The sequence below is a fragment of the Athene noctua genome, chromosome 5, assembly GCF_965140245.1.
Source record: "Athene noctua chromosome 5, bAthNoc1.hap1.1, whole genome shotgun sequence".
Lineage (NCBI taxonomy): Eukaryota > Metazoa > Chordata > Aves > Strigiformes > Strigidae > Athene > Athene noctua.
The window spans coordinates 60,909,675-61,198,032 of record NC_134041.1 but is presented as its reverse complement, the minus strand read 5'-3'; the positions used below and the strand labels follow the sequence as shown (position 1 = coordinate 61,198,032).

Below are 288,358 nucleotides of genomic sequence, written 5' to 3'. Positions count from 1 at the left end.
GGAAAAAAATTATTTCCTGATGGGTTTGAGCCGGCAGAGGAGAGGGCTGAACACCACAGGCAGAGGCAAGAGAAGGGCAGGCAAGGCAGGAGAGGAAGCGGAACAAGACCCCTCTTTTGGTACTGGTGAACCACTCCACTGCCCATAAAACAGGAACCTTACATAAATAAATGAATGCTGGTCTGAATTATGACACCCATCACTGCCACTACTGGTGGCCTTGTTGACATGGGATTTAAAGTTTAGCACAATCACAGGCTCTGGGCAGTTGACAGCCACACTGTGCTGCCTAAATTTGTAACAGCAAGTTCTGAGGTCCTCAGTAGTTATCTCAGAGGACTTCAGCAAGAGGCACAGAAGACAGGTTCCTGAAGCCTCTCTATATACGTGACAAAGCTGTACAGTGTTGGGAGAAGGAAAAGCTGAGCCTCTTGTCCCGGCAGTGCAAGGACAAGGCATTGTTAGTCAAGACAGCTGAGAAACCTGCTAACAGAATTTTAATTACATTGTTCAGACTACAAACAGGTTTCAGAGAAGAAGCCACCACTGCTCCACTTACAGACCTGATGATATTTTAAAATGCAACACTTACAGACCTGATGATATATTTTCAGCTTGATGAAGGCTGAATTTCCTGCTTATCTTACTTTGAATAAAAACGAGGTCGATATTACCATATATTACACAAATACCAATTCTGCTGATTCTGCAGAGAGAACAGGCAAACCAAAATCCCACCTTCTGAAACACAAAGCAAGCAGGGTGACTCTTTTCTTAAAGAAAGCTCATAGTTTGAAAATGCTTTAACATGCCACTGAAGGACAAAAATACTGTGCAACTCAGTTTTAAAGCTGTACGTATGTAAATCTATACACTTAATACAACTGCAGTATTAAATTGGAAAGCAAAGATCACAGCAGTGTAACTTCTGAAATGGCCTGGCTTGTTAGCTAACTGGCCACTTTGGTTTTGTCTCTCCCACTTTGATCACTTCAGTTCCTGACTCATGGTACAGACGACAAGAGACTTGCCTGTATCCTCCGCTTGTGGGGGAATTGGTATAAATGCTAAAACAATCCTCCCCTGCTGCAGGACCTGTAGAGCTTAGAGGCAGAAGCCATTTACATGCATTTATTTCCACAGAATCATTCCAGAATGAAAGCAGGCGATGCTAGAAAAACCCTACATATTTATGCTGCCATGACTGTGCACTTTTGCATTTTAATACTCGGGAAGTATTGGGAAAATGTAATCCTGTGGCAAGTTTGGCTTTCTGAAGGATAAACTACCCGTGTGACATTCAGGTCATAAATGCTGCAAAGACCAATGCAAACACCCCCCAGCAACACTGAGTTACCTCGGGTCCATGTGCGGCCGGCGCTTGGGCTGCTGCAGCTGCCGTTGTCTGTCCACATTGTTTATCTGTCTGAGAAGCCTCCGTCGGTCCCCTTGGAGGGGACTCGGGGCCGGCATAGGCCCCCCTCAGAGGTGGCTGCGCCTGCACCGTGGTAGGCACAGCTTCTGTCTTGTATCGCTGCACACCAGGCTGCGGAGCAGAAAAGCACGGGTGCTGCTGTCTGCCGTCGATGCCCTCGTGGATGACGGGAATAGGGATATAGCCAGCCCGGAGCTTGGGGTATCCCATGTTTCCTTCTCTTGCTGGTGGCTGCTTGGGGCTGTCACGAGATGGACCATTTGCTGACGACTGGCCTTCCTAGAAATTAAAAACATCACATAGCACTTGCTGGTTGCTCAGCTCAATGCACCTGGTGAGAAAAAGCTGCCCCAAAGGACTGGCCTAAAAGCAGTATCAGCTGCGTATGAGAAGTTCAGACCCTCTTGGGTCCATGCAGGGCAGCTAACAGCAGGTGCTAACTAACACTCCAGATCTGCAGGCAAAAGAGGAGAGTAAACTAAACAAATCTGCTTATGTACGAGTCTTTCACCCTCACTTCTCACAAATACCAACTTAGCCTTTAGAATTCCTGCCTGCCTAATTACAACACGGTTTCTTACACATATTACTTGCATTTAGCCACCAGCCCACCCCCTTCAGACAGAGCTCCTCCAGACAAGTGCCTGTGGGACCAGAGACATTTCCTCAGCACCTCGCAGAACCCACCTGGTGCTACAGATGAGACCTGACAAGAAACTTTCAAGGGATGTTTGCTGGTGATGTTCTTCCCACTGGCTATCTAAAGAGCTGTAATACTGCATACTGAAGGATATATTCCCTTTCGACTACAGGAGGATCCAATTCAGTAAATATTGAAAGGAGAGGGGATAGTGTAATGAAGAGGAAAACACTGAAAAGCAAGATAAAATAAATCCCTGTGTTGTCTGAGTACGCTCACTGGACAATGTCAAAGCCCTGGCAAGGGTGGAAGTGGTTTGCACTAAGAGCCCTCACAAGTCCTCTAGTAAGTTCTTCCTGCATCGGTCATTCTATTTTGAGGCCCTGGGAGGGCCAAGTTCCAGATGTATCTCTAAGTCAGATCATGTAACAAGCACCTCTGTCATTCAGAGGGTAATGTCATTATTCAGTAAGAGGAGAATTTAATAAGGGGACATATGGTGCAAGTGTTAGAAACCCTATTTTTAAAGAGGTGTATAAGCTGCAAAAATATTTCACATCGCTTCTGTACAAACCAAAAACTAATATACCAATTCATTAACTATTTTATCTACCAGATTTTGAGTGTTTTTCCTACATGACAGTATCCCCTTAAAAAGGAATTTCTGAGAATTCCTGTAAGCAATGAAACTGCAGAGAATAAAGGCTATTTATGTAAGCTAATAAAATAAAGATAGCAAGTACTAAAAGGAACAAGCTCAAAGTCAGAGCCCTGATGTTGCATTTCCTTTTACTCCTTAAAAAAAAAAATCCTCCACAAACAAAGGAAAAATTCTGAAAGAGGCATAGAGAAGAGCCAGGTCTAGAAAGTTTGCAGAGGAGTAATTTAAAGTTGGCTTTTCCAGTTGCAGAACAAGGATGATCTCATGCCAAGGTCTGCACCAGGATCCACTGCCGACAGATGAGTCATTTTAAATTAACCCTACCAGGAAACCACATTCCTTGGCTGAACACAGGCTGTCTAGGGGCTTCAGGACCCGGAGCACCAACAAGCATTTGCCAGTTCACCTCCTCCCAGCATAACCCCGACTCCGCAGCGCTCCCGGCAGCCATCTCTCCTGGGATCTGGAGGGACGCACAGTTACGCCAGCAAACTGCATTTGCCGGAAAATAAATTTGAGGTGCGCTCAGCTAGCAACAATGCGAGGCCGCCTCAGAGCCAAATGTCTGCCGGGCGAGCGGAGCCGAGCAGGGAGGGAAACTGATGATTCGACAGTCGGAAGAAGCACCTTGCTGCTCCACGCTGACTCGATGCCTTCGGCGCCCCGCGCACACCAGCTGCTCGGCACAGTCTCCCTGATGGAGGGCGCAGGCTGCGGGTGTAACCCGAGAGGTCACAGCCAGCCACCCCACCTACAGGCACGGCTCCCACGGCTATAAAAAGGAGATTCACTCACTTCCAGCCTTGTCAGACTCCCCACGGGAAGGGTCGGTGCTGGGAAGTGTTTAGGAGCTGGGTGGGCCAGTAGCACCTGCAGATGCCCTGACATGAGAAGGCTCTCGGCCACAGGCGCTCTGCTCCACAGGGGTGTACAACACATCTGCCCTACAGGAGTAGCATTTTAGGGGTCTGCAATGTTTTGAACTGCTCCGTCTGGTATAAGACTTTTCATCTTCTGGAGCAATCCACAGTAATAAAACATTGCCAAGGCTTCAACACGGACACTGTCCCACGCCCCCCACCCTCCATGAACACCCTTCCTAGGAGTCTGACCATGGGCTTCCCCTCCCTCCTCTTCTTTATTTTCAGGCCCTTGAGGCTGCCCTTGTTTTGAACCGGTTTAGCAATCTGAGAAATCTGCCTCTGCAACTTAAGCCCTGGTAAGAAATACAAAAGAAGCAGCCCAAAACCAAAGAAAAATCAGGTTGGACTGCTTTTTCAAACAATTCAGTTTGTATCTGAAGTGAAACTTCTGGCAAGTTTAATACTTGCACTGGCCCCTCTGTAAGAACTACAGCATAAACTTAGGCTCTGATAGTCATTTATTCTTGCAGCTTCAGACAACCTGTGCTGCTCCTGTGGAAAGTCAGTATTTTGAGTTGGTCCTCTGTGCCAGGCTTTTTTCCCCCCTGTAGTTGAGTGTGCTAACTACAGAGGAATCTGTGTGTGTGTGTGTGTGTCTGTCTGTCTCTTAACAGTACAGTCATATTGGAGCAGTCCTCAGTAAAGGAACAAATGCCGTGTCCTTTTTTTTCCAAAATTTCCACCATCAGTAGCTCTGAGGTAGAGAGATCAGATTTAGGAAAGGTGCTCTCATCACAACTGCTCTTCCTGATCCACAGCATTCTCTTCAACACTTGATTAATATTTAACTCTATAAACAATAACTTACATTAACCAGTTTGTATCACCACATCCTCAATGTTCCCTCTTCTTTCCTGTTCCCTTTCTTCCCACCCTTTCACATGTCCATGAACATGCACAATCCGTGTTCTTTGAAACACCCTGCACTGAGGAACAACACCACAGCACCATGACTGAAGAATAAAGAGGCCTTGGGTTCAAGCAGATGGCTGCGAGTGGTTTGGGTTCATTTTTAGTGAGAATCCAGCACAACAGCGAGTGCACATGGATCCCATTGTCAGGCTTTTGGCCAGAGTAGTTCTGTTTTGTGCAAGGGACCCTGTTCCCAGCCTGGACAAGCAGGTTCTGGAAGACTTCAGGAGAAGCTCAGGTGTGCCTGGGGACACCGAGGCAAGGGGGGAGGAACAGAATCAAGCTCTGAAAAACTTTCATCATAACACTACAGAGAAGAGATTTGTGGATTTGCTCCGAATGCTTTAATTCCTGTTTCACAGGACAGCCAGCCAGGAGACCAAAACCATTTTTTGTTTCTATTTGCCTACTATCAAAATACAGTTCTTGCTCATTATATTAACAAACATGTTACCTGAAAAAGCCCAGAGCTCACATTTAACACAAATCTGCACAAAGAGTTATGACCAATAAATGAGTAACAAGCCTTAGTCACATCATCCTTCCCAGTTTAAATATAAAACAGGAACCCAACTCAGATTTCTGCATTAAAGAAACTGAAGAAAATTTTTCATGCCCTCACCCAAGGAAACCAGAAGTTCTCTGACAATAAAATTGAAAGTAATTATAAGCAACATAATATTGAGGTATTTTCCCATAAGCAGGAGGGCTGACAATCAGCACTGCAGGCATGCTGGCTGTGCACACCCTTATTTTACATTTAAGAGACAGAATCCCCAAAAAGGAGGGAGCACAAAAATACGAGAGACTCCCTTGAGCAGCTCAGAAATGTTGACAACAATCCCGGACTACACTTCAGGTAGCCTGAAACATGACCAGAAACTCAGAGCCATTCCACCATTTCAGGAGGTGCCGAGTGAGTGTAAAGGAGTCATCACCGCCAGTCAAACGAGAGAAAAAAGCATCGCTGTTCTGGACAAGCCACGAGTGGGACAGCCGAGCCGTGCTGGGAGATCTGCTCAGGAGGAATGACAGCGCTCCCACCTCTCCAGACGAGGACATGCGTTTCTGTTGTGAGGCCATCACCATGATAAATAAAGGTGCAGCCAGCACAAGTTGTGCAACTGGAAAAAACACTTCATACCCCCACATCCTACTCTTGGCTTCCCATGGGAAGGGCACCGTCAGGAGTGACGCTCAAATCCTCAAACTTGCTCGGATTTTAAGTGAACTCTGACAGTGTGTGCCACTGGAATGAATAAAAAACAACATCAAGAGAAAAACACAACCTTGCAACAAAACTCCTGGTACCGCTGTACTATCTGTCCGGAGCGGATAATGGCGTAACTCCTCACATGCCCCCGTGACTGCTCAAGTGTTATTCCAGACGGAAACACAGCAAATTCAGTCACTGCTGATGCTAGCAAATTGCCACTGGAGTCATCCAGATGGCTGTCCCAATAGAATTAAATTTGTCAAAATATTCTGTACGCACACTAAATCACTTGAATAGTTGTCTCAAACTTGGAATCTCCCTTTTGAAACTGCTTGCACAATACTTCTTTCATTCCTCTTACAGAAAAAGTTAAAAAGCAAGTTTTGCTGCCATTGCACTCTTGCATTTTTCTTGACCTGTACTGATATTATTTGTAGTCCAGTCAATTCAATTCTCTAAAGCATGTATGTATTATACATACGTGTAGCACCTGTACAGCTCTTGCAGAGCAGCAGTACAAATATTTAAATTGTACTTGTTTTGTAAATATTATCTAGGAAAGGACCGCAAAGTTTACAAACATTACCAAGAGATGAAATATCTCTTTCTGTATGTAGAGAGAAGGTCTACTGACCTCAGTATTGTTCCAAACTTTTAAGCTGCTGCTGTAAAGAGTATCATGCAAATAAACATATTCTGGTTGCTCAAATGACTGAGAAAATGCCAATATCTGACCAGAGAGCACACTTCCCCGGATTTTAAGCCCAGATCCTATATATTTAGGAAGAACAGACTAGTACAATTCTGTTCTTTCACAACAGACTACAACACTATAACGGACTGAAATACAACTAAATTTTCTTTGCACATATACTCAAATCTATTTTTTAATCAGAATTCATTGCCATGAATAACCAAAAAAGGCAGTAGTACCCAACATTCACATCTAAGAATGATGTGCCAGGTCTATTTATTAAAAAAACCAAACAAACAACATTTTCTGTCATGGAAGGCAAAACTTTAACCATTAGAACTGGATTCTGTATCCACTTGTATTTTACTTTTGGCCAGACCATTTTTTTCCCCTCCTTCTCTGTTGCACTAACTGAATAAATCAAAACGACTACACTAACTTTGCTACCAATAGAAATCAGCATATCCAGGTATTTTTATAAAGTTTCTCAACAGTGCTTTGTGTTTAAGCATATTAATAGTACAACATTAGCATACAGTACGTTTCGTTGATACTTCCCAGAGAACTATACAAACGGGGAGAGTGATTTGCTCTCAGCACTGACCCCAAACTTCCTACTGCCATGCTTCAGCCACTGAAGATTTTAACATTCTCTTTTACTCACAATTTGTGCTTAAATATATACACTGAGCACATCGGCATTTGAGCAAGATATCATTAGCTAATGACTGAGGGAAACCATGAATAAGCTTAGTCGCATGAGCTGTCTCAGAACTTCGTGTCAGTCACATCATGTAACCCATTTATACGCCAAGCTGCTTTTGATGTTTTACTTGTTGAGTGCCGAGTTTCATTTCCTAACCTATACATGTGTAGGCAAATAAGCCTTTTGTTCTTTCTTGTAATTATCGTGTTGTATTATACAAGTATTACATTAACATATGCTCTAACTGATGGAGCGCAATGATGTCACTGGAAATAAACAAACACTATTAAAAATTGAAGGAGAAATCCAATCCTAAACTTTCCAGAACAGAGAGCCTTACTGGAGCAAACATGCTGGCTATCTTGAGGACCAACCTTGTTTCAGGAACTAAAACCTTTCTTATCACTAAAATGCTTCTTTCTTAAGCTAAAATGCCTTGGCACAGACATGACAACACTTGCCCTTTATGCCCACGCGTGGAAGTTGGCCCACGCACAGAGAGCATCCGATGGGCCAAACCGAACATGTTCAGAGAAAGAAGCAACGACTGCTATGAAGAGCAGAGCGCCCTTCAGAGGGAGCTGCTATCACCACCCATCCTGGCAGCTTTAATGGACGGGGTTACAGAAAAGCCTTTAAAGCACTTACAGAAATATCCTTGTCAAGGGTGATGGGAATGACACACTTCACTGAGTTACTGCTGTTCGCTGCCTGCTCACCTAAGAGCAGGTGGTCAACCTGTTGCTCTCCTGCTATTACCCATGAGACAGAAATTTGGAACACTGAAGAAAGTACAAGCCTCAGGAATTAGCAAAACAATGCCCCATAAAAAGGAGAGTAAGTTGAAACAGTTGAAGTCAGCTGTGAATTTCACAGGTTATAGTCAGGGTTTACATTTTCATCTAAATTTCATTTTGCACACAGCAGTTTTCTGACTTCACTTCCTTAAACAGCAATTTTTCCAACACTATAAAAACACTTGCTACACTGCACTGAATTTATCAATTCTAAGGCTTTTCCAGCCGTAAAAACATACTTTTGTGCTACCTGATCTACTGAGTGATGTTAGACAAGTGACTTCACCACGTCTCATTTTCCTGTCCGTAAAACCAAAAAGGAAAAATAAAAATAATCAAACCAAGAGCTTCTGCAACGTATTTGAAAATACATTTTTCGTTTGTAAGTAATGTAATTTGCATGAACAAACCATGTCTTCCATTTTCCATTTAACTCTCCATGAAGAGAAGGCATAGCTGCCATAGGAGGTGGAGACAGAGCTCACCTAGAGAGTGACACTGTCTATATACCCCAAAGTGTATTGGATTGGTACCTGCCTTATCACAGTTCAAGTGGGAACAGTTCTATTTTTGCCATGTGGTTATGGAAAACTCCTGTCTGTGTATATAAGCGTTAAAAATATGATTCCAGGTAAGAAGGCTGCCACCCAGCACATGTATTCTTCCTTTCTCCTTTAGATCTGAAGAGGTACGCTGTGTCGGGAGTGACACAGAACCTAGCAAGGCCTTCCTTGCTTTTCCTCTTGCACGACTGCCCAGACACTGACATGTGATTTCTTCATGTTCTTATTTCTGATTTGATCCACCCCTTGTTTAGATTAATTGGTAGCTCCATAAATTAACTCCCTGCTTACCATGTTCTATCAAGGGGGACTCTAAATAACTACACAAAGCTGCTTCAGGGAATCTGGACAAAGCCTGTCCACAACCCTCCAAAAATCCCCTACTGGTAATAATTTTACCACTCCTACATATTATGCCTTTTAAATACAGTACCTTTTTAATCCAGTAACGAATTTATTAACCTGACTGTGACAGAATGCACATGCGCATAAGTAATGTACAAAACACTGCAGGTAAAAGAAACGTAAATTGTTACCTAGTCTTACATTCCCTTCCACTGATGTGAACCACTGCAAAAGACACGGAGAGGCTGTATTGAACTTTCGATGCAATTTCTAATTTGGTCTACCAAGAATTTTTCAGTCAACTTGGACGCAAGAAGTCAGTGCTCAAAAATAATTCACTGCTAAAGAGATGGGAATCGAGTGACTTAAGAATTATTTGGGGAAGCAGAGAGAAAAGAGATGCAACAGTCACGAAGGGTGAGGTTGGAAATTTAGGTGTAGTTAGTTGTTCCCCAAATACTGACAACACCATCAGTAAGAGGGTAAGATAGCCATCTTCTCCCCTTGTTTAGGCCTGTGCAGTCATTGTTGCAACCAATAAATATATCACATCACTTAGGACTGCTCCCAGACTTTGTGGCTGGCTGGTACAGCTTTTATCTCAAACCCAAGGCATTAGTGAGCTATCGATCACTGTGATATTAGTTCAGTGAAGCTCAGCACAGTCAGTTCCTTTGGTCTATTTTTAGTTGCAGTATTTCCCATTGGGTTTACTGCATGTGGAAGGAAGGGGCATCAATAAATACTTTACAAGCCTTATTTCTGTTTTCTTCTTTAAACGCTATCTATTTTTATCAACACTCTGGGAAATACCATTTAACATTCATTATAAGACAATCTCACAGAAAGTATGCTGAGCTGTGATGGCATAAGTTAACACAGAAAATACCAACAATAGATAAGCATAGGAAATCAATAATTCTACCACAGAAAAGATAGGAAGAAGAGTGACATTGCTAGTAAACACTTTTAGTAAAAGTATGCATATACGTGCTTCACTATATTGACTGTACCTTATTCTTTGAATGTTTTACTATTAACAAATTAAGACACTTGGAAGAAAATCATTAGTCTACCAAGAGGTTTTGTTAATAAATGTTTTTTCAGTCATTTGCAAACTCAGGGCTTATTTCTGACTGGAGTATGGTAAGAAATTTTCTGTTCCTTCTCAGGAAGGTCTTCCTAGTCCAGCCTTACGCTGCAATGATTTCATGTAAGTACCAGAGCTAAACACACAGAGGAAGGACACCCACCCATCATGTGGGTAAAAAAAAGGCCAGACTGAATGAGAAAATAACAGAGCCATCTGAACTGATGAACGCATCTAAAATACATAGTTCAGTGCAAAAATCAAGGTCTGGTTCTGCTGATTTCAAATGGCTCTGTCGGTTAAAATTTTAGAAGAGCCGTTTCTTTTTTTGCCTGATTATATATCTGGTACAGTCTAGTGCAGTCAGCACAGTTACACTGATGTCAGGCCTAGAGTAAGTGAGAAGACCAAGATCAACCACCTGAGAAAAACGGGACTTCACTGTTAATAATGTCTCAGCTATATTACTTAGCTAGAAAAGCTCAGTTCACTTTACACCTGTGCTCCATTCATCGTCCACTTACGTTGTAATACCTCATTTCATTGCCTAGGTCTCTTCAGAAAGGGAACAAGTACTCAGAGAATATTGATAGATATAGTTTAAGGGTTATTTAAAGACCACCATAAAAGTGATTTAAAAAATGCTCGTTTCACTGGCTGATCTCAGGGAAAGCAAGGCAGCGATAAAGTCAGTCGAAGTTTGATCTCTGTATAACCATCCTTGAAAAGGCGCATGCAGCCTGACACACGCAGTCAGCTTTTGCACTTTTGGATCGCTTCCAAAACCCCCAAATTCTCATTTGAGCTAGACGGAGAATGAGGGAAATCAGAAAGCTGTTTGTATCTAGTCACTCTTTCTGCCTACATCTGATTTCATCCTTCCTACCTGTCTAGGTTAAAAAAAAAAAAAAAAAAGTCTAATGCCTTCAAAAATCACTGTCCTATTTGAAATTCAGTATCAGTGGGTAATCTGTCTTCTTTGGCACTGTCTAGCTAAGAAAATATTATTTAGGAAGAGACATAATTTCCTTGGGCCTGATTCTGAGATTCTTTTGCTAAATAATAGCCATCCTTGTGAAACACACTGGTACATAACAAACAAACAATTTCAGAAGCTGTCCATTAATTCCAGCAGATATTCTTAACTCAGGCTCTGGCAAATGGCTGTAGGAGATCAGTTACACGCAACTTCGTCACCATGAACAGGAAAATTTTTCTTTGAACAACATTAAGGCAGGAACTCCCCAAAATCAACAATTTTCCCTATTCACCTCTGGAAGCATTTTTCTCTCTCCCAGCGGACAATGCCAAAGCATACACACATCCCTGCTTATAGTGAGCAGTAACAGATTTTTCTCTTTGGAAAAATGTATCCCACGAGAGCTGTTCAAAAGCAGGTGCAACTTTTTCTATCTGTAATAACCTTTGCAAGCTGGCAGAGGAGGAGGCGCTTTTCATTACCACAGACTGCGCATCAGATTGGGGTGAAAATTTGTTTTGTTTCAGGCACCCACTCAAGCAAAGGACTGATCCATCAGAGTACTTCTGCCTCCCTTTTCGCACAATTATCAAAAGCAGCTTAAATGTGACTTTTCCGTTGAATGGGTTTCAAGTGGTATTTCCGTAACAAAAGCCTCTGAGTAAACAGCACACTTTTCTTCTCAAGTATGTTTTACGGTTATAAAAAACATGCTACTTATTATTTTTATTGCCGTAACAGTCAGTGTTAGCAGGTGCCTCATTACAGCAGGAAGATGGTGCCTCCAAAAAGGAGTTAAAGCACTTTTTCCTATGCCAGCCTCAATAGTCGTATTAGCAAATTACGTTTTTCTAAAACGTCTTTGTATTATTACTAGAATGACGTCGTTTTATAGACCAAATTAACTAGCCCCTACAAAGCTGGAAAGGGGTTCATTTGTGATATAAAAGTACATCCTCTCCCTTTCTTTCCACCACCAGTCTGCTCTCCCAGCGAGCTTTCAGTCACGGTCTGCGCTCACACACGGCGCAACTACTATTTTAAGAAACTTTAAGTTCTCAAGATAATACCACCGAGCGCGCTGATCCTCCTGTTTTACGCACAGGAGGAAAAGCTGCAACAGGTACGCTGCGGCCACAGCCGAGGGCAGCGGCTGCCTGCCGGCCGCTCGGCAGCCGGCTCCAGGCACCCGGGGGGGCCGCTCCGAGCGAACCCCGCTCCCCCCACCCCCGGGGCAGGGCCGGCGCTGACCCCCCCAGCAACCGCCGACTCCCCGGGCCCGGCCCCTCCCCGGCGGCTGCCGGTGCCGGGCTCCCGGCCAGCCGCCCCCGGGGACGTGGCGGAGCCCCCTCCCGCCGCCAGGCGATGCCGCTCGCAGAGAAGCGCCCGAAAACCCCGGGGGGAAGTTTCCCAACCAGGCAACTTCGGCTCAAGTTTCCAGCACTTTCTGCCTCCAGCCGTTGCAAAGCGAAAATGCCATCGCGTGTCAAAGGGCTTGTGTTCCCCAAATCCCCGAGAATTAGACCCGAAAGGGCCATTCCGGAGGGCCCCGATAAAACCACAACCGCTCTCCCCTCCGCGCCTCTCCTTCCATGGACATATTTGGACTAAGACACGGCTTTTCTCTGAGCATGCTTGAGAGCAAAACCAGCTACTGAGACAGTTTGTGACCAAAAAAAAAAAAAAAAAAATTAAAAAAGGAAAACAAAACTTGATAAATCCGGGATGGGTTTTTTTTTGTTTGGTTGGTTTGTTTTTTGTTTTTTAACGGCATTCATTGTTTGTGCTGCTCGGAGCTGAAAAATAAATCAAGGTTGGCGTCTCCCCTGGCAGGCCGGGGGGACTTAACCCAACTTTAAATAAACATTACAGGGCCGCGGTATCAAATGATTTAATGCACAAAAAAGGGACTGCAGTGCGTCAGAGACAAAAGCCAGCTCCTGCCCTCACCGCATTGCCATGCGAAGCTGCGGGGAGCTCCCGACCCCCCCTCCGCGGGCCGCCCCCCGTCCCGGCGCCACACGGCCACGGGGGATGTTCGGGGGGGGGGGGGGAGCGTTGCCGCCGCCGTACCTGCGCCGCCGCCCGCAGGCGCGGGTCGTTCCAGGTAGTGGTGCGGCTGTTGTGATCCACGAAGAAGGGCCAGCCCGTCTGCGGGTCGATCTTGATCTCCCAGCCGGGGGGCAGCGGCTCGGCGGGACCCTCCATCTGCGGCGGGGGAGGCGCGGGGGAGTGCGCGGCGGCGGCGGCGGCGCTCATGGCGGGGCCGTGCCGGGTGCCCAGTGCCGGGCGGGGGCGCCGGACCGGCGGCTTTATCCGCCGCGGGGCTGGGGAGGGGAGCGGGGGGAGGAGGAGACGCGGGGCTGGAAGTGTCTGGAAGCGGCGGAGGAGGGACAAGGCACGGGGGGAGGGACGGACGGACGGACGCGGAGGAGCTGGCCGGCTGGAAACTTCTGGGTGTCTCCAGCACGGCCCGGCTGGCCCGCGGGGGACCGGGCGCGCCGTGGGTCGGCTCGGAGCGGCCCCGGAGCCGCCGCCCGGCCCCAGCCCCGCGGGCCGCCCCCCCGGGCAGCGCTGGGCGCGGGCGGACACAAGTCAGCGGCCGGGCCGGAGTGCTGCGCTGCCGGGCCGGTGTCTGCTCCTGCCCCGTTGCACCGCCTGTGCCGCGGGCAGGCGCCTGCCCAGACCGTCTGGGGGAACCCACAGCCCCCCACGGCCAGCGCCTGCCCCGGCACGGTCGCCCCGTGACAACCTCCCTCTGCCCCGAGCGGCGAGCAAAGCCTGGAGCGCCTCCCAAAGCTCTTTGCCCCGTCGATACCCGAAAAGCCGGTCGAGGAATAATTCTCTAAGACGGTTCCTCACTTCACCGGGACTGATAATTCGTGGTTATAATGGACAAATAACAAAAATAATGTTTCTTCACAAATAAGGCTGTGGGCAGGCGTTGTTCTTCGGGTTCAACTGGTTTGAACTTTCTCAGCTCTGTGTGTCAGCCCTCGGTTTCACTTAGAAATACACCTGAAGGCAAATAATGTGTCTGGGAGCTTCAACATCTCTTTCTTCACGGGTGCTGTATCAGTGTGTCATGTACTCAGCGCGTTTGAGGTAACTGTACTTCACAATTACACCGCTTGTAGTCATCTGACAGTCACACGAACAGCCACAGATGCCTGCTGAGGGTTACTCTAAGAGTGAATGCACAGCCCTCAAATTTAGACTTACCTGCTGCAAAACTATTTGCTTCAAGGATCTCAGGGTATGCATTCCTCGGAGACAGATCCTCGTTAACTGAAGTATCTCTTCAGAAAAACCTGCCTGTTCACCCTCCTGGGGACAGTGAGGATCTCCCTCTTCTCAGGGCAGGATCAGAGATCTCTCGATACTGCTTGGCACTGATAGTCATTCATCTTTTGACAGAGTGGGTTTTGTTTATCACGCTGACAAACCCAATAACTGCTTGACCTTGCCCCTTCATTCCTGCAGCTCTTCCACCCTGCATATCCCTCACCTCCAGAATCACACTGTGGTCCGTCACAGACCCGGTTTTCTGGCCTTGTTGTGATGTGCCTTTGACTCATAAGTACTGTAAATGGATTGATTTTTTTTTTTCCCAGAGCATTTACTTTTGGATCTCAGTGTTACCATCACCATTCCTGACTTGCCTGTTTCCTACAGCAACAAGTCACATACCTTGTGCATCTCCGAGTCAGTCGTGGCCACTGGTGCCTATCCCTGGCCGTATCTCCCACCTCTGCTACCCCTCATGCTCTCTCGGTGATAGAACACCTCTGCTCAGCCCCACTAATGTCAGCAGTTGCCTCAAAAGATGTAACATCAGAGGTTTATTCTGCTTCCAATCTGTAGAGATCTGCAGAGGAATTTCACTCTCTTGTAACAGAAAGGCATGCTTAGACCATATGTTCTTTGTAGCATATGCCAGAGTCTTTGCCAGATCAACAAAAGCAGCTGATTCAGACACAGGGGACACAGATGTTAAAAGGTCTTGCAGGAAAATTACTCATGTAAGTTGAGGAAATGATACAGATGGGGTTTGTAGAGTGTAAACAGAGACATGAAGAATGGGGTTTCTTTGTTTCGTTGCAGCTGACAGCTAATCGTATGCTGAGCAGAGGTAATGAGTAAGGTCAGCAAGTAGGTGAAAAAATAAAAGGAAAATTCAAAGGGGTGTCTAACAGGCTTAAGTTAGATTTTTTTTTATTTTTTTTTTTTTGCAAGGGCACGCCCTGCTAAGAAACGGAACGGATTATATATCACAGAAATTAGCATGGGCTAGTGGTTCAGGATTCACTTGAGCTGCTGCAGGAAAGAAACCCATGGGTGGACAAGCATCCAGCTGGAGAGAGAGCAGTCTGGGCTGAGAAGGAAAAGCATTTTAGTGATTGAATTTAGTTGGCTAGACCTCGTGCTTTTATTGTTAATTAAATTGTCTTGACAGGTAGGTTTTAGCCTGGTTTCTTGTGAAGGTGAAAGGACTCCCAGCTAGCAGGTTATATGGGACAGCAGTACAGGGATTTGGCTTTTGTCCTCTTGTACTGTGCTGTCGCTGGGCCATAACTGTAACCCTGAGGCAACATGGTTTCTAGTTTATATTGTCATTAGCCGTATTTCAGATCAGAATGATTTATGGAAATGTTCATGTGAGGAGTACTGCCAAGCAAAAATCTTGGGTTTGGGAAAACTGGTTATTAAGATAAGTAAGTTTCTGTAGTGTCTGGCTAATATCAGATGAGATTCCAGGCTGAAGGTCTATACATTCTATTTCAAAAGGGAAAACAATCAAGAAACATTTACTACTTTTTGTCATCTGCGTAGAGGAACAAACACAGCACTCCTGACTTCTCCAGGTGCCTATCTGTGCAGTGCTTTGCACACCCAGGAGTACGGGTCTCACCATTTGCTCCAGGGTGTTCCAATACAACTAGAAACTGTGTAATTAATTGTGGTTACTCAGAGTTAGTAAACTCTACAGGGTCTTAACGTGTTTCTTTGTCGTGAAAATGGGCTGATTCTAGACAAACCATCTAGACAATTATTAGCCTTGAATGGACAGCCCAGGACCCCAAAGCAAAGCAAAGCCAAGTCATTCCTTCCTCAAGCCATCAACTGCATCATTTCTCAATTTTGGCCTTAGAACTGCAGAGAGAATTGGCCTCAGCTTCCGAGTCATACGATGGCCTGTGGTTACTGGAGTCTGTAGGTACGGCTGCTTTCCAGAAACCTCAGGACAGTGTATTAGCTAGAGAGAGTACGGACCACCCTGGGGAGTCACTGCATGCTGCCACATCTCCCTTGGTGTCTGGATCAGTAAATGTCTGCAGAGGTGATCTGCTTCCTCTGCGGTTCACACGAGGTCTCTGGTTTCAGATCTGTCCGAGGTGGTCGGGAGTGTTTGTGTTGACTGTCCTGCTGCAGGGAGCTCCCTCCTAGATGTACTCCAGCTCTAGCTCAGGTTGTAAGAAGTAGCACTGTGTAATATAATAGTTATTTGTTGTATAAACAAGTAAATATCTCTGGTGTGTCAGGAAACAACATGTCTCGTGGTAAGCTCTGAATTGGCTTTCGACCTCCTGAGTACTCGTGGCAATTTAGCAGATCACCTGAACAGAAAAGGCACTGTTAATCAGGACTGTGAGTTAAAATGTTTGTTCTGGATCAGGAATTGTAGAAAGCTGTTATTGATGAAGTGGGTAAGTGATGCCTGTGGCACGTATCTAGTGCTGTGTTTCTAAGCAGGCGTCAGTCCAAGTTCTCTGCTGGATGCATTTAAGATTGAGTCATACGAAAGGTCTGTTAATAAATGCAGCAAGCACACGGAGTTTCTCAAACTTCAAATTCAAGAGACATGATGAATTTGACCAACGTGATTTCCATCGCCTGATGTGTCATCCACATCCAGAGTATCGATACTGAATAGCCCAGAACTTCACTGGTTGCATTTTGAATATCCTGTTCCAGGCGTACAAACCATTTCAGCTAAAAGCAAAAGGTCTCAACTACGGGTTCTCTACGAACTATAACCAGAGAAGTGGCGATGTTTGGCTTCACAGTTTGTTCAGAATTGTGGACGTGTTTGTATCAACAGTACAAAAAAAAGAACCACTGATACAGCTGGGCCCCGTATTTCAGAAAATTAAAGATGCAACGTGATTGGTAGTCTTGTACAAATCTGCCACTTATGCCACAGACGACTTTTGACTTGATTTTCGATGTTTGTTTGGTACATACTTTAGTGTAACTGCTGATGAAGTGGACAGCCTTCCACAAATGGTCTGATCTCCCACTGGGGGCTGTTCTGGTGCAGACATTGTGTGGTTCATGTAGCTTGATCATGTCGTCTGCTTATTGGAGTTACGGTAATAATATGCAAATTATTTGATAGATAAATATAGTTCCTAATAACGTTAATAAAAATGCAAATCATTCATAAGAAGATAGAATGCTATGTGAACTGTCTAAATGGAGACAAGCTTTTAAATCCTATCTGTTGCAATTAGAGACAACCCCATCCGACTTTTTTAATTGGTGCGGAGGTCAAGCCATTAGTACTTCCAGGCCTCCACCTAGTGGATAAACTGCTCTTCTGTACTCAAGGCTGCAAGGACCCAAATGTGCTTTGGGACATCTGGGTTACTTTTTCAAGGTTTACTAGTAAATCTCAGTCCAAAAAGGAACCCTTTTCCAGAGCTGAGTGTGCCCAATAGCAGGCACAGTACAGAGGCTGGGAAGAACAACTGAAAGGGGAACTTGAAATCCCTCTTTCATGAGTAAATTGATCCTTTTATGAGCAGTAGCAGAAAATGGCACATGTGGGGGCAGATTTCTCCAGTTTCTGTGGGTTCTGCAACTGATTTAATGGTATTGGTGCTCTGTCCCTAATCATGCCTTCAAAATATTTTTATTCCTTTGAATTGAAGAAGCAGATGCACAGCTGATAGCATCTCTGTCTCTCTCCCTGGCACACTAGAGTCTCAAAGGAGGCAGCAGACTGAGAGGGAAAGAGTAACAAATGCACGTCCTTTAGTCTCCGCTCCTTCTGGCTCTGCTTCTTGGAGCAGTGTCTGCCTGGGAATTCGGCGTTGGAAGTGCTAGCATTTCCTAGCTGTACAAAGAGCTCTTTGGGTTCATTCCAAGAATGCAACCCCTCCACTTTTAGGAGTGTAGTTGGCTGCTCAAGGCTGTCTCACTGATAAGAGCAGTCGAGAAGAGCTGGAAGAAGCATTAGTACCTCCCTCCCTTTCTCTTGGGAGCTGCTTCCAGCAGAGCTCTCGCTCCAGGCCCCCACCAAAGCTACACCATGGCTGCACTGCCGTTATTGCTATTTACCTACGGAGGAAATCTATCATTAGGGGGTTTGACAGCGGTTTCGACAGGGTGGGCAGATGTGGAGTGGGAAGTTTCTGGAGAGTGTTACCCGTTGCATCGGCTATCTGATCACTGTAGACATTTACACATCTACTCAGTGCTGCAAACAAGTGAGCAAGTCCTGAGTGGCACAGAATGGGCACATTATTTTAAGGGAGAGCATTACCTTGTCTGTGCTGAGCTTTGAACTAGCCAAAAAGTCAGGACAAATCTTCACTTGCACAATAATCTTCAGAAGATGAAATTACATACAAAACCCTGATTACAGGTATACTCACGAAAAAGGGAGTTTTGCCATGGTGAATTTTAATACAGTCTTTGGCAGTAAGGGATTCCAAGCAGAATATCTTAGTCTGCGTACTGAAAAAAGCAAAACAATTTTCAGAGGAGGCATTTATAAAACTCTCCTGATCAGAGGAGTGAATCCTACTCATTATAATAATTTTCCTCTAATTCCCTTGCTAATGGAGTTGGGTAAACATCCCATCTCTAGCAGTGGCTCCGACGTATGGTCACATGTGGATTTGGATAGGATGGCTCAGGGATTGCTGCTTATACCCACCAGCTCTGTCTCCTGCAGCATCCTACCCCCGCAACAGGGGCAGACTGAAACAGCTCTACTACACTGCAGTCGGCAACCTGCAGATTAATCTGAACTGTCACTAATTTCCTTCTTAAATTAGAACAGAGGACTGTAATCTGTAGCTCTTGATCACATATTATCTTCTTCTGCCATCCCTGCAGGTCTGTAATGCCTGATAGGGCAGAGAGGTAGGAAACCTAGGGTTCTGCTTCTGCTCAGCTGCCTGAACTGCATCTCCAGAGTTTCAGAGGAAGACTGAAACCCGGATAATGCATAAAACCTGTAGTTCATTGCAGCAGTAGGGGAATACTTTCCAAACTTAACCAATTTTCTGAAACAGAAGATTAGATGATGATTATCTTGGTTTGCAGAACTGCTGTTACAATAAATGGTGATAACAATCTTTTTCCCCCTTAAATTCTGGTCTGTGGTAGCTAAAAAGATTGTTTCCAATCTTTAGCTCATTTTAAACCAGAACAAGGCTGTTTTCCTTTTCCAGTGTTTATATTTCTAAATAGTCCAGGGCACTGGAAAACTAGAGTTTTGTTTCTGAGTGCATATTGCAAATTTTCTCATCTCTGTGTTCTCATATTTTATTTTATTTTATTTTTGGCTGAACATCATCTATTCTGTATTCTTCTTTGGTTTAAATATCACCTCTATTAAAAAAAATTACAGACGGTGCAAAACACAAAACCAGTGGATCTGATTTCCAGAGGGTTATGCTGGCATGGAAAGATCCTTGCTAAGCTTTAGGACAGCATAGCCCTCCTTTTGTTCCCTGGGGCTGGGAATGTGGCCTGGCACTTAGCTGGAGTAGATCACTTCCAGCCTTCAGCAAACCCTGAGTTGCCAAAATAGTCTGTCTTGGCAAGGTGAGTGAGACAGGGAACAAGTCTGCTGCCCTGGTCTCTCCTTCCATCCCACAAAACCTTTTGAGATTTCTTAATTGTTGGTGATCTTCATTGAGAAGGAAATCTTGACTGTTTTTGTCTTCGTGTATAAAAATTAGAATATCATACCAGAATAATCCCACACTTGGGGCAGTCACTGAATTGTGGTTCAGGTCTCTTGGCTCTTACCCAAATCAGAGAGTTTAACCTTTATTTCTTACAGCCCAGTTGAGCTCTATACCACAAGATCATTGCATGTGCTTTTTCTTGTCTTTTTTCTTGTCTGAAAATTTTACTATCAAAGCTCATAGTCCTGAGAAAATTTTGGTTTCAAGGAGTCAGCAGGTTCTGATGAGAAAATTGGGGTATTTTTAAAATTCCTTGGACCCTTTTGAATACATTCTTTTTCTTTTTTAGCCTTGTCCCAACAAAAAGGTGTTTATGCAATCCTGATGCCTGTCTGTCAGTCACTCCTTTGAATCCATGGCCCCTTTCACATAAATTTGTGCAGGAAGAATGTTTCAAAAGCAATTGCATCCTAATACACTCCATGGAAATCAACAGCTGGGCAGAGGAGAGAAACCCATACGATCATCTCTTGCAAAGGAAAGATGAGTAGAAGCCCGCTGGTCAACAGCTGGTCGCTGGCTAATCAGCACAGCCATAGCCCCACCATGCGATACGGTGTTTTTTGCTCAGTGGAGATGTTAAGAGCTTGGGAGAAGCAGAGAGACTAGAAATGACCAAATAATCCTTCTTATGATAAATTCAAGTACAGCCATATTTTCAGTGTTAATGGTGCTGGTGAAGGTTATCTCCTGTAAGAAGGTGAGTGTGCTCCATGTGTATGTTTGATGAGTTTCTCTTCAAGACATCAAAAGATGGAAATATATGCAAAAAGCTAGCTCCTTATCTGTGTTAGCTGAAGTCCATCCTGAACTAGGTACAAATTTTTGCTTTGAAAATTATGTATTAAGCCTTTACCCTCCACTGCTTTAATCAGCTGGAGCAGAACCAAGCTCTGAGACTGGAGTTCTATGTGTTTCACCATGCTTTTTAGCTCCACATCTTCACTGGGAGCAATGCCAAGTCTGAACATCCAGGGGGAACTTGCAGGCAAGGGAACTGAGCACAGAAAGTTTGCAGTAATATCAAGCAGGCAGCAAGTGTCAGTAAAATAAGTTATAAAAGAAAATCAGTTTGAAAGATAGACTCTTGCATGACAGCCCTTGTACTGAATAAGCACGCAGCGTGAGATACTGTAATCTAGCAGTGTCTAGACAAATATGTCTTATGTATCTTTCTTCTCTAACATAAATGCAGCTAGAAGATCTTCCCAAAGAAAATACATTAAGAGAATATCAGGTTGCAGTTTACACACTCACTAGTCGAAGAATATCCAGGTGAATTTTGCACAGAATCCCTATCCTGTTTTTAGAATACACAGGTTGTCTGTGCACATGGTTTCTCTCCTTGCCTGTTCTAGGATCTAAAGTCTTAGAAACAAAATCTTTGTAAGAATTTCTGATGCAAGATTGTGCATTCATAGCACAGTGTATTCATGTGACAGGAAATTATGTTTTAACTGCACGATCAGTGAGCCTGTAAAGAAGATAGAGGAACCTAGTATAGTATTCTTGTTCATAATCATTAATAATAATTAAACAAAAATGTTGAGTGACTATGAAATACATATAATGGACAAATACTTTTTAAAAAAATTAAGTCTTACGTCAGTAGTTTGGAATAATACCTTTTGGTTCTGAACAGGCAAATAAATAAAGGCACATCTTACACAGTTTTTTACATCATGGTTTTGGTACAATAACTCTTGAACTGCAAGAATCAAAGCTTGGGGTAATTGTGATAAGCAGTTTTAAGAAAATCCAGGTGGTGGGAAATTTTCAACAGATTGAAGTTACAGTAACTATGTGTTTTATAGTTTGGTTTGGAAAAATAATATAACAGTTGTCGGTACATCTGGCGAGAATTTAAAACTTAAGTCCTGTAACTTCATGTTCAGTGAAGTCCTGACTGAAAAAGACTATCAGAATCAGCTCCTCTGGTTAAGATTACCAGAGCTGCAGATGAACAAAAGGGACACTGGGACCTGGTCCATCTTCCATTCACTGCTCATTGAGCAGATGTCTTCTGTTAAGATGTCCAAGGAATCATATTCTCTCAGATTATTTTTGCTCAGTTTAACGACAGAAATGAAGACACTGCGAACACCCTAGCGTTTGAAATCAGCTCCGGTTAAGACACATACGGTCTTCAAAGGGTTTTTTTGTTAGCTTCAGAAAAGCAAAACTGCATCAGTCCATTTGTGTATTTAGCTCACTGATTTTGTCAGATCACATTTTGCTCCTGTTAGTCCTGTGGGATCACATCCAATGTTTTTTCAGAGTTTAGACCATGAACAAATAGGAACAGTGTGACATAACAGCAGGTTTTATTTTATTTTAGGATACATGTGTGTTTTCTTGTTGCAAACTAAGAGTTGACAAATAGATGACAAATTCTGGATGGCATTTGAAGTAAACTTTAATTAAGCTGGCAGTGTCTTTATGTTTATTTTTGGTGGAATGACCTTTCAATGTGTAAAGGCCCTAGATGCTTCCTGATTAAGTTATACTTCCACGTGACAAACACTTTCAGCTCAGAGGAGTTATGTGGGAACAATTGATGAAGGTATCTTCTGCTTTCTCACAACCTCCTGCTCAAAATGTAAAATAAATGGGGGGCACATGTTTACCCGAAATGTAAAGCTGAAATGTAATTTTCTTAGTTTCCGTTCCTAGTGCTGTCTGTCATTACAACCAGATGGTTTAGAAAAGTTGATGGTGTTGATGAGCTACGTGAAAACACAGAACTGACTCTTCTGGTTTTGACCCATAGGTAAGGTTTCTTCCTCTTAGGAAAAGGTAATGGATGCTAAAAGAACTTTTCATTGCAGCTAAAATAAAAGAGCATTTCAGTTCAGCAAACCGAGCCTTCTTTGTGTGTTCTCATTTTAAAAATTTTGAATAATTTGACTACTTCTTTTTCATTTACTTACACATTACTGTTCATTAGTTTACATTGCTCAGCTTCCACCTTGACCTAGCTCTGAGCTCCTACCTGTCTGCTATGAGGAAAGAGGCTTGGGTATGTCTGTATGTGTGTGCTTAGCAGTTGCAAAATTCAAATAGCTCAGACTATTAGCTCTGTCTCCTTGTAAACGTCAACCTTTCACCTAAGTCAGATAAAACATAAACACATTTTATAGATGAAGCGTTAGATTTCTGGCAGTGAAATAATTTTTTTTTAAAAAAAAACAACCAACAAGCGAAAAACCAAGGTCAGAAGTGAAAAGCATGTTCTCAGGACATGATTTAAGTTCAGGTTCCTTTCCTGGTTGTACTCGGTAATTCCATGCTAAATCCCAGTTAGCTCACAGGGATCTGACCGGTGTGACCAAGGACTAGGTAACAGTCCTGAGGAGACCTCCAAAGTTTGCCCCAGGTGTTTCTATTACACATCTGAGAGCTTCCATATCTGAAGAGTTATTTTAAGTTTCACTGTATCTGCTGTTCTTTGGAAGGATAATTTGTAAGGAAGGATTTGTAAGGATAAAGGATAAAATTTGTAAGGATAAAAGGAAGACAAATTAATTAGATTTAAATGAAGCTGGATATCAAGACTAACCCTCTTGCTGTTGAAGTGAGGATGACGGAGAGCAAGAAAAGATTGTACTTAAGTCTTGTTTCCTCCCCCCTGCTTCTCAGCAGGGCTCTGACCTGGCTGTCCTGCATCTTACAGCATCACTGCTGCTCTGCCTTGTGCTAGATGAGCCTCGAAGATGCTCTCATGAACTGAACTCACAGCAGTGTGCTGTGCACCAAATTTCTGCCCCCCTGCTCTGTCCCTTCCTTCTCGCTTCTGGGAAAGCAGCGGTGCCAGAGACTGCGCTGGCTTCTGCCTCCCAGGGTGTCCCTATTCGTAATTCCACATTGCCCTCCTAGGGCAGCTTGTGCTACCTTCCAGGTGGGCCTCCAGTGGTCTAAGGTAATGATTAGGAACTCAAACCTTTGTTGTCTTTCGATTTCCTCTATAAATCTGTAAAATGCAGGTTCTGTAGAATTTTTTAAAAAAAATAGCGTTTTGATTTTAAGAGCTGAGGTGAAGACAAGCTAGCAAACCATCTCTGCAAAATTTCACTGCCACAGTACAGCTTCCAGACTTGCCATATGTAATTAAGAATAAAGTATGCAAGCTAACAAGTTCTAGTAGATAAGCTGCTCCGACAAAGAGATAAATCAAGAGGCTAGTCCAAAACAATTCCTTTGCTGGAGTCTATAATTAGCGAAAACTGTTTGCAGGGAATGTTGTTGTACCATCTGCTGCCCACTGGAGTAAGTAGAGTGGTGCTGGAAAACAGAGATAACTGGGTGACCAGAGATTATAAATGTCTTAATTTCTCATTTAACTCCTTTATCATTTGATAACATCTTCATTTCATTCCTAATGCTTCCTGCCTTCTTTGTCAGTCGTCGGTGTGTTGAAACAGAGTGCTGCTGACTTGGAGCATCCAAGAGAATTCATTTGCCAGCAGTTTCAGATGAGAATTGCTGTATCTTACTTGAAAATACCAGTGGTTTGTCAGGAGAAGGGACACATTACATTTTTCTATAGACTTAAGTTTCTGGTTTCCATTTATAACACAAATTTAATGAAATACAAATTTGCTTAAGGTTCTTGTTATTAAGGAATGCATCATAAAAGAAGCAGTAAAGCAGTACTTCAGAGAGGCAAAACACCACATAAATGTTAAGTGTTAGCTCTTGTTAAATGGTACATGTAGCTGTTTGAAAAAGTCTTTTGCACCATCAAGAAGTGTCCGCAAGCCTCTCTGTATCAGTAGAGAAAACCGACCCAGCAGAGCTGAAAAGCTGATCCTTTCACCATAGCACAAGGTCAACTGTCTTGATTGTGTTTGTCCGAAAATCAGATCTGCTTATTTTGACTTTATTCTCAGGTAATAAAGCAGCTATGAGGTATTATTTAGCTCACATTACACTCTGTCCAATTGGACTGTCAAAACTTCTCACTTAGGCAAAAATAATCATTTAACTCTGACAGGTGGGATCTAGCACCTGTGGTCAATACTCTGACACTGATTTTTAAGTAGAACAGTATGTTTCACTCAGTGGGGGCTTCTGGTTATAAACAACTAATAAATTTATTTGCAATCTTTTGGACAAGTAGGATGTTGATTAGAAAGAAACATTTTAAAATCAGTCAGTCTGAACAGTTTTTACACAAGGGTCTTCAAGGAATGGGCTGAAGTTTCTCATCTGCTAATACTCAAATAAATTCTGGAATAGTAGGGAAATTCTGGAGAATAGATTTAACACAAATATTATGTCAAAATGAAAGAAAGGAAAGAAGGAAAGAAGGAAGGAAAGAAGGAAAGAAGGAAAGAAAGAAGGAAGGAAAGAAAGAAAGAAAGAAGGAAAGAAGGAAAGAAGGAAGGAAGGAAAGGAAGGAAGGAAGAAAGAAAGAAAGAAAGAAAGAAAGAAAGAAAGAAAGAAAGAAAGAAAGAAAGAAAGAAAGAAAGAAAGAAAGAAAGATTCATGTATATTCATGATTCAGCTCTAAATAAATTAACAAAAAGGCCACTTAGGATTCAATGCCAAAAAAGTGGTTGTATGGAACATAAGCCTGGTCAACAGTCCTTATGGCATTTTTAAAGGAGATTACTGCTTTAGTTGATAAAAGTATAGAATCATGGAATTGTTTAAGATCAAGTCCAGCCTTTAACCTAGCACTGCCAAGGCCACCACTAAACCATGTCCCTAAGTGCCACTTCTACACATCTGTTAAATACCTCCAGGGATGGGGACTCCACCATTTCCCTGGGCAGCCTCTTCCAATGATTGACAACTCTTTCAATGAAGAAATCTTTCCTAATACTCCATCTAAACCTCCCCTGACACAACTTGAGGCCATTTCCTCCTGTCTTATTGCTTGTTACTTGGGAGAAGAGACCGACACCCACCTCTCCACAACCTCCTTCTGGGTAGTTGTAGAGAACAATAAGGTCTCCCCTGAGTCTCCTTTTCTCCAGGCTAAACCCCCCCAGTTCCCTCAGCCTCTCCTCATACGACTTGTGCTCCAGACCCTGCACCAGCTCCGTTGTCCTTCTCTGGACACGCTCCAGCACCTCAATGTCTTTCTTGCAGTGAGGGGCCCAAAACTGAACCCAGTGTTCAAGATGTGGCCTCACCAGTGCTGAGTACAGGGGGAAATCACTGCCCTAGTCCTGCTGGCCACGCTATTGCTGACACACGCCAGGATGCCATTGGCCTTCTTGGCCACCTGGGCACACTGCTGGCTCATGCTCAGCTGCTGTCAACCAACACCGCCAGGTCCTTTTCCATCTGGCAGCTTTCCAGCCACTCCTCCCCAAGCCTGCATGGGGTTGTTGTGCCCCAAGTGCAGGACCCAGCACTCAGCCTTGTTGAACCTCATACAATTGGCTTCGGCCCATCAATCCAGCCTGTCCAGACCCCTCTGTAGAGCCTTCCTCACCCTCCAGCAGATCAACACTCCTGCCAAACTTGGGGTCGTCTACAAACTTACTAGCACTCGATCCCCTTGTCCAGATCACTGATAAAGATGTTAAACAGAACTGGCCCAAATACTGAGCCCTGGGGAACACCACTTGTGACAAGCAACCAACTGGATTTCACTCCATTCACCACAACTCTTTGGGCTTGGCCATGCAGCCAGTTTTTCACTCAGCGAAGAGTAGGCCTGTCCAAGCCACGAGCAGCCAATTTATCCAGGCAAACGCTGTGGGAAATGGTGTAAAAGGCTTTACTAAAGTTCACGTAAACAACATCCACAGCCCTTCCCTCATTCACTAAGCGGGTCACCTTGTCACAGAAGGAGATCAGGTTAGTCAGGCAGGACCTGCCTTTCATAAACCCATGTTGACTGGGCCTGATCACTTAGTTGTCCTGTAGTTGCTGCTTGATGGCACTCAAGATGATCTGCTCCATAAGCTTCCCTGGCACCGAGGTCAGGCTGACAGGCCTGTAGTTCCCCAGATCCTCCTTCCGACCCTTCCTGTAGACGGGCATCACATTGGTTAACCTCCAGCCAACTGGGACCTCCCTGGTTGGCCAGGATTGCCGATAGATGATTGGAAGTGGCTTGGTGAGCCCCTCCACCAGCTCCCTCAGTACCCTTGGGTGGATCCCGTCCAGCTCATGGACTCGTGTGTGTCTAAGTGGTGTAGCAGGTCACTAACCATTTCCCCTTGGGTTATGGGGGCTTCATTCTGCTCCCTATCGCTGTCTTCCAGCTCAGGGGGCTGGGTACCCCGAGAACAACTGGTCTTACTGTTAAAGGCTGAGGCAAAGAAGGCATTAAGTACCTCAGTCTTTTCCTCACCCTTTGTCACTATGTTTCCCCCAGCAGCAATTAAAGGACGGAGATTTTCCTTAACCCTCCTTTTCTTGCTACTGTATTTATAGAAACATTTTTTATTGTCTTTTACAGCAATAGCCATATTAAGTTCTAGCTGGATTTTGGCCCTTCTAATTTTCTCCCTGCATAACCTCACAACATCCTTGTAGTCCTCCTGAGTTGCCTACCCTTTTTCCAAAGTCCATAAACTCTCCTTTTTACCCTAAGTTCCAGCCAAAGCTCTCTGGTCAGCCAGGCTGGTCTTATTCCTTGCTGGCTCGTCTTCTGGCACATGGGGTTGGCCTGCTCTTGTGCCTTTAATATTTCCTTCATGAAGAATGCCCAGCCTTCCTGGACTCCTTTCCCCTTCAGGACTGCTTCCCAAAGGACTCTGTCAACCAGGCCCCTAAACAGGCCAAAGTCTGCCCTCAGAAGTCCAAGGTGGAAGTTCTGCTGACCCCGCTCCTTACTTCTCCGAGAATCAAAACCTCTCGTTTCATGGTGACTATGCCCAAGACAGCCTCCAACCATCCCATCACCCATAAGCCCTTCTCTGTTCACAAACAACAGATCCAGCAGGTCACCTTCCCTAGTTGGCTCCCCCACCAACTGTGTCAGGAGGGTCTCTTCCACGCACTCCAAGAACCTCCTGGACTGTTTCCTCTCTGCTGTACGGTATTTCCAGCCGACATCTGGTAAGTCCCCCCAAGAACAAGCGCTAGCAATTGTAAGACTTCTCCCAGCTGCTTAGGATTCAGTGCCTAAAAAGTGGTTGTATGGAACGTAAACCTAGTCAATAGTCCTTAGAGCATTTTTTAGGAGGCTGCTGCTTTGGTTGATAAAAATATCGACATAAAATGGGCCATTGGACTTAATGAATTATTGTCTTTCCATAACACTAAATGGCATTCTGTTTAGCAAAGAAATGCATCAAGGTACGTATGAAACAGATTAAGACATGCTAATTAACAAGTCTCTGAAATGTACTTGTTAATGGGAAAACATAATGGCAAAGCAGTGTTTCCAGAGAAGTTCTCCTGGGATCAGTGCTACCCAACACTCTGAGTACTGCAGATCTGTCAGTCTTTAAAGCTAGTAGAAAAACTTAGCCTTCAGTACATACTTTGAGAAGATTTCTAAGTCAGCGTATAATTGCTTTATAAAGTGCTTCACTCCTCTGATGTTGATGTAACTAAATGTACACCCACTTTTTGTCTGCAAGTTGCAGGGACTTTACCTATCTCTGAAACCAAAATGAAACTTAGGTGCTGTTTAAACTCATGTCAAGAAGACAATTTTTGTGTCAACTGATGTTTCATTTTCTAGTAAATTGTTTCCTTGACCTTGTTCTCAGCTTTGTGGAAGGTTTTCTGTAACACTCTGGGCTGGTGTAAGGAACTGATCCTGCGTTCCTACCAAAGGTCTCTTTGGTTTCATGGATGAAAAAGCATGCTGTGGTTTAAAAAAACACATTCTTGTGCTTGAGAAAGCATTTTTTGTAGTTATTCATTTTGGAGTCACTTGGCACAAATTACCTCCGTTATCAGCTCTTTGTAACGTTCCTACACTCTCAAATGACTAACAAAATAAAATAGAAGCACCAGTGCTGTAAGTTTTGATTCATACAATCTGTGAAGCTTGAACTCAGGAAATAATTTTTCCTGCATTTAAAAAACATATTTTTTCATTCCTGCATAAAACAACCAGGGTCTTGGCAGTTATGACAGTGATGCACATTATTGATGCTAGACAGTCATGGGCACCATAATGCCATTCTGTCTCGCAGCACCTCATCTGTCATCCTGCATCATCTCTTGTAGCTATAAACACTGGAAACTATCATAACACTCAGAGAATGCCTGTGATTTACTGCCTATAGGCCAAATAACCAAACATGTGAAATAAATAATTTCACTTGCTGATCTGGAGAGAGATATATATTTAAAAAGCATATATATCCAGACATATCTTCTGGCATGACCTTTCGCACTTGCTGCTTTTTAAAAAAGTTTCCCAGACAATGGTGGGCAAAAAAAACCCAGAGAAAAACAAGGTTTAAAGGGCATCAACTGATGACAGTCTGTGGGAAACTTTATATTAAAGTTTTAGTGCAACATTTTTTAAGGGATGAGAGGAATAACATTTAGTGCTGTTTTGACTGGGTTTGGGATATAGCTGGTCATTTTGTGTATGGCAGAATGTTTGAAATATTATGGTATCACAATCTTTACAAAACTACATGTCTCTCATGATTGTTTTACATTGCTCCTGTAAATCAAGTATCTCTTCTCAGAGTAGTACATGGAATTAAGTTATTTGTATAGATGTGTATCATTCACTTTTTTAGCCCACAGACTTTACCAGGAGGCATTGCTTATCTGCATATACTGTGCCAAGAGTTCAGTCTGCCCGCTGTGGATCACACAGATCCAGTAGGGAATTTTATGGGACCTACAGAGCAGTGCAAACTCCTGCTGTGCTGCTGGTTAATTTGCAGCTCCCCGTGCAGGGGCTCCTGCAAGCCACACAGATGGTTTGCATCAGGAGTCAGTTTTGTCCGTGCTATAGAAATATGTGTTTTATATTAGGTCTCAGACTCGGGCATACACAGGGCACTATGCAGGCCACTTCAAAGTGATATGCAGCTGGTGTTTGCCCCCATCACCATTACACACCACCTCTCTCCCTGTTGTTTGTGCCTCCTTCTACTGCCGTTGCCAGTGGCAGTATCTGACAAAAAAGTGTTTGATCCCTGCTGGATATGCAGATTCTTTATATGCAGATCTTCGGCTATTCAAAACCCATGGTTAGAGTATTCCAGTAATTCCTTATGTATTCAACCTTCTGTGTTTTTAATACATTTTAAAAACTTATTTAAACCACCTATATCCGCATCTGCGAGCTAGAATAGCTTCTTCCAGAAATATATGCTTGGCAACAGTTTTGCGTGTTTAAGTTAAAGATAGGCAAACATTACTGTGTGAGCAGCAGGCATGAAAATATCTAGTTTGATAAGTATATAGGAGTTTTCTCCACGATGTTACAATTTTGGAAGGGGGAAGAGTATTTAAGAGTACTTGAATATTCAATACGTATACAAACTGAATTTCTTCCAGAGTAAGAGTACTGTGATTATTCTGCAGTAACTGCGCGTGAGGATACTCATACTCTGCCTATGCAGAGCTATTCTGATCCATTTCCTCACTCACAACTCCTAACTTAACTTCTCACTAGCTAAAGAAAAGTTGCATAAAAATTCTTCTAATAAACCTTTTTTTGTAGTAATGATGTTAGCAACGATTTTTATGTTTGATGTAAAAAGGAGAGTGCTTCCAGGAGGAGTTTCCACAAACCACTGCTCGATGCCTCTGCTGAAATTGCTGATGAAGGATGATAACGCACAAGGCTCCTTCCTTCGAATTTACTCTGAGATATCGTCGCTGCTCTCTTGTCACTTGTCCTGAGTCCAGCTGCTGGCCCCTAGTTCTGCTCTGTGATGCCGTCTCTGCTCGGGGTTCTAAGTGCTAATTAATGGCGCTTTCTTCTGCGCCTGTGATAGAGCTTGGTGCCACGGTCCCAAACAGCACACCGAGACCGTGCCCTTCCTCTAACACTCCTCGTTATGGGGTACACGGAGGTTCATGGGGTACAGGGCTCCTTCCCCATCATCCCCGCTCTTGGTGAGCCCCTCAGGCATTACACATCTCATAATCGTTAACCGACACGGCACTTCTGCGCTGAGCTGCTGAAGACAGCCGGGCTGTGTTACCGGTAGCCTGTGTGCCTAAAATCACACCGTCTGCTGGTGAACGCGACATGCAGTGACGCGTTCGAGCACAGACCAGGCTCCCCGCAGGCACGCACACGGCAATACAACAAGTATCTCCCGGCTGAGCCCCTGAGGGGTGTCAGCTCGCTGTATTCGCCCTTTCCGCATACCCACCGCCACGCTTCAGCGCGGCCTCCGGCGGGCGCTCCCGCATCGCAGGGAACCCCCGGGGGCCCGGGCCGCAGGACGGGGCTTTCCCCAGCTGCTCCCGAGGGCCGCCGGGCCCCGCGACCGGCCCCGGGCCCGGCCCCACTCGGCCTCCGCCCGGCCCCAGGCCCGGTGCCGCTCGGCTCCGGCGCTGGCGGGAGGCGGCGGCGCGGAGAAGCGAATCTTCCCGGGCTGCCGGCGGCCAATCCGCGGCCGCCCGGGCCCGGCCCCCGCGGTGGGGAGGGCCGCGGGCCGCCGCGCCGCCCGGCCGCCGCCGCCGAGCACGCCGGGAGCGGTAGTTTCCTGCCCGCGGGCCCGCGGCGCGGTGCGCGGCCGTGAGGACTACAGCGCCCAGGAGGCCGGCGGGCCCCGCTCGCCGCCCCGCCGCGCTCAGCCCCTCAGCGCCTACGATCCCCAGCGCGCTCCGCGGCGCGGCGGCGGGGACCGGGAAGGAGAATCCGGTCCGAGAGGGAGCGGGCCGGCGGGGCGCGGCTGCGCAGAGCGCGGCTTCCTGAGTGTCTGGTGGCGGCGGCCATTTTGTGGTGCTTCTTCCCTCTCCTGTTCGGGCTGCGGTGTCGGGACCTGGCGAGGGGGCGAGACGGAGCGGGGGGAGCCGGGGCCCTCACCCTCACCTTCCCTTCGCCTCCCTGCGCGGCGGAGCTCCCCTCCGGCGCTGCCCCCGGGCGCGGCTGAGAGCGGCGCTCGCCCACCATTATGGAAGACGACGGGCAGCCCAGGACCCTGTGAGTGGGGAGGGGACCGCGGGGGAGCCGCGGGGCTGGGGGGGGGGGGGTGTGCTCCGGGCGTGGGGAGTGAGCCCCGGCGGGCCCGGGGCGGAGAGGGGCGGAGAGGGCCGGGCCGGCGGCGGGGCGAGGCGGGGAGGGGGATGCGCTCCCGGAGGCGTGCGTGGCCGGGCCGCGGTGGGGGCGGGGAGGCGCGGGCCGGGCGGGTGCGTGGAGGAGCGGGGGGGCAGCGGGGCCGGGGCGGCGGGCGCGGGGGTCCCGGGGGAGCGGGGAAGAGGCGGCGGGCGGGAGCGGAGCGGAGGGTGCGTGAAGAGACAGAGTGTGAGGGAGGGACGGGGGAGCGGGGTCCGGAGCTGGCCGCGGGGAGGGCGGAGGAGACCGGGCGGCGCGGGAGAGCGCAGCTGCCAGCGGCGGGGACTGGGAGGGCGCAGGCTTGGCGTGGCACCGATTCGGGGCGAAAACGGCGGAAACGGGGGCTGCGCCGTGGTGGCGAGGGGCCTCGGGGTGTAACTCGGTCCATGCCCAGTGCCTCGGGTGAGGCGGGGGGGGCGGCCCCGCTTGCCCGGCCTGCGGGCACAAGCCTCTCCCGGGGCCGGGTCGCCCGGCCCGAGGGTCTCTCAAAGCGGGGCCGGCGTTAGGGAAGTTCTTTGTGTTCTCCCTGCGGTGGGTGGGATGGGGATCGCCGCAGAGCGAGATTCTCTGGGGCGGGCAGATAGGAAAAATTGTTTTTCCCTCCAGTTAATGTTACAACGTGGCTCAAGAGCAGTCTCTTGGGCCCTGGAAAAAGGAATAACTGTGTCGGCCGTGTCTCTCTAGGCAGTGTTTAATTAGTTGGTGGCTGTCATCTGTTTTCTGTTTAAAAATATAAATTTGAGAGGTTTTTTTGGTTGCTGTTGAGTTCTTTTCAACTCTGCAGGTATGGTTTTGATGGGTTTTCTTTGTCCTGTTGACTTGGGGGGAGAGGGGGGCTGCCAGTATGTATGGTCAGGCACTTAAAAGCACATAATTCTGTTGTTGATTATTATAACTAGTTCGTAGGTTTTCAACTTCCAGTTGCCAAAAGATGTTATGTGCGGTATGAACAGTTCAGTGTTCGGGCTGTCCACATAAGAAAGGCAGTCCCAGCAGTGCAGCGTTCAGGCTGCCCATAGGAGAAACACAGCTCAAGACAGGGCGAATGAAATCTTTGTCTATTTAGTTTTTGGGACAGCAGCCTTCAGAAAGGCTTTCCAAGATAATTTGGACTGAAGGCCACTTTAAAGAAACTACTGAAAAAGTAAAACATCCCTGAATTTTGTTTCCACTACCAAAATGATGACTTGGCATTTAGGGCTTTTCAAGGCAATTTGTGTTTTTTCTCCTTGCTATGTTGCAAAAGTTCTTTTAACTTGTTCATGGTGTAGTATAAGTACTTACTCAGTCCTTGCTCCCTAAGATGCATAGTTTAAATAAGCATATCTTAAATGCTTTTTGTGTTGACTCCCCAAGTGGTTTGAGTTTACTTGGCCCTGATAGTGGATGTAATTTTCAGAGTGTTGCTTTAGAATGAGAGGAGGGAAAAGGGCAGAGTTACACAGCATTTTACTAGGTTTTATTTTCAAGGTTCTTCTCTCCTTGGGTCTTTTTTTAAAATAAGTGCTATGTCTAGACTAAGTTTTAAAGTGTTCTTTTGTATCTAGACTAAGTTTAAAAATGTTCTTTTATTGCTTAACAAGTTTTGGTGCTACAGTGGGAGTGGGATCTTCTTACTAACGCATCCATTGATGACCTGCCTTAGCCCATAATCACTGACAAGGAAGAAATTACATTTGTACTAAGATGTCTGACATAGCATCTCTACAGCTGCTCAAGATGTTTTATTGCACACATGTGACTCTGTTTAATTTGTCAAACTAATAAACAGCATATACATTAATTTCCTGGTAGTTCTGTAGTGACCACAGTCACGTAGGGTTACTTTCCTGTAATTATTTGAGGGCTTTTCTCATAGAACACAAAAATTTTGCTGTAGCATTTCTTACACCTCCTTCTTGTCCCCACTTTTATTTGAAGTGTCTTTAAATTTAGAATTGCAAGTTGTGTTTTAAAGATTATTATCCTGGGTAATATTTTTCATGTTTAGCAGTTATGATCTCTCATATAAATAAAACTCACTGGCCCCCAAGAACAACTAATACTACTGTAAGTTGAACTCCTTGTTTCTGTTTGTTTTTAGCAGGGGCAAGTAAGTGAAGAACAAATTGTTTCTGTAGCTATTTGACCACCTGCCTAAGCACTTGGTTGATAGTTTAAGTGATACCTTATGAATGTATTTCATTTATTCCTTCAGGAAAATAAACCCAACCTGTAGGTTAGGAAGGTGTTTACTTTTTTACACTTGTAAGCAATTTTTGTAATTACAAAAAGAAAAACACACTTAACCACTGTTCACCTAACATTTATGTCCATCTTAAATATCTGAGAAATAATAATTGTTTCCATTTGCAGTACTTACAGGGCTGTTATGTTGTTTTCAATCACGATAGGTCAGTCATGAACCTCTGAGAATTCAAAATATTTTCTGAGGCTTAATATAGAAAATAGACACCATTTGGATTTTTATTTCTCACATTTCATAACTAGTAGGCTGTTATAGAAATGTGAAGAATAACATTCAGTGTTTTCTGCCAAAAAGTTTTTCTTATTGCTCTAAACTATTTGAAGATAGCTTGAGAAAGAGAGGCCTTTTTGCAGGATTTGTCACACCCCTCAATTCAAATGTGATACAGAAAATGCACAATGTGTAATTTTTTAGCCGGTCCTAAAATGAGCTCTGTGCTTCTGTTTGGTGTTTTGTTGTTGTTTTTTTTTTAATAGAACAGTTGGAAAGCTCTGTTTTCCGAGTACTGTCAGATCTCCTTCCATCACAAGCTGTATTAAAGTCCTGTTTCTACTTTAAAGTGGAAACTAAACTATCAGAAATCTAATGTCTTGCTAATAGTCTCCGATGTGGCTGATAACTAGAAGTGCCAAATTTATATGTTCTTATTGATAGTTTTAGAAGAAACTTCATGAACAGTCACTGAATACCTACAAGTTGTTATATCATTAGCTTTACTCTCTTATATTCTTAGTGTCATGGAATTTGGGAAGAGTGCGTGGGTAAGACTTCAGCTGTGAACTGGAATTCGCTTCTCCTATACTTCCTTTCAGTTCTCTTATAGAGAATATTGTCTGCTAGTGGAGTCTACAGAGTGGATTTTTCTTGGTATCATTTTATTTCCAGTAGCTCACTAGCGCTAAGGCAGAGATGCTACTAGAATTTCTATAGGCTTTTTACCACATCAGGTACCTTACTGCTTATCATACTTTCTTCATTCAAATATGAAATCTGCCACTTCTTGCATGTTGTCTGTGTGAGTGTGAAAACATATTTCCTATCTTTACTACAAACAGTACATAGGGGAGTTGTGTGGACCTAAAAGTAGTGGCTGTAAATGTTCCTTTCTTCCCTGTCTAGTATACAATAAAAAGCTGTTTACCTTCACAAAGAAGATTTTTCTGTTCAAACCAAAGAGTTTAATTCTAAAACTCATTACTTGCCGATATGTGCTGCTTTTATTCTTTAGATAATTCTACAAGATCTCTGAATTTCAAATGCAGTTTGTTATTTTTTGTGTTGTCAGAAGCATTCAAAAGTGTAATATATTGCAATCTATATCAGGATATATATATATATATATATATATGGTTTGGGGTTTCTTTTTTGTATGTGCTTATTAATTGGTATTTAAGTGCTTCAAACTTGCAGAAGGGAACAAACACTATTTCCTGTATGCAAAAAGCCACAACTTTTGCTGCCCTGTCACATTAACCAAGACAACAGCCTATAAAAGTATAGTAAGTGCTTCTTCTCTGTTGGGTTTTATAATTTTTAAAAAGTTTGAATAATATATCCTTTAGAATGTAACAAAAAGATTGAAATACCATGCAATAGCATGCTAAAAGCCACATGTTTTCTTGAGGTGTGTTTCTACTTATTTTGGTTTCATAAAGTAGAATAGAAAATACTATGTTATGTATATCATGTATATCATGTATAAATTGAGCTAGAAAGGGGAAAACTGGGTGCACCAATAGGCTGGCCATGTGTGGCAGGTGATTAGTGTCAGCTGAGGAAAGTTTTTCCAGAAGGTAAGGTTTCTGTTCCTAATGTGTTGAATATATTTCTTAGTTATATAGTATTCAAATGCTGTGCACTGCAGATGTTTCCTTGTATGTTTTTTTTTTGAAGTCATCTTTAACTGTACTGAAGGAGGTAATGTAACTGCAACCTACTTCAAGACATGAAAGTAACCATCAAGTCATATTTTTTAGTGTATTGTTTCAGACTTGTAGAGGTTTGTATTCCCGTATTTTCCATGCAGTTCAAGAGATTTGGTTCTCCCTGGATGTCCTTGTTACATGACCCTTTTATTGTGAAGTATTCTCAGTGTGCATATTACTCAAGTTTCAGAGTGTTAGCAACTTGTGAAAGGTATTAATGCCTTCTGACTATGGTAATATTAAACATCAAGGCAGTATTTATCATATACGTTTAAAGAATTAATGGACCAGTAGGAGTTTATACCCTATTTGAATCTAGCAATCAGGTGGTCCAGAATTACACTGCTGATTTTTATGAAGAGGCAACCTGTTTCGTACTAAAGTTTATAATGCAACATTCTCACTCACAACTATCTTGATGAAGACATAGTGGTATAGGAAAATCACCTAGTATCTTCTAGCACTTAGTGTAATTTATCTTACCTTAATTGGAATAGATTTCTAAGGAATGACTTTTCCTGGCTTTTTTTTTTTTTTTTTTTGTCAGACTAAGAGGAATTCTTCATATTGCTTTTCAGAGTTCTTGCATTTCCGAAATGCATATTAGGCAGAAGAGGTTGAGATTCTGTTTTTCTATAGTGTTAATTTACTCCTTACTGTATCTGATTTTGCAGTAGAAATAATGGAAATAGGACTTCAGTGTATTTTAATTTTCATGTCAGTGTTACCAGACAGGTGCTTATATCAGTATGCTGTTAAGGCGTGGTGTTAACTAAAACTGTTCTACAACATACAAAGGAAACAAGTACTAGTAAGAAGTTCACAGTGGTACTGACAGTTTATGTAGAAATTCCTACTTGTAATTATATTTTCCATTGAATTTTAGTAGTGTCTGCAAAGGTTAGTATTTCCATTTAAAACTATTAGTGATTTGCAGTTTAATCTTGGTGAATGATTAACAAAAATTCAGTTAAGGTTTCAGAAAGAAGATATGGATAAATGTTTAACTGCTAAGTTTTCAGAACAGAGAATTGAAAAGTCAATGAGATGGGCCATTTGTCCTGTAACAGGTCTTAAAGAATTCTACAGTTTTTAACTTACTTACTGTGTCCATTTTAATTTTGTTGAAGCTAAATGCAAGTCCGGTTGTCAAGCACAGAAATTACTTTTCAAAAATTTTAAAGGGGTGTTCGTTAAGCAAAAGAAATGTGCACTTAAATTCCTGTACTCAAAAGAATTTGGCCTATGCATAGACTAAGAAATGCCACTTCACATTTATATTCACTGTAGTTTATTAACAGCTCAGACTGACTTTATGTTTAGTTAGTATTGTGACGTTCTCTAATAGATCAGAGTAAAATGAATAAAATGTATATTGTTTCAGCAGCTGAATCACAAATTCTGCTCGTTATTGGTTGCATTTGAATACTTTGTCCTGACAGGCTTACATGTAAAGATAATGAGTGTCCCTGTGCTGATGACTTTTGAGTTCTGTTGCTGTGACAAGCCTTTTTCCTAACTGATCACTTTGTTTACAATTTGATTACAAATACGTCACTTTTTTTTTTTTAAGAATTCAATTTTGCATTCATTACTTTCTCAGCCATCTCTGTGACCTGGTTTTACTTTTTGCAAGTGTAAAGTGTAGCAGAGTATCTAGAAGTAGTTCTACAACTCTGCTATTGGATTTCTGGCTATCTGGGTAAATCTAGGACTCTTACCTAAACTTGATGGGGATTTCAAAACTTGTAATTATTTCTAAGGTTTTCTAAATTAAAAAATCAGGAAGTATGGGTGATATTAAAATAATACTGCCAGAATTTTGGGGAGCTTTAGAGAGGTGGTAGCTGTTGATATAGATGCTGTGCAGAGCATTCCGATGGCATAATGCTGCATAAATTGCCTTGCCTATTGGTGAGTGGGCTGGTTTTCCAAATGTTCAGGAAAACAGAAAAATTGAGTTGGTCGCTTGCAAGGCAGCACAGTTTATGTCTGATAGCTACTACTGAACTAAGAGGAGTTCAATGTGGGTTGTACCCAAATTCAGAAGTAGTCTTAATTAGATGCTCAGTGGGAAGTAAAACTTAAAACATCTTTGCCCAGTTGGTTGCTTGTTCTACCCAATCTTCTCAAGTAATGTTCTTCCTGCTTTTGACAGTTAGCTCTCTGCCAAAGAAATGATTGGCACTAGATATCAGTGACCAGTATTATGTATGAATCAAGCTTCATGTTCTCAGTTGTGTGGCCAACTTTATAATTTAGAAGCTACATGAATGCTGCATTAAAACAATACCATGAAATTTCTAAACATTGTCTTTAAGATACCTGGGATATTTAAAGGGAGATTTTTCATAGTCATTTAAGATTTTAAATTACATTTGAAAAGATGAAAATTTCTGGTTTAAAATGTTGGGTTTTTTGTTTCCTTGTGTAGCTATGTAGGAAACCTCTCCAGAGATGTGACTGAAGTTCTTATACTTCAGTTATTCAGCCAGATTGGACCATGCAAAAGCTGTAAAATGATAACAGAGGTAAGGCCTTCCACATTCAGGGGGGTAGCAAATATAAAGTAACTTAGGATAAAGCTGTGCGAAATAGATGGAGTTGGGGGCTTCTTTTGACATTACTGGTGGTGGGTTTTTTAGGTTGATTATGTCTGGCTTTGGGGATAACCTTTTGCAGAAGAGACCTGTTGTTGTGTACAGTCCTGTACTTTTGCCTGTAACCCTGCCGTACCTTTTACCAGCTGATGGCGACATTCCACTTTCATATAAAAGATTGTTATCCCCTCTTTTCAGAACATTGTTCTGATGATCAGAAACCTTATTGTTTCAAGTGTTATTCATGGCTATTTTATACATTTTTCACTTTATTTGAACGTGAGCCTCAGTAATTCTTTTCCCTCTCGAATAAATGCTTCTTCACTACGGATGAAAAGTAAAAAATCCTTCAAAATAAATTTTGCTCTTCCTGAGCCTCTTCTGTGCCAGTGCAAGTTGCACCAGTCTGTTCTTAAATTAATTTTTTCTTGAAACAAGTGACACAATTATCATAGTATTCCAGATAAGGTCTTTTGTACAAAGTATTGGTAAGTATTAATACTTTCTTCTCTGTTGTAAATATTTAAACAGTGATACATTTAGGGTCGGTAGCTGTTTCTGTCATGTCATTGATGCATCCTAGGCGACTTTCACTGTCTAGTATTGTTCCTTCCTTCTGCATTTATAACCTAAGCTTTGAGCAGTCAGGGACTAATCAGAACCTTTGCTAGGTTTAATCTTGGGTTCTTCAACTGTGGTTTTCTATGTGCTCTTCCTACTTCTTACTACTCCTTGTGCTTCATACTAATTTGTCATTACAGATTTCCTGAGTAGAGTTGTGTTATTTTTTTGTCAAGATTGTTACTGAAAGTATTAAAAGGCAAGTCTTGCAACCAGACTTCTACTAGTAACTCCTCTGTGGTATTCTTTTCCTTTCAATGTGACTCACTGCTTTTTTGTTTTTCAGCTGCTTATTATCCACCTGATGCTTGTTTAATCTCTTCTCATCTTTGTCTTAACTAATAATTTCCCATTTGGCACTTTATTAAATCTTTTTAGTGAAGATAAGAGCTCTGCCACATTTTCTGTAAGTCTATTGAAGAAAGATAACTAAACAGAAGGATAACAGAGCACAGTTATTAGTTTTTCTCTGAAGAAACAGCTTTGATTGTCATATGCCCTTCAGAAATAAGGTACTGGCTGCTCCAGTCTTCAGCTGATCGAGAGGTGTTAGCATCAGTTTGATTTCTTGAGAACCAGATGAGAAATTCCAACGCTCATTTTACCTTGATTTAGACTTTCTGGTTTTAAGATCTTACATAAGCATAGAAATAACAAGTGAGACATCTTTATGAAATAAGTAGATAAACAAAAAGCTACTTGCAGCTATATTCAGTCGTATGGAGGTGAATGCACTGGGCTGACCTCGGCACCTGTCACCAAGCAGTCAGCAAGTGCAGGTTGGATTCTAGGCCAGAGCTGGCCTGCAGCTACAGCACTTTTAACCGTCAGAGTACCTGTCCATGCTGTCCATCCTTCTCATCAGGGTGTTCTAAATTTTTCAGATGCACTGAGTTACATTTAAGTGGTTATTACCGCCATTGGTGAAGCTTATACCTGAATGATCTAAAAACTTTTGTGATTTTCTTTTTTAATTTTCCCCCTCTTTAGCCGGGTGTATCAATTGTTTGCTTGCTCTCTCATTTATAGAATGTGACATGAACATGCCAAGTGTTTAGAGGTTTCAAATGTTTATTTAGGGGGTATATGATAGTGAGGGGTGGTATGACTAGCTTTTACAGATACTTTGAACACTTAAATATCTGGGCATCTGCAAAAGAGGCTCTTATCATGCTCAGACAAGTTCTTACTGTTAAGACCTCCCCACGATCTAAAAGTAAAATTTTATTTCAGTTGAAGCATAAACTGCATTAAATCTGCCCAAAATCCCATTTATATAGGTCTCCCAAATCTTGTTTTCATTGCAGCAGGAAAGTAGTATGGGATGAGGGGTGAATTAAGGCTTGCTCTCCTGGGACATCTGGGGTGAATGTGCTTTTAAAGGACTGCATGGCTGTTGTGACTTAAAATCTGGGGGGGTTTTATGATCTCAGGTATATTTTCTCTCGGCTGTTCATTTTGCATTAGTTAGAGACACCTAGTACTGACAGTGTTTAGAGGGATGACTTCAGACTACTTGAATGTTTTGGTATATAAAGGCCTTGTGATCAGTTCAGCTGTTAGATCTTAATAGCTTCCCTTGTTCAGGTGTAGACAGGACTATGTTTGAAGATGTACCATCCAGTTTTACAGGGCAGAATTAGAATTTCTTTGTCCATATAAACATGTGTGAAATTTGAGAAGCTAAACCGTAAAACTGGTAAAGGCCTGCCTGACACTTGAGGAGTTTGATACGCAAGAACACTGATGCCAAAACAGTTTCTTTATGTGCTAGACCCTTCCCTGTCCATGTGAGAAATTATTTGTTTAGTTCAGTATTAGTGTTTATCATCTTTTGGTCCACGTACCTGCAGAGTTGTTGATGTAGATATTTTGGTGTAAGACTCCAGTTTTTGTACTCATTGCATCTTTTAGGCAGATTAAATCCAATGTTTAAAGTTAGCATTCTAATCATCATTTCCACTTGATCAACTTTTCTGAAGACTTATACATTCTTTGCACTTAATACTCTGGTACGTTTAATACTTGAGTGAGCTTTGTTTGTCAGTATTTTTAAAGGTGATTCGATAGGCCATCCTACAAAAACAGTTTATACCCAAGATGTAACAGAGTAACAATGAATTGGTGAATATCTTTTCCCTCAGTGAAACTGTTTTGAGTTGTTTTAAAGGAATATTTCCCAGTTGCTTGCTGGGTAAAAAATTTTTCTCTTGAGACACAAAATATGCAACTTCTAGGTTGCTATCTGCTAATGACTTTCAGGCAAGTAAAAGGAAACACTTCTTAAGTAGGAGTAGAGAGAAAATTGAAGAAAATGTATCTGGGGAACAAACCTTTCAAGCTTTGCATACATATATGAGGCAGAAGACCATTTTTGTTCTTCTCTCCATTCTTCCCCCTTTTTCCTCCCTTCCATCCAGTCTGCGGATCACTTGTCTGGTAGTTGAGTTATTTTTAGTTCAGTAAACAAAGTACTGAGCCATCGCACAAATTAAACTACACATCAGAAATTGCTAGACCTTTAATAAAAAGTCCATCTTAATAATTCTTGCATTTAAGTGTAATGTCAAAGGCTATTTCATAAATCTAATGCAAATCATTCTTAAAGTTTCTAGCTATAAGTAATATATTTTCCTGGATTTTCTTCTCAGCAACCCGATAGCAGAAGGGTCAACTCTTCTGTTGGATTTTCTGTTTTGCAGCATACAAGCAATGACCCTTATTGCTTTGTGGAATTTTATGAACACAGAGATGCAGCTGCTGCATTAGCTGCTATGAATGGGAGAAAAATTTTGGGAAAGGTAAGTTGCTTACATTGTAATTTTAGATTTACGGAATATAGTTTTGTGTAAAAAATATTAATGAAACTGTGGGGCATTAATTTTGTTGTAGATGTTTACCAAGCTTAAATATTGTTAGAATAATATTTTTTAAATATTGTTTTTAAAAAAAATCTTGTTTATGAAACACTGTTTGTGATGTTCTAATTATGACAATGTTTTATATCAAATGATGACTTGTAAACATTGACAGTTGTAACCCGTCCTTGAATGAACTTATGAAGTGTAAGAATGTTGTGAATTTATACTAAATCTTATACTTATTTTCAGGAGGTCAAAGTAAACTGGGCAACAACACCAAGTAGCCAGAAAAAAGATACATCCAGTAAGTAAAGTAATGCCACAGTATCACTTCTACACAAATACTTCACAACGTGGTAATAATTTGTCATAAATGCATTTAAACATAACTTTTCTCCTTCCCATCTTGTGTTTAATAGAATTTTGCAAACTAATTCTTCTGTTTCTGCTTTACAACTGGGGAAACTGGAGTGGACAGATAAAATTGCTGCTGCTCATCAAACGGAATCCTGGGCGTTCCTGGTTCCCAGTGCTGTGTGCAGAGCATCACTTTCTCAGGAGTTGAAATTTTAGATAGCAGTTAAATATTTGATTAGTAAATTATTTATTTTCAGATCACTTCCATGTGTTCGTTGGGGATTTAAGTCCAGAAATAACAACAGAAGACATCAAGTCAGCATTTGCTCCTTTTGGTAAAATATCGTAAGTATCATAATAAATATTTCCAATATCAGTTAGAAAATATGACAGTGAAAATTTGTTTGAGTTGAAATGTTGTTTCTTTTTATAATATGTTTCTGATGTTAATTTCCTCATGTTGGGTGGGCAGTAAAGGGGGGTTATTGTTTCATCTCCGTATCTATCATGATTGTAAATACAGTAATGTAATTGTGCTCTGGTTTTGCTGAAAGCAATGTGCTTTTAACCTAATTTATATGCTAATGTCCTTCAACTTTTTATTAAAATTTAATTACTGTTCCTAAGTGTGACTTTTTGTTGTTCAGAATGTGTACAGAGTAGTGACTTGACAACTGGTATATGTTGCATCGTCAGTGTATTTTGTATGCGAAATTCATACTGCGTTTCATAGGCAGTATAGGAAACGGGGCAATTAGAATATAATTTTATGAAGCAGCTAGTTGAATAACTTGCAAACGTTTTGAAAGAAGCTAATACTTATGAGAATGAAATTACTTTTGTGGATGATAACAGGGGATGAATTAAGATAATATTTAAATGAAAGAATGGTGGATTTACAATATGTGCACATTTCTGCCAGTTAAGAGAATGTTTCTTTAAACTTCTCATAGATAATTCAGGTGATACTAAATCACCTGGTGTTTTAATTTAACCTATTTAATGTCACAAGAATCCTAGAGTGCTAAAGTATGTATGTCCTTAAGAGTACTGCTACAAAAAAAGTCTGTTAATCTTTATCAGTTTAACTTTATAAAAATCTTTCAAAGTTGCACATGAACGTTTTTGTACTACTTTACAGGAATATATTTCTAAGAACAAAATTCTTATTTTTCTCTTGTTCTGTACACATATTTTTAAATGAATCATAAATCTTATTTCTTACCTCTGCTATTTTGTTTACTTTGCTTTTTGTCTCTTAATGTGGTAAGTAGTACTGTTTTAAAAATCAATTTAAAGAGAATAATTCAGGTTTCTGTTTCTCAATCTATATTTATACCTGAGACCTGCAGTTTTTCTAAAGTCCAAGTCACAATTAAAAGTAATAGCATTCTGGTTATTTTGCAGAATTGCTCATAAGAATGGACAGGATCTTGAAGGCTAACTGCAAGGAACTGTGCACACTGGAACTCAGTTGTAGATTTTTTCTCATTTCTATTTATTCTTATTATACATTATTTATATATACATATTTTAGTATTTACATTTTAACATTCTATATTCAGTGCAGTTCTATATTTCCAATCATTTTAACTTACTCACTAAAATTTCTGTGTAAATTTGTTGTTTTCGTACTGGTGTGCTTAGCATTGTTGTTAGTTTTATTCTCCTTTCTTAAATTTCTGAAAATGTCAATTTTTCAAAATTTACAGCTACCCAAACTCCAAAATGATGGTAGAGAATTGACCAAGAAAAATAAAGAAATCTGTTAACAGGCCATGTATGCCTTTTAATTCCTATTTTTTCCTCTTTTTCGATTTTTTAATATTTCATATATTTTGTATCACTAGGCAGAAGACATTTAACTATTTAGAAAATGCATGGTAAATTAGATAGAATTGTTACAGTAATTTATAGAACAGTAAACCTTAGAGGACCCTAGCCAATAGAATATTAGAAAAGGAAACTTTGTTTCTCTTTATACTTCAAATTTGAACCTTCTAGTTTTAGCCAGTATAGGTTATGTGGATAGGTTGCATGTTTATTACATGTTATTTTTTTTGTCCTACTGCTTTTTTCTAACAGGTAAAGAAGCAATAGGGAGAGTTCAGGAATGACTGTAGTTTTAGGGCTAACTGAATTTATAAGAAAAAATTATGCTCACAATACAGTGTGTGTGGTTCCTTTTAGTTTTTATTTTGCAGGTTGTTAATATTACCCTCATATAGCTGTGCTTCTTTTCACAGGGATGCACGGGTAGTTAAAGATATGGCAACTGGAAAGTCAAAAGGCTATGGTTTTGTATCTTTTTATAACAAGCTGGTGAGTAATCACAATGTAGATTTAAAATAATTGCCTGTTTTCCACTTCAAGTTTTGCCTCTGATACACAGTGAATATATAAATAGACTTTCTCAAGGGAAATAAATTTGCACGTACGGGACAAATTTACTTTAGTCAAAAACTTTGGTTATTTGTGGTTAAGGATTGAAACGATTCAGGTGATAGCAGTGCTGTGAGAACATTTGGAAAAAAGATTCGAGAGCATTGTGAAAGAAGATTCCTGAAACATGGAAAGCTTGTTTGGGTGTGTTAGGGGAGTTCAGCTTAGTCTGGGAAACCATCCCCTGCAGCAGAGCAACGTCCTGGAGCCCTCGGCCCTGAGGAGCACAGGGCCATGCTACACACCAGGGTCTGGGCTCTGCCAGGTTTTGGTTCATGCCAGAGCTCAGTCTTTGCCTGGACGCAGCCAGGTGTGCCGTACGCTGAAGTAGAGCTGCATTTATTGCTTGAGCTCTCCATCTCGGTAAAGCTCTTGGCTGGTCCTTCACTTGAGTTGTTGGAACGTTTTGAAATCTAAGGTGGTTCTTTGTATTGAGTAATTAATTTGCAGCGAAGAGTTGATTCTGTATGTCTAAAGTGTTTTGCATATTGTTAATCTGACAATTGTTCTTGGTTTTGTGTTGGATGGTGTTACATAATGGATAATGTGTGTATGCTTAGGAAAATGGAGAATGTATGTATGCTTAGGAAGACACTTCTGACAAGTGACTAGCATCCCTTTCTGATACAGATATTAAAGGTGTTATTTGTAGGATTTAATCAGTATAGTACTGATAAAAATAGTGCTGTGCCCTACCATTTACAGCAATATAATTGACTCAACAAATAGTTCTTGTATTTTTGAAGTTAAATGTTCAACAGCATAAGAAACTTGTGAAAATTGTTGGGGAAATTGAGCTGTGTGTATTTAGAGGTACGTTTAGGATAGCATAGGGAAACTTGTAAACAGCTTTCCTTAAAATATTTTGCATAAGAAAAACACAGTTGAGGATTTTGGGCATGTAAGCCTATTTAAGTCCTACATGTCGACTCTTTATCTATCTTCTGTAACAGTTATCTGGAGCTGACTCTTAATCAGAAGTAGTTGGTATTTTTTTTTCTTCAGATTTGCAAATGCCATAAGACACTACAATTGAATGCCTTGATTTAGTATATTTCTCTGCTTCATTTATTTTGTGCTGCAGCTGAAATAGGCAAGAGGAATAGATGTCTTATTTCCTTGTACCCCTCTTCCCTTATCATATGGTTACGTTTGGTTTCTGTGACCACAGGGATATGTTGTAACAGTCTTACAGAATGCGAGTTACTGGATTCTTTGAAGACTGAGCCATAAAACCATCCATTTAAAAAGCTGTGTTCATTCTTCAAAATGAATGCATGAATTTTAAATGTAATACTAAAAATTACCTCTAATATTTTCTCTCCTAATTGCTGTTCTTTCAACCAACGGCTGCACCTATAGGGTTATGGCATGACCATCCTGAGCTGGTAGTTATTAGGCCTGCTTTTCAGAATTTATTGTCATCCTGCTAGATTTGGGGAAGTGGAATATGCTCCCAGACTTAAGGTATTCCAGCCTGAGGTCTTAATGTACACCACATTTAGGAGAAAATTAAACTTCTACGTTGAACTGGAACAGTTATGGCATGGACTCTATTCCATTTTTGTCACAGCCATGATCCTCAAGACTGGCAGCAAGATTGATTAGAGCTAGTTTCCTTTCCAAGTCAGTTTGTAACATTGTTTGGGAACACGGGTGCTTGAATAAGCTTTTTTTTTATTGTCTGGTGGTTTGTTTTTGTCTCTTCGTTTTTGTTTTTTGGTTTCTTTTTACTTAATGGTCATCTCAGAATTTCTTTTTTGTATTTATGTGTTGTCTTCAAAATGAGCACTCTGTGTAATTAAAACTTAGGAGGATAGAGGTGGTGAGTGATTTGAGTTTGAGTTGAGTCTGTTATAGCTGGAAGCTTTCAGTGTGAGGCAGGTCACTGGTAACCACTCACCTTTGACTTGTCTCTGTGTTCTCTTTGTCCCTTGTGCTTGGTGTTTTCTGTCTTTGTGCCCTTGGAAAAGCATTTCAGACATACATACTATTTCCTCTGCCTCTCATCTTTCAAAGCAATTGGGGAAAAAATTCCTTCTCGCAATTGTTAGTGGATTTACCCCTTGTTACTACAAGTTTCTGCTTATAATGTGAACTTAAAGATTGTCTTCTAATCTGTGCTCAAGATAAGCCACGTGGGCCATGGACTCTTGTCTGTGTTCATACAAGGACTTTAATATTTAGAGAACTTATAAAACAGTCTATTCTCAGACATATATTGCATGCCTCCAGAGGGCGGAAGGGCAGAAGGGAGGATGGGGTGGGGGCGGGTTCAAGTAATAAATAAAAGGAAATTTATACGCTCAGTCTATTTGTGTATCAGCATTACAGGTTCTTAGTACCTACTATTCAGCCTTCTCAGAACTTAGGATTTTTCTACCTAAACTTGGCCTGTTACGTCGAGTGCCTATTAAGATTCTGAAAAAACACATCCAGATCTTATTATGCAATAACACGTACTGTGTGGTATAAGCATTACCTGAGTTACAGCTGAGAAATTCTTCAGAGAGGGATATGATTAAAAAGCCTTTCCTGACTTGTCATCTGTTACTGTTAGATATACTTCTGTATTGTATTTTTAATGCAGTCAGTTGGCAAAATAATTTTATTTTTTAATATATATAATTAAAATTATAGTTGTTTTGTTTCAATAATTGCTTCTGGCATCTGTATGACCTTTATACTTTTTTTGGGCAGCCTTCAAATATTCTAATACAGATGCTTGTTGTGTGAAGGTGTGTATGTGTGATTGTAGCTGGCATCTAATCTGTGTATAGGAAATAGGGATGGGAGGAAGGTTTTACTAAATCACTCTGTAACCGATTGGCTTCAGGGTACTTCATTTTTGGCTGCTTGCTGTGGTTGTTCTGAATTTTGTATACTTCTTAATACTGTTAATTGGTTTTGTCAACAGAATTAACTGACAACCAAGTCTTTCATAGAAGGAGACTTGTACAAACTTCTTGTTTGGATATGTTATAATCTTTATTTCCATCTCTTTAGGATGCAGAAAATGCTATTGTACACATGGGAGGCCAGTGGTTGGGAGGCCGTCAGATCAGAACTAACTGGGCAACACGGAAACCACCAGCCCCCAAAAGTACACAAGAAAGTAAGACACATAATGCTATGTTGTGTTTGCTCTCTTGCACATCACTGTTCAATGGAGAGATAAAACAATTTTGCCAAAATCATGTCACTTAATTACATACCTAGCTTGACTTCCAGATCTTAAATAATAGATTTAGGGGTTTTTTGTATGTTATTTCAGTGTAGTGGTGGCATTACTGGTCTAACATAAAATGTGTTTGTTTAATATAGAATTCATACTTTGTACAAGGTAAGTATCTGGGACTCTGTGGTTACAGTTAGCCTACTGCTTAAAAACAGCCTTTTCTCTTTATAGATAATACAAAACAATTGAGATTCGAAGATGTAGTAAATCAATCAAGTCCAAAAAATTGTACTGTGTATTGTGGAGGAATTGCCTCTGGTCTAACAGGTATGATTTGTTTTATTGCTTTTTTTTATTATGTAAGCTTTTTGGACACCAAAATGGTAACTAATTCAAAAACATTGTATGTTGTAGATCAACTTATGAGACAGACTTTTTCACCATTTGGACAGATTATGGAAATAAGGGTGTTTCCAGAAAAAGGTTACTCATTTGTCAGGTATGAATAGAGAAAAAATAAAATCTGTTTTTTTTGTTAATGTGGTAATGTTTCATCTTTCTGTAATTTCACTTGTTTGAACTTCTGCTGATACATTAAAAGCTGTTGCCGTATGTTCATAGAAAGATTTGGAACTTTTAAAAGTGGCCACCAATCTTTTTACCTGAGAAGATGAATATCTGTGAAAGCAGATCTTTTTCTCTGGATTTCCTGTATGTATGGAGTCACTGTTTTTTAACAATCAGGTGAAAGTGCTATAAAGCATAACATTAGTTTGTTTTTACATTCTTTAGATTTTCAACCCATGAAAGTGCAGCACATGCTATTGTTTCAGTTAATGGAACCACAATTGAAGGACATGTTGTTAAATGTTATTGGGGTAAAGAATCCCCTGATATGACAAAAAACTTCCAACAGGTAACTGTGCTTTAACCTTTTTTTCATTGTATTGCCAAAGCAATTGTGTATATACCTGTAATGCCTTCCCAGTTATAATAGCTAAATTTTGTGGTACAGTTCTTACAAAATTCCATCTTCTGTCTCAGTTATGTTCCAGTTGTTCCTCAAATTGGGCTAGTGATTTTGATGGAATATCTGTTACTGTCTTCTGGATATGATTCGAGATAGGGAGAAACTGAGGTAATTCTCATTCTTGCTAGTTCACTAACTGCAGACTTAGGTGACTATCCAACCAAATATTCTTTGATATTTCAAACGCACACAAGTATGTTTTTCAGTACAAGGCTCTAATTAAGTCACAGTGATGTTGTATTTTTCTGATCTCGTTATTGCTCGTTTTAGCCCTGTGATCAATATAGCTAAAAAATTTTGCCTTCAGCAGCACAGAAGGAACATAATCCATCTCTAGAACCTGAAGTACTGTGAATTATTCTCTCCTTAGGTGGATTACAGTCAGTGGGGGCAATGGAGTCAAGTATATGGAAATCCACAACAGTATGGGCAATATATGGCTAATGGGTGGCAAGTACCATCATATGGAATGTATGGCCAAGCATGGAATCAACAGGGTTTTGGAGTAGAGTGAGTAACTGTATTTAATTTTTTAGAATTTTCCAAGAATGTTGCATATCTGAGTTTCAGGCTCATTTGGTTCGAGGATTGCACAAGGTTTCACACCTTAAGTGGACTCCTTGAAGGTTATGTTTAATGAGTACCCTGGACCAAAAAATAGGCCGGGTCACTCTGACTTGCACTCGATTGCACATTTTATGTGTGTGGGTGTTTTGAGACTCAAGGCACAAAGACTTCTTCTGTGTTCGAGTTTTTGATGGTGGTCTGTCTGATATCTAAAAATTTTCTGATTTCTGACTTGAGGGGATGACTACTGGAGGGTCTGAGCCAGGTAGCCCAGGTATTTGTCAGAAGGGCTCATAACCCTGGAGAGGAAAAACTACATACTGACATTTTAACTGGTGCAGTTTCAGAATCTGGGTGGGCTCCTGATCTCTTGAAGACTGAAATCTTCACAACTTTTTGTTTTAACATACTTTTAAAATAACTTCTTTGTTTACATACTTCTTCATTATCTTTTGCCAATTAAACATATTAAGCCCTGATAAACCTATCACTGGTAGCCATGCCAATTAGGCATTGGGAATTGTTTGCGTTTCTGCATCGCTGATGTTGACTTAGAGCCACCTGCGCACATACATGCCTTTGGAGGCGGTTGTCCTATGCAACCAGTACCCAAGGTTTGTGGGGCTTTTTTCTTTTTCTTCTTAAAAAGCTTATGATATTTTCAAGAATCACGTGTTGTATCGTTTAACCTGAAATACTCGTTAAAGAGAGGAAGGAACGGGTATGAACAGTAGTATAGAAAGCATGTTTTTATGATGTTCTTTTAGTCTGTTGTCTTGTAAATAACTTGACTAGCTTGCATGAATTTTTTTTTTCTTTTTTTCCCTTTTTTTTTTAACCATTCTGTTTCTTTTTAAGCCAATCTCCATCTGCTGCCTGGATGGGTGGATTTGGTGCTCAACCTGCCCAGGGACAAGGTGCTCCTGTAATACCTAACCAAGCTGGATATGGTATGGCAAGCTACCAAACACAGTGAGCTGGGACTCTGTTTAAAAGTGTGTATTTCATGATAGGCTGCAGTTTCCAGTGACATTCTGAAGACTGGAATGTAGACAATGAAAAAAGAAAATATTTATTTTAAAAATGGAAATGTTTGGAACCTTTAGCACAGCTTTGCTTTGGTGAAGGACACAAATGTCTTCTAGTTCTGCCTTTTTAAGTTTTTGTTCATGATGGATATGAACATGTTTTTCTTTGTGTACAAAAATTAAAAATAAAGTCAATAAAGACAATTCTGACTACAAATTTTGATATAGTAGGAGAAATGGCTAATGAATTTGATCTTTAGCTTACCATTCCATTTTTTGTTCTGTCTTCAGTGTTTTATATCACTGTGCTTTTTAAGAGAAATGACGTTGAAAAACAGCAAGTTGCTCTAGTTGAACACACATCCTGAAATAAACTGTGGACCAATCATTACAACCTGCTAGACAGTATTGATTTTTCAAGAAATGGGCGTAGCTCAGAAAGTATATGTAGGCCTTGGAATAATTTTTTAAAAAAATATTTAATTTTTCTACACGCTTAAAGAAAACAGTCTGATACAAGGAATAGTTCAGTCTAAAATGAAAAACAGTACTGTCTGAGTAATTTCACATAACTTTTACTGTCCACATTCAGGCACACATTAAACTTCTCAGAGCTGGTTTGCTTATTAAGACTGTAGTAATTTGCATTTAATTTTGAGAAGTAAAAACGTTTTTGCAAGTATGTTGTTTGTATTCAAATCAGACAGTCATACTTGTGCTTTTACATAAAGTTTGAAGGCTACACATTGTAAATATTTCATAATTACAGTGTTTCAAAAGCATGCTCGAACATAGAAGTAGCAATGTAATTATTCAAAGTAATACTTAATATACTCTACTGCTTTAAATGCAGTAGATTGACAAGAATGTGCAAGACTGACATTTCCAAAGTTGGCTATTATGTAAAGTTACATAAAGAACTATAACAAAGAGCCTTAATTTTAATTTCATAAATCTTTAATGCATCACCTTTTGGTCATTAGAAATACGATTTTTTTGCTTTACATTATTTGGTATGTAAATACCTTGGTTAACAACCTTGTAAACCTATTTCAAGGTTATTATAAGTTGTATAGTATCTTGAGTGTTTTGAAAAATCTTGATGTTTTTTAAGTCTAGAAATATTTTGCCCAAGAATTTTTTAACAAGATTGTTAAAAACATCTTATTTTAGAGAATATTCAATGTGCCATTTGGTAAATGGAGATGCAGTTGAAACAGTACACTGAGTTGTGACTTATTTTTAATTAAAATTTTTGTCTTTATGGGTGGTTTGCATGTGATGAACCTGTACAGAGGCTGGGTTGTTTGTGTACTGAGTGTGTAAATGGATAAATCATGAAGATGTTTAAATGGTATACTTGGGTTATTTCTGAATTATTTTATGGATACATTGATATAAACTGCCTCAATAAATTTGAAGTTGAAAATGAATGTAAGTTAGATATAAGTACCGTGTCTTACCTGTGACAGCTAGGGGGTGCAGATGTTTCAGCTGTATACTGAAATACACTGAGACAGGCACAATTTAAAAAAAAAAAAAAAGTAGGATTTGCAGTGATAGTTCAGTGAAGCAAACTTGCATTTTTAAAGAAACGGAATGTTTGATTTTAGAGATGATAGTTCTAAAGGAGTGTCTGAGAAGCTGCATATTTTCTTTTCTGTTTCTTACCATGCAGGTGTTGCAAGTTAGAATAGATTTTGAAATGGAAACTTGCAGTTTTGTTAAACCCAGCCAGGCTGTGCAAATAACTACACTTAATGCTGTAGCAAATCACATGAGGTTTTTTTCCTCCTCTTTCTACTTGACATGCTAAATAGTACCTTGACTTTTAGATCAGGTTGAAAGTGAAATATACTGGCAGAGCAATTTAGTCAGTTGGCTCAACTGTACCCAGAGATACTCGTAACTCTGGGCACCTAATGCATGCAATAACGACTGAAGTTAGCGTGGAACCATAAGTGCTTGTGATGACAGAATTGGCCCTTTATCTCCGTTTCTCCTTTATGGTGTATGTAGTGTTTTTCCACTCAAGTTAGGAATCTTGTCTACAGGGCTTTTGGTTTTTTTCTATAAATTTTGTATATATGTGTATATCTACGCGAGGATCGGCCTATACATTGTAGTTTGGAAAAAAGTTAAGTCTGCATTTTTGTCACACCCGGTTTAAAGAAAAACCCAAACCAACAAAGGGTACATATACAAACTGTAAGTTACTTTAAGATTTCTTAGACTTCACTTGAGATCTGGGGTTTCTACATAATTCTAGTGTTTGACTATGACTTTGTTCTGGGTGCATGCTGGTATGTAAGCAGTATGTTCTTTAGGCGCTACTGAAGATTTAGATGATGCAACTACATTGCCACATAAATGCCTGTATAAGTGGGTGTGAGATGAAGGCAGTGATCGTTCAGATCTCAATGTGTAGATCACCTTAAATCTTATTATTTAACATGCCTGCTGTAGAGCTGGGCCATACATGACTTGTATTTCAGGACAAAAGATAGGGTATAATTTCTCATTTAAGTCTTTTGTCATTGATTTTTATACAGCTTTTCTTTAATGGTGATATTGCTTCGCAGACTGCTCAAGGTATGGGAGTCTCCAGTGTCCTTTAATGTTTCTGTAGGACTGCGAGGAAGAGTTATAATTTGGACTGCTTTCTACGCAGTAGCGTTCATAAATGCATCACTGACAATTTTTTGGCACCAAAGAGCCTCTTGCACCATACTGCTTTTATGAGTGACTGTTACACTGTTGTAATTTCTATAACTACAGAAATCAACCACTACCCAAACCCCTTACCACTAGGATTTGGGTTTCAAAAAGTATTGATTTATCATGGCTTAAGTTGATGCGTGCAACCTGAAGCAAGGTTGTAATCTGCATTTGCAGAAAATGTTCAATAAAAGTGAAACGTGATAAAGGGCTTATCCTGTATTGTCATCTGTCAAAACGTTGTCCCTCTTTGCTGTAAAACTGACAACAGGCATAGAAGGCTGAACTTGTAAACTATGCACTTGCAATTGTGTAAAAGATGTTTTATTTAAAATTTTTCATACAAAACCATTTTGTATTTTGCAGAGATACAGTAGTAAGGCTGTAAATCTAAGGTTACATGTAGCTTTTCATCAGTCCCGCCTCCTTGTGTATATTTGTTAACAGTTTTCAGACATATTCTTCCTGCAGAACCTTCTTCCTTACTAAGATAACGTCATAAGACAGCTATTCACTGTAGTAAAACAATTTTCTTCACTCACTGAAAAAGTCTCACAGTGAATAAGGTTTGGTTTTGCAGTAAATTAGTGATTTGTTTTTCTTGTGTTTGTACACAAGGAAGCAGACTTAAACTGTATGGACATGATTAGTGTCTGATACTTCTTAATTATCTGTTTTTGAACAAGGGCACGAGTCTTTGTTTTCATCACGTGGAACTGTTTCCTGGTCAGCAATAAAAGATTTTGTTGCACTGTTCTTTACATTCCAAGATACAGGCAATCTTTTATTCAGTATACTTCCAAAAAATGAATGGGGTTTGTAGCAAACTGCCTTGTTCCAGCTTGAATCTTCATATGTAGATACAGTTTGGGATCTGGATGGCTGCTGTCGTAGCAAAAGGAGGTGGTTGTTTCGAAGCTGAGAATTTTATTTGTTCTGATTCTATATGATACCTGTTCAACGTTGATAGATTTAAGGGTTTCACTGTGTAATAATGTTTTGGTTTATAAAAAGGCAACTGCGAGGCAATAGCTGCTGGGAAAGTCTTTGTTATGTTTTATTTCAGCCAACTTCTGTGAATCCAGTTAATTGTTTGGGGGGGGGGGAATTGTGTTTTTCGGTGTCACATGGTTAAAATCCCCCCCTCACCACCACCTTTACCATCTCTTCAAAGAAAATGCTGAAATGTTTACTGAATGTTTTACTTTAAAAGATACAGGACTTCGCTGATGAGTGCACTGATTCTGTCATCTTTTGGGGGATGTATGCTGATCTGGATGTGAATGACATGCTCTGCTCGCTGACATTTAAAGGGTAATGACTCAAAGTTAATTTGACATCAGTAATGATTATTTGAATACAAGTTACTGCTGTTTAAATATACAGCCATTCATGCTTTGATTAAAGCTGATCTAAATCTTCTTGGTTATTAAAGTATTCCTGATTGGCTGTGGGAAGAAACATTGCTTTAGTTAGTATTCAAGCTGTCAGTAAGACATCAGAGTTGCATAGACAGTATTTTTTTTTGTTCAGAAGAAAAACGCTTAATGAAGTTGTGTCAGGGAATTTGGTGTCAGCTGACTTTTCTTTAGCGACGGGTTGATAGCATTTGAATATTTCCCTTTGAAAACAAGGGATCAGTCACTATTCTTCGCAAGAACCCAAGTTCTCGCTGATCCTGGATACTCGGCAGCTGTTCTTGCCAGTCGCTTGCAGGGAAGGGAGGAGGAGGAAAGGAAAAAATGATGAGAATAGGTGGTATGCGTGCCAGACTAGTGTGCGTGATGCAGCAGCATCAGTGCCAAGTCATATTGTCAAACACATTTGAAATCCTGACAGGCCTACACAGATACCGCAGCAGTATCCAAAGGATTGTGACCATTCAGACACAAACTTGCTTTATCTCCTTGCTTAAAATAATGTTGCTTTAAAATTACAAAACCAGAAAACACATAAGCTTTGGCCATTTTCTTTTTGGTTCCTGAGAAAATAGATGCATGCTAAACAGCCAAGCTAGAATACTGAAGTTGAATAAATAAAGGAGCAAATTGCGTTAAGTGTCTGAATTTGCTTAATTTAGACCTTTTATCTTGGCGTTCTATTGTTTGCTTTTATTGATCCTTTAGTTTGTATAGTTGAAGTAGTTTGGGATGTGCACAGCTGCTTGTTGAATGTCTTCTTTTTCTTTAAATGTATAATTTCTGAAGCAGGGGTGGGTAGGAACTGAATAAGAATCACAAGTCTACCATGTGAAATACTGAATAATGCTTACATTTCCTAGATGGAAAATGACTTAGTCAGGAGCCAACTCTGTAGAAGTCTAAATATCACAGGCCGTGATGAAAAGCTGCTGTCCTCCATTTGAGTAGCTAGTTCTTTGACCCTCAATAAATGGAGAAGTATTACTGGGGTGCTGTTCCATGAGAAGTGCTCATTGTGGAGATCTTTTTCATTCCACAAATAATTTGTTTCCTTTAATGTTGGGTTATCAAGCATGATGCAAAAGACCAGTTGATACAATTTATTGCTTAGTTCCAATCTTCCAGCTCAGGTACTGACTGTGGGGAAAATAACCCTCTTAGTTATTCAAAAGGACTGTTTAATTTTGCAATATACCTTTGTAAAACTGTTTCTACATGAGTTTTACATGGACCTGAAAGCACAAGGAGGCTACGTGAATACGCCTTTGACCATAAAGATGGAATCCACCTCTTGGAGCTGCCGTTACGTGCCACACACAGCTGCTGTTCCGGATCACTGTTGTACAGCCAGATGCTGGAAACGTTTATGCCTTGCTGCTTGCTGTTTTTTAAGTGCAAAGCTTGTGTTCTGTAGAGAATAAGTCTGTCCTGTATGTTTGAAATGTTCAGAAAAGGCTGAGGTCCAACATTGCTTTCTGAATGCTTGCTATCTTAGTATGAATCGGGGCTTCTTGCACTTAGGTATATGCTGTGGTTTTGTATGAGAACTTTCTGTTGTATTTGTGACTAGTTATCTAAAAACATGCCTAATTTCAGACCGTTAAGAAAAATGAACTGTGAATGTTTCTAGCATACTATTCCTAGATGAATCTTGCCTCCTATTTGGATTTATGTACTTCATGGAATAAAGACAGGAAAGTCCATGAAATATTTCTTAAATCACCTTGAAGGGTCATTTTCAGAAGTAAAGTGAAATTACTATAAACTTGGAGTATGCATATAATAAGACCTTATTCTAGAAGTGTAACAGTTGTTCCTATCTGTTGCTGATATATTTTAGTCAGTACCTAAGGTCAGAGGACCACTACAGATTTCTGAATATATGTTGCATTTTGAAGATTTAAGGCCAGTATACAAGGTGATGCTGTGTTCACTTTGACGTCTGAGAGCATTCCTTCCAGCATCTTTTTGCTTTATGGCCTTTTAAGAAACCCATCCTCCAAGATGTATACATGGAAGTTTGGCAAGTTATGCAATATTGTGCTTTTAAATACATTTTACAGGGTCACAGCATCTAGCAACAAGTGACTGACAAGCTGCATAGGTTAGAATACTGACGTTTCATTGAAATGCTTCTACAGCAAAATCTTACTGGAAGGTATTTCCAGAGTCTTTTTTGTCTGTCTGACTCCTAAATAAAAGAAGGGCAAGATGCAATCTTAGAAGTATCCAAGTATGTCTAGATCTTAGTTTACTAAGGTTGTAGAAACGGGCATTCCTTTGTAACTATTCTCATTGTAGAAAATACACATGGATAATTAAATTGTGGGTTGTGATTCAGTTATTGCTAAGGCTATGTATCTCACTTTTTGTACCCTGTTTTGCTGTGTTTCTCACTTTAATTATGTATGTTTCTAGCCAACAGCATTATACTTGCTTTTCAAGGAGCCAATCTGTTGCATTTGCGTCTGGTTTTTAGCAGAAACACGCACTGACCTCAGGTATCATTTTTAATGTTCCCCTGTATTGCAAAAATCTTTGATTTCTGTACTCTGTGTATGTTTTAATATTTATAGATGGATGTTGAAAGCATGTTAAGTACTTTTAAAAAAATCTTCAGGTTCATGCCAGACTGGACATAATTCAAAAAACTGAGATTTCTTTGCTGCACACACCCCTATCAGTCCTAACTCATATAATCCAGAGGGGCTTAGAATGCTTTTGAGGTTTTGATGATGATTTCTTAATTCATTTCTAGTTGAATATATGAATATTGTTTTACATAGTGAAGTTTTCTACTGCTGTAAAATTGGTTATTGAAAACCATATTTCCTCATCTGAAGTTTAAATTCATGGTGCTATTTTATTTTATGAAAGCTGCTTTTAAATCCTGCAGGTACCCTGGAGGGTAAAAAAATAACATTTGTCTTTTCTTTTTCAATTTAAAGGCAGTATAAAAGGAAAATAAAATTTCTTCACCTTTATTCTGTATAGAAGAAAGTTGAAAAAACTCAGAAGTAAAGTTAGTTTAGCAGCTAGTGAGGTTTTTTTCAAACTTAAATATGCATTTAATACTAAGTTAGTGAAACATTTTTACTTCTTCACTGTCAGATGCGAAGAACAACATAAACCTTTTTTTTAAAAAAAAAATCACCCCCTTAAATTGCAAGCTTTGAAGCACTTGGTCTTTTTCTCAGTGCAATTTATGAAGCAGTCTAGTTATAACTAATACAGAGTAAGAGCACTACAGGAATTATTTGGCCTGTAATTCACTTTCTGCATGTTTAAATTTCACTGTTAGAGTTTTTCAGTCTGTATTTTGGCATGCATAAAAGCTGCTGGAGTTGGAGGTATTGAGGAATGTTCCACAAGATTAGGGATAAAAGTTGACCTTGTGAGCCTCTTTACACTAGAAAGTATTACAAAGGAGTGAGTCAGAGCTTTCTCTGAGTTCAAAGTGAGGGGTGCTGGACAAATTCCCCTGATTTATTTAGGCACGCCTGAAACAGAGTACTGTTTTTTACCAGAATTCTCTTCAAAGCTGTTTTGTGCTGTGTACCATACAGGAAGGATATGTTTGTATTTTCTCTGTGTGTATCTTATTAAAAGATTAAAATCACGTTTTATTATCTGCTCTTTTACTTTGGTATTTACGAATCTTCAGGTAGTAAATGCATTTAGCTAAGACTTTTGCAAAACTTGATTTCGAACTAAAAATGTCTTTCTGGCTTACTGTTAATTAATGTAACTGAAAAGTGACTCTTGGCTTTGAACTGAAACAAAACAACATCTTAAAAACATCAAATCATGTTGCTGTGTCCAGAAGGAGTAGGCTTAACCACATTCTAGTGTATTCTAGCAGTGAGCCTGTCGTGGATTTCTTTGTGTTTAAACTGCAGAAACATAGGAGCTAAAATGTTTTAGACTTTTAAAAAAATGTGAGTCACTCTAGGTTCATGATACTCTCTGCATTTCAGCATTGGCTGATTTGGAAGGAAAAACTTGGAAGTTGTGTTTTCCACCCCATCGGGACTATGAAGTTTGAAAACTGGTTTTATGTATTGAACCCGTGATACTCTGAACGGTCTATAATTTTTATGCATGTATTCTTAGGGATTAAAATGCCTCCTGTTTTCAGGTCAGAATACAGTTTGCAGTGTGGCATCTAGTCTTATTTTCTACTGTTACCTTATAATGTCACATCCTATGAGGCTAGGTTTGCCCGTTACAGAATGTATATTAACAGATCACTTTCTGTTTAAATTCATGTGAAAACGTACTTGGCTAACAGTTCAGCATTTTGTGCATATTCAAAAAAGCCCTTTGAAACTTTTCTAAAATTTTAGTAATGTTTGGTTTTGCTTTATGAATCTTTTATAGAGGTAAGGATGAAGTGGTTAGTCCATGGGTTTAAGTGAAAACAAATTTTCTTAGAAATCAGTACAAAGTATGCTCATTTGCTTTAGAGATTTTTGAGGAAACTTGAAACATCTTGTCCTCTGTCTTTTCAGCTTGTAAAACCTCATTGCCAATTACGAGCAAAGATTGTTAGAAGTAAAAAAAAAAAAATAAAAAAAATAAAAGCCTCACAGGATGCTCTGGCTTCTGTAGTACAAGCTTTCAGTAGAAATCCCAGTGGATGGGCTTTTGAATAGCACTAGTCTAGTCGAGCTTCGCCAGTGAGCTCTTGTTTTTTTCATAGCATCTGTTCTACCACATGCCCTGGCAAAGCAGAAGGTGCTGGGGATGGTGGTGCTGCTTGAGGGAGCCAGAGGAGGTTTCCAGGTGGGACAGGAGTCTGACAGGGCAGCTGGAGAACATGCTGAGTCAGCAGCTGCTGCCGCTGCAGCCCTGGTAGGAGTTAGAGGGGTTCCTCCATCACTGTCTGAAGGAAACTTGGCAGCAGAAACACTATTTACTGGTGGGGTGTCACCTCCAGAACAGGTGGCTGCAGTGTAATGTAAACCAAGGTCTGTGAATCTGGCCTTTGATTGTAGTAACACCTATGCCGTGCTGTGTCCTTGGAGTGCTTTAGAAACACGTGCAGTATAACTACAAAATAAACTTTGCGAGGCTAAAATTAGATTCTAAAGGGGTTTTTGCGTAGCAGATGGGAGCTTCCTACTTTGAAGGCTTCTCCTTATTAACATTTCAGATTTTAAGTTTCTAGTCATATAAATAGGAAGTACCTCTACTGAAATGAGTTGCGTTACTGAGTAGTGTTAAAAGCAGAAATAAAAACCATAAGATATAATCAGATGGCATGATTTAATTGACTAAATGTGTCTCAGTTCCCAGTAGATTTCAGTTTTAACGGTACCCCGTTCTTTAGATACAAGTGCAATGACTTGATAAGTAGAGAGTGCATCTTCTGCTGTGCGTTCCCTGGCGCGGCCTGCTGACTGGGCAACACGTGTTTGGCAGCCAGAGGTTATCAGACTAACTTGTGTGTTACGTTAGCTTAACAATTTTTAAGGGAAGCTTTACCCTGTGAAATTAAGGAAAAGCTTATTAAGATAGAGTTGCAATGAAAGGTCTTAAAATGAATGTAAGAATTACAGATTTGGCATGTGGACACTGGCACAGTATGAATTAGGTCATAATTGTGAGTTGCACGTGGCTATATACAGGTATTGCAGCTTACTCGTTGAAAAAAGACAAAATCCCCAGCAGATGAAGCATGCCTGAATATCGCCACCAAATTCACCTGGAAGGAAAATTCCCTCATGTCATTGTGTCTAATAAAGCACCAAGTCTTAAATACGAGAGCAGAATACAGGGAACAGGCGTTGGGAGCAGCAACCCTGACAGAGAAGGTATTGATGTGCCCACCTCGGGCTACTGGTTCTGCAGGAGCAGCCCAACTCCTAATGGCTTCAAGGAAAGGGAAGGGGGGAAACAATCTTAGAAACAAAGTTTTGTATCAAGGGGTGGAAAAGAACAGAAAATGTCCTGACTTCTACAGGTAAACCTGTGGCAAAGCTGAAGGTCAGGTGGATGGAGTGTGCAAAGGGAGAGCTGGGCTCCGTGGGGCAGCTTGGAGATGCCAGCACAGCACATCCACCATGGGCTCAGTCTGGTCTCCAAGCATTCTCATATTTCTTACGTACCCCCATCTCCAAATCCATGAAGTTAAGACTTAGAACTACTCCCAATAACCTGTTGTCAGTACATCAGCCTGAAGGTTGTGTGGTTGTCCTAGGAGTGCTAGTTCTTAGCACTTAGAACCTTTGGGGTTTCTGTCCTGATTCTTAAAAATGCAATCCGGTGATCTCTGTACTGCTTCAGTGTAAATGTACTGCCCCAAAATACGTGGCGTTAATGGATATGACTGAAAAATCTTTTGTAGCACTGACACTGTGTCTGTTCCTTTCCGTCGTGCCGTGTACCTCCCCCGGCCGTGCCACTGGGCGCTGCTGCTGGTGTCGATTTACCCCATGCTCTTCTGATGCTTCCACAGAAATACCAGTTGTGGTCCAAATACTGTTGTGCCTGTCTCGCACATCAGCTTGGAAATGCCACGTGCAGCTGTTGAGCAGTTCCCTCAGCAGCACAGCAAACTTTAATTTTATTTTTTAATCCACACCCAGAGCCAAGAAATCTTTACCAACTAACACAGCTTTTGGCCCTGGTACCGAAGGCAGAAGTCCAGTGGTGTGCAGGCCAAATCACTTCAGCTGGAAGGTATTGTGCTGTTGTTTATTTTGGAAGCACAGATGCAATTTATTCTTCTGTTCAGTGTTCCCGTGTCACCAATTCCCAGGAATTAAGTCTTGGCCTTGTGCATGTAAGTGGAAAACATCCATACATTTCTGTGAGATGGGGAGCCCATCCAAGTTCCCCCTGTGAACTGAGCTAGTTATAAATGCATTACTGTGTGTTCAGGATGGGGTTTGGTTTAGGTGGAAATAAAACAAGTGTTGACTTGTCTGCTAGCTGTGACTTCTGTGACTTTTGAGGTATCGGTGCTATTTGCGGTGGGATGTAAGCACTCCCATTGCCTCCCACTACTGTTGCCCTGTGCTTCCCGTGATAGTTGTCTGTTGATGACTTACAATTGCACAGGTTTCTCACACTGGCTCCGTGGTGGATTTTTGATTAAATATTTTGGTAAAAAGTCATTTCTGAAAGTGAAAATGCCTTTGTTAAAATTGTAACCGTGCTTTTCCCGTTGAGAAATAATTGTTCTGCCTTGTCTTGGAAGAGCGAAGGAGTTACCCCAGCACGAGAAACTTGGCACTTCTATTTTGGTAAGAAAGTGGGAAAAAATCATGAAGGTGGCTGTCTTGAGGAAGGGGTGTTGATTCTTGCACCTGCTCAGCTAAGGCCGGACGCTGTCTGTTGGGTTGTGCTCGGTGGAGATGCCGCCTGATGGCCAAGGGTGCGATGGAAGGAGGCAGATGGAGGAGCAGGAGGCCGGGGCAGAGGAGGGAGAGGTGAGATGGAGGTGGGTGAATTGAAACAAGGGCGCTGTAGGGAAGGGGGGTGAAAGTGGAGGAGGCTGGAAGTGGAAGAGCTGGGGGGCTGCAGCGCCGGGGCTGGGCAGGGGCAGGGTGCTGGAGCGAGGGTGCAGACCCACCGTTGCCACGTTGCATCTGGCGGTCTCTGCGCCTCACGGTACCGTGCAGACGCCGCAGCTCCCCTCACCCCGGGGTGCGGCGGGGACGGAGCGAGCGAGCGTGGAGGAGCCGAGCCGGGCCCAGCCCGCCGAGCGTCTCTGCCCCGGCCCCGGGCGCTGACAGCCCCGGCCCTCCTCCGCCACAGGCCGCCCCTCTCCCCCGGCCCGGCCCGGCCCAGGCCGGCGCTGCCTCCCCCTCAGGGCCGGCGGGCGGGGCGCGGCCGCGGGGCCCGTCAGGAGGCGGCGGGTGGGGGGCGCGCAGGGCCCGGGGGGAGCGGGGCGGGCCGGGGCGGTGCCGCCTCCCCGGAGGGGAGCGGGGAAGGCGCGGCCGCCCCCTCCGGCTCCGGGCAGCGCGGGGCCGCGCGGCCGCCCCCGAGATGTTTAACCGGGCCGTGAGCCGGCTCAGCAGGAAGCGCCCGCCGTCAGGTACCGGGGGGTGAGGGGGGTGTCCCGGCCCCGGCTGAGGAAGGGCCGCGCTTCTCCTTCCGCCGCGCTTCTCCTTCCACCCCGCGTCGGGGAAGGACGGCGCGGCCGAGCCCCCTCCCGGCGGCGGCGGGAGCGGGTGGCGGGTCTCCCGCCCTTTCGGCGGCCCGGCGCCCGCGGGGCTGCCTCGGGGGCGGGCGGGCCGGGGCAGCGCGGCCGAGGGCAGCCCCGGGCCCACACACACCGCGCCTCTGCCCCGGGCCGTTATACCTGGGCCGCGCCGGCTCCTCCGCCCGGCCCTGGGGCCCCCGCGCCCAGCCGGGCTCTGAGCGGGCTCCGACTCCTCCGCGGCGCGGTTCACCTCGCATCGTGTCGGGCGCGGGGTGGCTCTGCCCGGGGCTGACCCCCCCCGTCCTCCTGGGGGCAGCGGGGCTGTGCGGGAGGCGGCGGGGGCAGTAACCCGCGCGGCTCTTCCCGCCTCGGCAGCTGCACGGAAGAGGGAGCCGGGTTCTGCGGGGCTTGTGCCTCATCAGCCGCAGTCTGACCGCGAGCCGCTGCCCGTCGCTGGGACTGGTAGCGAGGGGATAGCCCACAACATCAGGGCGTGATTGTTCGAGCTCCAAACGGACTCTGAAGGGTTTGCCTTGCCTCTGAAGCCGGGGGGGAAGTTACCAAGGCTTAATAATCGTAGGACTTCACAGTTCCCGCTGCCGTTGTAACGCGTTTGTGCTGTTACGGGGCATCTCGTGGCGTGGGGCACCACCGGCAGGTCGGTTCAGAGGGGGCTCATACATCACTGCTAAAACAACCGGGGTAAAAGTTACAAACTCAGAACCCCAGAAAATAATACCACGTTTTACAGTGTGCCGTAAGAAGTTTTAATCTTTCCAAGAAAAGCCAAACGCGGTGCTCGTCTAGAGTGGGTTGATTTTTTTATTTTTTTAGAGGATCAGTGTCTGGTGAACATTTCCAGAGATGCTACAAAAGCGGAACGTCCCTTTAGTTTCCTTCCTTATAGTTAAAAGTGGATTCCAGTAGCCATCTGTTGTTAGAGACAGTCAAAAGAGGATGTTGAGGTTCATGATATGAACAACCCAAGCATGCAAAGGGCTGCCCTTCTGTAGTGAAAAGGGCCAAAATTCAGCTACTACTAGGAAAAAAATTGTTGTGTGAGGATTCATCCAGTGGCGCTTGGATACATGGAAAATAAGGGAATTTTTCCTTTCCAGCACACTACTTACAAAGTTTCCCACTGTTTCATAACCTTGGATTTATTCATTCCAGACCGGTGATTGTTACTCCATAGGCATTCTGGTGACTGTAGGAAAACACAAGGTATTCAGAGTACTTGTAAAATAATAAAGGTTTGTGGCTTGCAGCTTTATGGTCCAGGTGAAAAAGGGGAAAATGCAGGTGGTGTGAAAGTTCCTCAAGAAGAAATTGAGAAGGCCTTTCTTAACATTGGATATCAACGTTTAAATATAGAATAAGGAATATGCGATTTCCGTGGTGCTTTTGTCACATCTACTGTTTGTGTGCCAGTTGTCTTGTTGAGGAGTTTACAAAGGGTGTGTGCAGGAAAGAAGCGGTTTGGGTGGGTGTTTAGGTAAGGGACACCTTCAGCGGGAGGGATTCTGTGAAGGGTGTGACTGTGCCGTCTGATACGGTGCCACGCAGGCCGCTCTATCAACCGTTTGAGAATGACGGCAGCTTGGGAAGCCATTGTAGTGCGAAGCCCTTCTGGAAGGCAGATGGGTTAGCATGTCGAACTTAATTAGCTGTGTCTGAATCTCTAAAAGTTTGATGAGTTTCTACATATTTTTGTGCTTGTCTAAAACAAGGGTCTGAACTCTGAGTTTTGACCTGCAGAGTTGTGTGTTTTGATGTTATTGACACTTTCTGTGGTTTCAGTCCAAGTTCCTGCTTGGAGAATGCGAATGTTTGCCGTTTTTGATACCACACTTCAGCTGATAATTAATGTTATTAGTGCTGCACTTACCGTTATATTTATCACTTACAAAGAGCCTTTATCTGCAGTCTGATGCGGCAGTGCTCTTGTGTGATGGGAGAAGGCAGCTTCTATAAGATTCTTCTCTAAAATAATGCTCTAGCTAACATCACTGCCTGTTTGTTGGCTTAGTATAGGGTTCCTCTCTAAAGGAACGGTGCTTTTAAAATAAGCACTTACTCACTTTCTGTGTTTGTAGGAGCAGCTGGCCACTGCACATCGTGCAAGCAGTTGTGTATGGTCATCCACTCAGTGGAAAGTTTGCTTCAGCAGAGACTACAACAGTGCTCTGCCAGGCAGGCTTTGTTGGCTTGCTCTGCCTCTTGGTTTCTAACTTGTATGAAAGATAGCAAGCGCTCTCTTCTGACAGTAAGAAATGTAGTTAGCGTATTTGTCATCTGTAGTACATTCTGTGTGTAACTCTATTACAGAAATATTGGTGGAAGAACTGCCATTTTGTAATACCCTTTTTGGTGCACAAATTTATCTCCCAGTTTTCAGTAACAGCAAATGTCTGCCTTCCTCATTTAAATGATCACACTCATGTGTACATTTTGGTGGTTAAACATTGGTATCGAGCTTATTTCCCAGTGTATGTTACAGAACTTTGTCACTAGATGATCTGAGCAGGGGAAAGCTACCTTTATAAATGGCAAACAGAGATAAATAATTTCAGGAGGGTCATTCATATATTTACATTTATTACAGTATTGCCTTCTACAATAAATCGTTTCAGACTTTTATCAAATTGTACTTCAGCAGAAGTATCATTTTTAAGGTGATTTACAAATGTGTTATGGGATATGGATTTGGGGATTAGCTTCTTGAGTGACTAGCGGGAAAACCTCTTTCCTATCTTCTAAGCTCTTAAAAAAATCATAGAAATCGCACATTAAATCTGCTGAATGAAACCACCATGTGGAGGGGGAAGTTGTGATCCTAATTGGGGGGGTGTCACTTTTGTATTAGAAAAAGATGTTAGTGATGGCATATTTAATGGGGTATAATAAAAATACCCAGCTGTTCTAACATCCTCATAAAATTTCAGGGTGTTTCCTACTGTCATGTATCATGTGCAGCGTCTTTACGTTTGTGCTGAAGAGGAATGTTAATGTTTTATGGCGGTGGCAAAAGAACACTGAACGTGGGGATTAATGGTACTCAGCCCGGAGGGAGAGAGCTTGATCAGGCCATGCCCAGCACGCAGACCTGAGCCCTCCAGAGCCGCTGGCATGTTCCCTGCCATGACTTTGGCCCCTGCCAGCCGTGTTGCCCCCGGCACAGCTGGCACGGTGGTACCAGACAGGATCCCAGCAGGCAGTTTGGATGCAGTTACTGTGTTGGTGGGGACTGCTCAGGACAAGATCCTCCCGATGGCAGGACCCAAGAGTGCTCTCTGGCCTCCTGCTTTTATTACGTGGGAGCGATCCGAGGGTCTGCCTCCACCGTGATGCTACAGCGGGTGTCCCCTGTCTCGGGGTGGGCTGATCCAGGGAGCTGTAGCCCAGGCTGAGCTGGGATTGTGGTGGCCAGCAGAGCTGCCCAGCACCTTGTGACATCCCATAGTCTCTGCTCTCGTCCCATAGCCTCTCCCAGCTTTAGTAAGTGAGGCAAGAGGTTAAAGGGTTGCGCTGTAGGGAGCAATGGACAGGCAAGCCTCATCTCAGCACCACAGTGCTTTTAGGGTTGTGGGGAGCTGGTTAAGTGAGGAAACAGAGTCCTGTACAAGGCTCAGAGGGCATTAGGAAGAAGTCATGTAGGTCCTCCCTTCAGAACCAAATTTTTCTCTACTAAGGCTGTAGGAGGAGAAGGTAGTGAGCGGGATCATGGGAGAGCGCAGGGTTTGGGGGTGACAGGGAGGAGCGTGGGGAACTTAAACGGTGGATGGAGTCGGGCTGTGCTGGGCAGGCTGGAAGTGAGAGGAAGCTGGGGAGAATGGTGGTCAGGGAGGATAGAGAATGGCCAGAAGCAAAATGAGAGACCAGTGAAAGCAGCTGAGGGGAAGCAGAGCAATGTATCGTGGCTGCATGGAAGGTCTGTATCAATGTATTTTGGCCTTTGCTCACCAGAAACTTTTTCTGGGTTCTCGTGGCGCTGGGTCTGTCCTGTAGTGCATTGGCTCATTGAAATACATGCTTTTCAAAGTAATCATTAATTTCTACTTAAAATTTGGCTGGAAAAGAAGCACTAGAAGTAAAATCTCACTCCCACACGTTCTGTGCTAAATCATATTTTAAATAAGGGAATGACCTGGTTCTTCAGGCCATTAGTAGCTATATACACGGAGCTGCCATTCTGCTTGCAGGTGAGAGTGATCATAAGGAGAGATTCACAAGCTCCTCAGAGAAAATTGTGTTCTGCTCCAATGTACTTGGCTATTCCCTCTTAAATCTCACAGATTTCACTGAGATTAGATGCCCAGATACTTTGAGTCAGGTTCCTAAAATAAATTTCGCAAGTGATAATCAAGAACCACATCCTTTTGCATGAGGGGAGGGGAAACTGAGGCACAGTTAACCCGTTGTACTCCAGTGTCATGGATGAAGTCTGCAGTAGCGATTTGGAGACAGTCCTCGGGTTCTGACCTTTAACTAGCAGACTGTGTGTTTCATATACAGAGCTGTAAGTATACTTGCTGCTTTGGAGACCAGTCTGTCAGACTCCTTACCCAGACAGGTTGTGATCTTGGATCCTGGAAGGTTTTGTGCAGGAATAGAGCCGTGCATTCATTGTGTAAGAAATTTCAGGTTGGTGCTGTAACTGCATTACACGGTGAGAGCGGGATGCTGAAGAGAGACAGGGTTTACACATGGAAGAAGCAGCTTGCAGTGACCGTTTGCTCAATCATCTTAGATGGGTTCCTTTATTCTATGTCGTATTTATTTGGGGCATGAGTGTAGATTGCTCAGTATTAGGCAATGGGTATGGAATCAGTGGCTCCAGAAAGTTTATCTCTTTTCCAGCCTTGTAATTTCTTCTGTATAAAACCTCCACTTCTATCAAGGGAGGTTCATTCATTTAAAACAGTGGTCCATCTCATTGTTAGAAAAACCGAGGGACTCCACCGGTCCCTACCAACCAAAAAGTAGGCTTTGCTGTCATGCCAGTATTTTGTAGGGCTTTAACCTTAGCATTTATCGTTTCATCTACCAGCTGAAAAGGGCATCTGATAGTATAGGTCTGCATAGATAGTTTTTTGAGATACTTGCTGGGGTTTAGTTTCATGGTGGAGGAAGGGGTTTTTGACAGAGCTTAAGCAGACGTTACTAAGATCCATATGTCCAGTAAGCTGGTAGGGAGAAATGAGAGGGTTATAAAACCAAATAGAAGCTGTATTGATTACAGTAACAGATTCGTGCACCTTTCCAGTGTGTAGTGACCTGAAGTGGAGCTCTTAGCCTGACTTCTCATGGCCTGTTCTCTTGCTGTCTTCTCTGGGCATTTCACGTGTGAAAGGAAAGGAGGCCAAGGGCTTTATGTCTGATTTAGAGTTTTTCAGATCAGCAGTAAAATTCCTGGAACCTTCCCAAGTCATAGGTTTTCTGCTGGGTAGCCAGCAAACAATTTTTTTGGCATCACCAGCCTTGGATATAACGTACTTGTCCCTGGGATAGAAAAATTCAAAAATGTATACTATCCTCTATCTGTGAGAAGGCTGGCTGGCAGGTAAGATGTGGGCACAGTCCAATACGCCTTATAAAAGCAGAGTTTCAGTGAACTTGAAAACAAGCAAGCAAACAGAAAAACCACCCAAATACCACTTGCCCGATAGCAGGTCAGCTCAGCTGGAATGAGGCTCTTGTGCCAGCTGTCTATCCTCCCACTAGACTAGGTTAACATATTGGACTTGTTCTCCTGCTAAACAAAGCATTATTTTTCTTTTCTCTTTGCCTTTTCCCAACCTCCAGTGATGATTCTTTTCTTAAAAATAAATTTAATGTGTGTCACTGACCAGGATTTGCTTTATAGAAGCCAATGTTGTTGACAGTGCCAGAACAAAAGGCAAACGATCCTTTTACTAAACAGGCTGCGGTCATTGTGTTCCACATGCAAAAGGTGCTTGAACTCTTACAAAACAGTGACAGTGCCTACTTACATGCTCATGAATTATATAACTGTAAAGCATTCTTGCCTCCTTGCAGGCAAAGCAGAATTCAAATATGTGTGTGTTTATTTTCAGTTTTATGGTGTTTCCTTTAAAGAGAGCAGCTGCAATCCAAGGGTGCAAAGAGCAATGGGGAAGAATTGTATGTGACATTCATCGTTTCTAATGAAGGTGGTGATTTTTTTCAATTTTTTTTTCCAGAGATAAATGACAGCGAAGGTCACCCAAGCAGCAGCCACCAAACCTTGAAAGGAACCTCAAAATGGGCTACATCACTGGAGAACCTCCTTGAAGATCCAGAAGGAGTGAAACGATTTAGGGTTGCTATATTAACTATGGATATTTATATAGACCAAAATTAGGATTTAAAGCTGAATGAGGCTCAGCATAAATGGTGCAGCTGTGCCAGTGCTGTAAGCACATAGGCATGCATCCTCCTAGATACATACCCTGGGCAGAGTGGCAGAATTGGAGCTGTGGCGTTTGCTGAGCTTCTGAGGTAGTGCTGTTTGCCCACTGCCACTGCAGCTTGCTCTCGTAAGGCACATGGAAGACTTTTGGTTGCATCTTTCTAATGGGATCTATCAGCTGTTGCAAGGATTAACAAGTTACTGTTGGATAAACTACAGTCCTTGGGCCATTGATCTCTCTTGCCAAGCATTATTTATCACTGAGGACCAATCCTGCGCTCTTCTATTCTCATACATTGTCCTTACTTAAGCAATGAGTAATCACTACCACCTCCTGAGCCTGATAACCGCGTGGCTCCTATTCTGTGTTGCAGCAGCTGTACTGAAAGAATTCCCTTTAAGTTTACTACAAAGTGTGGGTTTGTGCAGTTCAAAGTGCAGACTTGAAGCTTAATTAGGTGGGGGTGGCGAGTTGGTTTTTCAAGACCTTCTTGCCATATTAGCTATTGGAATAGGAACTACCTACTTGAGCATGGTTTTGCCATACCACGCACTGATAAAATGCACTGGGATACAATGGTTTCCTGCCAGACTGGTTTGAAAAGTGATGTAAACGAGAATTACAAAACACTGTGATTTAGAATTCTTTTTTTTTTTTTTTTTTTACAAAAGTAATCTTGGTGCTATTTAATTCTTGGCATTACTTAATCTCTGTTTTCTAACACTTGAAAGAGAAAACTGATGATCTCAGAGCTATAAATATTTCAGTCATTATGTTTTATAGAGAAATTTAATGTACGTTTTTTCCCATTTTAAAACATGCTTTGCTTTTGAAGGAATGCGCTTTGTTTAAACACTGTCTAGAGAATGCAAATACATCTTCTGCTTGAGTTTACTTAAGTGAATTTATTGCCACTGATGATCATGTTTAGAAACAGTTTTATTTGTAGAGATTTTACTCATTAAAAAATCAGGAAGATACTAGATGAGAATCTCAAGTGATGTGTGACTCTCATTAAAATAGTTCATTATACTCACCTGCTAACAAATTCATTTATTTTTTGATTTCCCTTTGAGTAATGACTGTAAAATTCCTCGAGTTATTTAAGGGAGACTGAAGAAACTCTTCTTGTTAGTTACTGATAGGCTCTGAGATTAGATGTAGCTCACCATTCTCCTGGAATGTGTTTTCAAAGTGCTGAATATGATTGTTCGTTTGTGGCTTGGTGGTGTGCAGATGCGCTAATGCAGTGGTTCTGTTACACTGTATTATGTAAACTCATAGCGTGGTAAAGCTAGCCGTAGGCAGCTTCTAGTTTTAATAGCCATAGTAGGAAAAGGGAAGAACAATTTAGAAATTGGATCCCAATGTTTGTTTGTTTTTCTTTTCCCTAGGAATTTTTAAAGAAAGAATTTAGTGAAGAAAACGTTTTGTTCTGGCTAGCATGTGAAGAATTTAAGAAAACACAGGGAAAAAAACAGGTATGTTTCCTAAATAAATTTTACATGTCAGCATAGTTTCTGGCAGAACTGTTTTCTAGCAGACCTGGAGCTAGAACGTTTCTGTTGCGTAACATGCTTCATGTGAGTGCAAATAAATACATTTGAAGGAATTGCACTGAAATTGCAGTGGTGGAATTGTTTGGAAACAAAGCTGGTTCTATTTCAAATCAAAACAAAATGCTGAAATTGTCATGTTTCTAAAACTCCCAACTTTTTGTTGTTGCCTGGGAGTAGCAAAAGGTTTAATTCAGTGATGTTGCATCATCTTGCTTGAAAACATAAAGACATTTCATTCAGGACTTTTTTTAAAGCATAGCAGCTATTACATGAAAATATACACCATTATAATATTTCAGTGGAACATAAAAATAACAAATGGCACAAACAAAATGTTTTACAGTACCAGAATGAAAAGTTTTGCCTTATCAAATTACACATTACAAAACAGAAGAAATTGAAGGTCTGTTTAGACTTTTTTGTTTAAATATTTATTCAAATTGATATGTACCTTCAGAGCATTTTGATTTTCATGAGAGCTATATTTTTCTAGTAGAAAATATTCTTTGGAAATTTTTTTAATCAGCTATCTCCAGTAAGTTTTTTCCACTGCTTGGATCTTGGTCTACATTTAGATCCCCCAGAAACACAGGATTCACTTTCACATTTAGGCTTTGAAGCCTATAGAGGCAGGCCTAAAATACGTACTGTGTTTTGTTTGCTTGTTTCTGAAAAAGTTTTTGTGATTTTTTTTTTTTCTTTTTGAAGAATTCCAAATTTGTCTGATCTGAGACAAGAATTCTGTGAGCATGAAATGAAGTAGTTTTAAAAGTCCAACTGAGCATTACTGTCCTTTAAGAATCAGACTCCTAAATCCCATAAACCCGTTGTTTGAAATCCCACCTTTACACTTTTCACACATGTTCAGCTCTGGTTGCCAAAGGGAGCATTTTAGAAAGCAGCGGGTGCAAATGTACAGTCTCTTTTGCACTCTCTGCCCAAAGCAAGTAGAGTACCATGAGGAGTGAGGCTGGGAAAATGCCCCTTAAACCTGCTCCAAATGAGACCATACGTGCTTTGCGTAACGTTAGAGATGTCAGGGAATAGGAATCAGGTGGAGGAACTGGGCTACTAGCAAAGTTATAAAGTGCAGGCATAAGAGAGCTGCATCTGGCCTGCAGGATTCCTCTCTTAAGGTCAGTCAAATATTGTCAGCTGAAACTGTTTACCAACAGATTTTCCACAAAAAAAACCCTCTCTGGATTTTCAACAAAACTTATTTTTGAGAGGGGATTCTACTTCTTGTAAATATTCTCTATTTTGCACTGAAAAAGCTTTCCCCTCAGAACAGTTTTCTTATTTCGATTGTGAATATTTTTTGGCCTTGATAAATCCATCAAAAAGACTAACTTTTGCAAGAACAAAATGTTCAGTTTAACTGTGCACTTTGTAATATTTAGCACTATTTCAGCTTTTGTGTATTTAGCTGCTTCCCTCCCTCATTAAGGCCCACACGTGCAGGTGGTCTTCAGAAAAGAACAATTAATCAGGCTATTTGTCTGTAAGATGTAAGGCCTAAAGAGAAAGTCAGTAAATGAGATGGGATAAAAGAGGAAACTGTGCTAGATGCCACTATGATGGCAGCAGTATGGTAGCTGGAGCGAGGCTGGGATTCCTCCTCTCTGCTTGCCTGTAAAGGAATGTTTCAGCTGCAGCCTGTCTGGGTTGCACTGAAAGCCACCCCCCGCCCAGGCAGGTCCCGCTGACCTGGCTCTGCTTCGGCACAGCCTGCAGATCTCATTATTGTCAGTTTGTGACAAAGCATTTCCTCTCTTCTCCCCAGATGTGCATACAGCATCTTGGCTGGTATGTTCGGTGTGCTGGGCTGGGGATCTAGGTATTCTCTGTCTCTCTCCCTGCTCCGTTAAAGTAATTTGCTTTCTGAGCTGGTGAAGCAGAAACCAGTGTCACAATCCACAGCCAAGTGGGAGATAGCCTTTGCTTTGTACCAGAGCAGATGTTTTTTCTTTGTATGCCATGCAGTGTCCTTGACAAGAGGTATGTATCTTTTCTTGATACCCCTTGGACAGGTATCAAACTGCATTTTTAAATGGAAATGAAAGCAGAAAATCCTTCTGTAAGGTCCCACATTTTGCAATGGGATAATAATCATATCTTCTCTTGCTAAATAATTTCCATCTTTTTAGCTATTTTAGGATTGCACATGCTAGTACAGGAAATGGTAAACTGATGTATAGAGATAGTATCTTAGTGAATTCTTGAATGAATTACCAAATGAATGGACAGAGACTTAACTAGGTTCCATTTAGCTTAATTATTCAGTACTAATCATTACACAGTATGGTCAATCTGGAGTCTAGTGCTGCCAAAGTTATTACAGCCAGATAGAATAAGTTTGCTTTAGAATGACACAGATGTACAGTAAATTTTTATAGCTACTGCTTATGGATGGCTTTGTTTAGATAATTTACAAAGCTAGAAAAAGCACTAAAAATAGAAATCTTTCCCATGTTTATGATAGCATGAGGCATGAATTTGTCTTCTGAAAGTGCCTCTTGCAGGAATCACTGTATATCTATCTAATGTGAGCAAAGGATTCTAAAAACAACTTTTTACTTATTTTATAGCCTGCTTCTCATTAAAACTGGTTTACCACAGAGACTAGCTCATAGACACTTAGACTTTTGGTCAGATGAAGCTGATTTCAATTTAACCCAGATTGAATGGAATTTTTTTCCTCTATTTTTAAAGTATAAGATAAACTTTTTTGTTACTTGACATGAGAGCATTTGTGTGGGGTTTTTCTTGGTCAGTTTAAACTTGCACAAAGGTCACCTCCTGGCCAGTGGATTAAATATCTATTGTGCCTAGTGTTACTGTCATCCCTTCAGTGTCAGCCTGGAGCAGTGGTTGGTTTTGTATAGGCTGGTTAGGGTGGTTGGCTCAGTAAATGTGCTGTCCTCCCCTCATGTCCCCTTCTGGTCTTCACAGGTAGGTGCAGACTCACCCTTCTCCTCCTTTCTGTTGGTTGGAAACTGTCTAACTGTTAGTGCATTCTAAGCAAATACCCTGGGCCTTTCCTCAAAGCTTGTTAAATTTGGTTCAGTCTTTACTCTAACCACAGTCACGTGGGCTCCGCCTAGAAGCTGACTTATATCACGCCAACACAGGCAGATCTTGCAAGATGCTGTGCAGATACATCTTCTCTGTCCCCTTCCTCTTGAATGTGAGCCACTACGCAGCCAGGATTGCCAGATCCCGGGGCCAGAGGGAGTACTGGCTCTTGGCTCTGAACTAGTGGTGGGAGCACTTAGCCAGGAGAAGGCAGAAATAGAGTTCAGACCAGATTGCTCCACGAATTTGTGTTTATTTTCCTGTTTGGGTGAGCCAGTAGGAAATGCATGCATGTGTCAGGGAGCAGTGGAGATTTTCATCATCTGCAGAGCTAGACAGCAAGCAGACCACGTTACTGGTCTAGGCAGGTTTTAGATGGACAGGATTCAGCCTACCTTCTTGCAGCATGGAAGCACAAACTCCTCCCCTCAGCTCAAGAGACATCTCTGTAGTTTTAAAATTATATTGTTTTTTAATCATTCCTTTAAAACTGAAGTTAAGGTAGATATGTGATTTTTAGCAAAGATTGAGGGAGGAATTAGGTCAAGTCCACTTGTAGCAGCGAGCTTTGCTGCCACCCATATGGTCCTCATCTTAGGACACATTTAATTATTGAAGTGGGAGTGGTGGGGATAAGTGAATAAGATTTAACTTTAAATATTTTGTTGGAGTTAGTCATATGCTGTTGTGTTTGTGACTGTTAATGAAATAAACAACATGTCCATTGTGCTACTTCCCAAGGTTTAAATGTTTCTTCTCTTGCAGCTGAGCTTTAAAAATAAATTACAGATTGTAATAAATGCTTCAAACAACAGGGAATCTTTTCAGCTATTGCTGAAACCCACCTAAATACCCATGTCAAGAAGTTTTGTAGAAAACAATTTCAGAACAAAGTACACCTATTCAAGAGTTTCTTCTGTCACTTCCCAGGTGAATGTGGCAATGGTTAAGCAGGACTGGGTAATGCTGCACAGCTGCTAACTGTTGGAGCCTGTTCTGATGAGCATCTGGGACTTCCATTCACCTCATTTGGGAACCACACGTGCTTGAGATCTTAATTTGACCTTAGGAAAGGAAGTGGGAAAGAATATTGTATCCACTTGAATAGTGAGGGGGATTTCTGTAGACAGAACTTTGTACTCCAAATGGGAATTTGGCACGAATGCTGGGACGAGCACACAGATGTGAGTGAGAAGTGCCAGAAGTCCTTTAACAACCACCTGTGAACAAGATCCCAGTTTAAGTGTTGTTTAAATTCCGGAGTAGAGTCCCCTGTGCTGAAGCATCAGTTTCAGGCTGACACGGAACAAAGAATGCCACCCACTGAATGGGGAACATCGCTGTCTCCTCTGCCTGGACCTGGCTCTCCCTGAATGCCTTTTGGGGCATGTATAAATAGACTGGCAACTTTAACTGTACTTTCTTTTTTTAAAAAAGAAATTGTAGTTAACGTGATGCTCTACTACTCAAGCATAGGTGTAGCGTAACAGTTGTTCCATGTGCAGCAGAACCTGTAATGTTTAGCAGTGCATTTCCATATTTCCCCATCATTACTGTAAAATCAGGTCCCCTGCGTCTCTCCAACAACCCCCTCTCCCTACCACAGTGGTTTCACTTCCTTTCTTTTTCATTGTTCCCCACAAAATCCAGAGATCCTCCCCATTTCACCAGCCTCCCACACAATCCTCTTGTTCCCCACCATGTTCTTTAAACTTCCTCACAGTACTTTTAGTTCTGTGTTTCCCCTCAAGCCTTGCTCTTCTCTTTCTCTGTGGTGCCCAGTTTGGTCCTGTGTTCCTTGGGCAAGCAGCACGTCGTGTTGTGGCTGACGTGAAGCTATGTGTGCATTGATTAACCAGCTGCTAAGTACGTGCTGGCAGTTCGAGTAGATAACTTCTGAACATCTACTGCTTTTCCCTCAGTGCATGTGCTGCTCTTTCTCTCCCTTTCTCTCACCAGCTCTTTTCCTTTGAATCTGTAGGAGGGTAATTCTCAGTCCTTTGCCCCTCTCTTAAATATGTTTGAAATTGGACAGCAGGCTCAAAAGTTGTTGAGGTAGGACTGACAGATGGTACAATCACTTATGCTTGCTCATGTGAAAGTAGCTAAAGATACCTTTACTGCCTCTGCATTTTTGGGTATTAACTTTACCGGTTAAAGCTGTCACACCTCTGACTGATTGGATTAATTGCTCATTTAGAACAGACGTGGTGGACCGAGTCCTCCCTGATCTGTGAAACTGAAAAGATCAGAAATTGTTATAAAACACTTCTTTCTGACCTCGTGCACCTGACACGTATGTTTTACCCACCAGATGAATGCTCCATATTGAAAAGGAGTACTCCTGGAAAATGTGCATCCCCTTCAGCAGTGAGAGAGTTAACTTTGTAGGCTTTGTGAATTGTCAAACACATGTAGCTTTTCTTCTAATTATCCCCAAATGTTAATTCTCAGCTGTAAAACATGAAAGAAATTCTGTGAAACCTTCATGGGCAAGACTAAATGCTTCCTTCTTTAAGCCCACTTCCCATCAAAGATGCAGCCCTCTGGTGTGGGTCTGGAGATGCTCATTAGATGTACGATGGGGAACACTGGAATTGTACAGTGCCTGCTGCTGCTGCACGGGCCTTGTTTTCAGCGTGCAGGATTCAGATTGCAGCAGGGAGGCTTGCCTTGGCTCTCTTCTCCCCCACTGCCTTTCTCTTCTCCATCTTTCTGATCAAGGGGGAGCTTGCACAGAGGTTCAGAGGACTGTGACCACTGCTTTGAAGCTTAAAGATGCTAGGTTGGGACAAAATGTTATCACTTACTGATTTATCAACAGGATTGCTGAAATCAGGGTGAATGCTAACAAACAGCTTTTTGTAACTCACACCTACCCTTATTTATCAGCTTTCAGAGGCTCTTGAGAGTCTTATCTTTACCATTAATCAAGTTGTTGTGTTTTTTTAATCATGTAGTTAGTGTTGCATGTGAGCTGCCCTGAGGTAAAAACGTAGTTATGACAAAGCATGTAGTGTGACAGAGTTATCTAGCAGTAGCGTGGATTATACACTAACTTTACTTAGTTTTGCCTTGTGGTAAGTTTCCACAGTGTTTCTTTCCTCTGGGTTCCTTGTACATAGTGATTAGCAAAAATAGTCTTCTAAATAATGAAGACAAGGCCTAGCTGATAATGCTGAGTGGTTTTACACTGGATACTTGGATTTAAATATCACAACCTGCTGTTCAACCAAAGTGCCCAATACTGTGGTAGTTTCCACTAATGTCAGTGCAGGAGTTGGCCTGCAGAGATGTTTTTCCTCCAGTACAAATGAATAGACACAAATAAACTAATCTGTGTATGTTTGTTTTGTTACTTGGTTTTGTTTGGGTTTTTTTTTAATTCAGACTATGTTTTGGTTTAGGATGTGAACCTCGAGAAGTAAGTGACCTAGAACAGTCTCCAACAAAACATGAACAAATAGAGAGAATATTCCCACAGCAAATAATTCTTTAAATAAATATGTCATTTTGCAGATGCAAGAAAAAGCTAAAGAAATTTACATGACTTTCCTGTCCAGTAAAGCTTCCTCCCAAGTCAATGTTGAAGGGCAGTCCCGTTTGAATGAGACCATTTTGGAGACACCTCACCCTCTCATGTTTCAGAAACTCCAGGACCAGGTAAAGTTATTTTTTTCAAGAACACAGTTTCTTTAGTTTTTGTCTGCTTGTAGTAGACTCTAGTTTCTAAGCACGAGCTAGTGTAGGAAGGTTGGGAATCTGCCTGCTGCTACTTGTGGCGTGGATTGAATAGGCAGGGCTGGGTGCTTCCATATTGGGGATATTGATGCAGCCACTCTGCGGGTGGATCTGCCTGGGGCCAATTAGTTAAAAGACTCAGGGCAACTGTGCTAATTCCAGTACAGGACTTCCTTTCATGAAGCCTTCTCCTAGGTTCCTCTGCTGGTAGCTTGAGAATCATCCAGCTGACTAACTTTGTGCCTACGTTTTCCTGTGTGTGCACTTGCGCTGAGTCATTGCTGATGTTTGTTTCCGTAGTTGCCACTGGTTTCCTTGAGAGCTCAAGATTCTTCACTTTGCTTTGTTTTGGTATTTATATTGATATGAATATAATGCAATTTCCTGAAAAGCCTCCTCTTCTGTAACACACAAAAAAGAGGAGTTGGCATCTGCTTTGCCTTTTGCTATAGAACTTGGGAGGTCTGGCAGAAATTAGGTGACATTTTGCAGGCATGTCTTTTGGTGGTAGATTTTCTTGTTATTTAGCTTATTTTAAAGCTTAAGTTATGAAGTGAGTCATTCTTATCTGCAGCTTCCCAGCACTTGTAGTCTGTACTATTTTTAATTACTGTACCATCCTCAGGACTACCTGTATTTTCCATTTGGCTCTTTTGTGGAGAAAGGCACGCTGATTTAAATAGTGTTTTCAACCCGTTTCATATCAGATATTGAATATGTTAGGCACTGGCTGGGTCAGTCGAAGTGGTCTGAGGAGCAAAGGCTCTGCTGTCCTTCAAGCAGGTTCCAAGTCAGTAGCAGTGGAAATGTCTGAAACTCCATTTCCATGTGAAGAAGCAAAGTTTTTCATGGAAGAACTTCTGACTTGGGGGAAGGGAAAGAAAATGTTCTGGTAAATCTAAGCACTGCAGTTCAGGATGGGTGGTTATGAGAGTGAAGCTGGAGAAACTACTGGAGTTGAAGTGTTTTGCAGTTTTACAAGTGAGCATGCACATGAACAGCCAGGGGTTAGTAATACCTGAACTGGAAACATGATGGTGGTAGAGGAATCCCACTAAAGTGGGAAAAAAATTCTGTGAACTTTTAAAACCAAATGCAGAGCATTTATGGGTTGTTGCCGGTTTCCACTGCTTGAAGCTTCTGTTTATTGCTGTTAGATAATAGTTCAGGAAGAGTTATGGTCTTCTCTACTTTTCAATCCTTATAAAGTTATGAAGAGTGGTATAATTTGTTCTCTAAAGAACAGTGTTAACTACTGCTGGCACTGTGTGTCTGAAGTATAAAAAGGCAGAGCTCGAAAGCCACAATCTGGTCTACAGCATTACTGGTAACTAGCACTTCAGTTCTCCAGAGACCTACTGATTTAAATGGGGCTGCTTGTGGGGTGTGGTTTTGTGCTCATGGGATGGCCTTAAACAAATAGCTTGGAGGCGGTTGTTCTGCTGAATGAAGTGGTGTTAGTGTGGTTCATAGAAATCTCTAGATTTCAATATACTTAATAGGGTAAATGTTCCAACTTCACGAAGGCAATGAGAGGAGGAGAGGGGAAAAGAGAATTCTGCTTTTGCACATGATTATAAAATCTGTCTTTTCTGTGTATTTGGCTGACCAGACTCCAGAAGAATTTGATCTCACAGTGCTCTTCCTCTCTGGGAGATACTTTAAATGATACCAGGAACAAGAGTGGTCTGAGTTCTTAACACTGACTTACGATGTTTTTACAGGCGATGTCTTCCTTACAATTTTTTTTTCCCTTGAGCTAGTTGGATAAATTTAATTATGTTGTAGTTAGCTAATGCCTGGAGGTGTAATTTGACTTTGCTTAACTGCATTGATTTGGGTCTACTTTGAGAGGGTGTTTGGGGATTTTTAGTTTTCCAATATGTAGCTTATAAAGCAAGATTTCCAGTGGTTTAAACATGAATGTAAATATTTAAATATGTAAACAAACAGTGGTTAGTTACATGCTTCGTGTAATTTACTTACAAGGGGGATATTTCAGCAAATGCACAGACAACAGTCAAGTTTTGTGAGTTTGCCTTTATCTGTCTGGGTTCCTTGAGGATGTGAAATGAAAAAGCAGCTTGAGATTATTATTTTTTTGCTTCCTAACAAACAGTTTTATTACCCGGTTGTACTGTCAGAGCTGAGGCCTGTAAAGATAAAGCTCCAGTTATCCACACATGGATTATCCACACATGCAGGTCAGAATCCAGAAATTCATCCTGGAAATTTAGTGACTCTGAGTACCATAAAATGTAATCAGTCATGAAGCATGACTCAGAGAGGCTTCACCAGTGAAATAGTAGGCAGAGGGTGATGTAGGCTTTGGTTTTGCTTCAATTATAGTTTTGAGGTTTACTTTTTTCCTTCCCCTCTGTTTTAAAACCAAGAAAAATATAGTCCTGACCTTGACACCTGAACAGTTTCCAGACTCCTCTCCCAAGCCCTTTTGTTTTCAGAAAGCTCCCAATGGTTTCTAGCCTTTTTGTCTGAAATGGGAATAAATAGAAGAGAAAGTAGTTATGTTCAGGGGTGAGCCTAAAGTCAAGCCCTTGGGAGAGGAAATCTGTACTCAGTGCTGGCTTCCTGCTTCTATGCTGGCTGTGTACTGGCTGTGAGAAGAAGGACAGGTCTTGGGCTAGCGAAAAGCCTAACGGCACAAATTTAATCTATCTCCAGTTTTAAACCATATGTTAACTGGCAAATTACGTCTGTACCAGATCAGCTATTTGTGGCAGGTACCTGGAACATTTCTGACTGGGACCAGTCTTGGCATTCGGTTGTTTTTTAGTCTAAAAGGATGTGAGGATTGGCAGAAGTTTAAGAAACATTGATTAAGCCAGTTGTTTCAATTTAGATTCCATTTGCAGTTTCAATATTTGTGTAAATTATTTAGAGGCTTTTCTTAACTGTCCAGTGCTCTCTGTGTGTTGAGCTATTCTGTATTGTTCAAGAGTAACCACAGTCAGGAAGGTGCCTAAAAGGTGCCTCTTTCTTCAGCTCTGCCTCATCCCTCTGAGTCCCTGCCAGAAGGAGCCCCTCGCTGGGTTTGACTCCCGGGGGCTCTGCGAGCCGGGGGCTGCTGTGGGAAGGGACCGGGTCATGTCTACACATGCAGTTATCTGATCATCAGCTGTCAAATCCGACCTAGTGACCATGGCATGTGACCCCCCCACCTTCAGTGTTAGGTTTTCAAAGCTGGCTGTTGTGAAAACCACAATACGATTCTTAAATTGATACGGACGTTATTGCAAAACAGTGGCCGCAGAACCTGCAATATTGTTTGCTGCGTGCAGCCCCTTTTGAGAGTTTGAAGTATATTTTAACATCATGCTTTTTAGTAATGTTTAGTACTAACAGAACAAAAATACATTAGAATTCATATACTGTCCTTTTAATTTAAAAATCTAGTTTTGCTTAGATCATTGTTTTTGTGTTTTTTCGCCCTCTTCCCAGATATTCAATCTCATGAAATACGACAGCTACAGCCGCTTCTTAAAGTCAGACATATTCCTAAACCATAAGAAGTGTGAGGAGCAAGAGGAGAATTCACCAGAGGCTCAGACTGCAGCTAAAAGAGCATCAAGAATTTACAACACATGATAGAATGAATCTCTTCCGCAGAGGCAATACAACAACTAAGTTACACTCAGGAACAGTCTAGGTTTATAGCGGTTGCATTTAGGGCTTGAAAAGCTCAAAAGCCTTTTTAGGAGATACTTAACTTCGTAATTGCTTGAACGACTAATTGTTTTTGCATGATAGCTAATAACCAAACGCCCACAGAAAGACTGTTTCCTTGCTAAAAGGCTGAGGTATTCCTCCACAGCGTGAATTGTATTCATATTTCACAAGTTTAAATGCTTTCAATTTTTGAATTTTCTTTTGTGAGGCATCATGATGATGCTAAATGGAAGATAAAGTGGTTGGGTTTTTATTTTTGCCTTGTAATTTTTATTTGTGACCAGATTTTACATCCTGAATTGCTGGGAGAAGCTACTGAGGAGTACCTTTCACGTTACTTTGTGGATGAGTCATTCATAGCAAAGTTAATCATGAAGGGACAGCATCTTTCAGGGTTAAGTTCAATAGAATCCAATCCTTTCCTATGTAACTTTGTTCTTTGGAGGCGATATCTGTTTTGCTTTTCCTTTATCGCTGAATCAAAACACTTCTATAGTCATGATTTTAATTTCTGTATTTCTTAAATTTCACCATTTTTTTTGCAGTAGACAATCACCTTCTTCAGAAGATGGCATAACCTGTAGTCCCTTCATAACAAAAGCTGTAAGATAGTCTCTGAAGAACTTCTAACAGCCATTAGGAAACCTGACAGTTAATATCCCACTCTGGGCACACTGATTTCAGCAAAGCTTGACCAAGGCACGTCCTGCACGTCAGCATAACATCAGTGTCAGATGCCGGTATGGGGAAGCATCTGGTCTCTCCTAAGTCTCCTCAGCAATCCTGCTCTGTGCAGCAAGAATACTTGCAAAGCTGGCAAAGAACCAACCAACCAAGTCTGGCTTTGTTTTGCTAAAATCTTTCTACTAAAATCACCCTGCCTAATTTTGTTTGCCCCAGAGAAATATTTTAGGGTTCCTTAATTGTAACTTTCGATAGCTGCAATGGAACAGGGGGTTGACTTTGTGGTTTAGCCATTCTCACATCAAGCTTGAGAGGAAAGGGAATTTATTTCTGCCTGGAGCAATCAAAGATGAAATGTCAGGGTGATAAAGGAATACACTCCCAATAAGCCTTCCATATCATCCTGGGACTGTGTCAGAGCTGCAAAGCACATTTTGGCATACAATTTTTCACATGTTCACATAATTTTGAATTAATTCACTGTGGTGTTACTACATTGCAGGTTAAGTTGGGAAGGCATATTAGCTACGTGCTCTATTTACAAGCTTTGCAGTGTGTAGTCTAGCTGTTTCATGTTCTCTCATTATTTACTCTTTCATTTTTTGCACTGCTTTTCTTGAACTGTTATGTGCTGGCTAATCTAAATGCACAGTTAGCTTTCGATCGTTTTATAGTCCTTTTTTGTCAGAAAGGCCAGATAGGTTTTATACATTACTGTCGCTATCAGTGTTTTAAAACTAAGTCTAGATTGTCATTTTTGAGGATGCAAACTCACTTGGTAGACTTGATAATTTCTTTTAACTCTGAGCCACTCTTGCAGGTAATGTGTAAAGAAAATTGTTTCCATCGGCTCTTCCCTAGTTAGATGTAAGAGTGGGAACAGGAGTTCTGATTCTACCCCCAGAGCTAAATGGCTTTTAGAAAATCCAAGAAGTCAGTGCCTCCGTATGCTTATTTTAAAATGTAATTCTTATGCACTGAGTTAATTTTCCTCCTATGCTCTCAAAAGATGTAATGGTGAAGTCATAATCTTGCTTCAGGCACTTTCAGTGGTATTTGACCTCATGCTTAAGTTGTTTTTCAGTGTTTTGCTGAATAGGAACGAAGTACACACGTGCACGAATCCTTTTGTTGCGATGGGGCCTAGGAAATGGGACCATCCAGTTCTGGACTTGCCAGCTCTTTGTAATTTCAGGATTACCTCTTTTGAAAATAGACTGTAATAACGAACTCTTAACGCCTGTCACAGCAGAGGATGGAACTTCTGATACCATTGAAGTCCTTAGGAGTGGGCAGCTTAAACACATTTAGGAGTTGGGATTTGTCTCTTCCCAGTAATGACAGCAGAAGTCTTAGTGATATAGAAAAATGCAGGTGGGGACCTTCATGGGAAAAATGCAGAATGAGCTCTTACCACATTCATCACATGGATGCACAGTAGATTCATTTTTAATCATATTGATTTTAAAAATGCATGACTAAGGGAGAAGAGTCTTTGACTATCATGTTTTAAAATAATAATAATAAAAAATAAAACCAGAAGCTGTATGAATAATGACAGGGCATTAAAGAGAGAAAATACTTGTCTGTAGCTGCTTATGAACAACGTTTTCCTTGGCAATATGCTCCCTATTCAAGTACTGTCTTATTTCCTTGTTAAGAGCAAATGCCCTATAGGAGTAGACCCAAAGGTGCTTTACACTACTACCAACCAGAAGTTACACAAATGGAAATGTATTTTTTAGCAGCATCTCAGTGCCTGTAATGTTTATTTCAATGCCTATGATGTTTCTAAGATAACATACCTAAATCCACAAAATTCTTAATCTTTGAATTGCTCTTTTGCCTCAGCAGTAAAAAGCTCATTGCCCGTTGGCTGTCTTATTTGTGGTGTTTGGTTTGTTTTTTAGATGAAAACCAGCAACTAGATTCACAAGGTGCACAAATCAAAGGTTTTTTCCATCTATTAGATTACCTGTATTTTCCAGTAAAAGAGCAAAGGAAAACCATGCAAGTAGATGTCTGTAACTGCAGCATGTATATATGTGGAGAAAGTTTGCTTCTGTTGATATTATCACTGATCAGACTTAATTTGTGAAATACGTGACATTTTCTCTATGTGGCGTAGAACAAATCACTCAGAAAAACAACTGAGTTTCCCTGTAAGTAAATCCTGCATTCTGGGAACAACTGCAAACATTGCATCGAACCTCAGGCTGTAAGTGGGTACTCAGAGTTGCTTTATGTAGAGATTAAAGATAGGATCTACTCCTTTTCATAGAACTTACACTGAAGGTATAAGCACTAAAAGCAATCAAGAGAAGTTTCATGCCTGACTGCATGCCTTAAACTCTACCCTGTTGTGTGTTTCTCAGCTAAAAATTAAAATACTCTACAAATGCACCAAATCTGTGTGCTGACAGTTGTTTTATGTTTTGGATACAGTTTGGGCCAAGATCACTTCATATCCCATAGTTATCCTGTTTTCTGCTTTCAGTCCCTGTTAACACAGTTGTTACATTCTGTCATAGAATGTTTTTTTTCTTGGAAGAGAGGAAGATGGGATGACACAGTGGATTTCACTTCTGAGCGAGCTGCTGTCTGAACAAATTGCAGAAAGTCACTTGAACAGCAGAAGATGTTTCTTGTACCTTCATTGCCTCCCGTTTCTTTGTTCCCGTTGCATTTGTTCCAGCGTGCTTGCTTCAAGTTGCTGGCCCACTGATGTGGATAAAGGAGGGTCTGAAAAACCCTAGGGAGGGAGAGAAGAACATTTGAATATTCAGGTTTGGGTAACAGTTTGGAACATGCTTGTATTTTTTTGTATAACACGTGCTTGTATTTTTTTGTATAACATGGGTGGATAGCATTTGCATCTGGGTTGAAAACCACTCAGGTCTGCGATGCAAAGAGGTTCCAAATCGTTCTGTGACTGTGGTTCAAAGCTGAAAAGGGATATATCCCCCCCTTTTATAAATTTTTTGTTTATAACTTTTTTCATCCTAAAACACAGCAACAAGCCTTAGTCCCCCAGTTTTGCCAGATGTCTGCCCCTGACTCCAGGACGATTGTTGATGATTGTTGACGTGACAGTGTTCCATTTCCCTGTCCCAGGGGCAGTCCCTCTTGTTTCAAACCCTCCACAACTAACAGCCAAGGGTTGCGAGGGCTCTTTTGGCAGAGCCACAGTTAGAGCAAGCTGCAGGGCATCCTTCTCCCCGAGGATCTGCGTAACTTTCCTGTGTTGCCATACGAGCGCTCAGCAGCCACTGGGTGACTTCTGATCCCTCCAATTTAGGAACTTTACTGTAATTAAGTGAAAGATGCTTTTCATCACTGCTGTTATATCTTGGCCGATCAGTGTGGCAAATCCATTTCAGTCGGGACTTAAAAAGCAGCGGGGACTAAGGGGCTTGGGATGGTGGGGGAAGAAACGGGGAAAAGCATTTTAGAGAACGTGTTTGCTCTCGGGATAAATGAAATGCTAACTGAATTTAACAGCACCCTCTCCTGGTTCTTGGCAGAATAACATTGATCTTGGACTAAGGCTGCAAATACGGGAAGGTCACAGCTTCTCGTTTCCTCAAACGTGATGGACTTGGTGAACTTTCCATAGGCAGTAACTGCAGTTAAGTTAAAATACTATGCTAAAATGCTAAAATGGATGGTTTTCATTAAAAGCAGTTGGTGTCGCTTTGATCAAAACTTAATCAAAACTTAAGGGGATCACTGTGTATAAGAAAACTGATTAAAATGGCTTTGAAAGCTGGCATTATAGAGCAGATAATGCTCTCCACCTCCTGGCCATACCTCATGCTACAAAACATGAGAAAAGGGCCAGCAGTTGTCCCTTCCCCCACTACTGTTCCTGCCTTGGACTGTGCTCATTTGAATCGCTCAAAGACGGGACATTTCCTGAAGGCAGCAGTGACCAGCATGCTGAGTATGGTAGTCCAGGCCCGGAGAACAGATGCTGTTACACCCTTGTTTCTACCAAACTGTTCTGTTGCTTTGGCTTTTCCAGAGGTAACGTACCTGAAGTCAAAAAGATTGCCTGTCTGTACCCCTGTGTTAACCTTTGGCCTTGTAAAGCTTGTTTCACTTTACACACAAAGGTGTAAACCAGAAGAAAAGGTTGCCGGAGAAAAGCAGTTCTGTAGGGGCAGGGGAGGGGGAGTGTCACCCACTGTTCTGTGTCTCGGGCAAACACTGAAGTTGCTGCCAGTGGGATGTCCTGACGCTGCAGCAAAAATGCGTGGGGGCTTTTGATTTTATTTGCAATATATATTTCCAGCAGTGTCTGGCTGTTTGTTTCCTTACTGGACCACGCAGCAACCCCTCAGTGCGTGGTCTGTTCTGCATGGCTAGGCTCCTCAGCCCTGGGGAAATCGTGGGGGTCAGCAGGGCTTCAACAGAAGGATGTGCCAGTGTGCAGTTGAGCAGGCAGGAGCAGAGCTAAACTTGCATCAGTGTTAACAAATGTGGTTTCCGATTTCATCAGGCCTATCTCAGCTGCCCGTGGGATATGACTGCTTGCGAGCATTTGATTAGATAGTTTTCAAGTGGTTTTCCATGTCATTTACAAGACAAGGTGGGAACTTGAAATGTTTGAACAAGTTATGCTAACAATTACAGCACTAAAGCTCTCCCAGTGTTACAAAAAATATACCAGTGTGGTGGTAAGTTAAAACCTGTCAGGTTCTTTTTCAAGCTACAGTCCAAAGGAACAGCCTAATAAATTTTTCTCAGCTCCTGTTTTGCCTTTACTCCATGGCTTGAATACTAGATTTAGACATTCTTTCACATCCATAGTACACATAACATAAAAATGTCCTTTTTGCATACTTGAAATGCTGCAGAGATGGACCTGACAGTAAAGAGTATCAAGGACAGTCTTAATGGCCGTCTTGTAGTCTGCAGATACCAAGTGATATGAAACCCCCAAAACTGAAGGACAGAAGGCAACACTGCTAGGGATATCACTGAGACAGAGTACCTCGGTACGTAACCACATCACAGGGGCAGAGTTTTGGTGTTTCCTGCAGGAGCCAGTCGCTCCATAAACGACTGGGAAATCCATTTCTGTTGCTTTTTTTGCGCTGTTCTGTTAGCCAGGATTCTCAACATCCCAATCAAGCTACTTGGCAAATCCAACAACTCCTGGATTAAAATTACAAGCTACATGTAATGAAGATAATTGAGCTCACAGAACACCTTCGATTGCTTCTCACTCCACATCTTTGACACAATTTCTTGTTAAGGAAGTATGAAATTACCAGGGATTTTTTAGAGCAGAGCTTTAATCCTGAAGCCAGAAGAGTACGAGCTGTGTGTTTCATCCTTTCATCCCTTTTCCCCACCCACTTCCTTTTCTACTGCAGAGAAACAACTGAACTCTTTGTGATCTCTGCTTTCGGAAGGTTTCATCTCCCAAACTGTTTAATAGATTATCAGCAGCATCCCAGCTAACAGATGGCTGGAAGTGACAGCAGTGCTGCAAAGAATTAAGTAAATTATTTCCATCTCAGGATTGGTCTCATTCACTATGTTATGTAGCTTTTAAGCATTTTCCGTCCACTCAGATGAATATTTGTGTATCATTTACGGAACATGAACAAAATCTCTCTGAACCAAAATTTCCAACCTCAAGGCGACTTGTTATTTTTGGAGTCATCATTAGGCCTTGGGCAAAGACTTAAGGGAAATCTTATCCTCTGTAGTTGGGCCAATAACACTGTAAACTTAAAGATGAACTGTCTTTTTCTGAGCTCAAGATTAGTCAATGAACCAACCTCTCACTAAGCCACTAGCAGCAGTCAGAAAAACTACTGAGCGTGGCAATTTTTTTGTAATTGTTTATGTTTGTTATTTTGACTCCTTGCTCTGGTTTGCTAAAAAATCCTTTTCATGTGCAAGTGTGGAATGTTCTTCTGTGAGAGAAGAGCTGCCAAAACCTGAATTGGCCTTTTTTTTTTCTTCTTTTTTCATTTTTCCCTTCAGTTCAGAAGAGAGGCTACAAGCTAGAAAAACAGAACTTGGAAGTGATGATTTTTTTCAGGGCTCAGCATTTCAAAGAGGGATGCCCAAGGATGCAACTGACCCCCAGCAGGGTGGGGTGGGAGTGGATGGAAAGGGAAAGCTGCACAGCTGAGCACTGCCCAGAGTATCTTGTGTTCGAGGTTATGCTGTTAAGGTTCAGCTGTCCTTGCGTACATAACTGGTGTCCCAGCAAAGCTCTCAAACTGGATTGGAAAAGGGGATGGGGGGCAAATCAGTCTATATACCGAAAGGTCTTCATGATGTGCTAAATAAAATTGAGATTAGCCAAAGCAGTGACTGAAGTGATATAAATGAAGAAAAAGGGCATTAGTCTGCATTCAGCCTAGTGTCAGTTTTGGTTCTGTGTGAAATGGCTGGTGGGATGGAGACTCTTAGAGCAGGGTAGCTGTAGCTATACTGGGAAAATCATTATTCACCTCACTGTCATTTCTTAATTTGCCTATCGATGAGTTCACTTGGGAACTAAGGTCTCCAAAAGCATGATGTGGGTATGTCCTGCCAACTTTAATTTCACTTACGTGGCGGTAATCTCCTATTAAGCAGCATTTTGCTTCAAGGCACATCTTGCTTCACCAGGTTGGGAGATTTATGAGCATCTGGACTACAACAGAATGAAGCCCCTGCTTCGAAGAGGATGTGCAGGCCTCACCCCAACCCTTTCTTCACTGTTTGTGGTCTTTGCCCTGCTCCTTCACCCCTCCAATTTTGCGTAGGCAAAACCCACACCAGGATTATTACTTTTTTCCCCCCTTCCTTTTCTTTAAAGCTTATAAATACAGTGGATAGGGGTGGTTGTACCTCTGGAGGGCTGATGGATCACAAGCCTTCCTAAAAACCCTATAAAAATCACCAGTTTTCATAACAGGAAAAAAGACAGTGATGGGAAAAAGAAGTACTTGTTACTGAGTTTCTCAAATAAAGGAATATCATGGCTCACAGTAATGTGAGCATCACTGTTTTCCATTGAAAAGTATGTTAACTTGTTAGAGCATGTAACCTGTTCCATAACATGTTCCATGATTACTTTTTTTCCTAACACTTAGATGTCTTACACAGTTCTGGTGCATTCATGCACCTCTGCGGTGGCCAGCAGTGGGGATTTTGCTAGCCATCCCCAGGCTCACAGAACAAGCACATGGCAACGTGGCACATGGCATGTGGGAGAAAGTTATAACACCCTTTACCAGGGTATGACAATTTTTTTCTGTTTTGCAAGACATAGAAGCCATCTAGAAAACTTGTTTTTACAAATTGGTCCTCCTTCAGAGATCAAGAAGTTCAAGCACAGTTAGAACATGTGGGTCACATCACACCCTCGGATTTAAAAGGGTGTCCCCACATACTATACTTGCTTGTCCGGCTCCCTTAGCTCCTCACATACGTTTGGTTCTAACTGGGCAGCGCTGAACCTCAGTCATCCCTGAGAAAAATCCCTGTGAAAGAGGGAGGGTGCCCAGCGGAGCCGCTGTCTGAGCCTGCTCCTCTCAAACAGAGGCACTGTTAAACGGGACTCCGGTCGACCTCCAGCTTCCCATCGCAGCACAAGAGGCACACTGTCTGACGCAGTGGAAGATACTGGTCAGAGCTTCAGCAATGTGGGAGGCTTCGCAGAAAGCGTGTGAATCATTGCTTGTGCTGGTGAGCTCCGCGGGAATTGCGGCCGTGAGGATGGGGCAGGCACTTGGGGCTGGTAAAGTGACTGTTGCCTTGAGAAAAGAGTTGCTTTAAAAACAAAGAGAAGATTTTTGCCTGTGTGTATTTTTTTTTTTTTTTTTTGGGGGGGGGGTGTCTTTTTTGCCAGCATGACTAGAAACTAACGTTTCAGTCTATTCCTGCTGTTGCTGTATTGATATAGATGGACCTACAGCAAAATGGCTTTATGGTGCAGGGAAACACGGACAAGCCACAGGTTGGCACTGCCCCGGCTAAATTTGCTAGGTATGCTTTCCAACACACGTTCCACCAAGGCTGCGGTCCCATTTATTTCTACAGATAACAGCGTTAATTTAAAAGTGATTTAATCAGGTGGCAGCTTTTGCATCTGCTGCAGGTTTCATTAAATTAACACCATTAATAGATTTGCATTTTGGGGACCTGTCTTAGATGCCTGTTCGAGTTGACAGAAGCCAGAGGTACAATCTCCACCATCACATTAACGCTGGCATTTTCAGAGGCTTTCAGAACCTAAAATTACAGCTGGAGCCGGGAGGGGGGGATTTTGCTAAATGCCCTCCTTGCCCCGCTGCAGGAGGGAAGGTCGGGTCTGCCGTATCGCTGTCGGTTTTATTTAACATCTTGGAAAACTCGGTCGTAAGCAAACGCCAGGATCTATGTCAGGAGGGTGACACTGACTGATGATCAATGGGGGGGGAAAAAAAAAAAAAAAAAAAAAGTAAAAATTAAAAATCCCCGTCGTTTTAACAATTCACCATCGCCTGCCGGTGGCAGGTCCTGCTCTGTGCCGGGAGGGGTCACTCTCGCCCCTGCGCCCTCCTCGGAGCCTTGTGCGGGGTCAAACCACACACACACACACACACACACCCCCCCACACCCCGCCCGCCGCTGCCCCGGGGACCCCCCCGATGTCCCCCGGCCCCCCTAGCCGCTGCCCCCCGGGTGTATTTCGGGGTGTCTGTGTGCCGTCGGCGGGCGGTCCGAGGTGGTATCGCAGGTGTGTGTTGGGGGGGGGCACATCCTACCCTGCCCGGCCGCCGGCACCGCGAGGACCAGAGGGAGGTGATGGGAGACGGGGAGGCCGAGCTCCGGGGATGGGACACCTTGTCCCGGGAGAGCCCCATTGTCCCGGTGTGAAATCCACCGGGATGGGTCGGTGCCAGAGCAGCTTCTGGCCTGGGGGCAGTTACTTTAGTGGAGGGAGCGAAGGCAGAGAAATGAGGCAGTCCTTCATTTTGGGGAGGAACTAGTGTGGGAAATCGGAGGGATGGGGGGAGAAAAAGGGCTGGTCTCAGTTACACCGGTTTCCTGTAGGTACGTTGGCCGTGGCCTGTGCCCCGCCAGCCCTGGCTGGAGGCCCCGGGAGTGGGCGAGTGAGTGCCAGTGCGGGTCAAGCTGGCAAGTGGGTGAAGTTGCCTTCGAGCCGGGGGGGTGTGGGGGTCTCTAAGGGTGATCCCACAGGAGAAGCTGGCTGTCGGAGGGACAAGGGGAGTCCCAGCCTCTGCCAGAGAGACCGTGGGGCCTGGGGATCTGTATTTATGCCATTTCTATATTTTTATATGCATATGTATATATGTCTGGTGTGTTTGTGTGTGCTGTGGATACCCGCCCACTGGGAGCACATACTCAGCCTTGCTCCTGTGCCAGCTCTGCCTCTCCGGGGCTGGTGGGTCCACACTGATTCCCCCCAACATGTGAACACCAAGTGGGGAGCATGCTATGGCTTTTGCCTGCCTGCACAGGGCTGCTCAGAGCAGTGCTTGTCAGCCACGGGGCAACTGGCTTGCTTAGTGCAGGCTGTCAGGAGATGATGCTTGAAAGTGTTTTTAACCCTGTGAGTTACAGCCAGAGCTTCACCTCTGGCTGACCTGGGTGCTAGAGGGTCCACAGAGGCTGCTTGTGAGGGGAAGGGGATATAGCTTAGGCGTGGCAGAGCTCTTCTTCCTTCTTGACGTAGGAAAAAGCACCTTCCCCATGTCCCCATTTTGAGGCTTGTAGCTGGTAGAAGGATCCCACAGTGCCAGCTGAGGTCGCAAGAGACAAGGCAAGGTGACCCAGCAGCACGGGGGGGCTGTGAGGAAAGCAGTACACCGAGACAGGGTATTTCTTGGAGGATTTTGCCCGTGTTCAGGTATTATCTATACAGTCTCACAGGCCTCGAACAGAACAGAATCCACATGGATTTGGGGAGCTGCCTTATTTTTAACACTCCTTTGCTAACTTCAGACTGCCCCATTATCACTCCTTTTTTTCCCAGATGATTTAGCATGGGGGATCTTCCACTTTCCACAGAAAATTATCTGGAGGGCTTAGGGTCTTCTGGGAAACGAAGAGAAATAACAGTCCTGAGGGTCTTCTCTGAAACTGCCCTCCTACCCACTAAAAGAGAAAGCAGCCGTAACCCAGACCTTCCTTCTCCAGCAGGTAGCAGTTGCAGCAATATTGTCCCAGCAATGAGATTTTTTTTTTCTGGCCACCAAGGGAGCAGTCCTCGGGAGAGCAACCTGGGCCTTCTGATCGTGATCTTGACTCTCTTTCTCCGCCTGTGATATTTTTGTGATTTTTTTTTTTATTGACTTGCAAATACTGTCCTGACACTGGAGGTTTCCCTATGTTAGCTGCTATCTGAAAAGAGGCAGAGTTCCAAACAGAGCAGTTTCCAGAAAATGCAGATGATCAGAATACCAGGAACTCACTGCGTGGGGGCAAAGAGGATCACTTGTTAGAATATTTAACTGTTATCACTGATGTGACTTATGCGTCAATACTTGTCTCTGTTTGCTTTTCTCTTCATACAAGCAATTTTCAGAGACAGCCATGCTCAGGTGGAGAGTTAAAGTTGAGCTCATGTACTGTCAAGATCTTTGCCACCATTTCTACAGGTGTCTTGGCCAACCGTGGCAAAGATGTACTGGACGGAGTGGTTGAGAGAGCAACAGAAAACAAGGTGGGGAGGCCAGTTTGTTCCTCTATCCTCTGTGTGAGGATAGAGGAGACAGTGGGAAGGGTGTGGAGGCTTGATGGAGGAGAAGTCAATGGGAACAGAGCTAATGGGAGGAGGGAAGGTGATGTGTTCATATCTAGGCTTGTTACCAAGAGCAGCACACCAGCACTGAGAAAAATCAAGTGAATACCACTGAGAGAAAAAGCAGACAGGGAATCAGAACATCTGTGAGCGGGTGAGACAAGAAATAACCTGTGTTTGGGGAGTTATTATGTAGTTCCCCAAAAGAGGAGAAATTGCCACAGCTGAAGATGCAGGGATCGCAGGAGGTGTGCCTGCCCCCCCCTTTGGCTCTGTTGCTGCTGTCACTTGGTGCAGCTGATAAACCTGTCAACTCTTCGTTGCTCTCATGCTGTTGCAGTTTGGTTTGTTCCTGAGAAGCAACACCTGATGAAGGCAGAAAGATAGTCCTGAGCCTGTTGAGGTAGCCAAACGAGTGTGGGCAGGTCCCTTACTGACACTGTGCTTCAGCACGGTTCATCTGCACACAGTTTGTAACTCAACCACAGTTCAGGCACTGAACACAGACAAAATGAATGTGTCTGGTGGAGCATATCAGATCAGATCTGTATCTGTGACAAGTAGTCACCTCGTCTATGACTTTTAACATGACTTTTCCTCTATTTGCCCTCTACCCTGGGTTTTACTGAGCTGTAGGTTTGCTAATGCCTCCGTGTGCTTTAGAAGCTGCCGTGGGATGAAGGTGGGTAGGTGAGGCACTGGGGCTTGTGGAATAAGCGCATTAGCTTAATACGTCTGAGACACCTGGCAGCATCAGTGCTGGCGTTAAGTGTCTACCTTTAGTTTCCAGAATTAATCCCTCATAGAGGGAGGAGGCTGCTTTTATACCTTTTAGACCGCTTTTCTTGAAGATGTTGTAATTGAGCTACAAAAACCCGCCAACAGGTTCAGGCGAATTTGTTCTTGACATAGACCAGCTGCAAGCAGGGACAAGGACATCCCATGCCAAACGCTGTGGTCCCGGAGGGATCAGTGCCTTCCCTGTGCTTTCAGTCACCCATCCAGGAAGCTCAGAAACCTGTATTCAAAAACAGGAAAAGAAACAAAGAAAGAAAAGCCCTGAGAGCCTTATTCTGGGCAACGGAGCGGTAAACCTCACAGCTTCACCGCTGCTTTATTCCGTGACACAAAGGGTCACACCTGCCTGCTCCATGTGAAATGCTCACATGGGAAAGTTTGTGCAGGACAGCAGAGTATAAATCAGAGTATTCATCAGCATTGCTCCCAAGTCAGCTTCATGTGTACTGAGAAATGTGGGTCTTCTCCTCTTGCAGCTCTGCTCTTAGATTGCACTTCCCCTCCTAGGAGTGCACAGGTACATTTTTTATTTTTTCCATCTCTTATTTAACATCCACTTCTAATGCTCTACTTCCTGAACTCTGAGCATCCCTAATCCCTTTCCTGTACTCCAATCTACAGTCAATTTAAAAAATAATCAGAAGCACTGAGAGATATAAATGTAGCTGTGGCTCAACCTAGCCACTGAATATTTGCTTCAGGTTTAAAGCTGGTGGTTATGACAGAGATCTTGCTATCTGGGCCAGGAGTCTCTGGTGAAAATCCGACAGTAAACATGCCACGTGAGTCAAGCCTTTGACATCTGCAAGCGGGTACCATCTGTTTCTTCTTTTAAGAGTATTACCATCTAAGAAAGGAAAAAAGATGCATGAAACTTGGTCTGAGGTCAAAAGAGTACGAGCAAGATTAGGGTTTTGATTGCCAAGTAAAATGGTGTATAGATTCACCCCCTGACACACACTGCTTTGTTTTGCAAGTGGAGCGAAGACGTTTGCAATAGACACAAAGTCATACCATCCAGTTTTGGGGGAAGTCTGGATGCAGAGGCCGTGATACAGCCCAGGCTTCTTTTCTGGACTAGACCAAAGCCTTTTCTAAATGAGGAACTGATTAACCTCAGAAGCCAAAAGTTTTGACTCAACCTGTTGCAATTCTACCTCTGCTCCCACCTCCGACCACTCATCTCTGGGCAAGGAACAGCTCATTGCTTCTCTTTTCATGACATGCTTCGCTCCAGTAGTGACTAGTAAAGCCTGTTCATCTCCTTGGTCAGTGGGTGATGGAGTTGGTGTGCTCACCTCTCATCTTGCCCACCTCTTGGCATTGCTTCAGGCCCCGAGGTTGCCACGGGAGCTTCAGCACTGCTTGGCTCCCCTGCAATCCTCACTGGCTCTGGCTTGTCAAGGATTTGGGACTACCTTCCCTGTCTCTGTTCTTAAATGTTACAAACCAGCAAATTTCACAGCTTAACAAAAACTCTTTATCATTTAAAAGCTTTACATCGCGTGATACTGCAGTGGTCTTGGTGTAAGATCAATGGCTGTAGGGAAGGGATCTGGTTTTGGACTCCACATTTAGTATTGGATTTGGACTTTTATTAGCATCTTTGTCATTCATTGGTATTTTCAATAATGAGACATTTCTGGTTTGCAACTTATAATTGGGAATGTCATTAATCATTCATCTTACTTACAGTACTTAAAGGTTGGATGAAAAAATAGACCAGTTCTTATCTGTTGAAGGGATAGCAGAGAAAATGCAAATGGTTAGCAGTAGTAGGGTTTATAGAAACTTAAATAGCTCCTCATGTCATTTTTCTTTTAAGTGTTTTACTCCTAAGGCAGAAGAACTGAGATTTATGGCCACAACCTCTTCATGCAAACTGCTGTAAACAATGCTGGGTTATCTGACATGAGGAATGAGATAATAATGTGACTCTCCATTTAAAAAAAAAAAAAAAAAATCTTTTTAAGAGTCTAAAGATTAGGATATAAGGTGGGCAACTAATGAAGCCTACACGCTGCTGAAAGTAATGTTTCTTTTCACCAGAGGATCTAAGGATAATGTAAATTTTCATGCTAAACAGGATAGAGAGCTTTGCTGAAGAGAGAATTACCTTAGCCACGCTGTATGCAGTAATGATACAGTACAAGAAGAAACACGGGATTATAAAAGAACAGACTCTGTGAGCTCCGATTTTAGACTGTGGGAGCAGAATCAGAACCTCCCATTAAACCAGGAAGGTGGGATTATTTTTTTTTTAAAGCTCCATACAAGTCACACATTTTATGTAGCACTCGCGTATTCATTAAGCACAATGAGCAATTACAGATTAAAAGCTGCTGGTGTCTCACTTCCACCAGGCAAATGCTTTCAGGGGAGAAGAGGGAATGGATTTTGATAACGAGAGGTTTTCAGGCTGCAAGTTTAAATGGAAAGAGGCAACTCTTTACCCTGTCAACAATAACGGTACATCTGCAAGTCCCCTGCAAAGCCTCTACACTCACAATAGATCACATCTCCTAAAGCAACTGTGTCAATGGCAGCTATTTTGCACAGTTATTCCTCTGAATCAGATGACAACTGTGGGCAGTACCATGAATACCTTGATCTGTGAAATAATAAAGCTCTCTGTCACTGGGGAAATTAGTTTGACTCCTGCTGTTGCTGTTTTTTTCTCCCCCGTTGCAGGGTAATGCATATTCTGCCACCAGGTAGATTGCACGCTGCTTGTCTCTGCGTGGATGAAGCAGTTTAGACCTGGAGGTAGAGACTTGGCCTGAAGACTCACAGACAAGACTCACCTCCTGCCTGTCCACAGTGACTTATTTGTCCAGCTTTGCCTGGAACTTATCCCCAAAACGACTGTGGCTCAGAGACTATGTGAAAGATCTGGGAAGGAGGAGTAGTAAAAAAAATAAATATTTTTGTGCTAAGTGGGACCAGGAAAGTATTTTAGGGGGAAATTTGGTGCCAAGAAGCCTTATTAATGCTTTGTTATTTTTTGTCAGGTACTCCTAGGAAGGCCACATTGTACTTCTGCATTAAGGTACCATTATGTAAACAACAACAATGCGAATAATCAGGGCTGCATCAGGGATGACTCACAGTTCTATTACTTTGTGAGCAGCGTGACAACTCTACATGCAAATTGTTACCATCAGCCTTCTATCTGAATTTACGTGTGGCTCATAGAGAGGTGTGGACACAGACCCTGAGCTGTGATACACCGCTGTGAGTGTAGCTGAAAACGGTCACGCGTGCTGAGAGTTGTGCTATCTGCCTGAGAACTGTCTTACCCTCCAATAAAAAAATGCCAGAGCCAGTAAAAAGTGGTGTTGCACCTTTGCACTTGGATAGCGAAGGGCTGGATGTAACTGTTTATGTGAGGTTTTTACTTATGCCTGACCTGCTTTTGCCCAGCAGCCAGGAGGGTGTTGCCTCTGAGGACTCTGCCCTGAGCCTGCCAAGCTGCCATCTGCCAGAGAGCCTAAAGCACTAACCTGAATCCAGCTGATGGTCTCATGGATAAGATCCAAAGCTCTTTACAGCCCACAGTCATTGCTCTGAATACATGCATGCAAATATTTATGGATACTCTAGATGGATATGGATTTCTAGCTCATCAGGGACATCCACAAATATTTGCATGCACATATTCAAAGCATGCAAATATTTATGAATAGCTTGAATAAGCTGGAAACCCTGGAGGCTGAGGGGATTGTAAATCCCCTGTGTCTACCTTCCACAAGCACCAGTGAGTGTGGTAATTACTCCATGGCGTGTGGTGGAGAAGAGGCAGCTCATCCCTCTGTGTGCAAGCTGGGCGCAGCGGCGCAGGGGATGGAGGTGCTGCCTGCTGAATGGCAGGAGATGCCCGCTGTCACTGGGGACAAGAAGGAGCCCTGTGCTCCCAAAGTCCACGATGTACCAACAATTACAACAACATACATTTATCTGTTTCTAGCAGGTGATACCACTAACATACCTTCAAACCAAAACCATGAAGCTGTTTCCCTGACTGCCCGTCATCTATGCTATTTAGGTTGTAAGCTGTTCAGGGCAGCTATCACCTCTTACTGTGAATGTGTTCACAGGTTTGGCTGAAAGGATTCTTGCTCTTGCTGTGGCCTTTTGCCAAATCTGCACTGGTGGCAGTGTGAAGGCAGTGTGTCCCTCTGCAGACACGGCTACACAAACAGCAAGGCTGTTGGATCTCCTTGGATCTTCAGGGCTGTAGCCCATCTCCAACCACACCGAGCAAGCCTAGTGGGGTAGGATTTCTTGGAAGGAATTTTTTATTTCAGCTTTCTACACTGTCTTTCCTGGCCTGTTGATTAACTGTGTTGACTTACTCACTTTTGCCTCGCTGAGCAAAAGCCCTTAATGTTTTGCTGTCAGGGATCCCCAGTCAAGGGCAGTGACCTCCTGGCTGCCAGGTAAGCCGGGTGACACCTTCTGTGTGTGGGCTGTTGATCTTCTCTAACTGCTGCCGTGTCACGGTCACATTAGGCTGTCTGAGATGACAGTATGAGACCTTGTAATCCCTGCAAATTCCCCCCTCACCTGGGCCCTTTGTGTTCACGGTTTGGATTTACTGACCTTCTGTGAAGAGCTTTCAGAGGATAAAAGTGGCATTAATGGTTTGAGGGTTCCAGACCTCAGTGAAGGCATCACCTGCCTACGATCCGTAAGAGAGCCGTGCTCAGAGCCGTTAGACTGTCTGCTGTGTCTGCTGGCACTCAACATCACAGATTGTCAAGGGGCTCACTGGTACAAGGTTATACATTAGAGGAGAACTAGAAGAGAGAATTATTCTGGAATACAGGTTGCTTCCAAACTGTTCTGAATCGTACCGAAATGGAGAGACCTGCCTCAGTGCTGTGCCTGAGAACGTGCTGTATACAAAACTGTAAACCACTCCATTCCGCTGAAAATCCACCTGAGCTGGGACAAGCCCATCTCTCCAGGAACTGCAGTTGCTCTCGTAGGATGATGAAGCAAAGGCGGTCAAACAGTATTAGCATGTGCACCTTGCCCATCATCCCAGAATATCCAGGCTTCCAGGACATTAAGGTTTGTATGCAAAAAATCTCTTTGCAATATATAACTACTACATATTCTTCTGTGAGAGTAACTCCCCTACTTCCTGCTAAGTGATACAATAGTAAGTTTTGGGCTGTGTTTTGGTATAGAAAAGCTTAACTTGAAAGACTTTTACTCTGACACGGGATTAAGTTTTTTATTCATTTTAAAGTTGATTATTGATTATTAATTATTAAACCATTTTTTTTAAGGTTTGGGGTAGGAAGGAGAGAATACTTTTTAGCCACTTTTTAGTATTCTTCAGTTACCTAATTTATTCCAAAAGTACAACCACTTTAGGCAGGGTCATTAGATTTGCTGGGTCCCTTCCAGACTGAAATGTGATGGAATAGTGAGAGATCAAAAATGTGATTACTTTTCAGTTTACATGGCATGTCCAACCCTCTATTTCTCGTTTGCACTCAATGTTTTTCATTCATTACCAAGAGGCAACATGCCAAATGCTGATGATGGAGTGCCCTACTGAGACATTGCAGGGCTCTGAAACCAGATTTGTGGCTGGACTCTTAGCAAGTATCTAGACTTAATTAGCAATTGTCAAAAACTGCATGAGTGATGGCGCTTTTTTTTTTTTTTTATACTAAAGGCATTGTTGGGCATAATAAATGATTGCAAAATGTTCCATGATCCCGCTGTGGCTGTCATCTACATACAGTATAGTCCTTATTGATTTGAAACTAATATAAAACATTTCTTCCTTCAGGCTGAACTGCTATTTTTCAGAAAAAAAACCCACAGCGTAGTATAACTTGATGTACAGAAACCAGCTGTTGCTCCTGGTAGCTTGAGACAGGGTGGGATATCTTGGAATATCTGTGAGAAAGGTGGAAATGGGAGAGCTGTAACATAAAGACACTCACTGATGTCCGTGGGGGCTGGATTAGGCCTTTGTTTGACTATTTGAGTAACTCGGGTATTAAATTGGTTGGTTAGCAAAGAGATGGGAAAGGAGGAAAAATCTCTATACGCATCTATGATATGCTGTGGGGTAATAATACTACTAATAATAAACTTCATAGTTTTAAGATGTAGAAAAGTATGTGAAAAATGCAATACACTGCAATTCAGAGCAGTTACCTGGGAGTAAGGAAAGGGGAAAAAAGAACAAAATTTCTTAGAAGTGAGATCTGGTTTTACCATGGGAAACAGCAGCTACAGGCTAATGAGATTTGGAAAGAATAAACTTGAAGTTCTGTTAATACAGACAGGTGATAGATTCTTTCAGAAAATTAGATTTTTCAGAGAGGGCACCCGGAATTGTAGCAGTACAAGAGAGTCAGTGGGAAGTACGTATGCTCAGTATCGTTTAACCTCAGCCTAATGGACTTCTGTTCCAGAGAGGGATTGGTACCAAACTCCTAGGTCTTCAAGGAATTTGAGTTAAGAACTTAAACCCTTGTCCGACAGCCATTTACTGTATGAAGCCATATACTTAAGCTCCTTTTTCTGCTTAAGCCAACATATTTTAATTCAGATTTCCTTCTCTCTTCTGACCGCATCCTGCTTTTCCCTCCTTTCCTTTTAAACAGTTATCAAGGAATCATTCAAAAACTCCAGCCTTCAACCGACTTTTCCAGGATTTGGAAAAAGGAAAGAGCTTCTCATCACAGCTGAATACTTTTCCCAACAGAGCTCCATTAGTCCATTGCTTGGGAGGCTCTTCAAGAGGCTACTTGAAAGGCCACCCGACACCCAGCAGTGGCTTCCATGACAAGCCATTGCAAGAGTATTTCAATGAGAGGCTAATGGAGCTCAGGAACTATGAAAGTAAGAGGTCAAATAGGAAGACAAAGGGATTTGCTGATAAGAACCAGAACACCTTCCTCAGCCGCAGAGGATCTCGGCGCAGAAGCAGTTGCAGTGCTGTGGTAACGATTGGGCATGGCAAGGAGAGTGAAGAGTCCTGCAGCTCAGCAAACCAAGACAACACAAAAGTGATCCAGTGTGACGATCAAGAGGACACCCAGAATGTCCTGGACCTCTACAAGAGTGACTTCTTGGACATTTTGACAATGCACATCGCTGGTTCCCTAGAAACATTTGTGCAAGAAAAATGATACTAGAGCTGGTTACAACATTTCATGTAGTCCTGAAAAGCTGGAGGAATAGTTCCTGTTCAGCACCATTCTGACTTACATAGTTCATGTATGTCAGTCCACTCTGGCACAGAAATGTGCTTGTTTGTGGGAGAAAATAGTCTCTCATTTTGTGTTCTTGATTAGCATTGCATATACTTGCTTTCAATTATTTTCTGCAAAGAATCAGTATAATTGAGACGTAGTTGTTACTTATTTATATAGGGAGAGCAGGGTTCTAAATACATGCACATATTATTTGAATTCTTAAATTGCCTTAAAAAAAGGTGATTAGTGTCAGAGGAGCAGCTTGGTTTCCTACTGTGCAGTTTGTATTAGCTAATCTCAAGAAAGACTGTTATGTTCTGCCTAGTTACTTTGCTTTTTTTAAGCCTCTTGGTATTTATTACACCTCTTTGGCCCGACTCATTTATGGTGATGTTTTGCACACATGCAAACAGTTGATAAGAAATGATTGTTTTTCACTCATTGCCACATGTAATCACCAGGTGGATCCTTGTAAGTGTTTGATGCATGAAGAAGCAAACACAGACATAAGTTTTAATTTTAAATATGATCGGCCGCTATGGTTACATATGCAGACTCAAAACCCTTTGACTTAAAAAGCACTACAAGGGCAAAGAGGGCAAAATGCTAGATTTAAGTGAGAATAATGGAATTATGAAAGAAGGTTCCTTCCCTCTTTCCTGCTGTAAATATGACAACAACATAGCAAATTCCTAATGTAATTTGAACTTCAAATTGTTTATTGTATTTTAGTGTTTATCGTGGTCATCTAAGTCTACAATGCCAGCTGCGGCTGAATCTTTTTATTAAGTGAAATGTCAATGTCTAATTCCACAGTACACTGACTGAATATCAGACCCAAACCAGGGCAATTATTTTAAGCTTCCAGAAAGAACTCCTACTGCTTGTGGCATCACTGGCAATAAATTCCTCATTACAGTGTTAGTTGATGTTTCTCTCTTTGCTTTCAGACTGGTTTTCATGTGAGTTGACAAGTAAGGCTGTGCCCCTGGCTAGACCTTGTCCCTTCCAGTGCTGGTTTCTCTCCATCACTTTTATATTCTTGTTCCTCCCATTTCTTCAGCCCTGGTGAAACTTGCCCCACGCTGTGTCTTGCCCCTTCTGCAGTTCATACTTTCCCTCTTCCCAGTACTCACCTGTTTGCAGAAGTATTTCTTCTACTGCACTACCTCCTCAGCTCTTGGGCCTTGTATTTCTGTCTTCCGGAGTGTGTGAGTGAATATATGTGGAGGAGAGAGGGAAGATTAAGGAATCTTTCACATCCCTTCTGCCAGTCTCCTCAGGGAACAACCAAGAGTTTCCCCACGAAAAGGGAAATGAAACATAAGACTCATCCTATATCCCTTCCCCAGTCGTGGGATCAACAGGATCTAAGGAAACAGAGTTGGGATACTGAGAGCTCTCAGTCCTTTGTGTGTGGGAGAAAGCTTTATATACTTAGGCTAAATTAATTTTTCAGAATTCACAATTGCCCTACTGCTGCAAACGGAGGGGAGCAGCCAATTATGTGAGATTTTCCCTGAAGGAAATATTTTTTTTTAGATTTAAATGAAAGTCTGAAACACATAATGTATTAGCAGATGCCATAGAGGGGATGCATCTGGTTTTCATTGTAAATCTGCCAGAGGTTAGTTTCTCCTCTAGGAGTGAATACATAATAATAACATATTATTATGTGAGGGCATAATAATAACAGTGCACAAGGACAAGGGAACAATATTAATGGAACACAGGCAAGCTTAATTCTTTCTTTCCTTAAGCATGTGGCTTTGCACCCTTGAATGTGTGCTTTTGAAGTTTAGTTCTGCAAGTCACTTTCTACCTACAAGCTTTTTAAAAAAGGCAAACTGCCTGCCTTCCTAATCCTGAGATTGTGATCACGATCACACTGCAGTGACCCCAGACTAACAGGTCTGGAGCATCCTGAGCCTCTCTGCAGACCTCTGCCATATAGGCTAACAGAGGTACACGGAGCCTTGCACTGCTAGGGTGTTACTGATGTTTGCAGGAGAGGAACAAAATTTCCTTGAATTAAGAAAAAAATTAGCGGTGATAAACTGTAATTTAAAGAAATAGAAAATCAGGTAAAATTTACCCAAGTGACTGTAAATGGTCTATTCAAGGTGCTCAGCCTCTGCGGCAGTTACTCTTCTCCGCTCAAGATAGGTCAAAGTACAAATTTTTAATAGGCCCTATTTTAATTTTGTTTTTTACTGTACACCAATTACAAAATAGAATTACAAACCCCAACAAATTAGACTCTGACTTGGTAGAAACTTACTGTCTCCTCCCCCAGAAGCACCCCATAGACCCGAAATTGCACAGTCAGGCCCATTTATGGTATTTCTCATCTGTAAAGCACCCTAAGGGATTAAAAAAATTGACGTGGTTTTTTAAACTGGCTTTCCTTCAAAACTGTGTAATGACTTTCCTCTGAGAAGCTGTGCATCTCATGTCAGAGATAGTAGAAAAGTCTAAGGAAGATTACATCTCCCCAGAGGGAACGTATCTAGATGTTGCTGTACAGAAAGGACAGAAGTTACAGAGAGACCAAAACCACCAAGAACTGTCAGAGAAGGAATAAAATCTCAGCTCACATCCACTCAGATTGTTAAAATCTTGTGAAAAATGGCTTGGGTTTGTTTGGAAAGTGATAATAGGCATGACCTGAATTTCTGTAGTCTATTACCTTAGGTTTGACTGAGTTTAGCTGTTGGATGTAGCTGCTGCTCTCATGCAGATAATCTGTTTTCACAATGTTCTTTCATTGAAACTTGATGCAAACACTGTTTGCCATCAGCAGTCTCATAAAAATATTCTTTATGCCTCTTCGAAAAATCCTTCTTTCTCCTCTTAAAGAAAAAGTACTGCACCGCTTTCCTCGTGGTGATTTTGCAGCTACTCTTTGTTTTAGCTCTTTCTGTACAGAATACTGAAGAGCACACTTGGTTGGCTGCTGCTGTTGTTTTCCTTCTCTAAACACTTTCTCTCTGCCTAACTTGAGCTTAGTTAGCCTCTGTAGGGCCTCATAAATCAGACAGTGCTCATCTTAATAAAATAGTTCATGTCTTCTGAAGCCTGTGTCCCTACTAGTGATTCTGTCATCCTTTCCTTGAACTTAGTTTTAAGGCTGTAAAGAGTTGTGTTGGCTGACAGTTTGCAGTGCAGAGGAAGCCTGGGGATGGGAGGATGGAAAGCAGAGGAAGGACATCTCAGGGGAAGCACAACCTGCTTTCAGATGAGAATCTGAACCTCCACACTGTGAGAAACCTCAGTCCCCTCAATCTCTGTGAAGATGCGGTGGGACAGAAAATACCAAAGACAGCAATATGAAAACATGCGAAGCCACAGAGGCATCTAATAAGATATGGGCTGCATCCCACTCTCATTGTAATCATCTTTAAGATCCCAAGAACCTGGGGAAGCTCTGTTTGATTACTCACCTCATTAAAACAAAACATACAGTTTTCATGTATTTAAATTAAGGAATTTATTAAAAAAACCAAACCAAAACAAAACAAAACAAAAAAAAAACCAAGCCAAAAAACCAATCAAAACAGTGGTTTGATCTAGATACAGCAGCACTGTGACGTTACTAGGACATTATGTACGAAGAATCCAAGCAGCCATAGAACACAGAAGCCTTTATCTTCAGTAACAATCTCAAAATGAAACTAGCTTCATCAAACAATGTTAAAGATCTCCCTGGAAAGAGAAACAAAACCAAACAGACCCTCCCCACCCCTAACCCTTTGGATACTAGAATGATTTTTTTTTTTTTTTTTTTACAATACCAACAGCCACTAGCTCTTCTAATTGAGAACACTTGCTTTAATTTATTACAAAAATGATCTGTTGACTCAGTTATGAAAGACAACTTTTAACATTGCTTTAGAAGTGTCTGCTCCTCTTATAGACTACAGTATTAGAAGTGCTTAAAAACATTTAATCCTGGATATGCTCTTGAAATTCAGTCAGAAGGATATTCTGTGTGTGTCTATATACCAAATATGATTTTTAATTTTTAAAGCAGGTGAAAAGACTAACCCTAATATGAAACTGCAATTTCACAATTTAATTATTAGTCGGATATGGGCAACCACATGATAGTTCATGAATTTTTTAGGTCTATCTACATTGCTCAGAAACACAAAATAAAGTTTTTACAACTTTCACCTTCAAAAGGCTAAAACGTTAAGTCTTTTAGAAGAGTGTCCAGTGTTTAAAAGAAATGCAATTAAGGGAGACCGCATTCAATATGCATGAAACGTAACTCGTTTGAGCTTGCTAATAAACATATCTGACAGCTGCATGTGGGGTGATGAGAAAGGAAAACACATTTGTCATCCAGCCACTACCCGAAATGTTTCTCCTCTGGGAGCGAATCTTCTCTACAGGACCGCTGATTCTCTGGAAAACATGGAGCTCCTCTTTGGAGGTTGTTGATCCCAGGCATGTGGTTGCCTCTTCTGTTTCCATAGCTGGGCAGTGAGTTGACCCAATGTTTGCCACGGATGCATCTCTGTGACTTCACACAGCATCTCACTTAATTGCTTCCTAGGGATTTGTTTGCGGGCTTGGCCAAAAAAGTTGAACCAGTGAATGTTATTTTGTTCCCTTCCTCGTAACTATTTATTTCCAATAGAAAAAAAAAAGAGGAAGTGTTTGTGTGAATGCTGCAATTACTAGTTAGCTCTTCAGTAAGAAGTTAATAACATTTGCACTGTCATCTCATCTTCTGTTGGAGATGTCTTTACAGAAGCGCCGTGCGTTCTGTTGCAGTATCTCTAAGGAACTAAGACAAATCAATAATAAAAAAGAGCCCTAATTTACAAGAGTCTTCTCCCTAGTCATGTAAATAAGAGCAGCTATATTAAGCCTATTTCACTTAAATAATAATACAAAGAGTTGATATTGATCTGTTTTATGCACAGACTCCAAAGTGCTTCCTATCGACAGACAGAGCGCATCCCTCCATGTTTAAGAGCAGAAAAACAAAATTGCACAGAGGTTTGCCCAGGGCAGTGAAGAAAAACATGGGCAGAATAGGAACACAAACCACCACTTCTGGCTCCAGTACACAAACCAAGGAGAATACATATGTGCCAGCAGTAATATTCATTTTAGTGAATAGGCAGCAATCTGTTTAACATTATTTCTTTCCTAAAGCCCATTTGTCAGTACACTAGCTTAGCTGATCCAACTGCAGCAGCTTGTATTTGTATTATCACAGAGACGTTTGGGGGAGGTAAGCATATAATACTGTAGCATACTGTTGGCTTTCACCTTCTTTGGTGGTTTCCCTAAAGGAAATAATTTGCAAAATTCTCTAAACCAATGTATTTCTCTTTTCTTTTTGCAGTTAAGGACAGAAAGTTATTACCAGCCAGCACAGCAATATTATTTAGTATAAAAGAGATTGTGTCCTGCCCAGCACACAAAAGAGACAAATTGTTTTAAACTTATACAGACCTTCAGCTTTAGCACAAGGGTGTTAGTCATTATTATTCTTAGTCCAAATAGTTAGTAGTATTTTAAATTCCAGGTCATATTTTTGAAAAGCTTGAGATAGACAACTCTGAAATCTTCTGTTTTCCATGGAGCCACTGATTCTGCCAGACTTCACTGCCAGATGTACCCCCGGCAGCCTGGGACAGACCAGGACCATCCTTGGGCAGGAGAGCCTTTAAGTCTGGATTTCTGCTGCTCCTGCAGGCCACTTTGTGCTTCATGTTACACACATGGAGGAAGATGGTCTACATCCCAAGGGGCAGACTAACCCAAGGATGTTCTTTCAAAGAAAAGTCCAGTATCTTCAAAGCTTGTATGGGAAATGCACAGAAACGCCTGATGAATGATCTCCTCTGCACTGAGAGGCTTAATAGGTGAGTATTACAAATATGAAATGAAAAAAAAATAAATCACGACTAACTGTGGAGCAGAGGTTAAAACACCCATGTCTTGTCCACAATGAAGACAGGTCCTGCAGCCACCTGTTTCATGGATGTCTGTAAGAAGCAGCTGTGCTATAAGGGTGTGCATTTATTGCTCTTCCAGTAAAGCCTCCACAGGTAACTCCCGGCTGAGGCTCAGATACATGGGAACAGAGACCTGTGTGATGGCTGTTCATGAAGGCTGACTGGATACCTACTTGCCTCATCCAACTGTTCCATCTAACCCTCACAGAGGCGACGTTGTCTTCCAGCCATGGGACAGACCCTATGCTTAATATGACCTTGTGTGTGCAATTTCCAGGTTACTCAAAAAACTGGGAGCAACATAGGATGAACCAAGGAAGAACGTGCAACAACGTATGGTAACAACTGCCAGTGGACACTTGCTGAAGGCATACACATTGCGGTAGTTTTCACACTGTCCTCCAGAGCTCACAGCTTGTCTGTCTTCCTTGTCCTGCCCATGGTTTTATTAGTATTACAGATTGGTTTCCTGGTTTTCTTTTTGGCTGAGGCATCTCTGCTGAAAACGATCAACAGCAACTGGATTTGAAATGCGAGGCTTTGATGGATGAAGCAAAGAATTCAAACTGGGTCCTGAGGTCTGACATTAAGAATCAGTGTCTTCGAATCAGATGCTTTACTGGGTCAGCCAAGTTTGATTTCCTACTGCTGATGACTCTTAGCCATAGTTTCTGGGGGAGGGGATGACTGTAAATCGAGGCGGTATCAAACTGTTTTTACAGCTAGCTGGTATTGTCTCTGAACTGCCAGTTACCAGGCATCCCTAATCAGTAGGGCCAGATGAACGCTGTGATATTGAATTCTGCAGCTCCCTAATGCTCAGTTTGATCTCCAGTTCGGTTTGATTATCTTCACACCTTTCCGAGCTTCAGAAGCAGGTTTTTGTTCAGAAATAACATTTGAGCCATGGCCATTCTTGTAAAAAAAAATCTCTTTTTAGATAATCTAGGTCAAGAGTGCACATGTAAGAGTTTATTATTTGTTTTTTTTTTTTTCCTTCATTTCCATTAAAAGCCTCTCATCCAACCAGAGTGGAAAAAAAATGCTCCAAGTCCTAAGTGAATCTTGAGACACTGTAGAAAATTAATAGCCAACAACTGAACATAAAAGCCTGTAAACTAACTATTCTTCATCAGACTACTCAGTAAAGATTTAAAAATAAAAAACCTGCTTGCACAATTCCGGATCAGATTGCAAAAGATTTCTGATTCTTACAAAGAGCTAAGTTTGCTCATCTGTCTATCTAAAACAAGTGACCAGATCTGAACACGCATTTTTTGGAAAAAATTTGTATTCTAATTGGAAAGGAGATATAGAAAATTAATCACTCTGGAAAGCTATTGAAGAACTACTCCTTTCTGTTCCTTTGTTATCTGCAAACCCACCTCAAAAACTATTCACTTGGAATCAACATACTAAAAATCCCATCGCAAATGCTCTCCAAAGTTGCACAATGAAACCATACTTTGGGGTTTTGTTTTTTTTTTTTCTTCCCCCCCCCCCCAGTTCTTGAACACCCACGGCTCCCAGTGCCTTTTAAATTTGGCTTCATGGAGCCAAATGCCAAGTGTCTGTGGAAGCCCAGCTGTGCAGGGACTGCCTTGGCAGGGCGTCAGCCCTCAGTTCTGGGCTCAGATTGCACCTGGTCACACAGTGGGAGTGAGAGGACTGTGGTTCTACTCCAGTTCTGAGCGCAAGGTGAGCTGAATAATTAAAAAAAAAAAGAAAAGAAGTAACAAAAAAGAAAATCCTGCAGGTTTTGTTGTTGGAGGCAAACCCTGACTTGAAGGTTCATTATCACTAGTGATGTGTGATATTGATTGAATCGTTCAGGGCTTGGGTACTGAAGGAGTACATCAGTTCTGCTGCCCCAGCATCTTAATACTGTTTAAAGTTTGTCAGACAGCATAGCAACACTTTAGGGATGGGGCATGAAATCTCCATCAACTGGTCTTGTTTTCTGTCTCTCCCTGTACTCACTCACTGCTCCCAAGGGGCTGGGATCCGGAGGGACTCCATCCCAGGCTTGACGCTTCAGGTGTGTGTAAGCATCCTTCTTCCACACCATCTTGAGGATTCAGGATTTCTAACCCTAGAATAATGTCCTCCAAGTATCAGGACTCAGCGAATGCAGCTCTTGTCATTCGAGGACTTTGCACTGTCCCTGTGTCTCCACTGCTAGAGTCCTAGAGGTGCTGAGTAAGGAACTGTCCCAGCTGAAAGGAGAGCAGGAGAAGGCACATACGCTATCATTCACTGCTGTCATAAACAAGTCATCCCCACTAGTTAAGGCTGATAGCATCTGAGAGATATAAGGCCTTCTACAATTTATATTTGCAATTTGTTCACCAGCTTCTGGTAAGGGGTTTGTTGTTATTAGGGTTTTATTTCCCAAGTGGGAGACTGCAAAGAAGGAAAATTTCCTCTTCATATTCCAAGTTGGTAACATGTAGGAGATGAAGCCCTTGGGCCACAGCTGCAGATTTATCAGATTTATCCAATGAAATATTAATGGGCTAAGCTTTCCCCAACTGTCTTTTTTCCTTCCTCATGATAGTAGGTAGCTATTATCTATTTCTGATGGGCAAATATGTTTGTCTGCGAAGTGATACAATGGCAATAGTGGAAAAGAAGAGCTTCGTCTTTCACTCCATCCCCTTCCAGCACCCTCTTCCCCTAGCATCAGTGTAGAGGATGAAATCAACTGAGGGTGCACAAACATGCTGTGTACCATACTGTCAGAAGGTGATGACGTCTTAGAGTGCTAGAGACAGACAGGAGTTGCACAACTTTGCAGCTCTCTAAGAAAAACTAAGATGTGTGTCTTGTCTCAGGGATACTGATACACATCAGTTGTCTGCCTAAGATCTGCTCCTCCACTTCTCACCTACACTTCTTGCAATCAGGTGGAATCCCACATGTCATTGAAGAAGGCCTGTGAAAACCTCCCAGAGCTAGTAAGTCTTTGTGCAGAGCGTGCTCAAGGGACTGATCAGATTCCTGTTGACTCAGGCAGCTTTATGTCAGGCCATGAGAACAGCACTGGAGGTTAACAGCCCTGTCTGTGCATAGTGGCTTTCACCTCTACAATATTACATTCCCCTCCTGTCAGGAAGCTGAGACCATTATAGATTTAGTTTATAGTTGATACAGAGAGAGAAAATGACACAAAATTCTCATCTATTACTGTCTCACTAAAATCTTGCATCTTGTGCAGGATCTGCAACGCCATCATCTGACATGGGAGAGTGGCTGAAGTTCTCCCAGAGCACCACCAATACAGGGAAAAGGCATTTCTGGACCACACTGATGTTAAGGAAAAAGAGGAACAAGTTCTTGGTGATATTACGGCACACTTGCACAGCTCCACTACATGTCTACTAATGACCAAGAAACCTGGAGGCTTTTGAAAAGATGTGGACTTGCACCTTAACGTATTTTACTCCTAATAAAGGAGCCAAAGCCTCATCTTCTTTGCTTGACTTTCCTCTGTCAGTTGCTTTATGCAAATCCTGTCTTTGTTCTGTCTCTCTCCCTCATGACCTCAAACTTAGTACGTAATTCCTGTGTCTTTCTCACTTAAGAGATTTGCCGCTACTAACCTTCATCATTTTTCCCCTCTGCATTGGCCAGATAGAACATACACAGGATAGACTGATGAATTTTGGCTGTTAAGACTTCCACTGGAACAGTGCTTCCTTGTACCCTGGGATTACTGCACTACTAGCTAACAGGGTTTTAGAAACACCAGGCTGACCTTCAGGTGTTCCTGATGACCCAAATGTGTAAAATCATCAGTATACTCTAGCCAACATTGTAAAGAGCTCGGTGAACCAACATGTTTTACAGAACATGTTGGGCTGTAGAGATCCTGTCTGCACTTTGGGGGACAAAGGTTTTCCAATTCCTGTTGAAGGGAAGTAACCGTATGTTTGATCTGATGTTAATAATAATAATAGTGGCATATTTGAGAAGAGCATGATTCTGATGCCTGAGGTACTGCTACTGACCCTGACCAATCCTGTTTGTACTAGTGGGAACAATGTTTTTGTCAGTGGTTGAAGGATCCCGGACAAAGGATGATGGAACCAAAAGTGGGAGGTATTATTTCGTAACTGACATTTTATTCCATTGAGGACCTAATTGAGGGGACGAGTCATAGTGTGTTTGGCATGACACACGGAAGTACTCTAAGTGCAGACACAACCTATAGGTTCTGCTACTGCTCAGAAGTAGCTCAGACCTGAACCTCCACAGCTCTGCTCTAGAACGCTGTCATGAATCTCATGGTCAGCACAAACCAGACTACTGAATTTCTCTGTAGCTACCTGTTTGATATGAGCAACTGTGGAAGGGCCTTGGACTTTTGACTGCAGCATGAAGATCACTTCGAGTTTTGCTCTCATTTCAGCGGGTGCAATTTTCAAGTCCTTGAAAAACAAATGGTCATTTGCTTTCCTGGTCACCTCTCACTCAATTTTGTTCCTGCTGTCATTAGAAACAGCACAAAAACTAGCAAAGGACTTAAAAAAGGGTTCCCTTTCTAACTAAAAAGTTTTTGATGAGCTAACAATGTAAGTAAGTGCAAATCTCAGCTGTGCTGGTCCCATGAAATCACAAACCTTAGGCATAGCAAGTAGCATTCTTGAATGCATCAGAATCTTGTCTTTTAGCATTTAATGCGAGACATTACAAACTAATGAGGAGGAGAAATGTATGCAGTGTTGCTGTAAACCAAATATACAGATGTAAAATAATTAAGAATAAACTGTTCCATAAAAATGCATGTCAGTAAAACCCAGTCTGATAAAGTGATTTATGAATAATTTTCTAGAATTACTAAAAAGAATGATTTCTCGTTTGAGGCTCTGGAAGTCTTGAGTCACATTTTTTTTTCTTTTAAAAAAATGTCTTAAAACACATGGCTTTACAGCTGCTGCTTGGAAAATATACACCTCCAAAGTCTGACTTTCATTTAAATACAAATGTACAAAATGTAAACTGAGACAATAGAGAAATTTACAAAACTTTTCTTTAAAAATAATAAAGACAAAATTCAGTTCTAGTATGATGCTATTTAAATACGTGCAAGTAGTCATGTTCATTGAATTTCTATTGCAATGTTCTAAATAGACGAATTTGATTCACACAGTCTTGAGTGCCACCTCCAAAAAACAGACCTGAGTGGAAAATTCTTCTTAAAATGCGAGGCTCCACTGGAAGGAATGGATAGAAAATCTCCATTTTGGGGAGATCCTTTTTTTTTTTTTTTTTCACTCAACGGTGGAGGCTCTCTCATCCATAGAAGCTCCATAGATTATAGTGGAAGGATGCAACATGTTGTTTCATAAACTGAGTTGGAACTAGCTGCTTCCAGTGGAGTTTGAACTTACGTGATTTGAATTTATGTGGTGATTTAAACTTGCCTTTGAATTTGGAGAACTCTTTGAATTGTTCTGATGCTGTAGAGAGAGGAAGACAATGACTATTAGATTCCCAGATTATGCCATGCTTTCTTTTAGTCCAACATTGTTCATCTTACGGTGATAATGTACTGACTGGGCTGCGAGATTTTTGTTTGAAGATCTTTGGATGTAAAATATTCTTCACTTTCTTACCTGTATTCTCTCTAGGTCAGGAGGACCATGGCAGTTCTTGAGGAATGCAGCAAAGAAGACTCACTCAGGCTTCAGGAGTCAAATCAATTCACTGCAAAATGTCAGTATCTGCTAAATCTGACACTAATACAGGGGATACCTGCCAATGCTCAGGCATGGTTTGAACCCTACAGAAACAGATTGCTCTAAGAATGTTATTTAGATTTGCAAGTGGTGCCATGGTGCCTTGTGAAAGCTGTACATCACGTATTATCTGATCTGCTCTCTTCTCTAGCATCTTGGTTTCCTCCCATGACTACCTCACTCAAAATTTGCATTTTCTTTTTTTTTTTAAACACATAAATCAAGGATTTTCACAAAGAACTTATTAAAACCATATAGCCATTTCAAAAGGCATTTCAGCATACCACTGAAAAATAGGTTGGGTAAGAAGTTTTCAACTGCTGGAAAGAAAGGTGATGAACAACACTGGAACTTCTGGTTGTAAAAAAATCACAAGAGGCAGATGGGAAACTTGGGATATGCAGTATTAGTCAGGAGATCACCGGGTAACTGTGACATCCAGCCCTCTCTAAGATGCACTGTCTTCCTCCTAGCAAAAATACCACCAGGACATGGCTGTGACACAGGGCATCTACGGGAGTTTCCTTGTCTTAGTCATAAAAGATCTCACCTGTCTTTTAAATATTCTTTGTAGCAATCCTTTCTTGGGTGGCTCTGGGGGGTAGCTTTTGTTTAGGTCTGGTGAAATAGTACCATTTGGTCCAAATACATTCAGTTCTTTGAAACACTCTGTTTCTATCATCTAGTGGAATACAATAAGAAAGAAAAAAAGAAATTTTACATCTGAATTAAATATATTCCAGTAGTGCTACGTTGTTCAAAGTCAGGATCAGGACCAGCAGCTTTAGCAATATGTTAGGAGAGTTAACAGTTGAATTCCTGCTCGTGGCTATAGAAGGCGAATAGGATGTATGAAAAAGAGAGGCTGAGTTTGCTCTGCATGTTTGCACATCAGTCTTATTAGAAATTGCCCCATAGAGCTTTCTGTTTTTCTTTAGCACTGTGAAGAATATTGGGTAAAGATGGGCATACTCAAAAAATCCCAGTTATTAGCATCTCTCTGACTAAGTGGATCTGTTGTTTGATCCAGAGTTGGATTATGAAATCCACTGCTGGCTGTGTTTTGATATCAAACAGAAACAAAGACCCAGATCTATAAACCCTGGAGCAGTTCCAGGTCCAGAGTCAACTGCTGTAGCTGGTACGCGCTGCAGGTACGAGACAATGGGTGAGATCACGATCACCAGTGGAGGAGCTTCCCACCAGGACCTCCAGCCATCCCACGGAAGTTCCCGAGAGCTGTTGTCGAAACACCTCTGTAGAAGTCCAGGAGAAGGAAGTACAGTAGGATTGTTGCCAATTTACACAAATATGCAGAGCCAATAGATACAGTCACCTGAACCTGACATCTGTGGTACATTATAGATCTTGAAAGAGGCCATTTGTAACTTATGAAAGCACTAGAGTCTGGAAAGTTATCCAGTAGCTATATATTACTGGAAATATACAGCTACTCTTAAACCATCTGTGTTAGGGGTTTTATTGGAGTAATTTTACTATGATACATCCTTACCTCATTTTGCCATGGAATAGACACTGATCCTGTGGAAAACTTGGAATAGAAATCATCATCTGTTTGGTCCAGGTTAACTCCTTTCACTGTGGAGAATTGCTCGATGTCCAAGACATCCTTGCAGTATACTGCTCTGGGCTACCTCAGCAGAAAAAAAAAAAAAAAAACCAGCAAGAGAAAAAACATTTCTGAGTCTGACCATGTGCTTTCATTCACAGATTCAGTCAAGTGAGAACGCCTAACAACAAGTGACTATCTGCATCCTGCTTCTCTAGACTTGCTCTGGCCGCTTGTTTATCATCAAAGGCTGACTTTGCTTTAAGCATGTTAAGCTTCCCACTTTGAAGTCCTTACAGCATCAGCGGAGCCAAAGTAGGTTTTAGTCATTCATGTAGCATATGATTAAGAGGTGAGGGGAAAAGGACAGAAAGAACAAGAGAACAAAAATCAAATCCTTCAGCAGTCTTTTGTTTTGGAGGGGGAACAACAGAAAACCAGAATGTTTATGACTGACGTGTTGGAGACAGCTCTGAAAAGGGACCTCAAGTGTCCTTCTGCTCAGATAACGGCGGAGTTTGCAGCTTAAAAGTGTAAAGGAATGTATGCTAATTGCTAAAGAAAACAGAAAGGGTTTGGCGTTTTTCCATTGTTTTTATTAATAGCTCAGCTGCTGGAAGCTGTCCAGAATCACCTCTATTAACTCTTTTAACTTGGCTGCCTTTCTTCAAACAAATAGTCAAATGGCTTTGCCTTTTTAAACTACTTAATTTTCTGGGATGACAGAGACAGGACTCTTTGCAGTGACGCTGCTTTTAGCTCACACTCCAGCAGTCAGCCACAGAGAGCAGACATAGTCATCACTGGCTACCTGTCATAGTTAGTGTGGTCATCGGCACACCTAGAGAGTTCCCATCAACAACCCTGTGATGTGCAGGAATAACTGAGGGGTGGCTTGTGGGACTAGCCTGACCTGCTGAACTCAAGCACACGTTGAATCCCACTATCTACACATGGTGCCATGACTGCACAGCCCAGGGGTCCAACCGTGCAGTATTTCATCTAGATCTGAGCAGTGTGACCAAACAAATCAAGCTGATTCCTGACGGGAAGTTCTATTTGCTGGAGGCTGCATCCCTCTGCATTCCTGACAGCTGCAATCCACAACATTTTTGTGGAGACAGAGTAGTCTAGAAGAGGACGGAGAGACATGCGTTGGATTACAACCTCTGCCATTGGCTATAGAGCTTTGGGTGATTCAGCTGACTTCAGTAAAGCCTTGGAAATCTATGGGTGAAGTGCCAAATAAATTAAATTAGGGGCAGCTCTTGAGTTCCCAATAAATAGCCATAAAAATTTATGTGCCCCTGCTTTAGCAAATATGTCTATAAGAGGTGCCTTCTAGGCCTTACATGCCACAGTTAAGCTTTTAATACACTCTGGCGGATCCCAAATTTGAGCCCAGAATTTTCTAATTTTCTACATCAGAAAGAAATAGTAGCTTGTCTCCTGTTTCTTCCCACTAAAGCAGGTCGTAACACCAAGGGCTAATTGGCAGGAATAACTAGGCCGCATAGTAAAATGTAAAGCAAAACCAGAGCAGCTAAAGTAAACTTTTGTAGCGTTCAAACCACTTTGGTTTGCTTGAGTTTGCAGCAATGTGAATGAGAGCTGCCAAGATGTTACTTTCCTTAATACGTTAAAATGGCAGTGTTTACTTAGAACCATATGGGAACTTGAAGGAGAGAAGGTCTAGCCAGAAAGAGAGCCCTCCAGGAGGAAAGTAATCAGATAACTCCACGCACTGGGGTGGAGACCGATACCACAGAAGGGTGGAAAAAGTTTTGTGATTGCCAATGCAACAAAGAAAAAGTTCTGTTATTGCCAGTGCAACAAAGACTTTGAGTCTGTGCAAGACTGGGGTGTAAACCTGAGTAAGGACTCAAGGTTGGGTTCTGTGCCCATGAACATCATCAAGTTCAAAATGTTCTCTCAGGTCCAAGGCACCTCCTCTGCTCTAGGTGACACTTGATACCTGAACCTGGTTCAGACTCTGTAACAAACGCCTGTTTTCACGACGATCCAGACCATTCCTCAGTTCCCTGAAGCTTTGGACTCTGTAATTCTGATTTCACCCCAGCATATATACCTGTATATCTGTATGCATACATGCGGCTTTCACTGCTGACTGCTCCGAGCACAACCTGGTCCTGAGCGAACTTACTCTCACACTACTACCGTGAGTAAGGGAATACAAAGGTTCCCTGTTTAAAGTTTGGGAACTGAGGCATGAACAGAGCAAGTGGTGCCTCCAGTGTCACACAGGAAGACTGTGGCCGAGTGAGTGGGAAAACACAACGTGGAGGCCCACCCACCCTGCACACACACGTCTACAGGGCAGCTCTCCTCTTCCTCCCAGCCTCCCCACTCCAGCCCTACCACTTATCACATCTTCCTAGGGCAGCTACCCATGCAGAGAGTGATGACAGCTCTAAGAGAGAGAGGTTATTTTAGAAACAAATATCTTGAAAGAGTCCACTGGGGATTCTTCCAACCGTACTTACATCAGGGACAAAGGGAGGATCCAGCATTCCTGCTTCTAACCGCTTGAAATTCATGCTCTTGAAAAAGGGATGCCTCTTCACTTCTGTTGCACCTTCCCCTTGACATCCTAGCCGCTGCTTCACGTCTTTGGTGAGGAGCTGAAACATGCCAAGAGGAGTGGTAAGGATGTCAGAAAAACAAGAGCTACACAAAGATATTTTTATCTCCAGTTGGTTTTGAATGTGCCCAGAGGGAAGTACAGAGGGGAACTGTAATCACTGTTACTTAATGGCCAAAGTTAAATGGATTAGGACTGCACTGTTCTACGTGCTGGTGAAACCCTTTGAAAATTATCTGCTGTAAAGTGTTTACAGTCAAAATAGAGACCATTGCTTGTACTTACTTTCAGTGAATGCTTTCAAGAAGTCGTCTGACATACTCTAATAACATCTATATATGCACATTCCTAAGTACCATGTGCTTTTTCTCAGTTCTTTTTTTTCCTTGTTATTCTTGTAAGAACAATTTTCCTGTGTTGTTTAGGCTGAATGACTTGACTATCAAATTGTACTTCCCTCCACCCAGTGCAGTATATTCCAGTACATCACACGACACATCAGACCAACCCTTTGTGCTCATGGGCTTATCTCTGCTGAACTCAGAGTTTTGTCCATGAAGCCATCCTCAGTTCAGACTTTGTTTCTAGAGAAGGGCAATGCACCACCTCTACCTGCTACAGCCTGTCTCCTGGGTACCTGCAGTGGAGCGATGGACACTAACTGAACTCACACCCTTGGTCGATTAGCTAAGCAGGTCCATGAACACAAACACAGGGGGTGTCGGTCCTGGAAGACCTTGTATGGATGGGCTAATTGTTCTGCAAGAGAACAGTTCAATGGAAGAACAATTCTGGCACAGAGCAGTTGGTGGATGAGGAGACAACACACAGCCAGATCTTCACCAAAACGCCTCTTCTTTTAAATAGTATGTGTAGACTCAAGTAGGCTAAATCAGTGTCTGAGGAGGTCACATCTAAACAGTTGACAAGAGGCAGAGCTCAGCATGCAAATGCCTGGTGCAAAAAGGCCATTATTTGGGACAGGGATGTTTCTAAATGTACCGCTGACTGCAGGCAATCTGCCGGAAAGTGAAGGTTCACAAATTTGTTTCCTTTTTTTTTTTTTTTTTTTTTCCTCTTCCCCCCCTTCCATTCATCTTTGCGGGAGCCTGCATGATGCTCTCGTAGATAGAGGAGGGAAAATACAGCTCCGAACAACAACGTAAAAGCAAACCGGAGATTCCAGCTGCCTATTGAAGAGATGCGCGACGTGCGCTTTAGTCCAACAGAAAACTAAGCCGGCGTTGGGAACACCCCGGCGGGCTTAGCCGAGTCTCCGCTCCGGGGGAAAAGCCTCCTGAGGTACGGGGGACCACCACGGAGGAGAGAAGGTCGCCAGCCCTTTTCCCCGGGAAACCCCCCGCTCACCCCTCCCGGCGCCCCGGTTTATAAACGGCGGCTGGAGGAAGGGGTTGGCAGTGACACCCCACACCCCCCAACCCCCTTACGGGGGGAGCCCGGCGCGGCCCCCGCGGAGAGCTGCGCGGCTGCGGGGCGCGGCGGGGCCGCGGGGGGGCAGCAGAGGAAAGGGCAGCGCGGCCGCGCAGCGCGGCGGGGCGGAGCGTTGGGGCGTTCCGCGCCCCGCGGGGAAGGGTCCCACCAGTGAGCGGCCTCCGAGCGGGGGGGGGGGGGGGGGGGGGAGACAGGACCCTGGGGGGGTGTTGGGGGGACTGGTGCTGGGTGCCCGGGGGTGGGAAAGGCTCCGCCTCGGCTCCTCTTCCCATCTCCAGCTTTTCTGCTCCAAGGAGCTGGGAAGCAGCGCTCTGCCCTCGCCCCCTCCCCTGGGGGGGGGATAGGGGGGTACTGTGCAGAGCAACCGCAGCGAAATGATGAGCAAAACGCCCTGGCACTGCCTGCCCGCGGGGAGGGGGGCATGGGGGGTGTGGTGCTCAGCAGCCACGCAGGACAGTGGGGCGGTTTGGGTTCTCTGAGCATCCCTAGTCCGTGGAAGGGACTGAGCCCTGGGGACCCCCCCTGGGTCATACTCCTTGTACCTGGGAGCCAGCAAACGGAGCTGCACCCCGCGGCGCCTGCCTGGGGCTCCCCGAAGAGCCAAACAGCTCTGGGAGGGGCGGAGAGGAAGAGAAGTGTTCCAGGAGATGGGGTGGGCGATCGGGGGCAGCCGGGCGGCGTGTCCCCGCTCGGGCAAGGCTGTCTGGAGATGCTGCCCGGAGGCTCAGGGCATGCCTCAGCACCCTCCGGTTGTGTTGCTGTCTCAGCTGCATCATCTCAGCGAGGGGGAACCTTGAAAGAACTGTTTGTTGTTAATGTGATGTTGGTAATCTTTGCTCTGGTGTCTGGCTAGAGCTGGGTTTTCTTGTCCTTATCACAGGTTTACAGGGTCACAGCTCTTTAGGCTCTTCTGAATGCTCTGCTACCCCCGGGCATCAGTGGTTTTCTTATCTGACTCCCACAGCCTCCTCAGTTCTGCATTTTTTTGCCTCCAGCCTGAGACAGCAAATGGCTTTGGCAATCAGTATGCCCCGTGTATGCAGAGACCATGCGGCAGCCGGTCCTGAGCAAGCCACAGTGGCAGAGGCCAAGCAGCCAGAAGAGGTACTGAAAAGGTTTGTGGGACCTAAGAGTCTTGGGCTCAGCTCTTTCTGCCTCAGCAGTAGCAGCAGCAATAGCCAGAGAAGGTTGTATGGATTGAGGGATGGGGGAAAAGCTAGTGGTTCTGGCCACAACAGCTGTGTCCAGCGTCCAGATAGCAATGTCCCTTTCTTTCTCACAGTTTCTTCTGCCTCTGCTGCTGCCTAGGTGGTGACATCTGGTATGACTGGTCACCACGACTGGCTGGTTCATAGATGGAGCAAGACTTGAAACATTTCTATGCCTTGCCATCCTCTGAACACATAGATTCAAGTGATACAGCACTGTTTTGATCCAACTCATATGAAAAGATCCTTCTCGGGGCACTTCTCTGGAGCTTTCTTTCCCTGGGTAGAAGGAAAGAGGGATGTTTTGTTTTCAGATCCTTGCATGAGACTTTCAGGTCTCACAGTCTTGAGGCAAGGTTTTTGTTGGTTTTTTTTTTTTTTTTTTTTTTTCTTTTTTTTCTTTTTTTTTTTAAATCCCAACAGGCATATGGATTTAGCCTATGTAAAGAAGATTGCTTTGGAATTTCCAGTCAAGATCTGGTTTGACTCTATTGTGGCTGGGCAAAGAAGGCAGAATTTCTTTTGATCTTCTATTCTCATGTTGAAAGGACTTTCCTGACAGGTGGAAAGAAGAATCAGAAGACAGAAGGACCACTTTTACTACCCATGGCTCTGATACACTTTTGGAAAGGATACCTTGAAGGTCTCAGGAACAGTGCTGATGAGAAGTTGTTGTAGGAAAGGGGTAGATTTGGACTTGCCTGTAAATGATAAAGGAAAGCTTTGTAGTTTCTGCTCTCCAGTCAGCTGTGAAGGAAGAAAGGGGGTTACTTTCCTGTCTGTGCAGCCAGTAATTCTCCTGTCTCTGGACTAAGTGGGAAGACCAAGCTAATTGGGGAATTTACCCTTGCCAAGCTGTAAATGTTAGAAGTGGTTTGGAGTGGGTGGTCAGAGGATAGGGTAGTTGAGGATAGAAAAAGTCTGTCTGGGAATTCCTGGGCTCCTCTGTGATAAACAAGGGAGTATTCAGTAACCTCAGATGCAAGAAGGAAGTCTCTGGAGCATGAATGCAGTTGGTCGTGGGTGGCTGGCCACCGCAGGCTGGAAGACACAAAAGGGAACAGGCCACTGGGAATAGGCTGGGACTGAAAGACCACAGAAAGGAGAGGATACTCCTGCAAAGCCCTGCTGCAGGGGAGCAGCTGCCTGCCTCTTGAGGAGAGTGCCAGGAGACTTCCAATGGAGAAAAAAAAGAGAAATTCATGGAATTTGGTAAGCTGTAGCTGAAGCCAGCTCTAGAGATGGCAACAGGTGAAACCAGACACTTCTGGCTTCTGTTGTGGGTATCAAGAGATAGCATAGATCAGAATATTTTCCAGAAGGGAAAGACTTTCCTTCTCCAAGGAATAATGAGTCTTGTACCATTTCCTGAAGCCCCAGCAGCTCTCTGCAACATTAAACCTGAATAATAGCCTGAAATATGCATCCCATTTGGGAATCTGTCCAGGAAAACAAAACAGAGATAACAACTATATGTTTTGAGTCATCTCTACACTTTTGTTTAATTCAGTTTCAAAGAACGTATTTAATATGAATAGAGAGCAGAACAAAAGCAACTACATCAGGCTGATGACAAGCCCTCCTGGGACAGCAGTGCAAATGACCCAATCAAACACAATTTAAGTGGAATTCTACAGCCAAAGTCTACGGAGAATTCACAGAGCTTCAGATCTGAAGATGGCTTAGGCCACCCAACCATGCATGAAGTCGATACCAAGCAGCAGAGTTTTATGTTCTGGTAACAAAGGCACCAGATGACACTGGATGTGTGTAAATGAGGGCAGGATTTAGTCTACAGAGTTATGGGCAAAGCGTGACTAGAATGGGGCTTTCAAAGAAGAGTCATGAATAGCAGTGGTGAAGTTACATTAAGATCTTTTTCTTGATATAAAGAACTCTCTGATACTTTCATGACACTCATTTGATCCCCGCTGGGGATTCTAACTCTGCAGTGTCTGAGACTTTTTCCACGACTTTGTTTTGCTTCCTTTACAAAAAGAAACAACTGTTGTGAGGATTGCTAAAAATAGCCAACAGTCCCCAAAGCGCTGCTTTATTTATCTTCATGTGATCAGTCAGTTCATATCCAGATCATACCATGTAATAAATAACTCCAAGTCCTAAGATGTTAGTCCTAAATTTATAGGAGTAAGGGAAACTTTTTGTAGGGTAAGAGTGCAAAAAAATTGCTGCTCAAGAAAGGAGAAAGGAGAAATGGTAAAACCGCTTCCATTGACCCAGCTGATCAAATAGTTTAAGGGATTACCTAGATAAATTTCAACCCTGGAACAGAAGTAAACAGACTATTTTTAAAAATTTTGAGAGAACAGAAGAGTAATACTATGGTCACCTCTCAATTATAAAATGAGACAAAGGAGAATGACATAAATGGCTGTGCATTGCACTGCTTATGCTTATGAATTCACAGCCCAATCTGGCCAAGTGAAGAATCAAAACTCTCTCAGGCATGTGTGACAATTAAGCTTATCGCAAAGGCTTACTACAGAAAATTATTAATTATTATTGTTGTTGTTGTTCTGTTGTTGTTATTATTATTATTACCATCACCAATAGCACTGGTAATAATTTGAAGAGCACCTTGATGTGAGGTGCCTCTCATGATAGATGAAAGACCAGTTATTCTCAGGCACCACTGATAAACTTTAAGGTGTCATAACGTGTGAACAAGTTGGTTTCCAGGGATGAAAGCAGGCAGAAGTAGTAGCAGTATGATGACAGAGTTTCTGGTGGTGAGGAAGAGAAAAAAATTGCTTTTAGGGAAGAAAGAATCCATCACCTTTTAGTCGGTTGGGGAGACACTTTGGGAAGGGAATGGAGATCAGAATCACAGCTGAGGCTGGAAGGTGTCTCTGGAGATTGTCTAGTTCAATCCCTCTGCCCAAAGCAGAGTCACCCAGAGCAGGTTGCTCAAGGCCATGTCCAGTTGGGTTTTGGCTGTCTCCAAGTGTGGAGACTCCACAGCCTCTTTGGGCAACCTGTTCCAGTATTTGACTACCCTCACCATGAGAAAGTGTTTCATGATGTCCAGAGGCACCCTCTTGTGTTTCAGTTTGTGCCCATTGCCTCCTGTCTTGCCACTGGGCACCAAACCAAGAGTTTGGCTCTATCTTCTTCACACCCTCCAATCAGAGATCCCTTTTACGGAGTCAAATGGGAGCTGCAGGAATAAGAAGTGTCAGGGAAGACAGTCTGTGGGAAATGTAGACAAACAGGACACTGACAGAGTGACAGAACAGCACAGAAATACAGGCCCATCCAATACTGTTGACTTGAATAGAGCAAGTCACAGCTTTGGATACAAGACTGCACTTGTCAGGGAAAGCACACGTGTACACCAGTGAAGTACAAGTCATAATAACAACGAACAGGGAGCATTTCCTAGAAAGATCAGATTTTTTCACAGAAAAAACACACCATGAAGCAGTTATGTTATATGGGAACTATGGGTTGGGGAGCTTCCCAGAAAGCCAGCTGCCCCTGTTCCTAATTATTTATTATTCATCTCTGCTTCAGTCCAAAATGAGGACTGATTTATGGGAAATTACTTACAAAATGAAACATGGAAATATGGGATGGATGATGATTAATGGGAGCTATGATATGTGCCTGCAAGAATGCAAAGGGCATAAACATCCAGGAGGGGAAGGTTGACATAGGGTGACACTAAGGGTTTTCATATGAGAATAAAGACAATATATATCCTGATGGAGATGCTAGTAGCTCATGGAGTAAGCTTTGAAGAGAAGGTTAAGAGACATGGTGGAAAACATGTTGCTCACTCCTGCCCTGAAGAGTCCACTACAGGAAAGCCTTTTGTGCTGGATCTTTGTGAAGGCTAAGATGGATTTATGTACTGCAGCTTTATGCTTCATTTTGCAGGTATGATGGGTACTTAATTATAACTTTTTTGTTTCCTTGTTAAGATGCTGATATGAAGCAATGAAGTCCTGGTTTTCAATATGAAGAGCAAAAGGTATTTGAGAAGATATATTTGAATAATGGATTTTTAAAAATATCACTTGATAAAATAAATGACTTTTGGATGGAAAACCACAAATGCCATCATGCTCAGTATCAGAAGTAAGGCTCTAGCAGCCTTAAGGCACTGTAATTTTAATGCATTAGTGTTCAAAAATGACAGGGTTATCTTTGGTCCATTAAGAGTTTGCACAAACCACCTAAATAAACACGCCACGTGACTGGACAGTGAAGCAGTAATGATCAAGTTGTCAGGAATGATTTACATATAGTTCATGGTTCCCTGAGGCAAGGGAATGAACTAGACGACTTCCTGGGGTCCCTGACTCCCTGAAACCATAGACTCTATGGCTTGAAGATGAAAATGACCACTACAGTATAATGACTTTCACTGTCTACTCCCCTGGCAGTGGTAGGTCACCTCCAGCGCTATCCCATCAATGCTACATTTTATTCTTCTCAGCTTCAAGTTCTCATGGGCTTGGTTATTTTCAAAGTATACTTTCATTCTATTATGTCTCATGCCTGCAACTAACTACGGAACAAGCGGCAAAAATACGATTTTTGCCTCATGACATTTTCATTCCATGCTAACAACAGGACACGCACAAAATCTCTGCCCCTCCAAGAAAACGCTGCTCCTCACCTGGTGGGAGTTGAGATGCTACTAGAGAAGAGATGGCAGGCTGTCTGAGCACATGAAATGGTCTGTAGGAGCCTGTGGCTGTCCTAGATCCACCCACGCCAACTTCAGTGGGGGCTCTGAATTGCAGATTAAGGGCAGTGAATGGCCTAGAGTATTTATCAAGAGTGATGTCAGTTAATTACTACCCCTGGGATTCTGCAATGAGTTGGTGCACTGTGAGTTAATGACTTCCAGGCATGATACTTGGCAATACTACCATTATTATTTTGCAAGGAGACTTCAATGTCTCTTCATGAAGCCAGCCAGCCAGAATGTTGTTGATCTGCTGTTTGCTTGCCTGTCGCACAAGATATTGGTGAAACTCTCACTACCTATTTGTTGACCTTTCCTTCCCTTCATTCTCTCCCTACCAGTATATACAGATATGTCATTATCTCCAAAGGAGACTTCACTCTTCAGCAAACAACATCAAGAAAAAGGCCACATCCCTTTCCAAATTACAATTCAGTCTTCTAAAGATGGATGTTGACAAGACATTGATGAATTCAGTCACAGCTTTGAGATTTCTCAGAGGGTTTGAGGATTTCCATTGTCAGACATGGCTATTGTGCTACGAAAATGACTGCCAGCTGAAAGAGTGAGAAAACTTTTTAAAGGACAGCTCAACAGTATTAAAAAAAGCTGGATACCCTGGCACCTCGGGGGAGAAACTGCTAACAAAGTTAGTGAGATGGGGTGGGACAGCACTTGAGTGTCACAATAATTTCATTGCATAATCTTTGTCCTGCTTACCCCCAGCTCTCACCAAAGACAATGGAAGCATGGGGTTTTCAGTTCCTTGCAGGAGACAATCAGAGTCTTGCATCATCAAGTCCTTTTTATTTTTTCTACAAGATTATAAAAGACAGAAGTGCGTTCTTAACTGCAAACTAACATTCAAAGTCTTACGAGAATAGATACCCTCCCTTGGCCATAAAACTTTGGAGTGGACTCAAGATGACCGTGATGAATCTCATGGAGAAGCAAGCCCAAATAAATACAATTTGAATGAATAGAGAATGCAGTCATCCCATCAACAGATGAGCTTGGTTAGTCTTTGTCTCTGCAGCCCCTCTATGGTACTGTGTTACTGTTCAAACCCTGTCAGATACAGCTTGCTAATGAAGCTGCCACACTGGGCCTTCAAGCCCCTTACCATTTTACAGATGGACTTGGCCTCCTCAGAAAACTTATGGGAGTAGACCTCTTCTGTCTCCAGCACTCTTCTGTCCACTTCTTCCCTCTTCACCTTCTCTTTCCTTCCACGAAACGGTGATTGCCCAGCAATCATTTCATAAATGAGACAGCCTAGCCCCCAGTAGTCAGGGCTGAGTGTGTACCTCTGGTTGTTCAACACTTCTGGAGCTGTGGAGGAGAAAAATGTGTCTTGAGGAAATACTTGGTATTTACATAGGCAAAAAAATTTCTTGAAGGTCCATTTTAGTGACTGAATACACATGCACAGAGAATGGTGGGTGAAATATAAAAACACCTCCTGACTTCAGTTGATGCCTCTACAGAAAATGCAGCATGCTACATGCCATGCGCACAGTGTCTTCTGACTTCTCTACCAAGTCAGACCAACTGAAAAAACACAAAAAGAAGTTGAAGCTAAGTACTGAGCTGAGGCCTAATCTTAAGAGTCCTTCCAGATTTCTCCATTTAAGGAAGAAACGGCATACAAACGCACATCCTGTAAACAGCAGTGACATTTCTTCAAAAGCAAATTCTGTCTTTTTGCTCAATTTATAACTTTTTAATTTCCCTCTTTAAAAAACACATCCATTTATTTTGTATTGCAACCACACAGTGTGCTTTGGGCATACACAGTCACTGTCTTGCAGGCATCCTCACTTCCGTACATGGGTACAAAACTGCATACACACAAGTTCCCAAGCACAGAGTCTTAGTGAGCGCACAAAGTTACATGGTGGCAACAAAATTTAGAAATGACAACTGATCTGCTTGCTTTCATTAAAGTCTCCATATGGTGCAACAGTGGCTCATATCAGATAGTTTCTATTTAGTCAAATAAGCACAAGCAATTTTTATTCCAAGAAATATGCCCACACAGAGAATGCGTGAAAATAATTACAGTGAATTCAGGAAACAGAGCTGCTAAATCAGGGAGTGTGTTTCTTACCAATGCACAAATCTCTACTCTTCTTTTGTGCAGCCTCTCCTGCCCACAGGGAAGACTCAAGATGACCTTGGTCAAGATGACCATAGGTGCAGACTTACCCATTTTATCATAAACATACAAATAAATTTTAACTATTATGTAAAGCAGCAACTAGAAAGAAGCCTTTCTTTTAGCACATAACCCTCCTAAAAATAAATCTATGCTAAAATCACTAGAATCCCAGTTGTCTCCCCTTTTAATTTGCTTTGCTGTTTTAAGATTATATTTTTGATTTCCACTAGCATGAGTTCTTGGTGGGTTGCTACTGGGAACTGGATCCAGCTGAACGTGAATATTTTTAAATTCTTTTTCTTAAGCTTACATGGCAGAAAGATCTCCAAAACTCAAGTAATCTCAGCAAATAATAAAAAAGATGTGCTACTGAAGACTTACCCATATATCCTACTGTTCCTACTCTTCCACGGATTGATTCACCCTCAGGGATTTTAACAGCTAGACCCAAATCAGATATTCTAATATGGCCTGGAAGGAAAAAAGAAACAAAACAACACAAAGCAGATATGATAGTATGACCCAAATTAGTCCAAAACCACAACTACTGTCATTACTACAATACTCTTGCAATTTACTGTTCAGACTTTTTAAGCAAAGAGTGTTCTGAATCACAGTTTCACTGATAAGGAGAAGAGGAATTATTAAGGGCATTACAATGCAGTGAAATTTTATCAGTGAGGCTACAAACTACCGTGGATTATGTTAAATATTTTAAAACCCACCAAAAAAAGGCAATGAGAGGCATGCTGTAGGGAAGTATCTTGAACCGATCACAGAGGATGGATGGGCTGACATAATTCTGTAACTCTCTGATGGCTGAAGGGGCTACATCTGGTCTGTAAGTCAGCGTGAGATTTGATTATCGCTGCCTTCGGCAACAAACAGGTACCTGGGTTTGCATAAAATGAGAGTTGGCTCAGCAACGGATGAAGGTGCTTTTGAAAATGGAGTGGGAAGCACAGATTTAGAAATCCCAGCTTCCTCTGTGTGTGTCAGCCTTGCAACAATAAAGATGGAAAAACAATGAAAAAAGGCAAACAGCCCCAGCAAAGCTGTGCTTTCACGCACAGACCCTGTTGAGCAGCACGGCTGCTTCATTCCATCCGTGCGATGAGCTCCAGCACTTCACCCACCCCAAGACAGGAGTATTAGTGTACGCTGAGCCTCTTAGTCACTTCAGAGCATTATTTGTCTTTGTGCAATATATAACCTAAAACTAACTTAATCTACTTTACTGTGAAAGCATCTCTGTAAATCTCAGAGACTTACCATAATCATCTAGCAGGATATTTTCCGGCTTCAAATCTCTGAAAATGAAATATAGCAGTTATTTGTATGAAGCTGGTTTTGATAACATGACCATACGACGGTGTGTGAGTGCATTTATTACCAGTAATAAACCAATTGAGTGTCAACTCAAACAGCAAGAAACTCATGAAACCAATATAACTTTCTACAACTCACTTCACAGATAGACTGAAACCATATGTCTTTTTCTAAACTGGAGTTACATTTTTTTACTAAGTCATGCTTTTAGTTCCTAATCCACTCTATACATCTAGTCCAGTAAACCCTGTAAATCAATCCCTATAGTCCTGTGTGTTTTTAAACCTCTGTAACATTTTCTGTTGTAAAATCTTTTGCTAAAAATAAAAGTATTTCAAATTTTAAAATACTTTATTTGCATATGAGAATGGAAGACGGGATCTGTTGGGCTCAAATTTTCTATGGCTGGCATCTGACTCAGACCAAATATGTGAAGGTGTGTACACGAACTTGTGTACATGTGTAATAATTTCAGCAAGTTTGGAAAATGAGGGGCAGAGGGGGGAATGCTGTGCCCAGATTAAAATTCTTCTCACAAACATTTGTGAAACTCTAGTGCCTATGTGGTCTGGAGCAACGCCATGAATACTGGCAAGGTGGTCACTCTGATGTCAAAGATGTGCCTTTTACTGCTCCTGTGAAAAAAAAAAAAAAATCCCAAATCTGGCCAAGTTATAAACTTTTGAAAAAAATAATCTCAGTTTTCACATATTTAGCAGAGTCTTGGCAGGTCATTCTTCGGAAAGGTTTGTCAGCACCAAACCTGCTCCACCAGTTGCTGCTTCTAGAGGCTGCCCAGGCCAGGCATGCTCATGTCCCCTCGCTTGACCAGGGCTGTTTCCCAAACCGGGGAGCTGAGCACACCCTTGCAGCCGTGGTGGGCTCCTTCCCATCCTTCCTGAGCAGGCACGGGGCACAGCCTGTGCTAGTGCAGAGAGGGAACGGAGCCAGCCTTCCTGGGATGGGACCTGGAGTGTCAGAGGGAAGATGGGGACGTGCTGGGCAGGGAGCGTCCCAAAGGGCCGGGTGATGGGAGCAGGCTGTGCTGGCTCAGGAGCCCGAACCAGGCACCAGCGCAGCCAGGTGAGGCAGGGAGAAATGTGCTGCTGCAATTCTGACTTCTATCGGATCGATTTGTACCGAAACACAGCGTTTAGCCTGGTGCAAATCCAAGAAGTGTTTGGCCTCGTCTTTTTTGAAGGCCTCCTTGCATTTGTGAACCAGCTTGATTCTGTTATCTTCCCAGCAAGACATGTTTCTTTTCAAAGAGCAGGGAGCGGGGGGTGTACAAGAGAAACCCTCGTGCCAGGAGATCAGTGCATTGCACAGTCTGTGCAGGAGCCTGCCCTGTGTTTCAAGCTGTACCACTGCCGTGTCGTGAATTTTCCTTGAACAGACAGGGGTGTTTTATAGTTTTGACAATGCTGAGATTAAAATTTCAAAACCGGTTTCATTTTTATTTATTATTTCAAGCAAGAACATAGAGTGCTGTGAACAATCTCCTTTTCTTGCTTGCTTCAGACCCTCCTGACCTCTCGAGATAAACTTCACCAGGTGCCCAATGGTACCAAGCCTACTTTTCAAATAAACAATACTGAAATATGTGAAGGGCAGCTGAATGCAGAGGAGAAGCTGTGATTTTGTTTAACATACCACTGTGGGCTGTCCCTGCCTACTAGCAGAAGGTTTCCAATGCTGGAGCAACATGGTTCAAGGGCACTTCCTATTTGTTTTAAAAAAATTATTCTGAATCCCGTAAGAACTACTTCCTTGAAGAACTAAGACTTCATTATTACTTCACCTTCTGCTCCAAGCAGTTACTAGTCCCACTCAAAGCTGTAACTGTGGCCAAATGACAAGAATCCTGCATACAAGCTGGGATCTGTTGTCTTTGAACAACTAAATGAGAGACTCCACGAGGACTCTGAGAACAGCAGTTCGGTCCTTACAGTCCTCTGTGATTTAGGGCAATTAGAGCAGGCTTTCCTTCCCCCTGAGACATCAGTTGTCATTTCTGTTTTCAGATTTCTGGTTCCTCAGGATCAAGGCTGGCTTCCTTTGCATGGTCAACACTTCCACGTACCAAGCGGGAATGTGATTCTTGTACTGAAATGTCTAGGAGAAATAAAACTCCCCAGTGGACACAGTTACATGTAAGGCTACTTCCCAATGGTACAGTTTCCACTGTGTAAACAAGCCTTGCCTAAATATTCTGAAACATAAACTGCTGGCACTGCGCCCATGCTAGAAAGGCGATGGTACATTGTTTGGCTGTACAGAGCAGCATAAACAACTCAATTAATCATAGTGGACAAGGCTTTACTGTATATTTGTGTAATGCCTAGGACAATGTGATCTTGGTGCTGACTGGGGCTTCCAGGCACGGCTATAGTACATGTATAAATAATTTATATATTTATCTATCTATAGAAAATAAAAATTATAGATATACATATATAAAAAAATAATTTGAGTAGAACCAGCAGCTTTTTACGTTTGCTTTCCACGAGCAATAGACCCGTTGACCTTTACTAACATGATGCAGTTGAGAAATGTAACATAAGTGCCAGGTTTGGCAAGGGAATTCTGCATCAGATAAATCTGACTCTGAGCCTGGTTGTTCTCTCAGGTCACGTCCACAGCATGCGTCACCGGCCCGTGAGATGGGGATGTATTTTCTGATGCTGTGATTTACTCAGAAGCATTTTGTTCATAGAAAATGAAATTAAGTCTGAGGAGTAAGGGTTTTGCGATGAATTATTCACCTTGAGAAAGTGGTAGCATTTAACTGCTATATTTTATTGACCTATATAGCACATCTCATGGGTCCCCAAACACGCTGTGGTATTACAAATTAGGGGTCTCTGCAGATGCTCCTAAAATACTGCTAGAAAATGTCACCAACAAGGATATAATATCATTCATCACCAAAATGAATGTGCCAGCTGAGGTGTAAACTAGCAGCTTTTTTTAAGAGTAGCATGAAAACACCTGCTTAAGGAAGTAGGATGCCATTTCTCTCAGAGCCACATACTATTTTAGGTGGCCAGATCGTATTTGTTTTATTAGAAAGTGGCATTAGTACGGCATTTTACCAGCCATGTTTTGAATGTACCAGTCATTAGCATCAATAAAGTATGCTTGTGATCTAGTATGTTTTAAAGAAACACTATAATACCTCCTAAAACTGTTTGGAAGGTTGTAGGATGTTTTTTTAAAGAAAAGGGAAGCCAGACACATCACTGACTATTTGATTTTTCAATTGACATTAAACACTTCATTCCATTTTGTTCCTTGGGAAAAAAAAAATCTCCTTCTTGGGCCAGTGCCAACTAAATCAGCATGTTTTTGGTCTGCCCTCCTTATGCCAGTTAGCAAGATCTGAGTCACAGTGAGGCAACCAAGTGGCAGTTTGCTAGAGATCCAGGAACAACGATACTGTGATTTCTATGTGTACAAGCATATGCATAGCGCTTATTACACATGGGCAACTGTTTAAAGTGTGGCTTAGTTTTTAGAAATAACACAATATTGCCTATTAATCATTGTCCTTGGAAGTTCTTTCATCAGTTTGCAGGACCTCTTCTGCTGCGAATGCCAGCAATAATGATTTCACAAGCTGGGATGATGAAGACAAACATTAAATACTGTTTACAACTACATTGGTCGTTGATTAAAAAAAATAAATCCTCATGGAGTCACAAGAACTCTGTCTGCAATCAATCACCCTGCTTATCCAGCAAGTAACTCTATAATGCCCTGGGAAAGCACTTCTATAGAGCTGTAATCCAGACTGGAAGCTGAGAAATGGAAATCTGTCCTTCTCGAAGCTGGCTGCCTGTCACGGTGCCAGGCAGCACCCGTTCCGCTGGCTGCACCCACAGCGGGGGGACGTGGCCGGCAGGACCACGGCTGTGAATGTGCCTCCTTCCACGGCTGGCACGCTACGGCCACCACCACCACCCTATCTAGCTAATCAAACGAGCCGTGTCCTAGAGCGTAAATCCATACCCTGTGTCTCAAACACATTCTTGAGCTAATTGCGCTCCCTCTGGGATAGGAGAGATGGTTTTGTCACATCTGATGTGCTGCAGTCCCTAATGCAATATAATCTAACTAATTAAAATAGAGGCTTGAGTGGAATGATCTCCACTTCATACCAACTAGAAACGAGATTCCTCAATGAAACCCCTTCAAAGAAACTTTCATAATTTTCTTATATCATGCTGAGGTAGGGTTTGGGGAGCTTTGTGTTGGTTCTGTATAATTTAGACGGGATGTATTTTGTGAAGCAACTGCTTCCTTCCATGATTACTGAATCATACTGTATTTGTACAGGGCTCTGTGAAATTTCAGCCAAAGCACTGAGGCATCTAAGCTGTGCGGCACCACAATGAGTAGGGAGGATACAGGCAATTCTTTTCTACCCAGAAAAAACGTCCTAAGACTCTAGAGAGTGCTTACCTGTACACAGTATTTTCTCTATGTAGGTCTTCTAAGCCACAAAGGATCTCTGCTGCATAAAACAAAGCTCTTTCCTCCTCAAAGCCTGGATTTCCCATGTTGTAGATATGAAACTTCAGGTCACCTCCATTCATTATGGTCAGAACTAAACAGAGTGCATCCTTTGTTTCATAGGCATAGGCTAAATTGACCTAGAAAAACATTTGTAGCATAGTTGTGACAGTTCAGTTGGCTGCTAAGAAGAAAGTACGAACTTTTTGTTAAAGATTTTCTTTAGGAAAGAAAAAAATTACATTGACTGAATTTGACACGGGCCTTATTACAATAGCAAACATGTATTTTAAAAGTACAGAAAAATCAGATGCTAGGATTTCATAGATTCTTTTGTTGAATCCAGACTACCCATCACCAGAAACCCTCAAGGTTAATGCTCACATAGCTTCACATACTAATTCCGGACACACTTTTCCACATAAGAGAAATCTTAATAATAAGGGAAATCTACATCTCCCACTGCACTGTTTCGCTGGATTGCTGTCAAAAAACTATCATGTCAGTAGGATCCCAGGAAGGCCCAGGCAGCCCGGTCCTGTGGTGGTCAAGCAGACCATCACTGAGGCATGAAGGTGAGCACCACCCTGCGAGGCTCTGGTGGGTGCCCCAGGAACACTCAGACAAGCCAGAAGCTACCCATCACATTTAAACATGTGCCATCATCTTTGCTTCTGCCAGAGATAAGTAAACATCTTGCATCTGTTGTATTCACAGTGTTTCCTAAAATAAGTGTAGAGAACGTGACAGATGCTGAGATAACAACGCTTTTTTAAAAAAAAATCTAAGGTGAATTCTTAAAGAGACACAAGAGCTGGCATAACTCAGGGAAAGCCCTACATCAGGCAGATTGGCTTCACATCACCGGCTAGATGCTTCTACTAGCCAATCTCTTCTGATCTATTTGGGTTTAATCTCCTTCAGCCTCCTCCAAGCTCCTGTCTCTCAGACATTGGGAATTCAGGTAATCACACTGGATATAAATAGCTAAGCCTCATGAAGGCCTGATGCAAGTCAAGGCTGTAAAATGCATCATGTTCCCATGGTAGGAACAGGCACCTTGGCTGGTGCATTTCTCACAGACCAGAGACTAAAGTAAGACTCAGCAAAGGTGCATGGAGCAGGATGAAGGTGCAAAGCAAAGGGAACCAGCTTCTGGCACCTTTCCTGGAGCAGGAGTTGGAAGAGACATCGGATTCAACAAGAACAGTGCTCAGCAGGTGAGCAGGGAGCTGAGCGCTAGGGAGTTCAATACTCACTACAAACTGACTATTGACTTTTTCTAAAATCTGCTTTTCATTTAGTGCCATGGATTCGCCTTTCCTCTTTTTTATTCTCTTCTTCTCTAATCTCTTGCAGGCGTACATCTTCCCTGTCGCTCGGACTTGGCAAGCGCAGACCTGCGAATTAAAGAGAACAATTGCTGGGTAAATCGAAGCAAACGCTGTGTCTGGGTTGCACTTTACTCCTCACAATCTGATCTGATTTAGTCCTTTTAAGGTTAGAGACGGCAGCGTAGCAAATAAAGCATAGGCGGGGGCAGCTGGGGAACCAACTACTGTTTCCAAACCTGCTGTGTAATACTGGTTTAATTATTTCACTTTCCTCCGCCTGCTTCCTATCCCACCTCCTTTTGTCTGTGAAGATTGTAATCTGCTCAGCTAAAGCCTGTCCGCGCCTCCTCGGACTCTGCTGCCTAGGCAGCAACGCCGAGCCATCAGTAAAATACAAATAAGGGTGTGACCCTAATTCCCCTGTGAAAGCAACAGTCGGAATACAAAATAATTCTCAAAAGTGTTCTAAGATTACCGTGTCATGAGAGGTTAAGTAAAACTGTCAGCAATTAATGAAAATCAGCCTCTGTCACATCAGTCTCCTGTAACCTGCAGTGTCTGAGAAGTAAGAAACAATCTTAACAGAAACTTTCAGAATTACTCACCTCCCCAAAGCCGCCTTTCCCTAGTACCCTGTACTGCCGAAACGTGTTTTTCGTTACTGGTTGCCTGGAAGAAAAGGAAATTAAAAAAAAAAAAAAAAAAAAAAAGACACACTACATTTAATGCACTCTCCGTGATTTATCTATTTCAGAGCATACTTCTGAAAAGCAAAATAGATAAATATTATATAATCACATTATTTCAAGGTAATCATATTATATAATATAATATATAATTATGTAATTACATTACTTCAATACTATGTATGGCTTGAACTTTTCAATTCCAACATATTAAGCTGTAATAAAATACAACACATTAGTGAGTCATCAGGATAATTTCTGCTAGCATCTTAAGACCAAGGAGAGTTCTGAATCTCCATTACATGGCTTTGGCCTTTTTTAAGCAAAGAGGAGGCCTGAGAGCTTCCAACAAGACATTCATTCTCATGATATATAGGAATTGTTAAAGGGTAGTGCTGGGCTAATACTTTATTGCTTTGCTTGGTCTTCAAGATGAGAAAGAGAGATCCAAAATTCAGTCCACCAGAAAATGCTTCTGGTATCTTGACCTTAAACAGAACAGCAAACTGATGTGAAAGAAGGCAAGAACCAATCCCAGGAACTGGAGATGTGGGTTTAGGTGCCGTTCCCAGGAGGGCAGAGCAAGAAGCTGAGCTCCAAGCCTATGCTGCTCTGCCTGGGGTACCTGCCTCCTGAGAGAGCATCACGGGCAAGGAGGGAGGAGAAGCATCTCTTTCCTTTCAAGGGCCAAATTAAGGGTTAAATAAGTTGGTCTTTCTGAGGGCATCGTGCTCCCTAATGATCACTAGACACAATCACTGTATGATCTCACAGGATTCCCACAAAATTCTGCTCGACCAAAATGGCTCTAGCCCTACATCTAACTTATTTTTTGTTGCCGCTGAAGTTTCATAATGCAACAGAAGAAGAACTCTAGATTCAGAGAGATCCGATTTTGTATCCACCACTCCATCACCGAAGTTTTACACTTATATTAGCAGTGGATATGAATATTCCTACCAGCTTCATTCTCCTCTGGCAGGGAGCCAGCCGGCAGAGGGAGCACAATAACGTGGTTGTTCCCACAACAGTGATGATGAGGTTGATGACAATAAGGAATAAATGTTAAAGTGAATTGTTTCATTTACGTTTATGATAGTTTTTAAAAGTGGGGGAAGAAAAATATGCAGAAGGCCAAAACTAGAAGAGGAAAAGATGCTATTTTCAGGCTTCTGTGAAGGTACTGCAAATGATATTGGAGTGAAAAGCAACAGTTAGCAGTGATCACTACATGCTCAGCAATGTCCCGGGAATAAATGGACAGTATGACTCCTCCGCTGGAGCCAGCAGGCTGTCAAAAGGAGCTGTTGATCACTCTGTGCTACTAACATCTCTTTGCTAATCCTAAAAACGGTTCTCCCCGATCCTTAAGCTGGGAATATCCAATAGCTTGTCCCATTTGGTGGGGGAATGGGGAGAAGAAAATCCTCAAAGCATTTCAGAAAATTCCTTATCCCAAATGAGAAAATAGATAGGAAATAGCCTGGCTAGAGATGAATCATCTGATGTTTTTTTAATTGAAATGGCAGAGTAAATGCTGGATTCAGTAAAGATGGCATGTGGAGCTTGTCTTGGCATGAAATAGCTCTCCCCTCTACCCACCGCTTCCCTTCCCTCTTGTGCAGCCGCTTTGTAGCCTTCCAGGGAGAGGAACTGGCACAGCTCCTTTGATCTCTGAGACTTCATGCTGATACACACCGCTCATGGATCTGGCCCTAACTCATCTGATGTAATTAATTCCACTTGTGGAAACCAGGGCTTCTCTCAACTCAAGGTCGCTGTTACCCAGCAGCGTACATCTGCGACAGCCCCCACCAACAAGGAGAAGGCAAAGGCTTCTTTCCTTGCAAATTAGTACCCACTAAGGCTGCCTGGTCATTAAATGTGCTCAGAAATGTCTAGCCAGTAAACATGGTGTGAGGACCTATATGCCATATTCTTGTATGTTTACAGCGATTTAATAATAGTGACAGCTAGTTCAGGCAAGAAGTCACCATATTCAGAGTGCAGCTAAACAGAAAGACAACTGAAGTTGCTGAATGTACTTTAATTATACCTAACGTGCCTAATGTACCCAATACCATTAAATGGCTGAACACTTGAGCTTTAGAAGCCAAAAATGTCTCCCTGGTGTTCTGGGGTGGATTTCTGTTTTATTCTTTACTTGCCTAGCAAGCAGCATCTGTTTCAGTCTTGCTTGGGCATGGTGTTTGCAAATGCAAAAGCCAGACTGGATGTGTGTCTTACGTTTAGCATTACAGATGTGCAAGGGTAGGTTATAAAAACGTGCAATGTGTCCTTCAGCTGTGCCACTGAGCAGCTCGTGGTGACAGGGCCTACAGTTCAATCGGCCACAGACATTTCTCAGATCACAGGAGATTTGGGTTCCTAATTTTTATAGGCTGTAGGTTTTTTCTTTTTCACTTGCTGTGCACAAGCATACTGTGCAAAAAAGGTGTCGGCAAAAAAAGCCGGCTGCTGGAGTGTGTCACCTTCTTATGGAGAGAAGGGAGTGGCTGAGGAGTATTTATGGGTGTCAGCACAGCCATGAAGGATGAAGGAGCACTGTCGATATCCCAAACACCAATTTTGCTCGTTGGATGGTCACAGCTGGAGACTTCGCTCGTGGTTAAACTGAGTTTAATGCCAGCATAACCATGACTTTTCTATATGGCATCTTCCTGTGGCTAAAGCCTTTACTTCTTCTGTAGCCTTCTAACAATGAACACTTAAAAATAAACGCTAAAATTGGGAAAGCCTTCCTGGAACTCGCTGGGAGAGCTTCCCTGGAGTACAGCTCAGGGAAATGGGGAATGAGTCTTGATGGACCTTCCTGAAGGAGAACAGTGCAAAGAGGGGGAGAACTGCTGCACAGAGAGGGCCATAAATGGCAAACATTGGGATGAGGCATTGGTAACACTGAAGAAAGGCCAAACTGCCTTTATCTTGAAGGCAAAGGGAGCAAAGATACTATCTCAGCTGTCAGATTTTGAGGGTATTCTACAGACTTTGCATGGATAGTGAAAATAAACATTTTGTATTAATTTTTAATTAAAAAAAAAAAAAAGTGACACTTACCTTTCCAACCATTTCCACTGGAGAAACCTGTCGAAGTACATGCTGTTTAGGTATTCTTGGAATGGTTCCCCACTGAGGTGGTCAAGGACAGATCTATCTCAGATGAAAAGGATATATAAGTATTTTATAATCTTGAACTTGGAGCAAAAGAGAAACAAAACAAGAGGAGAAAATCCAGACTTCTTGTATGGTAGGATAATTTTACTTCTACTTTATTTTGTACTTTATGTTACTCAGAGTTTCAATCGAAGAACAGAGCGATATGTCTGATGTATTTCTTAACAGGAGACCTTATACAAGCTGAATAGTAATATGTACTTACTGTGCTTGCTCAAAATTAACAGGGCATCTCTGACTGGTTTCAATGGACTTTTACAAAGGCTGTTAGTCACTAGACAGCAAATGTCTTTGCTTCTGTTAGTAAATTAACACAACACCCTCAGAACCGAGCTCCTAAACTTTGGGGGATGTTTACATCTGGATCGAAAATTTCTGTCTGAAGTCCATTTCTGTCTGAGGGACCATGAGAGGTTTTATTTTGAGCAAAAAAAATCAATTTCAAGTCCTGCTATACAGAAGAAGTAGTAACTGTGATTAAAGTCAGAAGGCTTCTCCTAACAGCTATGTGATGTATAGGGTAAAACAGGGGAAAGAAAGTTTGATTTGTTTTTGGATCAGGAGAAGAATTTTGGGGGTCACGCAGTGGATGCGAAGTTTTTTGATAATCAAAGGGATAAAGGAATAAAAAGGCCAGTCTGCAAATGTGAGAAATAAGTATGTTGCTTGTGACAGGCAAGAAAAGATGAGCTGAGCTGAGAGAAGCTGCCTGAGATGGTCACGTTGTTTAACAAGGGGGTTGCTGACCTGCTGGTTTTGGTTCTTGCTTTGCTTACTGGGGCTAGTGCGTCCACCTCTGCTGGCAACATTGGTGGGGGTGAAAAATGCCCACAAGAAATTAGTATTTCTGTCTTGGTGTATACAGACAGTTTTGTGTCTTTATCTAAGGGTATACAGAAACACTTCCAGATTTTGCTGGAGGAGGAAATCCTCTCTGAAGGATTACATTACTCTGGTTTGGGAATGGATAATCTATGTCTCACCCTGGGGCAGTTCTAGACCTGAGCAAACAACCACCATGAATAACATGTCTCCTCAGTTTAGTTCCTCCCTGTTCGTGAGATACCATTCATAAGGGGTTTTTTAATTTCTCAGTTGTTTGAATTTTTTTTTTTTTTTTTTTTTGCAATTCTTGCACCATCAATTTGGAACATGCCGGTAATTGCACATATTCAGAAGTCAATTTGTTGTTGTCTTCATTAGCTTTGATTGGACACAGATCATACTGTTTCCCCTAACCGGATTCAAGCTTACAAAATGAAATAAAATAAAAAGTAAGTCTTAATGAGCTTTAACAAATGGCCAAATTCAAAGCCAAAATTATAGGGGAAATTGGAGGGTGGCAGGAGCAGTCAGTCAAAATATTAAATGTCAAAGCAGAAGTTAAGAGTTATGCATGCATTTCTCCCACAGATTGATTTTATCCATGAAGACATGTCTGAAACTCATCCCCATTCCTGCTCCTACAGGATAGCAAGCTTCACATTTGTATGTATGCCTCCCTTTCTTGGTCTGACTGTGAACTCTTCCAAAATTAACATTATTCAGTACATTTAGTAAATACCAACAGCAGGTTTTTAAAACTTCCTTTTGACCCCATTTCAGTCCATGTGAAATGCTCAGCATATTTATTAACAAGGTCTCAAACCTGGCTCATTTATCTGTTTCAGTTGAGATGAAGGAATGGCTGTTGGTGAGTATGAGCCTGAATTAAGTGGTGTCCAACACTAGCCTATTCCATTCAGTTAATTAAAAGCTGCACGTATTCTGAAGAACAATAGCTGCCTTTCAGCAGTTGTTTGCTTTTTAGTTCCCCTCTTTGGCAACAACAAAGTGCATTTTAGAGGGAACTGTCAGCTTTCAAAGCGATTTGAGAACTGGAAACAGGCATCAGGGGGGTTTGTGTTGAGCACAGCTCTGCCTTTGTCATTGGGACTGGCACACACAACTGGTGCGAGTTATACGAGCATCTCTCCATGACACCAGGCCAATGCAAGGAAACTGGTTGTGTTATAAGAGAAGGCCAGAAATAACCCGCATCTCCTACCAACGCAAAGAATAACTGAAAACAGAAAAGGTCAATGAAATGAGTCAAAACAATGAATGACAGCAGAGCAAATTTTACAAATCCCCATTACATCATCCAGGGAAAACAAACCGTGCTCAGCCAGAAACCACATGGGCCAGCTTGTGATGATCCCTCCTTTTCATATTTTTATTGGTTTATGATCTACTGGCCTGAACGTACTCGGGTCAGTGTTTGCAAATGCAGATTGCATACCTGGAGCTTTAGAGCATAATAGTACAAATCGCCCCACCGCTACAAAAACTGATAAGCCTTGTCCCAGACAAAGGATGAAATAACACACGTTCGTTTGAACACCACAGACAGACAGAAAGAATTAAAAAAGCCCCATTCTCCTGGTGAAGATTTTCTGGAAAAGCCATGCGGAACAAGTTTGCACATTCCTCTGTCTAAATGGACTGTATAGCCACTTAATTTTTATTCACTTTGAAACAGAGATGTTTTCTTTGGATACATTATCATTGTAGCTCTTTTCACACAGCATGAAATCCATGGCTGGTTTACTTGGCTAGAACACTCTGTCAAATACCTGAAACACTAAGTGCCTGTGTGTAGTGTATATAATGGCATGGAAATATTTTTTATATTTTGTTCAGATGAAATGACTTCACCGCTTGTCAGCTATGTCTCTAGGATTATGAACATAAGCCGAAGATACACGCTTCAGGTTCAAACTGAAATGTCTCTCTTTACCTGACACATTCCTTACAAGCTGCTGACTGACAGCCCTGAGATCTTTGGGTATCGAGTTATACTTACTTTGTACAGTGAGAGAATAGCTCTTTGCAGGGGCTGTTTTCGAGTTTCTCCTCTGTCTGTCGGATAAGATCTTGACTGACTTCGGGAACGCAGGCTGGAGACTGGGGAGAGAAGAGAGGGGCACATTATCTCTGTGATGAGGTGCAGATTCTCCTCTCTTAATGTGTAAAAGACACATTCATTATTTATGCCCTGAGCTGCTTCCATTCAATTCCAGTGGTTGTGTAAAAGCAAAGGAGCTTTACGTCAAACAGCAGTAAAATAGGATACCGTGGTAACTCACTCCACATTCCGCTCTATCCTCACACTGCTTTTCTGCCTTCTCCTGTACCTCCACCTCCTTGCCCAGCCTCATGAATATGCAGGACCCACTCCTTGCCAATTCTTTGAACTGCTCCCTTGCATCCCATGAAAAATGTGCTGGCCTGAACTGCGTACAGGCCATTCTCTTAAACAAAAGAGAATTTGCCCAGTGTTTTCACTTCATTGATGATTCATTGTGCTGTCTGAAAAATCCATCTTTTTAAATTATTTTTTTTTCACCAGCAAAGGAAAAACAAGAGCAGAGTATTGGTATTTATTGATTTATATATAAATATTATAAAAGATGCTCACAAAAGTGTCTGGACATCTTAATTCATCATTAGAAGGGCAAAAATAATCGAGCAGTTTAAAAATAATCATTTCAAAAAGGAACTCTGCCAACCAAGCACATAAACTCTTTTCATCCTCTCCTCCCTTTAGAGAGAATGTACATTCATCCCCTTCAAAAAGCCCTTACCAAAGAGAGGTCTTTTGCAGTATGCCTTGATGGTTAACCAGTTTAGGAGCTTTGGGACTAATTATCTATAAAGACAGTTTTTAGGCAGTCCACATTCTTACTCATTGACAGTATACTGTAATTATATAAAAAAGTGTATATGCGTGTGTGTGTGCACCTATTTATAGACATTTCTCCCATTGACATGAAAGCCCCTTTATATAACCAATTGGATTTGGGTATTTTCAATAAATCCAGGCATAGATGACAAAATCCTCTTTCCTTGCAGAAGCCTTAACACTCAGTAAGGTTCCCCATCCATGACCATGACCACCAGATGTGCTGAGTGGGTGGGTCACAGAGCATCATCACTCATTCCTGGCCAGATGTTCTCATTAACTCACCCTTAGTTGGGGATATCTTGGCAAGCACTGAAATGCATTGCAGGCAGAGTTCAAAAACACTGGGAATGAGGACAGAGGAAGGGGCAGAGGTGAAGCCAGAGAAAATCTCCAGCATGGTGAAAGCTGAATTAAGTCTTTTATCTCTTCCTTCCCACTGCTGAAATGTGAATATGAACCTGGTTGTGACATGAAAAAGTAAGTTTGTTCCACTTGAATGTTTTTAAATAGGAACATGGTTTACAGAACTGTCTGTGCATGCTGCATAATGCAGTCTCACTATTCAACCTTGACAGATAATCTGCAGAACATGCTGGGTATCTTTGACCTCACTGAAATATTTCCTCATTTCCTCCATACATTACTCCATTTCCCCAGCAAAAGATATCTAGGGAACACCCACTTTTAATTGCAGACAGAGTGTACTGCTAATAATTAAGAAGTCTCACAGTTTCTTAAGAAGTAGATGAGCCCCCACATTATCATCTAAAAGATGAAGAGACTAAGACAAAGATTTTCTCAGCGTGATTGCCCACTGAGGTTGACAGGAGCTGAGAACTATAGAGCAAGTCTCAGTAAAACAGAGAACACACAGAAATTCCTAACTGTAGATGCCCATGACTAAATCTAAGTCCCAGCTCTAGCTCATGAGAGTAAGTAGAGACAAGAGTGAAGCAGTGAAAGAACTAGGAAAAAGCTCAAAAGTCCTGTTGTCCAGTCCTACAGCTGTTGGGGGGAAAAAGAAAAAAAAAAAAAAGGCTTTTAAATGAATATTCAGATAGGAACCAAAGCCTAATGATTAGCAGTATTTCAGCTGATTTTGGCTAGGAGCCATACAAATTAATACATGTACTTTATAGTTTGCATACTCAACAGGGTGTGTACGCAAGCTCAACAGCAGCCCAAAGCTTGTACGTGGCTGCCCAAGTCCACCTCTCAGAGACCTGGCTATCTTGAACATCTGTCTCTCTGATTTACAGGGTACAGAAACACCACCGAACTCCATAGTCTTTGTGCAGCTGTGAATCAGGAGTTTCTTCTGACATGAATGGAGTTGCATTTAAATTGATAACTAGGGCCTCTAATTGAAGTCACTATTAATTCAATCTCAAACTTATTTTATATTTATAGGCCAAAATTGGGATCCAAAAGCTTAGTACTAAACCCCATCATCAGTCATTTAGACCAAGTGACCTGATTCTTACTCTCATCAGGCAGCTTCATTTCCCATTGGGAATTCATTTCCAAATGGGATGTAACCTGCCTTGAGGTTAGTGTTGAAGATCAAGCCCATGATGCATTACTATAGTAATAATTCCATCAAATTTTGTCTGAGATCAAAGTACATTAAAAAAAATAAATTGTAAGTATCAGCTAACTCGATTTCATAAAGAAGAAATGAAAATCTTAAAGGGAAATGGGAGAAGAATGAGCAAAAGAAACTGTAAGACAATGTGGGAAGTATTAAAAAATGGCACAAACTGTGATTCCTCTCTCCAGGTTTGTGGGAGATACAGTCACCACTTGTTTTTTAAAACCACTCATTGCTGACCATTGAATCTTTGCTTCTTTTGAACAGATTGAGAGCAAGCTAACAATATCAAGGTACGTAAAGACAGAAACAGGCTGACATCGTGTACATGGACTAAAGCCTTGCAGTGTAGTGCGAACACTTTACTAGCCGACTTCATTTTCTGTAACAAAAAACCAATTTTTTTCCACAGGTTGATGATTTCCAAAGGTTTTGTAGGCCCAGCAAAACACTTTATGTCACTATGCAGCCCTTCATAGTGTTCAGGGCAGAGCAGCTGTACCACATGTATGGGAGGAACACATCCAACCCTTTCCAACTCTGCACACAGTTCTAGGGAGTCTCTGTATGATCCTTCCTGAGATTTTCCTTGAGACTTCCCACTGCTCCCATTAAATAACCATGACTGCCACTTTCTCTGTTTGAGTACTGTGCACACCTACAGCCTTCAAATGTTCAAAGAAAGCCAGAAACAATTACAAGCCAAAACCCAACCCACCAACCTACTTTTGCTCCCCTGGAGAACAATTAGGTAGCACAGGTTATGAGTGCAAGAAAGCATTTGGATCCCAAGAGTGAAAGCTTCCAAAGGTAACACTTCGGCCATTTACAGAAGAAAAACTTGCTTCTTCCCTGGAGAGGTGCAAAAAATTTCTGCAGCCCTGATGAAATGGTTATTAACACTGTTCTCCCTCTGCATTATGGGTAATGGCTGTAAAAGCAAATTCAACTTTTACAGGGGAACAGAGACACCTTTTCCAACATATTAAATGTCCTGCGACAGCTAGGAGAGACATACACACCATGATTAAGACCATTGCATCTGAGCATGTGACAAAGAATATTCTGTGAACTCTTCAGAAACACCTGCAGAAGCCTGTTTTTTTGTATTCAAAACAAAATGCTGAGTACTTTTAACAAGTACAGTCCTATATTTCCCCTAATAGCTATTCTGTTTCCTGAAGGCAAAGAAAGTGATTCGTGATCTCACGGTAATGTAAATCAGAAATGATAGCAGTCAAGTCAACGGAGTAACACTAGGGTAAAGCCGATGGAACCAAAATCAGATTCATGGCCCAAGACTCTGGTAGTGTAAAATGTACTTAAATTGATCCAACAACAAAAATTTCTCTCATCACGTTATCTTTTTTGACCAAGCAGTTTAATGAAATCCAGAAGTCCAAACTACTTTCACCAGGTTTTAATCAAAATCTTCTGTCTCCTGTATCTTCTCATTTATAGCTAGAAACTGAAAACCTTTGTATAAATTATTTTGCTGGCAAAGCAACATCCCAGTTTTATGACACCCTCTTGTTTAATTTTTAAGAAAAGAACGCAAATAGGAATTGGATTAGTAATTATCTGAGAAACAAGAAATGGATATTCAGCTACTTCTGAGTGCCATTAACACACTCTGAGAAAAAAAGTCTCCACTTCTAAATTTTGTTTTTCTAGTTTAAAAGACAAAAGAGATCTTCCCAGCTCCTCTTCCATTTCAGCAAATGGCACGCAAACAGCTGAGATGTCACATGCTTGTTCAAGGTTAGTTGTGTTTGCACCCACCAAAATTTAGAGATCACTGTTCCTTCCCAACTAAGCCTCTGGGCTTGCAAGATACTTTTCATCTTTTGCTGAGAGGTTGATTGTGGCTTCTCCCCCTTCCTCTCCTGTTCACTACGATACAACCACTGATAAACAGCAGGGTGACTAGGTTTGAAGCTAGATGCAATATCACCCATAAATCCCAGGTTCTTGGTGGGAGCTAAGAGCATCACAAGCTGAATGCAACCTGGTCTTTCCTGCACTACCCCAGCTGCCCTGGCAGCCCAAATGCCAGGAGACCTCTGCCAGGCAGCCGTGCCCATGCTGCATCTGCTACTGCCCATGTCCCAGCACCTGGCATCCCACTGAAGTGCTGAAAAGAAGCAAAATCCGATTCAGATCACATGAAAGCTTTCAGGCTATGCAACTCCCTATTATCTGTTATTTTGAATGTCATGTTGCATCACTATACTTTGAAACGTAAACTCTTCTTTTTTGACAGCTCTGTAAGTTTTGCTACAGGCTACTTCACTCAGCTGTTCAAGACACAATATTTGTTGACCTTCACTGAACAGGACAGCAAACAAATAAGCTTTCTCATAAAATCATCTCTATACATTTGCCATGGTACTTCCAACATTCTTCATCCTTACACAGTGCCTTTCATCTAAGAACCTTGAAATATTAAAGCCACATCACATGATCTAGGTGGCAATCTCACAGTATTTTACAGAACAGTGAACAGGGAAGTTAGGAGTTGTGTTTTGAAGAAGAGTTGATGATCACCTGTGACTGAAATCAAAGAAGTCTCACCGAGATAAATGAAAGCTAGAGATGCTCAGATTTCTCAAATCAGTCCATCTGTAGTTTGAAATTAGTGCATAAGGAACAGAAACCTAGAAATACAGGCTTTCATTTTATACCAATTCTTGCCAGTGGATGTGAATCATCATGGTATCTTAAAGCAAGACTGTTCATCAGTACAAAAATTATATGAATCAGAAAGATGCCACACTCTTTAGATTGAATAGACTTCATGCAAGCTTTTTTCATAAACACAACTGCTTTCCTGGCAAGTTTCAGACATGCAGCCACGATACTGAAACACAATGAGTTATTTTAAAAGTTGCTTGCATAAAATAAATAATGTGCAGCATATGTTATGTCTCAGGTTATGAAAACATTCCACAACAAACTAGCTTAAAACAATTAAAAATGTTACAGTCAATGGACAAAAGTTCAAGCCATAACTTTTCTTAAGCTGTCTCCGGTTCCAAGCACTTCTGTCTTAATGGTATGTGTATTTTCAGATTGTTGACTGCAATTTTCCACACATAATCTATTTGCAGATCTCCACACAGACTTGCTACTAGCGGAGACCTCAAAACTATGAAAGAAACAGGCTAAAGTGAACTTTGGTGTGAGATGGTGCACGATGGGATGAGAAGGGTTCATAGACAAAAACCTGGAAATACCAGCTTCATCCAGCTGTTACGTTGCTGCACTCGATTTGCACTCACACGGCCGTGACTCAAGACCAGCAGTGGAGAGCGATGCTTTGTGTCAGGGATGGGAAGTCTGCTGTTGCTTTTGCAGAGTCACATCGTTCTCCAGACGACTGAGGAAGGCTCAGCTAGCAGGGGAAGTAGTAACCAGGACAGGTAGCAATGATACGACTCTCAGAGGTCACTGTCCTCAGTCCTCTGAGGCAAACACTCACAAGGAGTCATAAGGAGGACTGGAATGAGAGCAGTTACTTGACAAAGGGAGACTATATTCAAGGTAGATATATGCAAGTCATGCTGGTAGGCACAAAAAGACAAGTTTATGTGTTCAGGTAATGTATGTTTTCAAAGGGGAAAGGTAATGGAAGGCAAAACAGAGGCCATGAAATTGTGACTGTGCCTCCAAGGCTGATCTGCTATTTGTGGTGAGAGATTCACCCCACAAACTGGCCCGTGGTATCTCTGGGTCTCTGGTACTGGGGTCTGCACTGTTGCCCTCTGGCCACAGCCTGGGCTCTGCTTGCCCCTTCTGGAGTCACTTTGGTTGCTCTGATGTCCCCCCACCTCTCTGCTTTGGGCAGGGGCAGGCCAATGCCAGCTGAGATTCAGGCTGAGCTACGGCCTGGGAAGTACTGACCATGCAGCTGTGTGAAGGGGCTGACAGTGAGAATCATTTAGGTTGGAAAAGACCTTTAAGATCTTCGAGTTCAACTGAGAAATGCAGAGGAAAGCAATGGAGGAGAAGATAGACTGTCTTGGTTGTACTTTGATTTTGGGAAGTCTGTGTTAGGCATGTGTTTCAATCTGGTGAGGGAAAGGTCCCCAGAACTGTCACAGTGCATGCAGTCTCCTGATGGTTTTTGGTGTTATGCACAAAAATGTTGGAACATTCTTTTTTCTTGCCCCGTGTCTGATCTCATCTGCTCGGTTTTAGCTGTATGTGTAGTAAACAGCCAATTCTACAACAGAAGCAGCTGCAAAACTTTAAGTAATCAACTTCTGCATTTTTTTTTAAATTTTTTTTCCTACCACAAAGTCATCTGGGTCTGAGGCAAGCCAGTAAAGCACAAGGCTTCATAATTCCAGGGTATTTGCTTTGAGATGACAGATGTAGGAATTGACAGTGAGGTGGATGGGGATCATGGAGAGCAGCTGTTATTAGCAGCAATTTATCTGTTATGACAGTGTGTGGACATTATACCTGAGAACGGGGGCCCGTAATGCCAGGCACTACATACACATGTCATGAGAGCTAAAGCTTCCAAAGCAAACCAATCTCACTAGCCATGGGAGTGGGAACGGGGGGCAAAGACATGAAATACCTCACCCAGGATTTCAGAGTGGGTCAGTGACAGAGAAAAAAAATTGAACCCAATCCTGTTCTTTGATCAAATGGTGTTTTCAGTACTGAGGGCAGGATCACTTGCTGGTAGCTAAATGAAGCAAATCAGCAGTGCCTATCAACTATGGGGTTTGTTTTGTAGCTGCAAGCTGATCTGGAGTCATGATGAATCTGTTTTCCCTCATATTCTACTAAACTATCAAAATGTGTTGACACACAGAAAAATACAATGACTGAAGACAATAGAGCCCTCAGCAAACAGCTGAACATGTTCTTCTGCCTGGAGGGGTTGCATTAATCCAACACATAAGGCAATGCTAACCACCTCAGTTCACAAACTCATTTACTGCAGCGGATCTGATGTAGCTTCAGGTCAGCTTGCTTGCTTCAGACTCGCTGGGCTGCCTCTTGGCCCTCAGCAAGCTCACTGGTAGGAAAAGGACAAGTTTCTTCCTTGGGTTTCCAGCATCCTTCCTCTTTGGTGCTGTGGTACAAGTTGTAATCTTGAACAATTCCCTTCCTTGAAGCAACTTAGCAACCACTGGGGTTTACTTTTTGACAAGTACATAGAAAGTATATGAAGCATTTTTCATGGCTCACCTGTTAATCAGCAACAGGGTCTGCTATCTAGCTATATCTTGTTTTTCCTGTTCTCAGTAGATCTTTTTGTAGCTGCTCCTTTCTAGAAACCACATTTCTGTTCCTGATAGTGGCAAACAAGCAACTGTCATGCAAACAGTGTGAGTCAAAGTGTTTCCTACATAAAGCTCTTCAATCCAAAGTGTGGTTTCCTTGGAATGTTAAATTACTTGATTCAGAGAAATTTGGGGGTGTAACCACAACATGAGTTTCAGAGCAACAAAGGAAGAGAAAAGATTGCCTAGATCAAGAAGGAGAAATTTCTTCCTGGCTCCTATAGGTGACCAGAGGAAATCTTAAACACTCAAAGCCCCATAGAAAGTAATTTTTAAATAATAGATTGTCCCATGAGACAAAGTTTAGTTGATTCATCAGCTTCCTTTGCAAGTCCAGTGAATCAGCTGCAAACTTTATACTCTTCAATAAATAGAAACACTCACCGCAATCCCAACCAGCTATGGGGTTTTTGCTACAGCTTAGTTTAAGAACCTAAACTGGTCACCACGGAAGATATGCTTTTGACTTCAATTCGTGAGAAATTGGGCCTCACAAGAAGTGCTTGGCAAGATATTTTTTAGTATCTTCAAACCCTAGTTCTTCCCCACCCATAATATATGATGAAAATAATTCATTGGAAACCTGCTTATAGAGGTTTCTTTACCAAAGAAACAATTTTTTCCTCCTTTCCGTAGACACACAGGTTTATTGGTGTAGGGGTGCTCATAAAGTAGCCAGCTGAAATTGTTCTACATAAACTTGCTTTAAAGCAGAGGAAGTAAAAGTATGGATTACTTCTTGTTGCCTTTTTTTTTTGCTTTAAAAGCATTTTGCACACAGATTAAAGGATGAAAATACAGATTAAATAACCAGTACCAGTAGCTGTCAGCAGGATGAGGAGGGGAGCTTCAGAAACAGAATAGAAGAGAAGGCTAATGCTAACCAGGATTTTCTGGCTATCCAAGAGTTAGGCTACTCACACAATCCTTGAAGTGTCATGTAACCTCTTTTGTTAGCAACCCAACTGTGCCATTGCTACAGAGCATTACTACAAGCAGCCAGATGTTTAATAAAGCATTTTGGGAAGAGAACAGTAACAAAGGTGACAGGACAATTTTGAAAGCTTCTGTTCTCAGAAGGTTTTTTTCTCTCATCATGTGTGCTTAATAGGTTTGGATAGCATCCAGTGTCCAGCCTCTTATCAGAACCTTTCTACCTTTTAATGTCCTCCTGCACTGATGGATAGCCTAAACATTAGCAAGCAACCTTATGTTGCAATAGCTGTAGCTTGGCTTCTTCGGGTAAACCAAACGTCATTTGTTCCATTAAAAAAAATCCCTAAATCTATAAACACTCATTTACAACCTCAACATTATTGAATGGCTTTCTTGCAGGAAAACAAACAGATCCCTGCTTGAATTCACTCCTCTGAGACATAAGCCTGTAGACACGAGTAACCCTTCCCTTGCAAGCGATCCTCACACCGAAGCCCACGAGCTATTTGCTTTGCACGAAGGTAGCTCATGCATGAAGGCCTGATCCAGGCTGTGTTCAAGTCCATGGCTGGAGTGCTATCAGTTACAGTGGGGATTTTGCAGAATTTGCCTTCATCTTTTTCCATTAGCGGGTGAAAATCCTGAGGCAACACTTTAATGAAGAAATGAACACTTTAATGAAGAAATGAAAATCCAAAAGAGACTTTGGGAAGGCCTTGAAAAGGATTAGGAAGAGAATTAAATAAGCATCAGGCAGGACCAGTGGCCCACTCACAGAAAGACTGGAAACACCCACAAAAGCAAATAAAATCACTACGTAGCACTGCTGGAAACAGGGCATTCCCTAATCGCCTGTGTCACACGATCCATTAACGATCATATGGTAATAGCCATCTGCAAAGAATTGAGAGGGAAGACATTTATCGTAGGAGATGACACACTGTTTGCAGTGGCATATTCCGCTCTTCCTCAGTTTTGCTTGTTGGACAAACAGCATCTGTGCCAGGATAATAAACTTGCTACATGCTTAATTTTTGACTCAGGTCAGAGTCTGGCTTGATTAAAAAAATAATAAATTAACATACAAGCTGAGGCTTGGCTTGCAGGTTAAGTGAGTTTTGTAAGTGTGGTTGCATTACTGGGAAAAAAAAGTACTGAACATGAATAGTTTGAAGTGTCACATATCCACAGCTTCAACATGCTGATTATTTTTAAATCCATTTGTGATCAGAAGACTTTAAAAAAAAATAAATCTTATTTTCTTATTTTTCCAATAATCTAGTGATACTGTAATGAATTGAAATACATTTGTTCTCTATGAAATTTAAAACATTCTCTATGGTAGTGCTGTGATTGCTGCTTCCAAGTTAAAATAACACACTCTACATTATTAGCTTAGTGATTCTTCTAGTTGCATCATCCCAGACAAAGGTGTCAGCCTTAGGCATCCCATCTGAATTTGCCTGGCCCATTCTTGTGAGGCTACTCAGCTGCTGAAGTCTCTAGATATATTCCCAGAATCTTAACTTCCTATTACAAAGGGATCAGATGAGAAATAAGGTATGTTTAACTTCCATTTTCATCAAGTGCTTCTTCATTCTCTTCTCTGATGGGATCAAGCATACAGTTGCCTGTTACTGCTTCCAAGTTTAGCACAATGACTCCTGAGCTCAGAGAGACATTTGCTGGCCCATTATGCTTTTTAGCTTCAGAAATCCAAAGCTGAACCAACCAGGAAAGTTGCTGCAAGTCACAGTGGGTGGACAGAAGGGCTGTGGAGGTCAGGTGTTCAAAGGGCTCCTGTAGAGAAATCATGCACAGAAGACTGTGTGGATATGCCACGTAATGTATTTTAATGCACTCTGCATTACACCTAGCACAGAATTCACCTCACTGCACTTTAATCCTCCGAAAAACGAGATACTCAAAGTCTCCCTGGGCTCCCTGTAGTCAGTGGGTGGAAAGAGGCACCTCATCTCTCCTATCCAGATGCCTCCATGCATTTGGACAACCCAGGCTGCAATATGTGTGTTGGGAGTGTAAGAGGCTGGACTCACCAGAGGTCTATTTTCATGTCATTCTGTGCGAATGCACAAAAGCCATCTCCTGCAGATTTCTGCATGTTCTGCAAGCCAGTGTTTCAGACAGCTGGAAAAGGCTGATTCCTTTTTTCCCATGTGGGCAAAATTTTCAGGCAGAAGAAGATGTTTCTGGGGAAGCTGAATGAACCTTAAAGGCTTAGAATTAACTTCCCTGGACACTGGATAATCCATATGAACCAAGTATAAGTGGTGAGGGGTATGCAGAGGGGATAGGGAAAAGATGACCCCCAGAAAACGAGAGAGAGGAGGAAACTATAATGAACATATTCATCAGCCAAGGGCAGGCAAGTATATCCTTCTTGTTCTCAGATAATCCTAGGCAGGCGGCTTTTTATTTGCAGTGTCTTCAGCCCTTTCAGATGCCCTGGCTAGTCTCCGAGAGGAGTCAGAGCAGCCTGGGGGGCCTGTCCTGCCTCAGCAGACAGATGTGAGCCAGGTTTACATGTGTGGTTGACATGAATGAGCTGAAACAAGTTTCCATTTTCCAAAGGGTCAAGTCAGAGTAATTCCAGCAAACACAGGGAAGTTAGAAGGCTTTTGCCCACTGACCAAGTCATCCCAACGATTTTCCTGACCACAAATGACAAACAGTCAAGAAGCATGTGAACTTGAAAGTGCAACCTCTCCAAAACAACAAGGAAGGAAAGGCAGACCTTTATCTAATAGCCCTGCTTAGCACAAAATCAGTGTAATTAATGACTCCAGCCCAAACCCTCAACCAGTCTGAGCAAATGCATTGCAAATGCAGCCCTCCTCAAGTCAAAAGGACAGGACACGGGACTGCCCAAGGACCTATTCTGGGACAGCATCACCAGAACAGAGCAGACTCCATGCTGTTTCCATAGGATCTCATGCAGTTTGGCACCACTGCAAGAGACAGAAATCCTCAGTAAGTGTTTAGTTAACTAACATTTGTAATATAAACAGTGGGTGAAGGATGAGGAAATAGGACTTGAGCAAACCGTGAGAAAATGCCTTTTAGTCTGAGACCACAGCAAAGGGACTCCTAATCAAGGCAACACTGTGATTTTTCAGATTCCTCTGCCACATTATATTACAGCCTGGCCCCAGTGACAGAAGAATGCTTATTAAAATAAATTCTGATTAGAAAGCATTAATTTGAGTAACAAGGTTGCCATTCTGCTGCTCAGATATTTTCCCAGAATTCAACTTTGGAAAGATGAGCTTATGCAGAAAGTACGCTGAGAAGGTAGGTACTTTCCTGGACTAAGACACAGTGATCAGCAGAGATATTGATCGTGCTGCCTCTGGAACAACAACAAGAATTATGTATTGATTTCTCTGGAGACTGGATTATGTATCGATTATGCTAGCTGCAAAGCAGAAGCCTAAGTAATGCCATCATCTCTGGCTAAAATGGTGCCTGTAGAGTAGTGAAGTCAATAGAAAGGGGAGATGAGAAATCCATTGAGTCAAAGGGTAAAGTCTCGGGGCAATTAATTAAATGGGAAAACTCTCCTTGGCTCAAATGAGGCCAGGATTTCTACTTAAGTATTTAGCATCCTGAAAAGTCTCCTAAGAAGAACTCAAAGGACACAGTGAATAATGCTTTGAACAAGTAAATAATTCTAGCCCATCCTGAATCCACGTAACACACTGTATTAAGACAGGCACCTCATTCATTGCTTACTTCAACTGGGTCATTAATTAAATGCATAGGGTTTAGAAAAATCTGAAAACTAGCTGTGGAGATAACTCTTGGACCAAGCCTTAAGGGACCATCTACTGTAGACAGTGAAAACGATATCGAGTTGGTCTTTTATCAGCAAGATAATGAGACGGAGATGACTTGCTGGGTATAAGTGATATAAGCTGAATTTGTATGAGAAAAGTAACAATGTAGAAAACAGTCTCTGAAAGCTCACCTTTCAAAACACAAAGCCTCTGTCTTGTATTAAACTCTGCAGATTGCTTTACAGAAGCTTAGTGTTTCTTTCTTTCAGAGCTTCCCTTACAGTGACATTCAGCTTTTGTTTTGGCAATTCCAAAAACTAATTATAACATGCTCCCTAGAAGGCATTTAGTAAAACTAAACAGTTGGAGGAAGAGGTCTCAGTACTTGAATCCAATTCTCGCTACGGTATGACCTGCCCTTCCAGGATTCAGCCAGAATCATTAAAAAGTGATACATGAAACTTTCCTTACGGGAGATGGAAGGCTTTAATGATCAGCAAAGATGACTCACTCAGAAGCACAAGTGCTGAAGTTTGCATATATTTTGGTGGTGAAAATAGGAAGCGGGAAAGAAATCTCAAGGAGAGAGCAACCGAAGGCAAAGATCCTTGGCATCAATATTAAAGCAATGGTGTGCAAAAAGAAAACTGCTCTTTGACAATGCACAGAGCTGAGAGGGTGTTTGTGAGCAGGAGCCTGGGCTCAGCTGCACGGCTTTGTCCAGCCGAAGGGCTCATATATAATTTTAATTTAATCTCACCATATTACATAGATGTTTTCTCTATAAAGAACCGATTTGAGAGAAGAGCACATTTTAGCTAGTAGACAAGTGGAAGGCCAGGCACTGCTGGTCAGCCAGTTTCCCTTTCATGGGACTATTCCCTCCCTTCCTTATCCTATAATTGTTCATAAAAACAAAGACATATTTTCATTTAGCAAATGAAAACAAAGACACATTTTCATTTCATTTCAAAATACCCATTGCTAGCCTTAGACTGGAGTAAGGAGATTATTGCTGTGTCCAGCTAACCTCTTGCACCAAAGAAAGAAACTGCAAACATGGCCTTTATTCTGTGTATTTCCTGGAGGAAAGGAGACTGAACAGGAATTCAGATAAGAAAACTAACGCTGTTGCTGTTCTTCATATTCTGTGAAGTATATTAATGAGGATAACAATACATGCTAGACATCCTATTCAGTAACATTTTTAGTACCCAGCTGAGTCCAAATATAAACTATGATGGCATACGGAGACTGTCTTAAGAGCCATTTCAAATCAATTTAATTTTATATAGCGTCTCTCAAAGTATCTCAAGGTGATTTACAGTCAAAAAGAAAATAATGGGCTAGTGATTTAGTAGAGTAAGGCATGGCAGCTGTCAGGCAGGAAGGCAAAAATGCTGCCTGGAGATGCAAAACTCAAAATTAAAAGTAATACAAAGGTAAACATATCTCTGCCCTTCCAGTACAAGAAGCAGCCAGGTAACGAAGCTGAGCTGGGTTCAGTTTAACTCAACTGTTCCACAAAGCACTGAGGGCTTTTCCGTTTACAGACAGAACTGGAACCTAAAACTGAAACATTCCCACTCAACTGTTGAGATTAGGAAAAGCCAGGAAAGAAATATTTGTGACCAATTCATTTTAGCAGTTTTACCATCATATTTCACAACCTCAGAAATTTTAGACTTCCTGTGGGTTGGACTTTTGCCCTACGGGCTTATTAAGTCAAGAAGGCAGCTTTAAGTGCCTTTTTCATAGAAACTGTTAAAGCTTCTCTTGAAGAACCAAGACTCCAGTCAAGAAACCCTCATCTTGCCAGTGTGGCAACCACTGCGCTGCTTCTGTTAAGCAAAGGCAGCCTGCTGGTGGAGTTCCCTTCAGATCTCAGTACTGAAGTGGCACACACCTCGTTGGGTCTCTTCCCTCTCACCAGTGCTTGTCCCCACACAGCCCCTGAGGAGTAGCCAGCTCTCAGTTGGACCCCTCAGGAGAAGGAGGTTAACAATTCTTCAGAGCATGTTTTAAGGACGGGGGGGTTGCTCCAGCTACAGGACACCTCTTCTGTGGGTTTTCACTCTCGTGCTCACCACTCAAGTGAAGCTACTAAGATAGTAATGAAAAATGCTTATGTTTTGGCACACTCAGTGTGAAGATCACATGTACTCTTTACACTTCCCTCCCATCAAATAGTTCATATCTGTTGGATATGAATGTTTCAAGGAACTTTAGGCAAGAGAGAGGGAACATTAATGTCCTCCTAGGTGAGGATCTGAGTACACAGAATCATAGAACAGCTCAGGTTAGAAGGGACCTTTAAAGATTATCTGGTCATACCTTTCTTGGGAAAGGGAGCCTAGATGATATTATCTAGCACCCTGCCCAAAAGCACCTTGAAAACCTGCAGTGATGAAGACTCCACCACATCCCTAGGGAGGTTGTTCCTATGTGCCACTTCTCTGAGAGGCCCAAACCACCTGTTTTTCCCTTCCAGGTGCCAGGACACATTCAGAATTTGTCATCGCTGTTGCCTGTAGGCCAGGGAGATGGTGGAAACCTGACCTGCTCATGCCGTCCCTGGCATCAACCACGACAAAAGGTGGCTGCTAGACCTCTTCTCAACTTCCCCAGAAAGCATGCTGGCACTGTTCAGGATGTTCAAGCTAGAAAGAGCCTGAATTGTGTTTACTTGAAAAAGCGCCTCCCCCCCTTGACCATCTTGGCAAGTGCTGAGCTTGTTTAGCAGCCTCAGGGCTGATGCTGAATGTTCTTATACAGAGCTCTCCACACGGGAATTCACTGCTCCCACACGTTGGAGTCTGCTAACTGTGTGGTGTAGAACCGTCCTGCAGACAGTGGCTGCGTGTCATGTGAGGCTGTAAGTACTGGTGTGATGTCTGTTCATCTGGGAAAGTGTTTTCTCTTCCTTGCTGCTGTGCAAGTAGTATATGTTTTATTAAATAAAGTGCATGTTCCCTGTGCAAATGAATGCACTTTAGAATGATGATACACTGACACATTGTATGTTAAATATGTATGACATTTAAAAATCTAAGCAAGAACTAAAAATCATTTATAAATATTAAAGAGCATGAAGTCTACTTTTTGTTTTCATTTTGCTTCTGATCCTGCACTCGGGGAAAAAATACTCCTCACATTATAAGACTGAATTATCTGTCCAAGAACTAAACCTATAATTTTATTCTGTCAGTCAAGCTGCATGTCACACTATTTTTATATCAAGACAATCAGGTTCTTTGAAGCACAGACACACACCTACTTAAAAGGAGCTTTGCTCTGAAAGCAGAAGACTTTGGAATCAGTGGCAATTTTTATCTTTCAAGGGACTCATAACTAAATGGCGAAATGCAGCTCCTAATGAAAAGAAAGTTTCTTTGCTGCTCAGGATGATATTCCATTAGGACATCTGGATGCAGATTCATCCCTTTTGACGGCAAGCATCTAACCTAGCTTTGAATCACTGACTTCTAAGGGCTTAAAATATGTCCTTTGGAGATTCTTATTTCTCTTTCTTGACAGGAAAGGACAGTAGGCCATCTGACCTCCTAACCTGAGTACCTTAGGTATCTAAAAAGAAATGGAATTAATAAAGGCCTTGCTCTAGTTTTTTAAGTATTTGTTGTGTGGAAGACATGTTAGAAAATCTAGTATTCAACCCATTGCTATGACACAGTCAGCCACACCTCTGGGAAGTATTTTCTGCTACACAGGGCTTAAACATCCCTCTGGGAAGAAGAAGTTTCCCATTAAGAAAAAAAAGTACAGTGAGACCAATACAGACATTAAAGCAGCACCGTCACGGGAGTCAGTTTTAGATTACAAGTGAAGGAGCATATCTTTGTGTTTCATTCTGCACAAAGATGTTAAGGGAACTTGCAAATGCCAGACAAGTTTCAGAACAAACTGTAAATATCCTGTGCCCATTTCACACACTGAGAAACCAGGTACACAGGTCAAATATCAAGTGCAGAGCATGGCAAAGAATGGCAACTCCAGCTCTGCAGTCTCAGTAATTTCCCTTCCTGTAACACCACCATTTTTTCTTGATGAAGAAGCAACTGCTCTCAGATTGATCTTCACTGCACATTCCCTTACCTCACTAAACTATTCCACGTGCTTCTGCTGTACTATGGATGGCAGGAGTGCCGTAGGATGGCAGTGAAAGGATTTGGCATCTGGAAACCTGCACCAAGACTGGCTGGAGCGAAGCAGTGCTATCCTTCTCTCACTCTGCTGGTTGCTATCAGCAAAATGCCTTTCCCCATTTCCAGATGGGAACTGGAGCAGTGGGAAATATCTTCCCTCATTATTTGTCCCTCGTTCCTCTGTTGACAAAAATTTTAAGACAAACGGTCATTTTAGTGGATTTAAAAAGCAGTGGAACTTCATGCCCCTAATGAATGGGCAGCAGCAACTCATACTGGCAGTGCTCAATGGCTGCACATGAAACTCGCCAGGCTCAGTAAATGAAACCAGATCCTAAAGTGCAGTCTGAGATAACTGAAAGTATGTATTGAAATTTATTGTAGGAAAACGACTGACTGGAAAAAAAAGTGGTCTGCTCTGCCCCTGCACCTCCAAAACATATTGCACCGTTTAAACGCTCTAGAGAGACATCTGCCAAAAATGCAATTAATTCTCCAGAAGGTCAAATGTATTTCTCTTGTAAAACAGTTGAAGCAGCAATTGTACATCTTGATTACTCTTATGAAAGCAACTTAGGAAAAATCCTAGGATTGTTCTTGTGTTTGAAGTTGGATGTTTATTGCTTACTCGCAGTGATTTTTGTTGCAAAGGTTAAACGCGGTCAGCAAATGATTGTAACCCCCCCAAAAGGGTTAGTCCCCGTGCAGCCTGTCCAAAATTCCTGGAGCAGATGTGTAGTTCTGTGTGGAGTGCCACCCTGTGGACACAGCTCCTGCCAGGAGCTCCTCTCCTTCCGACACCCCCCAGATGCAACAACACTCAGGAACCGACACTGGTGGAAACAAGAAGGGGTGACAGCACCTCCCAGCTCCAAACCACGCAGTCCCATGTCAGTCTTGCATGTCCCTGGCTACCCTGGGCCAGGCTGGTGGGGAGGAGTGGGAAGGTTTTGTGACAAAAACCAGTGTCTGTTACCAAAGACCATTTTTACCAGTGCTTTCTACACAACAGTATGTGAAATGCCACCACCTCTTTTGAGCTGGATAGGAAATAATTGTTGCATTTGTTGATAACAGCTGAGGTCTCTTGCATTACACCACAGATATAGAGCTTTGCACACCAAGAAGGGACCAAAGAAGCCCTCTGCTCATCCACAGATGAATTAAACCCCTGATAAACTCAAGTTCATCCTTAGAAGTCAATTTCTGGATTGGATTATAATTTTTTTTCTCTCTGACTGTTTGTATAAGACTTGCAGGTTTATTCACTGGAGATTGCCACCATAAATTTTAGGAGTCTGGCTTACAAAGCCTGTAACAACCTTGTTTAGCAAAGGTGTGCCTTACAGCATTCCTTCAGTAATGCCATTTTGGCTGCCCCTTACCTCTGGGTTGAGGTATTTCATCATGATTTCCTTTCCTTTCTCTCCCAGCTTTTCATCTGGAGCAATTTCATATTCTGCCTGGAAGAGATATAAAAAAAAAAAAAAAAAAAAAAGTCAATATTTGCACTCATATTTCACCATTATAACTTCATTTTGGATGTGGCCTTAACGGAATGCTGTCTGAAAAATCTGAAGGCTAAATACCATTCTCTTCTGGAAGTAAAACCTGTCCACACAATCATATTAAAAACCTTCCACTTCCAATATTTTGACCAAACCCTAGTGGTGCATTTTCTGAGATTCTCTTAATTAACACCAATAAAATTTAATTAATTTATATTTTATAGCCTTGCCAAGCCAGCTTTCAGAAATTGTTCAGTGACAAGAGATGGCAACTTTATTTGGTTTTGCTCAAAGGGAAGGTAAAATCATTTTTCTGAGTAGTAGAGAAAGTGCATGTTTGTTAATTTTTGCCACAGTGGTATTTCAAGCACCAGGTGAATTCCTTCAGTAGATGGTCTTTTTGGTTGAATGTATCCTTCCTATTTATTTATGTCTTCCCCTTCGTCTAACAATACTTCTGCAAAGAAGAGAGACTTGCCTATCACATTTAGGGATCCTTGACTCAGTCCCTCCAGAAGGGAGATTTAAGAGATGATTTCTTAAGAAGAATTCTTAGGACTAAGATAAAACAAGAGAAACCATTTAGAGGAATAGACGCTATAGGCAAAATTCTCTTTGACTTCCCCAGGGCATTAAAAAGGAGAGCACCGCATTCCCCCACACAAAGTTTATGTACATTTTAAAATTCTGAGTATTCTATGTACTGAAGCATTACTGAATTATGACGACTTTCAGGACAACTTTTACATAAGAAAGGAAAGAAACATGTGCACCATGAAGACATTAATCACTTCAGTTCAAGTTTTGGATCTGTGGCAGGCATTCGAAGGAATCGCACACCACATGGGACCCCAGTGGCTCAATGACAACGACAAGTTCTTAGAGACATTCCCACTTGGCAGTGTCCAGGATATGAAGCTTTAGCCTTAGGATCAAAATATTTTCCAGAAAAAAAAAAAAAAAGGGAAAAAAAAAAAGGAAAAAAAAAATGGAAAAAAAAAAAAAGAAAGAAAAAAAAAGAAAAAAAAAAGACAGCCTAACAGCTTTCATGACTGTTTGTATTAAGAAAAAGGATCCAAGAAAATCCTGCCAAACCAATTAAGTAACCTGGTCCAATACAAGCTGTCTGTGATGATAAATGAGAAGGAAGTTTAAAAAAAAAAATTAAAAAAATAAAAAAAGAAGATAAATCAGATGGAACTGGCAAACACTTGGAAGAACAAGTTTCAGAACTATTGCCCACTGGAAGACATATGTACTGCTCCGAGTTTGATGCAATAAATCCGAAGGCAGGCTGTAATGGATACCCTAGCTAAGCAGAAATAGGAATGACATGAAAACCACAATGTAGTAATAATGCTATTACCCATCTATCCGGCCAGTGCTGATTTAGCTATTGCAGCTTAAGTCTGAAGCTACATATTTATACACATACATAGCAGGTTGCTTGAACAATCTAGAATTACGATCTGATTTGGTTTAGGAAATGACAGTGACTGCAAGTAACTGAGAAACCTGTATTGCTGATGAAAAACACGCCAAAAGCTAAAATCCACAAGTGCAGTACTTCTCTTTTAGTGACCATTTTGAGGATGAGCTGATTACGTTCTCATAAACCTTAATACAAGGGTTTAAAAAAAAATCTTTCATCCGATTTCTTATCCTTTTGGATGGGTCATTTCAGCTCTCAGAGCCCAGACACTCTTGAATGTTTACAGCATCTTAACAGCATTTTTCTCCATGATTCCTTGCATGGATAAAGCAATGGCAAGAGTAACAGAAGGAACAATTTTTTTAAAGATGAAAGTTGCATCTTATTTGGACCTTACAGTTTATTGTTAGGTTCACAGACAAACCAGGTGTTTTTCATATAAAACAGAAATAATGTACTTGAATAAAAGAAAATAATTGTACTTAAACGTTACTGTCTGTGCAGAAGACTGCAGAGAAAGGAGAACTCCTTGGCATTGCCTTGGCATGAAAGCATCAAGGAGATCTTCTGAGTCCTCCATTCAGTGCTATCGGCAATTTATCAATGACCATTTCTCTCTCCTTCATTTGCTTTTAGACACTGGATCCTGGTAATATACTGGCTCCCTAGTAAATAAAACCTGGTTCAAAGTCATCATCTGCCATCTGAGGTGCACAAGGGAGACGTCAAAAAATTCAGTGTCCTTTTTGCCACAGATCCCCTATTCCATTTACATCCCATCCAAATTGTAGAACGGGAAACAAACCAGGACAGACCAGAAGACAGAAGTTTAGCAGGAATCGGATCCGTATTTTGAAACACAATTCCTGATGGGATCCAACATACACAGAGCTAAATGTGCGCACACACACACACACACACACTCACATTTAATTGTATCTCAAGATAGTTGGGAAGGAATAAAAGGGAAGTTGAATTATATTTGCATTTGACGTCCTCAGAAAAGGCGACACTGTGGTGGTGAAGGTAGGAAGTGACAGACAAGTGAGGATGTGAGAAGGAACCATAAGCTCCAACTGTGAATAGTGTTGATTTCACTGGAGCTCAAGTACTAGAAGCCCGTTTCATTTTGTTTCTAAGTTCATTATTATTTCTCCCTTCAGTGCCACTTTTGAGCTATTCGGCAACAGACACTGGTCCATTTTCAGCCCGGACTATTATTACAGGAAGAATTGCCCATCTAGACAGACAGAGTGACTTCCCCATGCTCACTCTGCCGCATGCCTGGGAAGTGCACCAAGGTCCTTAACTCTCAATTTTGTGCTTAAATCACAAGATACATCCCCTTCTTCCACAACACTCAAGCATGGTTACAGTTTGCAAATTCCTAATTGCTAGAAATAACATCATTACTTAAAATCCACGTGGAACAAAATATTTTCCATTATTCCTTTGATGAATCCAGGCATGTATTTCAAGGCTCCTGCTCTGAAGTCTAATAGCTTCTCCATGCCCTAGTTAGGTCAGACAGGGCCTTATTCATAGCTCATAAATGAGGGGAGGATTTACGATCACCCTGACTACATGGGACGAGCTGCAGGGAAGGCTCTTTCTGTGGGCAGGCACAGATCCTTCAGTCCAAATGGCGAGAGGATGTGGGCTGGCTGCTGTTCGTTGCTAGTTTTTCTCTTGGCTGCTATTTCGGAGGTAGTAGTTTCTTCGGTGGCTCCTGCTTCCCTAGAAGCAACCCTGGCTGAATGGGGGCACAGGGGTGTGAAGCATCCTTCCCTTTGGAGCACCCATCCTTGGGATGGGCTGAGCAAGACTGGATGGGAAAAGGCACTTCTGCTGGGAAAGGGAGCAACATCCAGCCTGTGGCTGGCTGTAGGATGGGGCCATGGGCTCAGAGAGGGCCGAGCAAGAGGTTCAGGGGCTGGAAGTGCCTGTGACTGATGGAGAACATCACCAGGGCAATGGCACAGGGACCCAGTGGGGGCTCACATCAGCAACCTTAATTCTGATGTATCATTTTATTTAGCGCTTGATTTTTCATCTTAGTATTTTTTGATTTCCTGAAACTGTACAGCTTAAAAATATGTGAAAATTGAAAAATGGAGCCAAAGGGATTTCTCTGCAGATCTGAGAGGTCTCTCTGCCACAGCAGGCAGTTGCTGGTTGCCTGTGGGAGCGTGGCATGGCCACAGAAGTCCATCCCTCATACCCACCAGGAAACAGAGATGGGAACAGACACTCCCACCAGAGTGGTTTCAGCCTCTTGGAATAAATCAGGAGCAGTGGTGTCGCCTTCTGAGCACCTGTAGGAAGCTCCTGGTGTTTCGGTCCCAATTTTACACCTCTGATTTCTCAGCTCCCTCCTCAGTTATCCCCAACATCTCTCTGTACTCCAGCTCCTGCTCACTCCTTCCTCTGACTGCAGGCTCTGCCCTGTTACTGCTCTGTGCTCCAGCGACTGCCCTTGCACTTGCCTCCGCTGGAGATTTAAAATCTGTGACTGAAAATTGGAAGGCAAAACCCAAACAGCTGGGACTCATAATAATTCACATTTCTAAATGAAAAGTGAACTTGAAACCACATTTTTCATATTTAAATGCAGGGCAAAAAAGAGCCCTTTTGACTGTTTAAAAACATGTTTTGAGTTAATGAGTTTGTTGATATCAACAAACTGGCATTTCTGATGGAAAAAGCTTTGAACAGCTTTAAGGCACACATACACAGATGGTTTATATACCATGTAACGGACTTAACCAAACGAAATCTCCCTAACAGCAAGATAGGGTTTTTAAAAATGGCATTAAATGGATGCTCACTCATCCTTTTACCCCAGATAAGTGTAATGTCTAGTGAAGCGTTCACCTGAAAAGTCCACCCGAGGAGATGGTGCCTCTCACCCTGGCCCCCATGCCCAGATAACACAAGCAGAAACAACCTGGAGAAGCAGTGGGGCTATTTTCCTCCAGAGGATGTATTTCTGTGTGACTCCAATGCAAAGAAATAACATCGTACAGGTTAGAGAGAAAATAATGTCAGGTTATTTTCTCCTTGACCAGAATTAGCCACGTTTTCCCCCAGTCAATCTAAATCTGGTCCACATTAAAATGTTAAAAGCCCTCCCCTGGGGGGGAAAAAAAAAAAAATCAAAAAATGATGAATGTGAGTAAACAAAACAAGAAAGGGAGTCCAGAAGCTGAAGTCTTCATTATAACAGCACACAAAAATCAGAGGAGAGGGAAACATCAGGAGCCAGTGCCCTGGGAATGTGCTGTTGAGAAGGGGATGTGGGCAAGGGGTCTCTGCTGAACTGCTGTCTTCTTGAGCTGAAAGAAAACGTGTCTTGCTAGCAGATTCTCTGCTCCCTGACCGGTATTTCAGCACAGGAAACACATCCCCTAACACTTTATTTTAATAGCTGTCTTTCAACAGCTCCAAAGTTATATGATGTTGCTAAAATATTTGTAAGCACAGCAAAAAATGCTTCAGGGCTGTGTGTGAATTCTTTGTTAAGGACTTATAGAGGAGCTGATTTAATCATAAACTATCTCTGTTTAATGATAATAGCTTATGTTCGCACAGTTCCTTCATCTGAATGGCCACATAAGGGATTGGTGAAATATTCATGGGAGATCTTTGTGTTTACATGCACCCAGCTAAGCACGGAATGCATTTGGAGGCACAAGTTGCCACCATTGGTACTTCTTACTAGATATTTAACTTGTCAAGAAATTGTTCACACAATATATATATATATATTAAAAGCTGGCTTTCTGTCCTTATGGTCTTACCGTACCGGCTAGGAGAAGGGGTTGCTGTTGCCCCATTTCTCAGACAGATGGCCACGCTGCTGGCCATTCGCTGGTGCCACGGCAGCAGTGAGAACTGGCTGCCCACAGCTCCACCAGCACTGCACTGCAAAGCTCTGCATCTCTTTGTTTTTATCACTTTTATCATTTGAGTCTACTGCTTAAAAATCTTTGTAGTCTATTTTACAATTGATAGATTGTGGCTAATTACCCAAACACTGTTCTCAGAAAACATTTAGAAATTTTACGTCTCTGAGCCCTTTAATCTCAATTATTGGTTGAAATTGGCCGAAGTATTCACAGGTTTCAGAGGGAACTGACAGATACACACCTACATGCAAGCAGAATTTAATAATACAAATCCTTTTTTCTTCAGAAAGCAGCCTAACAACTGGTTTACTGCACAGACAAAAAAAACCCCAGATGCTGCTATAATTAGATTTGTAGGAGACTACATCAGACCAGGTTAGCTATTTCACCCAACAGCTGAAATAAATGTCCAGCAAAGAGGGGATTTTTTTTTTTTTTTCCCTCTTTATGTATTCTGGTCTGCAAGGTCTGGTTGATTTTTCCAGTCTTTGGAAGCAAAGGTGTGAGAGAGAGCTTGCAAAACTTAGTCTCACATAAGTGTGGGAATGAAGGTTGTTGGGAGGTGGCTGAGCGTCTGACTCAGCCTCTGGTTTCCTCACAGGAGCCCCAGTTGCTGCTTTCTTTGCAGGCAGTTGAGTGCACTGCTTAAAAAACTGTATTAAAAATCGGGAGACATCAATTACTGTCTTCTGCCAATGGCTTACTGTATGACCTGGTAAAGTCATTTAGCTGTGCTCTGTAAAAGAGAGGCGCTCCTACCTCTCAATGTGCAAAAAGCGCTGTGAGACTCCCATGAACAGCTAAATATTTTCCTCTCTTATTTTATTTCTTTTTAGTTGACAACACAAAAGCTAAGCATGCCTCTCATGTTAGAAAAGTAACTTAAGTCAAAAGAAGATGGAGGCTCTTGGCTCTTTCTGCTCGGGGCTGGTTACAGCAGGTGGTCTCCAAAAGGTTTCGCATTCCTGGTGGTCTCAGAATAGAGCTGTAAAGTCAAACTTCGGGTCTCATTATAGGACTTTTTTGCCTAACGTAGGACTTGGCCTCAATCCCACTACTCAACACAGTGTGACCCTGCTGGGCGAATTTCAGTAGCAATCATCCAATTTAATGGCTATGGTCTCTGTTGCTCGACCTTAATATTGCCCAGTGCAGGGATTTTCATGGCCTGGGAGCAAGCTTGTATAGTATTTGAAATCAATAAACAAAGGAGACTGCTGTTAATTAGCCTTAAAAAGAAAAGAGAAAGAGTAAATATTCAGATCCCCACACAGCCAGGCATTTTGTTCATTAAATCCTCATACTGCCAGTCTGAGCCTAACCGGGAACAGATCGCTGGCTCAGTAAAGGTATGCAGGGCAGCTCCAGTCTGCAAAAGCATCCCGGGGGTGGGTTGAAAGCACACCCTCACAAAAGATTTGGTGATATGATTCTGGGATTGCTTAGAGAGGGAGCTTTAAAACAAAGCCTGCCCCACCACAAGCTTTCGCAGGACTGGTGTGCTGCACGGATGCTGGGAGGACACGGATGCTGGGAGGACACTGCTCCACAGAGCTTTGGGAGAATGAAACGACACAGTAACCTCAATTCCCATGGCCAGAGGTGACAGAGGCTGGGAGAGGCTCCAGGCAGTGCTGAGGTGAAGGTTATCACGCGGTGCTCTGGGGTCAGTGGCACGGGGGGACACACAGAGGGGGACAGTAATGTTTCCTTTTGCCCAGAAGTTATTACTACTGCTGTCAGCTGAAGTGGTGTGCCCCCAGCACCTGCTGCCAGGCATCTGGCATGATGTGGGCTTGTCCTTCATAGCCCCTTGGTGCTGCTGGAACCAAAATATGATGCCTGCCACTGCGAGGAGGCATGGGAAAAGAACAGAGCCTTGCTAACCCTCTCCAGGCTGAATACAGCTCTGTCTCTTCTGAAATTAAAACCACTCAGAAGCAGTCTTTTGTGGCTGTCTCTCAAAGGATTTCTGCGGCTTCCTAGAGAGACATTGCCCCATCTCCTTGGGGCTGCGGGCGTCACACCTTACGTGGCATTTCTGCAGGGATGCCTCCCCCAGAGAGGTGCTTGGTGTTTCATCGATGGCAGACACTTCACTAGACAATGCTGGTCTGGAGCAGTACAAACACATCCAGAGCACCCCACATGTCCTCCTGCCTGTTGGCCCCCAGCACAGCTGCACAGAGTGTTTGTCAGGTGTAGCAGTTTCACGTACCTCGATGGGTAAACCTTTCACTGGGCAAAATCACAACCAGTGCTGGGAATATCAGCTAGAAGCTGGGACCAGCTAAAATTGATTTGAATAGGACTTTATTCAGCACTTTCTGTGATGCTGTAGATTTGCTGTGCTGCAGTACTGACATAAAGTTTAAGTGACCACGTGTCCTTTCCCAGACTCTTACAACTTCAGTGCAATCCTCACATCTCCTTATACTTCAGAACAGCTTCCCCATGGCACAAACAAAAAAGTTTTATTCCTGTGGGTATGCATCGTTCTGCTTTTGTCTGTCAGTGTTAGCCAGAGGATGGAGTCCCCTGGACACTCAGACTCAGCAGTGACAAGTTCATCTTCCTCTCTGGTACAATTTAGCCTTTCGGCTCATCAACACCCTACCCTTCCACAGGCTTCCAGCAACAAAGCCACTGAGAGACTTTTCCACTGTGATCAGCTTCTCCCACTGGCACTACACACAGACAAGTGCTGCCAGACTGGGAAAGAGTGTCAGGTCCTCCCAGGGCTGGTGTGTGTTGCTCAGTGGCCGGGTTAACTGATAGCAGTTTGGAGTAGATTTCTTTCTTGGTGAACTTCAACCAACTCACTTCTATACCTTGTGCCTCTGTTCTCCTATTTGTAAAACCGGGATAACAATCAGGATGTCTTTTGTAAATCACTCTGCAGTCTACCAGCAAACAGACATGGTAAGAGATAGATGCTAGCATTATCATACTCCTCGTCCTCTCTTGTCAGTCCATTCATCATCTTCCCTTCCCTCCTAATGTCTCCCAGCACTGCAGGCTTCACCCACATCAAAAGACGTTACTCAGAGCAGCTCAGCTGCTTGGGTGTTGACATGAAGGGAGGCTACACCAGCACCCTGCCAGGATGCCTCTCCTTCTCCCGCTCCCGCTCGCCATGCAGCGCTGCCCCTCTACCACCAGCGATGCTGGGATGCTGGCAGGGTCAGCCCTGTCTGCTCCTTGCTCAGGTGCATTCGACACAAAATCACGTCCCATGAAACAGGGATTTCTTGTGGTCAGGGGAGTCTCCTCTGTCAGGAGAGAGCTGTGAAGCACCCCAAAATATCACAAGAATTGACTTACCACTGCGTCAAGGAACCTAATGCAGCACTCGAGCTCGGGTCGAGTTTCACAGAACTGCCGAAAGAGAAGCCTTCCGATCGGCTGCTTTTCACATATGCTGCAGTAATCTCTCTCTAGAGGCAATAAAGAGAAGAAGAGAAGCATGAAAATGAGAAGAGCTTTGCCTTTTGGGTTGGTTATTAGTTTAAAGCTTTGCAAATGAGCGCAGAACTACGACCCCAAATCAGAACTGCTGCCTTGTCCCCACCACCACGTTTCAGGTATCCAAATACAAATATAATTAATGGCTTTAAGACTCAACCAAAAGAGGCCCAATTTTATAGAGCTGATGTTAGTAAAATTCCCACAAAAGCCATTCAGCTATTATGAAAAAATAATTTCACATTTTTCTGTGGTGGAAATATATGCACTCTGTAAAGGTACTGCTCAGACTGGTGGTGTTTGTGGGAATGTGGGGAGCAAATTACAAGTCCTTGAATTGTGAGTCATACATTAAAGGGTAGGAAAAGCTGGAATTTGTGGCGACCTTCCTGGACGCTTCCTAGATATGCACTAAAGTGCCCCTAATCTTGGGAAATGCTCAACCCACTCTCTACTAAACAACTACTGCAAACTGTGTCTTTTCAAAGGTTTCAAAATTTTTGCTATTTACTTGCCGAGCATTAACGAAAGGATGGAGCATATGGCATCTAGCTGGTTTCAGTTTCACACAGCTCTCCTTTACAGAACTGTATTTCCCCTTAAACGCCATGTTTAAATGCCATTTCCCTCTGCTGGTGCACCCAGAACCATCACTCCCAGTAAAGCAAAAGATCCTTTACCCATCACAGGGACTATCTGGAGGAAAGCATGGGAGAAGGGCAGGCATTGTTAACTGGCACTGCACCAGTACAAATGCTGAGGGCTTTGGATATTTTTCTGGTGAGAGCAGCAAATCCCCCCGCCTGTTTGGAGCAGCAGTAGTTGCTCGAGACACGTTATTCCTCTAAAAGCACACACATGTCAAACAACATACTGTGTTTCCTTGAGCGTTCCTCTCACCACCCTCCTCGCTGCCATATGGCACTTGCTGTTATTATGGAAACAACCAGCTTCTAAACACATAACATAGCACTGCAAACAGACATACGAAACCCACACAAGTTGTCAGTGCCTTGGTTACTTCTCTCTCAGGCCTCGAGTTGCTCCTGCAATGTCTTTTATTCTCCCTTGGCTTTGGCCCCCTGCACCCTTCAGCTCCATCCGCGCTGAGGAGACACACAGCTGCAGTGGAGCTCACCTTTGCCATGGAAGCACTCAGCCAAAGGGCTCGTTTGTCACAGCTTGTGCTCTGGGGACCGTGTCCTGCAAACCCAGGGCATCCCTCCTGAACGGAAAACGCTGTATGAGATGTTGGATTTGCCGACCTGCAGCTGGGTGGCAGGTGGGCAGGAGCACCCAAGTCTGCCTCCTGTAAGAGGAAGGAGGGTGCTTGCCCAGTGCTGTGCCTGTGTGCGGCTGTACTTCAGGAACTGGCCCGTGAAGCACCTACAGGGTGGTCATGGGAGACACAGGTTGGGGCTAGCTGGACTGTGCTTTTAATTCAGTACAGACCTTCTCCGGTTTGGTCTTCTGAAGCAGTCTGGAACAACATACCAGCACCATTTTGTGGCTGGCATTACCAGTCTATTTAGGATCAGGATAACACTCAGTCTGTCCAGAAGATTGCAATGCTTTAATACTCTCTAACAAGTAAAACTGGACCGAAATCACTGTGTAAATCCTAATTTGACCTCCAATTTATCTAACTATCAGCAGCAAGCCCGTGGCACTGGTTTGTTTGCATGAGCTGGAACCTCCACCATGGAACATCATGGCACAGACCCGTATGTTGAGAAAGCCAGAGGGCTTGCTTGGATGCTGAGCAGCCTTGAGGGTGTCCTTGTGAGTGGCACAAACTCATGCTGCTCAACCAAGTAGCTTTTTTAGTGAGAAGGCAATTGCTGAAGGGATGTGCAAACATGCACAGTGCTAAGGTAAGCAAAGGCATTAGGAAAGAGCCTGAGAGCATCAAAACAGCAGCTCACAATGTCCCAGAGGCCGGCAGAAAGCCGGAGGCTGAGCAGCTCAGGTGAGCTCTCCTGGGAGGTCTGGAGGTTGAACTACATCTGTCTGACGCTGTTTTCTGGTACCCAGACTAACTAACTCTTCTGAGGGTATGAATAATACATACACCCTTATTATCAGTCATGCTCGTTTAAGTGCTGGATATACCAATACAGACAATAAATACATGATGCAAGCTTCCTCATGTGAAACAAGCAGTGCAAAAAAAATGCAACTGTCTGAATTTGTAACAGAATAAACCACAAAGGAACAAACACATTAATCTGTCAGTTTGCCCTGCATTTTCTCTTGTACAGTGCTATTCGATGCACGGCAACAACGCTCATTGTACAAAATGCAGTTAGTTTACAGTTGTTAAGATATGGTGCTCACTGTAGCAGAGGATGCTCTTCTAACAAAAGGGCTAGTGATACCAGCTACACAAGTGGGAAAATTGCAGATCCAATAACTGTGCTATATAGCATAGCATGAAAAGAAAACAAGCAGTTAAACAATTATTATGTATGTGGATAAATCAAATATAAAGAAGACATGAGCACAGACTTCTTCCTAAGGTACAGAAATCAGCCAACATGTGAGAAGGGTGACCTGTTCGTAATGAGGAAAAAGGAAATACCAGAAATAATCTCTGAAAACACAAGAGCCAAAGCAGTTCCCTGGAGCCATCCACTCCTCGGTCATGTTCGTTTGAGTGCTGGATATACCAATACAGACAATAAATACATGATGCAAGTGCTTTCATTCCTTGTAGGTGACACAAAATATTTTCTTAGGCCCTGATCTTGCCATTGGCCTCACTAAGTCAGCGAAAGGAGTCTGCTCTCAACTAATTCTTGGGATGCATGGGCCCTGGAGTGGACTAAGAAAGAAAAACACCTCTTTCAGCTAAAGCAGAAAAAAAGGAGTGGATAGTTTTATTATAGTCAGGAAAGCAGAAGGGTTTTAACAGCGTGCTGCACCCTGGAGACCTGGCTGAAGCACCCCGAGCCGTGCTCACGAGCTGCTGCAGGAGGGGAGGGGATGGAGAGCCAGGCGGGTACCGCAGCCAGGGGCTCCCTTGGGCTGGGGCTAATCGTCGTGTCGCTCTCGGTCCGCCTGCCAGTAAAAATATCCATCCAGTTTCAAAAGTTTAAAAAACAGAAAGAATGATTTCCTGAGGAAATGGAAATGTTAAACACTTGGAAGTGAAACCATATGCTTATGATGATGAAGTGTAACTAAAACAGCTCTGAGAGCGATATCTTTGGTAGTCAGACCCTCCTGCTTCAGCGCAACCCTGTTTAACACCTGCAAAGTCACCCAACACGGGGGTGAAAAACTGGGTGGGTCAAAGCCCTAGAAAAGCAGTCGCTTCTCACTGATGCCAAACTCTTTATTTAGAAAATATCACTGGCAAATAATCTGCACGTGCAAGTGAATTCTTCATCTTCCTAATGGAGTAATGACACAGATTAATATAGAAAATGTATTATATAAAATGCTGTCATAAACATTCATAAGATGAAGATAAATAACATTTATTTTAAATTCTACTGACTCATTTTCCCCTTTACTTCATAGCTTATGTACTGAAATACTACTTTAAAGATCATCCAGCACACAGAACATACCAAAATAGTTACACCTGCATACAGATAATGCCATCACCATTCAAAGTCTATGGCCAAATTTGTTCCCTGACAGACACTCTGCTAAGGTTCTGAGAATGCCATCTAAGGACACGCCAAGGAAAAATAGTCCTATTAATAAAATTTCATACTGATCAAAATATGCCATTGACGAACTGAAAAACACAAGATAAAAAAGAAAGCTGCTGACGATAAAATCCCTGACTTCCAAGTAAAAGGGGAAAAAATTTCAATATTTTAACTAGATAAAAATCTCCCCGTGCCTTGTGGAGATTTTTTTGCTTTAACTTCCCATTTAAATACCTCGTATTTTTTTGCTGGCTCAAAATACCACCTTAGCAATTTTGGAGAGAAACAGTAGTCTGCAGAGAGACCAGGTCTCCCCTCCTCTTTCACATTTGCCATAGATCTGTAGGTTTTGATGGGTTAGTGGCGAGCTACAAAGTGAGTGATGATCCTAGCTGAAAATCAGTCTTTTCTGATATTGTTTCATTCAGTGTAAACTGCAGGTGTCTAAGTGAGACTGCTATGGGAAGCTGTACTTCTGTTTCTGGGTGGAAGCCCTTGTTTTGAAGGGCTACTAATCCAACACCTGCAATCAGCTGGTGAGGCTTCCTTCTCTAGCTGTCTGTGGGGAAGGATGAGCTCAGTTTAAATCTCACTTTTCAAGTCTACAAAAGCCAGGAACATCTTGTCAGTTTTTTGGACATTACTGGTGTGGCCAATGATTGCACTTATGTACTATCTATTAAGTAGCATTTTATTTTCCAACATGCTGGAATCCCGAGAGAAGATATTTCAAAGAAATCCATGGAGAATCACCAAGGAGACATGCACCACGCTGCTGCACGGGAAAATTTGGACTTGGCTGCTGGATCTCTGCTCTCCTTGGCATGAAATCAGCCTGGATTAAAACTGAGTAAGATCCAAATACAATGTAATTCTGCTGCCTTAAAAAAAAACAAAAAAAAACAAAAAAAAACCCCACCAAAAAAAAACCCCACCAAAAAAACACAAAACCCAAAAACAACCCCAAAAAACACAAACAAACAAACCAACCCAAAAAACCCCTCCTTAACACCTGGAAACCCCAAAGTGAATGTAGAAAGAATTAATTGTTCTTTTCCTGCTCATGCTCAATGACCCAAGACGAGAACTCATCTCCCTTCTCAATTTTTTCTTTAAGGTGAATCCAAATCTTTCAAACACACGTTGTTCCGAATCTATTATTTGTCTGCTGCTCTCTTCCTCTAGCCTGCTTTAGACCAGAACAACAAAAAGCACACCAAACTCATGGAAGAAAGCATCTGAGTATGAGGGAACCCTCAGTCCCCAAGTTGGACAATAGGGAGCAGCAACGGAGCCAGAAGGGGGTAGCAGTCAGTTTGTAAGACTGTTGGCACACTAAAAGTAAAACTTTCTTTTTCTAAGGGGCTGAGGCCTGTTCAAAGTGATTCCCACCAACCCTGGGATGGATGGAAACTTCATCTAGAGATGTCCCCAAATCACACACCTTCCTCCTCATTCAAACTCAGGGTAGGGCTCTGCTAAAAGTGATCCTAACCCCCCCAGCCTGAATCTAAACCATTTCTAGGTTTTTTTACCCATCTCTGCTTTCTACATGTAAGCTGTCTTACAGGAGCACACAATGAAAAGGACAGAAGCAGGAACTAAAAGCAAGATTAAAAAATACGCAGCATGACTGAACTAAACAGACTCTCACAGCCCATCAAACAGTGTGCACTTGTAGCAATTTCCTTCTTTTTGTCAAAGAAAGAAGACCAAATCCTTTAAAGTTTACAGAATTGTTTTGTGTCCAGTCAGGGTACTAATGGAAAACAAATTGTGTCTTTAAACACTGAATAACCCCATTTAGAGCTGTATTAATATAAATACATTTTTCATTTAAAACCAGCAAGCCTAACACCAGTGCTTATAAATGTCTTATAATTTACTGCTGCTCTTCTCCAGCCGAAAGTGGAATTACCACTGTCTATGTATAAACTTAATAAACAGTACATACTAAACTGCCTAGTCTTTGAGGCTGATGAAAGTTGCTTCTTATCAAAGGATCCTTTGTGGATGCTTTAAAAGGATTTAAATTGCTTTGATTGCATTATTAACAGTGTCTGTGTTGCTCTTGTATTTCAGAATAATCTGGAAAGCTGGAACATTAGCTCTTGCATTCTACAAAAGACTGTTTCCCATCTCTAATAAATATACTTCAATACAAAAGATAATCCTTGTGTTCAAAAGCAAGACCCTGAGACTGGCCATGTTAACACTCCTGCAGACCCACTTACTACTTTTGGATTTTTTTGATGGCCTTCAGAACTAGAGATGCCACAGCCAGTCAGAACTTAATAAACTTTGCTGGGAACCCATGTCCTTGCAGTGAAAAACGGATCAGGTTTCTTTCTCTGATAAATAGAAAATAAGGGCCCATTTCTGATGAAGAAACATGGATATTGCTGTTTAAACTGCAGAACCTGGCTAAGTACATGTACAGTAAAGTAGTGAGGGATGTCCTTTTCATGGTGAGAATGTTGCAGGAATGGGAGGAAGCAAGAGACGGGAAATTTCTTGTCCTTATTGTCTGTTTTTTTCTGGGTTTTTGGATTTGTTTGGTTTGGTGTTTTGCTGTTTGCTTTTTTTAAATTATGGAAACCTGTTGTTGAGATGCTGAGGACTCTCCATTTACCATCGCCAGCAACGCATTTAAAAAGTGAGGCAAGCCAGATGGTTAGAGAATACAAGACAGGAATAAAAATGCCTCAGTTCATTCAAAAATTCCCAGGAACTGTGGCAGTAAGTCATGTTATAAAAGCCTAATACAAGCACCTAGGCTCTCGTGGGAATTCAGTTATCAGTACAACTAATATTCTGCATCCTGCAGACCTCGGTGCATGCTGTATTTATAAAATGGGGCTAACAGCAGTGCCCTACCTCACAGCAGCATGGCCAGAAGAAGTATATTAAAGTGTGTGAGCCCAGAGTGCTACTGGATGGCCCTGTGGCTCCTTGCTATTTACTTGCAATGCAAACTCCCCAAGCAGAGATTTAGTCCAAGAGAGCACAGCAGAGTCTTTTTATGCATTAACCACTATACTACTCCATAACTTCACCTGGCACTTCACAGAGATTAAAAATGATGATGTAGCCCCTGTCTTGGAGAGCATTTATCTTGGCAGGGCCAGAGCTCTGCAGGTGCAGGACAGAAACTCTGAAGCCAAGGGCTGTGATGAAGTTCTCTGGCTGGTGGCAAAAGCACACTCCTTCTAACAATAAATATTTCATCTGTTTTCTTTATTTTTAATAAAATATGGAAATTGTTACAAATTAAGACAGGATAATGGTTTGATAGTTTCCTTATTTTAAATAGCAGCTCGTCCCAGTCTACATTTAAAACTAGCACTTCATTGCTGTAGAAAGCTCTAGACCTTACATATGAAGTCCCAGGGAAGAACACATTTTTTGGCCTTGGTTGATTTTTTCCCCTCGAATTTAGGATTTTTCTGTAAAAAACTTGGAGACCCTCATCTATGCTGTTACAGCAACCATTGCTTTGGCATTGGCTATCCAAGTTTAATTAATTAAAAATACAAATGCAATCAAGCTTACTTAAGACAATGGAATTACCCCAAACTGGTTTTAAGTCCTGCCAACTTAATTTTCTCTGCTTGTCAGCTGTCTTTTTAAAAACAAATAAAATTTAATCTCCTGATCATCGAACATCTAATGTAATTATTCAGATGCAGACAGTGTTTGCTTTGTATGACTTTCCTTATTTCCACTCTTTTCATGGTATTAGGCTACAGGGATAAACTCCACACATCACAGCAGCATTACACTAAAGATGGAAACAGTCCAAACGTTAGAGTTGGACCAATATGGAAAAAATGTTTGGAGGATATTGTAACAAATTTGCAGTTAGATACACTTCGGTGATAAATATGGATCTTCTAATTTGTTTTTTGAAAGCAGCTGTATTGAAGCTTTGCTCATGGAATTTTATTTGAAAGTCAAATCCCACAAACAGTTGCATAAATATGTTTGCACGAGTACTTGAACCAGAACACGTATGTGGCTTTGTTGATTTTGGACAAAGATTTTGGCAGGAGGGATAACAACCCACCCACTCTCTTTGTAGCAGCAGAGGGAGGATCAAACGAGACCCTGTGAGCTCAATATAGTCACTGCACAGAAAAACACGAGTGGGGCTCAGAGCCTGGGGAGGGACCCTCAGCTGTCTCAGGGAAGACATTTGGACACCCAGCCTTGTGCCAGGAGCACAGTCAAATGGCGAAGAGTGAATGCTCTGCCCTGAGACTAGGCTATTCTCCAGTGGAAGACAAATTCTCATCCTAACAAAACCCGAGTTACTCTGCTGAGTTATTCCAGCCCTCCTCCAATGCTTCTGGTATCTTCTAAAAGTTACTTGTTCAAGCAACTACATCCTTCCACGTGGGTCACTGATCAAGCCCTGAGTTCAAAAGCAGCCTGCAGATACCGCAGAGTCAAGAGTAGGTTTAGCCTGAGAAGATGGAGCTTGCCATTAATATTTGAGCCTCTTTAAGTCATAGAAGCAAAAATATATATTGTTGTGTGAAGTACGGTGTGCAGGGAAAGACAGCAAATAATTGTTACAGATAATGAAAGCAATTGTTAAGCCTGCTAAAATGGATGGAAAGATTCCCATCAATTCCAGTGGGTCTTTGATCAAACCTAGTTTTCTCACTTGTGTCAAGTAAAATTTATATGAATAAAAGAGTCTGTCTCTCAGCTCCACAGTCAACATCAGCATGACAATGGAAATGCATGCACCATGATTAATCATAAGGAAAAGTGGATTGTGAATGTGCAATGGGAATATTTTAAAATCTTTTTTTAAACCGAAATTATTAGCTGCCATGTTCCGAAACACATTTCTTTTGCATTTGGCTACCAGTTAGAATGGCAGTGCATAGAAAGGGAATAAAAAGCAAAGAAGAGCAGGGAGACAGAGTGACTGACTGATAGACAGATGGACAGGTATGCTGCACTTCCAATCAATAAATTCAAATTACTAGTGGTAAGCTGGTTACCATTCTCAAAAATTACACTTGAAGAGCACGTGTCCCTGGATCAATGACTTTGATGACGTTTCCTGAGCGCAGTGTTTGAACTGTGGTCTTGGTGGCTGGTCACAAAGATATTCAGGGCATGGTGGACTTCCAAACTACTTCACATCGATCACAGAAAAAGGACCATCACCAAAATTTCCCAGCACTTGAATGTGGTGCTTGTTCTGCAGCCCCAGGGGAAGGGCTGCCCACACCATAACCGTGACCAACAACCCGACTAGAAAAGGAGTTTGTCTTTATCTTCTTAAATGACTTTCAACAATGTCTCTGCGGCAAGGCCAGAGGAATGGAAAAAATCCCTCAAAGAAATATGAAAGCTCACCTCAGAAGCGCCCTGGGAAATTCGGGGAACAAACACTTGGTTGTTCTCATTTTGTTCTGCTTTGGATAGGGATGACAGAACTGGATGATTTCTCCTCAAAGAAGGTAGCTACTGAGATTTTTTTACTTGGGACTTTCATGTCCAGTCTTAAAGATGTTAACTGAAATACCAAACTTATTTTCTGTCTAGTGCTGTTATTTAGACTCCTGCCTGGTGATATTCTGAGTAATACGTGCTGAAAGAAAATTTCAGTAAAAGTTGTAATTTGAATGTTTAAGGTTATGAAATCTACAGAACTGTTGCTGTTGTACATAGCACAAAATAAACATCTCGATTCCAGGAAACTAAAGGACACATCTTGTGAATCGCTTTCTTAAGCCGAAAAGACTTCTGCAAAACTACTCTTTGACTTCTAAACTAGCCTGGGTAGAAACTGAAGCAATTATCAAGATTAAACTTTTACCAGGTCGATAAAATGGCAGAATGCACATAGCCACCAGCACAGTCACTCTGCAAATGCATATTTAAGCAGCATAGGTTGCTGACAGGCACATAATAAAACTATTCACAGGGATTACTAGCTCTGCATGCCATTCAATAGTCACTGCAACTTCTAAACATCTCAGCCATTTTATTAGTGATTCCTTTAACAAAATACTAGATGCTATTAGTCGTTACTTCACTGATGAATACACTTTTTTTCTTTCAATTTTTCTCACGTTTTGAGAACCCAAACTTCAAATACAACAAAACTCCACATTCTTACACTGATAAGTTATTTTCCTAAGTGTTTGTCAATCCCATCCTTTGACAAAATTGCAAAATAAATTAAATCATAAACGTAAATAATCGGAAAAAATAATACACTGGAAAAAAAAAATCAACCCTCAACAATTTTGAGGTATCACTGACCTTTGACAACACTGCTAAATTACCACTTAACTGGATCTTTTACCCAAGTACAAGGGGTCTACTTGTAATAATACAGACACTGACTTTGACTTGGTTTATATTCACAGGCTGATTTGACTGCCTGCTGAGTGACAGCCCCCTCCGAGTGGGCGTGAAGGAGCTGAGCTGCTGAGTAAAATTGGTATGAATAGTGGAAAAGAGATTTTAAAGTCATTTAGAAACCCCAAATACACTAAAAGGAACTTGTGAGAGAGGGGGATTGCCAGCGGAAAGTAATTTTTTCTCCTTATTCACAGAAGTCTGCAGTACCAAGGACCTCTTCATGGCAGATTATTGAGATGGATTTAGACAGAATAGCAGCTGGTGTCGAGGCACAAGAACCATGAACAGTCTTACTTAGGTCTACCAAAAAAATTTTGTAATTTTTGAAAGAACTTCCTCTTCATTCTTATGAAAACCAGGTTGTCATAGGGAAACTAAGTGAGAACTTTTGCAATCTTAAAGGTTATTATAATATTTGTATTTTTGCAGTTTATCTCTTTTCATTCTTTCTGTCATTTCTTGGTTTAGTTTCACACTGTAGTATGAATAATGTCTTAACCCTTATAAAGTCGTTTTTACACATAACATTTTGTTTCCTAAATTTCAACATACCAACACAAATGTTCAGATCTGCAAAATAAGAATCCCATACTGTCACCTCCAAAGCTACTGAAAATTTCAGTGGACAGGAGACAAAATTAACAAGAACTTCACCTTGGGTTGCCTACCTCCTAATTAGTGCTATGGTATTTAGATGCTGAAAACATATTTAGACATTTTACTTCTCACTTGGAAGATGATACGCAGGCATCCCTTTGCACTATGTTAGATCTGAAGAAATACATCAATAACTGAGATCCTAATGCACATCTGAAGTGTTCTCCAGCACCCTTCCAGCCAAGTGCTGACCCACTCAGACGTTGCTTCATTCAAGGATATCAAAAGGAAGTCTGCACACACTGCTTGGTAAAATAAGCAGAGTATTAAAAAAACCCCCAACAACCTGAAATTTAATCCGGTTATCTCATAAACTTCTATACCAGACTGACACATGGCACTGGTGTGGAAAGAGCAGCATCACAACTAGATTTCATTAGGCCTTTGAGAAGCCTGTTCCCAGGTTATTCTGGTCAAGAATGCACAAGAAGGTGGGGGTGGATCAGGCTAGAAATAAGCATGGGCTTATTTCCACCTGTGGGAACTCTGCAACAGCTCATGCTGCCTTTTCTCGGTTGGGAGATACCACCTTCTCTCTGCGTGAAGCACCAGCTCCGTGTCCGTAAATGTGAAGTGATGCTCAGAGATAAAGTGCTCTTAGGACCCTTTTCCTGGGGAAAAGGATCACTTATGGGGCAGCCACTTAGATTCTGGTTGCCTTTTCAATTCTATCACCGAAAAGAGTAGCCTCTTGCACTTGTACCTTCATGCTGACCTCCAGAATGGCTAAGGTAGGTGCTGCATATGGCTTGTTGGTGCTCAGATGTTTAGAGCAAGCTGTTGCTTCACCACCAATATTCTGTGGTCCATCTGCATAGCTAGACTGCTCCTGTTACTTCTTTAGTGAGTGCAACAGCTGCTGGGAGGAATTCACAAAAAATGGAAGTCGAGATTGCTGTGTGAAATTATACCCTTGGAGATTCACTGATTATCTGATGAGAGTGAGATATGGGAATGCTAAGTACAGTGAGCTAGGCTGGAAGAGAACCATCAGCGAAGGGTTAACAACTACATTCCCAGGACTGAGGTGCACTGTCTTCTGAGTTTTCAGGTGAGCCCAGGAATTGCAGAGAAGACAGGGATTTCCTTTTCAGCAGACACATAAAATGTACTTCTATGAAAGGAAAAGGGAAAAAAGGGATGGAAAAGAAGAGCCACATGGCTGATCTGAAAGGAAAGCATGTTTGCAACGACACTGAAACATTAGAGACATTGTTCGAGTGCAGTTCATCCTTGCAAAAATATTATCCTCGTCGCAATGCCAAGGTCGGTGAAAGTATGGGCTACTTGCCATGCAAGTGCTAGGTATTTAGGCTAGACCTGTCATGGGGCTTATTTAGTCTCTGCGCCCAACATTTCAGACACACTCAAGTGTAGTGTTCATGTCTTGGCAGGAACCTCTCATTCATGCATTTTCTCCTGGTCCCCTTTGAGGAGTCTTCCTCCTCCAACACTGCAGCGGTTGAAATTTCATCGCTTGCTGAGAAAACCAACACTGATTAATTTCATCCTACTTGCATGGAAGAGGTAAAGTATGCAGGTCTCTAGCCAGGGACAAGGAAATCCCTGCTGCTTACATGCCACATTGAATAAGCAGCCCATGGTTGAAGCCACTGGACTTCAAGTCTTCATTCCACCCGCGGGGAAGAAGCAATTAACCGTAGCACCATGGGAAGCAAACAGGAAGTAACGCAACACATTTCACACTTGATTAGAGAGTATTTTTTTATAAGACATAATACTCTACAAAGAAGAATTCAGCTGTAGAGTTTCATTGACACACCTCAAATTATTAAGGGAACGTTGATCGAGGTTGCAAAGTTAAGACTTAAAAACCTAGGGAAAACCTAAATTAAAGTTGCTCGTGTGGCCTGAATGCCATTGCTCACTGTGCGTGCGTTCTGGTACAGTCTTTAATTACATCACTGCAAACTGTTTTTCCCACAGGACCTTCGCCTCATTCAATGCACAGAACGGACAGTGCTTACTTAATGAGCAGCTATTCAGTTTTTCGTTTTCTCCTCTGGTTCAATGTGTGGCCCTAGACTTTATTTACTGCACACCAGTCAGACCTGCTCTGAAGACAGAGTGATTCATTTCCCCATGGACCTTTCTGTGGCATTCTCCACTGTAGCCTTTGAATACTTCACACATATTCATGGATCTATTTTCACACCACCTCTGGGAGATGAAGAGGATGTCATTAGTCCAATTTTACAGATGGGGAACTTAAACATATGAAGAGTAAGGTAAAACGTGTCCACTGATTGGTGCAACTTGATTTTCTGTGTATTTAATTTTATGCACTATTCTCTCTGTTCAAAGCCAATCTTCCATTTGCTTCAGTTGCAGATGTTAGTACTGAGACCCAAAAATCTCAAGGCAGCTACTCAGGAAATAAAAAATGCACAATTAGAGGCCAACTGCGAAAAACTAATTTTAAGTGACTTGCCTGTCATAACGTAACACCTATCCCTGTCCAGTTCCCTAGTGTGCTATTCAATTGCTTTGGCCATGAGACCGTTTCCTTTGATGCTGTAAATCCCTATTTAAATTTATCACACACCTTTTACCTCATGCAATGAATGAGTCAGTCGTTCTACCCTCCTTTATTAGACAATGCAGTTTCATCCCCAGACTAACTCGGTCTTTTGAACTGACTGCATTAGGATTCCCGGGGAAGAAAATTAAGCATGTGATATATACAGAGATATGAATTTAAGCTGCACAGGCAGCCTTAATTCAAAATCCATTTTAGGTGCTCATCATTTTAACACGTATTTTTGCATGTTTAATCTCCTAAGATTTTAAGGAGATGGAAAACTGGAGAAAAAAAATTGCCGTGGACCAACAGAACAGCTCTTGCTCATTAGGAAAAGCTCACATAAAAGGCTGGAAACTTTTGACTTGGCAACTTGAAGAATGTCCTTTTATCACAGCTTTTACTGAGCTCTTTTCTAAGTTTTCTTTGAAACAGAAACTCCATCACGTTGACACCCATACTGATAACCATACCAGCACTGCTGGAACAGAGATGTCACTGTATCCACTTGTGCTGCTGAGAGCTGGGAAAGGAGCTGTAAATTGTGTTAGCTGATCATCCTCAGTTCTACAGTCTCTCTGGACCGTCATGATTCCCCTTTATATTTTTTTCTTTCACCTTCCCTCCTTAACTTCTCACCACGTTTCCCAGCAGCACTGCTTCTCCATTCTTGTTCCCTCCACTTCTACATTCAACCTCAATCTTTCTAGATAATGGGTCCCAAATCTGGCATCTGATCCCAGGACTTGTCCTACACTGGCAAGATAGTACGCAGCAGTACAAGTGGCACATGAATTTACTGCATACCAGCAGCTCTGCAACAGCTCTCCAAGTGGATACCCTTCACGTAGCATCTGCTAAGACTGCATCTCAGTCTGAAGTGTCTAGTTTCTTTCACTGGAGGGAAAAGTATTCAGACATCCTCAAGGTGGGATCCTTCCCTGAAATGCACCCTAGATGGCCTCTTTCCTTTTTGACTAAGACGATGCATGGGTATATGAGTTGCAGCAAAATACAGTTAATCTTTGTGAACTCTCTTAGCAATATATAGTGTAACTAGCCTCATCTCAAAGTGGACTAAACTATCTTGTACTTAACCTGAATATTTAAGGGAATAGCTATAGTGGTGTTCATTCACCAGGGCTCATTCCCGCAGTGAACTGAGGCTGCTTCTTTGTCTTTCTGATCAATCCCAGTTCACACTTTCAGTCTTTGATTTGTAATTTGAAAAAAAAACCCAAACCAAAACAAAACCAAAAAACCAAACCCAAACCAAAACAGACAACATCCAGCATGGAGAATATCAGGCTACATAACTCTGGCAAAATCTTAATCTTATAATGTGCAATATTAGGCAATCTTAATAATGGATGGTGCTACCCAGCCCATTAGTAAGAGCAACCCTTACTCAGAAGGCTTGGCTTTGGGAGGAGAGTGCCGTTATTATTTATTATGTGTTGCAGGGCCAGTGCTGTCCTGCCTGCTGATGTTTTAGAACCTTGACCTGTGACTAGTCTCACTGAATTCAGAAGGCTTGACTGGAAAATTCAAAGAGGATGCTCTCTTTGAGGGAATCAAAACACAAGCAGCTTCTTTTCCAGAGATTTTTTTCAGCCTAAAGAGATAAACATAAACCAGCAAAATATAATGAAAAAGAAGAGAGACTTCATAAGATTTTTGCAGTGTTTTGTATAATTTAATGATTTGTAATAACTAAGCATTTCTATTTGCTCATCAGGCATTAATATTACCTTACTTTCCTTGAATTCCATTTAGTTCTTGCATTATGCATATTCCACATGAGCGCTCTCTTCTCTCAATATTTCTGGCACAAATATGAGCCTCTTTGGTAAGGACTCATAAGGTTATGAATGTCTGGACAGCCTGAGTAATGAAAGGCCATTTGGGGCCGAACCATTGACCACAACTTTAAACATGCCAGGAAGGATAAAACATAAAATGTAAATTAGGTACTAATAACCCATTTTCCTTCTAAAACCTTGGTACAGAGTTGCATCATGAAGTGCAGATTATGTTTTGAGAGAGATTTTGGAATAATTTGCAGTTAAAAATATTGTATGGGACCTTGTGTTGTGGCCTCAGAAGAGACTGAATTGTGAGTTGTTACTGCTGCCCTTGAACCCACTTCAGTCAATGGAAAGTTTCATTGGCACCTGGATTTGTTGCTTTGGGTAGCTGCCTAGCTACCAGCAAAACCAGCACATAATACTGTCATCAGGGAAAGAGGAATGTGCAGTCCAGCAAGCAAGACATGCATGGAAAAGTACATTTCTCCCAGCATGTTTTGCAATCTCTATGCTATTCCCTCCCCATCTTCCTTTCCACTGATCTCATCTGTGGAGATGAAGTCAAGAAGAAAATGTAGGAAGTAGCACTTTGAGATCATTTTACTGCCTGTCGCATGACCAACATCAGTCTTAACATAGCTTTGACCCTCTTAATGAGGCCATCCCCTTGTGAAAAAACAGACGTTCAGCTCTACTGTTTTTCAGTCAAGGGATCTGAAGGCAACTTGAGGTTGCTTGGGTGTGTTTAGTTCACACAATGAATTTGCTATTGAAGCTATGGCGTTGCATTCTGCTAGTAATAGTGTGCATAAACTGTTGGGAAACAGTTACATGTTATGCAAGGCACAACACAGTATTTCTGTTGTGTTGTTTTCAGAATACATATAAAGACATGTTCTTAATGTGTGAACTCCAGCCTCCAATTACATTATGCAAGAAGGCTTGAGACTTCAGTTCCCCCCTTAGAAACTATTGTTCTTGTTCCGCTTGCTGCAACCCAACTGTGAGGAAATGATGAGTTTTCCTTTCCTCAGCTGGGCCCAGGACTATCTAAAAATACAACCTGTGGAAGTAGCTTCTTGAATTAATTATGTTCCAGGTAAAAATAAATCTGAAATATAAAACGGCACACCTATACACTTGGCCTTAATGAGGTCCGTAACTGCTTCTCCACCCCATGGCACACATCTCTCTTACGTGAAACCCAGAATCTTGCTACCTTTCAATAGGTCAGTATGCCTTACATGGCCAATTCAAGCCACCATTCTACAGCTCAGTAATTTCTACCATTCTTTGCACTTGGAAAATAAGACAATTCAGGGGCTTTGAGCAGCCTGGTCTAGTGGAAGGTGTCCCTGCCCATGGCTGGGGGTTGGAACTAGATGATACTTAACGTCCCTTCCAACCCAAATCATTCTGTAATTCTATCATCCTATGATTCAATCAGTAGTTTTAAAAATGAAACAAATACCTGAGCTTGGCCTGCAAAGAGGGAAAAGTGTTAGCAAAGCAAACTCTGTGGAGGAAGAACTCTGTAATTCATCAAGGTATGGTCTGGGTTATCTATCAGCCTTAAGTGGGAAATTCTAGTGGGAATACTCAAGCACTCCTACTATGCATTTTAATAGTGAAAGTAGAGTGAGCAGTGAGTACAGCATACTGGGTACCCCACTGAGCCTCTTTACAAGGAGAAATCGGTGGCTACTTTGCTGATATGAGACTTAAAGAGAAGATGGGATTAGAGCTCTGCTCCACCCTTGCAGAATTGCCTCATTGGAATAGAGATCTGCTTGACAAATCTCCCAGAGGAGCAAAGCAGGGAAAGCAAAGTCCTGCCTCCTTATTCACTTTTCCTGTTAATAATTCATAACAGTATTCCTAATAAAGATTATTTTGCTGTGCTAATGCCTAATCATGGCACAGGATCAAGATCATATGGAGGAGAGCATGGTGCTAGGCACTGAATAAACACAGAAAAACAAGGCTGTCCTGCCCCAGTGAGTGGAAAGGTTTAGAGAATACGAGTAAGTGTTCATTGCTTTTGGACGGCTGTGGGAGACACCTTCCAAGTCTTCTCAGGTTCAACTGCTACTACTGATGTAGCAAAAGAGAATCATGATTTATTTGGGTAAAGGAGGAGACTCCCTGAAAACCCACGTTCTGACAAAACAGGCTAAATAAGCCTTTTGAAGAAATATGCATTTGAGAAACTACTCTGATTTGAAAGATCTGTTTTTTATCCTTCACCCATTATGTGGATCTGTTGTATAGTAGCACGCTGGAGATACATCACGTGATAATTCAGGGACACTAATGCTGTAGAAAAATCAATGATACTGCAAGAGTGAGCAAATAAACCTTGAGACTGTGAAGAAAAAAGGAAAAAAAAAAATTTCACAAGGTCTGGTCTGGTGCATGCTATCATTATTAACGTGAATCATGACTTCATGGTCCTCAGAGGAGAGCTGATGTGCCTCCCCATAAAGTGGGTCTTAGGAGCATATTCATTACTAGCAAAGGACAAGCACCACAGTTTGCTCTCATATCATGAGACAACAGCAGCATTTAAGTGAGCAGAATATAAACACTCAGGCTGGAATTTGTCCAGGACACTACATTTAACATCCTACTCTTAATAAGAACTGCCATATAGGCTTCAATGTCCAAGCAGAACAGACACAAGCTTAATTAAAAGATCTCATCTGAGAGTCCCCCACACACCAAACTACATAGACCAGAATTTACAGTCCTGGGCAACATCAAGTGTTGAGTTGACCCTGGCTGCAACTGCCAAATGTGGTATAGCACTTGGAGAGCATTTGTTGTGGATGAAAGCAAGAATATTTTGCCTTGGAGGGTCCCAGGTATGTCCCACAGGAAAAAAAAAAAAAAAACAAAAAACAAAAACACAACACTGTCTGCAAAAGGCCTCTCTTCCTCCCTGTTCTGTTGGCCAGCTTCCCTTGCGTGTACCATCGTGCTCTCAAATGAACTCACTCATAATGTGACGACAGCCTCCCCATTTTTTGGATGCCAGACATTAAATGAAAGGAAATTAGGGTGTTTGGAAGGTTGTCACCTTATCCTCTGCCAAAGACCAGGAGAATTTTCTTTCCTTTTTTTTTTAAGGAGCGGCCAAACCACTTTTGAATCACATAGTCAACATGGTGAGTATGGCTGACTTGCCTTATTTTCCCCAGAATCAATCTACCCTGCTCAATGAAAACAGCTTGTGCAAATACAGGCAGCAAGTCAGTGAAGATATGACAGAAAGAAGACATAAAATTTCTAGCACAATTAAGAAAACTGGTTTTGGTTACTCTCATCAATCAAGACTGACTAGATCAGAAAGCGTGGCGAGATCTGGCTCTACTATGGAATAGTCTGCTTCGTCTCTCACCAACGATATTTACCCTGAACAGAACCTAAATTGCCTTAGGTGCCTGTGTTGACACAGTCTGATTTCATCCATGCTGTCACTGGTCCTACCCTTGGCACAGCCTCACTGAAGGTATTGTAATACTCACATTTCTCTATTCAGGTAATTCCCCTCTGCATCCATTATTGTAAAAAGTTCTACAAATATTGCAAGATACTCCAAGAATTCATACAAAGTCCATTGATTTCATTGGGAACTATGATACTATGGAGTTCTCCAGATCAGAAAATTTAATCTAATTTAAATGCTTTGCTTTTCATTTTATTTTTAACAATTCAGCATTCTTGTGTGGTATTTTCAGTTTCTATCAGATTTTCCTGTATTCTTCACTCCAATCTTCATACAATTTTCTGATGAAATAACTGAAATCACCTGAAATGACCACGTCTTTCAGCCTGTACTCAGAGGGGCCCAAAGACTTTGAAAAGCTCAGTAAACAAGGCCAGGACCTTGCTTACTAACCTTTAAATTTCCCATGTAGGTATCCACATTTCATTTGGAATATATTTGGGTTCCTGTAATCAAGAGAAGGTAAGAAATAACTGATTAACAAACTGAGTTTGCTATTGCCCACAGTTAAGACAGAGACCACTTTTTATTTCTTCTGTCCAGTACCACATCGTAGCTGCACAGCTCTACATCAGTCCAGCTATATTGAAGGTGCTGACTTCATTTTTTATCTGATTCTTGGTGTCTATGAGTAGTTAGTAGCTGAGTTCTGGTTAAGAGCAGCAGTTTCAAAGAGCGACAGCAGGTCATTAATAATAAGAAATGTTCGAGATGAAGCTTTAAATTATCTTTTCTCTAAAATTGATTGGGGCATTAGTTTCACTTGCTGCAAATTAGAGACCAAGAGGTCCAAGTAATATCTACTTTGTAAACACTCTAGAACAGATCATCACCACAAAATAATAGTTCATGTACACTCTGAGACAGCAAATGCCTACTAGGCTATCCCGGCCGCAATGGGCAACAGCATGAAACACCATGGCGTGTTCATCTTCAGTTTGGGTGAAGCCCTTCAGAAACATTAGCTGCTCCTGCCACTTCTTAATGAACCTATTCTGCCACTCTTTTCTGGCTATTCCCATGCACTCTGCATTAAACCACCAGTAATTACACCTGTTATTCATGGACTGCTTGGGAAGGGTCCTGGACAAATAGCTTCTGTTTACCCAGTCAAGAGACCATGAGAACTTCCATCAGTACCAAAGCAGAGTGCCTGCTGTGGTGCTGATTTTGTTCTTCTTGATTTGGTTTTGCCTTTTGATGATGTGTTTTCACAGTGGCATTAATGTTTTACTACTCATCTCAGCCTCGCACCTCCTGAGAGATTACAGTTTTTGTATGTGCTTTCCATTGCCTTCAATTAGAGCATCATCTTTTACCATGACCATAGCTCTGTTGTTCTCACACTCTTTAACCCCAGTCTGTTTCATTCTAGGTCTGAATATGACCCAGAGGCCACATTCCTTGTAGTGACTGATAACTTCTTCCAGGCCACAGATAACGATGAGTCCGTAGCAGTTCTTTCAGATAGGCCAGTGATATTTATTACAGCACATTGACCACATGGCCCTCCCCTTCTTCAGTGACAGAAGCTGCAGAGTAATGCCAAGCACTGTTTCTCTGACCCCAGGGACTTCCATGGAGAGCCATCTCATTCCTAAATCTATGTCACGTTTAGAGCTTTGACGGGACAGAAGGTTCATCACATCTGGACAGCACTGGATATGCTCTAGGGTAACTGAGTGACAGGCCAACCCAATATGATTCAGGGACATAATGGGGGTTTATAAGCCTGGGGAAGAAATGAAACTGATTTACTTAAACATAATAAAAAAGCCAGCATTTAAGAGAGGCCAAATTGAAGGGGGCTGTCACTCAGGTTCAGGGTTGGGTTGGATTTGACAAGTGGTTTTCTCCTTATGACTGATGAGAAAACTGTGGGCTTGACATTTGAATATGGACTTCTCTATGGTGATTCATGCCTCTGCTAGTTTCCCGCACGCCGTCTCCCTTTTCAAATGACTGAGAGCAGCACGGTGCTTTTCAATGGATTTTTCCTCCCAGGTGCCCTGTTCGAGACGTGCGCTGCACAGGGTCCCCATCGCTGTCATTAGCTAGCAGTTGAGTTCCAGCTCGAGTGGAAAACACCAAGCCCTAACAACATAAGTACCAGACATCTGCTGTCTCTGTGCCCCAGGCCATGTCACTTGCAATCAGCTGAAGAGCTCAGTATCAGCTCAGTGGTGTGGGCTGGAGAGCAGCCCGAGCTGCGAACACTCCTGATGTAAGGGTTGTCTCCACGGGAATGCAATTCCCCACTTCACCTCTAACAGCCTGGATTTTGTGACTTCCAGGTCATCCTGTAGGGTCCATCTGCTTTCCCAGGCTCTGAGGGAGGGAGGAGAAATTGGGGAAATTATAAGACTACTATAAGAAATGCTTAGTTGTAGCATGGCAAGGAAGAGGTTATGCCTTGAGACATTGACTCAGTAGGTAGAAACTGTACCGATACAGAGTAAATCTGCCCAGAAAGCAGAATGGAGAACTATTACTGAGCTGAAGAAACAAACACTTATTGACTCTGTGGGACAGAAAATAGAGGATTTTTATAACCTGATAAGTAAAACTGTTCTGATTAAGGTTTTAAAATCTATAAGTAAAAAAAGAGAACTAGTAGGAAACACAGATCTTAGAGTCATAAAAGAGAAGGGAAGAAAAAATTCCATTAAGGGATTGTTCCAAGAGCCCACTTAAAATATTTAGCACTGATCCATTTGCCTTCTAGCGCCTTAAAAAAATCAACTCTTACATCATGCCATCCAAAATGAATTATGCTTTCAATTTTCCTTGTTTCCTGCTATATTCATATTAAACTATTACACTCTATGCAGGAAAGAATCCAGCAAAAGCAACTCATCTTGCTGTATGCTAGGAATGGTTTTCTTCAGATGGTTTTAATGCTGAAGACAAAGGTCAGCAATTTACCCCAAACAAAGCACTGGAATTTAATCTTTCCTCTGCCTGTGCGCAGCACGCTTCCATGGCCTTCACAGTGTTCTTCAATTACATTCCTACTGGAAAGTAAGGCTTTAAAAAACCCTTTATAAAGGCTGTTCAGTCTTTTCCCTGAGAGACTTGAAGCTGTGAATACTGTATTAGGGAGCTGCCAAGTTATCTGCAGAGGTCCTCCACAATTTTACCTCTTCCAGAGACTCTTGTTTAATTAACGCATTCCACAAGCTGTAGGACTCCCCGCAGCTGAGGATTTCTTCTGCTTCGATGCACGACCGTGCTGGAGGATGAGGGCATGGACAGTTCATGTCAAATCTTGCAGCCCCCTGACCAGCTCTGCCTTGCACACAGACTGCATAGCCTGGAAATGGATCTCAGAGCAATACGTGAAACCAACAAACTGCGCTTTGAAATTGGGAAGGGGAAGACAGCTGGAAATATGCATTATTTAAAATGCTCTAGGATGAGAAACAGATGCTGGCATGGCATTTCTGGAGTTGCAAGTTACACAGCTTATGCTGGCAGTTGGCAAGCTAAACTGGTATCAAACCCACAGCTATGTAAAACCCACCACCACAACTGGCATCCAGGCTAGCAGAGCTGGCCAAGAGCGAGCGATCATGGGCCCTGAAAAATTCTCTCTCTTGCCATTGTACCTCCACCCTGGAAGGGACCAGAGCAGAGAAAGGGAAATCAGACTGCACCTGTCCGGGAGATAAATGCAACACGCCCCTATCTATGCATTACCCGTCACCAGCTCTTAAATTCACTTAAATAAAGGGGAAAAGGGAGGAAGAAAAGCAAAGGGGTGTCTTTGCTCTCTAATTCAAGTCTTCATGATCCATATCTCACAGGCTGAGCCTCCAGCTGAACTCCCAGTGCCTTCTCTGCTCTGAGGCGGTCTGAAGAAAGGGTTTCTGATCTCTTCCTGATGCATGTTGTAAGTGGGTGAATTGGCAACAAGATGAGATTCCCTTCCTTATTTCTGCCTACCAAAAAGGGAAACCCTGGAAAACTGCCCGATCTGGGGACTTGTTAGGGAAATACTAGTTTGCTGATGGGAGAAAAAAAAAAAAAAACAAAACAGATGAGGCAGAATTTCACATAATTCTGCCAGCTAAAACATTGTTTTGACTTGCATCAGTAGAAGGAAGCTATCGGATAATTTACACAAAAGATAAAGGCTTTTTGGGAGACACGATTTAACATCATCACTCCCCAGCAACTACTGAGACAGAAGGCTAAAATCACTGGGATTTAGGAAAAAAAGATAAACCTTGGGGATGGAGGACAAGATTTCAACTGGTCTCATATCATATGAGAAAAGAGAAAATAAAGAAATCCTACCTACGCTATGAGTTACAGTGAGCACTTATGGAGCTCTTTATAGATTTCAAGCAGTCTATAGGTGTTTACTAGTAATTGATTGTGGGTGATAGTTACTTTCCATGTAATTCAACGGTGTTGCTGAGAATAAAATACTCTCCCTTTTTTTGAACCAGGATAGCAGGTCTCCATCAGAGCTCCTTTAGGATTTGGAACTGAGGCCAGTGCCAGAAAACTTGCAAAAACCACAGGGCTACAGGGTGGATCCATGTCTTCCCTCTCTCTGTGCTGGCCCTGTTGTAATCCCAGGCTGTATTAACGCACGAAGCCCATTGCACCATGCAGTGGGAGTAACCACAACCTTGTGTGACCTTTGCATTGGCAGCTCCTCTGCAGTTTGAAACTTTGCATTGCCACCTTCCACTCCTTAAGATCTTACCTAAACAAGTTGATTTTTAACTCATAAGAAAGGCTCTGGTCCCTGAGGAGACTTTGAAGTAGATTCTAAAAAAGACATTAGTCCTAGTCATAGGACTAGGGGTTGTCCATGGCAAAGAACAGGGAGAAAAGGCTGTAATTCTCCCTCACAGCTCTGACCACTGATTCATAGTCACACTGGCATAGACAATACTGGCATAGACAATATTTTTAGAAGGTTTTGGTGCTTTTTTTCCATAGAAGATAATGAGGTTATGGCGCCCCATGGACACCCACAGTCTCCTGGGCAGGGATGAAAGCAGTCTCAGAAGGAAAGAGTCTCTCTACCTTGGAGGAAGAAAGCCTCCGTGAAGCTAAGGACAGTCATGAGGTCCACTCCTAACGCAAGGGCTGCTTAATAGTTGCTCTTTTTGTGCTGGCTTTTTTCTCCTCTTCCAAACAGTACAAGCCTCAGGAATACCCCCATGCACCAAGCAAAGGGGATACATCCTTATTAACCTGCAGTTGTCCCCCCCAGCCCGCCCTCTCTCATGTCTTCCATTCACCATCCTCCTTGGGCACAGACCTGGGGCAAACAGAAGCCTCCAGGAGCCCACAGCGCTGTCCCGTTCCCACCTCAGGAACAGGTTAGCTCCCTCCCATGTGGGGCCCAACCTGTGACCAGCTTGGAGGTCTCTCCCAAAGATATCCCACCTAGTTACTCATGCTCAGGCTTAGCATTTCAGCCAAAGAGATCTGACTAGGATTTTGCTTGAAGTAGCATGGCTGCCAGTTGACTTTGGCTGTTGGAGACCTGATCAGCATGAATACGTCACAGTTTGTTACATTAAATCAAATATTCCAAGCTACTCAGTAAGTTTTGTGTTTTAGAGTCAGTGTTGTACCTCTGCAGTGTTGTACCTCTGTCCTTACTTCTTAGACGTCACTTGGGGCTCGGTGTTGAAGACACTGCCCATGAAACAAACTATACCTATGCTGAAAGGTCAAATGTGATGAATGTGATACTTAAGTGCTGAATATTGTTTGTTTGGACTGATCGGAATATTTCTGAAGTGACTTACACCAAATTCTTCCTGTGCTCAAAACCATTTTTCTCCATGAGCCATGTTTACAAATGCCAAAAATATTTTGAACCAGGAGTTATGAAAGCCTGAAAACACTTACTTATAGAGGGCTGTTTCAACACTGCAAATACTTATATGTAGTTGAGCCAGGTCCTGCTGCTCATGAGAACAGCCTTCACCAATCTGTCAACACTGCCTTGTCCTAACTTGTGCAAGCGAGAGCTCAGAAAATCAATGTGACGTTAAGAGACCCTCAAGGTGCCACTGTGCAAATATAATGCTGCCAGGAAGGAGGATGGTGAATCTGGCAGGTACGAAGAAGTCTGTAACTATTTGCAGGGATTATATTTTTGTGGGTCATTTATTCCCACAGAGACTTCCTATCTTTTGGAATTAATCAATTACTCTTCTGTAAAGGTAAAAACCTTCCCATTTTTCTTAATATATTAAATTTAATTGTGACTTAAATGTCTTGGTCCATAACATATTTTTTACAGATTATGAGTTCAGACTTTTTGTTGAACCATTTTTGCACTGAACTTTACCAATTCCAGGACAACAGGGAGTTCTTCAACAAAATCAAATACCAGTCTACCTTCCTCCCCAAACTCGGGAGATTTTTCAAAGTTTGCATTATACCACCTTGCTCTATAATTTTGTTTCCCTTCTCTACATTGGACCTTCACTCATCCTTTCCATTACTTCAGCTAAGAGACAGCAGTTTAGGGTAGAGAATATTTTATTCTACTTGTCTTAGAATTCCCTGGCATTGGTTTAGCATGGTAAAAATGTGATTAGTAAGTACTGGCATAATCAGGAACTCTATTCAGAAATGGTCTCATAACTTCTGCTTTGACCCTGCCAAGGGAGATTCTATTTTAATATCAGTATTTAGCAGAATTCGTGGCTATGCCCCACTTCCGATCTACAGAGCACAGAGAAATATTTCCAATTATCACTTCCACAGTGTTTTCAAAGCAGCGTATAGTGATTACCTGAAAAATAAATGAAATCTCTCAATGACTTTAGGGATTCAATGAAACCACCAAAAAATCGGGCTTATAACATCCCCCACAGTATGTCTTAAAACCAGAATTAAAAGTTATGTGTCAGATTATCCTAAAAACTCTCAACCTCTTTTTTTCCTTGAAAGCCAGAAATCAGGAGCACCAGGATAATAATGGGCCAGATCTGCACTAAGACACTTTATCTCGGGCCTCACCTCAGGCAGGAATTTACAAGGAGTATGAATCCCAACCCTGTTAACCCATAAAATAATTTGCAGTGCGTTATATTAAGTCTTAAACGGAAATATCGTATTTAGATTAGTTTTGTTGTCCATTTGCAGTGTCAGGAAAAGATAACTAACCCAGTGGAACTGAAGTACACAAATCAAGGACTTCACCACGAAGGAAGAAGTACAACTTGTGCTGAAGAAGTACACTTTGTGGCAGAGTGCTTCAGTAAAAGTGCCACAAAGATAGAAATAAAATTGAAAAAAAGAGTACAAGATTGCTTTTACATATATATGTATAAATATGTATGAATTTTGCTTCACTCAAGTATTTTATGGACTTTGGGTGACTTTCATATAAATTAAGACTGCTACTCATTTTCTGGTTTTAAGTAAAGAATAAGATGTTTCTTTTTCTCCAGCCCTTCTCTGACCAAAGAAGAGCATGGAAGGAGGAAATAAAAGAGAGTTACTCTCAGAGTTATTGTGTTAACCACAATAGTAACTCTGCATTTCTATTACACAGATTATATTCAAAAAGCTGTTTTCTGTTACAAAATGTTTCAACCAAGGGCTGTATCTTATGTTCATCTGTAGTGACCTGCAGCTTTTCAGTGTGCTTCCATCATGACTTTCCCTAGCAAAGCCTAAAACAAAGTACAGCCACAATTCTAGAGGCCTCTGTAATAACTCACAGAAGCCAAGTCAAAATAATGCTTCCTCCTCCAACTACTCCAAATCAGTTATTTCCCTCGAGAAGCATTAATTTAGGTTAATCCCATCCCCCTCTAAAAGCCTGAATGCATCCCCAAATGCGAGGATTTCAGGTTGCTCATCTCTTGAGCACACTTCACAGCATCCCTATGATGTAGGTCTGGTAGATCTTTTCTCTCTATTTTCCCTCCCCAGAGTTCCCTCCTTTCATTGTAAGAGGGCTCCTGTACAATTTAATTTCAGAGCAACTTCTGTGGTGACTCCAGCAGAGCTGAACAGAGTCAACCAAACCAGAGACTTGCTTTGCCCTGCCACCACCTTCTCATCACTACCAGCAGCAAAGTTACAAGTGAGTTCAGCAGGGAGAAGAGTAAGTTTCTATTATACATGCAGCCCTACCTCTCATTCCCCATACCCAGCAAATGCTAAATTAGTTTTAAAATAAATTTCCTTAACGACCAAGTATTACTATTTAACAGGACCCGTGAGCACTTCTATAGCATTTTACAATTCCGAATCACTGCATAAGTATTAATTAGCCTTAATGACTCACATTACCTAATAAGATAATGAAAAACCCTGCAGCTCACAATATCTACTTCTATTTTCAGTGAGAGATGAAATGGATCTTTTAAAAGAATATATTCTAATTTCTTTTCTGCATATTCCTGTAATAACTCCTGGAAATAATTCAAAGTGTGTCGTGGCATTTTTTTCCTTCTTAATTTGCGAGGACTAATTTATTGCACCAAATACAGTCTTTGCTACCCAATAAAAATACAGAGGTTTAGTGATAATATTTGTTCCTTACGAAGCTTTCTATTGAATGACAACTGGTGTGGACTCACTGTTTGGTAAGGCGATGTGGATTTGCTGCCTGTTCTTTATGGAGAATAGCAATGTCTTTCTTGGTTTCTCTCTGGGTCGCCACTGCCAAGGTAATACTTAATGGATTAAGTCTTGTGAAATAAATTCTGTAAATAGAATGTGGGCTGAGATCATTTCAACTCATTTCCCCTGCGTCCCCTTCCCGTCCTGGAAGCTGTCAAGTACAAGCAGCCTGCAAGCAGCCTGTTCTCCCAGTGTTAGTCTTGAGTCTCACTAGATGCATAAAACAGCTTGTTTTTCACATACTTTCTGTGATGGCATTAAAAAAAATTGCAAGAGAAAAAAACAACCCTTCTCAATTCCACCCATCGCTATAAACTGGATACAGCTAATCTTCCAAGGGCACCAAACGTTGCTCTGTTTGTCCATCATTAGAGCACTAGAAACCTATGTTTATGATAGAATTATAGTTGAATCTGAAGGATTTTAAAGAAAGGAACTGAACCAACTGTGGGTTTGTAAACAAACAATATGGTTTTGACGTCAGCCGTATCATTTCATGTGCTGGAACAGTTTCTATCATGCGGCCAGTTCCTGCCCCTGAAGAGTATCTAATTTAATTTAGATGTATTCATGATATGGGACAGCACGTCAAATCCAAGAAACTCCAGGGTACTGCTCAAGGCAAGGTCTATGCTGGAAAGATTGCATAAACTGCACTTTGAAGGAGCAACAGAGACCTTTTGGCTCAAGGAAAAGTGGGGAAAGTTGTGTCTACTGCAGAAGAAAGAAAAAAAGAAAGCGAGGGGGAAGGGAAGTATACAGAGTGGGGACTGTCAAGGGGAAGGACTTTGTTTCTTCTTCAGAAATAAGCCAGTTTGAGGGTTTTTTTCTGCATTCATGTTATCCAAAAAAATCTGCATAACTTTTTCCAGAGCAATAAATTCTATCCGCAGCTTTCAGCAGTTCTTCCAATTTTGCTTTCAGTTCTTCTTGGGTTCCTCTTTCTCTGTGCTCTTTCCGTACTCGCCCTGCAGACAACCACCACGAAGGACATCCAGGGAGATTTTTTGCTAGGTACTGCTCCAGCATCAAAGGGACTATCCCCACCAGCGCCACGACTAGCCCTTGAGCCCTGGTGCAGTAAGTGTGACCCCAAGGGGCAAGGCAGAGCCCTGATAGTAGGAGCCTCACTCTGTCCCTGAAACATTGACAGCCTGGGCTGCTAACAAACACCCAGGTGAGGAGCTGACACTTGGGTGATGCAAGAACACCAGTACGATATCGCTCTGCTATTGCTGATAGTGACAGAAATACATCTTATGCTGCTGTTATCTAAGGGCGCCAATGTGGGAAAATTTATTTTCATACCGAGTGCAATTCTGATTGCTGAATAAAAGCCCCCATCTGGTGTCAACTGAACGTAAGGGGACTCCTTGTGTGGGTAAAAAATTATTTGTGAGCCTGTGTTTACCTGCTTGGGCCTTAAATGATATGAATTTCTCTGGAAACATATTTCAATGAACAGTAGAATGATGACACATTATGTTATTGTTTTGGTTTTTTACTAGATAATATGTTCTACTCCAATGATTCCAGTTCCCCACGTTTGCAGAAAACCTAGTGCCTCCCAGAGGTGTTGTAGAGCTCCGTGCTGGGTACTCTGCTCTGGCTATATGCACACACCCACCACCAGCACCTTCCCCACACAGCTACCCGTATGCCTACACATTTGGAAAGAAAATAGGAGACAATTCCCTTTGCTGTTATTTCATGCCACGGAATCCTGTCTACTTGTTGAAAAACTATTTCCAGTAAAAACGTATGGTTTTTTCCAAGGAAAGCTGATGCTTTCTACAAAAAAAAAAAAAAATTCTCAAAAACTTGAACTCTAGTTTTAGCCAAAAACATGAGATCAGCCTTAGGTGCAGCATTCAGGCTGACACTATAAGGCAATCGCAGAAGTTACAACCAGTTGTGCTCGGTTATTTACAGTGGAAGGCAAGCTGCAATTCTTTCCTTTGATCTATTTGTTGGCTTCAGGATTACATTTCTAAACCTTGCTTTTTAATCACTGTAAACATCAGCGCTGAAGAATTTGGTGTAGAGAAAATTGGCTACTTCTTTGTGTTTTTGATCACACGGGGCTTTTGTTGCCTTCTCTTTCCCAGTTTCAGTGCCTGAGCTTTATGAGTGACACCATCATGTAGTCTCAGATGCTGGGATCTGCACATGCACTGTATTTCTCTGCTTATGTCTCTGTTTCCCAAGTGGATACACCCCCCTGGTCTGACGCCGTCCCCAGCTGAAGCAGGGCAGGGTGCCACACAGACACATTATTCCGTGATGAACATCAATGTGCCATGTTGTCACTGGATCTCTCAGAGGCAGCTTCCCTCACAAGCAAGCCTGGAAACTCACATTTTTCTTTTCCAAGACCCCTCACCCACACGTTTATCTCTGCAGTGCTAGCAAACCTCTGAAGCCAAGGAACCCGAGAATCAATGGTGGGAAACGATGAAAGATGTTCCAGCACCATGTAGCACAGCAGAGGTGCCCAAGCTACCTTTAAATGAGATAACCAGGGTATAGTAGCAGTCTTTCTGCCACAGGATGGAGCTCAGTGCAGGCTGCAAAGCATTTCTAGGAAGCTGGATAAATACTCAAGCATCTCTCTGTCACTGATGTCCATACTGCTGCCTGCTTCTTGATTGCTATTAGCGCCCATGCTGGCAGCTTAAAAAATGTCATTTAGGTAGGCCTGAATCCCACTGCAGAGCCTGCACCATCAATATGTCTTCAGGTAGGTAAATTCTGAAGTGACTGAAAAAAAAATCATGTAGGTAAAGGTCTTGATCACGACTGGAAAAGTACAATACTAAAAAAGTGGGGGGAAAAAAGAGCCCGCTTTTGTAAAAGTTGAACCCTGTGGCTTCGATTTTGTCCCACTTACTCTGTTCACCATCTCTACAAAGCGTTTCTCACACAGAAGTGTATTTTTACCAATGCTGAAAAGAACCTGACAGAATTGGAAGCTCAAGTTCTTTTTCCCTGGATAAATGGGGCACGAATGTCACATAAGAGGTTAAATGGCACAGGGAGGATTTTTTTTTTCTCTTTTTAAACCAAGCATAGCAAAATTAGAATTACTGGGGCTGATTTTTCTGACTGTGAAATCTTACCAAATTTGAATATTTAACAAGATAAATGATCAGAGTTCTCCTTCCACCTGGGTACAATGCACAACCAGAAACTGCTTTACTGAAGGAGTTAAAGTTTTCTGCAATAATGGAACAAATCACTCTATGCAACAAACAGCAGACACATTCTGTGGCAGTCTCCCCACAAACTTCAATCTATGGGGAAAAAAAAAAATCTTGATTTATTATATAGCATTTGGACAGTTGTGAAAGAAAATTTGCCAAAGATCAGAATAATCAACTCTTTCACCCAAGCAGTTTTTTTATGGAAGAAAAAAGCACAGAATGGGTCTGAGCAAAATAAATAAAAATTCCACACTTTTAACCAACAGAGCCTTTTGCGTCATTCAGAAATATTTACAGACATCCAGAATCTTTTATCATCAAAAAGACACTCTGGCCTTTAAAATTACAACTTTTTCTTATATTTTTGTTTACTGATGGCCTTTAAACTAGTGGGTATCCCTAACTTGTGGCATCTCTTCATGCCGTGCTTGTCAAACGTAGGAATTTTTAAAGCTGCGCCTTGCTATTTTTTCCCTTCCCTCGAAACATCTCTCTTTTGCTAAGCTATCATCTGTGAATTTTAAAGATAGCAGAACACCATCTACTAGCAGCATCCATCACATGAGTCATTGTCGCTAGTGTCTCAAACACCAGTTTTCATCGACTGAAAGGGCAGTTAATGCCAATATTAACCTGGAAAGGGCTAGCTGTTTTAATACAATTAAATACAGATGGGAAGAGGGCTGCAAATACAAACATACATTAGCCACTCATAGTATACAAGCACGCATAGACAAGCCTCTCTCAGAGCCCAGTAAAGGTATTAGCGCAGCATCCCTGTTCCACTTAATTAGCACACAATGAAGGCCACTGAATTTCCCTGCAAAAGGTGTTGCATACTTTGGACAAAAAAGAAAGGAGAAAAGAAGTTGCTTTTAAGTGCAATCCAAAAAAATAGCTCCTTGGCTAAATGGCATTTTTAATAAAGATGTTGCCAGTGTTTATTTATCGAAAAACAGTGTTTCTCTCGGGTGTTTTGATTTTTGTTTCTGTGCACAAGAAGGAGGGAAAAAAAGGGAAAGACTAAGTAAGTCTTTCAGTAAGACACCAGATGATGGATAGTCAAACACAGAGTCTCCTGTAAACACAGAGGGAACCAAAAGGTATGAACTGACTCATAATTGTGTCAACACAGGTCGCAGACCCTTGGTTTATTTCAGCCTTCCTGTTTTTCACAGATTTCTTCTCACACTACACTATTTTTTTTTAAGACACAGACTCTTTTCAGTACATGTTAGTGGGGTGCAAAAGCACACATGTTTTTACACCAAAACGTGGGCACCTACACACACATATGGGGTGTATTGCCACAACTACAACAGCAGCATTTTCCATCCATGGCTTACGGCTGCATTAAACTAAGCCGTGCCTTTCTTCACAGCAGTCCATGCCCGCTATAAATCAAAAGGTCCATCCCATCACTGCCTCCAGCTTTTCCATGGAGGCTCTTGGGAAGCATCCAGAAAAGAGGAGTACAACAAAACCTCAACAGCCTAGTTCTCCAGTTCATGCAAACCTCTAAGACTCGCCGTGATTTTTTTTGTTAACATGTGGCAAAGCGGCAAGAATGTGTCTGACCAAAAGTGCTGGGAGGCTGACACACAGCAAAGAGATCTGTGATGAGCAGAACCTACCAGTATTTGTTTTGATCTGTAAACACATTGAATTGAGGCTGTAGCCTTTTCCTTGTATAAAGTTGTTCTCTGCTGGTTGCCTATTTCCATAGAGACTGGAGGAAAAAGCCTCTCTGGGGTCTCTATTTCACTATCAAATTTGATTGGCACTGACCAGTGAGCTAAGAATTTGTTAGGGGAGGGATTGATGGGCAGGCACACCAGAAGTTGGATTCCCTGCAAGTCACAGGTGATGATTCAAGAAAGATGTTTCAGTAAGTTCCCTCACAAAATCACCTGCGGAGACACCTTGTTGCCTGGAATCCCGAGATCCTTGTAAAGGACTTGCAGAAAGTAACAAATGAAGATGGGTTAAAGCCAAGGGAGTTGTTCTTCCTCAGCAGGGACAAAAAAAATTGGTTGAAGGCCAGACTGCAATGACCGGTGCTTGTCCCTGGATGTCCATGAGCCACACAGAGCCCAGCGCAATGGATCTGCACATGCAGCAGATCCATCCTGAGCACCTCGGATCAACCACACACGTGCAAACGGATTAATCTATAGACCCAAAGAGTCTGGCTCACCCGAGATGTGTCAGATCCCCTGTATGAGCAAAGAGAAGTTTATAAGCAGTGACTGTTTGTTTGGGATGTTTCAACCTCAGCTAGATTAACTGAGAAATGGTAGAGCCAGCAAGGAGAGATGACCTTAGTCAGTCTGAGCAGTGCCTCATTCCTTGTGAAATCACATCCAGCTCAGCAGGAAAGCTACTCAATAAAAATCAGAGTCACAGAAAAAGGATTTGGACCTTATTTCTCCTTGTGTAAAAGCCAGTTGGTAAAATTCCCAGTTAACAGGTAATCTCTGTAGTGAAGCCAAATTCACCAAGAGCATCACAAGGGCTCTTGTCCTGTTACTTCACCAATTCATTCACCAAAAAAAAATGCAAACCAAATTACAATTTAGGACAAAGCTGACACCAAAAAAATGCCAGAAACAGCATTTCAGAAACACAAACCATTGGCAGACTTAATTTTTTTAAAGATTACTCATTTTAGGATATTACACCTTTGTAAAGAGCAACCACTTTATCTGGTGCCGTTTTCTCATGTGGGAACCAAGGTTGATGTAACAACAGAGAGAATTCCCTACACAAGTTACAATATATTAAGTCAGACTTGTTTCCAGCAGGTTCTGTACCTTCAGAAGTTGCTCCAGGGTTTGTGTGTTTGTCAAGTGGCCATAAACTGGGAAAACCTACCCTCTTCTCTCCTGCCTCCCCCTCCTTTCTTTACCCCCTTCTAGCTCTACAGCAGAAGATGAGGGAAGCAAAATTAACTGGAGACGACCATGAAAAGAGTTTCAAAACATTCCACGTATTTTCTCTGCATAAACATGCTGTGAATTTCAAATGTACACAGTGCCAGGGCACTGACACTCAGACCCCATGAGTTCACCCAAGTTAGACAAATTATGCTGCCTGATATCTCATTTGTTACAGTTTCTTGCCTTTCATTCATTCATTCATTGCCAGTGGCTGAATTTCACGTCCGTGTAGGGGAGAAAAGGAGCCTCAGTTACTGAAGTTAACCTCTTGTGGTGAGATCAGTAACTGTGGACTTTCCAGTGAAGAATTCACAAGGAGATGGCTGCTAGCCTTACTTGCCAAGGCAGCAGTTGAAACAATGCTGAATTTTGGCAGGTATGAGCAGGAGAAATGCTGTGCTATGGAAATGGCCACTGCAAGCTCCCTTCTAAATCTGCACTGTTTGGCCCACATCAATAAAACAAAGTAATTTAAAAAAAAAAAAAAGTTTACATGTCTTATAAAAAAACTACGTAAGTCAGTGTTGTGGTTTGAATAGAGGATGGTGCTGCTGAGCAAACCTGCCTGGCAGACGGCAGTGGCTGCGGCTTCAAGCATCATATCCCGAGTACAATTAATATTAACCTTCAACTACATCAGCAATCTCTCTGCTTTCATCAGGTCTCATTTCCTCCCTGATAAAGAGCTACTTACTATAAAGTAATGCAGGACGTGACGAGGGGATTCTTTTCTGAATGTCCTTTTACAGCCACGTTGGTCCTGGCAGGTACCGGGTCAAAGCACCTGTCCCATACACCAGGTATATCTAACAGTAACGTCTCTTTGCCTAGAGCCTGTGCATACAAAGCCAAGGGCCTGGCCGCTGCCAGCCCCAAGCCCTGCCCTGCAAGTGCGTGACATCAGTCCCTCCTGCCTGATCCACTGTGTCTTGCTAGGAACCAGAAAACGTTGAGTTTGCATGGCAGCATCATGGGAGGTATTTGCATTGTGTGACCATTTCTGAACCGATTCCATTCAATGATGAGCACCTTTAATGCCGTTCTGCTGAACCGGTTTTGATAGCACATTTTATTTATGCAATACTTCCAAAGAAAGGAAAAACTCTTACCTATTGTTCTTCGAAGATCTTCACATTGGCTAATGTGAGGGAATTTCAAGATTTCCTTCCACTTTTTGCTTTTGCCTTTGCGTTTCCCTCCACCCCCTGCAGAGAAAGAAATACCAGGATTAGATTGCTTTGGGGGCATAGCCACAACCGGAGTAAAGTCCAATCACAGTTCTTATGAATATCATTAATAATTAAAGCTGAGACATTGTGAGACATTGTGAGTAGATAGATGTAGACAGATCTGAGCTTGTCTGGGCTGAACAGACCAAGGAGGTGTCATGTGGCAGATGATCAGCATGTTAGAAGTTGGAAGTTCAAGCCTGTGGCCCACCAGGTCCAGTTCAGATGATAGTCCTGAACTGAGCATCTTCCACATCATCTCTGCCCCAACTGACAGCCATTTCGCATGAGTCAAATAATCTTGTAAAGTTACTGCTCAGATCTTTCCAACTTCCATCTCATTCTTGTTTTGGGATGAGTCCTGATTCCATCTCAAAAGAAGAGCTGGAAACTAAAGACCAAGATTCAATTCTTGCCATCCCCCTCTCAGATTACATACACCACCCACATGGCATTATCCCTAGTGTTACACACTCTGGTCACTGCTGCTTCCGCAGGAGGATAACAGGAGGAGGAAATTAATACATCTTCATGAAGAGAAAATATCTTTTTGGTTCTTTTTTTTCCTTTCTCATTCTTTCTTCTGATTTCTGGAACTGGACTGTTCTCAAGGTGAACAACCTAGCTGGCTTCCTCCAGCTCTGGGAGGACCAGTTCCAAGATCCTGAGCCCCTCCACACTGATGAATCTTTCTCATCAACATCCCTTCATGAACACCCTGCTGCAGGCATCACTGGCATCTCTTGGAGCCACACCTGAGCGTATCCAGCCAAGCTATCTGCTCTCGGTGTTACTCTTTCATGCTGCCCACACTTTCCTTGACTCCCCTTCCCTCCACTCAACCTCCGCATCTCTTTTTCTCTCTCTCCCCTTTCTCCAGTTTCTCAGTTCTTTCTCCTCCTCCACTTGCAGGTGTCCCTTTCTAGTTTACATCAGCAGTGCATCAAAACCAAGCATGTATTTTTCGTGTAATTTTCAATGTAATTTTCCACGTCTTTTTTTTTAAAGAACCTTCAAAATCTACTGGCTTGATTTAGACCTTTCTATTGCGGTTCCCAAATCAGAGTGCTAAACCCTCACTTTCAGTCTCCAGTGCAAAGATACTTTTTCTGATCTTTTAAAACATGTGATGTTTGCTTTCCTACTTTAATAGCTCACAACTCCAGCTAGCTCAGGATGGGGAACCTGGGCACCAACACCCCTGTCACAAGAGCACCACAGCTCTGAGGGTCTGTCTCTCGTCCAGTGCTCCTTGCTCCAAGGGGATGCCTTCTGCACTGGGCTCTGACCAGTGACGGTAGCGTTTCCAGCACACCTCACTTTGCTCCTTGCTGGGATCACTAGACATCATGCTGCCTGCAGGGTTAGGCTCCCTCACCCCAAGCAAGCCTTGTGCAGGCTGACATGCTGTGTGTGCTCTTCCCCAGAGTCTGCTAGATGGGCACGCACATCTGAAGCAGCTCAGCCTAAGAGGACGTTTTTAAATTTTTCTTCTTTTTTTTTTTTTTTGTATCATTGGGCACGTTTTTACTCCAGCCCTCACATGGGTTTCTCTTTTATGCCCCCACATTTTTTACGCTGCCACATCAGCTTTCTGCAGAGGGTAGGAGGTGTGGTGTGGTGCTGGGGGTTTCATTCCCAGTTCATTTGTGTGCCTGTCCTGCTCACAAGGAGAGGCTCTGCAGCCAAGGGAGAAAGAGTATCCCTCCAGACATGAAAGCCCAGATACAGACTGAGATTCTTCGAGTCGCTGTATTTACTGAAATTCAGTCCCTGCACACAAAATCTGATTCACTTGAGTTTATTTTACATGCACTGGCACGTCGAATGACTAATTCAGAGCCGAGTTAATTCTGTAGAGGGGCTGGTAGAGTCACAACTGCAGATTGAGGGTGTGTTGGGTACTACATGATATTGCAGGCTAAATTAGGAGAGCATTGACTCAAAAGGTAGCAGATCATTACAGAGAAAACATGAGCTTTGGAAAAAATGAGGTATTTCTCTGTGGGGCATTTCTGATCATACCTTTGGCACAGGAGTGCTTCTTCTGCATTTCATCTTTTATTCCTTTGCTTTCGGTGATCAATGGTTTTGTCATTGCAGAGCTTGCTTTGAATTATTTTAAACTCCTTATTGACAGGAATTCATTGTACATCTTAATTATGCACTAGCCATGAAGGAACTACCTTGTTTGGACTGTTGGAAGTATAGCTATGCTACCCTTCCCAGGAATTAGTCTCTGGCAAAGCACAGAGAGCTGTGACTGCCTCCACACTATGCTGCATCATGCAATGCAGATGTACCCTTTGAGTCTTAATGAACTCTTCCTCAACCTTCTGTCTACAGTGCATCCCAAACATTCCTACTAAAGCTATTTCACAGAATCACAGAATCATCTAGGTTGGAAAGGACCTTGGAGATCATCTGTCCAACTGTTCACCTAGCACTGACAGTTCCCAACTACAGCATATCCTTAAGCTCTAAATCGACCCGACTCTTAAACACCTCCAGGGATGGGGACTCCACCATCTCCCTGGGCAGCCCATTCCAACGCCCAACAACCCCTTCTGGAAAGAAATACTTCTAGTCTAAACTTCCCCTGGCGCAACTTGAGGCCATTACCTCTTGTCCTGTCACTTACTACTAGGCAAAAGAGACTCATCCCCAGCTCTCTGCACCCTCCTGTCAGGTAGCTGTAGAGGGCGATGAGGTCTCCCCTCAGCCTCCTCTTCTCCAGACTAAACCCCCCCAGTTCCCTCAGCCGCTCCTCGTACGACCTGTGCTCCAGACCCTGCCCCAGCTCCGTTGCCCTTCTCTGGACACGCTCGAGTCATTCAATGGCCTTTTGTAGTGAGGGGCCCAGAACTGAACACAGCCATCCAGGGGCGGCCTCACCAGTGCCGAGTACAGGGGTAAGATCCCTTCCCTGTCCCTGCTGGCCACGCTACTGCTGATGCAAGCCAGGATGCTCTTGGCCTTCTTGGCCACCTGGGCACACTGCTGGCTCATATTCATCCAGCTGTCAATCAACACCCCCAGGTCTCTCTCCCATCCCTACAGCCACACACAGAGGCTGTCTTGCTCTCTTCTGTGGTCTTCTGGTCTCAAAGACATTTGGTCTTGCATTCTGAAGGTCTTAGGTATGCTACAAGTCACTAAGAAGCATTTTGTGGGCTGGAGTGGGCCCTGTGATGGTCCATTCACCAACTCTCCTAGAGTTCTGCTGTGGTCTCCAGTGACTGCAAGGGTTGGATTCAGCAGCTCGAAGGGTCTTCCATTGGCTTTCATCTCCCCGAAAGCCCACTCCTGCAATCCTGCACAGCTGCTCCTGCTTCTCAGGCTGCGACCTCTACTCGCCCCTCTTTTCCTTCTCTTCCAGGGGCCTTCCTACACACTCCTTGGTGCTCCTGACCTTGTGCCTCCTCACACCATACTTACACTTCTCTGCCCCCTCCCTTCACACACTCCTCTGGGGAATGATCCTTCCTCCAGGAATTCTCATTTCCTTCCCTTTGCCAGTCATTCTCTTCGGCTGCATTTTCTTCCCTAAACTATTGCTTCATGTTTTTCCTCACACTCATTTATCTTGTAATCTTTGAGTTCCATGCCCTGATGTCAAACCTCCATGGGAATTAAATGAATCAAGTATATATTTATTAGTACTGGGGGAAGGATGGGAAGGAAGGGGAGGGCCAGGAGGGAGGGAAACAGCTGGGCTTGTGTCACAGCAGAATGATCCCCCTTTGAGAGCCACAGGGTTTGAATCTGGATTTCTGGATCCCTTCCTCAGACTGTCAGCTCTTAGAGAAGCTCATCCCATCTCCATGTACAAATGTGTGCCTCACTTCTGCCTGCTGCCTCTCCCACTGCACAGACCCACTCTGCTCTTACCAGGGAATAGACAGAGTGGGGTGCTGTAAGGGGGTAGGCAGGAGCTCTCTGCTTAAGGTATGAGCAGGCACTGGAGGAAGTGCACGAGGTATGCAGCTGCTGGGGCAGTGATGCCTGCTAGAACAGGATTTCCAATAATTTCTGGACACAGGAGGCAACAGGAGTAAGCCAGATGAAAGCATCATTTAGGCTGCATCTGCTCAACATTGGTACATCTTCACCCACTGAAGGTGTACTCTCTAGCCCAAAACACGCAAGATTTGCTTCTCCAGCTACCTTTACAATAGTCCTCACAAAATGGTTGCATCTTTAGCAGCATCAAGCTGTGCAGAACATTGTAAAATAGTCCTTTGCTCTAAATGACATCTCTGAGATTTGTGCAGAGATGAAATGATTCTGCTAAGCTGGGCCAGAATGCTTTTAAAATCCATTCGATGTAAAATATATATTGATATATTTACATTGGATGATGTATTTCTGACATTAAATTTCCATCAAAAATGGAGAAGGGCTCTGTGGTTCCCTGTTACAACCGTGGTCGATACAGCCAGTGTGTTCTCTTCTCTTCTGTGGCCATCCTCCAAAAATAAGCAGCTTTGCTGATGAATCATTTGCTCTTAGCTGAGTGTGAAGTAGCATTACTGTTTTGCCTGTGACGTCTTTATGTTAAAGATTCTGATCAACTGCTTTAATCGACCTGACCTTTCCGCTCTCAGCTTTTATTGTGGAGCCAGCAGTGTTTGCTGGCTCCAAATATTAATTCTAGGGGGGTTTGAAGGACACAGTGCAGTGAGACAGCTGACACAGGGTAAATTGTCTCGCGGAGCTAAAAGCTAAAAGGGGAGGTTTCTCTGAATAGGTCAGTAATTTTGCAGGTTGCAAAAGGAAGCTTTTCACGCATTGCCTTGATTGCTGTCTTTGCACTGTCTATTCTGCACAGGAGAATTTGCAACCTTCAAGGCAGCTTCTCAGGGCAAGACTTGACAGACGTGCCATGTTTTAGATCCGAGTTCCATCATATGGTGTTGGAGGGTCTGACTGCTTTAAAATCTTGTTTTGTTGATGATGACAAAAGGTGAGCTCCCAGAAACAGCATGAAATCTCAGCTCCATTCCCTTGCATGCACTTAACTCAGCATTTACGAATCAAGGATTGAAGCTAATTCTCTAACATGTCAACCAGTCCTACAGGAAACAAAAGCATTTGCTCTACATCCTACCTACTGAAAAATACATGGCATTTTTCTTATCATCTTGTGATGCTGGATGGCAAATCTAGCGCTGTGACCTCTGCCTGCAAGGAGAGAGACACAACCAGAAGCACACATGTAAAACATTTGCGAGCAGGAACTAACCCTAGCCTAAGGTGCCTACTTTTTTGGCTTCCGTTATTCAGGATATACATATTTTCCTAACACCGAGAGGAGTTAGAAACGTACCTGAATGTTGTTAAGCCGGTGAGATACTAAGTGGCTTGTCCAAAATGACATGAGAAATCAGATAGAGCAAGGAGCTGAAGCCAGGGCCTTGACCCTGTTCATCCTGCTAACAACAGGATCAAGCCATGCTCCTGCTCACCTAATTAAAGATATTTCATAACAGAGTTAAATGCAATGATGGGTGAAATCATTCTAGCATCACGCTGTAGCATCTTAAATTCATGCCTCAAGCCACCATGCAAGGTGGCTTTTAAGCACGACTAAGCTGTCTTCATACTTTTGCTCTGTTCTTACCCAAGTTGGTAAGCCTGCATCACACCCCATGCTGCCAGGCCTGGCCAACCCAAGACAGCCAAACATTTCATTGCCTTCAACTATATTATGTTCTATCTAGTTAATCCACAGTTTACTGAATCCACAGATCACTGAAGGATGACTACAGTTTGTGTCTTCCATTTCGCAACAGTAGCTAGGCTCTCATCCAAGTCCTTCCCAACAAGAGTACAGAGCTCCTCTATACTCTGATTGCAAGGCCTTGATTACACAGCACATGAAAGCAGTGAAACAAACTCCACAAAATATTAAAAATAAAAAAATCACAGTTAGTATCTTATTTCCACACAAAAGAAGTTTACATTTCTTCTCCTCTTCCTCTTGCCACCCTTCCTCTACTCACTCTCTCCCATCAAAGTGTATGCAGTTATATGGTATATATGGAATCACCGTATTAGACTAAACAAACGGTCTGTCTAGTACAGGACCAACCGCAGGCAGGTTCAGAGAAAGACCTTAGAAAGCTGTTTCTAAAGTATTTGGAAAGCAGAAACTTTCTTCTATACCCTACTAATTAGATATGGCTAACTAAACATGAAGGTATATTGCTTTCACAAATTTCTTCTTCTTTTTTAGAATCTATGCTACTTAAATTCAGGCTGTTCTTATGCTCCTGGTTAATGCCCTGGACTGTTGAATGCCCTTTTGCCTCATGTAAATCCCAGAGATTAACTGTGTATTTGTGAAGGAAAAGAACACCAATTTCAAACTGCCTATTTTCCTGGAGTGTCTCTTCCTAATGAGACAACATGAATAAAACTTATCAGCCCATCATTTTCCCCTAAGAATTCTTCATATCGAACACATCTAGCCTCCAAGGTAAACAGTTCCACCCTTCTTAGACCTGCTTCATGTGGAAGTTCACCCAGGTTCACCATTCTTCTCTCATATTAGTTCTACCTATGCTCAGCTGTATTAGCAACTGAAAATGGTTTGTTTTCAGAGAATGAAAGGCACTGCTTACTCTCTGCCCTCCTCATCTGGGAAAGCAGGAAAAAAAAACAGGAACCCTGATTTATCATTACAAGATCTTAGATGATACTCCTGACTAACCTGTGCTTAAAACAAGCACTTAACGAGACCTTAGGAACCTCTTTATGAATCTCCTTCTATGTCCTTTTCCCCAGGGAAAAGGAGAAGAGAATGAGGGCTGGATTTTCTAAAGCAGGCAGGTGTCCACCATCCACTGGGACACAATGCCTCTGCAAACCAGTCTTTGGAGGCTCTTGTTTATAAGCTACAACAAGAAGTCCGCAACATGCCCTCAAAAGACAATCACGTTACATAGCTCCTCTTATTGATGCTAATCTGCCTTTATCTCCCGCAGCCTTTTTTGATGAATGTGACTCTCTGAATAGTCACAGACCGTGATAACGGTTTTGTGCCCATCTTCCCTGCTGTCACGGCATGTTTGCACATAAGTCATCCGCATGTTGCTACAAATCCATAAGCCTGACAACCACTGTGTAAAGCATTCCATTGCTTTTTGGAAATGAACAGCAGATGTATTTCATGTTTAAGCCTTCAGAACCACAGAGATGGGAATTTCATAAGCAATAAGGCAAGCTTCTCCCCAACAGAGTGAGGCTGGCTTTGCAATCTGGTTACCAGAGGACCAGGGGGCAAAATATTTTGTATACAACTGGCATCTAAAGTCCTGTTAATGTTGGCTTACAGAAGTCACTGCTCATAAACAAATATTTATTGCAGGAATATCTACCTCCTATTTAAATAAGAGGTCAAGCAGTACTGCAAATACTGATGAGTGGCAGAAACATGACTTTAGTAACACATTTTGTATGTTAATAATAATGTGTATGTTAATATTATGCTTTAATAACATCCACTACACTGAAGGGACAGAGCAGGCTAAAGGATTAGTCTTTGAAGACTGATCCTCAGGGCTTGACTATCGTATGTCAAGGCCATTTTGGTACTATTCTAGGAATACAAAGAAGCCTTTACATTAACTACCTTTATGCCTTGTCAGAGCACACTGAAAGGATCTTAACTAAACTGAAAAGACATGCCTTTAATTTTTTCTGTTAGTCTTGAGTGGCATCCCAAATTGTGGCACTCTCCATACAAGTCTGCCTACATCCTCCATTGGGCATTTTTAATGCACATTTGAGATTATTTCAACAAGTTGTCTTTGGGTTTTGTGGGCCAGTTCACCTGAGCTGCACTGCTACACACGTTAACAGGGAGTTTGGTGATGTGATTTCCCTGGATGCAGCCTTATATTCCTTTGTGTAAGCACCTTTAGTTTGTCTGTTATGGTGTCTCTCTATTTTACGCCTCGTATTTTAAATGTAGTGTGTTTATCTGCAGCTGATGAATGAGCAAAAAGAGATCATTGGCTTTTTTGCCACAAACAAAAATAATCCAAAAGAATCAAAGTATACTGAAAATTTACAGTCTATTAAAAAACCCAAACAAACAGTAAATTTTATAAAAATAAAACCAGTTATCATCTAAAATAGTAAAATTAAGCACAGTCCAAAATCTGAACCTCTTACAAAGTTAACCAGGCTACTGGAGCAAATCCAGGCAGTTTAGTTGTGTCTGGAATATATTACCATGTACTGGGTAGTTCAACAGGCTGTTGAGATGAACTGAGTTGGTGGCTTCAAGTCGAAAGGTGCCTGGATAGTATTTGACGTTGGAGTTGTCAAATGTGGCATTGTAGAGACAACGCAACAAGAGAATCTAGAGCCGCTGTGCTCCTTTGGAAGCTGTTTCTGGACCTGTAAGGTCTCTTAGAGGAACATGCAGAGGCTATGATGTCTGAACCTGGAGACTATTAAGAGATTTTGTTCATCAGTGGTGTAGGTAGCAGAAAACGTCTGTAACACTTCAGTGTTGATGATTCCTATGGGAGAAGCCTTTTGAAGAGAGCTATTGAGAATGAAGGCTACTACCCTGCTACAAATGCTAAATATCTCAGTGGAGTTTTCCTCCAAACTGGAGCTGAGAGTCAGTATTTCAAAGTTCTAGAAAATTCTGATTTAAAGACATTAAGCCATTTAATTTTGATAACATTTGAGTCATCTCAGTTCTCTAACGTCAAAACATTATCATAGAACATATCAAATAGAGTATTAAGATATATTATATGATTGGAACAAAATGGGTACGGTAAATTGACATTCTTTACTTCGTTAAAATGATGTTTCTATATTGTCAAAAAGAAGCTGGCAAAAGCAAACCCTTTTTTCTTTTAAATAGACACTTTCCTGCAAATCCTTTTATTTTTGACAAAACTTCATTCTCAGAAAGGAGGATTCTTTTGTCAGAAATGTTCTCAGCCATCACATGTTTTGAAGCACACAAGAATTAAACAAGGAACGTGGCCTCCCCACATCTGAATGTTCAAACGAACCTAAATTCCCACATTCCTTACCAGTTCCCTTAATTTACACAGCTGCAGTTTCCATTGACTGTAGGAGACCTGCTTCCCATGCTTCCAGAGAAAGAACGCAAATCCCTGCTCCAGAAATCCTCCTTGAATAGGGCTTGATAACATCTTTCCTGGAAGGAACTCCTCTTTAGCAATGGCTTTTTAAACTTATGACCTGTTCCATAAATTTATTACCCTGTTTTAGTAACACGTATGCAAGCTGCTAACCAATGCCTTCGAACCCAAACCCGTAAATGCAACTCGTCACCCACACAGAGTCCATAGATTGCCCACTGCCCATGTAGATTGCCCAGGAGCATGTGTAGTCCTGCTGGGTTCACTGGCATTCTTCAGACAACACAAATGCTCTTAGGGCTGGCCCCTAAAAGACAAAATACCTCGAAGAGACTTGTGAATCCTAGTTAGATGCTGAGAAAAATGACTAGAAGTCTGAGAAGGCTCTGCAGGTTTGCTGCTCCACATTGTGCAATTCTGATGTTTAGCGGCACAACGGGCATCACAAGACAGGCAGAAGGAACACACAATGAAACCTGGCCCCGGTACAGGCAAATACATGGGGCTCGGCTCTTCTGAAAACTCTGGTGACAGCTCTAGAGGGAGAACATGCAAAAACCCAGCCCTGAGCAGAGAACGATGTGGGTTCGCTCTGTCCCTGTCAAAGAGCTGTGTGGGCTTTTTCTCCTGCAAATAGTTCTGCAGTCTCTAAAAAAAGCACTTAGCCTCTGTGTTCCTGACATTTGAGTTTTATAAGGAGTATTTCTGAACTGTGGGGAGGAGATCCAGCTGGATGGGAGGTGAGAATTCAAGTGTGTTCCTATCAGCAGTCTGTAGCCAAGCTCTGAGAATTATGTTCTCTTCTGTTTTTTTGCCCTCACCTAAATAAACTTACCAACAAGGCTAAAGAAAAGAATTTTAGTAATGTCATGAAAAATTAATGATTTGAGACAGGCTGTTTTATTAGGCCTGACTGATTTATTAGTTCCACCTAATTGGTAGAATTGGTAAAGCTTTGAGATGTTCTGATAAGAACCCAAAAATCCAGATGTGTTTTGTTTTCCATACATAAATAACAGCACACTCTTTCAATTTAGATGGTTTATGTCCGAGTCAGGAAAACAGTCATCAGAAAAGCAAGAAAGAAAAAGCGTAGAGTCTCCATGAAGACGGCAAAAGAGCACACCCCTCAAACATCTAGATAGTCCACCTTGAGTGCTCAACCCTGCTCCCAGGCAGGCAGACTAACAGACCCCAAATGTTCAGAGATGCAACACACAGGTCTCAGCTATGCAGAGCCTGATGCAAAGTGACTCTTTGTGCTGCCTATGCATGCAAATACTCCACTGAACTGGTGCATTACTGCAGCCTCTCCTCCCACATTTAATCCCATCAAACATACTAGTCCGGCAAAGGTACTTCCTCAGGTCCTGCTTGAGTAGGAGGGCACTGAGGAAGAGTTATCAAGGCGCCCAGTATTTTTTTAATCTTGTGATGTTTCTGTATTTTTTTCAGTGGTCTAGAGGACCATTAAATCAGTCTCATGGTACAAGGGAGATAGCCCAACAGCCATAAGAAGTGTCCTTCAGTGATATCTGGCTGGATTAACCCTTCTCTTTCAACACTTCACAGACAGTTGATGCAACAAAGCTAAAATTTTGAAAATCAGGCTGGGAACCTCCTAAGAACATGTGTACAGGCTATAATGCCAGAACTGGTTTAGAGGAACATCTCTTCTGTGACACTTTAGCCCTTTCACTTCCAGAGTCAGCCAGATAGAAATCATAACGTGTCTTAGATTGGGTCACTTTCTATTTGAGATCAGGATCAGCCACATCTTTCTTTACCACAAAAAAAGATAATAACCCTGTCCATCTTCCCAGCTGTCCTTGGTCAAATAACATGTCAGATTCTCAGCTCAGATGTACGCATAAAGCATAAATTACATCTTAGATATATGACAAGCCTTCACAGGCTCTGTAGAGGAAATGTGGAGAGGGGGATGAAACCACCCTGAAATGACTGGTTACAGCGAGCATTTGACAATTGCAGTGACTGCCTGGCAGAGGGGAAAAGGTCCTGGCACACACTTTGGCTTTGGAGGAAAGAGGTGCTACGTGGGTGGCAGGGCAAGGGTGGAAGAGGCTGCACAGAGCTGATGCAAATGGATATGGTCAGCGTTAGGGAAGACTTCCCCCTCACTTAGCTACAGCACCTGGCTTTGGCCCCATCATCTTGTCCAGCAACAAGGTACCAGCAGCTGCCCTCTGGATCTCGCTGCCGCACCCTGCTAAATCACCCCTGAAATCATAGAAAACATTGTCCTCAAAAATCCCTGACAGCCCAAGACATGATGGTAACACAACTGTATGCGTCAGCATTTAGGATCATTATTGTAAAAGGTTACAGAAGGGATTCAGGTTAATGGAGGTAATCTGTGATTACCTGATGTAACAGATTGTTCTGCCAATGACTCACTCCTTCTGCCACAATATATCGCGGGTTGCAGCTGCAAATAGCGAGCAGGATGGAGCCGGCTCCCAAGCTAAGACTCTCCCTGTTGTTCAGAGAAGCCTGTCTAAGAGAGGGTGCCAAGCCACTGCAGGCGTGTGAAAGCCCAGCAGAGCTTTACTGAGGGGAGTGGGTCGTAGCGGTGTACTACAGTCACTCATTCATGGGTGTTACTATAGCTACCAGCTGAAGGACTCAACAAGAAAAGCAGAAATAAAAGAGAAAATTAGGAGGTAGAAGACAAAAAAGAGGAAACTTGTCACAAGTAAAGCAAAGGCAGAGGGTTCCTCTGATTAGCTAATGAAGTGCTTCAAAAGCAGCGACTGAAAAACGAGGCTTGAAGGCTGCATGGCATGAGCGTCAGATGATGCAAGCAGCTGGCCCGCTCTTGTCTCGCCTCTCCCACCCATCCACCCTGAGAGCTGGTGGTGCTAAGCACCATCTTAATAAACACAAAACAGCAGCTCTGTGCCAGGGATGGATTAATTATTTCCTCATTGCTCACAAAGTCCTGCACTTCCACTTGCTCTCCCTGAAGCCCTGGGGCCAGAATTAAAACAAGGTATTGATTTGGTCAACAGCCCCCCATGCTAGCATGGAAACAGGCCATGATGAACAATGATCCCACCACCAGGGGCTCCAGGAGACTGAAAAACCTAGGTACTGTCATAGCCTGGAAGATGAAGGAGGAAGAAGAAGAAGAAGAAGAAGAAAACACCACCATGCAGCTATCCCACACCACCCACACCTCCCAGTATGCCCTGACTCTGGTTCAGAGCAGTGCTGGATGCCCAAGCTAGCCCAACACACCAAAAGCAGCTGCAGCCAGGAACAGACACTTCTAATATGTACATAAATCTAAATAAAGGTATAATTCCCACTCACATGCTTTCCTGACAGCCAGCTGTTCCCTTTGCCTGCTGTTATCCTCACCTGAGATTAATGTCATTGTCTGGGACAGCTTATGAGCAATTTTTATTACAAAGCATATACATTTGGCTAGCGATGGGCAAAAGCTAAGCCTTTGAGTAAAGAAAATACTAGGGCAGCTCACAAGGAATGATAGAGAACAGATATCTGTGGGGTCTTTACCCTGGCTCTGAAAGCCAATAATGGCAGGAGGTCAGAGATCACCAGCTTAATTGTCTGATGAATTAATGGTGACGAACGTCTGTTTCCCCTCTTGTTAAAACTGACACCAGATATTTCAGAGAAAGCAGAAGGGCACTTGGCCACAAAGGAATGTTTTGATGGCTGAAGCTGAGATTGTTGCCAGCCCCAGCCGGTCAGAGCAGCGTGGGTCAAACGAAGTCATTGTAGGAAACTGCTGCTGACTCCAGCACAAAACAGAACCTACTGGGCCCAGCAGAGCAGCCACGGATTATCCCGCTCACTTTGGAAAGAAAGATTGTTTACTTATATTTACAAAAAAAAAAAAAAAAAAAGTCAGATCCAGATCTTTGAATATAACAAGTATAAAAAAATATTAAATTGGAGGAGTGCGAGTTGCACCATAAAGATCAGTCTGAGCTTCTTTCTTCCCGTTTTGAAGAAAAATCAAGGGCAATAGAAAAAAAAAAATTAAATACCAAAATGTATTATAGAAAGCAAACTTTTTCTTTCCATTTTCCCTCTCCTGAACACATTCCTCTTTCATTGTCCCTGGTTCAGCAATACATCTTTGAGTGGAAAGTGTCATCATGGGAGGAGTAATGAGACCAGGAAATACTAAGCAACCATTTTTATCCAGTTAGTGACATTTTGTGAAGCTGGCTAACATTCTTCTATTGAAACAACTTCTTCTGCAGTTAAGAATGAGGTCTACTTACTTATTTTCTTCTTGTTGCTCAATCTCATTTCAATTCAGATTTTCGTGTGGAGTTGTAGGAACAAGGATGAAAGCTTCCCTTTGTTTTAAGGTGGTTATGTTAATTTTGAGCTGTTGTGAAACAGACTGAAGGGCACATCTTTCCCATTCATCTGAATATATGTGAACCCCTCTGGTGTTTAATTTAAGCTATATAAACAAGGAACATGCACTTTTTGAATTTTAAAAAATACAGTATCAACCTACCAGTCAGTTCCTGGGATTCGTAAAGTGACGTACTGTAAGTCATTCCCCTCATTATGGTACATGCCGATACCTTTAATTAATAGTGGTAATATGTAACACTGTCAACAAGGATGTGTAACATTGAATTAGGTGACTAAAGTCTAAATATTCTTTCAGCAGTGTATTTCCACAGAGGTCACGTCGACCAGGGAACAGACACATTGGTTTTCAAGTAAATCTATGTGCTCAGTCTCTGACTGAGCTAATTATAATGGTGCCTTTAGCACTGCTGTCTTTAAGTGTCTGCCAGCATGTCCCTAACAAACCGCCAGGTTCATGTGTTTCTAGCCCAGATGGAAAAGTCTGATTATCAGGTCAGAGTTAATTCTAGCTCCAAGGCCTGTGTACTTACATCCCGTGTGCATCAGGCTTGCTGAGCTCCAATTAACAACAGAGGAGTTAGTGACAAGCCACCACTGAAGTGTATATTTGCTTGCTTATTGCTTCTGCTGCTCATCAATACCCAAGGGAGGGAGGCTGCTGGGTCTGTAGGGCTAAACAGTCTCCCTGCAGACTTAACATGGTCCCAAAGGGCTAAGGGGGGTGTCTGGCTCAGCAGTTCCAGTTTGCCTGACACACCGCAGAGCAAGTCCTGGTGTGACCTGCACATAGGCACGTGCCCACCGGACAGCCAGCCACCCCTGCAGGCCCCAGGACCCCTGTCCTACCAGCCAAGCAGAATTAACAGAGGGGTTTTTACAGCAAAAGCCTGTAATCTGCTGCTTTAGAAATGGCAGTGGTCAGGGTGCAGCCCACGCCACCCGTGACAGTGCACCACTGCAGTGCTAGGGGCACAACCAGGTACAGCCGGTCGCACAACCTGATGCTGATAAATGAGGTACATACACAGCTTGTGTGGCACTGAGAGTCACTTTGGAGCTGAACGAACCTCCTGGGAAGACGCAACCTCTGCTGCGAGAAACGCTTTCTCTTCAGGTGTTTTATAAAACCCATATTTTGGGTTGTTATTATCATTCCTTTCAGGGTGTTAGGGCAGAAAAAAGTAATTCAGCTATTACTTTAGACGGTATTCTGATTTTTAAACTCATGACAGCAAAACCCCAAGCAAGTACACAGAAAATCCAAGCCTCCTTTTCTCATTAATTCCCCCAAGCGACGCAGCACGCTCTGCACTGTGCAGAGCAACACAGCAGCAGCAAACACTGATCTTCGTGTCTAAGCATCTAAGCCCAAGTGGCACATGTGCTATTTTAGCACCTCTTGGGACCGCTCTGGGAGATAATGTAATTAATATTATCGTGGTGACGGCCATTTACCACATCCCACTGGGAAACTGCAATCTGTGCTTATGGAACTTGAACCCAATTAATACTTGCTTCCTACCAGTTTCAGGTGTCTCCTAATTTAAAGCTACGTTTACAGACAAAACAGGTCAGTAACTCTTCCCAGTGAGCCAAACAGTATCTTAATCACTTGTGTTTAATAGGAAACAAATGACTGAGCACTGATAAAGTTTGCCATTATGCTTTTGAGGAAAAGAAAAGCGACTACAGAACAATCTGATAACAAGAGAATTTGCTTCCTGTAACTTGATATTTATAAACCTTCCCAGTAAGGGGGGCAAAAAGGAAATAATTTCAGCCGGCTGGAGTTAACATTCCAAATTACATTTTAAAATGACAACAAAAACCAGGACCCCAGCTGAAAACAGCACTTATGGGAAAGACACGCCGAAACAGCGTGTCGAAACAGGCTGCCCCGGGCTCTCCAGCCACCTGTGGACATGCACCACATCTCGCATGGCACAGACCCACGCTCAGCCTACCCCACAGCACCAGGGGACACGGGGTGTCAGGGAGTAGACAGTGGAAGCAGAATGGTCCTGGTTGCATTTTCTGCCTTTACTAGAAGGACTGGATTTACTCGCCTCAATCCGTCTCCAGCAAACATACAAGTGGCTCATAGGCATGAAGACATGGGATTTTTTTTTTTCAAGCTAAGGGCTTTCAGTCTTACCATACTAGGAATTTCAGTTATTTTCCATGCTTTTGTACATTTAATCCTCTTGAAATGCAGGCAATGATTGCCCTACAGCCTGACTAGTGACTCAAGAGCAGAACTAGTTCTCAAACATAATAGCCTCAAGTCCAGCACCTACAACTCCAGCTGATTTCATCAGGAGCCACGCAGGCCAGCAAGCCCTTAAACAAGCCCCTTCAGAGAGGGAGAGATAAGGATCCTAACTGAGGAGTCCCCTCTGCACAAAATTGTAAGTGCAGATTGTTTCTGGAGCAAGTACTGGTCTCTAAGGCCACCTGGTATGGAAGTTTTTCATGGGAGAATAACATGGGAGATGCAGAAGAGTGCTTACGGTGATAGCAAAAATAAATTATTTGTATTTTATGCCTAAAAAGGCAGTGTTCTCAATTATTAAAAAAGGACATGTTTATCTCCCAGAAGTAGAGAAGCAAAAACGAGGAAAAAAAAGTAGAAGGTACATCTACTTTGTTTCACATTTTCCATGTTAGCAAATGACAAAGCGGTTTGCACTTTGCTGCCTTGGCTTCAGGTATCAAGTAAAATATTTCTAAGTTGCTTTTAAAGTATATTAATAAAAATAATAAAACCAACACATCCTTTGGCTTTTCAGCAGTGCCCTCTACTTAAGGACTCAAAAGCATTTTGCAAACAAAAATAGCAAAAGCTTTTCCAGCTTAAAGATGAATTTTGCCCTCACATAAATCAGCATGACTTTTACAGGCCTGTTGAGACACTCCACATGTACAACTGGGAAAAGAAATTACCACAGACAGTTTAAATGCACAGCTTTAATTAGAAAAAAACCAAAATAATACCAGACCCATTCTTCTCAAAAAGTTTTTCAGTTGATATTGTCAGAGGAACTAAGATAACTAGGACAGCTAAACACTAGAGGGAAAAATTTATTTTATTTTCCTCTTTATTTTCTATTTACTCCATTTGCTTTAAGCAGCCCACCTCTGTCCAGAAAAAGCACAGGGTGCTGCTGTGTGCAGGCAGGTGTGGTGTGGATCCCCTCCACCAACTCCGAACTGTTGGTCACTTCTCAAGGGGGTTGCACACCACCTTCCTACTGCCAGGAGGAGAACAAGCAGCTGGAGAGAGCAAAAGAACCTGCTGAGAAAAACGCTGACAGTCACCCTTTACCAGACACCAGAGGATCCAATGGCACTGATGTTTCATTACTTCCACTGCTCACAGGACAGATTGTTTAACATTTGCTTTTTTGCAATGCCTGGAGGCCAACAAACTTCTTTGAACAAGGCAATGCATGAACACAGATCCCATCCTCAAAGTTTCCAGCTCACGGTACAGCAGCCAAAAGCACTCCCCGTGACATCCTGAGCCCATTGCTTTCACTGGGGACACTGCCTTTGCTTTCAGCAAGGGCTAGGATTTCATCCCCTGTGGCTCCAATGGGTCACAATTTTCCCACTCATCAACACAACTGCTTTCTGAGGAAGACCCATTTTTCAAAATGGGGTGGTATTACTGAAAAAACATAAAAAGTTGCCAGGAAGAATCAAGGACAGTAAATGCACTGCTGTCCAGAGCTGACTACATTTCAAATAGATTTAATAAATACATGAAGATGGAAAAGAACATTGCAGGGTAAGGGCGAGTCAGACCAGTTGTTTTCCTTCACTTTCACCCTGCTACCTCTTGTCTTTCTGTTTTCCCAGTTCTGTCCATCTCTATCACATCAGCTACTTATTTCTCTTTTCCAAGTTTGTCCTCTTTTCACCTCAAAACTCTTGTCGACTATCAACATCCACCAGCCTTTGATGCCACCTTCTGTCTCTGACCTGTTGCAAGCTGAACTGCTACCCCTCCACACCCTTCCAACTCTTGAAAGCAACCCTAGGAATAAGGGCCTGGAGCTCGTTGCTCTTCCTCTCCCTCATTTCAGGGAAACGCCTCTAGGAACGGACTGCAAAGTTCTGTTCCCTCTCACTTGTTCTCTCTTCCTCTGGTCCACAAACCCCAAATTCTCTTCTGCATCCTTGAACACCTTCAGCAAGCAGTAGCAACCCCTCACTACCAGCACTACCAGCCTAAACAGCTGTCTAGTGTCTAGGACACATCCGAATGAGGCGATGGCTCATGTTTCCCACATGCAGGGTCCAACAACTAGGATACATAAGTATGGGGGTTTTGGAAACAGATCCTGGCCCGTATCAAACAGTCCCTGCACCAAGTTGTGCTTAAGCCCTATATGGACCTGGTGTAGGCCAAAACTGTGCCAAAAAATGTCCTAAAAATAAATAATGTGGACAACTGTGTGCCAGCACTCAACCCTCCTGCCATGGTTATACTCAGTTCACTGGGATGACGTCCTCTGTGATATACAGAAGAAATCCTTTGCTGGTTGACACAATCATGGCCAAAGTTTCACCATAAGCAGCCACCAGGAATTGGCTTTGCCCAGAACCTCCAGCTCACTCTGATGAACCCAGTCATATTTGGATGCCTTTCACCAAATGCTGACACAGGCATGCATCTGCCTCTGAAGAATAAAATATAAGGGATGCAGCCTGGCATTTGCAATCACTGGCCACAGGCCTGTTCATCCTCTTCAAGAGCTGACACATAAGACAACTGAATAGAAGGAATTCATGGCAATTTGCTCACACAAAAAAAGCCAAGAATAGGACTTCGGTCCTGTCCTGAAATCCAAGAGAGATACAACAGCAGATGTCTTTCATCTATATGACCTTTTCCACTAAAACAAAAGGGAGACAGGATATTAAATCACAGTTTAAGATTTTTATGACTCTTGGCAAGCATTTATTTATTATGGGTTTGTTTGTTTTGGGACTTTGTTTTTAGGCAAAGGAGTGTTATTTTTTGCACTCTTCATGGAACTTCAGCTGAAATACCATAAAAGTGTCTGAGACAAATTTCTTTTGGGTGATTTGTACATAGTCACAGGCTGACTCCTCTCCCAACTCACATTGCTCAAACCAGTGTGTTTAAACCAGGACAACCATGTGACATGAAGGCAGCAATTCATTTTTCACAGTCATGGAAAACCTTGGCGGCACGTGCATACTTTAGGGGGACAGCAAATCCTTTAACCAGCAGACCTAGATCAGGAGATACGCTTAAAAGCTGCAGCATGTCCAATGCAAATCCCTCATTGATACAGTGGAGAACACAGTGACAGAGGACACAGCCCAAGGAATGTGGGAGAAAGTGCAAATTAACTGCATTTGTCTCCTTATTTTACTTATACCCTTTGCTAGAAAAGAGGTCTCCCTAGTGCACTCTACCTTACAGATAACTAAACTGATGGGAGGATAGGGATGCTACTAGGAAAGATAATTCAGAGGAAAGGCCGTTAAACTGAGACCCAGGGAGGATTAGTTTTACATCCTTCTCCTAGTACAGATTTCTCACATGATTTTGGGCCAAGAGTTAGGCTATGTAAATACCTCATGAAACTATGGGCTCCAGCTCATGATCACAGATGGGCTCAGGTGAGATGGATGAAGCAGATATGGGTTTGTTCACCCAGTCCCTCTGCCAGGGGCTATTACCCTTGGAGAGCGTAAGATTTAATGGGCTGTGTTCATTCACAGCTGCTGAAACTCACACTATCACACCAGGCTATAAACCATGACTGCAGGTACATGTCCTAGCTACAGCTACCTACGATCTCAAGTCAGAGCCCTTCATCTTGACCTCAGTCAGTTCCTACCACATAACATGAACTGAGAGTATTTCCTAAGCCTCCCTTTGATACTCATGGGTGTAGATACATTAAAGACTGAGAAACCCTAAAACCAGATGGAAATTTGCAGTAGAACATTTTTGCCTCAGAAAATACCAATCAGCCATAAGTAAATGTTTCACAGATGTGTAAATTCTGATAACATTTTATTTTTAAAAGGAGAAAATTTAAAAGGTTTTCCATAAGCTTAAAATAGACTTGATTCCAAACTATTATTACCCCTTTTAAAATACTGCATTATATCATACTAAATAAAATGAAATTTTTGTTATCACTTATTACCGAATGAAACATATAGGCTGAGTTCAAACATTTTCTCTCAGATTTATTTTTCACAGCAAATTAGAAATGTTTGCCTTCCCTTTGTCTTAGAATAGAAACAAGTTTTCTTTAAATTTGAGAAGAAAAACAAATAAACACGCAAAACCCCAGAAGAGGACAACAGCAAAACTTTTGGCCCTCAAAAGCCCCCTAAAGCCCTCAGCTCTTGCAATCATGAGGGCAGGTGAGGACAGGCTGGAACTCCGCATGTTCGTTCTGAGTGACTAAAACACGACATGGGCCAAATGCAACCACATGATAGTTCCAAAATGAGAACACATATGGCTGAGCATTTCTGAAAAGTCAAAATCTGCTCGTGCTGAAATCAATGGGCGTTTTACTCTTGACTTCTGTGGAAGCGGGGTTAAGTCAATGCTGGGTAGGATGGGAAAATCCCAATCTGAGATCAAGCACAGCGTTCCCCCTAATGATTATTCATAAAGTCTGTGTAGACGTCACGACAAAACAGAAGGTGCTACAGAGCTGTTATTTTTAAGCTGAGGGTGAGAAAATAGGCAGTGAAGCGTAGAGCATAACTTCTTACGTTGCTTTGTCACCATTCTTGTTAAGGAGCCCAGGCAAATTATTTTAAAGGGGAAAAAAAAATGTAGTTATCTGTTTCTTCAGTCCAGAATAGACTTATTTTTAAAATTTTAGGTGAATTTTTACAGTTTGTTTAATACTTCTGAATTTTCTGAAACTATTTCTTTCCGAATACTGGTTTTCTAAGACCCACCCAATTTTCAGAATCACCAAACAGCCCAAGAACACTTCTTTAAACTACCTAAAAGACATCAGAAGATATGCTCGCCAGTCACCATCTTGTACAGAATTTAAATCGGGTCCTAGCTACCTGCAATACTTTTGCAGAACTGGATACTGTGTCTACCTTCTTTTGAAAGGAGCAATTAATTGGGAAAAGTCAAGGCAGACACTGAAGTGGATCACAGGGAGCATCTGTGCACAAAGACGGAGACCATTTCTAATTATCACCATCACAGGACTGTAATCCTCAAATCCAAGCATAAGCAATTATCTGTATAAGAGCATAATTTATTCCTTGTAGTCAGACACAAGATGGATATCCCATCAGGCACCAGTTAGATTGCTATACTCATTTTAGAAGGCTTAGCATGTATGAAACAGTACTAATAGCTGGCAGTCTGAGCCATCAGATGAGTTCAGTAAAGGGCTTCACTAAAGTTAACAATGTGCTCTCATTATGCCTGGGGTCAAAAATGCTGGCATGTAAAGTACAGCAGCTTCTGGGACTTTTGATACTAAAACCTTTTTATGCTTCAAATCTCTCACCCAAAATCTATGCCGTCACGCATGCAAACTTTTAGAGTACGTTACTTAACTCACCATGGAAAATACAAACAATAAAAACGTAGAATTTCAACACAAGGACCTTAGATTAATATTTAATCTAATTGATGGCACTCAGGAGTAGTCCTGTCTCAATTATTCTTAATCATTCCCACGACTCATCAGTCTGACAATTAGCAAGGAAAAACCCCAGAAACATCTGTCTGTATCTCACACTCGGAGTTATAGCCACCGTTTCAATAAATGCACTAGCAGTTCACAGTTCGTAAGCCACAAAGCCTGATCCAACAGTAGGGACCTTCATTTGCTGCTGCTCAGGATGATGTTCTCCAAGCACCATCCCTTCCTTTCCCTCTTGCTGCTTTTCCCATCCCAGTGCTGACCAGCCTCAGCTGCCTGGTTTCTGAAGGTGGACAAAAGCAGCTACTCAGTGTGGCTTGGCCGAGCTGTAAAATATATCAGAAAGGAATTTGGGTTTGCTTAGCCCAGCAGTCCCAAGAGCAACTGTGACACCCGTGATTAGGGCCTGCGGAGAACACACATCGTTACAGCTTCACCCTTGGGCATTCACCAAAAGAGAGATTTGCTTTTCTAATTGGCTCAATATTTTGAGAAGGTAAATGGTGAATAATAAGAGCCTCGGCAGCAACATGAGACAGGATGAAAGCATTACAAACTACCCATTAACGGTCTAGGCTTCATGGCGTGAGCCACACACTGATTGACTTCCAACCCCAGGAGGAGACTGTCCTGCAGAAGACATCCTCCCTCGCAGCGCCGCGGGAAGCGCCCGGGGTCATCTCTTTTTGCCTTTGGTCACCTCATTTGGCTTTTGGCCTCGGTGAACTATGGTATATTTCTGTACAACTACAAACCTCATTTGCAGAGCGATAAGTTTCCCGCAGAGTTAGGAACTCACTGCCTTTATTGCGGAGAAGAAATAAACAGCTCTTTGAGGGAAATGGCAGCATTTCATTTGCATGAGCTGGATGCTATTCCAAAGTCTGTGCTAGGTAAAATGTTAATTTCTGCAAAGCACTTCCTCAACAAAAGCAGCTTTACAAATGGAATTTGATAATTACAACAAACCTAATACTTTCTCCAGAGATTCTTAAACCTATATCCTTGGTCTTCTCAAACACAAGGAAAAAAAAAAAAATCAAAATAGCAGTATCCATTATTAACTTAAATACAATTGGTCACACTGAACTTCTGATAATTTAACCATACAGAGCACCTTTTATTCATAAAAGCTGCAGTAAATGTAATGCTATCTATAAATATCACTGAGCCCACCGATGGTTGAGTGGCGGAGTTTGACCTCTAGGTTTCTGATTTAAATGTCCTGGGTTATGAGCACAGCGTGCTGCAGCCATCGACTGCTGTTCGGATTCAGGGCTGACAGATGTCCCTTTCCAGATCTGTAAGGGGGAGTGAATGAAAAGCCTCCACACCATTCACGGCTGCCAAACAGCACATTTTTAAATGCAACTGAGAGTCGCATCCTTCTACAGCCTGCTGATGCAGCTCCAAATATCTCTCCTGCAAGCAGTCTACCTTTTTATTTTTCTATAAATGCCGTTGTTTCAAGTCTTTTTGCTTTTGTGCAAAAGCATAGAGCCTTCTCGCCTCAATGCCAGGGACATAATTCTGTTTGCAGGGTGGAGTGTGACCTCAGTTTTCTGCTCTCCCCGAAAGAGCGTATCTTCCATTGACGTCAAGGGCTCTGCACAGGGAGGGAGGGAGATAAGCATATTGGAGGCAAGATCTGCAGATCTGCTCTGTGACTGAGAATGGAGAATTTTGCTGTAGGAATTTACAAGCCTCTCGCAGTCTCCTCTCTTGATTAAAGCCGGTGGGATTATTACACAAATTCAGCTGCTCAGTCCTGGCTATCGGAAAGCTGCCTCACACAGGGCTCTCTGCTGTTAACCCATCCCAATTGTTTGGGCAAGACAAAACCCACCATTATCTGAAAAAGCAGGTCAGATGTAAAAAGGGTTGTGTTGGAGGGGAGCTGCTGACAGCTCTGTATGACATGTCACACCTGTGAGCTCTGAGGAGCTCTTACAAAACCTGCATCCTGCTCGTGGTGCAGATTTTAAGCAATATGGACCTGGGGGTTAAATTAGAGGCTTTTATACCCAGTCTTGTCCATTGCTTTCCCGAGAGAAAAAATGGGGATGTCTATGGGGCTCAGCACAGTGCTGTAGAAGAGCCCTTTCGTGAGCCAGTAACCGAAGCACGTAGTGCAGCACAGGGCAGAGCAGGCACACTGCAAGGGCTCCCCGGGAGCGGAGCTTCACTAGCCAAGAGCCCCTGCTAATTAGCCAGGGCACAACCCCACCCTGACATGGCACTGCTTTTAGATGTCTGCAGTGAACCTGGTCCATGCAGGGTCAGAGATCTTTGCATTATGCTCTGCTCCATGTGTAGACGTGCCTAGAAGCAGCAAAGGGACAAGAGCCTCGCCTGCCAGGGTGTCTCCCTCTGCAGCAGAGTTTCTCTGCCTTGCTTTTTCTGCTCCTGGCTCCTCTGGGACCCAAGAACTGGGAGGACACCTTGTACTTCCCAGTTTAGACATACTTCAGCACCCTCAGAAACACACCCACAGAATACAGCACTCTGCATGAACACCAGCCTTTTGAGAAAAGCTGCTTATTACAAATATCATTGCAGCAACAACAGATCAATGGCACAATCTGATTACACCATGGTGTACATTTAACCAGGATTATCTAAAATTAAGTCTGTGTGTAACCTTTCCTGTATTCTCATGCGCAATGCTGTTTCACACTTACTTTTGTGCTGCTTTGCAGCATATTGGTCGGGTATGTTTTATCTTCACTTTATCACGTGCCACCTCTACAGGCGTTGTAGCTGTGAAGTAACAACGGCTGCACATCACTAGCAAGTTTTGGCCACAAGCAAGAGACAACATAGGTTTGAAAAGATGCATGTATAATAGCTAAATGACAGTTTTCTGTAGCAAAATCTGGAGGGAAGGGAATGCGGTCGCTATGCCAGCATGTACAGCCAGTGATTTTCAAGGACTGCTATACCTGGTGGAACACTGTACTAGAAACTTCGGACCACGAGGCCTAGGTAGGAACCCTGATGAAAGTGATGTCCATCTGTGTAGATGGTATATCACATTACAGAATTTAAGAAATATTAGTGACTGTACACTTAAAGCCTGTGTGAGGAGGCATAGACAAAAGGTGACTCTTCAGTCTGACCTCTCTAACTTTCTGATGTTACACGCCACCACAGCTAACCTCACGCGTGCTGTCAGAGGCTGTAAGGATGGGGGAATAGGGCTGGTTTATGGGCTCATGGATGAATCATATTCCACAAAGAAAAAAAAAAAAAAATCTTGCTTAGACAAAAGATAAACATTGTGAATGAAATATGAATGGACAGAAACTTATAAAGGCCCTTACCAGCTCAGCCTGTTTCAGGGTCAAAGCTCATTCATAAATGTTTTGGCATTGCAAAGGAAGGAACAAGATACTCATTTACAGCCAAGAGCCTCCTCCTTTCCTGTTTTCCACCAGCCTAGACAGACTGAGGCAGGTATGTTAGAGCAGTATAGTAAAGTAATCAAGTTTGCTATACATAAAGACAGTGCTGATGTGGTTTTCAGATGATTCACATACCCAGCTGCAAGTTACCGGTTAAGGTTTCTCAACCTCGATCACATTCATCCATTGTTTCTGCTTGATACTTCAGAAAACAGCATTTGAAAATGTCTACTGAAGTGTTTAATATGAAGCTGGGGAAGAGACAATGATAGATCATATCCTGAAGTACAAGATCTCATTTTCATTTTCTTACTCTTCCTACGCAAAACCACAAACTTTATAAATCGTCATAGTACGAAGGTTTTTCAAAGTCGTCCTACAAAAATATGACTCCCTGCCAAAAAGCTGCAGCAGTGAGTTCCCTAGGTTGACTGTTCTAATGTATTAACTTTTTTCAACCATTAAGTATCGCTTTGTTCTTTTCAGCATATTGGAGTGTGTTTAGAAGACCAAAACAACATGGCAAAATGTGATGCTAAAGCTTCAGTATGATTTTACCAGTATTTTTTTCTATTCTCTAGTTACTTCTTTTCTAAAAAAAGGGCACATATAAATTTCCAAAATATTCCAATCAATTAAATTAAGGAATTTCCTCCAGTTCTCCTTTTTTTCCTTCCCTTTAGGATTTCACATAAATTGCTGGTTGTCTAGATGCCAGGGGAAATCAAGAATTAAAATACAGAGCCATCCAAAACATCCTCAAGACCGTAGTCTGACACTGTGGTTTCTGTCAGCGACCACACTTTCATCTTATTGGGATGCCCTTAAAAAAATCTACTGCTGTCAGAAGCAAAACCTGTGCCCAATTCATGGAATACATGAATGCAATATAAACCCTCACAGGCCAAGAAATTCCACAGACACCGCATGGATTAGCTGTGATAACATCTTTTCCCATAATATTGAACAGCGACAGAAATAAAAGATGAATGTTTTTAACATTTAAAAATCTGGGGCCAGCCCAGCCCCTGAAGTAGGGTAGTGTGTGTACTGCTGCGTGGGAAGAAGCTGCCCAAAAGCTGGCTTGTCTCACAGTGGAAAAGTCTACCTCACATATAGAAATCTTAGGAGGGCACAGAGCCTTCACAGCAGCACAGCATCACCTCTTTGACACTTGCTCTTCCTTCACCTCAGTCGTTAGAGATCTATGCTTCAGGCACATCCTAACAGAGTAGTCCTCAGGCTTCTCTAATTTGTTCCTTGGGATGGGACCAACACAATGCAGATCCAGGGAGGGGAAGCTTTGAATCCACACGGTACCCATCTCCACATTTTCATTCTGCTTTGCAAACCTCACAGCCATAAGCAAGATCCTGTTTCCCAAGAACGTGAGAGATGCAGACAGTGATAGCTGGAGGGACAGGGTGTCAAATGGGTTCCTTGCTGATTTCAAGAAATCACATAAGTAACTTGATTCACCAGATTACACTTTTTGCATTCCACTTCCCTCATCTTTGCATTGCAAGCACTGCAACTCTTGGCAGCATAGGACGTTCGTCATAGGGCTTCCCCAGCTTCTCTCCTGACACATTGGTCAGAGCCATGAGATGTGCCTGCTGCAGAGCAAAGGACACATTTGAACAGCTTCTACACAGAAGACAAAGTTTGAAAGGGCAGAGTTGGCCACCCCATTCTAGTCGGGGGCTAGCAGGTATTGATCATGAAAATAATTTCTGTGAATCACATTAAATTCTCAAGCCTTCAAAAGCCATATGTTTAAATTCAGACTCATTCTATTCTGTTGCCATAAATCAAGAGTGAAGTGTAACTGTGCAGCCAAGAAATTCTCAGAAAGTGGAAGTTACAGCACTTCAAGATGTACCTGTCTACAGAATCAAACATGCATGTACTGGGTATTTCCAAGCACTGTCTTAACCCACTGTGACTAGGAGACTCGGAGAAGCATGACACATCACATACTACCAAGAAGGTGAGACACAGCCATTGAGGTGTCCTCCAAAGCACCCCACCGCAGCACGTCTGTGAGAGTGATGGGCAGAAAGGCAAAGGGAGATAATATATTTGAGTTGGTGACTTCGGTGGAAAGCACAGCTGAAAGCAAAAGATGGTCTATCAGTTGCTCCCTGCCCAAGGGCTTGCTCTGAGATGGCAGTGCCCCTTCCACATCCTTCAGGCTTGCTTCAGGGGGCAATGTCTGCAGGACCAGTGCAGAGCACATCTGAAACCCCTCAGCTGCGATACTTTTCCCTAGTCACATAAATATGCTTCTGATAGTATGTTTATGTGAAACCCTGCAGGGCAACCTAATTAGAGGCATTAATTTCCTGTTCATCATTTATTAGCATCTTGTGTCCCATAGAGAGCTCTTCGTATCCCCATAAGCAGGATGTTGGTCAGTGCAGTGAGGGAGCTTCCAGACCGCCATAATCTATCCCTGGCTGAGACACCTGAACACCCTGATGCAAATCCAAGGAGGGCTACTTCGAGAACTTTTGTGGTTTTATTTGTTATTGAATGTGGAGATGACACTATGCATCACAATCACCTCTGGTGCCACTATCACCTCTGCCAAGTGACAATCAGGGTGGATTCATCCCAGCCTGTCCTCATCTGAGACATGGGTACCATGCACAGACAATAGAGAAGCTGAAAGTTCCTGGGGGCTCTGTTCACACTTTATGTTAAGCAGTGGTGTCCCATCCTTTCCTAGAAGCTCTCAGGAGTTTTCCACATTCCGTTGATCTCTTCACACCACACTCAGCCAGGCCAGAACAGCTCACTGCAGCTGGATGCAAGGGACACTTCCCGCAGCAAGCTCAAAGAGTCTGGTGAAGAATTTATGACAGCTCCCCCTTACAGCCCAGAGGTGTAAACCAAGAGGAAGAAGAAACGACTCACACAGTCACTGCTGAATGGTAGGAAGTTGAAACAGATATGTGATGGGCCACAACCACAAAAGACTGGTAAGGAAAAACTGTGTTTCTAGCCCCAGGTGTGAGCTCTTTCCCCATGAAACAGATTTCATGCTCCTCAGTGGTTTTTTGGCAGCCTGCACCAAGGCCTGCCGGCAAGAACGGCAAGGTGCCTGGTCAGGAGCTGGCTCCAGGCCTGTCCCCAGCCAGACGTGCCAAGTTGGATGTGACTGCTTGTCTCAGACAGCTCCTTGTCCATGGCACAGCACAGCAATGGCCCTTCCTCCACACATACGCAGCAAACATACATCATCCCATGGAAAGACATGTCTTCAGACCTCCCAGGCTGGGATAGATTTGACAAGAGGTTGGACTAGATCATCTCCAAGGTCCTTTCCAACCTAGATGATTCTGTGATTCTGTGAAGAGGTGGTTTTCAAATATGGGGCTCAAAAAGCCAGTGAAATCTCAGGTCTGAAATGGCAGGCAGGATGAATGCAGGTGCACCTTCTCTGTGGGGGCTATCGTCTGATTATGAAGAAATGGAACATGCGGAGCAAAGAAGGACCAGTTCAACCTGCTAAAACTGCTCAGGGATTTGTCTCTTTAGGCTGGACAATGAGGTTACCCCACAGAGGTTACAGGAGTTATTTTGAAGAGAAATGCTGTTGCTATACAAAGGAAACCAGACACGAGACTGACAAAAACAGGCCATTAGGCTGCTCCTCAACAGTCATCTTGGGGAAGGAACGCCACTTCTGCCAATCTGGTAAGCCTAAGGAACAAAGCAGTGCTCTCAAGCATAAAGTTCAAGTGACAAGCTGCACCTAGTGCCCCAGCTCCCTCCAGGTCTGTTTTCATCCCTGGGCCTGAGGGGAAAAGGGGTGCTTTGCACCGTGTTGAGCCAGCTCAACCTCTGTTGACAGATTCAGCACTTCAAGGAGATCACTTGGCTGCTGGTGCCCCATTTAGCTGTACGGCAGCAGGAACAGGTCCCAGGCAAAGGAAAATATTTTTCCTATGGTGCTGCCTTCAACACCTGCTGAGATTTCAGCATTGTATTTCTGAATCAAAGGCACACACTTTAGGAGAGCCCACATACCATAACGAACACACAGGGAAAGGGCAACGAGCACTTCATACGCCATGACTTGCATAGTACGGTCACTGTGTGTGGTGACTTCAGCACTTTGAAGTTTAAATCTCGGTGACAAGGAGGGGATGCAGGCTCTCTGCCTATGGAGGCACTTTTAAAATGTTGCCCAAAGCCTCAAAGATTATTCTTAAGGGGACTGGATGAGTCAGGGCCACCAGTACTGACACACAACATCTTCACCAGTATAAAGTCAGTTCAGACCATTGTTTTAATGCAGACAGCCTCCTGCTATTGTCTCAGTGCAATTTAGAAAACCCAGGTGCTAACTTCAGCACTCCTAAAAGTCTTATTCAATGACCAAAGGTGTTATTTTGAAATGAACAGGACACATCATGAAGATGCTACATAGAAAACACCTTAATCAGGCTTTAAGAGTAGGATTACCTATTGAAATGGGCTAGACGGGTCTTGTGATGCTCCTAGTGTGTCACTCTTGGCCCAGTTCTGGTCTCACCAGGACCACCACGACCCTTCATGAACCCACTCATGCAGCAGAAAGGGGAGGGAGGTTTAACAGTAAAATCTCTAGTGAAAATTCACATAGAATGACTGAAATAAAGAGAAAATTCACACTCACCCACTGATAAAGAACTAAAAAGCAATAAACTCTGATGTGCCAGTGGTAGGAATTAAGGATGGCTGAAGAGAAAGAAAACATCAAAAAGGCAGGGAACGGTACTAGGGGAAAGAGACAGATCCTCTACAAAGACAGCGGCAGGCAAATTAGAAAAAGAACACAGAGGCGGATGTTAGAAAAATATAATGTTCCTGTGGGTGTATCACTTATCAGCCATTCTTGCACATAAAACACATTTTTTCAACATTTAGAAAAGAAAAAGAATGACTGATCTGTAATTAACAGAAATAAAGGCCTGGCCCAGATCCGAGGCTAGAATAACATACTTGAAAAAGTGAATTTTTCTGAAATATTGGCATTACACATGGCAGGGCTGCTGCAGGAAGAGGGCAAATCCAGAATAATTCGACCAGTCTGCCCACTAAGAGCCACTCAGCTGGGGACGCCATTTAATAAGCCATTTAAATCCTATTTAACAAGCCATTTAACAACAATATGACCCCACTGAAGGGAAATCCTGGGGGAACAATTTTGCATATTTGATACGGGCACCTTTTGCATATCCTGCTGCCAATGCTTCCCTCTACATCCTCCTTCCTGGTGCTCACTAAGGAAAGAAATCCCATGATACAGCCACAGATACAGTTTAGAGTTTAAACAGGAATTGCCTTGACAGTCTCTCCTCGTCTTCTCTCACTGGCACAAACCCACACTCCATGGGAAGATATCTAACTTTACAGTTCCTCTGTCTCTCTCAGCAGGCTGAAGTCTCACAGGCCTATTTGTTTTGATGGTTATGAGCTTATGTCATGCCATAAAAGTCTCTTTCCTACCATCAATCTGCTCCCAAATCCCCTGATTCTAAATGACAGTGACCCTAAGCACTCACGACTCTAGATGACACCATTGTTGAAGCAGCACCCTTCTACAGCATGTCTTTAATTACCGTGCCAACTTTACCTCTACTACATGGTCTTTTACCTACTCCTTCTGTCTGAGCCTTCTGTTTTCATCCCCAACCTGTGTCAGCCCATAGAAAGCCAGGAATGCAGGCAAAGCTACCACCCCCTTAAGTGGGTTGATTCTTCAAAGCAACTAGAACAACAAAGGGCAGCAATTTATCAGGAAAATATCAGCTGTCAAGAAAAGCAAATGCAAATCATTTCTCTGCTTACTGTTCTTTTCATGACTGCTGTGCAATTGTCTTGTTGATTCCCACAGCTGGATGCCGTAGCTTTCTCCTTGGCATATGTAATCGAAAGTGATGCTAGAACAACTTGAGTTAATTGAAATTGATTTCATCAACTGTGTATGTGTGTGTCAATGACACATGTCTTTTTTTCCTCCCCTCCCATTGTCCACTAGCATGTTCTCCAGCCCAGCAGCTGTTGACATTTTGTTTGATGGCACATTTTCCCACTGGGAAATGATACTTCCATTAAACCCAAGTGTTTCATGAGAAGGTACACAATTTGTCAACATTTTCAGTAAAAATGATCAAAACAATTCAGACTTGACTGGTCTGGAATACTGCAATTTGATAAGGTCAAAATGCATCATCTTAGCTTCATCATTTAGAACTCTATGTTATTAGAAAGTCATATAGCTGAACACCAGATGATACAGGGGGAAAGCTAAGTATCTCAGTCTCATAAAAATATTTTCACTGAAGTACTAACCAATGACCAAATGTGAGAGAGGAGAAACCTCTTCTAAAAAGAAATTGCACAATTTGTGTCCATGAGAAATTTCACAGCTTTCAGTATTTGTTGTAATTGGAATCTCGTTTGCTTCAACACTGCCCATGGAGTAGCATTTCCGTGTCTCAACCAGATCACAGCAGCCTTCAGTCCCAAGCATGGGATTACTAGACAGGGGCATTTGCAGAATTGGTTGCTGAAGAAATTTCTCTCTTGTTGCCCTCACACGTAGGCACAAGCTTTCATTGCTTCAAGGCAGAAGAAGAATGGATTGACTCTACTGGTTGTTCTACACTTTGCTGCAACCAACCTGCCTGATGCCTCACTGCTCTCATCCTTCTTTTGCCTCCTCATCCATCTCCTCCTCCATCCTTCCCTTTCCTGCCCTAGAAGTCACAGTCTGTACTTGACTCTTTTGTTTTCTTCCAGTTCAGAAGTGTTCTGGGTGTCTTGCAACTGGATTTATGGTTGCGCAAGGTGAAGAGCGGGCAGTGTTGCACAACCACGTGCTTGGCTAGCCATGCCTCAGGCTCAATGAATGCCATGCATTTAACTGCACTCTTCTTGCATCAGCTTTCACTTCTAATTTCACCTTTCTACATCCATTTGCAAATTCTCTACATCTTCAGAGAATGCTCTCTGACCCTCCAGAAGTATTTGCAGTTTCTCTAACAGCTTTGCAAAACTTTAAAGAACTTTGATTTAAAAGAGGTCTACAGGCACCTACCTCCTGTTCCATTAACCTTTAGTGCCTCCATTTTGCACTGGTTTGGGCAAAAGAAAGCTTGTGGGCTTCTCATACGGCAGTGTCAAGAGCCTAAGTGCCTACGGGGTTCTTCAAGAAATTGTCAGGTATGAACATTTTTCTTACAATTGATGTTTTAATATGTAATAGCTGTATTTAACACAACAAGTAAATAAAACGCCAATTGTTTTAGTGCACCTGAGCAAATAATTGAAGTATAACCTAGATCAAAAATTTGTAATTACAATATTAAAAAAGGTATTATCAACTAAATACAGCAACTGAAGAAACTACAGCTCATGAATATGCAAATTACCTGACAAACCTTTCTCTAAATGATTTGGTAATTTTCAGAGATAAACCTCAAACAAGCTGCCTCTTTCATTTGCAGTTTTATTTGTTGATAAATATCCAGTGCTCTCTATTTTATTTTTAGGAAATATTTTTAATGCAGTCATCGTTTAAAAGCACTTCTTGTAGATGAAATGCATTAAATGTACCCGAGGTTCTCCTCGTGTATTAAAGGGCATGTTGAAGCCTGCAGTATGAGAATTTTTATTTTCTTTTAATGTTCAACATAGTAAGTGAAGACAAGTCACCGCAGCACTCAACATCTGGCAGTCCATGATATAGCAAAAGTCATAAAATGAAACACAAAATCAAACACCAAAATTTTATGGCCATCCAGGACAAAACTTGGGGAAGTAGAGACCTCAGGGAATTTATGAAGCTGCACTGATGCTGCCTCACAGACTATAAGGGGACTTTCACTTTTCTGCTCAACTGAAGGAGTGGGAAAAACTGAAGACAGGGAATATCCAGAGTCACACGTTCGCTCCAACACTAAGACACTTCAGATTGCCCTGAAGATGAGCATCAGGCTGCTCTCAGCAAGGAGCTGTGCTTTGAAGATGGGAGATGACTGTGTATTGAGGTCAATGGGAACCCTTCAATTGCTTTGAAAGGAGACTGGTTCCTATCTGACCTGCTTGCCCGGAAAGTTCCAGCACCATGGTCAAGTGCCGTATCTCCTATTCTGCTACCTAAGAAAATGCAGAATGTCTCCCCAAGATCAAATGTATGAGACCACATCTTCCCTCTCTCACCCATGACTGTAATCATCTCCGCTACTGACACAACATTCATTAAAGAAGGAATTAGAAAAATGTGACCAATTCATATGTGTTCCAAAGATGGCTTGCTCTGCAATTGCTCACCTTCATTTAACAAGGTACTGACAGCAGATGCCCACCTGCCTGCGGCATGGAAACCCAGTGCTGCTGAAGGAGAACCACTTCTTGCCTCCCAGCCCGAGCCACTTTCTTTTCAGTTGCAGGGGACTTGGTGGGGAAATAAGAACAGCCAGAGTCTGACTCACAGCAAAAGCCGCGGAGAGCAAAAGTGGATCTGATCTCGATTTCACACTATGCATATTTTTGATGGCCGTGTGTGCTTCCACAGCATCGGCAGAGCTCCCTCACCTCCCGTGTGCTGCCTGCCCTTCTGACAGACTAGCCCTTAGGCTGGGCTTTGCTGCGTGAGGAATACTTAATCCATCTGCTGTGAAAGCACAAGCAGATTGCTTAGCTCTCACCTACCACCACACTGCACTCGTTTTTATTCTGATCACTGTAAGCAGGGAAACTTTAACACATCACCTAGATCTCGCTTGGGGAAAAGGAGCTTTAGAAGGGTTAGTCTGCCTTAGCACAGAGACTTCCCTAGCGCAATCCCAGGGCCTCCTTTGAAGCCACTCAGGGGTCTTTTGTTTTCACGCTTCCTCCACTGCACCCTGAACAGCCATCACATACGTAATCCCAGCCTGAGACCCAACATGTGTATTCACATCCAAGGGTCCTAAGGGCAGCCAAGGCCAGGCTGAAGGGCGTGTGAATTATTTAGGTGGGATGTGTGTGATACTAGACTGTGGACCTTTATCCTCTCTAGGCTGTAAGCCTACAGCCCAAGCCTGAATTTGAAAAGTGATCTCACATGATTGATTATTTTGTTACACTCAAAATCTTGTTTTACCAGTAAAGAGGAAGCACACCATATATAAAAATGCATGTACATATATTCATAGCTTGACAAAAGGCCAAGTTTTTGTTGTTAGAGAACTCTTAAGACCCTAATCAGTACTAATCCAGATCTATTTTTTCATTGTATTTTATTTACAGAAAAAGAAAGAATAGCAAGCATGGTGAGAACTGTTATACACATACACTTAGCTTCTACCCTGTTTCCTGGTGCTATCCTCTCCCTTTCCCAATCTCTCTGGGTCCCAAGGCCAGAAGTTTCATCCCGGCATTTGGGGGTGTGGGGGTGTTTCAGTGAAGCCCTACCACCAAGAGTCCTCCCTCAGCAGGAATACAATGTTCATGTTGATGTCATCTTCTTCCTCAAACTGGGATCCACTTGGGGTCATTTTTATATGTTTGCTAACGTGCTTTTACATCTTTACTCTTTCTTCACTGGTCTGTAGCTCCACGTTACATCTGCATTTACTATGTATGATGGCTTTTATGTGTGCTAGATATCATTTCTTTGTTACCTCTAAAGCCAGTTTTGACCAGCTCCAGATCTGTCTTTCTTTAACTGACCACGGGTGAGTTGTTAATGGCTGCAGGGTCTCCAGTGCCACCCCTGTGCCCTGCTGCTTATCATCTGTCTGTACTCCACTACACCACATTCTATTTCTCCACTTCCCAAGGCTCCTGTTATCATACCAGGCCTCTATTTTGCTACACTGCGTCATTATGGTAGAGCCATAAAACCACGGTGGTATCATACAAAGATAAACAGAAGTAAAACAAATTAGCCATAGACATGTGGCCCATTAGAAAAATTGCTGTTACAACTAAAGCAAGTAGAAGAAAGCTGCAGGCAGGTCAAGAAAAGTTCAAACAGAGCAAGCCTGACAAGCGTCCGTCCTGAGCCCTTGCAAACTCAGTGCATTTATTAGGCCAGGTCAGGGCATTCAAGGGAAACCAGAACAGGTTAGTGAAGCATTTGAAAACATGAGTCCTGCCCTGGTGTATCTGTGGGGTAAGCAAGAGGAGAGAGAAGGACTGTTTGAGTCAGTTCTGGCACACGAACAAATGGGTGTGAAGTGGATAAATTCAGGATAGAAAAAGAAGAAAAGCACTTGGAACCTGGAACAACAACAGCAGCGAAGGCAAAAAATCTAATTCGTTTTAAGATGGACTGCTGTCAGGTTAGAAAGGGAGTGTTTGGGCATTATGTGGCAGTGGCAGGGAAAGGCTTCTCCAGGCTTATCAATTTGGGGACAGGGGAGAGGAGAGGAACCAAGACAAGTTTTCACAAAACATTTACAGAATGTAAGTAATGATCTAGCTCCCTAACCTGGATGATTTTTAACACACTTTTTGGAGATTTGTATATTCTATATAATATGAGAAGCCCCAGGAGCTATAAGAACAGAGAAAAGGGACAAAACCCAGGCACTTTAAATGCAATTGAAATCCCTCTACCCAGCGCCTGCTCTTCTGCAAGCAGGTATCAGGTATTGGCCGCAGTTACAAGGTATTCCATTTCATGAAGTATATTTTTGTACAGAGATTTTCCACCATTTCCTCTCATGGAGTCCACCTCATTCCATCGCCTCCAACAAACGCCTGAGTAAAAGCATCAGTGCAGCCAGAAAATACCACCAGGACCCCACATAAACCTACGGCTTTGTCAGAGTTGCTGAGGTAGGCTGTTGTGGAGCTGAGGTACATAAGAAAGGATCCCAGATAAACTACCCTGATTTCTGAAAACCTGTGTCTTCCTTAGGTGTATTTCTATATGCACTTATTGTGCACATCATAAATTTCAAACATGTTTGTTCAAGCTGCTATTTTACAGCTTAACCACAGCCTCGCTCTTTACAAGAGGAAGCAAAGCTTCAGAAGGTGGCAATTAGCTCTGCAGCCCCAAGACACACGTGGCTTTGGTAATTTTGTGGAAGCTCTTCATTATCTGGAAATGCTTGTAGCCCATACTGTATGGGGGGGATGCAATTTGAGACCCTGTTTGGGGGTAGGGAGGGAGAGGAAGAAACTCTGCTCTAAAACAAGAATGGTAAGGAATGCTTTGGGATTTGAAAAGAAGAGAGGACAATGTCTCACTTTGCCCTGACATGCTTTCAAGCCATTAGATGATGAAAACACTAGAAAATAAAATAAATTTTTTTTAAAAAAAGGAAAAGGACAATATTTACAATGTATCTGTTCCTCCTCTATGCAAACAAAGCATGCACATAGGCACATAATGTACAGACATATGGATGCTTGAACAGATCCTCTACCTGTTATTCTTTTATTGCCTCACACTGCAAACTATTTGGTCATAAACAGTTTATTCCTATGTTTTTCCACAGCAGCAGGAAAGCAGGGCTCCAGTTTTGTTTAGGTCTTGGAGTGACAGCTATGATGAACAGTCTACACAAAATAAAAACCGCCATAATTTAGTAATGCAGCACTTATGTAAACACACATGTGAGATCCAGAGGAGACTCGGGCAGAGCCTGTGATACTCGTATCACCGGAAACCGAGAATATCCTGGCTATGTGCAGTTTCTCCAGAAAAGAATGTATGTGTAATTGTCATGCTGCCCAGTAGACTTGTTCATTTTCCATCTCTGAAGTAGGATGTGCATTTCCCACCTCACAGAGATGGAAAAAAACCCCAGCGACTTTCTTTTCCTGCTCTGACTGCCAGGCGACTGTCAGATCAAGGGATTAAGATACATTTTCCTCAAAATCCAGCCAATCTCATCTGGTTTCGCACGCAGTTACTTGTAATTACTTTTCTTTTCCCTTAAAGCCAACATAACTTTCCCCTAGAATTAGAGTACGTTATACTTCTTAATGCAGAAAACAAATGCTTTTTAACATAAAGTTCATTCTGCTCTTAAAAATAATTAATTTTCAGCACTGAAGGGAGAACAAATGACTTCGTATCAGATAACAAAACAAAAACGAACTACAGTGCTGAGGCAAAGGACCTGAGCAACAAATAAAACACCAGGGTTGATTTTTTACATTGAATTGTAATACTTAGGATCTTAAGGCAGCACTCAGTACACATCTTGAGAGATAGGCTAAACTTAACAGGACTTAAAGATCTGGTTGTAAGTGACATGAAGCAGAGGACCCCAAGCACTCCCTGTCTCCCAGGGAAGAGAAATGACTTTTCAGCTGTCTTTCCAGTAAAGCCATCCCAGCATGGCCCATACACGTGACTTTCTATCAATGCAATGAGTATGTAGCAGCTGGAATGCAGAGATACTGATGGGTAATTTTATGAGTGCTTCTGCCAAAAGATGCTTCTATGATGTATTTGATGGAGGGAGTGCTGAGCAATGCTGACCATCTGTGACACCCCCTCAATTTACTGGGATGAAAAAGCACTCAGGACCTCTCAGGATGTGTCCTCACTGACAAGAGTGAAATGCCCTTTTCAACTTGCTTGGAAAAAAAAAAAAAAAAAAAAATGTGAAAGCAACCCCTGAAACAGGATAAGGTTCAGAGAATAGCTGTAAGACTGCGCAGTTAAAAGTCATAATTAGCAGACAAGTCCTTGGCATCCACAGGCTCTGACTCCCTCTGATTGGAGACAGTGTTGTCACATACTTATGACTCATTTCTTAATAGGGAAAAATAAATAACACCGGCATCCCCAAATACCTATCTTCAGCCTTCTGATTAAACTGAAGATGTGGAAGAAGAAATGTCTCCTCTCTTGAAAGGTGACAACAAAGGAATGAAGTGCTCAAATATCTAATACAGATCAGTTCTTAAAAAAAAATAATAAATTGAAAGCTGAATATTAAATAGGTCCAGCTGGCCCTGTCCCAAGGACCAGAATGGCTTGAAGATCTATTTCTGCAAGCATATAATTTTTTTTTTTTTTTACAGCTTTCCTAAAATTCTAAAACACTCCTGGATGGAAAGGACACTGTTAAATGCTACTGAAGTTACCGTGCTCGTGGGGATGGAGGGGGTGTCAGCAGAGAGTGAAACCGGGGGTTTCTGCATGCCCAAACTCAAAGGCAGAGCTGACGCCTGTAGAAGGTGTCTCCACCCTGGTAACTGCACTGTGGTTCCTCCGCAGAGCAACAGATGACACCCCATCAGCCAGCTATCGCTGACACGGGAAATGGCAGGTCTCTCCCTCCACATACACACACCGGTTTGGGGGGGCAGGGAGGAGGGGTGTTGGGAGGAGGCAGGGTGAGTTTCCTTATGCACGTAGACTCGGCACACTGAGATTATTCAAGCAAAATTTGGATTCTGATTTTGAATGCTGGATCTCAGAGCTGACCTAAATGAAAGGCACACAAGCCTTCAAATTCACCTATTGCTGGGTAAAGCATTGCCTTCAGGTCTTTTAAAAAAAGACTCTACCACAAAGCAAGGAAATGGAAAACACTAAAAAAAAAAAAAAGAAAGTCTGCAGATGTTCTAAATCACTCATTACCGATACACATAACCCTCCCCACTCAATCTGCAGGCACCGTAATTTTTGTTCTCCTTCTGCCCCTCGGGTTATATAATGCTTTGTGTATTTACTTTCATTGAAGTCTGATAGCAACAGAACGAACCCTGGGCCAGACGACCTTTATGTAATACGTGTGGGGCTGTGGTGGCCAAGCCGCCTGCACCTAACAGCTTAACCGCAGGCAGAACCACGCTGCAGCTGGTCCCTCGCAGCCACGCACTCCAGCACGAGGCTGCTGCGTGCTGCACAAAGGCATTGCCACTAAACAATGCTTTTCTCTCCTCCACCCTCACACTCTCGTTTTCCAGTGGTAACGCAGAAGAAAGCACAAATAAGCATTTAATACTGTCAATTCAGTCGCACTCTGCAGAACCTGAATATCTTTTCTTTTTTTTTTTTTTTCTAAATAATACTGAAATATCCCTACCAGCCATAGCTGGAAGGGTGAGTTCATGAAGCACTACCAAGCCCTCACCCAGCGCAGCAAGAGAAGCCGGACAAGCAATGCACAAAAACGAGCTGGACATTTTGTTTCCAGTCTGGAGAAAGAATATGAGCCTGGATTGTGAGGCAGCTTGGTGTAAGGGAACTCTGGCCACAGAGACCTGGGCAGAGACCTAGGGACAGGGACAAACAGCAGGGTACACTCAGTTTTTAAAACGTACAAATGCATAAAAGCACTCCTGTAGGTACAGCCTGAATCCCACCGGTAACGGCGGCCACAGAATAAACATGACAACTAGGACTTGACATTACGCACAAGCAAATATTTCTAATGTTATAAAGCAGTATCAGAGAGCAGCCGTTCTGAGCTCAGTCAGCACATACCACAGAGTACATATACATGCTGTGTACTCACAGGGTACGGCACAGCCTGCACCTAAAATATGGGCCATTCAGCTGGAATAAGGTTTTTGAGGGGCTGCAGATAATGAGAGAGGAGCTTAATGAGGCAGATGCTAGTTTGGGTCCCTGAATAGCTGTGTCAAGATACCCCCTGGGATGCTAGAGCGGAGATCAGCTGGAGATCACGGGGATAGGAGCACGGCCTCATGTGAAGGCTCAGGAAGGGGCCCTGCTAAAGCATCCCAGGACCATCGGTGGAGAGAGCAGAGCAGAAGAGGCACGGGTCACCAGAAAGCTGAGCTGGCAGGAAGGTGACTTCTGCAAGCAAGGTGAGTCAACAGCTCAGGGTTTTTAAATGCCAAGCGCTCCATTACAGGAGTGGCAAGGAGGAAGGATTTATTGCAGCAGGCCTTTCTAGAGGAAAATAATTTACCTTAGACATTTAATGTTAAGCAATGCATACAAAGCTTGCTAAAAAAACCCCACAACCCAACCTAAAAAATGATGTGAAATATCATGGTATTATATTTAGGAGAAGGTTAGCTGACTGCGCCTTTACTGTTTTGTTCAGTCCATAAGGTCTGGACGATGCATTAGGAAGCCCACTTTTGAAATCGCTTTTTCCTTAGGCACAACATGTAAAAGTATGTCTAGAATGTATGTCTACCACCCAGACATTATCAACACAATGTACCAAACTCTGGTTTTTTTCCTTTTTACTGTTTTCTTCCCCAGTGGTGATAACGTCAAGGAACTGGAGCACTTGGGTTCAGCGTTACAAGAAGCATTAACCACGATCTCTCTGAGCTGATCTGGCTTCCTCCTGACAGCCCTCTAAAGTTAATACAAATATGAACCTCAGAAACACTGAAATAAAGACTATGGAGAGGATCCTAAGCCCAAAATTGAGCTATGGATCCCCTCCAGGCTCAGGAATGTTTTGTATTTCTTCCAGTTACCCAGGCCAGGTCTTCAGCTGCTGCAAAGGAGCAGAAATGGGGTTGCTGTGCCCAACCTCCCGTTCCCCGTCCTCTCCAAGGAAAAGGCATGGAGCCAGGCCCCGCCGCGGGTCAGCTCCAGCCCACAAGCCGCCAGCTGCAGCTCCGCGGTCTCTCCTGACCACGGAGCATTCGCACGACTCTCTGCTGAGCTTCCTGCCATCCCAGCGGGGATGGCAGGGAGGCAGCTGGGCTGCCAGGGCGCCCGCAGAGTGCAGCCCACCACGGGGCTGGGTGCTGTGCCAGCCCCATCCCCGCCACGGCTCCAAAGAGGTACAGCAAAGGGGCAAGACTGAAAGTCAAGGTACTCGGCGGCTGCGCATGGCTTTGCGGGCAGACAGGCTGATGGGGAGGCTCTCGGCAGGGAGAAGGGGGAGCCATGAGCAGTGCTGCAGACCCAGGCAGGAGAAAGGAAAATTCAACTCCACATTTCTCTGCCTGGGTCAGTCTCACACGTCCCTAAGCCATGTAAGCACATACCACCTCCCCCTCGCGCAGATCCACTCGCTGAGGTCCTCAAAGGACTTAAACATCAACTTCCCGGGGAGGTCCCCTTAATCTTTGTTTATAAAGGGGGTAAACAGAAAGGTTAAGAGAAATGCCGGTGATCTGACTTTTCGTAAAGGCGGACGTTCGTTGCTGCACAGGAGCGCTGAAAACGCTCACAGTCTTCTTGAAAATAAACAATCAGGAAAATTGGGCTGTCATCTGTCAAGTAACAAACTAGTATCAAAACAAAAAAGTTCAACCCGGGGCCCTCAAGACCTTCTCTAGCTATCTGGTAGCATTTAACGCTTTCCCTAAACGCTGCACGTATATTAGGGATTTCTCTGTAACATATAGGATCTGGCATGCAGTGGAACTTGTGCTTCAGAGATTCAACAGCACACACGTCTCCAAAGGGAAAGCATTAGATGGACGCTTAAGACATTTATACCTTCAGATGTCAGAACAATTTAAAATTAAAAACATATCACCAGTATTTTTTCAAAGAATGGCATGTAGAAGTATGCATCTATCTACACAGCACAAAAAAAAAGGGGTTGAAGTCTATAAACATTGTGTTTACAACTGTGTTAATTCTTCCTCTCACCACGGAGGTGAAAACATAACCAAAATTCAAAGGGGGAAATACGTCTTCCTTTATATTTGAAGTCTACAAAACTAATCCACATATATGAAAGGATATGGGGGAAAAAAAAAAAAAATCTGTAGAGAAAGCTGACTTGCATTTGCAGAGTCCTAAGAAGCATTGCAAACAACTGAGATGTAAAAAAATTAAACTATTTCAAAAGAAAGTAAAGCTTCTGACTCTAAAGGAGTTTTAATCCTAGGCACGTTCAGTTTCATTTCATTCAGAGCCTGAGCCAAGCCACAAAATTTGGGTCTGACCATTTCCCAAAGTTCAGAGCATTTTGAATCCAAAGATTTTGGTTTGGACCCAATGCTAATGCTGTTATTGTATGGGTCAAATATCTTATTATAATGATAGTAAACAGCAAGAGAAAGCCCTCAGACCGGCCAGGGCTCCCTCTGCCAGTTAATCACAGAAAATGTTCACAACAGTGGAATGAAGGATGATGCTATGGATACCAGAACTGGCCACAAACACTGTAGAACTTTTGCAACAGATCAGGGAAGTAGTATCTGTATCCTAAGTTAAGGAAATTCAAAGGCTGAAGCAAAAATGCCTACAAACCGCTGTTACTGAGATACCAAAAAAGTCTTCAAGCTACTGTTGTATTCAAACCTACTCCCGACCCCATCACTTTTGGCCACCTGCTTTTAGAAGTTTCCATTCATGTGTCTATGCAAATGAAGACATCTTCCATCCACAATACTGAGTGGAAGGGAGCAAAGATCATGCACAATTGAACTGAATTTGAATGAAACTGCATATAAACTCTAGGGTGAAGAGAATGACTGTTCAACATGGAACAGCCCCGTTTCCTACAAGGACAGAAACAGGAGAAACAGCTATGAGCAGGGACTGCTGTAAAAAGCATAAGAGAAGTACACAAAGCTGAAAAATGTATCACAGCAACAACCACACACAGAAGTGAATACCTTTTATTCTTCTGTAGAAGCATAAGCTTTCCTATGAAGATCTTAAAGCATCTAAAACGTCTTATGATGCATCCATCCTGGTGGGAAACTGGCTCCATTATAATTTTATCAACAGGGAAACAGAGGCAAAGGTGACAAGATGCTTTGCTAAAGGCTCAGCAGGGCACTGATGGAGTTTGAGCATAAAACAGAATCAGACGTCTCCCCAGCCCCTTCACTACATACCACTAATACTTCCCTAGATGAGACCTTGGTATAGTATAAGTAAACCTCAAAAATGTTGGTTGCCCGAAAACTTATCTCATCAATAAGCCCAAACCATGACTTCTAAAGCCTTATCACTTGGCTTTTAATTTCATTTTTATGCACTAGCTGGAATGTAATTTTTTAATACTGCTTTAACTTGTGAAGCTCTCCCTGCAATAAGGTGATTCAGTGGAGGGTCTCTGCCTGCACACAAATAAAGAGCTTGACCTGGCGAGTACAAATGAGCACTAGGCTTTGTCTGCAGGAACAAGTTGTTATGGTTCAGTTTAAAACCCTGAAGGAGGCACAGGATGTCAAAGGAAAACATACTGTAGGGCTGAATGAATGGGGCATCGATTTCCTTGACAGAGATGTCCTGCCTGGCTGCTTTGCTCTTGTATTTTTGATACAGTTTGGTGCCTTCATTCTGTGATAGTGGGACCTCTGCCAGGTGTTGCTACAGACATTCATAGTGAATGGCTTCAAGTGTGAAATCAACCCAGTTTTCTCTTTTTACAGAGTAAGGAACTCTTTTTGTGATCCAAATAAACCTTGAAGAAGGCTTTAAGCCAACTTCGTCACTGTTCTTACGTAACTAGACTAGGAACACTCAGTACTCAGAGGTAACAACAATTCCCCTATATACCTAAAAAACTACATTTACTTTGAACTTATCAGCAGCAAAAGCCTGTCATCTTTGGACATCATCCACTAGAACTGCCCAAGACAACTTTTCTATTATTTTTGGGTGCCAACAACAATGGACTTGGTATTGTCTGCATTTATCAGAACGGATTTGTTACCCAAGATGCAGATAATAAAAAACAATTCCTTGCCTAGTGGGTCCAAATATTTTTCTGCTGAACTAAAGTGACTTTTTGTATTATATCCACACATGAAATCCATGGCTTTAGGGATCCAGGGCAATAATACTCTGCATTCATTCTTCAGGGCACAGATAAGCACAGCCAAAATCTGTCCACAGAGATCAAGCTTCCACCTTTGCTTACGGTCAGCGCAAACAATGCAGAAGTCACAGTCACCTCATGTCTCCACACTGATGTTCTTTCAGATGGCACCACATCCTAAATAACCGGGTTACTCTCGGCACCAGAATCGCACCCAGTTTGAAGCAGGAGCACCTGAAGATTTCAAGCTCGAGCACTACGTGACTGAGGTCATCCAGGAGGAGCCCCGGAGTGATGGATCCTGCTAGCATCGGCCCCAGCCCAGACAGTGCTGGCACTGAGGGACTGCCACAGCCAAATCCCCTCCCGTGCCCACCGGGGTCATCCTGACCCCTGCAGGGTTAGCCCAAATCCTGGCTGGCACCCGCTGCTAAAAAATACAGGAGAAAAAAAAAAAAAAATAATTGCCACCCATGTTTTGGAGTTCTCACTGGAGAATTATCTCCCCAGGGAAGGATGGGAGCAGAGGAGGCAGGTCTCTGCTCTGACAGCAGAGCCCCTCCGCACCCAGCCAAAGGCAGTGGGGGCAGAAATGGGCTCAGGCAGCTGAGGGAAAGCTTCACACCACCTGATTTCAGCATCTGACTTTGGGGTTACTGGAAATACACCAAGGGAACAAGCTGTATTTCCCATCAGGGAGTTCCTGGTATAGGAGTCCCCAGTGGGGTGGGGTGGGTGCAAGCGAATGGATGCTTCAGAGGACCTTGCCATATGCCTGGCAGAGCCTGGGCAGACTGAATGCCCTGCAGCGAAGCAGCCCTGATTTCAGACAACATAGAGCAGCTGTTTGCCAGGTATTGCAACTGGCCTTAAATTGCTGGTTTGGTTTTTTCCTTAGTGGCTTACAAAAATCTGATGAGCATCTATAAGCAGCTGCCATCCCGAACCAGCAAAGGCACTGCCGGGCGACCTCGAGCACAGGCTGCTCCTGGGCAAGCTGTGAAGCCAGGCTCTCCTCCTGAAACTGTTAACAAATTTATAACTGCTCCAGACCAGGCACAGAGGGAGAACTGTAACACGTACTCACCGCCGGGTTACGCACACACAGCCGAAACTGCTGGGTGACAGTCAAGCACAAGTCCCAGAATGTTTAACCTGCATAAAGGGCTTTAAGTTTAAAATGAAATGAAATAAAAACAGCATTTAACTGCGCATACAGCTTGCTACCACCTCTGGTGGCCAAGCCAAAAGTATTAGGTAGAGTTAACTTTGGCTGACACCGCAGCATTTACTGTTTAATTTCCTGATACTTAAAAAATAATTTTTTAAAAATATCTGTATCTTGAATATATCTGTGTTACTGGGAACAGCTCCTTATTTCTTTAACAACAGCTGTGTTTTAGAATTCGCATTTCACAGACTTTTCTCCTTCTAAACTCAACTCCATGCAGCAGCACCCACAGCATCTTGGCAAAAACCTCCCTCCCTTGGCCAAATATGTCACCAGACATTTCTGGCAGGCTGTCCTCTCACAGATAACTAGCATGCCGAGCTAAGAATAGGATTAGCTGCTTCTCTAGCTACTTTGTCCAGGTGCCTGCAGAAGGTTACTTGGTGTGGCAGTTCAGTTTCTCAGAGGGAGAAGACAGGACTGGGCTGTGTCTCTAGCAAATTATTAGGAAGCATGTGTGGGTGGTTGGGTCAAACACATCAAAAATCGGTGCTAAGCATCAGACTTCAGCTGTCCAGCGGTCCCTGGACAGTGCAACAAAAAAACCTTCCCAAATATTTTATTATGGGACAGTCAAAGCATTATGCCTTCCTCAGTCACGTGGCTTTAGCTATTGCCACAAAAAAAAAAAAATCCAGATTATGGAGATCTGTAGTACAGTCTGAGACACTACTTCTTTTTAGGCACAATCGCCTACAATTCTTATGTGCCTAATACAATACACAAATAATCCACATTATATATATAATTAAAAATTAAAACACTTTAGAAAAACAAGTTAAGCCTTCACTGGAGAGCCAGATGTAGTGCAGGTGTGCTCAAAAGATTCCCGAGCAGTACTTATCATAAAACATTTACAAGAGGTCCTAATGCTTCATGGTCTTTTGTAGCGTTCTTCAAAACATCACTTTTTTTTTTTTTTTAATTGTGAATGTATAAAGTTGCAGGAGATAAAAGGTCACACTCCTTGAAGAGATGCCTGTGGGGAAATATGGAGAGGGAGGTGTTTTGTACAGGAATCAGCGTTCCAAAAGGCACAAAGAAGGTTACGTACATGTCAGACTGTACTGCAAGGCAAACAAGAGGTGATGGCACTGGGAGAAGAGCTCGTGGACCTTGAGATAAAGAAGTAAGAACTGGAGCTTACTGCAGTTAGGCCCACTGAGCACCCCAAGAAAGGCTGCAGCAAAGGAAGAGGAATCACAACTAGGAAGAAATTATTGGTGTCTTCCCCAGGAATTTTAAGTGGTTTCAGCCATTAGCACAAGGGGACTAATTCTCTGCAATTATCTGTTACATTGGTGAATGCATATTTCTCTGTGTATGTGTATGTATAACGTGCATGTGTCATACAGAGACAGTACGGGATTAGTTATTCAGTGATTAGCCATTTTGATTCCTTTCTGTACCTTCGCTTCCTCTGACTACTTTTACCGAGAGTTTCTTTGCCAATACACAGTGGAGAAACTGGAAGAAAGTAACCACATGCAAAAAATATCCACTTTGTCAAGTGGAAGCTTCCTCTCTCTGTGTGCGTGTGAGTATGCAATTCCCCTCCCATTGTGTCCCGAGAACATCGATTGTCCCCCAGAACAGCCGACTGGCCAGTCTCTAATTAGGCTCCAGCCACCTTATCAGCTTGCCAAGCAAGCACAATTAAGATCTCAACACCAGCCTACGTCCTCACCTTATCCCCGATCCAGTATTTCCCTGACGCTTTTTTCTGACGTGACTGCGTGCTGTACTTTAGGTCCAAAGTTTTGGTGGGGGACACAAGCCCACTGAAGACAGAAAACAAAGCGAGAGCTCCCTGCAGCTTGGCCCCACTCCCAGCAAGATAAGAGTCCCCAGGCAGCGCGGGGACCGACGCACCCATGATTGCCCTTACGGTTCCACTATCTGCTGTGGCCAGCGAGGCTTTCCTTGCTGCTGCTGGGCTGCACACCGTGGCTGCTCATGACTTCATGATAAATATGTGGCAACAGCTGTTTCCACATACACAAAGGAACCAGGGGCCACGATAACAGACTGAAATTCTCCATGCCGAAAGGGAGACGCAGACAGAAAATCTTGAGGGGGGCACCACTTCAGATGGCCAAACACACAGTTGAAGAAGTGTTTTCAGCAGGTAGGAGGAAGGAATAGAAAAGTGATGTTTCCCATTAAGAATTACATATTTGCTTTGTTTCCCTACAAGATAAATTTTCTGGCATCGTGACATATAAAACATTTTGAACTTTCTAAGGAAACTGTTATTAAAGCACTGCGCATTACTGCGAGGGCATGTTTGAAAAACAGAACAATTAGGCATTTCACAGTCTATTTAACTTGGTCACTGGTACCTTTCAGATTTGTCACAACTAACTGCAACCAGTTTGGGGGCCAGTTTAACGATTCCTGTATACAATACCCCTGATGACAGGAAGAACAAACCTCTTGAAAATTTATCATTGTCTCTACACTACTCTCCTGCTGCAGTCTACTAGCGCACATCCTGGGAAGGGAAGGCTTTCCTAAACAAGGGCATTACGTTTAAGCCTCAAGAGCCCAAACCTTTAGGGACTTGCTGAGAGCAGCTCTGCAGAGCTGGGGGTCCAGTAGCCCCAGGTATTCACACAGAGCCACAATCCTGGCAGAGTGACAGCAGAAGCCGAGTCTCATGGGGAATGATGCAATGTTATGTTCTTTACTTTTATTATAATTCACCATTTCAGCTCAACTTCTACCAAGTTCCCCAGAAAAATTTTGCAGAGCCACTGCCAATGTCTCAGGCTCTCCAAAAATTCAGCCAGACAGAAGAGGAAATTCCAAGCAGTGTGCAAAAAGTCTGAAGGAGGGGTTTCTGCTAGATAATGGGAAAGATGTGGCCGAGCTTGGGCTAGCACTTCCCTAACCACTTGCGTGAACTTTTCAAAGGTGTTCAAATAGGAGGCTTCCTATTGATGCCAAGGGACTGCCTGAACAGAAAGGTAATTGTTGAAAAAGCACAGAAGAATTAGAAAGGAAATCTGTTTTTTCTAAACGAGAGAACTATTTTCTTCTGAGTTTCTCTACAAGAACAGTAATGGGGAATTCATTAGCTTGTTCCTACTAGGATGGTATTAAAGGGTAGGATTCTGCTACATTTCATGCAGGCTACGTAAGCCAATCCATCCTGTCTTAACCGAAGCCAAATCGCCTTTCCCCATTTTAAAATAAAATGCAGAAAGTCTACTTGAATTTTTTTCAAGGTCTTGTAGAGCACAGGGCACCATGGCAAAGATCCTGCTATGCCTGGAACGTCAGGCATCTCTGACCAGACACGTTATGGAGGCATAGAGATAGATGTCATGACTTCATTGCATCGCTTGTTAGTTTCTCAAAAAGGTGAAGAAAGTACAAAGGACGTGATGGCATTTTTCACAGAGAAGCAGAAGAGAACAGGATAGACGTGACTGCCAGTGGCTGAGACCTGCTGTACAGCCAGGTCTGCAAGCGGGTGGCTATTTTAGCTTGAGAAAGAATGAGGTGCAGGTGCCATGGAGGAGCGCACGGGCGACAGCACAGTGTCGAAAGGCACTGCTCGGAGCCTGCCAAGCCTCTCCTGCAACACTGTTTTTAGAAACTGAGGTGAGAAGTTAAAATGTGGGGGAGATAACAGCAAAAGCAGCTGGGACCTGGCTTTGATCTTAGGAGTGGAAAGTCATGATTCATGGACAGAGGGTCCACGGCTGCCAGGAGGAAGAGGAGCTTTGATTCCACAACCAGGGGTGGCTGCTGGAAGCAGAGCACACTGGAGATGTGGCCTGAAATCCACGGGAGAAGAAGGAGGTTTGGCCCATGGAAGGGCTGCAGCTGTGTGTTGAAGCATCCATGCACAGAAAGCTTCCTCCTGGAGTTTTTGGGTGGAAAAAAAACCATTTCGCTCCCGTGGCGCAACACTTTAAGAAAGAAGATAAAATTCACTTTGTGCTTGGTAGCGAGCTGACTCACAGCACTTCTTCAGGCCGGCAGCCCGTATCACAGGCCGGGCTGTGTCACTCCTCATGAGGCAGTGGAGCTCAACCGGCTTCCCACGGCCCCGCCGAAGGGCTGGCTGGAGGCTCCCATTGAGGGGTGGGTAGCACACGTCCCCAGCCAGCCCAGTGGTGGTCCAGCCCCCCTGAAAAACCAGCGTTATCTGTGCAGGCTCTTTTAACCACCATTTGTGGATGCAAGAACGAACTAGCTCCTGAAATGACCTAGAAGCAATCAATTCATCTCAGAACGATGATTTCAGGATTTCCATAATAATATCCAAAGGCTCAGGTTAGGGTTTTATGACTGTAGCTGCCTAGAAACAGGAAGCTTAGATTCAATGCAAGCTTAGATTTTTGCAGCAAATAATATGGCTACAGAAATCCAGAAAGAGGATCCCATCTCCCAACAGATTCAACATGTAAAACAAAAAAAACCCCAAGAAACCCATGGAGACATCGCACCATGTATGGAACCACAAAGGGCTTTAGAGCACAAAGTCCAAACTGGGAAACCAAATAACTAGGATCTTCAAAGAATCCTACTGCTTTCATTCCCATTCAATGCTAAAAGTCTTTTCCATACAGGAAAAGGATCTATTTATGTTTCATTAGTGCCAGTTTTGTATATACCAATAGACTGTGTGTATATAGGAGAGAGGGGAGTATGCTATGCAGCTGTGAGCTTTCTTGGCTAATTACTTGTTTTCTCTTTCTGAGCAAAATAAATACCAAAAAAAAAAAAAAATATCAACAGGGCATAACAGCACATCTATTAAGGCTGTACATTTTCCACCAGACTCCATGAGTATTTGTCTTAGGCATGCTTAGGTTGAGAAACCCAGTCTATGGTATCCTTCATAAACAGGAGGTGCAATGACCTGTACAAATACATATACTAAAACAAATAAAATAATACCCTGACTTGACATGGAGCTATGTAAGGTAGTGATGTCAGAACGCCAGTTAAACAGACATTAATTTAAGAAAGAATTGCCTCTTCAACATCAGCAGCATCAAAACACTTTGTCCTAAGTCTGGAAGCCTGCTACATCCCCTCAACTTGAAAGGTTTTATAGAAAACCATAGTCTGAGCTGGGTTACTTACATTTTTTAAAAAAACATAGTTTATTTCAGCATCAGTTTTGGTAATGAGAAATGTTCCATGTTCTAAGAATGCTTTTGGAGTGGAAAACACCTAAAACACATTAAAACTGTGTTTTTAAAGCAAAACCATTGCAGCACTTAATACCCTCACACCTAACAACACTCTGGGCAGCAGCTGAATTATGAAGTTTTACAAGATGAAACAAAAGAAAGTTTTCATAAATGATTTGCAAACACTAACCTTCTAAATCACAGACTGTAGCATGGTGTACTTGTACTAAGAAGGAACAGATATTTCAGGTCCCTGGCTGCCAATTGGCAAAACCTACTGGTGTTCATATATTTCAGAAACAGGTCCCAGACTAGTTCTTAAAGCAGACTGACTTGTGGATGATTACCTCATGGAACAACAATTTAAGATGAATTCTCGAAACTTACAGATTGTGCTTGCGAGTCACCTTTCTGAGGTTGACTCTGAAGTTACGTATGTTCTACTCTGAAGCCAGATGAACCATTCATATGCATACATTTCCCCCTGCAAAAGTGTTAGGGGAGCAAATTCATATTCATAGATGAAAACCAAATATCTTTAATAACCTGTCTATACACACTATTTTCCTTTGCAATAAAGAACATTGTCTCTAAATGTTTAAATCAAGTTATAAATCAGAAAAGGAAATATTTTCCACGTGTTTCATTTTACACCATAATTATTTATTAACAAAGTCTACAGATACATGTTGTTACCCCTACGGGAGTTCAAACAATATTCTTACTACTTAAAATACATTCTTCAATTTACCACTAACTGGAGACATTTATTAGTTCCATATTTCACTAGCAGTAATTATTGCTGGGAGCCACGCATTCACAACCTATACAGATCACATGGAGACACCTGTGTGGATTTAAAGCTTACCTAGCCCTAACATTACTAAACTGTCTGAAAACGTTCAATCCAGTCAAAAGAGCAGGTTGCAAATAACACTTACCATCACCACTTTCTTTTTGGTACACGCTAATATTTGATACAGCCTCATGGAAGCCAATCTGGTAATGAACTGTAACTAGTAACAGGTTGTAGTTGTACTTGGATGAAGGGGAGCCCCACTCACTGCTCTGAGCACAGGCACAATCCACTGAATACTGTGATGCTACTAAACCTCCAAGACCAGGAACAAGAGGAGTTTTGAGTTTTCTTGTTTGAGAATTGAGGTTCCAAAACTTTCTCTCTTCCTTCTATCCACTCCTTCCCCCTGACTTGGCCAATCTGACCTCCCTGGGGGGCTGTGGTCTGTCCCTAAAGGGACTTTACTGCACAGCAAATACTGGGACACTAGGTTACCCTCCTCAATCTCCAGGGGATGGGACATCCTACCCAGCACAGAGCCTTCCTTCACCTATTCCTCCCCCGAATGCCACAAAGTCCACCACTGATCCCACAGGCCCATCAGCCTTTGCTCCAGCACACTGCTAGAGAGCAGAAGAGAAGCCACGGCTCTCTGCAGTAAACGCTGGCACTGTCCAGGCTTCACAGGTCGAGACGTAACATGGGGAGAGAGTGGGTGTGGGAGCTCAGTTGAACTGCTTTGTCCCATACACCCTACTGCAAGAGAAGGCAAAAGCCTAGCACCATGGGTGAAGAGATAGTCTCGCCACATCTGGCACGTTTAGTTGGTGTTGTACTGTACCAGGCATCTATTGCCCATACTAGGTTTTAAACATCCCATAAGTGTGTGACCAGCAGCACGGTTATTGCTCTGTGGGCCGTGGAAAACACCACAATGCCTGATGGAAGTGAGGAACTCGTTATAATGGCTTAGAGTTCGCTACGGTACAGGTGATGTTGTTTGTCTAAAACATTTCCCTCAGGGCTTGCAGAGTTCTGGCTTTTTTCCAGTGCCTCCAAAACCTCTTGTGAGAGAAGAGTCTGTTAATGAAGCCAACCTGCTCTTCATTTCCTTCTATACCTTCCATGTCCGATACGACGGGGTCACCACGGAATTCAGCGCAAGCATTTGGAGCAGTCGGTCACAAGCTGTGACTAGGAGAAATATCCATGTGAGTGAAAAACCACATCACGACCGTGATTCACTTCTGCATTATTAATCTTGAACTTATTAATTCTGCCACCAAGTATCTTGATTGCCATTTTTAAATGCAGCCGAAAAGCCAATTTATGTAGCATGAACCCAGCTTAAAATGTAGAAATTTTAAACCAGCTGACAGTGAAAGCCTACATTACTATTTCAGTGAGAGACGTGTGTTGCTGGAATGCATGCACATCATCAAATTATTAAGTTCAGCTTTGAAACCATTTGTTTTAAATAAGGTGCACATTGACTCTCTTTTTTGGCTGGAGTGGTGATATTTCAGCTGGTTTTCCCACTCATAACAGTGTCGCAACACTACTCATTTCTGCTGCCCTTTATAAAAAGCTGATAAAACATTTTACCTGTATGTTTCCTACAAAGCCAAAATATTTAATCTTAGTCCAATCAGAGGAAGAAGCTTTGTTGTTTGGAGCATAGTATCCCTGATGAATGATATACTTTGGATAAATTTTTAGATATGGATAATAGGAAAAAACAAAAAAAGGGTGCTGAGATGCTGTGGGTTCCCACATAACAGCTACTTCAATGCTTTCCAGAGAAGTTCTTCTGGTTTTCATGTAAATTACTTTGTTGACAAAATCCACGCATTTGAATGCCATTGCTTTCATATGGGGTGGCCAGCATGTTCCATCTCAATTTAGCTGTGAGTTCAATAAGCGGCTACAGTAGCAGGAGCTCTTGTTTTTCCACTGTATTTTATCGTATTTATATTTTACAAAAATCTCGGATCTTGATCTGCTTGGGTAAATTGTCTGTAGAAAACAAGCAGCTCTCTACAACCAACATACACTTTTTTCCTACAACATCATGTCACGGCAACTATGGTAGAATGCTTTCACAGTTGCAGAAACATTTGCAAGAATTCAAACAAGCAGAAGTTCGTTGCATGAGAGGACAACCTTCTCTGCAGGTTGTAGTCAAGAAGCGAGGTGAAGTAATATGAATTAACCTTGGGGGCTGTAAATGCCTGCTACGACAGGGAGCTGAGGTCAGCAAGCGTGACACTCATCGGGGCTTAAGGGACCTGTGTTCTGCCGCCGTCTCTTGCCCAGACCCTCTGTGTGACCACATGCAAGGTGCTTCTCCTTACCCCGGCTCTCTGCCTACCTGGGTCTGTACATCAGTCAAGCTTTATGTTGCTCAGAGACTGCATCACCTCTCACCGTTCTTGCCAATACTGAGCAGTACTAAAGGATGCTGCATCTGCACTACTAGATACTATCATCAGGAGTAAATAATGAATATTTTTAAAGTTCATGAGGACAGGAAACGCTAATGGCTACTTCTGTGAAATTACTGAGCTGTCAACATAACCACTAGCAGCTAACTTTGCAAGAGAAGGTTAAGTGCCTACATAAGGCTTTTTCATGCCTATATGCTTTTAACTATTGCTGAATGCAAAATATACGAGTTTACTGTAAGGTTATAAACTCTGCAGGAGGATACTATCAACTTAAAGGTGTGCACATATTCCCTTTCACATGTAAGCACAGAGCAGTCCAAAACTCAGAAGGCAAAACAAGATTTTCAAAAGCTTTCAGAATTTAATCAAGCCATTCCTATAAAGTACAAATTTTGGTCATCAAATAAGGATACTTAAGAAAATGTGAGGTGTGCTTGCTTTTAGTGTTGGAAAGAACATGATATGCTACAACAAAGAAAGCAGTAATAAAATAAAAAAAAAAATCACAAGAAACAGAAAGAATTCACCTGGATTACCTAATTTTGAGAAGAAAGATCTGGACATAGTCCTGAGGTTTTCAATCAGCCAAAGTCTACAGTGACTTCAAAGGGAAATTTGCCTGCGTGTCAGCTATAGGAATGTTCCTTGATCTCCTTGGACATTAGTCTGGCATTAATCATGACTGCTGCATAAGATAATTAATGATGACATGCATTTTTTTACTTCCTTACATGCCACAGCTAATTGAAGAACCAGGCTGAAAAATTAGTCATAACAATTAAATAGGGGATGATTCCTGAATAATTAGGGTAAGTTACTGTAGAATACACCGATCCATGTATTACAAATTACTACTAAACAAAATCTGCTGATTTATACACAGAAAATAAAAACCACATGCAGCTCTACAGCAGAAGAGAATGTTATTGCATACTCTATGTTTTCCATGTAATAGAAACACCTGCATTAATAACCCTTTATTAGATCCTTAAGCTCAGCTGCTTTACAGAATATAGGTCTGTCGTAGAAGAGATTTTGACCATGAAAGATTAAACACGTGACTCAGATGTGCAAAAGCTAACTGGGAGTAGAGACCATTCTCCTGTTCTCTAGCCTCGCCTATCATGACTTACATTGATGAAATAAAACCCAGTGTCTTATATGCCAGTGCTGGGATACACAACTCAAAATGGTGCTTGGTGATCTGTTTCAGTCTCCCAAGTCCTTTCCTCTTTCCAGGTGCAGGGTTTACTTATGGTTACAAAATTGCTCACCTGCTTACTGATCCCAGGCCCATCTTAAACAGCTGCAGGTTCCTGCTATGTCTCCCAGACCTGGAAGTTTCTTGTTCTCCAGGGGCTGCACAAAGGGGCTGTAGGACTGAACCCTCCTGCCTTGCCCTCCCTCCCCAGGCTGCCAGGGAAGGGAGCTGAGCCTATGCCAGAGGGTACATGGCACTGCACCACAGCAGTGGTGATGCAGCAGAGGGAAAGGAGCTTCCACCATTCACCCTGCCCAAAGACCAGTTCCAGCCTCCTCTCGGGGAGCTTTACTCAAAATTACAGTGAGCTGCAAACATTCCAACAACTCAAGACACTGGATGATCCCCATGCAGCTCAGTGTGACTTGCAAGCAAAGCCAGGGAAAAGAAACAAGAGTCAGATCCACCAAGGATTGGATTTCAACTTTAATATTCAGCCAGAGGAAGGGGCAGGGGCTGCACAGCTCCTGCTGTGGAGGACAAGCCTTGAGTCACAGCTCAGTCTTTGCTAACCCCTACAGCAGCAAGATGGGGCTCTCCTGAAACTGTATTTTCTCTGCCCTGTGGAAGCAGGGTAGTAAGTCATCTCTGTTTGGCTTGCTTCTCTGTAAGAGACTGCCGAGGTGATGAGTCCACAGCACTTGGGAACACCTTATAGCCCCTGCATGGCTGCACAGCAAGGTGATGAATGTTTCCATTCTGAATAAATAGTGACCAGAGAAAAAGACCATTTCCAAACAACTTCTAAACTGAGAACAGCTAGGCAAAGGAATAAGCCTCTGCAATACTAAATGATGCACAATACTTCTATATATAAGAAAGTCTTCATGAAAAACATGTAGTATAACACCACAGGAATACTTAGATAGCTACAGACAGGAACATTTATAAATGTGACAGTATGCCCACAAGCACAGGTCAGATCCCATCACTTCTCACTACATTGTAATCGTTGGCATATGGATTACCCCTGGCCAGAAAGAGAGCTGCTTGTCAAATAACACTGCTTCATTTTTTAAAACAAGGTAGAGTCAGAGCACAAACTACCATCAGGTCTATGCCAGTTGTTGCAGATTTTGTCATGGAAGTCTAGGCATTTGATTATGTTTTAAATATCCAGATACCATTCTGGTTAACTAGACTGATTCTTCCTATAGGCAGGTTACTCTTCAGTGATGAGTTAAAGATGAGTCAGTCTAAAAACAGAGGTTCAAGATCCTGCAAGAATGGTAAAAACAGTAAATGGAAAAGTTGAGGAAAAAAACTCAAAAAACATACAGACTTCACACAGTTCTATGTCTCCAGTTGTATCTGCCTACTTCTCAAAGGAATACAAAAAGGTGTATTTAGCGTTTTAAAGAACATCAGGTCTATAAAGCACGTTAGCTGCAGCTCAGGATGGAAAACTTGTAATGACCTTCATGTTCTTCACAACTCCTGGCTTTGGATGAACTTCTTTCAGGCGAGTCTCTATGCCCACTCTGCCATACCACCTGCTTGCTCCAGCCTGAAAAGGTCACAGATGCAGACAGACCACAGCAAACTGTATTTGTGATCAATGTGCTAACCCCATTGATACAAAGTGATTTTTAATGTTTCCGCATAAGCAGTGAGCTGGGCCTTTGGCTTATTTGTCAAAAGTGAAAGGAGCTGGCACCCAAATATATTTTCTTGTGCTTTCAGCTTAGATGGAAAAAAAAAAAAAAAAAAAAGGACATTCATGGCCAGTGGGTTCAATAGAAAAATAATGGTGATTTCACTGTGTTCCATTAGATAAAAATTAATACCACTGAACTTGAACTGAGCCTTTGGCTCCTGATCAAGTTCTGAGACTTCCTTCTTTAGAAAACAAAAAAAAAAGCTTCATGCAGAAAACCAAGACAGTGGAATAAGACAGGAGCTGTTGGTAAGATCACCACAAAGCTGCATCAAGCCAAAGAAAGCTTCTCTCTGATACTGAAAAGAATTAATAAAAATTACAAAACCTGAGGTTATGAAAGAGAAGAGGAAAGTCATTCCCCTTCCTTCAAATCCAGAGTGAAGTACAGAGAAGTACAGCATCAGACTAAGCCTTAAGCGGGGGGGGGGGGTGTTTGAGGAAAAAAAGAGGAAAAAATTATCACTAGATCTTTTTAGTGACTCACACCAAGGAATACTTTTTCAACTGCAAAACCCTGAGGTAAGTAGGTAGAAAAGAAGGGGCACATCAGCTGTGGCTCCTTTTGTAATAGTTATTACCAACTGACTGCGGCAAATGTATCAAGCAGGGTTTGTGGTGTAGAGGATGGCTTAAAATGGAAGAGATTAATATTTTATACGTTAGAAGTATCACAAAGATATTTCAAATGATGGACAAAACACGCAAACAAAAACACAACTGTGGCCACTTTTAAAAATCTATTTTAAAAGCTATTTAAGAGCTGAATTTGTACCCACTGAATACTGTTGTGGAGTACGGTGGCATTAGACTAAGACAAAAGGTATAAGATTCTAGTCCTAAAATTAATAGCTGTGTTTACAAGCTCTTTAAGATGCTGCCTATTTTTACTCTGTGAATCATTGCCCTTCTTCACAAAGTATATTTCATTAATCTTAGCAATGCACACAAATCTCAGCAGAGTTGCTCTGCTTACATACCAAATCTGAAGTTCTAAGTCTAAACTATTTGTCATAGTATTCAACTTTAATACAATCTGTATTTATTGGAAGATGCCATTTCCTCACATTCTCTTAAATCAAAACAACTGATTCCTGTCAAGCTGTTCCTCTTCCCCCTCCCCAGGGCAAAACAGTAAGACTTACTAAAAGCAAAATTCACCCCTGTGCAAAATTATGCAATCCTGAAAACTAGCTTTATCCTCCAGCTGAACTTCATCTACTAAGATCAAAAGAAACTTCATCTGCAATGATAAATTAGAGAAGTTCATACATTGCTTGTGTTGTTTAAAAACACACATTGTGATTTGTTATCAACACAGATTAAAAGATCCAGTGGTAATAGTGCAGGCCTATGTTAGTGAAGTGTCTGCAAATCTCATCACATTTTTAATGAAACAAGCAAAACCTCCTTAAAAACACAGTCTTCCTACAATTATCTGCTGAAATTAGGTGCCAGGCCCTCTAACTACTTACATAAAATGCAGCTTTCTTTACGCAAACAGGCAAGAGCCTGGGATGTGATGCATTTACTTTCACTGACGAGCAACTGCTCTGATTGCCTCTGTCAACAAATTGTTCACCTTATGGGACTATTCATGTCTGAAATTTATTTATTTACCTGCTTGAGCGTTTATAGGATGGCATCTTCAGCTTACTCCTGCACTAGCAGATTCACACGGGCAGCACTGCAGCCTTCTATGCTCCCTCTTTCAAAACCTGACACTGCATCATAGCACCTGAGCGATAACCTCAAACTTGGAGATTAACAAAGGGCAAAGATCTGAAATGCTGGGGTTTCAACCCCAAGCCCCCAATTAAGGTTGACATCTGGGTGATTCCCACAGCCCTTCCCAAAGGGGGGTGAGTTTCCCTTTAGGCTACCCCCCAGGGTGGGGCCTTGCAGACAGAGCCATTGGGTAAAGGAGCCCCAGGGGTCCCGCAGTGAGTAACCCAAGGTCAGGGCTCCCACTGAGGGATAACAGCTGGGACCATTGCAGGAGGGGCAGTGTCTGTGTGTGAGGGGGATGCCCTGTGCAGAGTTCCCTGTTGGGAAGGATCTCCCGCCTCCCTGGGACTGGGCTCCACTCAGGTCTGGCTTTTGTAAACGCGGGCTGTGGAGAGATTCAGTGTGTGGCTTCCTTGGTCTGATGTGTTTGGCTTGTTGACTCTGTTGTCTCCCGTCCCTTCTACGGCAGACTGCATGGCACCATTTATCCCACCCATTGCTGGTCGTGCGGTGTCACTGTTGGGGTCAGTGGGATTGATGTCAATTATGTATAATCTGACCAACTTGTTTGTCCCCCCAGCGCTCCCCCATGGACTGACCCTTGTGTATCAAATATAATTTGGTTATTGGTTCATCTTTATGCTGGCTGTGTCCTTTATGCTAGGCCTTATAATTGGCAAAACAAGATCAAAGCTTCACTGCCCACCCTCCTCAGGATCTGGCCCTAGAAATGTGCCAGACCTCTCATATTTGGCTCTTCCTTGCACAGAATATACATTTTAACAGAGCATAATATCCAGTATTTCATTCCCAATTTTAATTCCTTTTCAACTCATTGTATTTAAAAACCAAAATACTAAAAAAAAATACAAAGTATTTTTGAAAATTTAGGCCAAAGACTCCAAACAAAAGCATGCTCTGTCTTCACCTTGTAAAATATTTCTGGGCTTCTAAACAAGTTTCATGCCTTCACACATCTGGTAAATGTTTGCTTAAAAATATATTCAAACAATCCCTTTGAAAAGGATCTGTAACATATAGACCTGAGCTTCATTTTGGAAGGGTCATTTACATAGCACATCCATAAGTTTTAGAAAGCTGCCTTCTATTTATTCTAAACTTTCCAATTACCAGTTTGTTTATACCAACCACCACAAGGAGGTCCTAGAGAGGTCACACAAGAAATAATATATTTCTCTATCTGCTTTCCCAACTATGCTCATGGAGCCAGGGTTTACTTCCTTCACTTGACTCCATGAATAATCCCAGTGTCACAGTATTATTCAACCTGTAGGCTGCTAATAAGCAAGAATAAACTATTAGCAACTTGAAATCATAGCAAGGTTAAACATTAAAGCATTGTGCAGGCATATTACGCCATTACTTTCGGGCAATCTGTTTGTAGCGCAGACTGCCACGAAAGGGTGGTCATAGCAGAGCGCAGCTCGTACCTGTGCTACACACACTGGCATTCATTCAGGCATCGAATATTTATGATAAACGGTAAGAGAGATGTGTTTCCCATGAGAGCTGGAGGCAGACAGCATCCCAAAGAAGGACGAGAAAACAATATGCTGAATCCATCAAAGTTTGTTACTTCATAGACTTTTCACAGCCAAATAAACAATTTGCAGCTGGAGGTCTGTATGAGCCAGAATAACAAACGTCCCAAGACCTGCTAGAAATTTCAAGTTAGGGTGTCTGATGAAAGAGGTTGATCCTGTGCACATATGCATGGACAGAGGTAAGTATTTAGTGAACAGGTCCTGAAGAATAATTACCTGAAACCACTTCCCCCCCAGGATTGGCACAGTTTGGGGGCAGAGTGGGAGATTTGGGTTGGGTTTATCTTTAATCACGTTATGGCCAGTAGTCTACTGGTATGTATCAGGCTCCTCCGTGGCATTAGAAGTGATCACTGACCTTACGACAGCCTCAGATGGTCAGAGATTTGATGAGTAAATTTGAACAGTGCCCATTTTAACAGTGTTCACCTGGGACAACCCTGATTTTTTTTGCCAATCCTCAGATGTCACAGGGATGGCTCCTTCGAATACTGCCATCAGCTGGCAAATTCCAACATTTTCATTCACAGGTTTTTGCTTTTTTTCTCCACCTCTAGAACAAGTTGGCTCTAGTCAAAGCTGCTTGGGCAGGTGACACTTTTGAAGAGTGTTTTTCTGGCAGTGCCCTTCACAACGACTCTGAAGAAACTAAACTGTTTCAGGAGAGGAGACCCTGTTGTGAGTCAGTAGCCACTGACAAGATGGGAAATCAGGGATAAGAATTTGACAGGGGACCGAGGTTGCTACTGGGATGCCCCAGAGATCTGCGACAGGACTCAGATTATTCAGTGTATTCATAAACGGTCTGAAAAAGAGATAAATAGCAAGATGACATTTGCTGCCAAGATTAATTTTTTCAGGACTGCTCTAACAAAAACAGCCTGCGAAGAGTTGCAGGAGTATGTTGCAGTATTGAATCACTTAAGAGTTAGAACAAAAAAATATTAAATTCTGTGTCAGCACAGTATTGCACATGAAGGAAAACAACTCTTGCTATATACACCAAATGACGGGCTCTAAATTAAACATTGCAGCTCAGGAGACGTAATTTCTGAGGCTGCTGTCAGTAGGCCTAGTAATGAATACTTGTGACAGTGGGGAGAAAAAGCAAACAAACATCAAGTTAAGACTGTGACAAGAACGAAGTATGAAGTGGTCAGCACCACTGTGCCACTGCCCATGGTGCACACACACGATGTGTAGTTTCGGTCAGCCATTTCAGAAAGGATACCTAATTAGAAGATGCAAAGGGACAGAGATTATAAGACTTGGAACTTTCTTCCTGGACAAAGACTACTAAGGGTTATAAAATCATGAATAACCAAATAGAAATTAGGGCAGAAGCAATTAAATCAACGCATTAAAACCAAAAACAAAACAACAAAACACAGAAGTATTTGATTGATTTGCAGATAATTCCCTTTCTTTCCTCTCCAAGAGACTTCCACATCTTCACAACGACTGCTTTCTGAGGATGCCAAAACGTAAGTCATACATCAACTGAGAATCCCTCAAGAAGTACACATGTGGAGAAGTTTGCATGCTTTTGTTACATGATGGAACTCACTGCCACAGGAAGCTGCTCAGGCCAAAATGATAAATGTGGTCAAAAAATTGATTAAATAAATTCATAAAGGACAGATCCCTCTAAGTACTATAGGGCAAAGCCACCTTCTGCTCAGGAAGTCCCTGGAGTGGGAGGCTGAAAAAATAGGCTTGGGGAAGGACTGTTCTATCCATGCCTTTCCACAGGCACCTGCTGCTCCTCAGTGTCAGTCAATGACACATGGCAAGAAGCAACTTTTCTCCAAACATTTTTCTGCTCTATTACCAGCTCTCCAAACCAGAGAGCTGAAGGGTTTTAGTTTTTTGTTTGTTTGGGATTTCTTTTAATTCCTATGTCTCTCATTGAGCAAACAGTGAAAGATGATGCACACACTAAATGCACAAGGCTTCCAGGAAAGGTGTATTGTAACCCTGAGAGAAGCTTACATCATATGTAAGTCAACTGGATAGTTCTTCCTAGAACTCAGCTGCTGGTGAAGTAAACAAAGCACAAACTTTCCCAGATGAGTGTTTCATGAGGAATTCTCAGTTAACATCTGATTTATAACTTGGCATCCTTAGAAAATGCAAAATCATGATTCAGAGATGAAATGTAAATGTGGAATTGCTATGGAGGGAGACAGAAAGGGTTTATTCATAGATTAGCCCAGACTCCTGTATCTGTAAGCTTTTTCACTGCTTCCAAATGTTGCACTGGACAACCATTCTTCTTTTAATAGTAAAAAGATTAAGGCTGAGTGTTCAGATAATCGTAATTTTCCAGAACTATTAGCCAAGTGAAATTTCCTCTGCAAAACTTGCGGGGTGAGCAACTGTATTTTTGCGTCATGCTTCGCAACAGGAGAGTCAGGTTGTTCCATTGGATTTCTGCTGGAGAAAGGTTCGCCATGCAAGTAGCACGATTGCTCCTATAGAAAGCAACCCTGTCGATTTTTAGTGTGCTTATCACTAGAATCTCTCCTGCTGGACCAAAGGCAACCAACTTCATAGAGACCCAGAGCACTGGAAAATAAAGAAATAGTCTGTAACAACCAAAACTAAAGAAGATGGAAGAAGCTACAGTGGCTGAAAGGAATTCCCAATCTAATCATCATCCCCAGTAAGAAATAAAACCAAACCCATGAGGGAACAGAAGGAAAGCAATAGGAAGATGAAATCAGGAGGAACCTAAGACAAAATTGAATGACAGGCATTGAACAGCATCAATATGAAATATATATATGTATCTTACACAGATATTTTGGCAACCTTGGCTAAATGATGATTTAGCATAGCACCCATTCTTTACAACTCATCTGCCTGTTGTAAAGTGTCGGTTCCCTTGCACTGCCTATGGGAGTATTCTGACAGAAGGGTCACCCATTGCTGTTGTTTTCACTTGGCATCATTGACATGTTCCCTTTGTTTCTGAATCTTTGCTTCCAGCTGCATTTCTCTTTTTTTTTTTTTGGTACTTTTTTCACAAGATAAGATTCTCCACCAGTGCCTTCCGCAGATGCTGCCAAGTGAACACAACTGTAACGTCACAGAGTTTCTCCAATCTCCTTGCCGTTAGTCCTTTCCTGGGACACACTAGATGGCTAGATAAGACTTGAGGGAGTGCGCTTAATCAGGCAGAGTCTAAAGCTTTTCTTGTAAATAAAGACTTCACATAGCATCATGAAGGTCTCCATAACACATGCACAGCGTGGGGGAAAAAAACCCCACAACTTCAGTCATTTTAGATAGGAGCCTTGTCACACAGACTAAACACTGACCAAAGAACAACTGAGGATAACACAAGAGAGAAAATATATAAAGCCTTAGCTGTGTCCAGTAAACTGACATTTAATCCAATCTAATTAAATATGTTTTAAACAGTACATCAAAGACTTCTCAAATTCAAAGTTGGTGTCAGAAACAGAGGACAGAAAAAATAAACTAGAAAGATTAGAAAAGTGGGAAGAGTAAAATATGGGAATTTTGGTCTAGAAAAAAAAAATTAGACTACTGCAACAAAGAGAAGAAACAATTTATTCACTGGAAGAATGAAGCTAGGAAAAAGGGAATGGTTCAGGAGCACTGGGAGCTAGTAAACAGCATCCCAGGAGTCACTGTGCTACATGCCCACACAAGGTAGAGGTTGGCTCCAAGCAGTTAAGCAAAAGAGGTACTGTACCAAAAATAAGGTAACTTCTAGAACTTGTAGCATAACCTCAGCCTGCCAGGAGAAGCCAAGTTCATAGTGAAATCATGCATTCGGTGGGATCCAAGATAATAACCAACGCAAAAACAGCTGCTACTGCTTGTCAACTGCCTCTTTGGCATCCTCAGGACAACTCCAGAAAGAGCCTCACTGATGGAAACTACTCAGAAATACTCTGATGTACCCCCTTCAGTGCTGCCTCTTCCCCAGGGCCCTTCCGTTTGACCAGCTATTTCAGCTGGTTTTGAGGTGGGCTGGGGTAAGGAGCAGATTCAGAGTGTCTGCACAGCCAACTCTGTCCCTAGACACACCTCCTGGGAACCCACCGCTGGGACTGACCTTGACCTGAGGACTGATTGTACAAAATTTGAGGTGGACCATCCAAGCTGACACGCTGGAAGAAGGAACGAGCAAAACCTGCTAAACTTAGCAAGATTATAACTGATGAGAAACAGAAAGTACCTGGAGAATGAAAACTGTACAAAAGGGATTAGGTGAGTAAGGAATTGAGAGTAAAGAAAATTTAAACAGAAATATCAAGATTTCTTAGACTACAAGAAAAAACTTCAAGAGACCAACACATAAATGGTGCCATTTTTATATCAAAACTGTTTCAAACCTTAAAATGCATGGAGAACAAGGGACAAAATGACATAGTAGGCCATTCCCAAAGACTGCTACTAGTTTTATCTCAGTTATATTGGTGCAGTTTGACTGGCTGGAACAGCACTGGAGCAGTGAGAACTGACAGATCCCTGAGCACAAGGAAGCTGCATTTCCAAGCACCCAGTGGACCCCCCATGAAGTTCATGGGGGGACTCATGCACACCTCTAGGTGTGGGAGATGATGGATATACAAATTTTCCATCCTTCACTGTGCCACTGAGAAGTTAGCTGTGAACAATTATTTTCATCCTAGAGCACAGCCACCCTTCCTTCATTAATATTATTTGTATTATTCACTCCCAGGTCCAAATTAAGTCTTGAGAACTTATGTGTATTTCTACTCCCTTTAGTCTGCCCTTCTTTCCTGAATAAATGCTTGTGACAGCTTTTCAGCTATATCTGGAGAGACATTATATGAACTAGGAGCAGCTGAGCCAATTCTACAGACTCTGCAGCCTCATCCATCTTCCCCCTCACCTGTGTTTTGTTCCATCCTTTCATTTTAAGAGGCAACTCATGGATTTTTATATTTTTTTTTCAAAATTAAGTAAAATACCCATCATCTTTGCAATATTTTCTTTAGAATGTTTACTTTAATTTTGGTTTCCCTGCCTAATCTCTCTCACAAAGCAGTATGCATTTTTAAATCTTCCAAGCAAAATAATTACAAAGATAATCCAGCTGAGTGTAATCAAACTGCAGGGTTCTTTATTTTCCTGGCCTTTTAATTTAATTTCACATCCTGTGGTCTTAAAGAAATATTAGGATTATATCATCTTGTTATCATTTAGATCATGTGCCTGTAAAAATAAGGAGCAGTCAATTCTCTTCATACCCACTGCCACACAGAAAACTAATACAGCGCATAGAATATTTCTGAAATAGAGATCCAGGGGAAGATCTCATAGATGAGCGCAAGTTAGATCCTTAACTCCCATTTTCATTGATAAAAAAAAAGGATGGAAGGGTTGTATTTCCTATCCAGAACCCTTGTTTATTTGGTTGGATTTGACTAATACTTTATAAAGACAGTAACTGCTTTGATAAAATAATTTGCTTTTAAACTTTTTCAGTGCACCGATATGGATCTTGACATGATTTTGTGAATATTACAGCTATGGAAACAGTCCCATTGACTTTAGCACCACTACCTGCACTTAAATTAGAGCTTCAGTAGCTTTCTTTGGATCAATACAAACCAGAAGTCATTCACAGAGTAATAGTGGCATAAAAATAGTATAGAAATAGTATAGGAGAAGAATCAACTCCATGCCTAAATACATGTCAGCCAAGCAATAATACTACAACTTCTGTCTCTACACATGCAGAAGGACCCTGACTACATCCTAGCATTCAGCTTTTATGAGAGTCAGAGCACATGAGTATTAGTAAGTCTGAATACACGGTTGCAACTTCAGACCCTTCACTGCAAGCATCAAAGTCCTCAGCACGCAGATGTTCGTCTTCTGAGTTGGGGAAAGATAAACCATTAGCAGATCTTAGTTAGCAGAGCAGTACCTGGAAAGGGAGCTCATCTTCCAAGAAGCAAGACCGAAATGATGCAGGGATGGGGGTTTTTGTTTTGGGTTTTGTTTGTGGGTTTTTTGGTTTGGTGTTTGGTTTTTTCTTTTTCTCTCCAGCAGTAACCCATTGTACTATCTGAAGGTATAAAGGAAAAAGGAAGCAAGGTCAGCTACTGAACAGGTATAACATACCCCCAGGGCCTGGAAACAGCAGAGTCAGAGCTGTTGCATTCCTCTTTAGCTGTTTCCTCTTCACTGCCTTCAAAATGGGGCAGCGCACACCCATGCACCGACTTACTGGTGCCAAAGGCACGGACACTTGTGGTGGTGCCCAGCTCAGGGGGAGACTGTGGTTGAGGCTTTCACTCTGGAGCTGTTCATCACAGACACACGTGTGAGTTTGGTCCAAGTGCTGTGGCCTGGCGACACTCTGAGTAGAGCATCCCTAAAACCACCTCTTTCAGACATGTTTGCCTAAATTACCTCAGAATATTCCTAATTAATACAAAAAGCTAGACACAGTCACAAAATTGTGTCTATGTCTTGTACAAATACTGAGAATTATTTTCCAAGTGGACAGTTTCAGCAACACTAAGTTAAAACCTTCTCAGAAAAGGAACATATTGATAACAAAGACAGGCAGTCTCTTCCTAGATTTATTTGCACTCGAGGAAAGCAATCACATGAGATTAATGGAGCAGCTGTAAGTAGCTCTATTCAAACCTCCATAGTTAACATTTGTTCTAGAAGTTTTACTAGCTAATAGCTTCGATGTGTTAATAACCTGAGAGACCATCACAGCTCAGTACTAAAATATTTTTTTAAATGCCTACAAACCCAACAGGCTAGATAGCAATTAGGTCATAACATCACAGTTCCACAGCAGCCACACAAATGAAGGGCCATAGTCCCCCTTCAGTAAGGAACTTTGGGTGGAAGAGCTCTTGGTTCCTCCAGCTCTGCCGCACCCCAGGACCTGCTGCCCATGACTGCAAACTGGTGCAGTCGGGCACAGGGAGAACCCCAGAAGAACAGAGTGCCCCCCAAGGGCAGTTCTAACTTCCTCTACATCAGCCCTGCTATAAAAAACCAACCAAACAAAACACCAAACATGGAAAGGGATTTCAAGCCAGTTCTAATACACACACACAGAGACACACACACTTGCTCTAAGCTAGGTATGGCTACAGAAATAAGTCCTTTCTGTAAAAGGAGATCTTGAAGTCATCAGTTATACATTCATTTCACAAAGGCCTGAAGAACGCTGTTTTCTGAATTTCCTTGATTAAAATACAGTGAAATATTCTGGACTCTCCTGGATATTTTTTTTTTCCCCCCCGGAAAGAAATGGTTGCAGGCTTGAAAAGAAATCTCCTTTTTTTAAAAAACAACTGCTTAAAAGCACCCTGTTGCATCTGAAGTAATGGCTGATTCCATTCTTGAAATATTTTTTAAAGCTATTGCAGTGGTGAGAGCTTCTCTTGAACTCCAAAAAAGAAAACTAAACTGAGTCACTGCACACAAGCTTCCTCCGCTTAGAGAGACAACATTTTCCTTACAAAGCACTTTGTTTTCATATCAGGGGATGCAGGACAGGACCTTAGATTCTGCATTCAAAGCACTGGTTAATGAAGTCGCTAAAGTTAAGTTGCAATAATCATATTCTCCACAGGGTTTTGGCTGTCACTATAGTCACCTTCTTTCTTTCAAAATATGCTTTTCATTGTTCTATGGCCCTTTTTCCAATTGCTCTGCAGCCAAGTTCTTGGAAAGCAATCACGCTTCTTGTTTAGGATTTATTGCTAGTCTTTTGCCAACAAGGACACGCACAAATCTTGCCTGTGATCATCCTGAAAAAGCAAGTTAAAAATATAGCAATTTATGAAGAGGCACATTTTGCATGTTATATGGCATCAATGTGCACTCATCACAAAATTCTGAGATATACATATAAAGGTGTTGCCCCTCTTGGCTAGACTGATCAAAGGCTCTGCCTGGATGCCATAAAAAAGCTTATTTTATAATTCCAGTCTACCTAAAAAGGGAAAAAAAAATCATCTATTTGCATTGTGTTTTAATGGTTGAAAGTTGATTTTTTTCTTTCCTTTTACCAGGTTTACATGGTAAACTTTGCACTTTAGAAACCCCAGGTCTGAGAAAAACAATAGTTTATTTTTCAAATTGGCTGTTTTAAAACCATAACCACGATGACTAATTTAGCTATCACTAAAAATCTGAAGTGGTGGAAATTGTCTGTTTGCACAAATTTGGAAAGGATTTTGCCATTTCAGAGTCAAGTTCTATTTGGGTTTTAAAATGCATTTCAGAAAGCTCATGTCCACAGAAGCAGCAAGTAACAAGAGGGAAGAGTGCTCCTATGGCCAGGAAGGAATGGATCATGAGGAAGAGTATCCAGGTGATCACCATGCCTTGGTCATGCTTATTTGACCATAATGTTTGTTTTTCATACAAACATCACAGTTTAATCATCAGCCTCTCTGAAAGACTTGTCTTTTATCGGCTTATTGTTTTTGACAGGCAGGGGAAATGTCATGACCCTCTGGATGTGTTTTAAATCTTCTCTGGGTTAGGGCTGTTAAAGTTCCTCTGAAATGTTGGGAGACTCAGCCCTTGATCTTTCCTGGACCCCTCCATTGGCTCCTTGGTTCTAATGATGTCCTCTGTCAAGCAGCCTTAAATTGGGAAAATTAATTTGGATTCATTCACCAACTGGGATCCATCACTAGCAGCATGGTGTATCTCCATTACCAACAGCAGATGATTCTGTGGTTCAGACATCATTGCTGAGATGCAGAAACAAGAATGCTCATGAAAAAAATCCAGATAAATGTTTCACCACCTCATAATTTGGGGGTCTTACTCAACCCAAAATTATTTCAATTATTATTTTGCTTTTCTTTTTATTATTCTCATCTTTCTTGTCTTCCCTTCTCTGTTTATTCTTTTCCCCAGGCAATATGAGATAGTCCTAGATACCTATTTGGTTCCTATAATTAAACCAGATGTATTTTCTATTCAGTCCTAAAAGGGACTAGTGATTTGTGAAATGGGATTTTGCACCCAAGAAATGAGAAATTATAATTGAGGAAACCGCATAAATTTGTTCCTAATAAATTATAAATGAACTTTCAAATGCAATAAACCTCCATTTTTAACGCATTCAGACTGGCAGACTTGTGAGTATAACAAGTAACTCGTGTAATTTTGTGTCAAAAAACTTCACGTTCTGCAAAACGATGAAGATTTCCTGAAATTTATTCTCTGTTCAAAATTATTCCATGAAATGCATTTTTGATGTGAAATGCATCTATTCTTTTCATTGCTCTAATAAGATTACTCATGTATCACATGGCATCAGTTAATTCTGGGTGTGCTTCTCGTCATAATCCTCAGGATTCAAGTGCAAGTATTTGTACAACAGTTATAAAACTTGTTTCCTGGTATTTCAGCTAAAAAGTTCACTTTGAATCGGGGCTTGCTTTAGTCCAAACTTAGTCACAAAGGAACTTACACAAGGGACCACAGAAAAAAAAAAAAAAAAATGCTACCAAGGCCAAAGCAAATGAGTTGCAAAAATTAAACCAATATTTGCTAGAAAATGTTTGTGGTGGTCACTCAGCCCTACTTCTGAGTCCCTTACAAAAGTCCTCACCGCTGGACTCTGTGTTGCAGTTCTACCTAAACCTCGCTTTGAAACTAATCTGAAATTTCCCTTTTGCTACTGATAGTGAGTTTGTGTTCCCCCTGCAACTCTGATAAAAATTTGCTTTTGCCAACATCTGCAGAGTGGATCCCATCATTTTCCTTCTTCTGATGTTAATTACCACATCGCAGGCACCAACCAGCATGTAATTGAGCTAATACAGCTTTGACTTTTGATTTAACAAGTGGAAACACACATGCACATCCTTGGCTTCGGCTACATGTTCACCCAGCTAAATCTATTGATGGAGCCTGCAGGACCTGGAACAAACATTTTTAGATACCATAATCCTCAATATATTAATTATTTTTTACTTTTGGTCTTCCATATGCTGTCCATCATCTTCCTCTGCAATGACATCCACCTACATTACTCCCCACAAATTTTAAAAATACTTTACTCACAGCGGCTTGCAGCGATAACTAAAAATGTGGAAGCGTACGCAATACAGGCATAATACTTGTGGCTGTGATGTCAGGTACATAACTTGCCCCCTGTTCTTCATTTCAAAATATTTCACACCCCCTCCAAAAGAGCGTTAAAAATAAATAAGCACCAGGCCTCAAAAAAATGTTGTTGCAGCCTCACTTGCGGTTAAAAGAAAAGTTGGAATATAGTTTGGAGTAAATCTTGATAAAGTTCTGCCATTTGAGTCATAGCTAACAGCTTCTTTAATGTGACTTTAACACAACAAAACAGCGTTGCTGTTATCATCTTGCTGAGAATGGTAGGAAAGGGCCATAAAACCGAGTGGCACACTTAAAATTGCTTGCAAAATATTGGCGCTCTGAAAACAACACACAATAACTGTAATTAATACCAGTCCTTTAAAGTATTCCTCACGTCTACTGAAATCTAAACTAGTATTGTATTCCTGGTAGCAACAACCGAATCCTAAACAATATTAAAAATGACAACAGAAAATAAAAATGCTCCATCGGAAGTCAGAAAGTTACAATTCGCTGATCTGCTGAATGGAACAACACCTTTGCCCTTATTATTTATAGAGCTTTTTTGGGGAGGATCTCAGGACTTTACTCTTTAGCTAAGCCTCACAAGTTCAACAGCCCATGAGTTATATAAACATTATTTTACGGTTTGAACTATTTTCCCAGCAAAAGGATCACTCCAGGGGAGGACTAGTTGAATTATTCCTTTTACAAAACCAATATTGCTTTACTGGTGCTTGCATAGCTTCAGAGTGAAGTCCACCCGAGCGGTCCCCGGCCTCGGTAGCTGTTCCAGGCACTTCAGAGGACAGGGCGGGGGGGGGGGGGGGAAGAAAAAAAAAAAAAAAAAAAAAGGCTACAGGTTATACCGCACCTAAAAAAGCCCAGTCTAGTAAGCATTTTCAGGGACTAGAAGTTTGAATAAAGGCTTGGGAAAGGGTCTGTCGTGAAACAGTAAGCAAGTAACTACATACATCCATAAACCCGGGTTGCAAGCGGCAGCAAACGCTCGCACCCCGGCCGCGATGCTGCAAGCGGGGGACGTGTTGCTTGTGCGCGGCGTGTCCCACCCAGCCAAGCGGGCTGTGGGGGGATGCTCCCGGAGGAACAGGGAGCCCCGAGCCCCCGCCGCGGGCAGCGCCCGGCTCCTCCGCGCCCGCGGTGCGATCTCCTTCGTGCGCGGAGGGAGGGCAGCACGTCCGTTCCCCCCCCCGCCGCGAAGAGAGGGGGGGAAAAACCCCGCGATCCCGATCTGCCGGCAGCTGTCGGGGCTCGGATTTGCAGGTTTGGGGGCTGAGGGGGAGATGTTCGGGAGAGCCCCGCGGCGCGGCCGGCACCCCAGTGCATTTTTAACGCGCACGGTGCGGAGCGGCGGCGGCACCGGCATCCCCCGGAGCATCCAACCGCCCGGCCACGGCGGCTGCCGCGGGGAAGGGCGGCGGAGGGAGGCGAGGGGGGGAGGCAGCTCCCCAACACCCCCCCACACACACACCAAGTCCAGCCCAGCGAGCCCCCCGCCGCCAGCCCCGCTGCCAAGCGGGGTTCCCCGGGGCAGCCGCAGGCTAGGGGGGGGGGCAAACCCCCCGGCCCCTCCGCCCGGCTCCGGCTGGGGACAAACACACTCGCAACAATGGGCATGTTTGCAGCAACATGATATCACCTAATAACGCCGAATAAGGCAATGACTGTACGTTGGGGCGATCCGAGCCTGCCGGGCTCACCACCCGGCGCGGAAAGCTATTTGCAGATTTGCTAAGCCCTTTTGAATGAATGCATCTGCAGCTGACCTTTAACAATAGACGCTGAAATAGCACAATCTGTGGGACCAGATTTGAGGGGGGGGGGGGGGGGTGGGGGTGTGTGTGTAGGGGGGAGGTGGGAAGAGGGAAGGAAGAGATGGGTGAATATTGTAATCTCTGCAATCTCATTCACTTCCTTTCCCAAACCTCCGCACGCAGCGGGGGAAAGCGCTATTTTCCTTTTCACTGGGGGTTCTCTCTCCAACGACCCGTTTTTCCACGGCCACATGGGCACCCCGAAAGCCGCCGCCGGCAGGACCGGGCGCGCAGCCCCGCGGGCATCGCTCCGGCGGAGGGGCGACTGCGACAAGGATGCTCCAGCCGCCCCCCCCCCTCACCTCCTCCTTGCCCTGCCCTCCCCTCCCGCCGCTCTCTCACCTTCCCTGGCTTTCAGCAAGACGGTGTTGGCAACGATGTTTTCCAGCTCCATTGACGAGCTCGGGCAGCGGAGGCAGGCAGGGCACTGCAGCAGGACGTCACTCCCGAGGTGCGGAGTCTCTGGGCGACCACTCGCCTCCTGCCCCTAGCGCCTCATCCCCCCGTGCATGATCCCTGCCTTCTTCCTCCTCCCTCCTCCTCCTCCTCGCTCCCCCGGGCGGAGCCGGCGCTCCCCGCGCTATCTGCTCCCGCGGCGCCCCACTCCGCTACTCCATCCTCTTCCTCCTCCTCCGCCCCGCGGGCTCCCCGGTGGTTTGAGGGCTCGGGCGCTCCTGCCTCCCTCCCCCGGGGGTGTGGCACCGCGGAGCGGCCCCGCAGCCCCGCGCAGGCGCCATCCCCGCCGCCGCCAGCTCCGCGGGGCCGGGCACGCCGGGACGTGTAGTCCTGGAGCGGCCCCCACCGCACCTGGCGCCGGTTCCGCGGCCGCGCAGCGGCCCCGCGGAGGGGCGGCGAGCGCCCGCCCAGGGGAGGGAGCGGGCGCGGAGACGGGCCGGCCGGAGCGTCCCTGGGCGGTGGGAGCCGGCGGGGGGTGAGGAGTAGGGGGGATGGGGGGGTGAGGGGGGTTCGTCGCGGCGGGGAGGAGCGGGAGGAGGCCGCGGAGCGATGCGCGGAGCGATGCGCGGGGCTCCCCGCGGCGCGGCCCGCGGAGCCCTGGGGACGGGCGCCACCCCGCGGCGGCGGAAGCGGCCCGGCCCCGCACCCCGGCGGGTCCCGGTGCTCGTCCTCGCCTCACAGGTGCCCACACCCGAGCGAAGGAATCCCCCCGAATCGGCAGATTTCCTCGTTCATCCCCCGCCCCGCGCTGCGCTGCGCGCACTCCTCCTCAGGCTGGAGACACGGGCTTCTCCCCTTTCCGGGGGTGCTGGAAGTACCCGAGGGAATCCCATCTTTTCTGCCACACCAGGGTTTTTTATCCTGGTAAGCAGTTGCGTGAGACATCAGCCACTTGTGGAAAGTTTGTGAATTTTAATTGCTACATTACAACATAAATTCTCTTCCATCTCTATAGGACAGATGCTCATGTCAGCATGATTCTGATTTTCCTGGCAACAGGGTAGATTGATTCAGCAGGTCAAGCACAGAAAGAGGAATAAAACGGACCCTTTACTCTCATTTACACTCTTCCCCCATCTATATTTGTATTGATTAAACTCACGTGAAGCAAATCAAATTAACATGCACTTTCAAGTGGAGCACAGACACTACTTTTTTCTTCTTTTTTTATTGTACTAATCATATTTCTATGACCAGGTAGAAATGACTTGCAATTGCAGACCTTGCACACTGCCTAGAACACATTTTCTGAACACAGGAAATAAATGAGAAATGCATTTAATGAGTAATACCTTTGGCACTCGGATAAAATGGCTACAATAAATGCCTTTTGTACCCGATTAAGTGTCAAGGGTTAGAACTTTGAAAGTTATTGTGCATAGCCGGTGGCACTGCTACGTACAATCTTCCACATCCTCTCTCCTATTCCTCAGAAAGCATTCAGCCTCTGGAAGCCCTGCCATGTTGTTGTTCCTTTCCCTGTAAAGCCAAGTTCTATATAGCAGCAGTTGTGTCTGTAAGTACCGGAAGATTTTTCTCTGATTAAATAATTCTTAAGGGAAAAATTGCTTCCTGGAAACCAGAGCCTTAGCACAGAGATGAGGTTCCTAAGGAGTGTCTGCCCTGCTTGCTGTTTGACCACTTGTGTGCAAGAACTGATGCTGCTTGCAAGCAGAGCACACGACACTCAGGTTAGAAGCACATTTCACATCCCTGCCCAGCCTCCTGCTAATGGTCATCACAAGGACCCACCAGCATCACAGCATGGCTGCTGTTGGGAGACACAGTTACACCTACGACGTACAATGTTTTTAATGCTACAAGGAACTCCTCTCTCCAAAGGAGACATGAACACACATGTCTTGGTCTGTATTTTGTGAAGCAGCACTCGCTGCAGCAGCAAGCTCAACTTCTGCTGCCAGCACTGGGCTCTCAGTGTGCCTGCCACGTGTCAGGCCAGCCTGCAGTGGGGAGGGATTTACCTTCACGGGAAACTCCACAGGGAGCGCTGACTGTCTTTGGTGTGTAACTTTTGTACAGGTGCCCAAATGAAGAGGGCAGATCTTGAAGATCTTGAGCTTGAGATGCACTTGGAAATTGGCATGTGAACCTGAGGGCTCTGCTGCATCTCTTTTATCTAATATCTATGTATACCTCTACATACTCAAGCAGTGGGCACACAGAGTCCTATGCAGCGTCACCCTGTGGGATAGAAGTATGACTCCAGCATGCTGCTGTTGTCCTACACACTTGGTGAACGTTTATTTAATTCTTGAAAGGGTAAATAGATTTGTCAAAAGAGTTACAACAGATCAGAGGGGATTCAGAAATCCCATGGACCTACCTACTGTTCATGAACGGCGCAGCTCTGAGGTACTTCACATTCCGGGCAGCCAAAGGCACAGTCGCACAGTCCCATCAGAAGAAGGGGCAGCAACTGAACAGAGTGTTGTGCTGCTGGCAGAGAGGTTATTTCAACTAAACTGGGTGACTTTGCATTGAAGTGGACGAGGGGCAGTCACATCACTTAAACGTGGCTGAGTGCAGGGAGTGGAAAGCTGAGCTCTGCTGCTGGACTGCTGAGGTTCTGAAATACCATGTAGGTCTTGGTTACACATCTGCACGGAGGGCTGCAATTCTGACCTTGTGTTTATTGGTAAGAACAACCGAGTGGGTTTTCTGAATGATTCTTACAGTATTTAACAAAATAAAACTTGTTTCCAATAAATATGAGTCAATGTGGGGCACTAGGACATGGAAGAAGGTGTGTTCATTAGCACAATGCCCTCCTTTGAAGAACACAAGGCAATGAGTCCTCACTGCATTCTCTCACAATTTTTTTAAGCCTGATATACCACTGATACGTGACCAGGGCCTGCCTCAGCTCAGGCCTCGGATGGATGGCCCCTTTCATGGATGGGGCTCCCCATGGAGTGCCAGAGCAAGGGCTACTGCACAGACCTACCTGCCTTAAAGTGCATCAGTTGGTCTTTGCAAAGCCCACTGCAGCATTTGGAGTCTCGCCTCATGACTTCTTCACAGCTGTCGGTATCTTCATTTTTGTGTCACCTGGAACGCCCTGTTCACAAAACAAACAAAAATTAAAAAATATTAGGAAGAGGTAGATTTATTTATAACCATTTTCTCTTGTGATGACACAGTCCTTTAATCTCAAGGTATGTCCACACCTGATTTAATGGAGCTGTCAGGTTCTCTGTGGTGAGGGAGCAAGAAACAGGAGAGCTGTGAGTCTGTTCCACTGCTTATCTTATTCTGTTCACTGTTGTAAACTAGTGCTGAATTACTCAAGCATGGACTCAAAGACAGGGTGGCAGGGAAGGAACACAGGTCTTTTTTTGCTGGCCTGAAGATCCCAATTCAGTGCTTTCTGGGAGAAAAGGGAAAATTTATTGTGAATCATATACAGACGCAGACAATTTTGGAAGGGGAAAAAAAAAAAAAAAAAAAAAAAAAGACAGGCTACCAAAAACCAGTTAAACTCTGAAAAATGCACTTTCTAAGCTGCTTAATGTGTTTGGTTGTTCTGTTTTTAAATAAAACATTATTTTTATTATTAGCGTCCAAAGTAATTCAGAAAAGGCTTAGAAAAAAACCTTTTTGAGTGCTGAACATCAGGATAAGCAGGGCTGGCAGCCATCTTTCCTTTATGGGAAAAGAGAGGTTTGTAAATGAAACGCCAACACCGTGCGAGACACAAATGCATCAGTGTAATAAGAATAGGAAAGCAGCAAGGCAGAGTGTGATATTCTGAGCCACTCGAAGGGATGAGTCATCGCCAGGGTGGGCTCACGCAGCTCCAGCCAGAAACACAGCCGCAACACACCCAGTTTTATCCTGCCACCAGAGAAAAAACCCCTTGGCCTCAATACAGCCTGCTTGAACTGTCAGGATAAGACCCCCAGTGCACCAGATGTCAAAAAGGCTTTCACCTATACTTATCAATCGGAAACATACCCTAACAGCAGCTATCTCCTAAATCCATGTTATAATACACAATTAACGCAGTAAAGCCTGCTCAAGATTAGCTCTAAGCTGGATTGTGTTTGGAATTGCTTCTGAAACTTATTTCTACAAATGGGCAAATTCTTTTGCCTCCTGCCAAGATTTGGTATCAGCAGGTGGGAGCACACAGGCCTATTAGAAAGCATTTGCAGGCAGCTGTAACCTTCTACAGAGCCCCTTTGCGTAAGGACAGAGGCTGCCATCTACCAACAGCCATGGGGTGATGCATCATGTTGTCTAACTAACTTTTTGCTTTGGTTTAGATAAAAATGTTTATGCCTATGCTGTTTCTTTCCATTTCCAACCTTTTTTTTTTTCAGTTATCTATTTCCTCGAGGTAGAGGACAAATGATTGTTACAGCATTTGAGCACATGGAATAAAACAACCTTCTAGAAGATGAGCAGATTTTATTTTTTAAACAAGCATCCTGTACTCTGCACAGAATCTGCCATTCAGTGACCCACAGCAGCAGATCTGATTTGGGATTTGCTTACCTCTTTCATCAAGTTTAGAGAGAAGCACTACTTTTTCACTAATATTTCATTGTCTCGATGATCTTTCAAAGAGCTCTTTAAAACCTAACTCTCAAAATAATAACGGTCATAACACACAAGCATTATCTAGCACTTTTTATCAACAGATCTCAAAGCTTTTCACCAGAAAGGCATATTTAATTATTCACAGATAGGAAAAAAGAGGCACAAGGTCAGAGCAGGTAGATTAAGTAACTTAACCGAAAATAAAATTTACATCTCCCATTACCTGCTCAAGTGCCTTATCCACTGCTCTGCACCTTGTAATGACACAAATTTCTCCCTAAAGCCTGCTGAAATCCCTGGAGGGTCTTTCACCAACTTCAGATGTCTCAATTTGAATCAAGCTTAAAGACTCTAATCCTTCACATGCAAACATGTCTGTGTGCTGCTGAGCTCACGCTGCACCCGTATGAACCAGTACTTCCTCACTGCAGGATGAGATACAAGACTGGGGCCTGTCCAGCCAGGCAAAAGCCTGTGGGAGACAGCAAAGCCGTCAACCAACAAGATTTGGAAAAAGATGCACATATGGTATCACTTGCTAAATTTATTTTAAACTTCAGATGGCAAGAAGAACCGGGTTTAGCAGCTGCTCTAGTCTGTGCCAGAGCCAGATCTGAGGAAAAAGGAACAACTCTTTTGCCAGGTGCGCTTTGGCAGTGACAAGGTCCATCTTCAAGTTGCAGGGATGCCCAGTAAAACAGAAAATAATCCCCCTGTTAAATGGCAGCAGTTCAACCACTTGCCCAGAAGTCTGAGAAACTGAATTATGCTGCCTTCATAACAAAGCATGAGCAATATTTCCCCACCTGCAAGCCAAGTGTTTAAACAAAGAGTTTTAAACAAATATAACTTTACGGGGGGGGGGGAAGGACATCGTTTAGAATACATCAACTCAGGAGTTGTGAATAATCATTTGTGGGTGAGACAACCATCCTCAGGAAATCCTAGCAATAGCCCTTTCTTGCTGCCACAATACAGCTCCCACAGCTGAGGGAAAGGAACCACGGTGACCCAGCCGTCCCCGGGCGCACAATTTGCTGCCCAGCCGCGGGGGACTCGGCTGGGTGAGCACATCTCTGCATTCGAAGGGATGCGCCAGCCCGGAGACATGAACGCAGACGTGCCGTTCCGCGCTGCTGTTCAAGGAATCGGCTCAGGTAATGGCTGATGTTTCTTTGCTGTTCCTCGCCCACAGTCAGTGCTCTGCAGGTGGCCCGAGCGCAGCTCCGCTGCTCACTGCTCGGCTGGCAGCCCTCGGCAGTGGCACAAGGACCTCCCCGACCTCTGCTGCAGACACCTCCCTCGACAACGGCTCCTTCCCTCTCCACCTCCAGACCTGCAGGCTACAGCACGGCTCACCCACACCTTATCTGACATCTTTTCTAGCATACAAATAGTTTACTTGCTTCCACTCCTAGGCTTTGAGGGGGTTTTTAAGCAAGAATGCCCCTAAATTTTAGGCAACAGACATGCAAATAAGCTGAGTAGCTCAGCCATCCCCCTTCTCTCAGCCTGTGACCTTCCCAGCAGAGTCCCCATCCAGCTGGCGCTTTCAAGCAGCCCTGGTTCACCAGCAAGGGTCAAAACTGAACTTCTCTCACACACACCTTCAGAAGCAAGGGGTACGTAATGTTCCTTCACTCAGAACCTGCTAGTTCACTGACACCTATGCACACACGTTCAAATGCATGCTTGTTAGCTTGACAGGGGCTGTTGAGCCTGAAGGGAACAGCTGCAAAAGCAAAAGGAAAAGCAAATCACAAGCAATGTCTATTTGAATTCAAGGAAATCAGTGGATGCAGGAAGCAGTTAGAATACTATATGGGTGGGCCCCATACTGGGGTATCCGTACCCTTTAGTGTCCATTTTCTTCCCCTTCATCTCACCATGGTTATAGGAACAGTTCATCTCTTGGCCCCTTGCGCAGAACACCTCCATCTTCATCTCCTTTTGGACACCCGCACCTTCATCACAAGCCCAGCCAGCTGCGCAGTATCTCTGTGCACGTATGAGTAGGCAACATTATTCTGGTTGCTGGGAACTACAGTCTTTGAGATTATCAGAGCCACATTTCCAGCTGTCATTGGCTATGTCTGGATTAATAAATTCAGGAGGTCCACAGAGACTGAAACTGGTGATGATGCTCAATGCTCAGAAAAGTCTCAGAATGCTTTTGGACACCACTGACTAACACTGCTCCAAACAGCTCCTGGGCATAGTAGAGAGTTAATACCAGCTAGTGACCAACTCATCAGGCAGGTTGCACACAACCTCCCTCTTTTGAAGGCTCAGAGAGTTTAGTATTACAGAGGTGACCAGCCCATGCCATCCAGATCAGTATTCAGGAATAAATTTGCTATTTGTTCAGAAATAGAGATTCAGCATTCACTGAGCTCATCCCAGGGACCTGGGATGCAGCTGACATTGCTCTGGTTGCCTTTGGCTTTGGCCCCAGATACTGATGGCTGAGCTTATCCTGCCAGTGGAGCCAGACTTCTCTCTAGTTCACAATGTGGGATCTCCTCTTCGTAAAAGGCTGTGGATATTTATAAATATGAATATTAAAACAGAAATTACCAAAACCCAGAAGTGAAACTGGGTTCAACTCGATTTGAGTACTTAGACGGAGAAAAACACAAAAAGAAGCTAAGAAAAGAAAAACAGACTTCTAGAAAGTTTTTGATTTTCAGTACGCTGGGTTGTGCATGCCACTTGTGCTGCTCCAAAGCACGTGGCCTAAAACAGGGCAGGCAGCTGGCACTTCTTGGTAAAGGTGATCTTTGTTGCTGCCACCATCATGTATTCAAGAAAAATAGCCCGAGAAAACCTTGTGCTGCTCGACTGAAAAAGTAGCTCCTTTAGCTTGAATTGTGGGGACCTTCAGCTTCAACATCAGAGCCTCTACAGACCCCAGCTTCGGGGAAACAGAAAGACACGTTATCAGGTGTGGTCCCTTCCGCAAGCTGTACACCTTTCCTGCGCTGCTTTCATCTGGCAGGACGTGGGAGGCTGTCATGGGGTTTTATGACTCTCCCACCTCCCTCAGAGCTAACACCCAGCCTAACTGCTCTTCCAAGGGTGGACCGGTGTGGATCCCAGTGATGGTCCCTGCAGCCAACAGACCTGGTACAAACCTCCAGAGCAGACGGAGGCCACAGACCTACATTCAGCTTAACGCAACTCTAAGTGCCTGTGTGGGAAATCAGGCAACGACTTCGGTTTGCATCTGCTCGCAGCCGACAGGAGCTAAGCAGCCGCACAGCGATCGCGCTGTCATTTTTAAATTATGATTAAACAACTATAATCTGAGCGAGTTCAATAAAGTCAGGGCCAACTGCATTATGAAAAGCTTGCATCTATCTGAGCACCAGCCATGCAGTTTGCTGCTTTCGGTGTCTCATCAGCGCACATCAAGACCAGTTCCGAGTCACCCCCGCCAGCGGGAAACGCACAGCGAACACGGGCATCGCCCCCCGCCGACCCCCTCGGCCCAGGGAACGCCGCTCCCACCGCCCCGTCCCCCCTCACAACCCGCGGCCGGAAGGGAGGAGGAAGGGGGGAGGAAGGGGGGAGGAAGGGGGGAGGAAGGGGGGAGGAAGGGGGGAGGAAGGGGGGAGGCCGGGCGGGCCCGGGGCCGCCCCTCCCCGTCCCCTCAGGGCCCGGCTCCGCCCGCCGCCGCCGCGCTCAACATGGCCGCTGCGCTGGGAAGGCTCCTGCGGACCGCGGTGAGTGAGTGACCGGCCCCGGCCCCGCCGCGACCCCCGGCCGGCTCTGACCCTCCCTGTTCCCCCGCAGGTGCCCGCTGCTGCCGCCGCCGGGAGGAGGCTGACGGCGCGGCCCCTGCCCTGCGCCCGCCGCCACTTCAGCCTCGGTAAGTGCGGGGAGGCCCCGGGCCAGGCGGCGGGAAAGGCCCCGGCGGCCTCACGGCCCCGGCGGCCCTGCGGCTGCGCCCGGGAGGAGGCGGCGGCCCGGCCCATGCCGCAGCTCTGTTTTCTCCCCCCGTAGGCTCCTCGCGGTTTGCTCCGGCGGTTACACAACACGCCCCGTTTTTTAAAGGAACGGCCGTTGTTAACGGAGAGTTCAAGGAGCTGAGCCTGGATGATTTCAAGGGGAAATACCTGGTTCTCTTCTTTTACCCCCTGGACTTGTGAGTGCGGGTTTCTCTCCTTGCAGATGGGCCTCCCGCCTGGCTGAAGGTCATCAGAAGCGCTGCAGATCGTTGCTGTCTAAACTGGCTGGTTCTACCTTATTTGGGCTAATCTTGTAAGGCAGATGTGGTTGTTTCTAGAGTGTGAGTGATAAGACTTGGGGGGCAGATGGCCATTGTGTTTTAAAGCAATGGGCCTGGTGGTTGCAGAGCATCTTCTCCCTGCTGGGATTGCTTCAGGAGGTAGATGTGGCCTTGCAAGTGTGGTTCCTCGTACAGTCAGGGCCCGGGATGAGGGCGCTGCCTTGCAGATTGGGGTCGTGTTGGAGGCTCTCTCCATTTAAGCAGTAGGGCCAGCAGAACTGCAGCTAGACAGCTCCAAAGCAAAAGGTGAATAAATGAGGTTGAGCCTGTCCAGCAGATGGATCGCCAAGAGCAACCTGGTGTACGTGGGCACGTGGGGGAGGATTTAACCTGCAGTCCTTTCTGCTCTAGTTTCCAAAAACACTCTGTCTAGAGAGTGCCTTTGCAAAAATCTGTCTAGAACTAAGAGTTGAAAACCGTTGAAAAACTGCCAGCTAGGTGGCTATGGCAGCTGCTCTGAGACTGACTGAAGTTAATCCTGAGGAGGAAACACAGTTAAAATTACCAGGCTAAAGAAAACTCTCTGCTGCATTAGTGCATAGAAACAGACATGAGTGTCTTTTCTAAAAAATTCTTTGAAAAGATTAGAGAATCATTACAGCCTGTTCTCTCTTCCCATCCAGCACCTTTGTCTGCCCCACAGAAATTGTGGCTTTCAGCAACAAAGCAAATGAATTTCGTGATGTGAACTGTGACGTTGTGGCAGTTTCTGTGGATTCTCATTTTTGTCATCTGGCCTGGATAAATACGCCACGAAAGGTACGAATTGGGTAGCTGTTTGAGTCTTTCTCTGTTGATTTGTTTTCTTTGCACGGGAGTTTCTGAGAAGGGTTAAATAAACAGTTGTGCGAGCACCAATTTGAATAATTGCTTAATGTGTTATGTGATAAACTGCTACATTTGATGATATAATTTGACCTCAATCTTTGTTTTTCTTGCTCTTTTCCTTAATAATTTGGGATTTTTTTACTCTTTGTTTTGCTCTCTTGATAGTCTTGTGTTTTACATAATGTTTACCTTCAAAGATGAATACTCTATACATGTCACTGTCCTAAATTGCGTGTTAGAGCTGATGGTCTGTGTGCACCATCGGAGAAATTGAACACCAGCTGTTTAGTCATTATTGTTAACCCATACCTAACAGTGGTGGCTTCAGAATGGAAGCAGAAGAACCACCAGTTTATTATTAACTCTGACTTGCTGAAATGGTTCCACTTTTGCAATACAAACAGAGCTCCTCAGCTTTCTTCGGGGAAAGAAAGTGATAAAGACAGCCTCTTACTGGTGAGGAGCCTCTTTCAGATGTATATAAAAACACGTGCTTTTGATGACGTAAAGCCTGACACTAGTTTGGCTAGTTGTAGAGAATCAGAAGTGTCGCAGAAGGTGTGGAAGCACCAGTGCCATCCATCAGTCATTCCCCGCGTGGTCGTGTGACCAGCAGTCTGCAGTAGTGCTCGCAGACTGGGAGGCCTTCAGGTGTGTAGCTCAGCTGTTGGGACACACAGGGGAGAGAGGAGAGTTTGCTGGATTTAATATGGCTTGGGTGAGTCTACTAAGAGTATTTAACTTTCTTCATGCTTTGTTTAAAGCCCTAAAATGTGACCATGGACTGACTTCACCACTTGATGCAAAAGCTGTTGAGTGTGTGCTGCTCAGTGCTTGTGTAGCAAAACGCCCTGGAAAGGGTGGAAATAATTCCGTGGTGGCACAGGCAGGAAACTGTCACCCAGAGAAGCGAAGGCCTTGGTTTGGCTGAGAGCTGTGCTCAAAGCTCAGTGTATGAGAACTCTGTTGCAGGCATGCGTTTGCAGGATCAGGGTCTGAGTGACTGAGATTACACAATGATTCACTGATGATGCCAGGAATAGAAAAGCTAACAAACTCCAGGCTTGTTTCAAGGGTAGAGAGCTTATCTCTCTTGCAGTTCCACTGTGTTGCAAAACTGAAAGAAATCTTGGTTGACTCTCCAAATAGTACTTAAATTTATTTGGGGGAGGAAAAAAATAATAAATGCACTAAATAGAGAGAGCAGCAGACCTCTGACATACCTGGTGTGGCTGTTAGAAACTTTGTATTTTGTCCGTTCATAGTTCGCAGGTTTGGTTTCCTTTCCCTCCCCACTGTGTTAATCTTGTTTAATTTTGAACATTTTAAATATTCAGTAGAAATTTTTGTATTCAAAGCTCCTGAATAGGATACAAGGGAAATCTTTCTGAAAATTTATGACTGTTGTCATAGGTAGCCTTCTACCACCAAAATAAACAATTCTAAAATGATCGTGCAAAAGGAGTTTTCATGTTCCGAAGAAACCAAATGTTCCCGACTACTTTTAAAAAAACAAACCAAACCCAAGTAAACACCACCACCCCTTGCCCCGTGATTCCTTTCATGGAGCAAATGGCGTGAATGTGTTTTGTTGTTAGTATACTTTCAAGAGCACTGAATCCAGCAGCTCAAAGAAGGATAATCGTAAAAAATGTTTTGTAGCAAAATGGAATCTTACTCTGTTCTCTAGAGCGGCGGTTTGGGCAAAATGAATATTCCAGTTCTGTCAGACCTCACAAAACAGATCTCCCGTGATTACGGTGTGCTGCTAGAAGGACCTGGCATAGCACTAAGGTAACGCATGATTGCTGGTAACTCTGTTATGACACAGCCCAGTCTAAACCACCATGAGCCATACTGTCCCCTCCTGCAGGGGAAACTGCACAAGGATCAAATGAGGACTGTAAGATGTTCTTTTTTTCTGCAGAACTTCTGCTGGATCCCACCCTAGGAAAAGAGCATGTGGCCCTTACGGCCATTAAGTTGAGAATGGTTCCAGGCCCCTCTGAGAGCATGCAGGGGAAAGCCAGCTACTCTGCTCTGAGTGAGTGGAAGAACTCCATGTCACTAAGGAAAACAAGAGTAGGATAGAAGAGCATTTTACAATTTTTTTTTACATTTTTTCACAATTTAGGCCTGTCCTCTTTTTTTTGTTTGTTTTGTTTTCTTTCTTCTGAAGGGAGAAGAGACTGTCTTAACTTCTGTGTGAGAAGTTTCTGAAGCAGTTGTCCTAGAGGCCACTATAGTCAATCCCATAATTAGAGTAAAAAACCCCAACATTTCCTTCTCCACCATGGGAATACTTACTAAAAGAAAATAGTGATCCCTGAGAAACATTGGATTGGGTAGGAGTCTTCTGGAGACCTTAAGTTCCTGATCTCTTTGGATCAGGAACTTCTGTCATTTGTTGACAAATTAATTACTATGATTAAGACTGGGACTTTGGTTTTTCACAAATGTTTATATGCAACAGCTTAATGCATAAGCAGATCTTCATTAAGCAATAGCTTAATGCATAAGCAGATCTTCACTCCATACTTTCAGATTTTCCTATCAAAAAGTCATGGGAAGGATGCCAGCTATCAACTTTGACATACAGGTGGAATTAGAAGTTCTACCTTTGTTACACATCTATCTCAATTTAATAGTCTTTATATATACTTTGTAATTTCACAGTACTGTACCGGTGGAGTGGTTCTTGGCTTTTGATCACTAACAGGGAATGTATCAAATGTTGTATTGCTACTCCTGACCGCCTGTACCTAAGAATAACTACGTTGCTGAAATAGTTCATCCAGTTTGTTGCGTTTGGTCTTGGAACGTGATTTCCATTCCCTACATTCTTGCTCGATTACAGAGGTCTCTTCATCATTGATCCAAATGGAATCATCAAGCATCTAAGTATCAACGATCTCCCAGTCGGTCGTAGTGTGGAAGAGACCCTCCGCTTGGTGAAAGCATTCCAGTACGTGGAAACACACGGAGAGGTTTGCCCAGCAAACTGGACTCCAGACTCCCCTACAGTAAGCGCCTGCTAAATACCATTTTTCTAAATATAGACACTGGCATATTTCTGCATGTCTGAAGGGCCGAGAACCACTTTAACGTGAGGGGCTTGACTGAATCTGTACCTGTTGTCTAAATCTGAGGCTTTTACCAGTCGGACAAATTCAGTCTATTTGTATGATACTACATGTGGGATTTCTGTGAAGAAAGCTGCTGGTTTTCTTTTAGAAGACACAAATTGTCTTTAAAACTCTAAATTTAACTTGCACTCTCCACTAGTTGTCTTCAGATTTTTTACTTAATGCTAGCAGAAAAAATCTCTTATATACTTAAAATTTGCAAGTAGAAGCTTGTACATTATTTCAGCTTTCATCTTTGAACCAAGTGCAGAAACAGAAATAACGTTTCTATAAAGTATGCATGGATTTTCTTGGATAAAGTGTCAAATCTGGAATTTTTTCATCCTTGTTATAGCATATAATAACAAAACTTTCTTTTCTTCACAGATCAAACCAAGCCCAGAAGGTTCTAAAGAATATTTTGAGAAAGTACATACATGAACACTCAAAATACGTGGACATAACTCTTAGTTACCATACAACGAAGACATTAAGAAAGCAGCTGTGATCATAAACAAAAATAAAAGTTCTCATTTTCTGATGCTTAAAAAGAAATTAAACGTTGAAATATTTACTGACTCCCTTGTCTTCTTTAAAAAGAAGGATAAAAACTAAGGCTTTTTTTCCTCCCCTTTTGCAACCTGTTTCATTAAATTGTGACTATTAGTCTTCTTCCTGAATATATAATAACAAGTACACAAAATACAGTTGTATTCCCACTAGGTTTTTCCTCTTTTCTTAACTGTTTTGGACCAGAAAGTGTCTGCTGTTTTCTTCTCACAGGAAAAATTAAATTCTGTAAGAAGAGTTTGAAACACTGGCGACAATACAGAAAATAGAATTTTGATACATGGGTTGTTTTAATGAATTTTGCAGAGGAAGAGATGAATGTAACAAAAGTAAAAAATCCCAGGTTTTGGTGTGTAAAAGCACTGTAACTTGAAATGAATGTAAACATGTGCCATTTTAATCCTGCATATAGCCAAAGATGCAGTGCAGCTACACAGAAGCATTAGCAACCATGAAGAACTTCCAAACTTGAGTATAGTGTACTCACTGGAGCTTAATGACAAGTCTTCTGTCACTTAAAGCATTTCTTATTTGCTTGAATCTGTCTGTTGTACTGCTTGAAAACAATATAGCATATCTCTAACTGTAATAATAAATCTTAACATTGGCTAGCAGCAGGTGTGTTGCTTTGCGTTTCTTTCACTTTTTCCCTAAAGATTCCTGTTACCCAACTTCTTCAAAAAGAGGGAAAGTTGCATTGCCTTAGAAACTATGTTCTGTACCTTGGTTCACAGCAAGTAGTTAATGGCTGCTACTGCTTTTGTGTGTTTACATGGTGTAGCCAATAAGTAGTGATTGTGCTGCTGTGAAGGGCTGGATAAATCGATAGAATACTGAACGGGTTTGTATTTTTCATCTTCTGCCCTTGTGAGCAGGGGAAAGGACTCAGGATAAACAGAAGCACGAGGGAACCACCTTGGCAAACTGGCTATTGTGTCCTAAGAGCTTTATAACAGGTCTCAACGCTACAATGTAAGTGAAAGGATGAAAAATCCAAGCCTGTGATGCTCCAGGTTTCAGTGCTTGCACACCTCAGTCCCAGCGTTGTAAAACCACTAGTACCCGTGCAATTTTTCTAATAACCCTGATCTCCTGGAACGACAAGGTGTGAAGTTAAACCCCTGCGCAGCTCAATAATACAAAATAACATGCCAGCGGTGTTGGGGGCAGCCATTTGTGCCTGTGAAACACACTGATCTTTTACCTGGCTGTCTCTTCCCTTCATCACTTTAAGTGAGAATGGAGGCGGCAGGGGATTTCTCTCCAGTCCTGCTCCTTGGCTCTGCCTTCCCGGGTCGCGCAGGTGGAAACTGCTGGAAGGGGAAAAGGCGATCGGACCTTTCCTACCGGCGA

At 42.7% G+C, this 288,358-nt stretch overlaps 5 protein-coding genes and 1 long non-coding RNA gene across 11 annotated transcripts in view; 4 read left to right on the top strand and 2 right to left on the bottom strand.

Annotated features, from left to right (window-relative positions):
* The window catches only part of BAG3 (BAG cochaperone 3), a 17,373-nt gene extending 4,114 nt beyond the window's left edge, over nt 1–13,259 (bottom strand). The window contains exons 1-2 of the mRNA XM_074907838.1: nt 13,035–13,259; nt 1,358–1,714 (exon numbers count right to left, since the gene is read on the bottom strand). Coding sequence (XP_074763939.1) covers nt 1,358–1,714; nt 13,035–13,220 — 543 coding nt within the window. The 5' untranslated portion in view covers nt 13,221–13,259. The remainder of the gene's footprint in view (nt 1–1,357; nt 1,715–13,034) is intronic.
* Nucleotides 13,260–31,767: 18,508 nt separating this feature from the next.
* On the top strand, nt 31,768–54,464 carry TIAL1 (TIA1 cytotoxic granule associated RNA binding protein like 1). Of its 3 annotated transcripts, none has more exons than XM_074907835.1 (12): nt 31,768–31,994; nt 38,734–38,830; nt 42,223–42,321; nt 42,631–42,685; nt 42,996–43,083; nt 44,985–45,060; nt 48,187–48,295; nt 48,590–48,685; nt 48,773–48,857; nt 49,151–49,274; nt 49,759–49,898; nt 50,814–54,464. In XM_074907835.1, exons 1-12 carry the CDS (start codon nt 31,966–31,968, stop codon nt 50,929–50,931), a joined length of 1,116 nt encoding a protein of 371 aa, XP_074763936.1. In that variant the 5' UTR covers nt 31,768–31,965; the 3' UTR covers nt 50,932–54,464. The 3 variants fall into 3 exon arrangements, with proteins under 3 accessions (XP_074763936.1, XP_074763937.1, XP_074763935.1); XM_074907836.1 differs by having other exon boundaries at nt 49,151–49,280; XM_074907834.1 differs by having other exon boundaries at nt 42,172–42,321.
* Nucleotides 54,465–63,067: 8,603 nt separating this feature from the next.
* On the top strand, nt 63,068–84,829 carry RGS10 (regulator of G protein signaling 10). The gene is made up of 5 exons (XM_074908476.1): nt 63,068–63,166; nt 69,478–69,596; nt 71,082–71,168; nt 77,841–77,984; nt 81,522–84,829. The coding sequence occupies exons 1-5, from the start codon at nt 63,118–63,120 to the stop codon at nt 81,666–81,668; spliced, it is 546 nt and encodes a 181-aa protein (XP_074764577.1). The 5' UTR covers nt 63,068–63,117; the 3' UTR covers nt 81,669–84,829.
* Nucleotides 84,830–98,454: 13,625 nt separating this feature from the next.
* LOC141961170 (uncharacterized) lies at nt 98,455–108,926 on the top strand. The gene is made up of 2 exons (XR_012633738.1): nt 98,455–99,066; nt 100,626–108,926. It is a non-coding gene; the product is annotated as an uncharacterized LOC141961170 (long non-coding RNA).
* GRK5 (G protein-coupled receptor kinase 5) lies at nt 108,146–273,817 on the bottom strand. 4 transcript variants are annotated; one of them, XM_074907830.1, is made up of 16 exons: nt 273,515–273,817; nt 201,975–202,070; nt 167,397–167,509; nt 158,610–158,687; nt 140,553–140,653; nt 137,591–137,683; nt 134,432–134,495; nt 133,752–133,892; nt 132,442–132,632; nt 127,921–127,958; nt 127,030–127,119; nt 125,611–125,819; nt 117,013–117,150; nt 114,452–114,589; nt 113,489–113,620; nt 108,146–112,659 (listed from the first exon to the last, which is right to left on the bottom strand). In XM_074907830.1, exons 1-16 carry the CDS (start codon nt 273,564–273,566, stop codon nt 112,561–112,563), a joined length of 1,773 nt encoding a protein of 590 aa, XP_074763931.1. In that variant the 5' UTR covers nt 273,567–273,817; the 3' UTR covers nt 108,146–112,560. The 4 variants fall into 4 exon arrangements, with proteins under 4 accessions (XP_074763931.1, XP_074763933.1, XP_074763934.1 ...); XM_074907832.1 differs by lacking the exons at nt 158,610–158,687; nt 167,397–167,509; nt 201,975–202,070; nt 273,515–273,817 and adding an exon at nt 140,836–140,891 and having other exon boundaries at nt 137,591–137,687; XM_074907833.1 differs by lacking the exons at nt 158,610–158,687; nt 167,397–167,509; nt 201,975–202,070; nt 273,515–273,817 and adding an exon at nt 140,836–140,891.
* An 8,019-nt stretch (nt 273,818–281,836) lies between these two features.
* PRDX3 (peroxiredoxin 3) lies at nt 281,837–287,013 on the top strand. Its single transcript, XM_074907829.1, has 7 exons — nt 281,837–281,916; nt 281,987–282,062; nt 282,197–282,338; nt 283,106–283,241; nt 285,001–285,104; nt 286,168–286,333; nt 286,823–287,013. The coding sequence occupies exons 1-7, from the start codon at nt 281,881–281,883 to the stop codon at nt 286,874–286,876; spliced, it is 714 nt and encodes a 237-aa protein (XP_074763930.1). The 5' UTR covers nt 281,837–281,880; the 3' UTR covers nt 286,877–287,013.
* Nucleotides 287,014–288,358: the final 1,345 nt, after the last annotated feature.

Bases quoted from the DNA above. Each gene is read 5' to 3' on its own strand.
- TIAL1 (XM_074907834.1), top strand. From the start codon at position 31,966: ATGGAAGACGACGGGCAGCCCAGGACCCT. The intron at 38,831-42,171 runs GTAAGGCCTTCC...TTTTCTTCTCAG, and splicing joins GCTGTAAAATGATAACAGAG to CAACCCGATAGCAGAAGGGT. The intron at 49,275-49,758 runs GTAACTGTGCTT...TTCTCTCCTTAG, and splicing joins TGACAAAAAACTTCCAACAG to GTGGATTACAGTCAGTGGGG.
- RGS10 (XM_074908476.1), top strand. From the start codon at position 63,118: ATGTTTAACCGGGCCGTGAGCCGGCTCAGCAGGAAGCGCCCGCCGTCA. The intron at 69,597-71,081 runs GTTGCTATATTA...TCTTTTCCCTAG, and splicing joins AAGGAGTGAAACGATTTAGG to GAATTTTTAAAGAAAGAATT. The intron at 71,169-77,840 runs GTATGTTTCCTA...GTCATTTTGCAG, and splicing joins AAACACAGGGAAAAAAACAG to ATGCAAGAAAAAGCTAAAGA.
- GRK5 (XM_074907830.1), bottom strand. From the start codon at position 273,566: ATGGAGCTGGAAAACATCGTTGCCAACACCGTCTTGCTGAAAGCCAGG. The intron at 158,688-167,396 runs GTAAGTCAATTC...TATCTCTTCCAG, and splicing joins TTAGGTTCCTTGACGCAGTG to GCAGAATATGAAATTGCTCC. The intron at 127,120-127,920 runs GTAAGTCTCTGA...TTTTCCTTCCAG, and splicing joins TATCCTGCTAGATGATTATG to GCCATATTAGAATATCTGAT.
- PRDX3 (XM_074907829.1), top strand. From the start codon at position 281,881: ATGGCCGCTGCGCTGGGAAGGCTCCTGCGGACCGCG. The intron at 282,339-283,105 runs GTGAGTGCGGGT...CTTCCCATCCAG, and splicing joins TTCTTTTACCCCCTGGACTT to CACCTTTGTCTGCCCCACAG. The intron at 286,334-286,822 runs GTAAGCGCCTGC...TTTTCTTCACAG, and splicing joins GGACTCCAGACTCCCCTACA to ATCAAACCAAGCCCAGAAGG.